This window comes from Haemorhous mexicanus, chromosome 6 (assembly GCF_027477595.1).
Source record: "Haemorhous mexicanus isolate bHaeMex1 chromosome 6, bHaeMex1.pri, whole genome shotgun sequence".
NCBI classification, from domain to species: domain Eukaryota; kingdom Metazoa; phylum Chordata; class Aves; order Passeriformes; family Fringillidae; genus Haemorhous; species Haemorhous mexicanus.
Window position 1 is genome coordinate 57,744,435 of NC_082346.1, and position 273,959 is coordinate 58,018,393.

General features: G+C 45.0%; 6 protein-coding genes and 1 pseudogene across 20 annotated transcripts; 3 read left to right on the forward strand and 4 right to left on the reverse strand.

Moving 5' to 3' along the window:
* The first annotated feature begins 12,364 nt into the window (after positions 1-12,364).
* On the forward strand, positions 12,365-70,434 carry CEP170B (centrosomal protein 170B). Of its 8 annotated transcripts, none has more exons than XM_059850457.1 (21): positions 12,365-12,458; positions 13,685-13,820; positions 25,746-25,835; positions 28,816-28,894; positions 31,484-31,542; positions 32,806-32,944; positions 41,292-41,393; positions 41,956-42,432; positions 44,648-44,710; positions 45,647-46,398; positions 48,386-48,571; positions 48,762-48,870; positions 50,316-52,091; positions 55,321-55,570; positions 57,760-57,919; positions 61,659-61,697; positions 62,248-62,391; positions 63,829-63,917; positions 64,470-64,563; positions 65,469-65,520; positions 66,245-70,434. In XM_059850457.1, exons 2-21 carry the CDS (start codon positions 13,716-13,718, stop codon positions 66,478-66,480), a joined length of 5,001 nt encoding a protein of 1,666 aa, XP_059706440.1. In that variant the 5' UTR covers positions 12,365-12,458; positions 13,685-13,715; the 3' UTR covers positions 66,481-70,434. The 8 variants fall into 8 exon arrangements, with proteins under 8 accessions (XP_059706440.1, XP_059706445.1, XP_059706444.1 ...); XM_059850461.1 differs by lacking the exon at positions 12,365-12,458 and adding an exon at positions 12,663-12,789 and having other exon boundaries at positions 55,426-55,570; XM_059850456.1 differs by lacking the exon at positions 12,365-12,458 and adding an exon at positions 12,664-12,789.
* A 4,345-nt stretch (positions 70,435-74,779) lies between these two features.
* Positions 74,780-89,450, forward strand: PLD4 (phospholipase D family member 4). The gene is made up of 11 exons (XM_059850465.1): positions 74,780-75,111; positions 78,016-78,105; positions 80,323-80,558; positions 81,247-81,430; positions 81,747-81,867; positions 82,229-82,356; positions 82,528-82,728; positions 83,160-83,299; positions 86,293-86,458; positions 87,478-87,574; positions 88,839-89,450. Exons 1-11 carry the CDS (start codon positions 75,109-75,111, stop codon positions 89,036-89,038), a joined length of 1,566 nt encoding a protein of 521 aa, XP_059706448.1. The 5' UTR covers positions 74,780-75,108; the 3' UTR covers positions 89,039-89,450.
* A 3,914-nt stretch (positions 89,451-93,364) lies between these two features.
* Positions 93,365-155,702, reverse strand: AHNAK2 (AHNAK nucleoprotein 2). Its single transcript, XM_059850466.1, has 7 exons — positions 155,450-155,702; positions 118,814-118,890; positions 117,960-118,049; positions 117,133-117,189; positions 116,386-116,527; positions 115,873-116,048; positions 93,365-115,090 (listed from the first exon to the last, which is right to left on the reverse strand). The coding sequence occupies exons 1-7, from the start codon at positions 155,460-155,462 to the stop codon at positions 94,391-94,393; spliced, it is 21,255 nt and encodes a 7,084-aa protein (XP_059706449.1). The 5' UTR covers positions 155,463-155,702; the 3' UTR covers positions 93,365-94,390.
* A 60,952-nt stretch (positions 155,703-216,654) lies between these two features.
* Positions 216,655-228,216, forward strand: CLBA1 (clathrin binding box of aftiphilin containing 1). 3 transcript variants are annotated; one of them, XM_059850468.1, is made up of 6 exons: positions 216,655-216,836; positions 218,449-219,134; positions 222,577-222,725; positions 224,122-224,251; positions 225,989-226,102; positions 226,952-228,216. In XM_059850468.1, exons 2-6 carry the CDS (start codon positions 218,676-218,678, stop codon positions 227,117-227,119), a joined length of 1,020 nt encoding a protein of 339 aa, XP_059706451.1. In that variant the 5' UTR covers positions 216,655-216,836; positions 218,449-218,675; the 3' UTR covers positions 227,120-228,216. The 3 variants fall into 3 exon arrangements, with proteins under 3 accessions (XP_059706451.1, XP_059706453.1, XP_059706450.1); XM_059850470.1 differs by lacking the exon at positions 216,655-216,836 and adding an exon at positions 217,541-217,635; XM_059850467.1 differs by lacking the exon at positions 216,655-216,836 and adding an exon at positions 217,579-217,840.
* Positions 228,217-233,435: 5,219 nt separating this feature from the next.
* LOC132329399 (SERTA domain-containing protein 2-like) lies at positions 233,436-247,721 on the reverse strand. Of its 4 annotated transcripts, none has more exons than XM_059850473.1 (4): positions 247,573-247,647; positions 245,625-245,723; positions 244,501-244,619; positions 233,436-237,012 (listed from the first exon to the last, which is right to left on the reverse strand). In XM_059850473.1, the coding sequence occupies exon 4, from the start codon at positions 237,006-237,008 to the stop codon at positions 236,157-236,159; it is 852 nt and encodes a 283-aa protein (XP_059706456.1). In that variant the 5' UTR covers positions 237,009-237,012; positions 244,501-244,619; positions 245,625-245,723; positions 247,573-247,647; the 3' UTR covers positions 233,436-236,156. The 4 variants fall into 4 exon arrangements, with proteins under 4 accessions (XP_059706456.1, XP_059706457.1, XP_059706454.1 ...); XM_059850474.1 differs by lacking the exon at positions 247,573-247,647 and adding an exon at positions 245,928-246,034; XM_059850471.1 differs by lacking the exon at positions 245,625-245,723 and having other exon boundaries at positions 247,573-247,721.
* A 4,458-nt stretch (positions 247,722-252,179) lies between these two features.
* Positions 252,180-262,556, reverse strand: LOC132329400 (cell division cycle-associated protein 4-like). Of its 3 annotated transcripts, XM_059850476.1 has the most exons (4): positions 262,409-262,526; positions 261,590-261,762; positions 259,426-259,506; positions 252,180-256,953 (listed from the first exon to the last, which is right to left on the reverse strand). In XM_059850476.1, exons 3-4 carry the CDS (start codon positions 259,462-259,464, stop codon positions 256,198-256,200), a joined length of 795 nt encoding a protein of 264 aa, XP_059706459.1. In that variant the 5' UTR covers positions 259,465-259,506; positions 261,590-261,762; positions 262,409-262,526; the 3' UTR covers positions 252,180-256,197. The 3 variants fall into 3 exon arrangements, with proteins under 3 accessions (XP_059706459.1, XP_059706458.1, XP_059706460.1); XM_059850475.1 differs by lacking the exon at positions 261,590-261,762 and having other exon boundaries at positions 262,409-262,556; XM_059850477.1 differs by lacking the exons at positions 259,426-259,506; positions 261,590-261,762; positions 262,409-262,526 and adding an exon at positions 257,109-257,244.
* A 1,736-nt stretch (positions 262,557-264,292) lies between these two features.
* On the reverse strand, positions 264,293-268,223 carry LOC132328410 (SHC SH2 domain-binding protein 1-like; annotated as a pseudogene).
* Positions 268,224-273,959: the final 5,736 nt, after the last annotated feature.

Below are 273,959 nucleotides of genomic sequence, written 5' to 3' on the forward strand. Positions count from 1 at the left end.
CTGGACCTTCCTGCTTCACATCTAGAGCAAAGCGAAAGTGCTGCCTGAACTGCAGTTGGCAGTGCTAATTCTGGGTCAAGAACTTTCAGTTTTTCTTCAAATAGCAAAGGCTGCAGTTTAAACCTTTCCCTGAGCACAGGGTGATGTGTGTTTCTGACAGACAAGAGCACAGCCTGTGAAAGCTCTCCTTGCTGAACTCATCAGGAATTTACCCCTGCACATGGATGAGGGGCTTTTCTGGCCATCCCCCACCTTCCCATCGCAAAGGAATAGAGAGATGTGGTCCCACACAGCAGTCTCCAGTCAGCACATCCTCCCACTGGGAGCCGTGAGTTTATGAATTTTCATGATATCCATTAGTAGTAAGCAGAAGTTGCCTTGAGACAGACTTTTTGTTAATTAACTTTCTGAACACGCACTTTTGTTTCTAGCCGGTGAATGAATTTGGTGTTCAAAGTCTTTCTCACATGCCCAGGCTTTTGTCTTTTTCTCTCCCAGGTTAATGGCTTTATAATTCTTCATGGATAGTAAAATAATCACCAAAAGGCAAGAGCAATAATTACACAGAGCTGAATAAATGGACATGGTCACAGCCTCAGCTAACATTAAGAGATTTCGAGAGATCTGTTCCTACTAGATGAGGGTGTTCAAAGATTTTCCTGCCCTTCTTCCTCCACAGAAGAGGAATTTGGAGTGTGTGTTCTCAAGGATGTGAAATTGTGCTGTGTAAAGCCGTCAGCATCTTCAGGTTTACTTCTCAGCTTTTTAATTTTATGCTAAGAAAAGCATTCAGAGCACAGATGAAACCCTCATATTGTAAACGCATGGCCACCGATGAAGGAAGGAATGATGAGGAAGACTCCACGTTATCAGAAGGCTAATTTATTACTTTATTATACTATATTATATTAAAGAATGCTATACCATACTATGCTAAAGAATACAGAAAATATACTTACTGAATGCTAAAAAGAAAATAATGAAAACTCGTGGAAAAGCAAATAAGTGACTCTTTCCAGAGCCCTGACACAGCTTGGTCCCAGTTGGCCAGAGTCAAAACAACTCACACCAGAATCCAGTGAAACAATCAGCTGTGGGTGAACAATCTCCAAACACATTCCAGATGAGCACAACACAGGAGAAGCAAATGAGATAAGAATTGTTTTCCTTTTCTCTGAGGCCTCTGGCTGCCTTTCAGCTTCCCAGGAGAAAAGCCCTGGGCGAAGGAATCACGTGCAGAGAATGTGAATGCCACACACTCAGATGTGCTAAATACTCCCAGCACCACTGCTTTGGTGACTGAAAACCAGAATCCCAGGTGCTGAGCCTCTTGCACTCTGGTGGGTCCATGAAGAGGCACGGTGGCACAGGGGGCTGGGAAGTTTCCAGGAGCAATGCACAGGAGGACATGACCCAAACCCAGCCACAGAGGGATTTCCTGAGCTGAGGGTTGGAGGGATATCTGGGGGCTCTGCACGGGCTCAAGAATGGAGCAGTTCAGATCAACTTGCTTCTCTGTCTGACCAGCTCTCATCCCTTCTGCCACAGCCCAGAGAGAGGGCCCAGGGCTGAGCTCCTGTCCTGCACCACTCTGGATTTCCTCAACCCTGAGGGACCAGCTGCAGCCTAGTTACACAATGATATTTTTTAATAGCCAGTAGCAGGGCAGGCAGTGGTACAAAACTGGCTTCAGCTGGCACCCCTACAAACCAAGACATTCCCCTGTTTTTAGCAGGAGTCAGTTTTACACAAACCACACACCTTAGAAGAAGCAGCAGAGTGATGTTGGCTGCAGTATCCAAACCTGGTTCATTCTGTTTCTTGCCAAGTCTTTACTGAGGCCTGTATTTCACTTAAGACTTACCAATTTGTCACTTCTTAATTTACCTGCCTTAATGCTATTGCTTACTCTGATAATTATTGCAAACAATAAATCAATTTGCAAAAGGCAGCTATTTTATATCAGTTTAGAAGCTGTTATCAACCAGGCAAATAATTTATGGAAATGACAAAATGAAGCCTTTTCACAAGCCTTTTTTCCTGTAAATTGTGTTGACCCCTACTATATCCACTTCATTGCTGACTTCTATACTAATATTTCCTTACTTTGCCCAGAATGGCTGGCTGGATGGCTTAGAATTACTTACATTGCCCTAGTGATTTTTTTAATAATTTACCCAAAATTCAGCATTTCCCCAGTCCTCTAAAACATTTGCAGTCTTCCAAGATTAAGTGGGAGTGGGTCAAAGATCCTTTGAGCCAATTCATTTCAGTTCTAAAGATGACAGTTGTCTGGACCTGTTAAGGTAATAATGTTTATCTCTAGTAATGCTGTTTAATAGCTTCCTTGGTTACTAATGGGATGGAAAGTGCATTGTCCTCATGACATTTGTGCATGATTCTTCTTGTTTCCAAATTCAGAACAAAAATATTTATTGAACACCTCAGTCCTTTTCACATCATCATCAACAATTTTACCATTTCCACCACGTGATTCAAGTGTTTTTGAAGTGAGCATCATCTTAAATGTAAACTAGAGCCAAATGCCAGCTTATTGCCCTGTTCTATTTAATGCACTTGTGACCGATTTAAGACTTGATTGTTCAAGACTGCAATATGAAAATCCCACTAAAATCCTAAAGGATCTTCAGAGGTGAACTCAAGCCCCCAGATGCTATTGGCTGCCAAAATTACTTAAAAGATTAAAATAGGCAATGACTGACACAGCATACCAATTGGCCTTATTGATTTTGTTAAAGCCAAAAATGGCTACAATTCAAGTTTTAAATTAGTCTGAAAGGCAGCACGATACTTTTATTAAGCCAATGGCATTCTTAAATTTATTTTCCCACAGCAAGCATCTTTCATATAAAGTTTTTAAAAGCTGGTCTCTATGTGCAATCCTTTCTAAGTGTTTCTAATGTTAAAAAAAATTAACCAGCTGTAGCTCAGAGAGGGAAGAAAATTGCTTAACAGCGACAGCACAGCACAGAAATGGCAGAGAGCTCCAAAAGTGCACTGTGAGAAGTGCCCAATGGCCAGTGACATCGCTGCTGCCACTGTTGTCACCCACACTCTGTGACCTAACCAGTGACTGGAGGTGTGCAGGGACTGAAACACCCTCCTGTGGGTTATGTTACATCAGGGAGACTTCTCTCCTCCTGGGCACTCCTGGGCTCAAGCTCCCTGTTGCTGTGGGAGCTCCCCACCAGCACAAAACATCTCCTGATATTCCCTGTGCAAAGGGCTCAGTGGGCACTAGGACTGATACAGTCCCTCTGGTCCTCCAACTCCATCCCCCTTTTCTGTAAGGAAATATAAAATGTTTTAAACTATAGCTATTTGGGAAGGTTGGTTGGGGTTTGGGTATTTTGGTGGCTTGTTTTGTTTTTTTTTTGGTTTTTTTTGGTTTTTTTTTTGGATGAATGGCTGGTTGGTTTGGAGGGTTGTTTTTTTTTTAGCTAAAGCAGGAAATGCCACCTCTTTGAAAGGTGTTGTGCCCACTTCTGTTTGAAAGGCAGATCTGTAGGGGCAAGGAAGTCTAAGCCATACTTCTGCATGATCCTTTATCCTGCAGGGTGGAACAAAGTAACCTGGCAAATTATTGGCCAATGCTCTAGGCAGAGTTCAAAACGCTTTCAAGTATTAACTGGAAATTTCGAAAGTCCTTTTGTGTCACCAGTACAGTATTGTATTGCTTATTTTCCTCCCTTGAAAGACTTGCAAAAGACATTTGCATAAGGTTTGCTGAGCTCACTGTCAGAGGGCACTGTCAGAGCTCTCTGCAATGTGTGTTAACCTCAGCTCCTCTCCTTGTCCAGACGTGTCCCCAGCAATCAGCTTATGGCTCAACAACAGATCACAGGACCAGTCAAACTACACACTGGAGGATTTCCTTTTCATCTTCTCCTTGCTCTAGTAAGATGACTTGTTATAAATGTGATCATTTTTCTGCTCAGCTATTACCAGTCCCACAAAGAAAGAAATTATAGACCGTGTCATCAACCTTAACTATTTTCACCAATTCTCTCCCCTCCTCAGTTTATTGTCTTCAGAGATAAATTCCTATAAGACATTATCCCTGGTTTACCTTGGGTCTTAAAGAGATCTGATTTACAGCCTTGCCAGGTATACACCAGCTTCTGTTGAATGATTATTTATATTAGAGGAGTGCTGACAAGCTCAATGCATAGTACAAAAACATTATTTAAGACAGTCTCTGATTAAAAATGGTTGCAGTCTACTTGGCAAAGAGGCAAAGCTGTAAATTCTAATGTCCCACCCATTGTTGCTACCTCTCAGTCTCCTACAAGACCTGTGTGTACTGTCCTCAGGATTTTTCTTGTTCTCTTTGCATTATCCTTTGCACTTGAGTTTTGCTGACCACCCTGTCTCAACCACATCACTTGGAGAACCTCTTCTTGACATCTCTCTGCTGTGCTGGCTCCTCTGTTCTCCAGCATGATGCATATGCAGGCCCAGCTACGGAGACATGTCTCATGTAGAGTGGGGAAAATAACCCTTGGGAATGAATGAGAAATTAAGATAAAATACAGTGCTAATGAATGTTTCTGCATTCAAAGTTAACTCATGGTGTGTGGAGGGAAAGCTCTAGGATGTTTCCTCAAGATCCCAAGAGCAGAAATTTGACCTGTAGCAGCTAGTGGCAAAGGCAAGATGAGGGTAGGCATGACTGAGATGGGGATGTGCTGTGTTGTGCCCACTGATGTGATGCAGAACCTATTCTGCATGACCCAGGACAAAAAAAAGAGATGTCTAAAATCCTTTAGTGAGATTTAGTAGTATAATCTGTTCTCATCCCGAAGTACCCAGCCTGTGGGCAGGTGTGACCAACACTGACTGGTGTGTCAGTCACTGTTTTTTCCTAGAGAAAAACCTTGCTTGCTGGTGTTATCTACCTCCTTTTCTCTCTGGAACCACTGCCAGGGTCTTTGAAAAAAGGAGAAACCTGCACAAATCTGCTCTGCCAGAGGGATAGGAGAGGCATCAGTCAAAGCTGATGACTGGACCCTCCTCTGAGAGCTCCTGCACCCCCTGATACTAGATCTGGCCAGAAAGCTACAACAGGATTCTTCTGCCTGCAGTGGCCAGATGTGGTCAGTTCAGAATTGTTTCTGCTAAAGCTTTTCCTGCTGAAAATGCAATTCAATCCCAAACACTGAAGCTGATTATTAACAAAGGGAAGTGCATGGTGCCATTATCTCCCAGCAAGCATCCATCCTATAGGCAGAGGTATTGAAAGGGCCCAGAATTTCATTAATCCCAAAAAAATTGTGCAAGGTGATGGACTTAGTAGAGGTGAGAGGCATTCTGAGTCTCTTCTGGACAATTTAAACAAAGCAGCCTGTGTGTGTAGGAAGTGAAGAGTTGCTTCACCTTGGCAGATAATCAAGACTGTGGTACCTCTCTTTTTTGTTCAAATGTCATTTAGCCTTCCTCAATCAACTTTCTCAACCTCCCACAACTCATTTTTGGGAATTAATTTCACCAGCGTGGAAATATCTGGGAACCTGAGTCTTGCCAGGAGTGTTGCAATGACACAGAGATCTGTGCCCAGCTCACCTGAGAGCTTGTTTCAGTCATGATCACTCTGTTTACCTGAAATGAATGGAGCTTCTACTCACAAACTCTGCAGTGAGGACAGCCATGAGCTATGTGTGTGCAGACAGAAAATGTGCATTTTTTGCAGGGTTTTAAGACAGTTTAATGAATGTGGAACACATGGCAGTTCATGCACCTGCTGACTAAAGAAGATTATTCTAAAGTATTCTGAAGCTTTTAAGACCCAGCATGTAATGAAGCCACTACTACATCTCAAAAATACTGCTCTGTTGGTCTCCTGCTTGTGGCTTTTATTCTCCAGTGGTGCTGGTAATATAACCGTTTTCCCCGAAGAAATAAATATTATTCTGATGAGCTCTCATGAAATGCCTAACAAGCAGATAAATCTCCAGCTGGTGGCTTGTATGCTATAAATTACTAAAGCTGCCCCTACAGCTGACCCCATCAAAGTGGGCTGGCTCCTCCTGACACTGCTGACCCTTTCTTCCACATTCATAGCATTCTTCCACCATTCTCAAGTGAAGAAAAAGCATCACTAAAGATCAACACAGTGGAGTATGGTTTTAACTTCACAGGGCAGAAAATACGTGAATCTCCCAGTGATTCAATAAATTATTCCCTGCAGGGCAGCAAATTATGAACCTTCTCTTCCTGAAAGGCCTTTGCCACTACACTGGATATTGCTGAAGACATATATTCTTCAATTTAAAGGGAACTATATTTTTTTACATGTACCTATTAAATATTTCATCAAAGCTTTTCATCTTGCAAGCAAAAATGATAATGCAAGAAACCAAGAGGACAGTTTCAAGCAGAACTGACATTTTCATTAAACCAGATGATCTAGTGTCAGTCAGCAGAGCAAACACTTGTTTACAGAGGCAATAATAATGATTGCTTTAGAGATGCAACTGTACTGTTACCTAAAATGTTCTTTAAAACATCAGCAAAATAAGTTTATTGGTCTTGGATTTCCAGTAAAATGCATGAATTTGCTCAAATCATACAGGAATGACTTCTTTGCCAGAAGTTCTCATTTACCCATTGCTGGGTCTCTAGGTCTTGTCTTAACAAATCTCTTAGGCAAGGAGCAACCTTGAATAGTTCATAAATCAGTGAGATCCTGTTGAATGACAATGTTGGTTTTCTTCGGTGTAAACTGGTGTTTCATTTTGAACTAGAATTTTTTAATCCTCATGATTTTTAATCACACAGCCCAACTGAACTAAATATGAAGAGGATTTTCCTAAAAATGCAGAAAATGGAACCAATGGGAGAAATTTTATAAAGAATCTTCTGACTAAGTGGACCCTTGGGAAAGGGTAGCAAAGGACCACCTGCATGGAACAGAGTCTGCAATTAATGTACTTGCAAAATAAAGTTTGGGCCAGATCTGAAAATGTGCAAGTGCATGACTGGAGTACAAGGGAAGAGGAAGGAAAAGAAATAGAGGGAGTTATTGCAGCAAAACTGCTTAAGGAAATCCTGCATTTCCGGTATTCAACCAAATATTCCTGCCTCAGCATTATAATAACAACCACAGAGGGAGAGGAGAAAGAATTTGTTCATGGTTGGGAGGGCAAAGTACAGCCCTCTGGCCATGTGTGTTGTGTTGAGTTCTCCAGGCCATCTGAAATCATTTTTCTGTTCAAGTAGGCTTGCAAACTTTCTCTTAAGAAATACACACATATATGAAAATTAATTGAACGAATAAGAGGGAAAAAAACCCTGAAATAGAGACAATCTCAAGCTGCCTGTTGTTCCCATTCTCCCACACAGGAGGCCTCAAAACCCTGCTGCTTCTCTTATGAAACCAATCAACTTTCCCTGAGAAGCTATTTCTTTAAATGTGATATTGAAATGGCTCTGACTTGCCATAAGGTGATTCCCATTTAAGATGCCACACCATACAACTATGTATAATCTGACCTAATCTCATCAGACAGCACGACATCATCATTGCCAAGCTTTTACTAATTAAACCCCCCTAAAACGAGCTCACTTAAGCGTATGTTTTAATTCTTTCAGCGAAGTTTTATACCACACAGATCCTAGATGAGACATTCTGACAATGTTCACACTAAACCAGCTCCATTCTTTTATTGCACTGATAATTCTTCCTGCTCCTCTGCCACAAGTTATGAGGGTCATAAATTAAAAATAGTTGTACAAATTCCTCTCCATAATAAAAATAAGATATTTTTTGTTGGTTAGCTGGGGAATGAAACAGGATCACTGGAGAAGGCCATACTGCACATTCTGAAAAGAAGTGTTAACACAAATGGGGTTTTATTTTAGTAAATTCCATAGCAGTAAAATTAAATTTCATGTTGGTATGTAGGACTATGCTGTGGGTAAAAAAAAAAAAAAATAGGAAAAATTCTCCAGCTGGTGTAAAACAAAGCTGCCAAACTAAAGCTGTTTTGGGCAATGCTACCACAATCCAGCTAAGAATCTCTCCCTATAACCCTAATAAACAGGTAAAAAACACAAGTATTGTAAAAAGCCATCTTGTAGAACCATCCAAACAACAGAAGCCTGTCCCAGTCAGACTGTATCTCTGCAAACATTTATGCCAGGGAATAACCATGCACATGAATGGTCTTATTGTTTTACAGTTGACTGGGCAGGATTGGGGCTTGTTCCTGGCTATACAGGAGAGGAGAATGTTGGCAACCAGCACAGCTGAGGTACTGGGCAGAGTGAAGGATTGGTGCTTAGACAGAGAGGAGGGGCAGATTGCTTTTGTTGGTCCAAACTCAGTTCAGCAAGGTTCCTACACCAAGCTAACTAAAATTAAGATAAACATCCATATAAAAATAATTAATTTTAGTAATTTAAAAATCATCAATCAGCAAGAAATGAACAAACAAACAAAAAAAAACCCCAAAATCAAGGGAAATATTTTTTAAATGACACTTAGAAGGTGTATACTCAGAAGGGGGATTATTTGCATTTTATGCTGATCCAGCTCATGCTGATACTCAGAACCAGTGATCAAAAGCTTTGGTTTCAGGCTCCATAGGAAAGGGCTCAGTGCTGCCCTTTCTGCTGGCAGCCAACAGCACCATTAGCTGTGTGAAGTACACAGGTCCAGACCTGCAGCATTCTCTTGCAAAAGCCCACAGATCTTTCCTGGTTACAGTAAAAATCCAGGCAGAAATCCTGACCTGAAGTGAGAATGCTGCAGGCACACATCTCCCTGCAGCAGAGCTCAAAGAGCTGGCATGTGTCCAATTATGGTTTTCTGGGAAAGAAAGTAATCACTGAGGAGTGGAATCCATTCGAACGAAGAAGTGGTTAAGAAACCCTGTGTGACCTAATTGTGAACCTCTCCTGATGCCTCTCAAAGTGTTTTAACAAAGAACAAATGAAATCATCTCGGGGAACAGTGACTGACAACTACTTCTACTGTCTTGGATGCAAAGCAGTCAGGAATTCATGAGCTGCACATGTACTCATGAATGTGTGTGCATACAGCTGTGCACACTGGATTTCAGCCAGCCTGCAAAGAGTTAATGGGGCCACGTTCACTTAGCAGTCCTGCACACCTTCATCTCTAAGCTACCCACCATGTTGATATCCAGCTCATGGACAGGGAAAACTGCCCCTCAGAGGGGAAGCCAAACAGGACATCTGGATCAGGCTATGATTACTCTGGAACAGAAGCCTCCTCTGCAGCAAGATGCAGCTCTTGTTTGGCAACTCTGTCAAAAATCTCCTTCACATCAGAGCCTGCCAGCAAGAACTTGATTTAGCTCAGCTCCTTTGGGGATGGTGGGATCCCTGTTTTGAAGCAGGGATCTAAAGTGGTTCTGCTTCAGGCTGTGGGTTCAGGATGTCAGATAAAGTATTTCAGTGGATGGATGACCTGATTCAACAGCTCTGGATACAGATTGCCCTGTGACCTGTTAGTCTTCTGCCTAGACATTTTACCTTGCCCTCAATCTCCTTGTTTAGTGGGATTATGAGTGCTCTGGGACAGGGACTGGTCATTACTCTGCATCTGCACAACTTACAGAGCAGTGAACCTCCTGCCACCTGGGCCATGCAGGTTACCACAGCTGTGAGCATGTCCCCTGCAGCTAAAGGTGACAATGCTGTAGATGAGAGATTTACATGACAAACATACGTCCCAAATTTAGTGAGAGCCACATGGTTCTGCTGCTACACCCAACTTTGTGAGGTCTTTCCCTGGCCTTTCCTCCTCCCAGCAGGAAGAAGTGGGTTTATGTCACTTTTATGGGGTTGTATTTTCCTAGACAGTTGTGTGTTTGGCTAGCCCAGGGGGTTGAGCAGCCCAAGGGCCACACTGCCTGCCAAAAGGGCTTGTTTCAATATGAAAAAAATGTAAAACTTAAACTACAGCAGTGTAACAGCTTGTTTTCCCCATGGACACATGCTCTGAGTGTGATTTAAAGATGACAGTGTAGCACCAGGATATGCTGCCCACACACTCTTTTTGGAGGGGTGAGGAGTGAGGAGAGAGGACAAGGAAAGACATCACTTATTATCTTTTTTTTTTTTCCTTTTAGATCACTGGAGTAAAATAAACAGGCTGCAATGCAGCATTCAGCCAGGCCCAGGGTGTTGGCCCAAACTTCATCTTCAGCCAGGTCAGAAGACACATGGTGGGAACAGGGACTTTTTTTCTTCCCTATAAACACTTTTTTTTCTTCCCTATAAACACTGAAGTTCTGACTGACTGCTCAAATAAATACACATGGATAAATGCATGGTAAAACTGGGCTTAAAGACAGACTAAAGCAAACACTAACCTTTTTATAGCAACTTGTAACAAAGATTTGCCTAGATGGCAGGCTTGTATAAAGAAGTAAATTATCCTACTTCCTTTGAGGACTATAGAGATGCTCTAAACAGATTGGCTTATAGAGAAGCCTCTCCAGTAAACAGATGTAGTTCATAAAGAAGTGAATAATATATATAAAAACTTAAGCTATAGGTCAGTTAAATCAATAATAAAACATCATTTAGTGATAGGATGAGCTGGCAAAATAGGGCAGATGTCCATTTTTATTTATAAAGGCAGCATTTTTATTTATTATGGCAGCAGTCAGTATAAAAGCCTTCAAAGTGCCATGGAAGTGGCAGCTGCTCCCTCCATCCTCCTGCCTGGTGTCTGAGGGACATGGCATGCTGCAAGGGTGTGGTGCTCTGCTCCAAGCAGAGACCAAGAGCACTTCAATAAAACATAGATGCTGCAGCTCAGCCAGCTTCCAAGACTTTGAAGATAATGATACCCTGAAATCACTCTGGGGCATGATGTATCTGCCAAGAAAGAAGTTAAATGTTGATTTAAAGAAGGCAATAATACCATTAATTAAATAATAACAAAGTCCTACTACTCTTCAGAAAGAGGAGGAAAAGGAAGAAATGCTGTTTTCCTTCCATCCTTACAGTCCTGCTGCAGTTCACTTTGCCTTCCTGGCTCCTCAGCCTTGCAGCAAAAGTATAAATCAGGAGTAAGCCCACAAAGTGATGTGGCTAAAAGCCACCCCCTGAAAGTGGTGTGCCAGACCTGTGGTTTCCATGCCATCAGACTTTATTAAGATTACATCCTGAGCCAAAATTCCAAAGTACACACCACTGAAGACACCAAGAAAAGTTCTTGCCGGTGACTGAGAAATGATACTCAAACCCAACTGTACAGTGTATAAAAGCAAAGCTGTCTATCCAGCTGGAATATGAGTCTGGAGAAACATCACTATGAACTTGGGGTCTTCCTATAGTCTTCCTTTAGCAGCCTGTGTCAGCCGGAGCCAGAGAACCAGTGTTCAGCTGCTGCTCTTTGCAGCTCCACTGACATCGGCAGGAGCTGGGGCTCTCTTGAGAAAGCTTTACCATGATACTCAATGCTCTTCACAAAAGGAGAAAAAGTTGTAATTGCTCGCTGCACTTACTGTTCTTCAGAATTTTCTGGTTACCTACAACTGAAAAGAACTCATAAAATGGCATGTCTTTTCACAGCACCCATTTCAGGCTCTTATTCTATGGTGAGATGCTCAAGATTAACTCAGTCCTGCCAACTGCATTTAGGCACTGCCTTGCAAGAGGACAAGGAGGGTATGAGGAGATGGATGCCAATGTGCAGCCTGCTGGAGAGTGAGAGAGACTGGTGCTGCAGCTCACTTGGGTGGCTGGAGAGGCTGCGCTGGGACTCAGGCTGGAGAAGCAGCTGGTGTTGGGACTTGTGCAGGAGAAAAGGCTGTTGTTGGACCTCCCTCATCCTGGTGTTGGGTCTGGTCCCGGTGTCTTGCACAGGCAACATCTCCAGTCCCATGGCATCAAGCCTGCATGTTGGACCTTCCCGGATGGCTGCCCTGGTCAGAGAAGTGCCAGGGCTCTGCTGGCATTCACTGAGCCCCTCTGAGAGCCTGAAGTGAGGGATGCTGAACCAGGGCACAGCACTGCCACAGGCTTCCTGGAGAAGCTGTGGATGCATGGAGATGTTCAATGCCAGGCTGGATACGCCTTTGAGCAACCTGGTCTGGTGGTTGGCATCCCTGCCCCCGGCGGCAGAGTAATGACCTTTAAGGTAGATGACCTTTAAGGTAGATGACCTTTACGGCCCCTTCCAGCCCAACCCATGCCACGGTTGTGTCCCTGCAGCGATGATACGACCCAAAGCCAGGCCAGCACCTTCCGCTCAGGTGCCCGGCGAGCCGGGTGCGGGACCCGCCGCGGCACCGCCGCCTCCCCCGGCCGGGCCCGGCAGGGCTGGAGCCGCCTCCTGACGTCGGGAACCTGCGGCGCGGGGGCGGAGCGGGGCGGGCGCCGGGAGCGGCCCGCGGGGCAGGCAGAGCCGGCTGGCGGGGCGCGGTGCCCGGCTGCCACCGCGCCGAGGGCCGCAGCAGGTAGGACGGGCGGGCGGCGGCCGGGGGGCTGCGGGGCCGGCACACAAAGGGCTGTGCCGCCGGCTCCCGGCTCCGCTTCCCCGGCGCTTTGTCGGGGCCGCGGTGCGTGGGGCCGCTCGCACGTCGTGACACGGGCGCGGCAGCCCGGAGCGGCGGGGAGGCGGCGGGGGCCGTGCGGGCTGTCCCCGTCCCCCGCGGAGGGCACTCATCCCCACATGCGCGATCCGCGGCCGCTGAGGCGGCGGTCGGGCCGGGGAGCGCCGCGCAGCCCGGGGAAAATGGAGATCTCCTTCCCCCGGTGCGCTTAGGAATGCAGCTGGGAGCCCGGGAGGTGGGTGAGGGGAAGGCGAGAGCCTGGCGTGTGCGTGAATCCTCCTTCCTTCAGCCAGGGAGGGGAAAATGGGATGTTGTGGGAGAGGGGCGGAGAGGCCGCAGGAGCAGGCTGCCCGCAGCCGGGCTGTGGCAGCGACAACAAACAGGTGTGGCCGGGAGAGCGCCCGGTGAGTGCCGCACGCAGGTCACGGCTGCCGCCCCTCCGCCCGCTGGGCACCGAAACCCCGCTGGGAATCGCAGCCTGTGTTCCCTGACCTGGGGTCGCAGAGCCGTTCGGTGTTTGGACCCGCCGTGCAGCGGGGGAGGAAGGAAGGAAGGAAGGATTTGTGGGCTCCCAATTTACATCAGTGTGGAAGTGGGATGAGCAATGGGGAGGTTGGTCTCCTCCCTCCTAGCATTGGTGTAAGCGCTCCTGGGAATGCGCTGTGAAAGGTTAGAGGAGCCACGTTATGTCACCTCAATGATGTGCTGGTCCTTATCTCTGGTGATGGGGGAGGCTCAGGCTGTGTAGCACTGTGGTAGTGGTGAGGAAATGTTCTGGAAAGGAGATCTTTGTTATTTTCTCTTTTTTCTCCTCCACCATATTTCATAATTTCATTCATTGGATTCAGCTGGATACTTCAATTTTTTAAACAATCCTTTCTGCAGATCCTTAGTCTTACTTTGCCATGGGAATATTTCCAGGGCTGCAGAGCTCCTACACATGGGCAGCAGGTCCTGGCAGACACTTCTCAACTGCTTGTTGTCACCAGAAATTTAAGATAGGAACACAAGTGCGTGAGGCAGCATTGGGTCCCACGGTGGAGGGAAATTTGGGAACGGCAGCTGCACGCTCTTGTACTTGCACACTTCATGAATAGCTAACTGTGTCTTGTGGGTTTTTTTGTGTTTAGGATGTGTAAAGGTTAAGTGCCAAGCGCCAAAATGAGCGTGACTTCGTGGTTCTTGGTGAGCAGCACTGGCATTCGCCATCGGCTCCCTCGGGAGATGATATTTGTTGGAAGAGATGACTGTGAACTGATGCTCCAGGTAACATGTTTTTTTTTTTTTTTATGTAATTATTTCTTCTGAAGATGCAGTAAATGTGTATGTAATGCTGGGGATCCGTAGAGGTGTTTGATGCTTTCAAGTGATACCTTTTAAAAGGAACTTCCTATTTTTATCCTGAGTCTGTGTTTCCCCTGAAGACTTCATGTCTGTGACAGCACAAGTGAGGTTTTCAAATTGCCATGTCATCAGATGGATAGGATCTGTAGTGGTGGGAGATTAATCAAATAGATTAACTGTCTTGATGCTACTAGAAGCAGTAAACAAAGACATTACATTCTATCCTGATCTGCGATTATGCTGCTGGCTTTTTTAGGTTTTAACACATGTGCTGTTTACATGTGATTTGAATGCAGGCAGGGTTTTTTGTTTACCTGTTTTTCCCTTTAAGTTTGATTAAATTATTTATGCTGGTATTTCTCAGGTGTTTATATCATGGTAGAAAATGCTGATGTTAGCAGAGAAAATCTGTTTTGGTAGGCTGAGTAGGCTGGTGACCTCTTCCCAAAGTAATTGTGTTACTTGGGCAAACTTTCAGCTTCTGTTAGTACTTTCCATACCAGCATGTGTCTCTACTGGACCTAATCCAGCATGTCTGAAGTGTTGACTGTGGTCTGATATTTGACAGCATAATGTAGTAGATGTCACTCCAGATGAATGGGGCTGGAATCTTGCAAAGAGCTTTTGACGGGAGCAGTTTAGCTCAGGATTTTGTAGAAGCTCAGAATTAAATTAGTGATTCTGCTAAACCCATGCTATGAGTACTTAAGTGTACAAAAAATGTTCTCTTGCACCTGCCCATCCCCCTTTTGCCCCTTTGTGAAGGTGGCAAATGTTCCTGTTGGTGGCAAAATTAGGAAGCTGCCTGCACAATGGAGACTTCCTCTTTATAATTTCCACTGCTGACCTGATCACAGGTATGTCCTAAATGCTGTGCTGATGTAGGAGGCTGTGTTTGTAGTTGCTGCAGGGATTTTGTATGATATGTCAGTAGGAGGCCTGTTTAGAGAGGTAGAAGTTCTTGTACAAGGTGTAGTTGAAGGACAAGATGCTGTCTAGCTGTAATAAAGTGTCAGTGTCCACAAGAGCAGAGCTTGCAGTGTTTGTCCTGCTCTGCCTGCTGGCAGTGAGTGGCACAGCTGTGTTACAGTAGTAGAGTTGGGACTCCTGTTCCACAGCAGATCATTTGTTTGGGTTCTCCCATGAATCACACTGTCTCTTATTTCATGTTTCTATATGTCTGGCCCATGAGGCATGTAAAGGTGAGACATTAAAAATGTCCTGATATTTGTGCTACCTCTGCATTTGGCTGTTCAGGAACCTGATTGGCATCTTCTCTCATGACTTGGAGGGAGAAAACACACAGTGGCCCTGGTTTCCAGCAATGGTCTGAGTTTTAGGCTGTTCATCTTAATATCTTATGAAGAAACTTGAGGGTTGTTGTGCATTTTTCTTATTGTCAGCTTTCAGTACTCTGACAGTCATGTCTCAAGCTGTGCACTGTAAAATAAAAGTACCCAAATACCTGTTATGCTTAAAATGCACAGCTTGTTTCTCTGGTTGCTTATGGGGTTAACTGCATGTCATGGATTGCGAGCCACTCCATACCAATGAGAGTATTTCATGCTTCTTTGCAAGTCTGAGCTGGCTTGTCAGTGTTGCTTGTGGAGTACCCAACCTTGTGAGGCTCTTCATTTGCCATGCACTTTTCTACAAGGTAAATGAATGGAGGTTCCTGGAGGAGCCAGAAATATCTGTGAAAGAGTTGTTTTTGGGGGCTCATAGGTGGTGGGTGGTATTAAAAGAGGTTTCCATTATTTCACCAGAGTGAAGGCTCTGGATTGTCTATAAAAGCCAGCAGCTTGTGTTCATGGGGTGAGCTACATGTGACCCTTTATAAACATACTGGTCTGTTATCTCCAGCAATGAAGCTTTTTCTAGGCTCACATGTAAGGTCTTGTTTTGAACAGCACAGCACATTCTTTTCCTCGCCATTTGCTTATGAAGATGTTTTCCAGAGCTACCTGGAGCTCCAAATGAGGTGTTTGTAGTAAGACTGAGTGCAAAAGAGAAGCTGTGAGCAGACAGACTTCATATCCAAGCAGAATTGTATGTGAACAGATGGAGGATGAGATCTAAAAATAGACTTTTTCCCTACTGTGACTGTCCATGTCACAAAATCGTTGTGCAGACTGGCACAATCATTTGTCTTGGGGGAAGCTTAAGAAGCAGGGCAGTTATCAGAGCAGATGGACAGAGCTCTTGTGGCAGTTGTTTGCACCTTGTAGTATTTCTGTGGTACTGACCCTGAAATTGTATATTCACTGCACGGTTATTTTCCATATATATTTCAAGATACTGGCATTTAATCCTCTAAAGTGCACAGCTGGGAACAGACTGGCAGTGACTGGGTGACCTGGTCAGTGTTTTTTCATCTCTAAGGCTGTTACTGCTTATTGATTTCATCGTGATATGGTTTGTGGTTCCCTGTTGAGACCACGTGTAACACGGTGCTCAAACACACAGCACAGAGATAATCCTTGTCCTGGAGACCTGCAGTCTTGCCTTTCTCATTTTACTGTTTTAGGAGTGTCTATTGATATTTTCTTGGAATGTGCTGTCTCAAGGTATCAGATCTCTAAACAGCAAAAAAGGATGGATTTGTCACCAAACAATTAAGCTTTAGTTTATGTCTGGTTTTCTTATTTCATAATACAAGTAGTGGATTTGCTTCCTGATTAACAAAGAGGTGAAGAAACTCAAAGTCTTTAATCTTAAAGTAGGTCTGATAGTGGGGAAAAATAATCTACCTTGATATCTTCTATACCTACTAAGAGGATTAGAAATATTTAAATGTTTTTGCAGCTCTCTAAAGCTTCTAGTACAAGTAAATGTGAGATTTACATTGGGTTTGAATGTTAATGCATGGGTGAAAATGCCATGAAGCGTAGCTGTAGCTTGGCATGCAGTGTTGCTACCAGAGCCAAGAGCTCAATTCTGCCCTTTTCCTAAGAAAAATGCTTGATTTCTTCAACAGCCTTACTGCTTCCTTTTCAGGTAACATGCAACAAACTGCAGGAGTGTGGAAATGTGGACCTTCGCTAACTTGCACTGCTGTGGGTTTTTAATATGAAACTCAGGGGTGGTAGGAAGTAATGCTCTGAAAAGATCTACTCTTTTTTTAAAATCAAAAATAAAAGAATTTTGGGACGATCCTGAAGAAAATAATGTTTCCCTCCCCCCAACATCATTCTTTTGAGAAATACAGCTGCTGTTTTTATCAGCTTTGATAACTTGCTTAAAGTGATGGGTACTCAAGAGACAAACATTTTGCAAACTCAAAAATTTCACTTAACCATTAAAACATTCCCCGCTGCTCCTAAACAAAACATTTTTTTGCATTTTTGCTAAATGTAAATATTTACAGAATGGAAAGCAGTGTCATGATTTCCCTGCTTTTGTTTGAGAGTGATGTTTACTGGAAAATTTGGGGAATATAAATGTTTAACCAGTGCTCCCCTGATTATTTCCCTCCCTTTAGAGTGATGCTCTGGGCATCACTGTGAGTTTGCATGTGAGTGTGAGTTACAGTAGGAGTAGGTGCAGGCAGCATGCTGCTTTCTGTTTTATGCCTTTATCCTGTATGCCTTTTGCAACAGCATGACATTTCCTATCAGGAGACACTGTTTGAAATTGCTTATAACTCTGCTAAACTTTGTAGCTGTTTGGGATGAGAGTTTATTTTCCAGGCATCTGTTTTATGCAGTGTGTTCTGGATGCAATCATTTATCTCCCTTCTTTGGTCTTTGCTGTGAGCAATTCTGAGAAAAATGCTGTTTTCTTCAGGTCGATTATTTAAAAGTATATTTAGCCTGTTCTTTGAAGTTCTGGCATTGCAGTAGAGCTGGGTCAGTGAAGATTTTCAAGAGTGAATGACTAGGCTGGAGGTGGTGGTTTTGTTTTTTTTTTTTGTTTGCCCACACAGAGCGGCTTTGACCAAGTTCCAAACCTTTGAATAAAATCTGGAGTTGGAATGTGGTCAGGAGGGACTTATTTGATAGTATTGCCTTAAGTAATTTCACCTGGGAGTGAGTTTGGCAAGGGGATGAAGTGGAAAAGTGTCACAGGTTGGGCAAAGAGGAACTGGGTACTCACAAGGTATTCACAAGGCTGGGGTGTAGATGTAACAGCAGCTGTGCTGGATTAGATCAGGGTACACCTGACCTGGCATCCTGACTCAGTGGTCAAAGCAGCCATCGAGGAAAGGGCAAGAACAAGCCAAGAGTACAATGTTACTGCCAGAATGCTTGTTCAGCCTCTTCACCGGTGTTTCAGGAAGCCACAGGTCAGATCTTTGCATGCAGTGGTTGTATTTCTACTCTAAAGAACTTCACCAAGTGATGAAGATTTGGCCAAGTGAGGAAGTACAGCAAGTACAAGTGAGGATTCTGATTGTGCAGAGTGAGAGGAGGGGCAGCAGGACCTGGAAAAGTGGAGAGGGTGGTGCACATAGGGCAGAAGCCGCTTGGTGTGGGCAAAACGGGCATTACAGGATGTGGCTGCTGAGCAGCATTGCCCTTAGGCCTGAGATGGGTCAAGACTTGCTATTTATTATTCTGGTGTCAGAAAAGAGCTGTGAAAGCTCCTAGCCAAGCATCTGTCACTGGTCCAGATGGGACTTCACGTGCTGCTTATAATACCAATTAGTCAGTTCAAGTGGTAGGGCCTTGTGAGCTGGACATACAAGTTCATTGTGGTGAATCACACAAAGGTAACAATACTGCGTTTCCATCTTTTTAGCTTGCTTTGTTAAAAAGACAGGGAATTACAAGCATTCTAGGCACTGAAGGAGTATTCCTATGGCTGCTAAGTCAAGTGTTTATAACTGCAGAGCAGTTACAACACACTAGTGTGAAGGCTGCTGAAGGCTGCCTGTGTAATCCTGCCTCTGCCCCTGTGTACATAGGCATGAAGATGCAATCTGTTATTGTGTCGTTCCCGGGTATTTTTCCCCGCAGGATCTGTTCCGTGTCTGGTATGCAGGGTGCACGGCGTGCTCCACAAATAATAGAGTGCAAAGATGAACCCTGCCTGTGTGTGACATCTGGTCAAATTAAGGTTTCATTGAACTGATGTATCCTGCCTTCCCTGGGCCATACTTGATAATACCATGTCTCTCCTGTGTAGTTTAGTAGGTGCATACATAAGCAAGTGTGAATAGGTGTGGTATGGGCTGTCTACAGCATTATGCTGGGAAGAAGCAGATGGTGACAACTTGGTAGATGATCTTTTTCCTGGTCCTTGTAGGTGGATTCACTACAATGCAGAAATTGTATCCCTCCATTGCTCATGTATTTCCAGCACTGGGAGCTCCCAGAAGAAGCCATGAGAAGTCTCTGCTGGTTTTTGTGTCTGGACCTCCTTCCCCATGGCAGTGTAGGGTGGAAGTGGGAAGCTGAAATTGGGAGGGAGATGCCCCACCTGTGCTGTTTGACTGCAATTATCCGGAGAGTGTGAACAAGCCCCTAAGTTAGTCCCTGGGTATTGGGAATTGCCAAGAGTAATTCATTAGGTGTTACAAAGTAAATGTCTTACAGAAGGGAATGGATCTAGCCTTGGGAAGGTGCTGCTTTTTGACAGGTAGTGTTTCCAGGTCCTGGGACAGCAGTTGTGGGAGGAAGGATGCACATCCTGTATTTCCAGGCCTGGAGTTGTTTTTTTGGCTCTTCCTTGTGCCATTGTGTTCTGCTAATGTGCAGTTGATGGGAGGAGGTTATGATGTCTGATGGCATATGGGTGTAGGAGGCTGGAGGCATATCAAGACTGGCAGACCTGGGAGGGGAGTTCATTGCTGGAGGCAGGGTAGGGAGAGAGGTGATGGTGGCACTGAAAGCAGGTGATTATTAGAGTTGAGAAGGCTTTATGCAGCTGGCAAGGTGCTGGTAGCCTGGACTGCCAAGAGAGGGTTTGTCCCACTCTGGAGTGGGCAGAGAAAAAAGGGAGATATATCTTTCCTATATGAGATCCTGATCCAGGCAGTAGCAGCTCAGCTGCACTATAAAAATTCAGGCTTGTGTCTCACCTAAAATGATGCTTTTCCATTCCTCCTGGGTGGCCATGTAAAACAAAGGGAAAGCCAGTGCATCTGTGGGCAGCATGCTCCCTGCCTGAGGTCAGGATCTGACCCTGGGTCACTTGGACCACTTCACTTTGGAAATGGGGAACCAGTGAGCAAAACCCATTTTACCCCAAAATAACGGGTTAAGTTTTTATGGGAACCGTGCCAGCCTCCAAATCCCTTTGCCAAGCTGTGGGGATTACAGTTTCATTTTCCTAGGGGATTTCTCTCTTTTGTTCAGTGCCTTATTTTTTGCTTGAATACTCAGGCCCTGCTTCAGCCACAGATCCGCAAAGCCTATGATTTTGGCTGCAGCAGAGCTGAGGGCAGGAGCCTCTGCAGCCTGGGAGCTGTAAAGAGAGGCCAGCCCCAGGATGAGGTGGCTGCACTTGCTGAAGAGATTTGTCTGCTTAGGCAGAGTCATTAGAAGCTGGCAGCACCTGCCCCTGGGAGCCATCAGGCTGCCACAGGGGTGACACACTTGCAACCAGCCTGGGGCAGGATGGAGCATTCACTGATATTCTGGAAAAGTACTGGAGGGGCCAGTGCACACAATGCTGTGAAATGCTTTGTGGTGAAAGAGAAGGACCCAGTGTTCACATCTGTCATTAAATGTTATCCAGCATATGTTTACTTTTGAGGAGCAAAATTCACATTTCAGGCCAGAATGCCTGGAAATGGATTTTTGTTATTGTTGTTTTGTTGGGCCATTTGTTTTTGTTGTTGTTATTGGGGTTTTGGGGGGGTTGGTTTGTTTGTTTTGGGTTTTTTTTTTTTTATTTGGTTTTGTCTGTCTCCATTCTAAAGTGGGACTCCAGCAGAGGTTTATATTTCCTTACTGGGACACTTGTGCAGAGCACCGTACTGGCAGAAATGTAACCTGTTCACTATGGAAAGTATTTGAGTAACTGTTTTATTGCATGCTGCCACCAGAATGCTGCAGTTATTTTGTGCCAGAAGTGCACAGCAGACTGCAGTGAGGAACAGGGAAACTGCTCATGTTTGTTTATTTTATCTCCAGTGCCATGATGCCTCGCGGCACTGGCAGGGCTGAGGTCCAAATCTCAACCCCAACCGGTAGGTTTTCACCCGTGGTAATTCTCCTGAGAAAAAAGTAGCATCTGTATCTGCACAGACAGCTGAGCTGTGTCTGCTCCCTGGCCCTGTGGGGAAACACAGGCTGTCTGGCTGTATTTCTCCTCCTGCCCTCCTAAGCAGGTCGTTTTGCCTTGTGGATTTTGCTTGGCATCTCTGCAGCTCATGCTTTCATCCCGAGATCCCTGTTCTCTGGATCAGACCCTTCACCAAACACAAAGCTGTAGTGTGTGCAGCACACGTAGCCACCGTGTGATCTGTGCCTCTGTGGAGATTCCTGCAAGCTTTTGAAGTTGATTTTGCTGATTGGATGATGTGTGCAGTTTTGAGAATCACAAGTGAGCTGCCTGGTTGCATGGCTAATTGGAAACTGGTGATCCAAGGTGTTGGTACCACTGTGGGACTGGCAGACCCTCAGGTACTATTCCTGTGTTTTGTACTATCTGCTTAACATGATTGTGGAAGAAGGAAGAGCTTTATATAAAGTACTTCCATCCTCAGTTATATGCTGTGTATGCATTTTGTCTACTAGGTATTTAAAACATGATGCATGGTAGATAGTATGACAGAAAAGCAACACAACCTTATATTAGGAAGTGATTTGAATGTCTGGAAATTCCAGCCCTGGATGAAGACTGAGTGTAGTAACAAATCAGTGTCCATGTTTTCCCTGCAGAGAAGTGTAAATATTCTTAATCAGAAAAGCACACGTGTTTTCCTGAGAGTTGTTTTCATTTGATAACAGGTCCAGTGTTGGGACGTGGTGAGAATGCTATGTGCTTCCTTCATGTCCAGCCTCTTGGAGTATAGCCTTGTTTCTTGCCTGAAGATCACGGCTTAAGAGGATACCTCCCTTCCTTCTTTTCCCCTTCTCAAGCTCCCCTGAGGTGCTCCAGCTCTGGTTTGGTTGTTTGGATCTCTTACCCATAGCTCAGCACTGCTGCTCACCCATCACAAGTGATTTTCTGGTGAAACAGATTATTTTTTTGCTTTTGACATCTGGATATAGGTAATTGAGGTTTCTTATTAACACTTTATTGGAAATTCTGTTGGTTGTTTTTTTTTTGTTTATTTTGGACCCCTGTGTCTACTTGTGACGGATCAGTCTTGCTTTTGGTTGTGGAGGTCATGACTGATCATTAAGCAAGACTCAGTATTTGGTGCATGTGTGCATTTAAGCTAGAAGTCCTCTTATGTTAGTGATTCAGTCAACTTAATTGCAGTTTTTCAATGTATAGATGCCTAAAATCTTTCCAGTGAAGTTGCAGATGGCTGGGAGCTCTGCACTCATGGGCAGCTCTGTAATGTGTTGACTCAGGCTTCTTAAATCACTTTCTGTGATTCAGCAGGTCACTCCTTAGAAACCACTGGCCTGCTGGGCTGAAGTGACTGTCCCTGGGCTCTCAGCTGTGACCAGCAGGGAAACTGGTTAGTCTCCCCTTGGGAAGTGGGATTGAGGGAGCCTGCTCCTCTCTGCAGGAGACAAAAGCACCATCAGCCGCTGGGTTGCTGCTGGCACTGCACACAAGAGCAGTTTATGTTAAATGTGAGTGATGTTGAAATAAACCACACCTCAGTTCTCAAGTAAGAGTGACCTTTGGCAAGTCTGCATCAAAATAAATAAGGTGTGATTTTAGTTACTTTAAGTTGAGTTTCCTTGGAGACAGGCCCCTAGGAACTCCTGCTGCCAGTTCCTGTGATGTTTGCTGGCTTAACATAAACAAAACTAAGAAAATTCCTCTCTTCTCTACAAAAGCATGAAATTTCACAGAAGTGCAATATGCATAACAGTTTGCCTTGTTCCTGATGTGCTCTTAAAGAGATGCCGAGAGGCTGGATGAAGTCTGTGGGTCAGATTTTGCATGTTGTTTTGACTCTTTTTGCCGTGGGCTTTCTTGAACACAGCTGAAACTTCCTTGGAAAACAGAGTGGCATAAATTGGTCCCTTTGGTGACCTCTTTCTCCATTTATGGAGGGGAATATCATGTTGCTAGAATACATGTCTGCTCCCCTGAGATGACCCCCATCTGATTGGGGACCCCTGAGTGGCTGAAGTCAGCTGTTGTAGAACACAGCAGACCAAGGGCTGGGCTCAGTTACATCAGGGTCAGATGCAGGGCAAATTGAATTTTTTGGAGACAGCTGGTTCCCAGAAATAAACTTCTTTTTAAGTGACCTGTGATACATTTAAAATCAGATACCAGATCTGTCCCAGTTTTTTGTCTAGGTTAACTTTTTGGGCTGGAAATCTTTCTGTCCTTGGAAGGGAGCTAAATGGTTTGCTCTGCCTTTAGAATCTGTTAATCTTTAAATGAGCCTCCATGATGTGCTGTAAAAAGCTAAAGCAAACACTGCTGCAGCAGTTTATCAGCATTCCTGTGTATCTCATTGGGAACAGTGGCATCCACAATTTTGAGCAGGAGAGAGATCACAGGGGTGACAGACCACGTCTGTGCTTTGCAGGCACGGTGCCCTGTGCATGGTTGTCTTTGACTGCAGTGCCATGAAGCACAGCACATAAATGCCCATGGACAGGGAGAGGGGATGGTCATGTCCCTCTGCTTTGTAGGTGAGGTGTGGTGAACCCTCCAGGAGCCCTGTCCAGAGCAGTGCTCAAACAGCCAGACTGTTGTGGGGACAGACTCTGGGCTCACATCCCTCCAAAGGGTGTGAGGGACCATGTGACAGATCAGGAACAACCCCAGCTTGTGGAGCATCAGCTGCTGTGGTACCTGGGGCTGTGCCTGGAGACACTCCTGTCCTCAGGGCCATATGCCGAGGTGCAGGGCCTGGGCAGTGTCCCTCAGCTGTGCTTGCCTGGACCATCCTTACCTTGCACTGCACACACCTGGACAGCCTCTTGGGTCATTGAAAATGGACTGAGGAGCTGCATCTGCTGTGGATAATAAGAGAGAGAAGCAGTGCCTTCACTGCAAATGCTTAAGATCTTGGTGTCTGACCCCCAAACTTGTGGTCAGGGGTCGGACACCAAGTGTGGGGATGGCATGAGGGTGAGGGGTTTGTGTGTGTCCCTTCTGGGAGGGCTTTGCTTCTCCTGTTTAGTGCTCAGTATAGCATGAGGCACAGGTGGGCTGTCCCCAGTCCTGTTGTCTCTGCGTGTCCCACCTCTGTTTGTGTCTTTGGGGCATGGCTGCTGTCCGAGCAGCATCAGTTGGGCAGCAAAGCAGAAAGTGCTTCCTTGGAAGTCCAGCAGCATGTGGATTACTGTGTTAGTGAGGGAGCTGGAGGCAGGGGGTCACTTGCCCCTGTCCTCACTGCCTCTGCTTGGCGTGACATGTCATGAATAGTGTGAGGGATGTTTCAAGGTGGGAGGGTAATTTTATGGCCAGGTATGTGCTTGCTTCATATTGGTACTTCAGGGTTATTCAGTGTCTCCTGGGCTGATGGATGCTCTGCAGGGGAAGGAGATGCCATTTCTCAGGTGTTGTGGTACTTCCCATGTGCTTGACATTGGCAGGGCCAGAAGAAATTCCTGCAAATAGCAGCTGTTTGTGTGGAAAAAGTCTCTTTTGTTTTCACCAAGGAATTGCCTGAAACAATCTTTGCACGCTTGTAAGAAGCCAGATAATGGCTTGCTGAGAGCAATGCTGTGGAAACCAGTGTGTCTGTACTTGGCAAAAGGAAAAGACTTTCAGCAAGAACATGTTGATTGGTGCCCAGGAGGATGAGGATTAGCTGACTTGGAGCCTGACTGGTCTCCCTGCTCTGCTAGCATGGCCTCCCCTCCCCTGGCCTCAGGTACCAGGGAGGTCTCAGTGCTGTGTGTACGTGCTGATGGAGTGACTGCTTCCAGTGCCTGCCTGAGGTCAACTGCAGCAAGAATTCAAGTTAGGAGAGGCAGCAGGTCTAAAAACAGACAGTCTGGTGTCTTTATAGCTGTAACACACCATATTTCAAAATTATTCATAGATCTTGTTCTAGCACTTTTTTCAGAAGTCTGACATGATGCCTGCTCAAGTGTCACAGTCTGTTTTGAAGATAAGGTGCATTACTTGTGCATTGTGACAAAGCCAGTGGCACCAGATCACTGTTAAGTTCAGTGTACTCAAACCCAGTTTACAATTTAAATTTTCTTGGAGTTGCTTTCTTTCTCATTCCAGGTTTACTAACCTCTCTCTAGCTTGGAACACATCCTAAAATTTAAATCAATTCCAGGACATAATCCTGGGAGCAGTATAAATTTTTGGGAACAAGTTTGGTTTGTAACTCAAGAAAATGATTTTTTTTTCTCTTTGAAAAATAGGAAGAAATAGTCCCAAGTAGGAGCATCCCTAGTGTTGAGGCTATTGGCCTCAGCAGTTGAAAAATTGAGATCTTTTAGCTCATGCTGGCTCAGATCCTGGCCCCCAGGCTTTCAGTTTGACTGATTTTGTTCAGTGTGTATTGATATAATTTATTGAAATTGTGGCATAGTCTTGACAGCCTTCAGCGATTTTTTAAAAAACTTTTTCCCTTCTCCATGAAAATAGCATATTGTCTTCAAACTCTGCAAACAGCCATGGAACCATTTACTGCTTATCCTTCCATTATTTATAGTAGTAAATAGTAATTAATCCTCCCTGCTTTCCCCCTCTGTCCCCCTAGCCCACATGAGGGCAGTTTCATGTCTCAGTGTTGCTCTGATGAGCAGTGTCTCTGTGCCGCTCTCACGCTCGTTGTGCTTCCCTTGCCAGTCCCGCAGTGTGGACAAGCAGCACGCTGTGATCAACTATGACAAGGAGAAGGATGAGCACTGGGTGAAGGATCTCGGCAGCTTAAATGGAGTAAGTACCAAACCTCCAGCTGGCAGGGGTGGTCTGGTGCTGTGCTGAGTCTGCAAGCACTCAAATGCTCGCTGAATCCTGCTCTCAGACCCTTTTGGGTCACTGCAGCTGTTGGCATGAGTTAAGCCAAACATGCATCATTATTTGCAAGGCCTGAGGTGGAGGTCATGTAGCATCTCATCTTGGGAGGGGCAAGCTTTGGTGAATATTGTATTGCTTTTTCCCCTCTCTGCTGGTGTCCTTGCAGAATGCTTCAGGGCTCACTAAATTGTAAAGCCTTTTGCAAAAGGGGAGGAAATAAATTCAGTGGAGATTCTGGAGCAGCTGTTCAGCATGAGCAGGGTGACCTTTTGGTGGTTTCATTGTCAGTGCATGGAGTGATTTATGGGGTGGTGAGACATTTAATTTCATTGGGGAGAAACTACTTAAAACCACTTTTTTTTTTTAATAATAAAAATTGCTCTTTTGCTTGCCTTGAGCCTGGTTTGCATGAAGACCAAGGAATACTGTGAGCCTAGAAGAGGGAACTGAGCCTGACTGGATCTTAAACCTTGCTCTGGTTCAACTTATGCAGTGGTGTTAGATACCTGAATTCTGTGATATTTAAATACACCATTGTTGTTAAAAATGTCCAAATGTCATAGCATGCCTCTGTTTTGGTAGTTTCTTCATACAAGTGGAGCTGTTCCTCTGCTGGAGCAGGCCTAAGCTAGAGTCACATAATTGTCTTCCCAGTGGGGGTTTTACTGCAGCCATTGTTTTATTGTTTTCGACATAGAAGCCCTCCACCATCACAGCCACAAAACCACAAGATGAGCCCAGAAACTTGTACAAAAACAGTGGCTAAAGCAGCCCTCAATCATTCTGCCTCTTCTGGCATCTGAACACAGCCAGAATGAGTGCTAATCCTTCTCAGCCTAATAGCTGAAGGCACGGAGCCCTGAAATGGGAATATTTCCAGTAACTGGTCTGGACTCTAGCTGGATCCCTGGTTCAAAAGTGATGGTATTTAACTCATGGTGGCAAAATAGCAGCTGAAAATTCTGCTAGCAAGGGAGGGAAGACTTGTACCACTAATTATTTTCTATCTTCACATGCTAAAGCATAAGAATTTACTATCATTTTAATAGTAGACTTATGCTTAGAGAGGCAGTGGAGTAAAAGGGAGTTGCAGCAGTGCCTGTTTCTGCAGCTGATCAGACACTTCTGTGGAAAAAGTCTATTGTGGCCAAACCAAATTTTGCGTGCAAGAAACATATATTTATTTGAAAATTGTCACAAAAACTTGTGTTTCAGGAGGAAAAATTTGTTTTCCCCCCTGAAACTAAAGAAATCACTTTTGAGCACCTTGATTTTAAATCCATTTTCAGAATTTCCTTTTATTTTGTTTTTGAGTAGTCAGCAATGCATTATATGGCTTTGCTGGATAATCTGGTTCATATTAATTGTCAAAGTGTTTTATATTGTTTTTATTATAATGTTCAGGTAATTCTGCTGTCTCTATTCAGAGGTTTTTGTTTTTAAGGGTAGCATTTCTATCCAGATTAAGAATTTTACTGACGTTACTTTATCTCAAGTAAACATGGACAAATAGGTAACTATCAAAATAGGTTCTTGCAGACTTTTTTGAAGAAAATTCAGCAAACAATTATTCCTGTTCCAGATGGCACTGTTGTGGGTTTTTTAAATATTAAAAACTTTAATGCAAATTGGAATTCTCTGCCTTTTAACTAGCTTCACTGTTTTTATTCTGAAATTACAGGCCTGTTTCCCAGCTCTTCTGTAAATTGCCAGGAAACTGGGGGCTGTTGTCTGCTGAGGTTCTAGTTTCCTGCTCTACCATTTATTTTTCCTCTGTGGTTAATACTAGCTCTTATCATGCATGTTTGGCTTGGCTGAGGTGAGAAGACAAAAGGAAAAGACTGTGCTGCAGTCATGAAAACATGTAAATTCATTTTCTAGTATAATTTTGTTTCCTCAGCTGCATTTGCATTAATGGCACAAAGCCACAGCAGCAGGTTCCTGGTCTGAGAGGCTGGGTGAATCCCACCTTGCCAAGTAGGGTAACTCCTGGTGTCTGACTGCCTCAAATCCAGCTGTGGGAGTGGCTAATCCCCATCAGCACTCTGGGGCTTCTTCAGCCCCTTCTTATTTTTGTTTGGCCCACCCAGGTCATTGCAAAGGCACCTGGGTTTATTTGTAAAAGATGTCCATGCATGCTTGATTTGATCCACCCTTGGTCTGGGAGAATTGTTTCATAGTGGGTCCCCTCAGGAAGCACAGACATCAAAGACATTTATTCACTGCTGTGAAATACATGTCTTGCACCTTTAGAAGGATGTTAGTTCCTTTCAGCCTCAGTTAACTGCCTGGAGCATGGGAAAAAGGGGTGGGTGAAATTTTAGCACAGGGGGTTTGGTTATCTCGGACAGTGTGGCCTCAGGTGTCATGGTGATGCTGCTTCAAATTTTTTCCCCATTTCCCTGTGCATTTTCATTTCCCCTTCCTCTGTGATAGGCTTTGCTTGTTAAATTATCAGGCCTTGGGGCTGACACCAGTCTTGTTTGCCATCCAGCAGAAAGCTGATTCCTAGCTCAGTAATTAAGGGCATGAGTTGCAACCGTTTGCTGGTTGAGATGGCTGTAGGAGAACCAAGAGCATTTGAAGTTCCTAACTTCAGGCACCTCATTTACCTGCTCAAGTCAGGGACTAAAATTGCATTTGCAGTTGGTGCAAAGGAAATCTCCCTAAAGGTCCCTTCACAGCACCTTGCTTTGAAGCATAATTGGGGTGCTCTGACTTGCCCATGGGAGCTATTTGCTGGTGTTGGTTTTTCCAGGGAACTTAGCTCCTAACTCCTCTGAGTGCATGCAGTGCCATCAGCAGATGGACGTGGGTGTCCTTCAGCAGCACCATCCCTCTGAGATCCATCACCCTGGTACCCTCAGTGCAAGCCCATTCCTGTGCTTCTCTCCTGCAGACGTTTGTCAATGATGTGAGGATTCCTGACCAGAAGTACATCACCCTGAAACTGAATGATGTCATTCGCTTCGGCTACGATATCCTTTCTGGAGAGGACTGGGCCTCAGGCTTTGTTTGGGTTTTGTGCTGTTGGCTGCATGGAGAGGTACCAGGGCTAATTGTGTCTACTGAGTAAGGTGTTTGTTTTGCCTCTTGGAGCCTTTGGATGGCTCATGAGCTTGTGTTTCTTCACCATCAACCTGATTCAGAGCACATTAGTTATCATGCCTGCTTTTTCAGATGCCTGGACTTTGGATCTGGCTCTGCACTGGCAGTGCTGACTGTAGAAGTGCCTATTCAGTCTCCTCCTAAGGAAGGGTTGTGTTTTTTTCTTTTTACTTGGGTGGCAACTGTAGCTGGTACCATCTGGGAGCAAACATAGTTAATATATTTTTGTATGAACTAATATCTTCTATTTTTTTTTCATTCAATTTGCCTTGTTTTATTAGTCATTTCACCCAGATGCTTTCTTTCAATTTTCAGGCCTTGAGCCTTCAACATTTAGCTATGGAGCTTGTGGCCAGACCTTGACTGTGTACTGATTAAAGTTTGCCTGTGCAAATTGGTTCTGCCACAAAATGCAAGAGTAAATCTTTAGCAATAGCACATTTCACCTCTAGCAAGGGAAGCTAGTTGCAGTTACTGCTTTATTTACAGACCACAAATCCTGCCAATGTCTACTAAAACACCTTTGCTTTCATCTCTTTCCTTTTTTACCCTGATGTGACAGTATGGCTGGCTGTAAGAATACATGTTGACATGCCTTTCTGAGCCTGAAGAGCAATAGTGATAAGTAGAGGCTCCTATTGCTGTCTTTTCATGTAATCTAATACTTTTTCCACTTTTTTTTTCAGTTGCTTCTATCTGCCAAACTTTGCCCACTCAAGCTGAATTTAGAAGTAGCAAGCGTCGTCTCCAGGGTTTTTTTTTTTCTTTTCTGGGGAGATGTCAATTAAAACAGTCCAGACATTTCTGAGAATAGAGGCAGAGACTAAGTTTTACCATTTGGTGAGGGAAAATGTTTGGCTGGAAAACTCTTGTGCATCCTTGACCCCAAGGCCACATTCTTCCACCTTTTGCTGTCCTCAAGATAATCCATTTGTGTTTGGCCATGCTTTAGCCCTTGAAATGCTCCACACCTTTAGCCTTGCTGGTCTCCCAGGGGTCTGGTACTTCAGCTCTCAGCAGTGACAGTGCAGGACCATGCACTGTTGCAGCCAGGATTGCTTAAACTCGTGTGTGCCATCCTGGATCTGCTGGAAAAGAGAGTTTTCTGGGCCATGGATCATAGTTTGGGTCTTGGTCACTCTCCTATGGGATCCTGTCATTACAGGTGGTGTCTTGCTGCACATGTGATGAAATCTTTTACAGGCAACTTCAGTTAAAGCTTTTCTTGACTCTGAAATTTATTTTTTTTTTAATGTAGCTGCTTGTGTATGTTCTGGTCTCTTGGTGTGTGAGAAAATGTACAGAAGACTTGCTGTGAACTCCAGTATTGGGAAGGCAAAAAACAGTGCCTGGAGCATGGGTGGGTTTTAATGGCTGCAATACCAGTTTAAACTTTTTACACAAAGCAATTCTCAGCAATGAGCAGCTGATTTTAAGTATTTAGTCCTGCAGCCCTTTCATGGGTATTCAAATGAAATGAATGATTTTGCTTATGAATTGTGGAATTTATTGCCCTCAACAGGAAAATTTTAAAGAATGTGGGTTTTGGAGTAAACTTCGTAAGATGTACTGTACCTATGGCAGCCATAAGGTCTTTCTCTGCTTTGCTGTTTTGGTGCCACTCTGTTTAGCAGAGCTTTCTGTGCACACTGCAGTCAGCTTGGTGTGGATGGCAGCATTTCCTGAGATCTTGGAGTCACTGTGACTGAGAGGATTTCTCTTTTCCATTTACAGTTTCACTTACAGGCAGTGCAGAGTTTCCCTGCTAGGCCAGTATCACTGGGTTTATTTTTAGTCTAACATTTTCCATCTTTTCTTTTTCCTCCTCTTTGCTTTCTGCTGTGCCGATTGGGTTGTTCATGATGACATTCCAGATGCCAGCTTTTTTTTTTTTTTTTTTAATACTGCCTTGCTGAGGATTATTGCCTGGGCTCAGCCATGTGAATACTTCCCTTCCTAAGAGGTCACAGCAGCTCATGACCTGATTTACTTTTCATCTAGAAAACTGCAGTGACTAGGGCAGGAGAGCACCATAGTCCCAAGGATTTGAGCAAGAAGCTGAACTCTGCTCCTCCCTTATCCAGCCTATGAGACTGGCCCATCTTGGCCAGGATGTCCAGTGGTCTGCCTGAAGCCACCAGCCAGGTGGAGAGGATCAGAGTGTGAGCTGAGCTGGGGCTCTGATTGCTCCCCCAAGTCCTGCACAGAGTTGCTGGTGCTCCTCCAGGCTTCTCCTGCTCAGGTCCCCATGTCTGCTGCCCCTCAGCTGTCCTGGATCTGCCCAGCAGCTGTGATTGTGCACAACAAAGACCATGCTGGGCTGCAGCACAGGCAACTTTTACTACCCTGTGTATTTTAAGACTTTCTGGTTTTATGATCCTGTTTTCTTTCTGTGACTAAATGTTAAATTTCTTTGTCCATTCAAGTCCTTTGTATTTTCCTTAATGAATTTTCTGTACATTCGAATATGTACGTCCTGGAACAAATTCAACACAAAGTCCCAGAAGAAGCATTAAAGGTAAGAGTGGCTGGGTGCAGTGCACTTAAAAAAAAAACCCAAAACTTTAAGTACTCTAGTGATGGTCAAGCAGAGTGAATATTAAAATACTCTTCATGGCAGTGAAATGTTTCAAAATGTGAGGCTCTCCTTGGATTTGGACTTAATGAAACCCTCCTTTGAGGAGAGATAAATTTCCCAGTTATCTCAACTCTGATCTCCTATCCCTGTGCTGACATGTAGATCAAGTTCTGTATGTTTCATGACTGCCAAGAAAAAAAAGGTTACTTAAAGCTGTAACATGTTAAAGAATAACCAGCACATGAACTTGTGGGTGAAGCACAGCAGAACTTTTTTCTTCCCAGAAGTGGAGCACAGATGTCTTTTTCTGAGCATGGTGACTTATGCCAGCTCCACCACACCTCCTCAATCAGGCTGAAGATTGCTTAATTTATTCTTGGTTACCATCTCATTTTTTGCCTTCAAGCTCCCAATTTTTACTTACTGAGCAGTCAGTCCTCTTAGGAGTGAGGTGTTTTTTAAACATTGTTCAGTAGCAGGTAAGAAATATTCAAACATCCCTTTATCTAAGGCAGGAAAGCAACCCCCTCTAGGCAAGAAAGCTGTAATGTTCAGCTGTGGGACTGGGCTACCAGTGCCGTGCATCAGCCCTTGGCTAACAGATACTGCCTTCCTAGCCCTGGTTCCATGTTTAGGACTTGGCAAGAATAGGAAATTTAACAGCTAGCATTGAGCAAATGATTCATTGAACTTACTCAGGGATAATCTGGATGGGTTCACCCTTTTATTAATTTACTAGTAATAAACCAGCTTCTAAATAGCTTATTTACTGGGGAACCTGTTTTAAGGCAGAATCACTTTCCTAGCTGGTGAGAGGGTTTGGAAAAAGTAATTAAAATAGATTCCAATTGCCTTTGCTGAAAAACTGAGATAATGCAGATGAGTGGCCTGAAATCATTTATAATGTTCCTTTAAGAACAAAGGGGATTTCAGGATTTGAATCCTGAGTGGAGAATGGCCTGAGCTCTGATTCTTCTCAGTCTATTTTTTAAAGGATTTTCTAAGTAGTTGTTTTGCAGAGCTAAGTCACAGTGACCTTCTTGTGTACTAGAATTGTCACTTAATGGCTTCCAAATGGGGTACTTCTGTTCTGTAGCTTCTTCTCAGATGTGTGTGCTTTTTGTTGAAGGACAGAGCTGCAGTGGAGTTTTGGGTGATCTGTTGGTGGAGAAGAGGGGTTCAGTGCTGTTTGTGTCTCTGCAGCATGAGAAGTACACCAGCCAGCTCCAGATGAACTACAAAGGCACGGCCGTGAAGAGGGCGGAGCAGCCCATGGAGCACAGTGTCTACACAGAGTCCCCACAAGCAAAGCTGGAGAAAGGAGAGAGGAAAGCAATTACAGGTACCTGCTTGGGAACCAGTTCTCCTGGATTCTGAACAAAGTGCAGCTTGAGCCCTGTGCTGGGTTATGATTCTGACAGTAGAGTCTTGTGAGTTGCATTTGGGAGCAGTTCTGGAAGGATCATCTTTCTAAACTCCTGGAGTATTCCAGACTCTGGGTTTTTGGAGATTCGGTCTCAAAAAAAAATCAGCTGGTGTGATGGCTCCTACATGCCTTGTCGCTGTGTGTGTTCTGGAAAACCTGTGGGCAGAGCAGGTTTGGTAAGTTCTCTGGCACCTGTCTGGTCTATTTTTAATTTCCTAATCGTGAGCTGGTGTTTGAACAGAGTGACTCACAGTAGAAAATGTATAGCTGCTGTGGCATGGTGCTGGCAGGCAAAGAAGCAGCAAGCCATTTCTTTCACAAAGCCCTGGGTGGTTTTAAATGGCTGTATTTCCTAACGTGCCAATATGTGGGATTGAAGCTGACTGCCAAACCGGAGGATGTTTGCTTCAGGTTCACTGTTCCCTGGCTTCAAACCTTTTCTATTTGAGAAATTCTCCATTTTGTTAAAAACTGCTGCCTGCCTTTAGAGATCCTTTGTCAAACTTGGTTCCTCTGTGTTCCCCATTATGGTTTGCCAGGACCTTCCCAGTAGTCTTGTCTCACCATTTCACCCTAATTCCTGCCTCCTGTGTGCTGTCCTGACAGGTCTCTCTCCCCAGTTCTGGTCAAGTATCATGTCATGGCTTTCTGGAGTTTGCTGGTGCAAATGTGGTTTTAAAGCATGCTGGTGGCATGACTGCTAGTGGTGGCCTTGTGGCTTCAGGATGGCAGAGCAATTGGAAAGCTTTAGGGGTTAGCAGGGAGAGTTTCCCACTCTCTGTTGGGGGAAGAATCAGGGAGGAGGGGGATGGGCAAGTAAAAGAGTGAGGCAAACACCTTGGGCAAGTTTGCCTAGAGACAGGTATGGCAGCTTTTTAGAAAAGTGTACAACTTTGGGTACATCTATTAAAGCTTCATGATAACTAACTGGAGTGGGTTGATTGACCATAATCTCCCGTGTATTGTCCTTACGAAAATCCCCCTAAGCTGGCACAGTGCACTAAAACAGTTTAATGTTCCTCCCTGGTCTCCTCCGTCTCCAGCTGTGTGGGAAGCACTCCCATTTTCTGCACCAGGAAACCTTTCTTTGTGTTGTTTTGGCTGTGTCTGTGTGGCTGTGTTTGGGACTGAGCCTGACAAGTGTGAATGTAAAGGGATGGAATTGTGGATGATTAGGTGTGACACTGGGGAGGGTGAGAAGAGGTGAACCCCGCTGGGGGAAGGGCTCTCCACTGCCTTTCAAGGGGCTGGAGGTTCTTGGAAAGCTTTGTGGAAAGCTTTGCCAGTAACTGTGTTTGCTGCTGCCTGGTTCCATGAACACTCAGTTTTTTATTCTTGCCACCTTCCAAAATACACTCTCATTGATTTTAACCTACATAGCATAAGCAGTGGATATTTGGAGCACCTTCAAAGCCAGGACATTGAGTGACTCTTCAGCAAGGTGACCCGTTTCTCTGGCCTGTGATTTGCAGACCTGCATTTAGTTTCTGTCATCTTCAGTGGGCACAGACCAGAGGTCTGAGGCAAAACAGGCTCTGTGTTCTTACTGGGGACCAGTACTGAAGTATGTCACATGCAGTGGGACTGATGGGAAGAGCTAAAAAAATCTGTTAAATGCTGCTAACCCCACTGAACTATAGAGGAAATCAGGACTTCTTGTTTGAAGTATTTTGCTGGATTGGACTGAAGCCTGTGGAAACAAGAGCCTGAGCATTAAATCAGTCCCTGGCTCTCCCAAAAGCATCTCTGTCATGTGAGCAGAATGATCAGTGGATCCCTTTTTCATCTGCGAGGTGACTAATTCACCTTGTCCTCAGCTGCACACATGCACTGTTTCTCCTCGGCTGCTGGGAGGAGTGGCAGCAATTTGAAATGATCAGTGAAAAGAAGAGTTGTAGTGTTCTTAAGGGGAGTGGGCTTGCTTAGTGGCAGCAGAAAGAGGCTTTAGGGAAAGAGCTGTTTTGCTAAGCCTGTAGGTATTTAGGAATTTGCATTGACTAATTAAAGCAAGGTCTGGGCTGACAAAAGCCTTTAGAAGGATCGGTTCCCAGGGCCCGGGTGGAAGAGGGGCAGAGGGAATGCCAGCTTTCAGGGAAGAGGTTTAACAAAACAATGTGAACAATTAGAGCTGCTTAGAAATGGGAGGAGGTGAGGGGCTGAGGATAAAGAGATCCAGGGGAGTGAATGGGAAACAGTCAGTTTAGTCTTTATGCTGTTGAACTTGCAGCTTTTGGGTGTATGTTGCCTGTAAGCAGAAAATCATCAGTCTGTGAAATGTTTGAAGCAAGGAGCTTGGTTAATCCTATAGCTTGGAGATGGATATGAATAAAAGTGTCCACAGTTCAGCTAGTTAATGCTAAAAAATATCTATTAGCTCTATGTCTAAAGCCTTAAGTTATTAGGAAGCCAGGTAGAGCCTTGAACTGAGTAGATTTCAAGACAGTGACAATCCCTATTCCCATCTGTTGCTACCTGAATTGAGGTACTTGATGAGATAAGCTGCTTTGTGGTCTTCTGTTCTCAGCACATAGTTAAATCCTCAGGGTCATCCTAATTTTTTGTTTTTTCAAAGCTGCCACAGCCTGACGGGACTGGGTAATCCTGAATGTGATGACTAACCTCTGAATAACTGCTGCAGGCCTGAGTTTCCAGGGGTGGAGGCTGCTTGCAGGGAAATGGGCATCATCACTTGCAGGAGTAGGACCAATTGCAGGAGCTTCTCCAGGGACCTGTGAAATAGGTTTGCTCACCAGGTCAGCGTCCATGTCATTAGTTAAGTCCTCTCAGCAGACTGGACAACTTGAAAGTCTTGCTGATGTCCAGGGCTGAGGTCAGCAGGCAGCATGGATGGAGGCAGTGGGAGCTGTGCCCGGTTGTGAAGTGGTTTCCATGGTCTTTGGCTGCTTTCCCCATGAGATCATGGCAATAGCTGTTTAGACACACAGCTCTGCCCTAGCCTTTAATTTAAGGGAGTGGTGTTATATCTGCTTTTTTGCCTGAGCTAGAGTGGTGGTAACTGCAGCATGTTTAAGGTTTGACCATGTAATTGATACATTTGTGATCATCAGTCTGATTTGAAAGTCCCTGGGATCCGTGTATGTTCATAGCAGGTACAAAAGACCAGGGCCTAGATTATCCATGCACATAGGAAATAAATTGTGTGGCAAAGAGTCAGAGAACTGTTTAATGATTATTCCTGCTAGGTCTGAATTCTCTATTTTGGAGAGGAGTGAAAAAGCAGAGATGTAAGGAATTAATTTTAAAATGCTGTAGCTAGATAATCTTTTTTTTTTTTTCCCAAGGCCTCTGCTGTAAGAAACCTACTCTGCATCTTCTAGAGATGGACATTATTGTTATTAATAATGAATCAAAACCAGTTTGATTTAAAGGAAGCTGGATTTCTCATGCTTTTGTTATGACTTGCAGTAGCGAGCTTCAAAGCTATGTGTGGTTCTGTGAGCAAAGAAATTTGCTGTTGCTGACTGTCTCTCTCATGATTGTGTGAAGCTTTGTGAAGATTCAGGCAAAGCACAGTGCTCAGTCCTGTTCTGACCACAGGGGACACCTTCAAGGGAAATCAGGCCCCTCTGTTTAGTGGGAGCTATGTGCTTGTCTTGAAAGCTCTTCTTCCTGCTTGATGATGGAAAGCAGCTTTAACACAGTCTTTCTCCTTTGCCTTTCATCACCTGGAGTGCATTTCTGGTTGTGGCCTTGTGTTCTGTGTGATTCACTTCTCCATAAATAAACCCTTTGTATTGACACATCTCATTTTCTCTTTTGGTGTCTCTCCTTCAGGTGATCAATAGTTCTGTTTTAATTTTACAGGCCACATTTTTTCACACTGTTAACCAAATGGACTTCCCTTGTTCTGTGCTAAAACAGCCTTCATTTTTCCTTTTGAGTGACTGCCCCAAAGACTGAAATCCAGGAGCAGAACACGTGTATGTCAGTGGTCTTCCCTGTATTACACCATCACCGGTAGCTCAGTATTTATCTGGCTGAATGCTTGTGCTGACCTCAATTCAGTTATCTAAAAGGATGGTTTTCGGGCTGCCTGCCTGAATTGATGAGCCAAGAAATATGTCTAAATGAATTGGCACCATCTGGGCAGCCTGGCACGGAGTGGAGAGAGGTGGTAACGAGCTGCCATCAATTGGAGGAAGTCTCATGTCATTAAAATGACTGAGCAGTTCATTTTCATTGGTGTTCTTCCCTTCGCTGCTGATTTGAGCAAGCCCTGAGTTTCTCTGCTCTTGAAAGAGCATCCATCTTACACTAAAACAGAGCAGACAGGAGGTGGCTTCAGGGTGCTTTGCATGTCTCAGGACACAGGCAAACATGCTGCTCTGGATGCTGCAGGTCCAGGTTGAGGTTGCTACCCAAAATGGATCCCAGCTGGTGAAGAGCAAAGCCCGCTGGCACAACTGCATGTGTAGCTGCTCCCTGGCCCACTTCTGTCACAGCCATCTGTTTTAGCTGCCTTCCCCTCGTGCTTTTCCCCCCTCCCCTCCCCTTTTTCTACAATATTGTTGTGTTAGAGCTGGAGCTGGGAGAGGTGTCAATTGTGCTAGCAAATTAGAAGGGACAGAAGCTTCTGACATGAGCAGGGCAGCAAATTCATGTAGCTCTTTGTGCTGGTTTTGGCTGGGCTAGAGTTAATTTTCTTCCCAGTGGCTGGTATGGAGCTGTGTTTTGGATTTTTGCAGAACACAGAATTGTTAATACAGAGATGTTTTTGTTATTGCTGAGCAGGCCTTACACAGAGCCAAGGCCTTTTCTGCTCTCTGTACCACCACACTGGCGAGGAGACTGGGGCTGCCTGGGAGGCTGGGAGGGGACACAGCCAGGACAGGTGACCCAAAGTGACCACAGGGATATTCCACAACATATCACATGCTCAGTACATAATATATAGAGGAAGGAGGAAGTGGGAGGGGATGTTTGGAGTGATGTTGTTTGTCTTCCCAAGTCCCTGTTATGTGTAAGGGAGTCCTGATTTCCTGGAGATGGCTGAACACCTGCCTGCCTATGGGAAGTGGTGAATGAGTTCCTTGTTTGGCTTTGCTTCTGTGCATGGCTTTTGCTTTCCTTAGTAAACTCCCTATATCTCAACCCATGACTATTCTACCTTTTACCCTTCTGATTCTTTCCCTGATCCCACTGGTGGGGGAGTGAGTGAGTGGCTATGTGGAGCTTGGCTGCTGGCTGGGGTTAAACCACAATACTCTTCTGAAGCCAGAGAAATTTTACTCTGGTTCAGGATTTGTCTGCTTTCAGCAATAGCCAGGAATGCCAGTGACTGTGTCACTTGACAGTGTTACTCAAAATGCAAATTAATATGAATGCTCAGGGGAAATATTAATTGCTCCTAAAATATTGAAACTGTCCCTGAATAGCAAGATACTGACTCCTCAGCTTTCCACCTGTGCTCTTTGCAGTTTTAAAATGAAGTTCCTGTTCACTGTGGAGGTTGGGAGAGGAAAGGAGTGAAATGCCACACACACAAATGTGAAGCTTTGTCACAGATGCTGTAACAGGCATTGCAGGTGGTGCCATGTGAGCTCTGTGTCATGGGGCATGAGGAACCTTCTGCTGTTGTGCAGTGAGTGCAGTGCAGTGTCTTCCACCTGATGGCCCCAGATCTCTGCACTCTGGCCAACCTGGTGCACTCTTTTTAGTTGTTCCTAGACCTGCCCTGGGGTTTTGACTTTGTGCCAGCTTTTGTCAGAGGGGCAGTTAGGGTAATTTCCAACTACCTATTAGGGCCCAGGGAAATTTGAGACAGCAGAGGAGCTGGATCATTATTCTTTATAAACCCTTTCTTTTCTCCCTTCAGCTTCAGTTGTAATCCCAAAGTTCCTCATCAACAGAAGAGGTCTGACCAAAAGTCTGATTTACTTCTCTGGCTGCCTTTTCCCTGTAGTAGAAAAGCTCCTGGCCAGCAAAGGCAGGAGCTCCTGTGTTTGTACTCAGATGGGACACAGTTCTTAGGGCAGTTTCTGGGAAGACTTCTGTCCTGCAGGATGGGTGTGAGCTCTCTTAGCTCTCTTCTGCCCCTCTGGACACAAAATTATCTTGGAATAGATCACTGGCATCTTCTAGACTAGGGGGCCTTTGAGATCCCTTTGGGGCTGGGGTGTGCTGGAGAGATGAGCTGTTAATGAGCTGCAACTCCTTGCAAGATGCAAGCAGTAACAGCACCTGTCCTTGGGAAAGGTGCTGCTTGTGCAACAGTGGAGTGCAGGTGGTCTTTGCATTTCCTCTATAGGGTAGTTGATCCCTTTAGGCACAAATTACCTCAGACATCAGTGGCTCTTGCTAATGGATTTGTGTTAAAGTGCTGATCTCCTTCTCCTGACTTCCCCCAGATAGCTGCCTCTTGGCCATCGACCCTAAGGTCTGTACTGCAAGCCACAGGGTAATAATCCGTGGTATGCCCAAAGTGCCTGACACTGGTGGAGCAGATCCTGCATGGGTGGGGTGGGGTCTAGTGGGCAAGTTACAGCATGAAGAGAGGATGGTAGGTTTTTGCTAGGCTGTGAGACAGAAGCCTAGGAGAAACCAAGCCCTATGCTGGAGTAGGGTTCGTTGACAAACTTGTGAATAGGTTTTTTTATTATTTTTCCCCCCTCTCCCATGAGTGGTTTACCCATCAGTTATGAAACATATTGCTTGGCAATTCCAATTTATCATGGTGAGAAATGCTTCCTCCTTTGAACTTTCAAAGGCTGCCCACATAATAGGAACATGGTTTATCTTCCATGCACTCTAGGCAGGGAGGAGAGCAATACTTTCAGCCTCTTTTGATCCTTAGTTATCTTTGAAACATGAAGAAGATCTCTAGAAAAGGGCCTGTGGACTGCATCTGTAAAGCAAAATTTTTGCCTGTGGACTGTCAGTGTATGAGCTTATATATCTGGAATGATCCTAGAACAAAAATATCTGAAGTAGTGGCCACTGGGTCTGTGTAACTTTAGAAACAACAGCGTAAAATCAGGCTGCTTTTTTAATTTGAGTTATTTAATTCCCCTTCCTCTCCTGACTTCCCTTATGCTAACAACTGCCTTCTGTCATGTCCCTACTAAAGCAGGGAATGCAAAATTGCAGGGCTGTTTGAGAGCTGCTTTGCACAGAGCAGTGTGTGGCTTGAAAACCACAAGCTGAGCAGCAGCTGGCAGTAGAAGCCCAGCTTTGGCTCTGGAGCTGGAGCCAGGGTTTCAAGACGTGGCCAGCTACAGCTGCTTTGAGCAGAGGCAGAAGCAGTCTAACAAAGCTGAATCTTAACCTCAACCCCTGACCTATCCTGGTGTTTCTATCACCTCTAGATGAAAGAACAAAAGCTACTTTATTTGCTTCTCTTGAACTATGAAAAAACTGTAGTATTAACTGTACCACAGGCAAATTGGGTGTATTCTTTTTATTTGTTGCATAAACAACAGCAGCAGCCCAAGGCACTGCCAGAACACAGCCTTGTTTTGTGGGATACAAAATAAGGATCAGCTCCACTGAGTGGGTGCCAGTTGTTGCAGTGAAGCTCTGATATTTGAGTGAGTGCTCACTGAACAGAGAAAAAATGTAAGCCTGGCTTTTCTAGAGGAAATTCTCCATGAGAAAAACCTCTGTCCTGCAATGACTATGCAATTCATTTGGTTTACTATAAATAAGCTTTAGGGAGTAAGAGTTTACTGCTTCTTTATGAAAGTGTTAGGAGATGGTTTTACTATTTTTCCTAAGTTTGTAATGTTTCAAGAATTTCCTGTTGTGGAATGTGTTGCTTACAGTGGGAGTGGTAAATAGTGCAAAAAATCCCTAGCCTGGACACATCCAAGGACATGGTGGGACAAAAAAGGGTAGAGCTAAAGACTTCCCTATTAAGGTGAGGAAAAAAGATTTTAACCTGAATTGCAGGTGAGTTGAAGACAGTTTTATGGTTAGTGTTTTGTAGTCTGTCCTGCCGAAAATCTTCCACTTTGTGTGTTTAGTAAGGCAAGAAAGGAACAAAAGCCAGTATCTGGGAAACACAGCTATGAAAGACAATGAAGGGAGGTGAAGTTAGTATCTTGTAATAGAATGTAAAAAGGAAAAAAGGGCAAAACAAAGAAAAGCCTGAACATATTATTATGTATAATTTGCTGTTGTTATAACTGTGGTGTAACAGGTTCATGGTCTCATCTGGCCCTGCTGTTTTTCCCCTTTTGCTGTGCAATTGAACCTGGTAAATAAGTATTTTCTGTGTTAAAATATTTGCTTATCCTCTTCCTAGAAACGAATACTTACCGCACCCCTCTCTATGGGCAGCCCTCCTGGTGGGGGGAAGATGATGCAAATAACAAGGAAGAGAGAAGGCAAGAGGAACATTACTCAGGTAATGGAGAGGACATGGGGTGGGAGAAGATACAGGACACCAAATTTTGAGACACTTGATATTTACTGTTTGAAGCCATCCTGTTTCAAGACTACTAATTACTGCTTCTTTTGTGCTTGTATTTGCACACTCCTGTCTGTAGGTTACTGCTGCTGAAACTGGAATAAGGGGGAATTAAAATGTTTTCACTAAAACGTTTGACCGTTAGAAACAGCAGCTGTAGAGTAAATCACTAAGTTTGTTTTAGAGTTGGTTGTGTAGCTGTATCTGTTTCTCACCTCATCATCCTTGGGAGCCATTTGGTCTTAAAACTCCTGTTGTCAATCTGTCTGTATGGAAGCATCTTTTTTTCACTTGTGCAGTAAACCTGATGTTTCCATCAAACATGTACTTTGTGCATCTCTACTGTACAAAGAAGTGTTTTATTTCAATGCACACACAGTGTATCTATTCTCTGGCAGAGAGGGGTTGTGATTACTAGCCCTTCCGAGAAGTTGAAACAAGTGAATTAAATAGTACTGAAAAAATGTTATTTTATCCTTTTTTTTTTCCACTTTTGTAGAGAGATCAAAAGAGATAACCCAACATGAAGAGGAACTGAATGGGAATATTTCTACTTATAGAGATGCCCAAGAACAATCTGTGTTTGCCTTCCGGAGAGAGCCAAGTTATTTTGAGATTCCAACTAAAGAATTTCAGCAGCCATCAAAATCTCCAGAAACACAGGTCCATGAGATCCCAACAAAAGATGTTGATGCTGTGGTAGCCCCTGTGGTACAGAGTCATGCCTCTTTCACCATTGAATTTGATGATGGTACCCCTGGTAAAATAAAGATAAAAGACCACGTAACAAAATTTTCACTCAGACAGAGAAGACCCTACAGTAAGGAACCAGCTCATACAGAAGTGATGTCGGCAGAGAGCAAAGTGGCTGACTGGCTTGTCCAGAATGACCCAAGCCTGATGAGAAGGCAGTCTGCAGGAGATGATGTTTACAGTACCAAGAGTGACCTGCCAGTTCATGTAAGGACACTTAAAGGTGAGTGAATGTCTTGTCATGTGGACATAACTCTCTGTTGGCCATGCAAAATGCAGCCTTTCGTAATAAAATAAGAAAACCCTTCTCCTGTCAAGGAGAACTGGACTTAATGATATCTGCTGCAAATTTGCAAGACGAAGAATATTACTTTAATGACTGTTGATATTTTGAATGCATCTAGCATGCTCTTCACCTGGCCCTAAAGTCATGTGTGATGTTGGCTTGGGGACACTAATGTGACTCCTCTGCATCTGTAATGCCAGCTCAGCAGTAATTGGTTGAAAAAAAGATTTTGGTTTTTAAATGTCTAAAATAATTTCCATATGGTCAGGCAGTCTGATAAACATAGATATTTCAATGAATTTGGTTCTCTTGGCTTCTCCTAGCTGATGGAATGGCTTTTCTTGTTAACTGTAGTCCACAGGAGTCTAAGCATGATCATCCTGTTGCCTTAAGTCTAAGTGTGATCATCTGGTAATGACCAGAGCCAGTTGGTTGGATGACAGAAAGTGCTGACAGAGACAATACTGGTAGAGTTGAGATACACATGATCCCTAGTAGAGGAAATTGTTGTGCTTCTAGGAAAAGGTTTCTTTTCCTAATCCAAAGTTTCTTTGAAATCCTGCTCTGTTCAAAAACAACAGATTTAGTGAACCTGTATATTGTTAAGTGTGTCACTTGTGAGGAATTCCTTGGGGATTTTCAAAGATCTGAAGTGAAGTTTGGAGCTCAGTTCTTACAGCAGCTGGTGGAACTTATATGATTCTGATGCAACTTGGAATATGTTCTGCAATATTTGTTTGGGTGTCTCTCTTGGGCCATTCTCTGAGCAGCTCGGAGGAGACCAGTGATTCCTGCATTCTCACTGCTTTGCCACTGGAACAGCTATTGTTTTGAACTGCAGCTTGAGCTGATGAAGTCAAATTGAAGGCTACCAGACCTACTTGTGCTTGAGCTCCTACTTAAATAAGAACTATGCCTTGTTTCCTCTTAAGGAATATTTGCTTTGACCTTCTTGAAAAAAAAGCCCAAAACTCATCGTAATATGAGGAGTTTTAGTTATAATACCTCCAAATTGCGGTTTGAGTACATATTTTTGGGAACCTGTAGGATCATAAAGGTCTTATGTTCAGGCATGGAAATTGAACTACTTTGTTGGCCATTGCTTGGTTCTAGTTCTGCCCGATAAGGGACAGCATTGAGGTGTTTCATTATTTTTATGGTCTTATTTTCAGTGTACTGTGACTGTATGAGGAAAGGGTTTGTGCTGGGATTTTTTATGTTATTGTCATACTGGATTCTATTGACTTACTGGAGAACATTGTCAGGGATAGAAATGTGCTTCAGTGGTTTTGTTCTTTCCTCTTGGAGAAAACTAGAGAGCTGGGCAGCTCTTGCTGTTGTGATGCTCAGGAACACTAGAGACTGGCTGCACTTGCCTCTGCAGTCCATAAGGCATGGAAATAAGCTGAGGTAATTCAGGGTATGATTTGCATATCAAGAAATCAACGCTGGACATTTGATTAAAGCATAGAATGTTGATGTCCTGAGGAGCTGATCCTCCTCTGCTTTGGCAGATCTCATTTATCTACGATAGCTGTGCAACGTGTTCTTCTGGAAGGGCTGATGTTGAAGATGTCTTGGAGGCTGCTGCTGGCTACCTACCAGGTGTGGGTCTCCAGGATCAGAAATGCCCTCCATTTGGGGCTGAGTAACATTTGCTCACTTCCAGCAACAATGTGGTGGATATAAAGCCCAGTATCAGGACTACAGGGTGTTAAGGTCTTAGCAGCTTGAGGGGATGTGCATGGTGTTCTGCTGGGGCATCCGTGAGCATGGTGCATGTTTTCCTTGTGTCCTCACCGTTTTGCATTCATCAGAGCTCTTAGTCAAGACCTTTAATTTAAGAACTTTCCCTTCCTAGGGTGAAGCTTATCAGCCCTCAGGGTGCAATGCAAAGTTTGCTGGCTTTCTTCATCAGTGTATTAGCAAACTCTTCGTAGAATTGACTCCTGGGTTGAATGGACCTTGCATTAAATTCTAATCTTTTGCAGTTAACTTGATGTAATAAATGGTCTTCACCCATGAGTCTGGAGAACTTGCCAAGTTGGTTTGAGCAGTTTTCCTTCAAACACGTGGTGTTTTAGCCAGTATATCTTGCTACGTATTACAGTCTAGAGCGCAGAGACCTCTTTCCCCGTTCTCCCGATGACAGGTTCCTGGTCGTTGACTGAATCGTGTTGTGTGCCTTCACACCTGTTTCCTTCTCCAAAAAAAGGTTTGTTTTTGTTTTACTTTTAACTTTTTGTTTTAATTTTGACTTTTTCTTTTACTTCAACTTACTTTCTGAGAGTCCTGAGCTAAGGTGCAGAGAGGCAGGCAGGCACTGATACATGGAGACAGTTGTTGCTAACATAAGTGAAAATAATTATAAACTTAGTTTAAGCTTAGTGAACTCTTAAGTAACAATTTAACCTTTGCTTGGCTGCTAATAGGATGGTGTAACTCATGGGGGCGTCATGGTGTGATTCTTAAATATCAGGGAAGAGTAAAGAATCCTGCAAATCCACTTTTCTGTTAGCCTCTGGTTTATCTCCCCTTGTAGAGGAGGGTGACATGGGAGCTCAGAGATGCATGTATTTGTAATGCAGTGATCTGGTCTTTCATTGTGGGGATTTGGTTTCATGTTATGCAGTGTGAGGGTTTTATTTCCTGATCCTGCAGAGATATTTCTGCTCTGTAAAAGAGAAAGTGAGGTTGTTTTGGACTACAGTAATTGGATAGAATGGCAAAATAGTCTCATCATTTTTATTTGAATTGAAAAAATAAAGAAACAAAACATTAGGTATGTAAATCAATCATCATCAGAATCAGAAAAATCAGAAATCCATGAGGTTGAAAGTACTTCTTGAGTTCTTTTTAAATAAGAATAAATAAGAGTAAAAATAAGGTTGAAAGTACTTCTTGAATTCTTTTTAAATAAATAATTAACTTGGTAGCCAACCAGTGGTGAAAAGTGGGGTCAGGAGAGAGCTGCCGTCTCTTTATTTCTTGTGATGGGGTGTAATCCCTGTACCACACAGATGTCTTTGTAGTTTTTTAATCTTACAGAATGCTTTTCTTGTAACTGAATTTATAAATTTCAACTGGGAGGTAATGACAGGCCCACAACAACTGAGAGTATGAAAGTCAAATCTACATACCTTGTTTCCAGGCAACAGGCACGAGGACGGGACTCAGAGCGACACCGAAGACCCCAAGGCGGAGAAGGAGACGACGACGGCGGGTGGGGAGCGTCCGACAGAGCAGACGAGGCTGCAGCGGCAGATGAGGCGTGACCCCCACGAGATGCTGCACAACAAGCAGGCCTTCGTCATCGAGTTCTTCGAGGACACGCCTCGAAAGAAGCGGTCCCAGTCCTTCACGCACAGCGCTCACTCATCCCAGAGCGACACAGATGCGGGGCTGAAGAGCAAGGTGGAAAAGCGCAAGAACGCGCTGCCGGTGGAGAAGCCGGGAAATTCAGTGCCGCCGTCCCACCTCACAGCCCAGGCGGGCAAAGCCACCAACAACTCCTGCGGCACCCAAAGAACGAGCTCCTTCAAGAGGGACAAGACCGAGGATCGGATCAACTCTTCATCCTCCTTTGCTCCCAGAGTCAAAAGTTATGGGAGCGTTGGGAGGAAGTCAAAAATGGCTCAGGATTTTATGGCCGAGTACTTGCGTGAGACTGCTCAGTCTGGAAAGCCAAATGCCGAGAAAGCAGCCTCTGTGCCCATGCCTGTAGCTCCACGCGTGGTTATATCCTCGGAACCAGAGCCTGCCTCTGCTCCACCTCCAGAGGTGAAGTCTGCCCAGGGCAGGAGGAATGATGAGGAAGACAGTGTAAGTGAGACAGGCACATACACCATTGAGACAGAGTCGCAGGACAAAGAGGTGGAGGAAGCCCGAAAAATGATAGATCAGGTAAATGCTGCTTTTCTGTGCTTGGCCAGTGAGCTGAGGGCTGAAGGCTTGGAGGGCTTAAATTAACTGTTACCATGAAGGGGTGCAATTGGGTGTAGCAGGCATAATAGTTAGGGGTGGAAAATCATCCTGGGTGATGTGTGCTAAGGATAGGCCCCAACAAACTGTGATGCTTGTCTTTAAAAAATCCCATCCAAACAACAAAATTACAAACAAACAAAAAACCACAGAGTAAAAGAAGGCAAAGTATGCCCACGGCAAAGAGCTGCTTGCTTAAAAAATGGAATTTGGAAGCAAAAGGGAAAGAGTGGCTTTGCCATCTGTTTAGAGGAAAGGCAACACCTCTAATAACGATTAGGCTGATCCTACCGACAGCTGTGGCTGGGAGCAGCTCTGCTCTCTAGGACTGCTCGCAAGCCTCTGCCTTGGCATTGCATCACTTCCTGCCCACTGTTATGAAGATGGGAACTGCAGCCCATCACTGATGCATCATCCCATGGTAGGCCACAGGAAATGCCAAGGGCTGGTGCTTACAAGCCTTAGTGGCAGATGTTTCTGTATTTGGCTGTGCCTGATTAGAAAGGCAGTGCTTGCTGTCAGGGCAAGCGGCAGCTGGCTGAGATAGCAAAGGGTGTGATCTAGGGCAGAGGCAATCCCAGATGGATCTGTACTTGTTTGGATTTTGCAGCATGAATGATTGCTTAAAAACTAAACTCCAGAGATGAGGGAGGCTTAAGAAGAACCCACCCAACTAACCAACCGCAGGGCAAATGAAAGTTTGGCTGATTTTCAGGTTTAACTCTCATCTGCGGTCTATTATGAAAACAAAACTGGCAAGTTATTATGAAGATTTAGTGAAATGTAGTCAGGAGGATGGCAAGGTTTAAAGGAAGCCTTAATTGAACCTGGCTTTAGAGCTTTGTATACCGTGTTTATGAGCCTGGATCTAGCTTCTCTCTTTTGTTTTTGATTACATTTTTTCCTTCCATCTTGTTTGAAATGTGATCGGAAGCTTTCAGGGCATGATATTTAGGTCACAGCAAGGTCCTAGTCCTGACAATAGATGACTAATTGTTCTGGTGGGGAAGTATGAGGGAAAATGCCACGAAAATACAAATATTTTTGGCAGCCATGCGACTCTGGCAGACAAACTGCCCAGCTTCTGGCCCAGCTGTGCCATAGACTTGGTGCCACTTGTGAAACAGCTGGTAACTGAACCTCAGTGCTTCTGTCCAGGAAGAAAGAAAATGAATTCTAGACTTACGTTCTAAGGTGTTTCTGTTCTTTACTCCTGCACCATTGCAAGCACATTTTTTTAACAGCAGTGAGAGTGGAGATCTTTATGGCTGTCTCTGCACAGCCAAGGCACCCTCTGTGGTGTATCCTCTGAACTTCTTGCAGTCAAGTGAGAGGAACTAGCCCTTCTGAGGCATGAGTCTTGGTCACCCCCCCAAAGAAGGCCTGTTTATCTTCATGGGGAATCTGTCCAATGAGCTCAAACACTCACCCATGTCAGAGGTGCATCCTGTCCTAGTTCCTTGTGGCAGTGCAGGGCTGCTTTGCTCAGCCTACTCACAGCTACAGTCTATGAAAGGCACTGGGGATGGAGCTTTCCCATTTTCTCTGTCTAAATGTTCATGAATGAGCTGGTAAATAGCTTTCCCAACACTGATCCTAAATTTCTCTGGGCTGAAAAGGGACGCCTTTTCAGTGAAAGTTACTGCTGTTAAAGCAACACCCCTAAATAATGAGGGAGAGAGGAAAGGTGGGTGTGAGTGGAATTCTATGATTATGTATATTTAAAACTGCTACTGTGGAGTACAGAATAAAATCATTTACATGGTTTGCATGGCAGCATTGGCAAGTGTTTCTGACCCCTTAACATCATAGTTTAGGTGTTACTAATGTTTCACAGATTTTCACAGATTTTGGCTAATGTTGTTCTATTTCCTTGCATTTTTATATTCCCATGCAAACATCTTTTCAGGTTTTTGGCGTTCTTGAATCACCTGAATTTTCCAGAATCTCTTCAACCTTTAGACCAATAATTAAAGGTGAAAAAGATGACTCTGGCTCTCAGCATCTAACCAGTGAAAATGGCACTAGTCAGAAGACACCCTTGCTCCAGGCATTTTCCTCAAAAGCTGTGAATGGGTCTCAGGCTGAAGCACAGGTATGAGCTGTCCAGGTGGATTTCCTGGGATGGTGGAGGTGTAGATGGGTTTTCTGGATGTAAATGTGATGTGTAGCTTGATTTCCATTTTGAACAGACCGAGTGATGTCAGTCAGAGAGGAGAGATTTTGTGGTTAGGGTTTTGTGTCCAAACCCTCTTTCTGACCTCATCTTCCCCACTTTGTTGTAGATGTCTGCAGCATCTCAAGGGAGTCAGAAGTGGGTGTCAAGGTGGGCGAGCCTTGCAGACAGTTACTCTGACTCTGGATCTGTCTCTGGGCAGGGTGATGGAAGTGCAGGTAAGTCTCATCCGACACTGCAGTTTGAGGGTATGTGAATCTAAACCAGGATGATAGAAAAAGCAGAAATTAAGGGCATCTCTGCATCTGGCTGTAGCTTATTTTCTGTTTTAGCTGCAGTAGTTGGAGATGGGAAGCACAGAGTGAATAGTTCCCAGTGGACTAAAGACAGAGAGAGCCTCTGGTTTGCATTTTGGAGTTATTCAAGAGGTTCTTAAATGTTAGGTTTCACATGACTAAAGGGAACCTGGGAAGGAGAAGGCTTGTAAGGGCATTGGGTGTTAACCAGCCCCAAGCTGTGATTCCTTAGACTGCCTTATGATGCCAGATGAGAGCCCTTTGCACATAGCCTTGGAGTTAGCTCCTGACTTGCATATTTTTGGATGCTTCTCCTGTGTCTGGCTGTGCTGAGAATTTAGGCTGTTCTGGGATTTGCTGTTGAGTGACCTGTTTAAAGGGTGGAGATCAGCATAGAAAACTAGATATGGTGGGGGAGAAATTATGGGAGTCTGATACCCTCCAGCTTCCTATCTTGGAAGGCACCTTACGGACCCTGTGGCCCTCTTGGTGTGTGAGACGAGGAGAAAAGCACTTTGTTGGCTTTTGCAAATGTTTTCAACCTTTATTTTGCTTGGGATGACTTGTCATACCTTCTTGCCATTGACAGCTATCGATAGATCCACTAAAGATTAGAAGGAATCTTTGTTTCAGGGATCATTGCTACTGTTTTCACACCATGTAGGGTACTGAACTCCTGGTGTGCTTGTATTATTACCATAGCCAAATAACCAGTTATCCTGGTATTTAAAGGTCTTATCAGATATGGAGGCCTGGCCAGAAGCAGGGAGAAACAGGAACACTCTTTCTGTGGAGTGTTAGTGTTCCTGCTGATAAGCTCACACATGCTGGGGCAGCAAGCTCTAGTTCAGAGCCTCTTGGTTATTACAGGGTCTTTCTCCTGGGACTTTGCTCTGGGATATGAGTCTAGGAGAACTTGTACTGTGAAAAACACAATCTGTTTAGTCAAATGGGCGATGTTGTTTAGAATGGCACTTAAAGCACTGCATCACTGATGTCTGATGGCTTTTCATCTCATTCCTGTGGCCTGATTGATGCTAGATGCCAGCAATGTCATTATACTCTATAGTGCTTGTACTGAGAGGTATATTGTGGGAGAATAAATCTGACATACTACCTTGAGAAGGGAAGGTGTTGAGCAGTGTGATTCAGCAAAGGAATTTAATGTCTGTGTTGATAAACCTGAGGGAGCAGGGACCAACCAGGCCCTGCTGATGTTCATATTACATAAAACCTTAGTTCTAAGCACATCTTGTGAGTGCTTTTGTGGACTTGCACTTTACAGGATCAATCTCTTCCTAAACAAATAAATAAATAAGTAGCACAGTTTTACAGTAATTGATTCTTTTCCACTTAACTCTCTTCAGAAAGTGGGGTACCCCCAAAACCTGGGGAACCAGAAAACTCTGTGCCCTCAAGAACAAGGCGCCTTCTTCCGCAGCTCCCACCAAGTGATAAATCAGACAGCCCCACTCCCACAGTCCTGGTGTGCCAGGAGTCCTATTCAGAGGTTACCAAGAGAACCATCGTGAAGGACCATTGTGTGGAAGCTTATGGTGATTCCAGCAGCCGCCTCTTCATCCAGGAGGACCTGGATCCAGATAGCCTCAGCGATGCCAGCAGATCTGACGATGGCTTCAGCACTGAAAAAGGCAAGAAATACAAAGAGAACAGCAAAATGCTAGAGCAGATGAGGGAAGACAATAGATCAGAGAGCCGGCAGCCAGGAGCCACCCGGATCTCTCATGTGAGAGCTGTGAGTGAGCCAGTTTCTACTTCGTTCTACATTGGTGATGACAGCAATGATGCAGAGGTTCCCTCCAAGCTCTCTATGAGTATATCCCATGCTCGAGCAGACAAGGACAGCAAGGATCCAGAGTTTTCCTTCAAGTGTGCTGGCACACCAGTTTCTGGAAAACCACCGGTCAAAGATGTTAGTGCTTATATAAACACAGCTGGAAAAGTTGTCATTTCCCTTCATCAGAGTCTTCCTCAAGATCAAGAAAACATGTCAGGAAAGGAAACGGCAGCTTTTGTTAGACAAGAAAGTTTTACCAAAGATAAATCAAGCAGTGGTGTTCCTCAGAATAAACTCCCACATATTTCAAGTCACCCTCTGCTTAAAGATTTGGAGGCTGTTCGGTCAACTCATATGGACTTTGGTCAGGATACTCATCTTCTGCTTAAGGACACTGAAACTGCCTTGGCGGCGCTGGAAGCCAAATTGCTTGGTCAAAGCCAACAGCTGGAGCCGTCAGAAACTGCTGGTCAGCTGGAGGACTCCTTGTCAGGGGACTCAGATGTAGACACGGCCAGCACAGTCAGCTTGGTGAGCGGCAAAAACGTCCAAGCAAGTGCCCCAAAACGCAAAGCAGTTGTGAGCTTGCAGAAGGAGAAGTCTTCCTCCACGCCATCCATCCAGGACCAGTGTGGGCAGCCCAGCGCTCGGGACAGGCTGACAGAGAAGCGGAAAACACAAGCACCAGAGGCACCCAACCGAGCAGAGGCCGCCAAACGCTTCCAGATGAAGCGGAGCGCTGGGACTCGAGGGTCACTTGACTTCACAGATGATGAGAGAAGTTCAAACTCACCCTACCTGCCAGTCCCAGATGCTGTCGTGTCTGACCACGAGCACTCGGTAACCCGGCCTGTTCCCAGGAGGAAACCTTTCACTCAGGCCACCAAGGAGGACCAGAGCAAAACGACCTCGAATGTGCAGAAAATCCAGCAGGTTCTCACCCGCTCCAACAGTTTATCCACCCCACGGCCCACAAGGGCCTCAAAGCTACGCCGCGCCCGGCTGGGAGATGCTTCGGACAATGAATGTGTGGATGCTGACAAAACAGCCTCCAACTCGGATGCCGCTGCTCAGGGCACCAAGCAGCCCACGGAGACGAAGAAGCTGTCCCGGCTGGACATCCTGGCCATGCCCAGGAAACGGGCAGGTTCATTTACAGTGCCCAGTGACTCGGAGACGGCGCAGGCGAGGACGGGGTTTTCGGGCCGCAGCGCCGAGTCCTATCGGAAGACGGGCGTTTCGGAGGTGAGAGCTGCAGCCAGGAAAACAGCAGCTGCTGCCTCTGCCAAGCAGCCTTTCAGCAGGACTCGTTCAAGCAGTGTCAAGTATTCCTCCTCATCATCCTGTAAGTGCTCCTGCTTTATGTTTCTCCCCTCTTCCCCTGTTTCTGACCCACAGGCTGCATGTGGTTGCCAGGGATTAGTATCACAGTAGTAGAGGTGCTGCCTTGGTGAGTACAAAAGTCTGCATTAATGAGCAGCATGGATGTTGAGATTTCATGCGGATTTGGAGACAGCAGAGCACTCTCATACTCAGTGAGATGGTATTGTGGTTATGTCTGTGAGGATACTCCAAATAGCTACTCCAGTGAGTTTTTTGTTTTTTGAACAACCAGTTGCCATTTGATAGGTTTTTTTTAAAGATAGAATTTAATGCCTTTGTAGTGCTACCAAAAAATCTGATCTGTTTTACTTGTAAGATTCAAAGTTTTCTCCCAGAAAAGTTTATAATGAGAGTTTATAATGATGTTTGTGACAGCTGATGTACAGGGTGGCAGGTTTGAAGGCATCTGAAACTGGAGAACAAGCAATATATGTCTCTGTGTTGTGAAAGCTGTTCCCTTGTTGTTCCTGAAACTGTAAATACAGAGCAAGACACTGCACATTGATTACCCCAAGAGATTGGCACTTCTGTGTATTTTCACTGACTTTTGCCACAGCTAAGGTGGGTTCACAGTTGGGTTCCCATGAGGCAGAGGTGTGGGGACTACATCAGCCTGTAGTTGAGCACTCAGTAGACCCTTGAAATTTCAGCATTTGCCATATTGAAATCAGCCTTCAATTAAGAGGTGGGGACAATTCAGATGACAACTTTAGGATGGTTAGTGGGTAATGGGAGATTGTTCCTGAAACCTTTGGTCCAAGTTCAGGTCTATGCCTGTAGTCCTTGACTTGCCACGGATGTGGCAAAGCAGATGTGTTTGCTTAGGATTTTAGGAATGATTGGCAGCCAAAGGGACAGGAAGATCCCCTTTGGCTGGATTTCTCAGTCCCCTTGAGAAGAATGCTATTTTCAGCAGTTTCATGATTTTGTAAGGGGTCTTGGAGTTCTGGATGTGTCCTTTAATGTATTTTCATACAGCTGAGTATTTATCCCTCTTGCAGTATTCATTTTTATTGCATGCTAAAAATGTTATTTGCTGCTTGTTTTGATTTGGATTGTTTTAGTACATTCAGCTTCACCTTTAATTTTAGTGATTTTTTTTTCTTACACACTTGTATATGCATGTAAATCAGAATGTGATTAAGCTAAAAGAGTATGTACAGTCTCTTCTCTTGCCTTTTTTTGAGATGATGCTATTATTAACTTCTTGTTAATGCTGATAAACAAATTTAAAGGAAGATAATGTGGTCAGTTTTCCAAACAGGAGGTGCTCTTTGCACTCCCTCTGCCTTTGGACCACAGGCTTCAAGTCATTTGGAGAAAAATGATAAGTGTTGGCCAGTTCTTTATTTAAATGAATTGGTTTTTGATTTCCACACCTCTGTAGCAGCATGCTAACACCTTTCCTTGTCCATAGTTGCAGCAGATGATGCTAATCCTTCCTCTGAATTAGTCACTCTTAAAATACTAACCTCCTAATTCTTTGATAGGATTGTGAACCTTTTGCAAGCTCTAAGTACACGCTGATGTATTTTGAGCTTCATTGTGCTTGCTGTTGTGTGATCCATGCTCCTGTACTAATGCTGTTATAGACATAGCAAATCAGCAGCTAGAGCTCCCTTCCTGCAACAAGAGTGACGTGTTGTTAAACTGGACTATTGCACTGTGCCATCAAGACTTTTTTTAGCATGCTACAACAACCCTTGAAAGCTTTGAGTGTCAAGCCTAGGGGGTAAGGAGGCAGATGTGGCTGATTTATTCCAGGAGTTCTTAGTGTTTAGCTAACCACAGGAGTTCCCAGCTCTCCCAGTGGGAGAAAGTTAATCTCACTAGTGGAGGAACAGCATGAACTGTCTGCCCATGAGATGAGAAATGCCAGTGTATTGGTGGGCCATCTGAAGTAGCTTTCTGTGAAAGTCACAGATAACATCAGAATTATCCAAGTTAGCAGTTCTGAGAGCTAAAGGCCTGTCTCCCATGCTCCTCTGTGTACACAATTTGTTTACTCAGGGTAATTGAAATGATACTGAGGGAGCTGATTCTGATTTTTCTTAGCGTACAGAGGTGGAAAATGAGTCTCATCATTTTAAAATTGCTGTTCAGTGACAGAGTGACCTCTTGATTCTAAAACTGCATTTGAAAAAGAGATACAACTCTGTGAATTGAATATGAGCAAATTTATTTTTATTATATATATAAATATCCTAAGCCAAGGCATTGTTATAGCTGTGGGTGAGATAGCAATGTCTAGGAGTTCTTTCACTATTCAGAAGTTATGTGTAATTTCTACCTGCATCTTACACGCCAAATTAGTTGGTTTTGTTTGTATGGTGTATGATGCTGACTTAATTCACAGGTAGTGTTTCAGTGTTAGGATTGTCTTGGTAACACAGTGAAGTTTTTCGGTGTTGTAATTCTGAATAACTCATCTGATTCTGTGTTTGGTGGGTCTACATTCTCCAGGGGTGGACAGAAGGGAATGAAGCAGTACCTGTAGAGAGTATAGTGGGGCAGCAGACATTGGGAGCCCAGTTTTCAAGCAAGGACAACTTGACATTTCCCATGCAATGAAGACCTAGGTGTCTACAGATCTGCAGAACAAGTTGGGATAAGTGAGCAGCTTCCACTTGGCTCCAGGGCTTGGAGCCAGTCCTGACTGTGAACACTTTCTTGTAGAGTGTCATTAATGGTGAATTGTGAGGCAGGAGGTGAACACAGGGTGTGGACTCTTGCAAATAGCACCAAGCACCAACAGTCTACTCTTCACTCAAAAACCCCTCCTTCTGCTTGTACTTGAAGCTAATTAGAAAGGTATCTGCAGGCTTGAAAATTGGGCTCTCTAGAAAAGGACTTCTGTGGGACTATGAGGAGTCTGAAATGTGTGCTGCTTATACACAGAGCTTCTGTGCATGGAAAGCCAAGTCTGTGGTAGTAATTTACTGCAGTGGAGGCGTTAACACAGTCGTTATGATTTTCCATTGGAATTTTCCACTCCAAATTTGTACAGTGAATGGGAGCCATAGAGGGGCTCAACTTTGAAATAAGCCCAGAGAATGTGATGTTTTAACTTAAGATCTGCACAGAAACTCTTCTTTCCTTGTGCTCTTGGGCTAGTTTTGTGTTACCTTTCAGCCTTTTGTAGTTACTCTTGACTACTGTCCTCGGTCTGAAACCAATTCATTTTTTATAAGCATCAAGGCGGAGACCACAGGGTTCAGATTACACTTCTACTTCGGAGGAGGAATATGGCTCAAATCACAGCTCCCCTAAACACAAACGCTCCCATACTTCAACAGCCACACAAACACCGAGGATACGTGGCTCTGGGCTGGGCAAGCAGAAGCACAACGGCAGAGAAACAGATGAGGATGAAGATTTTGATGACAACCCTGACCCCTACAACTTCATGGCGCAAACAGCAGAGATAGCAGAAATAGCCAGGTGAGGTGGGGCTTTATCTGTTAACAAATGGGTTGTTTTCTCCTTGGTGTTCAAATTAAACCCAGGTGTGGGGGTAGAAGGAGAAGCTCTCTCCTGTTGTTTGTGTGCCCACATCTCCTTTAAATATGAACATTGACTTGGAGGGTTTTCATGAACCTTTACAGCCTGGATGTGCTGGTTGTACCTTGTATCTACAAAAGGCCATGGTGCAGGGCATTGTCTCTTGGTTTGTTTCTTGTTCAGGCTGTGGGAAGTCTAATTGTTTATACCTGCATAACTCTGCTCTCTGCTGGAAGTCACTGTGTGTGTGTGTGTGTATGGTGTGGTTGGTGTGAACTCTCTTAATTCTCTGCAGAGGAAGTCAAATGGATTAGCAAAGACTGAATATGTAAACTGTTGAAGCTGCTTTGCCTGAAGCTGGTCAGGGAGCAGTAAGAAATAGCTGCAGGGCAGAAACCTCTTTGCTTGGCACAACTGAATCTGAACCTGTCTAGACCTTGTATATAAATGAATCGTTGCTTAGCTTGATGTCCCTGGATACGGTGCTTGCTGTGTACTGGTGGTCTGATGGTTGCCTGGAGGACCTCAGCAATAAAGCAAATAGATCCTTTTTTTAAACAGTGGCATTTGAGGTTTGTCATCTCTGTGTTATGCCAACTTTCCAGAAATACTGGTCTTCCATTGTACTGGCCATACTTGAAATACTTTTGCCTGAGGAAGCTGCCTTGTGTCTGCTTTTGGCCATATCGCCCTTGCTGCTGCCGCGCTTACCTCAAAAGGGCTTTTCTTGCCTGAAAGTTGCTGTCAAGCTGCTAGAAAGTGTGTCAGCCTTCAAACCAGGCTGCTCTACCTGTGCTGCACAAAGTGTGTGTGTATGTGTGTGAGATGCCAGTTTCCCTCCCAGCAGCTGGGAGTGCTGGGGCTCTCAGCAGCTATAAATAAAGGGTTGCATCAGACTCGTCTGGCGCTGCACTGTGCAGGGCTCTGTCACAGAGTCTGCCTGGTAATTGCAGTTCTGATTTCCCTTGCAGCTCCCGAATTAACTGGGAGGGGTTTAGAGGAGTCAGGGAGAGTTAAAAGGGAAAATGCCACTTGTTTACAGTAGTGAGTCACATAATGGAAGTGTTTGGTGACAGCTCTATCCAAACCAGCACAGAGAGGGGTTACCTTATGCAGGCAGCTCAGCCTGCGTTTTATTAGTTCAACTGTGCATTTTCTTTCCAAGGAAATGTTTTGATGAACTGACAGTTTTATCACAGTACTTGTTTTCCTTGTGCCTTCCAACTTGGAATATTCCATAATGACATGGTTTTTTTGTTGGGAGGGGTGTTTTGGGGAGTTTTTTTGGTTGGTTGTTTTGGGTTTTTTCATTAAAAGAAGACAGTTGTTTCAAATGAATCTGACTAGCTGTAAGATTATCTTTTCTCATGGAAGTTTTCCTTTAAAATTACCACAACAGCTACTTCTGGTCTGAAGGGGTTTTTTAAAGCTCTACTACCAACAAGCCAGAGAGGAACTGTTTTTGAGTTCTAGAGCAGATAGAGCAAGGTCCTGCCAACACTGAGTGTTAACTGGGCACCTGTCAAGGGGCTTGAAGTTTCAAGATTTGGTTTCTGAAAACCAGATCCCTCTAACATATGCTATACTTATCCTCATAATCCCTCAGCTCTTCTGGAGAATGTGGAGGCATGTTGTGATTTTCAGTATACAGACCACAAGGAAAATGCAAGAGGAATTGAGGTTTTTTTTCTTTTAGTAAAAAAACAAAAAGTTTATTCCCCTGTATGTACTTTTTAATGGAAAACAAGACCCAGGAAGAAAAATTAACTGTACTGTATTCAGAAAAGAAACAAACAAGAGAAAGAAGTAGAGTGAATGGTGGGGGAACAGTAGCATAAATTTTTTTTATGGAGATTGTCTCTACTTTTTGGCAGTGTGTAGTCACTAGAATTTGCTTTATATCAGTTCTCCACTTTGAAGCTGGATTCAGGAGGGAAGGGGATTTATTTTTTATGCAGCTAGAACATTCCTCATGACCCTGCCAAGGCAGCCCAAAAAACCCTGCTTGCCCTAGCCTCTGCAGAGGTTATAGTTCCCACAAACCTTTTGTGGCTTCTTTTTTATATGTTATGAACATCAGGCATGTTGTACTCTGTCTTCATGGTTCTACTTCATTGCCTGTGCTTTAGGCTCAGCCAGACCTTGGTGAAGGATGTGGCCATCCTTGCTCGAGAGATTCACGACGTTGCTGGAGATGGGGACTCGCAGAGTTCCTCGGGGACAGGACCCAGCCCCTGCCTCAGCTCTGTGCCCAACACTCCAGCTTCCACCATATCCGCCAGAGAAGAGGTAAGGTCTGGATCACTGACATCTCTGCCCCTCGGTGCTAGCACGTACCTGGGGCATGGCTGGGGTGGGACACCAGGGCAGCATCCCCAGTTGCTGCAGCACTGAAAAACCTTCATTCCTTGTCTTCCTAAAAAGCACCACCAGAAAGTCTGCAGCCTATTTAGGGTGCTCTTTATTTTCTCCTCTCTGCTGCAGCCAGCCTTGCAAGAATCATATAATTTCACAAGGCTTCTGTTGGGATGCTGGTCCCTGAAATTTGCATCCGAGGAACAGGATGGAGGGGATGTGTTGTGCTGCTGTGCCAGGGAGCCAGAGCTTTCCTCTTTGTTTTACACAAGGCACTGACCGTGTGTGCTGGCTGCACTCTGTGTCAGCTGTGTTTTGTACTTCTGCTGTGTCCTTTCTGCCAGGACTGTTGAAATGCTGTGCAGGTGTTGCTTGAATCCCTTCCCTTCATTTGAGTATTGATGGAGGAGGGCAAGGACTCTGGGAGCTGGGCAAGGAGGCATGTAGGTAGCTTGGGAAGTGCTGTCCCTCAGCCCTTCAGTGAAGCTGTGGCTTCCTCCCAAACTGTTTAGCTCAGTTTGTCCACACTAGGCTGGGAAGGAGAGAGACAATTTCTTAATTTGTTTCACCAGTGCTGCAGCGCAGGGACCAGCTCGGCTCAAGTTTGGATGCAAGGTCACCAGGAGGCTTCAGATGCTGAAGCAAAATTGCCTTTGCTAATGTTTAAATCCAAATTCCCACCAGCGTGGGCTTAAAAAATACATAGCTCTCTGCTGCTCAGATGGTTCCCCTGACCCCCTGTTGTCTTTGACTTGTTGTGAGAATTGCAGACCCATCTAGGCAGGGTTCAAAGCTGAGACCAAGCCTGTTACTCTGCCAAGAGAGTCCTTGGAGGCCCGGTGATCCTGCTGTGATCAGCACTAGAGGTGCAAAGCAGAAGTTTAGGGAGATACCCAGAAGATCAGGTGAGTGGCTGTGGTTGTGCTAAACTGAGATCAGCTGCAGCCTGCTCAGGGAGGGGTTTGTCCTAGGGCCTTTTGGAGCCAAAGTGCACAAATGTTTCACAATAACCGCAGGCTCTGAGATAAAGTGTTTTATTGCTTTGTTTCCTTGCAAGTGCCACGCCTGCCAAGCTGCCTTTTGTATTATTCTTTTCTAGCGAAAAGGTGACATGCCTACTGTACTTCTGACTTGCAAATGAAACATTTTACTGGGCTCCCACTTGCTTACAGAAAAGCAGGGAGGGAAGAGCAGCATCCCTGCTTTTTTTTTTTGGAGTGCCACTGAAGGGTTCAACCATAACTCAGCTCATACAGAAGAATGTTCCCAGCTGCTAGATGAGGACACCTGGAAAACAGTGTTTCTGCTCTGTGCAAAATGACAGGCTCCAAAGTGTGATGAATAGCAGAATCACAAACCCAGGATTGCTCACACCTGGATGAGGGTTTCTCTGTGGCTTTGCAGTGCTGCTGTATGGGACATGCCAGTCAATCCCTCACAACAGTCAGGAGAGCAAATTCAGGATTGTTACTCTGTAGGGACTACTCCTGGCAGTGCCCACTGCTAGAGCAGTTTTTGAGATCGTACAGTGGAGCCCGTGAAGACAGATCAGGAGCCATAACCTTTGGTGTGTTCAGGCAGTGGCTGAAAATACTCTAAAGGCTTCTGATGAGGCTTCCTCTGAGCAGGAGTGGATATCAGCATGATTTCAGCAGGGCCAGCATCTGGCAGGCCATTTGAGTACACCCGAAATGCATCGGTGGTGTTGCCTTACGTGGTTGATAGCCAGGACAGGTTCTATCAGCAGGGCTTTCTGCTGGCAGTGCTGAGGTGTGGAGCCAGATCCTGAATAGCTTGGGATCCTAAACAGGGCAGCTTGGGGGTCTTGTTATGAATGCCAACAGTACAAACTGATGTGAGTTTAATAAACAGACACCTCATCTTTGGTACTGGACCAGATTCAGCACCAGCGCACTGTCACGCCTACTTGTTGAAGCTGTGCTGAATTAATAATTTTGGCTTGATGCAGAGAAGCTGCTGGGAAATGTCTGAAAATCACTGTATGTGATGCTAAGCACTGTGACTTTTGTGAGTGTTTATCAAAAACACTTTATACGAAATATTCTAGAAAAGGACATAGTGATGAGAAATAACTACCATGGTTATAATAGTAATATATTGAAAGATCTGATAGAAGGAATTATGTGAATAAGAAAAGTTTTCTGTGTGTGGGTGTCTCTTACGCTGCAATGGCTTATGCAGTGTTGTATGCCATTCTGCATTCTAGTACTAAATATTTATATCTATTCCAAAAAGTGGGGGAAAATGCAGGAGAAATAAGTACTGATACTGGAATCACTTTTGAGTGTTTAATGCTATACCAGAAATATCATCTGGGACCAGTGCGTGGCACAGCATTTCTCAGCCTCAAATGAACTGCTTTTTAAATTAGTTTTTTAAGAAGCTTAGTTAAAGTTTAAATGAGGAGTATGCTCTTACAAGTTAAGGTGGAACCTTAGAATTAAACCTTATTCTTCAGTTTCTGTTCTTTCAGGTTCAGTGCTGGCTTGGATGTTTGCCAAAGAGACTTTCCATTTCCCCAGTGTATGTTTGGGGTGGTTTTGTTTTTCTAGCCTCGGCTGTATAGTTTATGATAAGATAGATTCTTGGCATACAGAGCTGAGTACTGCTACAAACTAAGCAAATTCTAAAAAACAAACACCCCCCCCCCCAAAAAAAAAAAAAAAAAGGGACAGAACAAAAGAGAGTTCAGCAAGGGTGAAACCCTAGTGATTGCTGTTTACCAAAGCCTTGGGTTGTTTGGGATGCTTGCTTTTGGGGTGTGTAGGTTTTGCAGGACCCAGTTTTCTGCAGAGCTCAGCCATCAAACTTAAACCTCAGCTGCTGCAAACACAGTCAGGTTGGATCATCCTAAATGACTGGCTACTTGTGCAAATTTTAGCCCTGCATAAAATTATTTTGGCAAGTCTTTTTAAAAAAAGTTGATAGTGATGTAACAAAAACTAAAGAGCCTGATTAAGTTTGTTAAGTTGTTGTGTAACATACTCAGTGTGAGTGTTGATACAAGAGGAAATGCTTACTGAAAATGTGAGAACAGAGCAGGTCATGTACAAAATCTCCTGGGATGGTGGAGCAGGTGCTGTCCTTACCTTGTTTTCAGCTGGTTGTGCTGAGACCTGCTCACTGTAGGAGTATCTCATTCCCTTCTGACACTTCTGCTGCAGTCAGCCTAACATACCGTTTCTGCACTTGATGAAAGAAAGCTTATTAGCTAAATATTTTGGCTGTTCTGCCCCTGTGCTATAATATCTCACACCTGCTGCCTGTGTATAACCCAAGTGCTGCTGCATAGTGTGGGGAGCCTGGACCTTGGATGGCACACAGTTTCCTCACGAGGAGCTGTGTGCTTTGCCAACCAAAGAGCCTCTTGGGCTTGGGTGTTCATCCCTTTCCCAGAGCACTCTGGATTTCACTCAGCAAGTCCAGTTTGGAGTAACTGGGGATCTGCCTGAAGCCACCTCGGCAGAACTGGCTGCTGACCAGGATCTCCGTGGGCTTCAGTGCATGATGGCGGGTGGGCACCAAGCACTGGTCCTCAGGAGTGTGCTTTTGGGAATGTCAACCCCAAATAACCCCAGCCCTGTGTTCTCTTTGATACTTGCTGTCACAGTCATTCACTAGCATTGATCTCTTTGTTTCTGTTTTAACACAGATTGCTCGTAGATCTTTTCGGCTGGCATATCCATCTCAGGTGCACTTTCCATCCCATTATTTTTGTATCTCTGTCTTGTCACTGTTATTTTCTTTCCCTTCTTTTAAAGTTTTTGTCAGTGAACCCAACAGGAGTAACTGTTTTGTCATTTCTGTTCTTCCTGTTAATTATTTGCTTTTTTAGTGGTTTTGTATTGCTTTTTCATCTCTTTCATGTGTTACTAAATGGTTTCTGATTAATTTGAGTGTGTCTTTAATGTTGCATTGATATATTAAGACATAAGATATGGGAAAACAGGGTCCTTTTGAGCTTTAGCTAAATTCAAAAAAGACAAAGATGTACTTTTCTATACATGCTCAAGACTCAAAATTTTAAAGTAGAATAGCCCCACAAAATTTTGTGGTATGACTCCAGTGGGTAGGCACTTGCAGGATTGGGGTCTAGTAATTTGCTTACGAGCCCATACCTGTTTGAACAAGACTTAAATGAATCAGTGTTCCTCTAAATAAATCTGCAGTACCTGCAGTGAGTGCCTGTGAGCCTGCTTTCCCTACTAATTTTTAATGACTCATTCCTCATTATTTCCAAGTTGGTGCAGCACATTCCAGAAGCAAGTCTGAACTACCAGAAAGTGCCTCCGGGATCAGTGGAACTGAAGGATTTTGACCAAAATATGAACGACAGTAGAGAAGAGGATCCCTCAAGAAAAACAAGGACAAGAAACCGTGAGGAGGCAGGCCACCTTTTTCTTTACTTCATAGATGATATGGTTTTAAGCTGCTGTATGTCTTCTTGTTCTTTGTAAGCTGCCAAAGGAGGCTGCTTTAAAAAACACCAAACCCACATTTCTCAGCAGCCCTGATGTGTGGGAAGAGAAACAGTGTTTAAAAAGAAAAAAGAGGAACAGAACCACCCATCCTGCCAGTAGTGACTGGAAGTTTCCTCCCTTGTGTAAAATGCCAGTAAAACCTAAGGCTCGGTCACCTGTTTTTGGGAGCACACATTCAGTGTCAGAGCCTTCTTAGGCTGTTTCACTGCTGTCTTAGAGAAGATCTCAAACATCTCAACTTTGAAATCTGAAGCACTGATAGTTTAATGGCACCTTACTGTTCTGCAGCTGGCATCCTGGTTAGAGCTGCTCATGGAGCAGCAGTGGCAGGATCTGGACCTTAGGAGGGGGTGTGTGACTGGGGGCACAGCTGGCTTGCTGTGCCCTGCAGTCTATGAGCATTGCTCCCTCCAGTGTTACCTGCAGGGTGACCTGCAAATCACTGGGGTGATGCTGAAGGGTGAGAAAGCCTGGCCTGCACTGGGGGCTGGGGATGGTGTTGGGATGAGGGCTGTAGTGAGGTGATGGTGCCAGGAGGAGGAGGAGAAAGCTGCTGATCCAGCACTGGCTGTTGCTCCTGCTTGCTTTCTGCCTGCCAGCTGTGGAGGGAAGGAAGAGCTGGGGCAGAGGCTTCAGGAGGCAGTGAGGCAGGAGGGCAGAGCTGGCTCCAGCAGAGCCACTCTGGAGGTGGAGTGTGACTCACACGGGCACATACAGGGGACTGTGGGCTGAGCCACTGGAACTGATCCTGTCCTGTGGCTGCTTTGAAGCAATCCCTTCCTCTCCTGTAGAGAAGTGCCAAGGCTGGATAAAAGGTGCAGCTTCAGAGTGCCCCCAGCTTGATGTGGGCTTTCCTGGCAGAAGCCTGGAGGCTCTGCTAAGCCACAGGACTTGAATAGTTGGGGTTTGATAGTATTTTGTTGTTACTTGTAATAAAGCAGAATGTAACATGGTGGGATTACCTGCCTGTGAGGGTGGTTTGACCTCGCATGTGTCACATTAGATAGTTTCAGTGAGACTGCTTCTGGGGCTTCTTGCATTGTAATTTGACTTTTGGGGTTTTTTTGTGAGGTGTGGAAAGTCCTAAGTGCTGTTCTTTCAGAAATGCTTAAATGCTTATGTTACTGCCAACAGCTCTGTCTCTAGAAAAAGTCTGAACAAGTTAATGCTAATTTTTTTGCCAAAGTGCTGCAATAAAGCTGCACATCATCTAATCTCCCTTGAACTTCAAGTATCATCCACACAAAGATGTTTCAGTGGAGATGATATGCTGTAAAAGAATTCCTATTTTGTAATATGCTGCTTTTGCTAAAAGTTTTCCAATCTGTCCTCATATTTTAGGTAATCTTTGACAATCTGATGTTGAACCCAGTGTCCCAGTTATCACATACAATCCGTGAAAATACAGAAAACCTCGCTGAAAAAATGAAGTAAGTAACTTCTTGTCCCTGGCCTGAAATATTGACTTGCTGGTGAGTTTGTTGACTTGCTACTTGTAGAAGATACTGTAGTGTTGTCTTGGAAAGTTCTGTAATCAAGATGCAGGGAATCTACATGTAGGAAATAGTGTGTGTGTAGTGAACCAGAGGTAATATGATTATTTGCTATCGCTTTTCCTCATATCTTTGGCCTTTGGAATTTTAATGCTGGATTTGCCTGTTGATGCCTTGATTTTGAAATGCTGCCTATGCAGGAGATACAGCAGAAAACTGGTGGATTGTCTCTTCTTTCCTTTTCTGTACCAAGGCTCTTGTAAATATGCAATATGTTACCAAGCTTGTGAAATCTTCTCAAAGTTTGTTGTTGCTCTAGAGACATCAGAGGGAAGGACTTTGGATTGTTCCTAAATCAGCTGAAAGGAGCTTTGTCCAGCTGCTAATCCACTAATCTCTTTTGTTGCCACATCTTGTGATAATTAAGTCTTTTAAACAAGCAGTGTTTTGATGGCAATTTTAAGATCTGCTCTACTTTTTGTATTACAGGATTCTGTTTCAAAACTCAGAAAGGACCTGGGAGGAAATGGAGGCCAAAATCAATTCAGAAAATGAAGTGCCAATTCTGAAAACATCAAACAAAGTAAGTCCATGCAAACCAGTGATATACTAAAGACTTGATCCATGAAAGCTTTATAAGAAACCAAATTAACAATCTCTGATCCTTCTCAAATCCATTTCTGGAATTTCTGGTCCATTTTCATGTGTTGAACTGCTGGATTTTGTTACTGTTTGAAGTGTCACAGAGTGAGTTCCTTCTGTGGTTTTGTTTCACCAAACTCTTTCCCAGTTCCTTTGCAAATGATCTTCAAAGACTGGGTCTCTTAATAGAAGTTGAAGTTCAGGGTCATTGGGCCTCATTTAATCATTTACCAAAGGGTCACCTGCCATGTGGTTGCCACAGCTTCAGTTGCAGACAGGTGTTTCTCATGAATGCTTGTTTTCTTCACCTGGAACTGTTTGATATTAGGGCAGTAAAAATCTACCTCAGGGTGCATTCACTCAGGTGATTCAGCCTCAAGATGGTGCTTGTGCTCTCATGGCCTTTCATTGTCCTTGAAGGGGATTTAAGTGCAGTAGTGGACCCAGTGAATATGATTAATTCTAAACAACCTCGTGCTAGACCTGTGCAGCTTGGTGCTGCAGCAGTATAAATGTAGCCAAATATCCTGTCTGGTCTAGGAGCTGAGTTTATAAATATCTTTGTGTATTTCACATTAAGGAGGAGTCTTTGTAGAGGTGTAGCATTTCATATCTAAAAGCCACTGTGGCTGTGAATGGGTGCTGTAATAGCACTTGGTGACACAGGGCAGAGCAGGCTCCCTGTGCAGACCAAATGCCCCTCAATACAGCCTTTTTGGTAAATGTCAAGGTTGAGCCTGACCTTGCATCCTCTTGATCAGATAAGGCAGAAGCAGTCAGACTAGATTTCTGTGTCAGTTGAGTACTTTGTTGCTTAATTTTCCATTCTGATGCTTTTGTTTCTAGGAAATCAGTTCTATCCTGAAGGAGCTCAGGCGAGTTCAAAAACAGCTTGAAGGTTGGTCATCTAAAATGTTCCTGTTGTCTCTCAAACGCCAGCAGTGTTGCACAAAATAAAGTATTGTTGGCCTGATGTGTCAGTGAAAGCTGGGAAAGAATGGAGAAGTTCAGGTTGTTACCACAGTGCTGTCTGATGAATGCATAGGGAATTAACAGTAGATTTATCTTATACTGCCTGTTTTTAGGAAAATTTTTTTACTAGTGAAATGTAGAAGCTGTTGCTATGGAAATGCTTTGTTTGTGGTAATTAGCATATTTCCAGAAGATAAAATGGTGCTGGACTGTTCTGATGAAATAATATTTAGCAGCTCTTTCAGCCAAAAAAGCTGTGCTATGCTTTTTGGACTTGAATTTTGCACACAGATCTTTGCATTAGGAAAAACAAGACAAGCTCTTGCATCATCTAAAAGCGTAATAAAGGCATGTAAAAACACCCAGGTATCATTTTGGGCTCCTGCTAAAAGCTTGCCATTTGGCTGCTGCAATTTGTCTTTTCCAATTTAACCAGAAAGTTGAGAGCCCACATCTCTTCACACTGGGAGATGTTTTGCTTGTTAAAGCTGTTTAGACCTGAAGGTACTAATGAGGAAAATAACCTGACTAAAATGAACAAAAGTACTGCTTACAGTTTTACTGCCTTCAAAATGAAGGCAGCAAACTTCTGTTTGGAAACTTTGCTGACTGCTGCTGATGTGTTTATGTCTCTTTTTTTTCCCCCCTAGTTATAAACGCTATCATCGACCCTACTGGAAACTTGGATATAGTTGCCAGTAACAAAGCATCTTCTGCTGCTAAACAATCTACAGCCACTAAAGTCAGGACTGCTAACAATTCTGGGTCCACACTGGAGACTTTGTCCCTAGCACAGATGAGAAACTACGCTCAGAAATCGAACTGTGGGTCTTCTAGCTTACAAGATTCAAATTTCATTCCAGATGGAGAGAAATATGTGATCTGATACAATATTTTGTATTGCTGTTATACTGTAATCTACTGTTGCATTAGTATTGTGTATGAGTGGTTTGTGGACAGTTTGTGTGGAGCAGTTCTTTAGATTGCTAACATGTTGCACAAAAAAGAAAAATCTATGCTGTGAGGGTGAATGGAAAGTCTGTGTATGCCTTTTAAACAAGACTAGCACTGTGGAGCAGCACATACTCAGCACAGAGGCAAACTGATTTTTACTAATTTACTCATTTATTCTTCCAGTGTGCCATAAGAAAACAGGCTTCGCATATTTTCCATTCAGTACTGCTGAGGCTAAAGTGCTCTTGCATTGGCCTGTTTATAACTATTAAGTTGTAATGAGGCTCAATTTGAGAAAAAACCCACACCTTTTTGGTATTATATTTGTTTGGGTTTTATTTGGTTGAATTTTTTTGAAGTGTACAAGTGAAGCATTACAACTCTGTTGGAATCAACTTGCAAATCCAACAGAACAATTGTGCAATATCATGGGTTTCTGAGAGAAACCCTTACTTGCAGTTGTGTAAGATTTCCTTCCAGCAGTCATAAAAAAGAAGCCACACTGAAGTTGTGCATCTGTTTTTCAGTCCAAAAACTAAAACAAGACAGAATAAACCCTTTTGTTTTTTCTCTTGGGAAGGTATTAAAGTTAATAATGGTATGAATGTAAAGACTACCGATGCACCTACTATTTTTGATAATCTTTCAGACCCAAAGTTTGGAGTAGGTGCAAAAAGTTATATTTTACAATTTAGCTTGCCAAATTTTCATGATTTTGGTACAAATGCTGTCTTTAAGCTGCTTTTCTTTTTTAATTTAAATATACAGTCTTTTCGTAATGAGCTGCAAATGCTCTTGGCTGGGCCAAAGACTAAGATGTTTGCAATTACCCAATTGCAAAGAAAACCATCTGTTCCAGTGGCTCATGGAATAAACTCAATTACACAGTTGCTGTGAACTAGTGCAATCACTTGACAGCCCTGAAAAAATAATGGCTTCAATGTAGCTCCATCTTTATGGCTAGTTCTGTTATGAATTATTTTTTTTTCAATGCAAAAGTGCTTGTGAAGGCCACCATTGTGGTGTTCCTCAGAACCTATTCAACAGTGTCAAGCACTTGTATAGGTACGTTTGGGATTTTTGTCTCTGGATTTAATTTTTGGTCCATTATAATCCTAGAAACACTAAGGATTGTGTACAGTTCTTTGAGCAATTTCTTATTTAACAAAAGTTGGGGTTTATATTCTGTCTTTGTGTTAAACTGCAAAACACTAAGCAATTTTTGTTGCTTTAAGAGCAAAAATTTTGATTTTGAGGGGATCTCTTCCAGATGTGTTTGCTCCCAGTTTTTTCTGTCTTGTATCGATTCCTTTTTCATTCTTCCAGGTCAACAAATAGTAATCAGGTAAAGAAATTCTTTTGTAGCTGTGGAGGATGCATTTACTGGGAAAGGTGAGCAGATGAGTTCCACTTTGCCCTCATACAGTATGTAGTTTAACCAGTGAAAATGGTTTCCCAAGCTTGACTGCTTCTTGTGTGCTGACTCTATATTTTGGGGTGAGTAGTGGATTCCTTAGTTAGCTTCAATAGTTACCTGAGCTTTTCTACTAGGATGTTGTAACTGTGGGAACCTGTTAAAATAATTTAAATAAATAGGGATGCTCACAAAGTGTTTAACCTTACTAGTCAAGAAGGTGATTGCTTTCCTGGTGGAGCCAGGAAATTTAATCAGTTTCAGCAGAGACAAGATCGGTCCCAAAATGGGAGTATGTCAACACGCCATTAGTTTATTTTTGAGCCTGCAAGATGCTGGCTGGTAAATAGTAGGTGCAGATATCCTTCCAAGATTTCCAGTAGGCTATAAGCTCATCTGCTTGTGTGGAGATGCCCTTCCATGAAGAAATCTGCTGGATTTCACATAGATGAATGCAGAATAAAAAGAATTTGCCCTTGATGTTGTTCTGCCTGTAATATACGCACTATCTGAATGTGTTAATTCAGTCGTTGATTCTGATCTGTCTTTTCTTGAAATACCTGACTGTGTCCTTGGTGAATATCATAAGTGGTGGTATCGTTCCTGACATATGAAACACAATTTTTCAAGCCCTTCTTAGTTAGGGTTTGAACTGACCAGGTGCTACCCCAACTCACTAGGAGTCAAAGGACCTTCACAGATAAGGTGTTGCTGTTAGTTTCAGTTTTGCTGTAGAAACAAGTGAATTACTAAGACATAAATCTGACTTCTCTGATTATTTGTTATTTCCACATCTTCATGGCTATGCGCAAGTGGATTCTGTTTCTCTGCAATGTGTCCTTGATGGGACTTCTGTTTACTTTCACTTGAAAACTGCTTGATTCTTCTTTGATTCTTGAACAAACCAGGGAGGGATTTTTCTCCCTTGGTTGCTCTGTTCTGAACTAGAGAGAGCAAGCCCACAGACACCTTGCATCATTTAAATCAACCTGCAAAATACAGTACCTCTTCAAGTGACTAATGAGGATGCAACAATCAGTGTCTCTTGATAATTTGGAAATGAGTGTGTGAAGGCAGGGAGGATGCACAGCTTGATTTATTTGTGACTCAGCCAAACTGTAAAATGCTTCTGTGTCCTGACACTATGCTCATTCTTGGATCTTTGCATTTGAAAAGGTTTTGCTAGTCAACGATGAAACGCAACATATTTTTTCTTGTGTTCACTGCTTCTGAAGTACTGTGGTTTGCACTTGTCTGCTCCAGATAAGCCAAAGAGCTATCCACTCCTTTGCTGATTGTTGGTTCTTACAAGCAGTACTGTATGCAACCATGGAACCATGCCTGTGTGACTCCAATGTGAACCTGACCCATGTGTAGTGGTGTATTTGGGGGGCCCAGGATCAGTGCACGAGATTCCTGCTGCTCCTGTGAGCTGTGGGTGGGCCCTGCATTGAGCTTGGCAGGGGTGACACTGCTCTGTGTGTCACTCCTGGGCCCCTGCTTTTGTGTGTTTTGTGTTTGACTAAAGCAATGTAACAGGAGGGTGGGATTTTTGAAGTCTTGGGGAAGCAAGTGCTCGGGTCCTTGTGGGGTTTCCATATGCTTTGGGTGCTTGATGCCCTGAGCAACTTCCAAAATCCCAGCCCTCAGCTCTTCCACTATACTTGAAAACTTTTCAGTTTGACGCTTTCAAATGTAAAATCCTGTTAATCTGTTCTGATGGGGTGAATGTAAATTCCTGTGAGGGTGTGTAGGAGCTTTGGGAGCCAGGACCCAGCTGGATCTGTGGTGGTGTCATGTTGGGGTCATGCTCCAGGAGGAGAGAACGTCTGCATCATCTTTGAGTATTTTAGTAAAGGTCCAATTAGTGGAATGTTTACATGCAGCCTACTGACAAAAAAGGAGACAAAAAGATAAAAAAGTGTAAAGTATTTAAGTGCAAGACTCTACTAGTTTTTTCTTGTTTTGCAGATCACACTAGCTATTTTTGAAGTTGGTAAATGTGTATAACTTTTGCAAAGACCAGACAGAACTACCTGTTCACTTTCAATGTGCCCCGTGCTGAATTGTGCCTATTTCACTCTCTGCTGTTGTTATGCTGCTGATTCTGCTGTTCTGAACTGTTCACTGGATCATTCCATTTGCATGCAACACAAATGCAAGCTGAGCTGTCTGAGAGTAAAGCTGAAACACGTTTGTATAACTTGAATTGATTAATGACTTTCTCTTTTCCACGCCCTCTTGAAATGCTGTGTATAATTTTGATTTGTTTCTTCTGCCCTGATTTCTTTCCACTTTTGGTTTGTTGTGGTTTTTTTTTTGAACGGTAATTTATTTTTGTTTGGATTATAGGCAGTATCTGTACATTTTGTTTCAAGGTGATATTGTGGATGTCTTTAAAAAACCAAATTGTTATTTTATATAATTTTATCATAAAGTTGCTCTAATAAATCATTCTTTTATCATGTGACAGTGATGCTGCATTTTGTGCATTAATTTGGAGGATATGTGTTTGGTGGATGGATTGTTTCAACTGCTTGTTCTCACTGGTGTTAAATGCATGACAGAATTGTCAGCAACTGGAGACTCAGAGCACTACTGGATCAGTCCTGTGACACCTATGGCTGGGCAGATCCCTCTCCAAAGAGCAGGAGTCCCCTTATTCCCCCAGAACCTCCTGGCTTTAAGTCCCTAAGTCCCTTTAACATGAAGGTAGCACATGTCAGTATTGTATGGTGATACTTTATTTAATTTTTAGTGCTGTTTTGTTTCATTGCCATAATTAACATGGTGGTTGAATCCAGCCTGGAAGTGATCATTCCCCAGGAGGTATGTGGTTGCAGATACATTATTAGGCTTGGTTTTTTTTTTTTGCTCTCACCTTAGAGATATATATGTAGCTTTTGTGTCTACAGTTTTTGATGTTTTCCTTCATTCCACCAGTGTCCTCCTTCCCTCCTGCAGTTCTGTCTGAGCTTTGCATCCTTCCTGGCACTTCAGAAATGATGTTAATTCCTCCTTCTCTCCACTGCCCTCAGCCTCCCCCACCCTGCCTGGTGCCACGTGGGACTCTGCATTAGCACAGCTCCTGTAGGAAGAACACATGCAGCTGATGAAAACATGGCATTGTTTGCCAGCAATAACTAAAACAGAAAGAGGAAGAAAGTACTAATCCCTAGCTAGAATCACTGGGAGATTTTCCATCTCCCAGTATCCATCAGATACTTGTGTATGGAAATCTTTTACACTGAAAAGTTTTAGGGAGGAATTTTGTGTTTAAAAACCCAATAAATCTTATGTCTCTCTTAAAAAGCTCCTGAAGCTTTGTGTGTGCTGCGTCTGCAGAGGTCTTCTGTGTTGCCTGCAATGCAGGGCTGCATTACACACTGACAATATTGCCTCTCCCCAGGCTTCCCTGACAGTGTGGAGCAGTGTTTGAGTTGGGATGCTGTGCAAAGGGCCCTTTTGAAATCAATAGTGTGCCCACTTCATTAATTTTTAACTGTTTGATTGAATAAACATAAGAGGCAGTGGAACTGTAGCCAAAACTATTTGCAACATAATGAAAGCTGCTAGAATTGAAAAATAAAGGATAGATGGGAAAAGTAATGATCTCCTCTGTGCATCTTCCTGCTGAGCCTTCAGCTGCAAGCCTGGCTCTCCAACATCCTCAGCTGCTCTGGGAAATAGAGCCTGGTTTTCCACATGTGCACAGCAGGGAACAGCAGAACACTTTCCCCTGAGCAGGGTTTCAGGATCCTTTTTCAGAACAAACCATTCTTTGGAGGAGACAGATTCTCTTTTTTGGATGTTGTGTGAAGATCCAGCAGTAGACCCTCATCTGCTGGGTTCTGCCCATGTGATGGTGGGAGAGCACTGTGTTTTTCTCAGCAAGGACACCCTTGGACTTTGAAGAGCAAAGCCCTGCTGGTCACAGCTGGTGAGATGGGGTTGGTGTGGGGCAGCAGTTTGCCTGCAGGGGTGCTGCTTTCCTTAGTGGGGTGCAGCCATTTGGATGCAACCCTGCAAAGGCTCTGAGCACCAGCACACACCTGCACACTCCCCTGCACAGCTACCTAGCAAAGGTGTTATTGCAGTGGGTTGGCTGCTGAGCTCTGTGAGTGATGTGGGCTGAGCAAGAGAAGCCAAGAACAATGAGAAGAAAGTAGCACTCATTAGGACTCTACCCTGATTAAGCCTTTTCTCCTCTGAACAGAAAATACTGGAAATACTGTACTTGCCAAAAGAGTTGGTGCCAGAAAGGGTTTGTTCAACACTAAATGCTTCTGTCAACATCCAAATTACAGGAAGGGAAAAAACCACCAAAACCCACAAAATATAGCATCCACCTGGCACCTGCAGACACTTCCCAAACAGGAGATCCAGAGGGTGAGGTTTTGTTACAGCAGCAGCAATAACCACAGAGATAAGAGCAGTATAATTTTTGTAATAGAAAATACATTCAACACAGCATACACTGAAATGTTTTCCTAATACTTGCAAGTCATCTTTCCCAGGTGTGACTGGAGGGTGAGTGCTACAAAAGATGAGTGATGAGACTGGGACAGCAAAGGACTCTGCTATGTCTTGTGCTATCTGAATCACAGCTTTACTTGTTTTCCCCTGAAATATTTTCCTAAACAAATCATGGCTGGCAGGCATAGAGTATTTAATTTAAGGCTGAATAAAATTACTCCAAATAAGTTTTATATTTCAAGTTAAATATTTCAAGTCCATGATCAGATATCTTAGTGAATTTACTGAATATTTTAAAAAGTGGAAACTGAGTAAATCTTCAAAAATACTTCCAAAAAAATCACAATTTTATTTAGACTTTGCAATTTTCCCATGGCTTGTCAGCTGAATCACTTCCCAGTTCTAAACCTGAAATAATTTCTTTTGGTTCCCCACCCCCCTTCCCCAGCTAATTTAAGTATACAACTTTTGGCACAAAGTATAAATAGAGCATTTTTCTTTTCAAATGTTCAGGCCTTGCCTAGTCCTGCCTCCCATCCTTCTGTCAGCTGTTGGTGTTTGGAGCCCAGCCTCGATCTCATGGAACAGAAAGTGTAGTTGTGTAGTAATCTCTGCAGTGGTACTGATGTTTTTGTCTATAATTAGCTCTCAGAGATGAGGATGCATTATACTGGCAGTTTCTTCTTAGCAAACCTCCCACACAGGCAGAAAAAGCTCCTCCACTGTATCTTTTAATGCACCATGTAACAAACTGGAAGCCCAGGCATGATTTTTAGAGGGATTATGTTAACCACAGAGTGCCTCCCAACCATACAGCAGGAGTTGCATTTATTCTGTGTGGGAGGGTGGCAAGTGAGCCAGAGCAACTGGTAGAAGGAGCCTTGTCTGAGAGATGGGGAAGAGGAAGAAATAAAATCTCCTGTTTGCTCTAAAACTTGCTATTCTTTTTTTCTTTCCTGCCCCCAGCTGCATGCATTGGTCAAATAGAATCCTATTCTACCCATAAACCCTCTTCCATCCTGGAGCTGTCATAGCTACAACACTGCTAGTAAGATCAGAAATGCAAAATGGGTGGGCTGGTATGTGAGGTCAGATGAGAAGGAAACCAGGATTTTGCAAGCTGGAGTGGAGGAGGACAGTGGAATTTATCAGTGCTGCAAGTGGTTAGAGAGCTGACAAAGAGGAGAAATACAGAGCATTCCTTTTCCTGGGAGCTGCTCTTCCTCTGATACAACCCTCTTAAACTGAACTTGTGATATTGGAGAAATAAATGATAAATCCTGAGCTTTGTTAACAGGTGCTGCTCCCTGTGTGGTTCAATCCTGAAGTCAGTGGGAGCTTTTGTGACTTATCTGACACAGTTCATGCCAGGATTTCAGTCCTGCACACAAGCAGGAGCTTAGCTGAAATATTTAGTTGGAATGCTCAGCCTCTGAAGTCATCTGAGGGCCAGGGACACTTCCTGGGGGTGATTTGGACCTTTAGCAGGGGTGGCTTTCTGGAGTTCTTTTCATTGGCTGCAGATCCTGCCTCCAGCTTTCTGGTAACTCAGATCTACGGGGACAGCAGCAGCCTTGGCTTTGTTTTTAACTCCTGTTGTAAATCCAGAGATTTGGGATGGCTCCCATGATAAGTGATCTGTGCACAGCAGTAAATTCAGCAGTGAGGTGGCTGGGCAGAGACATGTCCTATCTGCTCCACTAATTACTTTTTGGACTTCTTTGAGGTTCATGCTTGTGTTTTGGTCTTGAGGGAAGCAGGGGACTCATGGCACTTGGAGTTTCCCAGGGAAAGCCTTCTTTCTGTTGTACCAGACCAATCCTCTGGCTCCTTATTTTTTCAATCTTCAGCAGCTTAATACAAGGTGTGCTAAAGCCTCGTGTTCCAAGGCTGTCTCCACTCACTCCTTACAGCATCCTTCCTCTGGTACTGCACTAGGGAACTGCATCCTGGGGTTCAGTAGGAACAAGAGGCTGCCTGGAGGAAAACAGCAGCATTCCCAGAAGGGTTTGTGTCAGCTAAGGTGCAGCCTTTGGATTTTTACAGAAGGCATAATTTCTTAGAAGCTGCCCCAAACTCAATGTCAGCTATTACTCCTGAACAGCATCACTGCAAATTCCAAATGCCATTTGTTCAGGACGAGGGCTGCATTGTTTCAAAGGAGCTGGCTTGCTCCCCTGTGTTTGTCCAAGCATGACTGAGCAGGAAAGTGCTTTCAAGAAAAACTTTGCAGAGAGTTTGTTTTGGAGGGTTTGTTTGCCTGCTTAAAATGAAACTTCTGGTTAAGAATAGTGAAGTGAAATAGAGCCATGTTTGGGCTGCTAGCAGCACCAAAGACAAGAAGTCCTTCCAACCAGTGTCTTCTCACACTGATCTGGACTCTGACTTTCCACCACTGAGTAGGAGCTTTGCCATCCAACAGAGCAAGTTATGGCAAACCTGTGAAGATCAGGACCCTGGGTCACAACAACTGGAGGATAACTTAGTACCCTGTCAGTACACGCTGTGAAACTCAGTGTCTAAGAGGAAGTGATCTACAGCAGGAGGGGAAAAAACCAGAAGAAGCCTAAACAAATGTGCTGACAGAGCATGAGTATTGCCTTTTGTACACAAGGCTGGGAGTAACATCAGAGTGCAGGGGGACATCCACACAGGAGGAGACCTTCCAGGATGGTGAGTACCTTTGTCTTCATCTTGAGGGAGCTGGGGGGTGCCCATGGAGAGATGAATGCACCTTGTTCATCTGAGGAACTTCAAACTGCTCCTGGGGAGGATTAGGTACAGTGAAAAATCACATTCTTGTGTTTGAAATTCAAAGTGTGACACAATTTGTTGCTGGTGGAGAACAGTACCAAGAGGTACTTTGGAGGCAAGGAGAAAGCAACCATAATGTTATAAACAGCAGTGTCCTGTGGGTACTCAGCAGACTGATGCCCCAGCTAATGGCAATGCTAAGTAGTGCTTATATTTATTGCTCTTGGATGAACTTCATTCAGTCACTGAAACTGACAGCTGGTAGGGCCCTGAAAGCTTTGAGGGAGCCATAGTTAATTGCTGACTAGCTAGAGTATTATTCTTAGGAATTCTGGTTGTGTCTGTGATGTTTCCCTTCCTGAAAATTAAACAGTTTTAGAGCAGTTCTCACAACTTCTGTACAGCAGGTGGGACTTCAACCCATCACCAGTCAAAAACTATAGGAAGGGCTTTGTTTGAACAGAATGGTAGATGATTCTATCACAGCACATATGAAATCTGTTCACCTTCATATTTTAAGAAAAACACTGCTTTTGGAAGACATTTTGTAACTGCTGCTGAAAAAGAGAAGTGAAACAAGTTGTTTCTGGTAAGCTCTATCCATCCAAGGCCATCACGTGGCTCTAATAGCACTGACACCTGCAGTTCCTTACCAAGACACTGCCTGGGTCACTAGATGGGACTTCAGGAGCCAGAGGAACAAGGGAGACGGAGGGACAAGGGAGACAGAGGGACAAGGCAACACTTTTCAGCTCCAGTTCTGTGATGAGATGCACACGTGGTGGCTGTTTGTTTCTGGCCAGCCCAGCTCATTGGGACAGCTGTGCCAAAGCCACAAGCTGTGGAGTGTGACCTGCAGCCTCAGTGGGCTCTCCTGGCCCAGCCTGAAGGGCTGCTGCTGTTTGTCAGATGCCTTTCTTCTCCTCTGCCTCACTTTCTACCCAACTCTTTCACATCTTCACTCTTTCTCTCTTCTCCCTTTCCTCCTACCAAGATTTCTGGGTTGCAATGTGACAACTTCCTCTCGTGTGTGTTGCTGTCACACCTTTCTCTGTGTGGTGGGTTATATCCCCCATCTGCTTGGGCTCTCAGCTCTTTGGGGTAAGGGTCTTTATATTGCACTGAAAACATGAACTGGGATTTCAGAGGTATGGGAATGGCCAACTATCCTTCACTGCTGGCAGCCACTCCATTTCTCCAGGGCTGGGAGAATGGATGTTTACCTGCCAGCATTTGTAACTATTTCTAGTGGAAGAGCTTGCAGCTGAGCCTGGGGCAGCGAAAGGAAGTGACAGTGAAAAGTGTGATTAAAACTGCTTTGGGAAGTGGGCCCTGCTATAGTGCTTGCAGCTGATAGCAACAAGCAGGTCCTGAAATGGAAACAGGGCTCTCTTCCATGCAGCTCCAGTATGCTTTTAAGCAGGAGTGTTTGTACCCTTTCTTCCCTCCCCACCTTTTCCATCTTTGTCATTCTCTCTTGTCTGCTCTTTTACCCCAAGCCGCCCCTTTCCACATCCCTCTCTGCATTCCCCAAGTTGCTGTTTCAGACCCACCTCCCTTATCTTCCAAGACATCCTCCACCTCTTTGGTTCAGCCCCACCAGTACCTGTGAGTCGAGGAAGCCTCTGGGGCTGTGTCCAACCCCTGCCTGTCCCATGCAGCCACAGCATTCACACAGAAAGGTGGAGTGGGCAGGAGCTGGAAGCAGCAGGGAATGTGTAGGGCCGTGCTGCTTTACTGCTGGGGAGGGCAGACACTGTGAGCCCACCCAGTTCAGGTGACAACAGCTGTGAACACATGCCAAGATGGATGGGACAAGTCTGGCAGGATCCTTCCTACATAAACCTTGTTTGAGTGAGGCCACCCACAGAGCAACTCCACATCCAGTACCACTGCAGCAGGGTCATCCTCCAGGCTACAAAAGCCCTGTGGCTCAGGGGTCAGAAGCAGTCATTCAGGGACTGGACAGGTGGTGGTATCATCTGGTAGCACCTTCTGAGCCCTGCTGTACCCCAGGATCTGCCTCTTGCTTCTGAGAATGAAAAGTGTCATCAGGCACTGTGGGGTAAATTCATCTCTGCCAATGCAGGGATGATTCATGACGCACTGGACATGTGTCAAGTTTTTGAAGAGGTAAAATAGGAAAGTGCCAACTCCCCCTGTCTGGCCATCTGCTGCCATGTTGGCATATTTTGGTATTTGCTCTTATGGTTGCCTCTGCTGGTGGTAAAAAAAGATTGGAGAAATACTGCCTGAGAAGGAAAAGAAGATAACTTATCTTCTAGAGTCATGACTGCAGCAGGGGAGAAGGGGAGTTTGTATTTCAGCCTGGTCCCTGTCCCCTTAACAGAGACACTTCTGGAAGAGACACTGGCATTGAAGACAACAGGCACAGGAAGAGAGCAGAAGCCTGACAGAGTCACATGCAGGATGAGGCTGATGCTGCACACTGTCACCCACTGCTTCTGCATTTAATTACTGCTTGTTGGCAAATACGTTCGCTTGCAACAGGACAAAAGTGGGTGCTGAAGGATGGCTGGAAGAGGCAGTGATGCAGTTGTTTACATATTAATTACTGCAGGGATTTTCATGTGTGGAGAGCACTGGGGGGAAACAGTGGGGACACGTCCCTCTGTCACACTGGAATCTGTTAATGTCACTCAAGACCCATAATACAGGAGGATGTTGCACAGACCCATACTCAAACCTCAGAGCACTGTGTAAAGCAGTGGCAATAATCTGCACTTTTTGTCTGTAATTGGCTGTACACAAATGTTGTCATAAAGCTTTATTTTTCCCCTTGCATCCATTTCTGTTTTTCAGATTGTGAAAAAAGCATTAAAAACATCCCTGATGTTTGGTGAGTCCTCCAACATGAAATTAGGCGTGAACAATCAAAAAGACGTCAAAACGGTAATTATTGGGATACACCACATTTGCTTACAAGAACTGAGATTGTGCTGACGTTTCTGAAAAGAAATAACAGGTTGAGAATTATTTTATTGGCCATTTTAGAAAACTCTGTAGGTTTCAATCCCATTTGTAAACAAGTGAGTGACAAAACCCTCATTGATTTATCCGGTAGACTGATCAAACCTTGCCCAGAGGGAGTAATGTGGAGATAAATCCTGCAGCTCTGTCTGGCTCAGGACAAGGAAACCACACTCATACAAACAGCCTCACTTCCACCACTGGCACAGCATTTATTCATGTATTCATTTGTTCATTTCTTCAGATGCCCAGAGTACCTGGACATCACAGCATGTAGCATGGTGACAGCTGTGATGTGACTTCAAAATAGATTTCTTACCTTAGAAATGTCTTCTAAAACCTGTCTAAGTCTTGCTAATGTGTTCATGTGATGAAATGTGGAACTGTTAAAAATAGGTGAGGTTTTTTTTTTTTTTTTGTGGCAAGGTGGAGAACAAGCCAGAGGGCAAAAATTTAAGTAGATAGCTTAAAGATTATTATTTTATTCAAATCACTGCCTGAAATCTATGTCAGCACTGAAGATTTTGAGAAAAGCAGAGAAGATTAAAAGCAAGAAGCTTTATCCACATAGAAACTGAAACAGAAACTTTCAGAGGCAAGTGGTTTCTGTGTGGTTTTCCCATGTGCCCTTTTGGGAGCTCAGATTTACGGCTGCAGCCTCACGACCACCCCCAGACTCGATTCTCCTGCCTGGAAGCTCAGAAGCTCAGCTCTGAAGTCCATAGTGCCTATCACAGGCTGAGCTCAGAAGCTCAGCTCTGAGGTCCATGGTGCCTATCACAGGCTGAGCTCAGAAGCTCAGCTCTGAGGTCCATGGTGCCTATCACAGGCTGGTGGATGGTTCCAGCACCCACAAAGTGCCACGGGGAGCCAGCCATGATAATTACTGGGGGGAAATAGAACTGCATGTGTGGCTGGCTGTCTTTTCCTGCTCAGCACAAGGCAGCCTTTAGAGCCAATTTTCAGCATGTGAGTGGCTGGACTGCAGATCTGAAGCTACCAGGTAACCAGGCTACTTTTTTTTTTTTTTTCTATCTACATTCAGGAAAAAAATTGAAAGTGCAGCAAAAGGGAAATGAAACTAACTCACCACACTAGAGTGACATGGATAAATGAGATTTGTGCACATGGATAAATGAGATTTGTGTAGTTTCAATTAAGGGAGGTTGAAGACAAAACCAGAACGTATTCAGAAACCACAAAATGTCTTTCTGCCTCTGACACTTTCTGAACTGTTTTTACTCCCCTGACAACACAAACTTCCTTTTTATGGTAATGCTTTGCTGAATCCCACAGCTAATTTTTGTGTTGGAAATTTCCTTATTTTGATTTTGGTAGAAATTTTGTTGAACATCCATTGGTCCTGTGCTAAAATGAAGCTAATTGATGTCAAATTATTCACAAAATTTGGGAAAAATAACAAGGAATTGATATGTTGGCACAAAAGATTGAACCAAAAAATGGAACTAAAATCATGGTCTTCATATAAACCAACATCAATCCATTTCCAAATTTTCTTTTTTGCACTTTATTTGATCATATCTCCTTTCCAGTTTGTTCCACTTGATTCTCTGATTTCAAGGTTTCAGGAAATTCTTCCTTTCAGGATGGGAATGAACTCTTGCCATTTCAATGAGGATCAATTGGGCAAGCTTTGGTCCATTTCCCTGCACGTCATGTCATCCCATTGGCTTTTATTGTTTTCACTTAGTTTCAGAATTTTCTCTTTTGTTTTTTAGCAGTTCCTTTCTTCAATTTATTCTCCTGTCTCTTTGCTTACCTTTCTTCCCTGATTTTGGGGTTTCAATGTGTAAAATTTTGGCAAGTTTTGGTCCTTCTCACTGCATCTCATTTGAGTTTAAAGGGGCCTTTTAAAGGTTACCTAATCCACCCCCCTGCAGAGAGAAGGGCCATCTTCAACTAGATCAGGCTGCTCAGGGCCCTGTCCAAGCAGACCTTGAAGAGCTGTTCCTCACTTTCAGTGCTGCACCTAAGAACACTGCCTGGCAGTAGCTGCCAGCAGATCTCCCATTCAAAGACTAAATAAAAGATTGATTCACCTGCACAGGTGGACATCCATTAGCTGGTGCATCAATGCCTTGGTGATCACTTAAATCTTCTCTGTGGGTTCTGTTCTAGTTTCAAATCTTAGGGGTGATTCTGACGCTTGCTCTTGTCCTGATGGCTTTTTACTTCCTGAGTATGGACAGCACAGTTGATGGCGACAGAGAAGAAGCAGCAATTGTCAGCATTTACAGAAAGGTGGGGGAGGAAGGACTGTACAGAGATGTCCCAGAGGAAGAAGGACTCTATGGAGATCTCCCAAGAACCACAATAACTGAGGAGGGCACCAATAGATGCAACGACTCCTGCAGGTGAGTCAGGTTAGATGGCACATGGAGAAGTCATCACCAGAGGGAGAAATAGCTACAGTACTGATAATACCAGCATGGGTTTTATTCTCTTCCCACTGTATCATAAGTGATGAAGCACCACTAATTTGGGAGGAGGGCTAATTTGGGAGTGCTGTTTAGGCACTGGGTAATTGGTAGCTGCCTGCTGTGAGGGACAGTAGGGCAGTGTCACAGCTCCTCTCCCAGTCCCGTGCTTGTATGTTCATCTCAGCTCAGTTCCTCCTCTATCCCCTCCAGCCATCCTCCTTTTGTGGCAGCAGTGGGAGGCAGCAGAGTCACCAGCTGGCAGAGCAGCCTTTCTCAGAGGCTGGAGGGCAGGGAATGTCTGAGCTGGGACAGGGTGAGGAGGGTACCCTAGCAACACCCAGCTATGGGGGTTTGCTCTTCTCCACATCTTAGGCATGGTAAAATAAAAAGCTCAGAATGGCTACTGAGAAACCATTCTGCTGAATTTGGGAGGTCACTGTACAACAATATAAGCCTGGCTACAAAAACTTGGGGTAGAGAGCACTCCCAGCCTGTTTGTCCAGCTCACCTTGTTTGCTGTGGAGGCTGACACCCAGCATGGCCAACTGTGTGGCCTGACAGGTGCTTGGTGTCCTGTTGGGGTCACAGTCACTTGCTTCACAACACAAAATTGCCATTGCAGCTTTGAACTTGTGGAAAATGTTCCTTATGACTTACCCTTCGAGATAAACAGCACTGCAGCCAAACCCTTGTACCAAGCCTGGACAAGACTGCTTGATCTAGCCCAGGAAAAAGTGCACGTGGCTTCTTACTATTGGTCTCTCACTGGGAAGGATATTGGTGTCAATGACTCCTCTTCCAAGCAGGTAAGGTAAAAAATCAGCAGCAAGCACGTCTGTGGTTGTTTTTCCTGATGTCCATGTGGTAGAGGACAGGCTGGCTGTGCAGTCTGTTTCCCAGAGACATTGCTTAACTCCTCCTGCAAATCCAGGAAGGTTTTCCATGCTGTTCTGAAGCAACAGTCCAGCTTTCCTCCTTTAGTCAAGATAGGCAGAAATAAGTGAAATTTCTGACCTTCCTTATGCTAGGGTTCTTCAAAGGAAGTACCCATTAGTAACACTGCCCTTGCATATATCTTACTACACCTTCTGTAACAAAATAAAATAACAATTCACCACACAGGGTGAAGATATTCTGCAGAGGTTTGAGAGGTTACTCGCAGAGAATGTCTCTTTGTATATTGCAGCAAGTTCACCAACTCTGGCTACAAAATCAAGAGACCTTGAGCTTTTAGAGGAAAAAGGTAATTATTTCCCTTCAGTGATCCACTCACAGCTTCTGTATTGCAAAAAGGCATCTGTGGGAAACCTGGTTTCCAAGGCCTGTTCTGATTTAGTGCTTAAATGGATTCACAGGACAAGCACCATCTGCTCACTAGTTGATGCTTTCTTTCTGTGTTGCCATGCTCTTTTTTTTTAGGATGTTCTGAAAGTTCACATTTTGCATACTGTTTTTCAAGTTACTGCTTTCCCAGGAATGAGTGCTTGTGAATTGTGGTAGTTGTTACTGCTTGCAAGAGTCAGACATGCAGATGTGTTCTGGCTGCTGAGGAACCATCTCCATGCTGTATCTAAACTCTTTTTTCCCTCTCCATCTTTCTTCAGGGGCTCATGTGAAAAAGATTGATTTTGGACGTTTGACAGGAGGAGTGTTGCATAGCAAATTCTGGATAGTAGATATGAAACACATATATATTGGTAGTGCAAACATGGACTGGAGATCTTTATCTCAGGTAATTGCTGCTGCTGCTGCATATTCTGAAATCTGGGGGAAGATTCATATCCTAGCAGATAAGAGAGAAAAATCGTAATGATGCAAAATTTTGTCAGAGCAGAAGAAACAGCAAAGAAACCCCTGGAGGTGGCTCCTTCTGGGGCTGTGACACAGCTTGCTCTCTTTGCAGGTGAAAGAGTTTGGTGCTGTGATGTATAACTGCAGCTCTTTGGCCCAAGACCTCTGGAAAACATTTAGTACCTACTGGGATGTTGGATACCCTAATGCTACCATCCCAAACCCTTGGCCTTTTAATTATTCAACCCACATTAACAATCATCAGCCTCTGGAAGTAGAATTTAATGGAATCTTGACAGAAACATATTTTTCTGTAAGTATGTTTGAAAATAACACAACAGTGTAAACTGTTTAAGGACTGAGCAGGAAAATTTCTTCAGCAGTCCTCTTCAGTTGCTTGTGTTTCAGGTGGATAATAATTTGTTCCTTAGGTTTCTCTGGAATGCTTAAAGGACAGGGATAAACCCAGCATAAGCTGTCAAATTGTATAGCAGGAACAGCATGCAGGTCTCTTTTAATCACCTGTAGCCTCAATACATCAATAAGTGTCTGACCCAGCAGGATAGGGAAGGCATGAGGAAAGATGGTGATCCATCTCAAGTGCTTTGTGATATTTTAATGAAAACTTGACAGATCTAAACATAAATGAGCTGCAGTCTGAGATTTTTTTTAAAAAATTAAACCATTGATCTATGTGTTTTCTTTTTTCTCTTTTTTTTTTTTTTTTTTTTTTTTTTTTTACAGGCTTCCCCTCCAGCATTTTGTCCAGCAGGTCGCACCCACGACCTCTATGCTATACTCAGCATTATCAGTCAGGCACAGAAGTTTGTCTATGTCTCTGTTATGGAATATTTCCCTACTAGCCGTTTTCTTCATCCAAAAAGGTACAATTTCAATCCTGAGCAAGTCAGCTACTTGTACTATTTAAAGAAAAATTATATCTTATTCCCCTCCTTCTGCAATGAAAATATTCAGAATGGAGAGAGGCTTTGTTCTGCATCCACAACCACCCCACAGACTGTGCCTCCCATGAACCAAGGAACAGGATGAGAGGAAACAGCCTCAAGTTTTGCCAGGGGACATTTAGATTGGATATTAGGAAAAAGAAATTCATGGAAAGTGTTGTCTGGTTTTGGAACAGACTATCCAGGGGAGTGGTGGAGCCACCATCCCTGGAACTGTTTAAAAATTCTGTGGCTATGGCACTTGAGTACATGGTTTAGTGGTGAACAGGGTGCTGCTTCTGGGCTGAGAGTCAGACCTGATGACCTTAAAGGTCTTTTCCAGAACCTAACAATTCTAGGATTCTGTGATTCCAGTCCTGATGCTGCAGAAAGGATGATTACCAATACCTGTGTGCTTTGCTGGTGTTCTGGAGCATCCTCCTGTGCTCTACAGACAGCAATAAATCTGTGAAATGCCACACTAAGGACAGTCAGGTTCCACGTCCTCCAAAATTCAACACAGCAGCTTTATGAATTGAGAGAGAAAAGGGAACGCCAGAAATATATCTGACATCAGATTTTTCAGAGAAAACATTGCTGCGCTCTCCTTTCTTGCTCCCATTTTTCTTTCTTGCTCTCCTTTACTTCTGAAGAGTCTTGACTTCCTGCTCCATTTCTTGCTTGATGCACTTGACCAATAGTTTAGAGGGTGGTTCTTGACTTTCCTGACCATTGCAGTGAGAGCTGAAACAGCCTCTAAAAGAAACTTGGTTTTTTTTTTGCTTGGGGGTTGGTGGGGTTTTTTTGTTCCGGTTGTTGAGGGGTTTTTTTGTTGTTGTTGTTGTTGTTTGGGGTTTTTGTTTTGTTTTTAATCATTCCATTTAAGTTCCAGCAGCAGTTTCAGAGATCAGGTGATAGTGGTGATCTGGAGTAATCACAGAATCACAGATTGGTTTGAGCTACAGACCATCTCATTGTGCCCCTCCTGTGCCATGGGCAGGGACACCTTTCACTAGACCAGGCTGCTCAAAGCCCCATCCAGCCTGGCCTTGAGCCTGAGCGTGGTGAGCCACCAGAGACTGCCCGAGGCCACAGCAGAACTGTGCAGACTCTGCACATGAACCCAAACCTGAGCAGCACAGAAAGCTACACAGTCATGGGGCAGCACCAAGACTCCCAAATCCTCTTAGATATGCTTGAATTGGGATGTTTATGTGCAACCAGGTTCTCTGAATTATCTGTTTACAACATTCCTGAGTTTTCCAACCTGAGCAAGAAGTTCAAGTGAAAGAATTATGCACAACATGTCTTGTTGAATAGGGTGAGCTCTAGGCTGCCCTTCAGCCAGAATGATACCATGCATCATGTCCCTCTGCCACAACTGAGTAAAGCCTCTGTTGTTCAGCTGAGACACAGGTGTGTTATGGGAAGATTTTAGGACAATAAAGAGACACAGATAATTCTACTGTCCAAGAAACCAAATCTTGAGACTAGCCTCTACTTGGAGGATATCTTTAATAAATCCAACACCTCAGAGGATTTCCAGTTTATATGTAATACAATTGAGTCTCTGGGTTTCTCATCTTCTGAGAACCCACTCATCTTTCTGGAAATAAGTTCCCAGAAAGTCTCTTTTCCCCCTTAGGACTGAGTGCATTAATACTCCTTATTCTTCATCTGAAGGCTTAATCCACAGTTTGTGACATCTAGGGCTGATCAGATGCAAACAGGAGTTTGAAAGGCCCAGGGAAAGTGGCACAGGGCCTCGGGCTATCTCCACAGCAACCAGCTGTAGTGCCATGAATTGAAGCTGATTAGTTCAGGTTAGGTTCCTCCAGCAGCTGAGGCAGAGGAAACAAAGCTGCTGTCTAATGCCCGAGTGTTAATCAACTAGAAACTAATATATTTAATAAATTGAAACCATTCAAAAGTTGCATTTCAAATAGCATGATTTTCTAAGCTTTTCAGGATCTGTAAGTCAAGCCTGAGCCTCAGAGCACGTGGCCAGGCCATTGATCTCAATAGGACGATGAACGAGGGAGGAGCAGAGAATTCAGGCCTTTGTACATAAGACCAAAAGGATTAAGTTAGGCAAATTAATTCATCATTGCTCATGGGACTGTGAGCAAATGCTGGACCTCTCTCTGTATCAGCCCTCCAATCTGGACTAAACATGCTTGTCTCCCTCTGTGCAGCATTTGTTAGGATCTGTGCAATGAAAATGCCACCTGGGTGTTTGGAGTCACCAGCCCTGGGATGCACTTTGTCCAGCTCTTTGTGTTGTGTAGCTGGGTGAAGGATGTTAAAAATGTTCCCCATAGCTACAGCCAACACAAGTGTCAGGAAAATGGATTTTCCCATGTTCAGGGAACATGGAGGGCACAGCTGTGTCCATTACCTTGGGCACACACAGGGAGGGGTGGGGAGGGATGGAGCCTGCCCTTGCTGGCTGATGGCACAGGACCACTGCAGACACTGGAAACAGTCTCCAGGGGCCTGAAAAAGCCATATTCTGCAAAATGGTTCTTAGACTTTCCTCTGGGCTCTGCAGTGCCCTTTTACTCTGTGCTGTATGAACTGGCTTTACCCTGGAGTTGCTATTGTTATCTTTATTTTCCTAAGGAGATAAGCATAGTGGAACCATGCTGTTTGTGTCTGTGTATGTGCACTTTACTAAGCTTTAAACTTTTGGATTAATTTCACCCCAATTTGGCAGGGTCTGGAGGTCTCAAAACACGTTCTGTGAAAAGAACAGACTTGGTAGAAGGCAGAAACCTTGTTTGTACCTCCAGGGAAGCCACAAGCGCTTCACCTACTAGACATCAGAAATCCCATCTGTGCATCATCACTCCTAGTCTCAGCTTAACTTCACAGCTTTCTAGTGAACTGCTTAAAACAAACATCCCTTTTTGCACACACCTCCTTTCCTGCAGGTACTGGCCAGCCATTGACAATGCCCTGAGGCGTGCAGCTTTCAACCGCAGAGTGCAGGTCCGGCTCCTGGTCAGCTGCTGGGCGTACACTGACCCAGCCATGCTCCACTACCTGAGGTCCCTGCGTGCTCTGGACAACCCACACACCCACATCAGCGTCGACGTGGTATGAGAAAGAAACCTGATTTTGGAAAGACAGCTTGAGGATATGGCCCCACACTGATTTCTGAGAATCAGCTGCAGTTTGTGTGTACAAATGTTAGCTTTTAGAGAAGCAGGTTGTCTGGTTTTGCAGTGACTGCTTCCCGTTTTTGTGAAAATAGGCCCAATGTGTAATCTCTGAGGAAGCAGCTATTTAAAGCTACTAGTGATATCAGGTATGTGCCTGGCTGTGGCACTTGAGACATTATCCAGGCAGCTGTTTTTGCTGAGCACTGTGACAGTAATAGTTTGCATGATAACTTAGTGCTCCTCTCAGAGACCTTTTCCTGCATGGAATATGTTAAATTGGTCTAATTGGTATCAGTTTGTTAAAACTGAGAGCTCTGCTGTCTGCCTATACAGATAGATCTGTTCTTGAACACTAAATACTGCACCATAGGTATTAGGCTGGAATGCATCAGGTGGAGTGGGGATGGTGTGGATACTCCCAACATGATGCAGTAATCACAACAGAGAAATATCACTGAAGGAGGAGTGGGTTTCAGAAAAAAAAAATTAAAAGGGAAACATAGATTTTGGTATGAGTTAGCACAAAAAGTTAGGCATTATGTTTGCCTACAGTACCCCTTGTGTCTGTGATCAGCCCATTCTCGCACAAAATAAGAGCAGCAATCAGTGGTAAATGCAATCTATTAAACAGCTGCCTAAAACTGCATTTAATTGTCTGCCCTGTAATGATAATAGCTGTGCCACTAATGGAACATTGTGAGGCAAACATTTTCTGTATCTGATCTTAATTGCTTATCCAGTTTTATGTATAGTGGAAGTATTATTTGCTAGTTTTCTTGGATAGGAGTAAAATCTCTTCTGTGGTCTATTCAATAACAGAGTGCAGTATGTTCTCTTTTGTTCTTCCCACACTCTTCTATTCTTTGAAACTATAGCAAACATGCAGTGTCCAATCATGACGTCTGTTCCTCACTCTGGTATTTATGCTAATATTTTTAATTCCTCTCCCTCCAGAAACTCTTCATTGTTCCTGTTCTCAATCACACAAACATTCCTCATGGGAGAGTGAATCACAACAAGTACATGGTCACTGATAAAGTGGCCTACATCGGTATGTATTCCATTATTCCAAATACTTACTGTATCTCCAGATCCACTGCACTGAGGCTGAGATAGGATCACCTGCAATACCAAAAAATACCTCATTTTGCCATATAAAGCAAAGTCTGTCCTAGGTAAAGAAGTACAGTTATGAAAGGGAGAAAATAATGTAGGTCAAGTTCAGTAAGAGATTATTTCATAAGATTGTGAACCATCAGGAGCAGAGTGTGACAAGGCTGAGAGCACAGCCAGTGACAAGCACAGTGGGGATTTCACAGCCTGTGTGCTCAGGGTGACACAGGGATAGCTGCTGCTCCAGTACATAGCATTGCAGTGCTTTCATAAAAAGGAACTGCTGGGAGGAATTAATTCTATGCACTGTTTGTTGAACAGAATTCTAGGAAAGGAAATGAGAAAACAGTAATGTCAACTGTGTGCTGTTCCTGAAAGCCGAGATGGTGTTTACATTTCATTCTTTTATTAGGAACCCTCAAAAAAGGAGACGTGAAAGTGCTCTGTCATTTCAGCCAGCTCATCCTCCCAGCAATACACACCAGCAAACAGCCTGATCTTCAACTGGCTGAGGGTTTACAGCTCCAGTTGCCTTCAATACTTTAATAACTTGTTTTACACTTGAAGGCAGATATGCAGGTGATTTGTTTTCATGCCTAAGCACCTTCTGGAATTGACAGATTTTTCTGGCTAAGGCGATCACGAGGGGAAGTGTGTAAGTGCATTGTTGACAGTGCTTGATTGTCTGGATTGAGGTAGCTTTGGAGAGAGCCCTAGACAATGTCTGCAGCTGGATTTCCAGCTTTGCCTGGTTTAGAAGCAGGCTTTGTGTGTCAAGCTCAGAACAGCTCCCAAGGGTTTATTGAGCAGGAGTCCAGTTTCTCCTTTTGTTTTCCTTTAACAAATGAAGAGAATTAAGTAAATTAAAGACTTTTTTCTTTAGACACTGAATCCCATGTCAAACACTGGCTTTTACTTCTCTTAATACTCAAATATTGCACTTTATTGCCACGTTTATGAGTGGATTTGTGCATTCAGTCTGTACAGGCTGTAATGAATCAGAAGGTTATGAACCTTCAGGGTTGCAGTTAATACCAAGTTTTCAAAACCTGAGGTCTGGCATAAGAAGGAGGTGACCTGATTTTTGCTGCCTCGTTGGTCCTAATGAGATTTGCAGTCATAGAGCAAATCAACAAAGCCCAGAGATCAAACAGAACACTGGGAAATGAATGTTTTCTAATCAGCTACTTTTCCATTCATAGGGACTTCCAATTGGTCGGAAAACTACTTCACTGACACAGCTGGCGTGGGACTAATTATCAAACAGAATTCGACCAACCTGCAAAGAAGGCAGCAACCTGTCCAGGAACAGTTGAAAGATATTTTTGAGCGAGACTGGAATTCCAAATATGCGGTGAATCTGGAAGATGTGCAGGGACAGAAAGACTGTAACTGGGATTAGACCTGAAGTGAATTGAAATGTGCACTTAAAATAGAAACAAAAAAATGCATTTGAATCTTGTTCACGTGCAAATCAAGGAAATCTCTTCTTTTTGTTTTTGTCAGAGAAATCACTTCCTCGTGGCATCCTCACTGGTGACATGAGAATTTCTCATAGTTGACTCTACCTGCAAAACCACTAGTCAGTGTGTGATGTTTGATTTTTTTGTGTGATTACCTCATTGCAGAGTTAATGAAATGCATACAATGTTGTAAGACAAGCTGTCTGACATTAAAGCAAACATCAGAGACAGAGATCATAATTTCTCTGCCATTCTGTCTTTAGAAACTATATGTTTCAACCTAAAAGTTCCATTAACAGTGTTTGCTTACGTGTGTTTAAACATTTTTAATAAACTCCTGGGCTACCTTAACATTTCAGCCATGAATATGATCACCTACAATAGCAAGGGCAGATTTTTAAAAGCATTTAGAAATTAGACATACAGGGATTAATGGTGGTTGAAGAAATTAGGGATACCTGTTTCTAAGTGCTGAGGCTAGCTGCTAGAGATAAATGCCTGGGATTTAAACTTAGGGGCCAGTTTCCAACTCAGCTGCCCTGGAACCTGGAGTGTCTGGGGGTGTTTGGATGTCTGTGTGTCGGTCTCGTGCAGCAAACAGGATGGGGAGAGGGCAAAGCTGCTACATGGGTGCTGTTGTGGTTGGGGCATCCCACCTGCACTGAGGGCAGTGCTTGGAGAGGCTCCTCGCTCCTTCTGGGCTGCCCTGGTGCTGGCCCTGAGCAGTGCTGAGTCTCTGGGCTGCCCTTCCTCCTGCAGTCACTCAGGGACCACAGCCCTGAGCCATCTGGGGCTGATACCCCTATCCACCACAGCTCTGCCCTGGGTGACTTTCTGAGGTGACAGGAAAGGAGAGCAGGGCTTGTGCTCCAGCTGTGAGTGACACTGGGCTGGAGCTCCATGAGCCTTGCCAGGGCTGTGCATACACAAAAATCCCCACACAAATAAGGACTTTTAGAGATGACCCCCATAAATGTTCCATTTTTTGGTTTCCAGGCTGCTCCTTAGCTATCTCTTCAGACACTTCCATGATTCCTTGGAGTATTTGATCCATCATTACAAATCAATGCTTCTTGTGACTGTGGCAGATTTTTAAGACATGTAGTTATATGTACAGATATCATTGAAATTTTGGGAGTATTCACATACATGCCAAAATATTGAGGAACATGCAGGGGCTTTTCATGCTCTCACACCCTCTTTCCTTACTAGAGTTACCTTGAAAATCTTTGTGAGACGTTACATCCTCAACCAACAAAACAGTTTTCTGTAGAGGAGCGCACTCCTCTAGATGGCACTCCAAGCTGTGTTTTCTGTTTTGGCAGGACTAGATATCGCAGGGGGAAGAAGAAAACTTCCTTCTCTTCGGCTCAGGAGCTCAAATCTGACAGTGCTGGATTAGTTGTTCAGTGGGACAGAGTTTCTGGATAAGGTGGCAGAATTTTTCTTATGGCCCTAGAAACCTCAGGGGGGTAAAGTTTCTCATATAAAAGAAAAAATGGATGCTTAGGAGAGTGCTCTTCTATTTTCTCTACTGACTTCACTGTTGGTTTTCCTCTACATATGGGAAGGTGAGGGGGGAGTTTACAATTAATACAATGAACTGGATCTACGAGGAACTTGGGAGTATTTCCCTGGTTTCTTGTGAGACTTTTGAAGCCTGTTCATACCTTGATTCTTATTTACTTGTTTTCTATTAGACATGTAAGTTACAACCAGGCTTTGAGTCTCAGTTCTTTTCTATTTATGAAACAGGGTTAATAATAGTTCTTATCCATTCATCTCTTACTTATCTCTTTTGTTTAGATTGTGATTTCTCCAAGTTAAGGACTGTACCAAATGTATCCTGGGTCCTCCAGTGGCATTTATTAACATCATCCTTGGGCAGATTGGCTACTGGAAAAAGGTTCTTCACCCAGAGGGTGGTTGGGCATTGGAAAGACTGCCCAGGAAAGCTGTCACATCAAGAAGCATTTGAACTACACTCTTGGAGATGTGGTGTGATTCTTAGGGTTGTGCTGTGCAGAGCCAGTAGCTGGACCTTGTGAGTCCCTTCTGGCTCAGGATACTCTGTAATTTTCTAGTCTGACTGTAGGCTGTTCAGATTTTTGTCACTGCTTTACTGCAGTGGCTTTCAGGAGGAGCTGCTGCACTGCTCCCCCAGCAGGATCACCTCTGGAAGCTCTTTTTTTGGAGCAGTGCCATGTGGTGGCTACAGTGCTGCAACAGCAATGCAGGAGACAGCAAGACAGATCCTAGCTGGCTCCAGGGGTTATGAGAACTGACATGACCACAAAGCCACCTTAGACACCAGCTTGTTCCAAAAACTTCAGTATTATCTGTTCACATTTTTTCCTGCCATTACCCAGGATTTTCCTTTCCCAGTTGTTACAGATAAAACAAACCTTTGTTGCTTTATTCCAGGTACCGAGAAGACATTTCATCTACCATTTATGCCATATCAGGGCACACCTAATTTCTTGACAGTCATTAATATCTCCACAATCCTTAGAGGATTGCTCTTGGACCATGGGCACTGACTCACAGACATCTGCTCTCTGCAGAGGCCCAGAAAAGTCAGCTTTAGTTGCAGGGTGGATTGTAGGGGCGCAGCTTCCTGAAGAGGGGAAGTGGAGAGGGAGGTGCCAGTTCCTTCTTCCTGGTATCCAGTGCTGGGATGTGTAGGAATAGTTCAAAGTTGCATCAGGGGAGGTTCAAGGTTGACATTAGGAAATATTTCCTTACCAAGAGAGAGGTCAAACACTAAATCAGGCTTGTCTCGAGAAGTGTTCAATGCCACAAGCCTGTCAGTGTTCAAGAGGCATTTGGACAATGCCCTGAATAGCCTCAATGTTTTTTTCAATGTTTTGGTCATCCCTTATGTGGTCAAGAAATTGGACTGAATGATCATTGTGGGCCCCTTTGAATTAACTATTCTATTCTGTTCTGTTCTATTCTAAATGTCTTTAAAGTGAAACAGGGTTAGATCAGATATAAGGAAAAAATCTTTACTGTGAGGGTGGTGACACCCTGGCACAGGCTGCCCAGAGCAGCTGGGGCTGCCCCATCCCTGGGAATGTTCAAGGCCAGGCTGGACGGGGCTCTGAGCAAGCTGGGCCAGTGGAAGGCGTCCCTGTCCATGGCAGGGGGTTAGATGGATGATCTTTAAGGTTCCTTCTGTCCCCTTAACATTCTATGATTTTGTGATAAGAAGAGAAGAAATGAAGAATATCTTAACAGACAGATGGTTAGACAGCCAAGTGCACCTCACTTACAACCCCCTTCCTAAGTGTTTTGCTGTGTCTGCTTTCCTGTACTAAGAAGAACATGGAGAAATATGGGAAGAGAAAACTACTACAGTAGAATGAAGCATGTCTGCACTTGTCATTCTGGAGAGAGGATCTCGTGAGTGAAGTGGTGATTGCAGCCGTTTTGGCCAAAGAGGTCACAAAGAAAATGAGTTAAAAATCTCTGTTGACAGTAGGAAAAGGGACAGCAAAACTTCAACTCTGGACAGGAGGAGAGCTGACTTCAGGTTGCTTGGGGAACTAGTGAGTAAAGCCTCCCAGTAAAATGTTTTTGTATTTGAGGGGATTGTCCTGTTCTGCTCTGTGCTGGGGCAGCCTTGCCTGGAGTCCTGTGAGAAGTTTTGGGTGCCAAAGTAAAGAAAGGGACATTAGAGAGCATCCAAAGGAGGCCCCAGGGATGATGAAGGGTCTGAAGGAGAAGCTGTATGAGGAGTGGCTGAAGTCACTTGGTCTGTCCAGCCTGGAGGAGACTGAGGAAGAGCTCAGTGTGGCCTTCAAATCCTCATGAGGGGAAGCAGAGAGGCAGGTGCTGATCTCTTCACTCTCATGGCCAGTGACAGGACCTGAGGAAATGTCTGGAGTTGAGTCATGAGGGATTTAGGATGGATGTTAGGAAAAGGTTTTTCACCCAAAGGGTGTTTGAGCACTGGGACAGACCCCCAGGGCAGTGGTCACAGCCCCAAGCCTGACAGAGTCCAAGAAACCTTTGGACAATGCTCTCATGCACATGGTGGGAGTCTTGGGGTGTCCTGTGCAGGGCCAGGAGAGGGATTCAAGGATCCTGACAGGTTCCTTCTGACTCAACATATTCTATGATTCAACTCTGAGTGAAAAGTCTCCATTACCCTTACATTAAGGAACTGTGCTGCCATTAAGTACATGAAGTACATGCAAACTTTTGCAAATTTAAGCTGGGATTTCCCAAATCAGAAATGTCAGTAACTCACGCTACTCAAGTTATTATTCATATAGTGAGTTTATTGTGAATTAAGAATACAGACGGTGTTTTAATGGTACATGTGAAGGCTGTCACATATGCACCCTGGTTTTCATTGTGTACTTGAGAGAAGCATTAATATAAACAAAGGAGCAAATAATTATATACACCTCCTTTCCCAGAAAATCTCTGAAGCAATTCCACCGGTGTGGCAGATCATTCTAAGCATTTAACTATCCCATAAGTATATACATTAAAATTTATTTATCCACATTTGAATAATATTCTTTGTAAGCATGTTTTATTCTGGTATCTTACAAACATGATTTAGTTACATGTTTTTTGGTCTTGAAATTATTCTGTTGGTTTTTGCTGTTCTTTTTTTTAAATTATTGTAAGGCTAAATATGACCTGCCACAATAATAAAAAAAATGAAAAGAGAGGAAGAAGCAAAGCATTAGTCTCTCTACAAAATAGTAAAAAAATGAAAAGAGTGGAAGAGGCAAAGCATTAATCTCTCTACACTAATATTTAATTTTTATTTTACATTTTAAAATGTTTGTGGAATATACATACTACCTTAGCTGGAATAAAGAAAAAATGTTTTAATAACAAAGCAAAAGTAGATCAGAAAGTTCCAAAATCTAAACAGGTAAGTATAGTCCTCATAATACTAGTTTAGAGCCCATTCTGAAAATAATCTGTAATCCAAATATAACTGGTGTGTTTTGAGAAGCCTCTTTAACAAGTCTTTTGGTATCATTCAGCCTTTCAATGATTTACTTTCATGGTTCTGGTATCTACTCACACTTTGCTCAACCTATGGGCTCATCTGCACCTGTCATAATTGTTGCCCTTGGGGTAGATATGAAAAAATAATTATTTTTATTAGTGTACAATCTAGCACATCCATGTACTTGAAAATTTGTTCAAGTGTTTTCATGAATACCAACCTTGGGTTTTAATTTTCAGTTAGCAGAAAATTAGGAAAACATTCTCTTCTGTGGATGATTTTGTTTTCATTGAGGATTGAGAAAATGCAACCTTCATTTGGCTGTATCTCCAGAAATATTAGATTTACTATCTTTTTCTTCCTCCAACAATATTAGTTCAGTTCTTGCTGAAGATGTCACAATAGATGAGGCCCCGTCAGTTTCAGCTTTTTCACCTTCTCCTGTTTCTTTAGGTGATAAGCTCTCTTGTGCATCAAAAAACACATCTGGCTTATCTGTTGGGCTATCTTCATCTGAGAGTCTCCCCTCTTTATGACCCACCTCTTCTTTGTCAACAGACTTAGCCTTTTTGGAAGGAGATGTGAAACCAAGCTTGGGCAATCTAAACCATCCAGCTTTTTCAGCCTGCTTAGAGGAATCATCTGATGTGTCAGCAGGTTTCACATCTTCTGGAACTGACTTTTTTATTTCTGCTTTTACATCTGTCCTTGTTTCATCCCCAGAAGATGAAAAGCCAATACTTGGAAGCCAAAATTTAAATCTTCCAGGAGATCTTTTACTATCAGTCTTTTCTTTCTCATTGGTTATGTCTTTTTCTTCACCTTCCACTGCTTCAACTACATCTTCATTTTCAGAGAGAGGAGCTGCAATTATTTCCTCTGGTGATTTACCAGGAAAACTCTCTTCAAGTTTACTGGAACCCTTTACTTCAGCAGCAGATGTTTTTAACTTTGACAAACTTACTTTTCCTCTAGATTCTTCAGACCCATGGTGAGGTTTGTCAGATAGTTTAAGCTCAGCACTGCCAGTTCTCTGTGCTGCTACTCCAAAGCTTTCACCAGCACCTGTAGGTTTTCTCACTGATGCATCTCCTGCTGGAGATGGCTGCTGGACCAGCACATCTAAATCACTGTGTGATTCAGGCAACTTGGCCTTGAGCAATGAGAATCCCAAAGCAGCAGTTTTGACCTCTGATGACAGAATCTCTGATTCTTTCAGTATTTCAGTAGTATAAATTTCACACCGCTCAATAGCAACATGTTCAGGTTCTACTTTTTCACTTACTTCTTGGCCCTCTATGTAAGACCAATGAATGTCTTGTCCTGCACTTGAAAGGGAGGACTCTATGGTAGCTGTCATTTGTGCTGTTTTAATGTCAGGTTCAGTCAGTGTTAAAATTTTGCTTTTTGCTTTTTGAATACCTCCCTCTACAGCTCCCTGTGTTTCTTCAGGGATAGCAGAGCTTGCTTGCAGTTGCACTATTTCAATGTCAGTACTAGATCCCTTTGGATCTGTTACTACTTTTGACAGTAAAACATCAGCTTCAATTGGGGGAGTTCTGAAAGTGAATCTTGGTATTTTTAGTTTGGGAATTCTTACACTTACTTCTGGGACACCTTGTGTTTGGTCCACTGTTTCCCCTGTTATTCTGGCAGATGCTTCTATATGATCTAGACCTGGACTTTTCAGGCCAATCAATCCTTCTGGTTTTTGTAACTGCATTTCTGCAGTGTCTCTTTCACTTTGAGGTGCTGAATCAGCTTCTGACTTTGGCAAACTGGTATCATCTTCAAACCCCTTGATTTCAGAATGCAACATTCCAAACCTTGGAATCTTAAACTTGTATGCTTTAATTTTACTTGTTTCTGCTCTGTCTTCTACTTGCACTTCCACTCCTGCAGACACATCCTTTTCAACACTTTTCACGCAAAATTTCATTTCAGGATCTACTCCAGTAATTTTAACATCTGTCTTCAATGTCGGAACTTCTACCTTTAGATCTTCCAGTTTAGCAGTAACATAAGTACCATCTTCTGATCCTTTTGTTGTAGACCATTCACACATAGTCCTTTTTAACTGACTTTCTTCACTGTCTTTTCCTGTAATTTTCACCTCGCCCTTTATCTTTCCTTTTTTGATTGCTGCCTCTTTGTTTTGAATATCTAGCTTTTCCTTTGGAAGATTAACATCTATTTTCTTCTGTGTTGCATCCAGAGTAATTTCAGCTGATGATGGCTTGCATCCTACCCCTGATGTCTCTAACTTCATAGAACTTTCTACCTTTTGGACATTTATATCCTGTGATTTGCCTTTATGATCTGGAGATGTCAGAGTACACATAGGAAACCTATTTGCTGAACTCCTGTCTTTGTCAGTTTCTGAAGCACTTGGGTATGATTTAGACAATTCTGCTGCAGACACTGTGATTTCTGAAGTATGTCCTTCAGCACTGCGCTTAACTACGTCTGCATAAGTTTCAGTTTTTGGAAGACTCACTCTACTATCTGTTCTTTCTGCGGGTAATGAAATATGTCCTTCAATTTCTGGCAAGCTAACATTAGACATCTTCACAGAATCTCCTAATTTTTGAATCCCTTCTTTTCCAATAGTAATTTCAGCAACTGCATGTGGTAATGAGAAGGTATTTTCAGGAACACTTGTTTCAGTTTGTACTTTAGCAGAAGGAATACTTGCCTGAGCTTTTTCCATACTTCTTTCAATATCGGCATCACTTTTTTGTTCCTTTAAGGATGACCTGCCAAATGCAGATATTCTGAATTTTGGCATTTTAAACCATCCCTGATGTTCTTCAGTCTGAACTTCTTCAGCTTTTATTTCATGTTCTTTTAATTTGATTTCCTGCTCCTCAAGACTCTCACAAACTCCCTCTGTCTTTGGTTTAGACACTGACCGGGTGCTTATGTCTACCTTTGCATCTTCAATGCCACCTGTCAGAGCTTGGGGTGTTTTTATCTTACCATCAACTCCTCCAGGATCTGACATATCAGATATAAGTTCTGATGCGGGAACTCCCACAGCAATGTCAGCAATTTCATTTGTTGTTCTTAGTTGGGGTAGCTCAGCTTCTATTTTTGGAGAGCTGATCTCTGTCTCTGGGACTTTCCCTTTTATTCGGGAGATTCCAAACTTTGTCTTCTGGAATTTGGGCATTTTAATCTTCCCTTCAGGACCTTCCAATTTCACTTTTCTTCCATCCACAACTGATGAGCTTTCTGTCAATATATCAGGGCTCTTCAAATCAACTGAAGCTTCTCCTTTGGGGAGCTTAGTACCTGTTTTTTGAATGTTACATTCATTGGCAGAACTTATTTTTAAGTCAACCTGTTGAAAGCTCCCCTCTGAGGGAGTCAAAGAAGCATCAATCTTTGCTGAGCTGATTGTTATTTCAGATTTAGAGGCTTCAGTTTCTACTCTGGAAAACTCCAGAGTGTGGACTCTAGTGTCAGCCAGTTTTATGCTGATTTGTGCCCCTTCGTCAGTCCCTTCAGGATGACTTTTTTCTATATCAGGTATCTTAATAGAATCATCACCCTCTATTTCTGTTTTAGGAAGAGTAGCATCAACTTCAGCTTTTTGAGATTTTGGAACCTTTATCTTGGAGAGTGAAATTTTAGGCATGACAAATTGAGGCTTTTTAACTGGACTTTTTTGTTCAACTTTTCCTGCAGATATTTCCAGATCAAGGTCTGCCCCACTACCTTGATCATAAGCTGCAGTTTCTTTCACTTCTGTGTCTATTCTTCTTGACATGACAGCAACCTTTTGGTCTTCCAAATTTGCTCTAGAATCAGATTTAACACTTGCTTCCTTCTTTGGTGACCAACTGAAGGACGGAAGTTTGAATTTGGGCATTTTGAAATGTCCCTCCTTCTCTTCTCCTTCTCCATCTTGCTTTATTTCCCCCTTGATCTTTACTGCTGCATCTGAATCCTGAATATCACTGTCTGTTTTTGGAAAAGGAATGTCAGCTGATGGGAGGTGAACATCAGCCTCTGATGTCTTACTGTCAGTTTTGGTAATTTTGGCTTCAGGACTGTAAATCCTTGTTTCTGTACCACATTCTACCTTCGAGTCTGGTGCTTCAACAGCAATGTCAGATATTTCTACTGTTGCTTTTAGTTGGGGAACCTTGACTTCTGATTTGGATTGGCCAACATCCTTTTCCAACCCTTTCCCTTTAGAAAGTGTAATTCCTACCTTTGGCATTTGGAATTTAGACATTTTTGTTTTTGCTTCAGAACCTTCAGCTTTTATCTCTACATCACCCACAGCAATTTCACTTGATTTTCTTTCAACACTTATGTCAGGACTTTTCACCTCAAGCAAACCTTCAGGTATCATCTTAACATCTGAGGTGGAGAGGCTGGCATTAGCAGCAGCCGATTTCAGAGTCAGATCATCTCCTTCACAGGTAGGAACTTTGACCTCACCTGTAGGCATGCTAATATGCATCTCTACTTTGGGAGCTTTGGCTTCTGGTTTGGAAAATTCTGAAGTTGGGACTGTAACTTTAGGCACTTTTATGCCCAGTCCTGCAACTTCTCCACTACTTCCTTTCTCAGATTTCTGAACAGAAACACCTTCTTTTTCTTCTTTGGGTCCAGAAACATCAGTTTCTAGTACAGGCAGAGAGACCTGTACTTTCTGACCCTTAATTTTGGGGAATGAGATCTTTGGCATGGTAAATTGGGACTTCTTGGTTTTGGCCTTTTCACCATCTTTTTCTGTTGTATCAAATTCTTCATGAAGGTATTGATTCTCAGGAGTAGGTAAAGTTAATTCAGATCCCATGTCTCCAGATAAGGTAGACAAAGTGGGTCCTTCCAGATGTTCCTCAACAGGAGAAGGAGCAATAGCTTCTTTCTTTGGTGACCACCTAAATGAAGGCAGTTTGAATTTTGATGATTTAAATTTGTTTTCTTTCTCCTCAGTACCCTTTTCTCCTGTAACCACTTCCTGTTCTGCCTTGCACTCTAAATCTGGGCCATGGATTTCTACTTCTAAGTTTGGCAAGGGAGCCTCCATGGGTGAGAGATCTGCATCCATTGTTGGTGCATCCAGAACAACTTCAAGTGAAGGTTTATGCAACTTTACACCAAGATGGGCATCAGGGATTTGAGCTGTTTTTTCAATATCAGGACCAGTCATATCAGATGTTATCCTTCCCTTACAAATGTCAGATTGCATGTTGGAATCAACGTCACTTTCAGATGCCTTTCCCTTAGATCGAATTCTGAATTTTGGTTTTCGGAATTTAGGAATTTTAACTGTGACCTCTGTGTCAACCAAAGATATTTCAGCAGATGTGGTTTTGCCCTCTAGCTTAAAACGTCCTTGATCCTCAGAAACTTCTTCACTTAAAATTTCAAAATCTGAAAGATTTTCATCACCAAGAGAAGCTAATTTTGATTCCGATTCTGTTAGATTAATTTGATATTTAGTAAGAGTAACATCCCCCTTTTGTAATGAGGACTCCAGAGCAATTTTAGATGAAGTCATTTCAGATTTAGAAAAACCAATGCTAGGAACTCTGAATTTGGGACTTTTAGATACACTCTCCCCTTTAACGTCAGAAAAACGCTTAGTTTCAACACTCTCAGAAGGTACAGAAGAAGTATCCTCTGTTAAAGAATAACAAAGAGTTTCTGTAACAGAAACATCAAATCCAGATTGGCTTTGTGCATGAGGTTTGAAACTCTTAGAAAGAGAAATTTTAGGCATTCTAAATACAGAAGTTTTAGATTTGCAATCGTCCTCCACTTTAAAAGAGGAAGAATCAAGGGGAGCATCAAAGCAGGGCGCTTGCATCTCAGAGTCAGAAAATGTCACATCCACAATGGCAGATCCTGAGGGCACTGTCACTTGAGCCTCTGGCAGGCTGACGTCCACCTCTGCGGCCACGCTGCCCTTGGCCTCTCTGCTGCTGGACCAGCCAAAGGAAGGCATGCCGAACTTGGGCATCTTGAACTTGCCGTCCTTGGTCTTGGCGGCCTCCTTCTCTGGGACTTTGGCTTCTCCTTCAAGGCTAAGGGTGGCCTCAGGCGCCTGCAGGTCGACGCTGGCCTGTGGAAGAGTGACGTCGACGGAGGGCAGGCTGATGTCCACCTTGGGAGCTTTGATGTCAGCTTTGGGCATCTTGAGGGAGGGCTTCTCCAGCTTCACGCCGGTGCCCTCCCCTGCGGCCGTCACGGTGGCGGAGGGGAGCTCAACCTCAGCGCTGGGCAGGCTGACCTCAGCTGTGGGCGCCTCACCCTTGGGCGAGGACACTGTGAATTTGGGCTTGTCGAACTTGGGCATCTTGAGCTTGCCTTTCAGGCCCGTGCCTTCCAGCTCCAGCTTGCCTTCGGCAGAGGGCGCTTTGAGGTCGACGTCAGGCGCCTGGAGCTCGAGGGAGCCTTCGACGGAGGGCAGCTTGACGTCTGGGGCCGCGACAGTGATGTCGGTGTCGGTGGCCTTGAGCTCTGCCTGCGGGAGGCTGACGTCTGCGTCCAGTTTGGGAGACTTGACGGTGGGCTTGGAGAAGACCACGCTGGGCACCTTGACTTTGGGCATGTGTATTTTCATACCGCCACCCTCCGCTTTGCCAGCGGCCACCTCCAGGCTGGCTTCGGCCTCGGGGCCCTGCAGGGCGACTTCGCCCTCCGGGGCTTTGGGCAGCGAGACCTCGGCCTTGGGCAGGCTGACCTGCGCCTGGGGAGCTTTCATTTTGGGCAGCTTGACGCTGGGCATCTTGACGTCGGGCATCTTGAATCGGCCTTTCTCACCCTCTGCTGCTACCTTGCCCGTCTCGACAGTCAAATCCACACCGGGCGCTTGGATTTCGGCCGCGGGCAATGTCACCTCCACTTCGGTGGCTCCGGAAGGCACCGTCACTTGAGCCTCTGGCAGGCTGACGTCCACCTCTGCGGCCACGCTGCCCTTGGCCTCTCTGCTGCTGGACCAGCCAAAGGAAGGCATGCCGATCTTGGGCATCTTGAACTTGCCGTCCTTGGTCTTGGCGGCCTCCTTCTCTGGGACTTTGGCTTCTCCTTCAAGGCTAAGGGTGGCCTCAGGCGCCTGCAGGTCGACGCTGGCCTGTGGAAGAGTGACGTCGACGGAGGGCAGGCTGATGTCCACCTTGGGAGCTTTGATGTCAGCTTTGGGCATCTTGAGGGAGGGCTTCTCCAGCTTCATGCCGGTGCCCTCCCCTGCGGCCGTCACGGTGGCGGAGGGGAGCTCAACCTCAGCGCTGGGCAGGCTGACCTCAGCTGTGGGCGCCTCACCCTTGGGCGAGGACACTGTGAATTTGGGCTTGTCGAACTTGGGCATCTTGAGCTTGCCTTTCAGGCCCGTGCCTTCCAGCTCCAGCTTGCCTTCGGCAGAGGGCGCTTTGAGGTCTACGTCAGGCGCCTGGAGCTCGAGGGAGCCTTCGACGGAGGGCAGCTTGACGTCTGGGGCCGTGACAGTGATGTCGGTGTCGGTGGCCTTGAGCTCTGCCTGCGGGAGGCTGACGTCGGCGTCCAGTTTGGGAGACTTGACGGTGGGCTTGGAGAAGACCACGCTGGGCACCTTGACTTTGGGCATGTGTATTTTCATACCGCCGCCCTCCGCTTTGCCAGCGGCCACCTCCAGGCTGGCTTCGGCCTCGGGGCCCTGCAGGGCGACTTCGCCCTCCGGGGCTTTGGGCAGCGAGACCTCGGCCTTGGGCAGGCTGACCTGCGCCTGGGGAGCTTTCATTTTGGGCAGCTTGACGCTGGGCATCTTGACGTCGGGCATCTTGAATCGGCCTTTCTCACCCTCTGCTGCTACCTTGCCCGTCTCGACGGTCACCTCCACACCGGGCGTTTGGATTTCGGCCGCGGGCAATGTCACCTCCACTTCGGTGGCTCCGGAAGGCACCGTCACTTGAGCCTCTGGCAGGCTGACGTCCACCTCTGCGGCCACGGTGCCCTTGGCCTCTCTGCTGCTGGACCAGCCAAAGGAAGGCATGCCGAACTTGGGCATCTTGAACTTGCCGTCCTTGGTCTTGGCGGCCTCCTTCTCTGGGACTTTGGCTTCTCCTTCAAGGCTAAGGGTGGCCTCAGGCGCCTGCAGGTCGACGCTGGCCTGTGGAAGAGTGACGTCGACGGAGGGCAGGCTGATGTCCACCTTGGGAGCTTTGATGTCAGCTTTGGGCATCTTGAGGGAGGGCTTCTCCAGCTTCACGCCGGTGCCCTCCCCTGCGGCCGTCACGGTGGCAGAGGGGAGCTCAACCTCAGCGCTGGGCAGGCTGACCTCAGCTGTGGGCGCCTCACCTTTGGGCGAGGACACTGTGAATTTGGGCTTGTCGAACTTGGGCATCTTGAGCTTGCCTTTCAGGCCCGTGCCTTCCAGCTCCAGCTTGCCTTTGGCAGAGGGCGCTTTGAGGTCGACGTCAGGCGCCTGGAGCTCGAGGGAGCCTTCGACGGAGGGCAGCTTGACGTCTGGGGCCGTGACAGTGATGTCGGTGTCGGTGGCCTTGAGCTCTGCCTGCGGGAGGCTGACGTCGGCGTCCAGTTTGGGAGACTTGACGGTGGGCTTGGAGAAGACCACGCTGGGCACCTTGACTTTGGGCATGTGTATTTTCATACCGCCGCCCTCCGCTTTGCCAGCGGCCACCTCCAGGCTGGCTTCGGCCTCGGGGCCCTGCAGGGCGACTTCGCCCTCCGGGGCTTTGGGCAGCGAGACCTCGGCCTTGGGCAGGCTGACCTGCGCCTGGGGAGCTTTCATTTTGGGCAGCTTGACGCTGGGCATCTTGACGTCGGGCATCTTGAATCGGCCTTTCTCACCCTCTGCTGCTACCTTGCCCGTCTCGACGGTCACCTCCACACCGGGTGTTTGGATTTCGGCCGCGGGCAATGTCACCTCCACTTCGGTGGCTCCGGAAGGCACCGTCACTTGAGCCTCTGGCAGGCTGACGTCCACCTCTGCGGCCACGGTGCCCTTGGCCTCTCTGCTGCTGGACCAGCCAAAGGAAGGCATGCCGAACTTGGGCATCTTGAACTTGCCGTCCTTGGTCTTGGCGGCCTCCTTCTCTGGGACTTTGGCTTCTCCTTCAAGGCTAAGGGTGGCCTCAGGCGCCTGCAGGTCGACGCTGGCCTGTGGAAGAGTGACGTCGACGGAGGGCAGGCTGATGTCCACCTTGGGAGCTTTGATGTCAGCTTTGGGCATCTTGAGGGAGGGCTTCTCCAGCTTCACGCCGGTGCCCTCCCCTGCGGCCGTCACGGTGGCAGAGGGGAGCTCAACCTCAGCGCTGGGCAGGCTGACCTCAGCTGTGGGCGCCTCACCTTTGGGCGAGGACACTGTGAATTTGGGCTTGTCGAACTTGGGCATCTTGAGCTTGCCTTTCAGGCCCGTGCCTTCCAGCTCCAGCTTGCCTTCGGCAGAGGGCGCTTTGAGGTCGACGTCAGGCGCCTGGAGCTCGAGGGAGCCTTCGACGGAGGGCAGCTTGACGTCTGGGGCCGTGACAGTGATGTCGGTGTCGGTGGCCTTGAGCTCTGCCTGCGGGAGGCTGACATCTGCGTCCAGTTTGGGAGACTTGATGGTGGGCTTGGAGAAGACCACGCTGGGCACCTTGACTTTGGGCATGTGTATTTTCATACCGCCGCCCTCCGCTTTGCCAGCGGCCACCTCCAGGCTGGCTTCGGCCTCGGGGCCCTGCAGGGCGACTTCGCCCTCCGGGGCTTTGGGCAGCGAGACCTCGGCCTTGGGCAGGCTGACCTGCGCCTGGGGAGCTTTCATTTTGGGCAGCTTGACGCTGGGCATCTTGACGTCGGGCATCTTGAATCGGCCTTTCTCACCCTCTGCTGCTACCTTGCCCGTCTCGACGGTCACCTCCACACCGGGCGCTTGGATTTCGGCCGCGGGCAATGTCACCTCCACTTCGGTGGCTCCGGAAGGCACCGTCACTTGAGCCTCTGGCAGGCTGACGTCCACCTCTGCGGCCACGGTGCCCTTGGCCTCTCTGCTGCTGGACCAGCCAAAGGAAGGCATGCCGAACTTGGGCATCTTGAACTTGCCATCCTTGGTCTTGGCGGCCTCCTTCTCTGGGACTTTGGCTTCTCCTTCAAGGCTAAGGGTGGCCTCAGGCGCCTGCAGGTCGACACTAGCCTGTGGAAGAGTGACGTCGACGGAGGGCAGGCTGATGTCCACCTTGGGAGCTTTGATGTCAGCTTTGGGCATCTTGAGGGAGGGCTTCTCCAGCTTCACGCCGGTGCCCTCCCCTGCGGCTGTCACTGTGGCAGAGGGGAGCTCAACCTCAGCGCTGGGCAGGCTGACCTCAGCTGTGGGCGCCTCACCCTTGGGCGAGGACACTGTGAATTTGGGCTTGTCGAACTTGGGCATCTTGAGCTTGCCTTTCAGGCTCGTGCCTTCCAGCTCCAGCTTGCCTTCGGCAGAGGGCGCTTTGAGGTCGACGTCAGGCGCCTGGAGCTCGAGGGAGCCTTCGACGGAGGGCAGCTTGACGTCTGGGGCCGCGACAGTGATGTCGGTGTCGGTGGCCTTGAGCTCTGCCTGCGGGAGGCTGACATCTGCGTCCAGTTTGGGAGACTTGACGGTGGACTTGGAGAAGACCACGCTGGGCACCTTGACTTTGGGCATGTGTATTTTCATACCGCCGCCCTCCGCTTTGCCAGCGGCCACCTCCAGGCTGGCTTCGGCCTCGGGGCCCTGCAGGGCGACTTCGCCCTCCGGGGCTTTGGGCAGTGAGACCTCGGCCTTGGGCAGGCTGACCTGCGCCTGGGGAGCTTTCATTTTGGGCAGCTTGACGCTGGGCATCTTGACGTCGGGCATCTTGAATCGGCCTTTCTCACCCTCTGCTGCTACCTTGCCCGTCTCGACGGTCACCTCCACACCGGGCGCTTGGATTTCGGCCGCGGGCAATGTCACCTCCACTTCGGTGGCTCCGGAAGGCACCGTCACTTGAGCCTCTGGCAGGCTGACGTCCACCTCTGCGGCCACGGTGCCCTTGGCCTCTCTGCTGCTGGACCAGCCAAAGGAAGGCATGCCGAACTTGGGCATCTTGAACTTGCCGTCCTTGGTCTTGGCGGCCTCCTTCTCTGGGACTTTGGCTTCTCCTTCAAGGCTAAGGGTGGCCTCAGGCGCCTGCAGGTCGACGCTGGCCTGTGGAAGAGTGACGTCGACGGAGGGCAGGCTGATGTCCACCTTGGGAGCTTTGATGTCAGCTTTGGGCATCTTGAGGGAGGGCTTCTCCAGCTTCACGCCGGTGCCCTCCCCTGCGGCCGTCACGGTGGCGGAGGGGAGCTCAACCTCAGCGCTGGGCAGGCTGACCTCAGCTGTGGGCGCCTCACCCTTGGGCGAGGACACTGTGAATTTGGGCTTGTCGAACTTGGGCATCTTGAGCTTGCCTTTCAGGCCCGTGCCTTCCAGCTCCAGCTTGCCTTCGGCAGAGGGCGCTTTGAGGTCGACGTCAGGCGCCTGGAGCTCGAGGGAGCCTTCGACGGAGGGCAGCTTGACGTCTGGGGCCGTGACAGTGATGTCGGTGTCGGTGGCCTTGAGCTCTGCCTGCGGGAGGCTGACATCTGCGTCCAGTTTGGGAGACTTGATGGTGGGCTTGGAGAAGACCACGCTGGGCACCTTGACTTTGGGCATGTGTATTTTCATACCGCCGCCCTCCGCTTTGCCAGCGGCCACCTCCAGGCTGGCTTCGGCCTCGGGGCCCTGCAGGGCGACTTCGCCCTCCGGGGCTTTGGGCAGCGAGACCTCGGCCTTGGGCAGGCTGACCTGCGCCTGGGGAGCTTTCATTTTGGGCAGCTTGACGCTGGGCATCTTGACGTCGGGCATCTTGAATCGGCCTTTCTCACCCTCTGCTGCTACCTTGCCCGTCTCGACGGTCACCTCCACACCGGGCGCTTGGATTTCGGCCGCGGGCAATGTCACCTCCACTTCGGTGGCTCCGGAAGGCACCGTCACTTGAGCCTCTGGCAGGCTGACGTCCACCTCTGCGGCCACGGTGCCCTTGGCCTCTCTGCTGCTGGACCAGCCAAAGGAAGGCATGCCGAACTTGGGCATCTTGAACTTGCCGTCCTTGGTCTTGGCGGCCTCCTTCTCTGGGACTTTGGCTTCTCCTTCAAGGCTAAGGGTGGCCTCAGGCGCCTGCAGGTCGACGCTGGCCTGTGGAAGAGTGACGTCGACGGAGGGCAGGCTGATGTCCACCTTGGGAGCTTTGATGTCAGCTTTGGGCATCTTGAGGGAGGGCTTCTCCAGCTTCACGCCGGTGCCCTCCCCTGCGGCCGTCACGGTGGCGGAGGGGAGCTCAACCTCAGCGCTGGGCAGGCTGACCTCAGCTGTGGGCGCCTCACCCTTGGGCGAGGACACTGTGAATTTGGGCTTGTCGAACTTGGGCATCTTGAGCTTGCCTTTCAGGCTCGTGCCTTCCAGCTCCAGCTTGCCTTCGGCAGAGGGCGCTTTGAGGTCGACGTCAGGCGCCTGGAGCTCGAGGGAGCCTTCGACGGAGGGCAGCTTGACGTCTGGGGCCGCGACAGTGATGTCGGTGTCGGTGGCCTTGAGCTCTGCCTGCGGGAGGCTGACATCTGCGTCCAGTTTGGGAGACTTGACGGTGGGCTTGGAGAAGACCACGCTGGGCACCTTGACTTTGGGCATGTGTATTTTCATACCGCCGCCCTCCGCTTTGCCAGCGGCCACCTCCAGGCTGGCTTCGGCCTCGGGGCCCTGCAGGGCGACTTCGCCCTCCGGGGCTTTGGGCAGCGAGACCTTGGCCTTGGGCAGGCTGACCTGCGCCTGGGGAGCTTTCATTTTGGGCAGCTTGACGCTGGGCATCTTGACGTCGGGCATCTTGAATCGGCCTTTCTCACCCTCTGCTGCTACCTTGCCCGTCTCGACGGTCACCTCCACACCGGGCGTTTGGATTTCGGCCGCGGGCAATGTCACCTCCACTTCGGTGGCTCCGGAAGGCACCGTCACTTGAGCCTCTGGCAGGCTGACGTCCACCTCTGCGGCCACGGTGCCCTTGGCCTCTCTGCTGCTGGACCAGCCAAAGGAAGGCATGCCGAACTTGGGCATCTTGAACTTGCCGTCCTTGGTCTTGGCGGCCTCCTTCTCTGGGACTTTGGCTTCTCCTTCAAGGCTAAGGGTGGCCTCAGGCGCCTGCGGGTCGACGCTGACCTGTGGAAGAGTGACGTCGACGGAGGGCAGGCTGATGTCCACCTTGGGAGCTTTGATGTCAGCTTTGGGCATCTTGAGGGAGGGCTTCTCCAGCTTCACGCCGGTGCCCTCCCCTGCGGCCGTCACGGTGGCGGAGGGGAGCTCAACCTCAGCGCTGGGCAGGCTGACCTCAGCTGTGGGCGCCTCACCTTTGGGCGAGGACACTGTGAATTTGGGCTTGTCGAACTTGGGCATCTTGAGTTTGCCTTTCAGGCCCGTGCCTTCCAGCTCCAGCTTGCCTTCGGCAGAGGGCGCTTTGAGGTCTACCTCAGGCGCCTGGAGCTCGAGGGAGCCTTCGACGGAGGGCAGCTTGACGTCTGGGGCCGCGACAGTGATGTCGGTGTCGGTGGCCTTGAGCTCTGCCTGCGGGAGGCTGACATCTGCGTCCAGTTTGGGAGACTTGACGGTGGGCTTGGAGAAGACCACGCTGGGCACCTTGACTTTGGGCATGTGTATTTTCATACCGCCGCCCTCCGCTTTGCCAGCGGCCACCTCCAGGCTGGCTTCGGCCTCGGGGCCCTGCAGGGCGACTTCGCCCTCCGGGGCTTTGGGCAGCGAGACCTCGGCCTTGGGCAGGCTGACCTGCGCCTGGGGAGCTTTCATTTTGGGCAGCTTGACGCTGGGCATCTTGACGTCGGGCATCTTGAATCGGCCTTTCTCACCCTCTGCTGCTACCTTGCCCGTCTCGACGGTCACCTCCACACCGGGCGTTTGGATTTCGGCCGCGGGCAATGTCACCTCCACTTCGGTGGCTCCGGAAGGCACCGTCACTTGAGCCTCTGGCAGGCTGACGTCCACCTCTGCGGCCACGGTGCCCTTGGCCTCTCTGCTGCTGGACCAGCCAAAGGAAGGCATGCCGAACTTGGGCATCTTGAACTTGCCATCCTTGGTCTTGGCGGCCTCCTTCTCTGGGACTTTGGCTTCTCCTTCAAGGCTAAGGGTGGCCTCAGGCGCCTGCAGGTCGACGCTAGCCTGTGGAAGAGTGACGTCGACGGAGGGCAGGCTGATGTCCACCTTGGGAGCTTTGATGTCAGCTTTGGGCATCTTGAGGGAGGGCTTCTCCAGCTTCACGCCGGTGCCCTCCCCTGCGGCTGTCACTGTGGCAGAGGGGAGCTCAACCTCAGCGCTGGGCAGGCTGACCTCAGCTGTGGGCGCCTCACCCTTGGGCGAGGACACTGTGAATTTGGGCTTGTCGAACTTGGGCATCTTGAGCTTGCCTTTCAGGCTCGTGCCTTCCAGCTCCAGCTTGCCTTCGGCAGAGGGCGCTTTGAGGTCGACGTCAGGCGCCTGGAGCTCGAGGGAGCCTTCGACGGAGGGCAGCTTGACGTCTGGGGCCGCGACAGTGATGTCGGTGTCGGTGGCCTTGAGCTCTGCCTGCGGGAGGCTGACATCTGCGTCCAGTTTGGGAGACTTGACGGTGGGCTTGGAGAAGACCACGCTGGGCACCTTGACTTTGGGCATGTGTATTTTCATACCGCCGCCCTCCGCTTTGCCAGCGGCCACCTCCAGGCTGGCTTCGGCCTCGGGGCCCTGCAGGGCGACTTCGCCCTCCGGGGCTTTGGGCAGCGAGACCTCGGCCTTGGGCAGGCTGACCTGCGCCTGGGGAGCTTTCATTTTGGGCAGCTTGACGCTGGGCATCTTGACGTCGGGCATCTTGAATCGGCCTTTCTCACCCTCTGCTGCTACCTTGCCCGTCTCGACGGTCACCTCCACACCGGGTGTTTGGATTTCGGCCGCGGGCAATGTCACCTCCACTTCGGTGGCTCCGGAAGGCACCGTCACTTGAGCCTCTGGCAGGCTGACGTCCACCTCTGCGGCCACGGTGCCCTTGGCCTCTCTGCTGCTGGACCAGCCAAAGGAAGGCATGCCGAACTTGGGCATCTTGAACTTGCCGTCCTTGGTCTTGGCGGCCTCCTTCTCTGGGACTTTGGCTTCTCCTTCAAGGCTAAGGGTGGCCTCAGGCGCCTGCAGGTCGACGCTGACCTGTGGAAGAGTGACGTCGACGGAGGGCAGGCTGATGTCCACCTTGGGAGCTTTGATGTCAGCTTTGGGCATCTTGAGGGAGGGCTTCTCCAGCTTCACGCCGGTGCCCTCCCCTGCGGCCGTCACGGTGGCGGAGGGGAGCTCAACCTCAGCGCTGGGCAGGCTGACCTCAGCTGTGGGCGCCTCACCTTTGGGCGAGGACACTGTGAATTTGGGCTTGTCGAACTTGGGCATCTTGAGTTTGCCTTTCAGGCCCGTGCCTTCCAGCTCCAGCTTGCCTTCGGCAGAGGGCGCTTTGAGGTCTACCTCAGGCGCCTGGAGCTCGAGGGAGCCTTCGACGGAGGGCAGCTTGACGTCTGGGGCCGCGACAGTGATGTCGGTGTCGGTGGCCTTGAGCTCTGCCTGCGGGAGGCTGACATCTGCGTCCAGTTTGGGAGACTTGACGGTGGGCTTGGAGAAGACCACGCTGGGCACCTTGACTTTGGGCATGTGTATTTTCATACCGCCGCCCTCCGCTTTGCCAGCGGCCACCTCCAGGCTGGCTTCGGCCTCGGGGCCCTGCAGGGCGACTTCGCCCTCCGGGGCTTTGGGCAGCGAGACCTCGGCCTTGGGCAGGCTGACCTGCGCCTGGGGAGCTTTCATTTTGGGCAGCTTGACGCTGGGCATCTTGACGTCGGGCATCTTGAATCGGCCTTTCTCACCCTCTGCTGCTACCTTGCCCGTCTCGACGGTCACCTCCACACCGGGCGTTTGGATTTCGGCCGCGGGCAATGTCACCTCCACTTCGGTGGCTCCGGAAGGCACCGTCACTTGAGCCTCTGGCAGGCTGACGTCCACCTCTGCGGCCACGGTGCCCTTGGCCTCTCTGCTGCTGGACCAGCCAAAGGAAGGCATGCCGAACTTGGGCATCTTGAACTTGCCGTCCTTGGTCTTGGCGGCCTCCTTCTCTGGGACTTTGGCTTCTCCTTCAAGGCTAAGGGTGGCCTCAGGCGCCTGCAGGTCGACGCTAGCCTGTGGAAGAGTGACGTCGACGGAGGGCAGGCTGATGTCCACCTTGGGAGCTTTGATGTCAGCTTTGGGCATCTTGAGGGAGGGCTTCTCCAGCTTCACGCCGGTGCCCTCCCCTGCGGCCGTCACGGTGGCGGAGGGGAGCTCAACCTCAGCGCTGGGCAGGCTGACCTCAGCTGTGGGCGCCTCACCCTTGGGCGAGGACACTGTGAATTTGGGCTTGTCGAACTTGGGCATCTTGAGCTTGCCTTTCAGGCCCGTGCCTTCCAGCTCCAGCTTGCCTTCGGCAGAGGGCGCTTTGAGGTCAACGTCAGGCGCCTGGAGCTCGAGGGAGCCTTCGACGGAGGGCAGCTTGACGTCTGGGGCCGTGACAGTGATGTCGGTGTCGGTGGCCTTGAGCTCTGCCTGTGGGAGGCTGACATCTGCGTCCAGTTTGGGAGACTTGACGGTGGGCTTGGAGAAGACCACGCTGGGCACCTTGACTTTGGGCATGTGTATTTTCATACCGCCGCCCTCCGCTTTGCCAGCGGCCACCTCCAGGCTGGCTTCGGCCTCGGGGCCCTGCAGGGCGACTTCGCCCTCCGGGGCTTTGGGCAGCGAGACCTCGGCCTTGGGCAGGCTGACCTGCGCCTGGGGAGCTTTCATTTTGGGCAGCTTGACGCTGGGCATCTTGACGTCGGGCATCTTGAATCGGCCTTCCTCACCCTCTGCTGCTACCTTGCCCGTCTCGACGGTCACCTCCACACCGGGCGCTTGGATTTCGGCCGCGGGCAATGTCACCTCCACTTCGGTGGCTCCGGAAGGCACCGTCACTTGAGCCTCTGGCAGGCTGACGTCCACCTCTGCGGCCACGCTGCCCTTGGCCTCTCTGCTGCTGGACCAGCCAAAGGAAGGCATGCCGAACTTGGGCATCTTGAACTTGCCGTCCTTGGTCTTGGCGGCCTCCTTCTCTGGGACTTTGGCTTCTCCTTCAAGGCTAAGGGTGGCCTCAGGCGCCTGCAGGTCGACGCTGGCCTGTGGAAGAGTGACGTCGACGGAGGGCAGGCTGATGTCCACCTTGGGAGCTTTGATGTCAGCTTTGGGCATCTTGAGGGAGGGCTTCTCCAGCTTCACGCCGGTGCCCTCCCCTGCGGCCGACACGGTGGCGGAGGGGAGCTCAACCTCAGCGCTGGGCAGGCTGACCTCAGCTGTGGGCGCCTCACCCTTGGGCGAGGACACTGTGAATTTGGGCTTGTCGAACTTGGGCATCTTGAGCTTGCCTTTCAGGCCCGTGCCTTCCAGCTCCAGCTTGCCTTCGGCAGAGGGCGCTTTGAGGTCGACGTCAGGCGCCTTGGGCTCGAGGGAGCCTTCGACAGAGGGCAGCTTGACGTCTGGGGCCGTGACAGTGATGTCGGTGTCGGTGGCCTTGAGCTCTGCCTGCGGGAGGCTGACATCTGCGTCCAGTTTGGGAGACTTGACGGTGGGCTTGGAGAAGACCACGCTGGGCACCTTGACTTTGGGCATGTGTATTTTCATACCGCCACCCTCCGCTTTGCCAGCGGCCACCTCCAGGCTGGCTTCGGCCTCGGGGCCCTGCAGGGCGACTTCGCCCTCCGGGGCTTTGGGCAGCGAGACCTCGGCCTTGGGCAGGCTGACCTGCGCCTGGGGAGCTTTCATTTTGGGCAGCTTGACGCTGGGCATCTTGACGTCGGGCATCTTGAATCGGCCTTTCTCACCCTCTGCTGCTACCTTGCCCGTCTCGACGGTCACCTCCACACCGGGCGTTTGGATTTCGGCCGCGGGCAATGTCACCTCCACTTCGGTGGCTCCGGAAGGCACCGTCACTTGAGCCTCTGGCAGGCTGACGTCCACCTCTGCGGCCACGGTGCCCTTGGCCTCTCTGCTGCTGGACCAGCCAAAGGAAGGCATGCCGAACTTGGGCATCTTGAACTTGCCGTCCTTGGTCTTGGCGGCCTCCTTCTCTGGGACTTTGGCTTCTCCTTCAAGGCTAAGGGTGGCCTCAGGCGCCTGCAGGTCGACGCTGGCCTGTGGAAGAGTGACCTCGACGGAGGGCAGGCTGATGTCCACCTTGGGAGCTTTGATGTCAGCTTTGGGCATCTTGAGGGAGGGCTTCTCCAGCTTCACGCCGGTGCCCTCCCCTGCGGCCGTCATGGTGGCGGAGGGGAGCTCAACCTCAGCGCTGGGCAGGCTGACCTCAGCTGTGGGCGCCTCACCCTTGGGCGAGGACACTGTGAATTTGGGCTTGTCGAACTTGGGCATCTTGAGCTTGCCTTTCAGGCCCGTGCCTTCCAGCTCCAGCTTGCCTTCGGCAGAGGGCGCTTTGAGGTCAACGTCAGGCGCCTGGAGCTCGAGGGAGCCTTCGACGGAGGGCATCTTGACGTCTGGGGCCGTGACAGTGATGTCGGTGTCGGTGGCCTTGAGCTCTGCCTGTGGGAGGCTGACATCTGCGTCCAGTTTGGGAGACTTGACGGTGGGCTTGGAGAAGACCACGCTGGGCACCTTGACTTTGGGCATGTGTATTTTCATACCGCCGCCCTCCGCTTTGCCAGCGGCCACCTCCAGGCTGGCTTCGGCCTCGGGGCCCTGCAGGGCGACTTCGCCCTCCGGGGCTTTGGGCAGCGAGACCTCGGCCTTGGGCAGGCTGACCTGCGCCTGGGGAGCTTTCATTTTGGGCAGCTTGACGCTGGGCATCTTGACGTCGGGCATCTTGAATCGGCCTTTCTCACCCTCTGCTGCTACCTTGCCCGTTTCGACAGTCACCTCCACACCGGGCGCTTGGATTTCGGCCACGGGCAATGTCACCTCCACTTCGGTGGCTCCAGAAGGCACCGTCACTTGAGCCTCTGGCAGGCTGACGTCCACCTCTGCGGCCACGCTGCCCTTGGCCTCTCTGCTGCTGGACCAGCCAAAGGAAGGCATGCCGAACTTGGGCATCTTGAACTTGCCGTCCTTGGTCTTGGCAGCCTCCTTCTCTGGGACTTTGGCTTCTCCTTCAAGGCTAAGGGTGGTCTCAGGCGCCTGCAGGTTGACGCTAGCCTGTGGCAGTGATACGTCGATGGATGGCAGGCTGATGTCCACCTTCGGAGCTTCGATTTTAGGTGGTGTAATTTCTAAAATTTCATCTTTTGATTTTTTTTTCATTTCCCTGTTTTCTATTTCAATATCTGTTTTTGAAATCCTCATTTTTCCTTTTGTGTCCCCAGTTTTAATTTCCATTTGGGGTGATTTTATAGTTGCTTTTTTCGGACTCGGCATCTGGCCTTCAGATTTTTGTTTGTCATCATTTTCATCCATTTTTCCTATGGATATTACTATTTCCGTTTCAGCACTTGGAATCCTAATTTTTTCTGCTGGTCCACTTACTTGAGGTTCTCCCGTGTTTTCCAGGGTTTTCACTTTTACTTCCCTGTCACTTATTTGTGCTTCAGGTTGGGCTGTTTCTTCCTTGGCACTTGACCAGGTAAATGTAGGGAATTTTAACTTTGGCAATCTGAATTTGCTTTCTTTGCCCTCTATATCTTTTTCTCCTCTCTTCATTCCAATTTCTATGTTTAAGGCTTTGTCATTTGTGGGAATGCCATCTTCCTCCATCCTTTCCTTTTTTACCCTATCTTCTGTGTCCTCTTTGCTTTCTTCTCTTGTTATTTTTATGTCTGTTTTAGGTGCTTTGGCCACTTTGAATGATGGCATTTGTATTTTCCAAGTAGATATGTCCGATTCTTCATCTGGCATAAGAGTTTTCACATTGAAATTCCTGCTCTCCTCTGAAGTCATATCAGCTGTTTTTTCTGGTACTGACTGTGGAACGTCACTTCCCTGTTTGGTAGTGTCAGCCTCTGTCTCTTTTCTTTTGGGCACTGAAATTCCGTAATTTATTTTCTGAATATTTATCATTTGTGTGTCTTCTTCTGCTTTTTTTTCTCCTGTTTGCAGTGTTTCAGATGTCTGTAATTCTGCTTTAGCAGTGCCAATTTCTAGGCCTTTTACCTGTACAGATCCCTTAGTACTGGGACCCATCAAGTCTATGTTAATTCCACTTTCTCCATCTTTTTTATCTGCTGTTCCCTTCTGTTTCTTTTTTCGGGATTTTGATGAGGCTTCTGGTGATTTTTTAGTTGGGCTTACTTTCAGATCAGCAGTTTCTAAACTAGGCTTTGGTATCTCTGTTGTTATGTCTGGTACTTCAGGTACACTAAATTTTGATGTTGCTTCCTTGTCTTTTTTAATGCTTATTTCAACTTCAGGGCATTGTTTTACATGAGACGGAATGCCATTTTTAATTTCTTTTAAGTCTTTTGTTAAAGTTTCATGTCCCTCCCCTGTTTTCATTTCATAAGCAGGAGATGTGGTATATTCAACAGTTAAAATTTCGGGATTTTCCAGGCTTATATCATATTGATGTATTTTTTCTCTTTCAGAGATCAGTGTTGTTTTTATTTCTTTTTTTTGCTTCTCTTGTGGTTCTGGTTTGGATCTGTGCATTCTGAATCCAATGCTAGGGAACTTCAGCTTCCTTTGGCTTCCTTTTTTCTCTTTGGTATGGACCTCTTGTGGAAATTGAGACTCTGTGTCTGTGCTTGTAGGGGAAATATCCTGCAAAGCAGGCTCATATGCATCTGATGTACTATGAGATCTTCTGTGCCTCAATATCTTTTTATTTTTGATTGATTGAAATTTTGGCCATGATAATCTATCTTTTTTAGGTCTCTTACTTCTTCCTACTCTTTGGCTTACAATTAATGTTTCCCTGTCTTCTTCTGAAATGGATTTTCCTGAAACATGAGGTGTTTCTTCAGGAATGCTCTCACTGAGTTCTTTTTCCTAAAAGAACAAATAGTAGTCAGAAGATTAGAAGTAACCTAAATATAGGTGCAACAGAAAATAAAAACATACCATAAAACATGTAGAAAAATGTTCTTTTTATTACAAGCATCTACTTTATATATAAAAGTGCTGAAGATTATAAAAATATGCAATTTCAGGCAGAAATTACTTAAAACAAATGGACTGTAATTATGGATTTCTGAAGAATTTCATTCCTTGAAAAATAATACAGTAAACAGTGGTTTCTATATGTATCTATCTATCTGCCCGTACAAATATGTTATATATAGTATTTATATATATGCATGTGAAGAAAATATAATCTTTAAGTTGATGGAAACCTATGAAGAGGTCTGGCAAAATATCAGTGGTTAGACACAGATTTTTTTAATAGAAAAATCTTATAGAGGAGCTTTGGATAAAAATTTTTACTGATATTTTACATTTTTGAACATACTTATTGTAAGTATTACAAAGATTACCCAAGTCTGTTCCATCAGCGGACAATTAACAATTAAAAAATGCTGACTCACTAAAGAATATTTTCACCACCTAAAACAAGATTGTGGATTTATATAAAATCCATAGTCTCACTCAAGATATTTAAAAAGCTGCAAATATTGTGTGGGTTTTTTTTTTAAATCATGAATATTCATGCTAGCAACTTTAAACACATGACTAAGTCTTAAGAAGACACAAGCATGTGGTTTATGATCTATTTCCACACAGCACATTACTACAGTATGTTACCCAACTTTGTAAACTAATCAGAAATGTACCTGGCCTATCCTTTCCTTTTTGTGCTGGGCTGCAGAGTGCTCCAGATCTTCTTGCACGGCAATTTTTCTTTTGAGGCTGAATTGGACTCTGTATGGCTCGGAATACTGGAGAATCTTGAGTGCATCTTCATATTTGATATTATCAAAAAATATTGTAGCACTTAGAAGCTGATCACCTGCAAGCGGAAAAATACGTAATTTTAATTACTTTGTGTTTTCTTACAGTTTTTTTTCCCATTTTAGTTTTGTATATACTACTTTCTGTGTGTCTTTTCCACTGTTCCAGTGAAAACTGATTTTTTTATGGTATACAAAAAACATCACATTTCATTATTGTTCAAGCAAGTGATCTTAGAAATTATTAATATGGACAGGTTAAGCTCATAGATAACATTAGTTGGTTTGAAACCTACTATTTCTGATACCTAAAGAGATGGCAGATCACACAGCTACCAATCTCCTTATTTAAAGATACAGAATAAAATCAAAACAAAATAAAAAATCAGACAGTACCTTCTCTAAGACTAAATATTTTTGAAGCAGGAGATTCCTTAAGTACTTTTTTAATAAATATTCCTTCATTTCCTCCACCTTTCACACTAAAACCACTAGCTCCAGCTTCCACTTCTGTTTTCAGGGTCACTTCCATAGTTTCCTAGAGATAGAAAAATACGTGAATTTATCATTTTTATTCATTTGTATTAAAGGGTTCTAAGTTGTTCTACAATAAAAAAATTTAGTCTCCTCAGGTATATTTTCAATAGCTCAAGAAAGATTATCCAAAATAGAGGATATACTTAGTATGGGTTTGATTCTGTTCTAAATTACAATTAAGCACATGTGTTAGCGTTATGTTGAATCAGGGACATAGGGAAAATAGGTTATAATTTTAAAATGTGAAACATATGGAAACTTTTAGGGCTGAAAGACTGTATTTTCTGTGAAGATGTTAACCACTCAAATTAAAGTCAATGGGCCAGAAAAGTCAGAATAAGAGCTAATGCTGTATCGCACTCAAATCAGAGATGGCTAAAGAAAGAATTCTAAAAAGAATTACGGAAGGACCACAAATAGGACTAATAAATGTTCCTGCCTGTGCCACAACTTGACCATTCATGAAGTTCCTGATCAAAACAAGTCCAAAGTGACTCTTTGCCCATTTGTCCTTCCTTCTGTCCACCCCTTCATGTCTGTTTGTTTTAACAAACTTAACTATTTACAAAGCTCATACCTAAAACTACAGAGTGCTTTTAGACTGACCTGCAGATGACTCTGCTTTGATTTGTCTGTAGAATGTTTTTTGTTTTCTTCTTGAAGCTGAAAAACAATTTTTAATTATTTCAAGTTCAGAAGCCAGAGTGTTCTTAAGTACAACAAGGTCAGTTAAAATTCCTGGTTTAGAGCAAGAAATGAGGCTGACTTTAATGGCAACAGAGCAAAATCAGGATCAAGTGCCATGTATAACATGAATGATTTAACTATACTAATCCCAGCAGTAAATCAGATGCCAAGGCCTCCCTTCATTGTACCAAAATTTGCATTAAATCAGAGACCGTTGTAACAAAATTTGCATTTGGTCAGAGACCAAATGTCTTAAGATATTGGGAGCTTTTCTCTGTCCTAATGTAGTATATTGTTCATCTTTCAATTTTGCAAACATAATTTTTTTTTTTACTTATTCAATTTCAGCATGAATTTTAAACTGTTGCCTACTTAACATGGCTGAATTAAATCTCTAACTTTGAATAACCAAGAGGTACAGGTAATTTTGAAATACTTATTTATTAGGTTCAAGCCATATATTCTAACAGGAAAAATACTACAATTTATTTATGCTCTCTGCCTTGTGTCCTTTACAGAATTAAGTCAAATGCATTTTCTTGCCAAGAAGCAAGAACATGGTCAGGAAGCCCAGCACAAAATAAACCCATCAATGAACAGAGATGCAGTTTTGGTGGGGACAGGAAGACAATATGGCTGCAGCAATGTCCCATTCTATGGCATGTGACTCTCTGCTACTTGTGGGAGCTAAAGCCTCTTGAATCAACTTGATAAAGCCATGCCTGCATGAAAATTCAGTATCTTGCCTTTAAATAGTCTTCTTCTACGGGATACTCATAAACTGGAGAGGATCCTTGTGGCCTTGGACGAATGTCTTCTACTGCCACTTCATTAACCTGTGGAAAAGACATGAGCAGTGGTAAAGGAACCCCCACCATTAAACAGTGACTCATTTTTAGGAATGTTTCTCCAGCTATCCATAGTGTCCTTCTGAGTAAAAATCTTTCATTAGCGATGGTGGATAAAAAATAACCAATAACTTTTTTTTACATCAAGAACAAATACAGTTCTCATGTTAAAGCACTCAAACCCACAAGGGACAGAGTTCTGAGAGACAAAACCCAGTGGTAAGCTTCTTTTGATTTTCTTTAGGTATTGTGTGTATCTGCAGACTGAACAGACTGAAAACAGACAGATCAATTAGTAAAAACTGAAAAAGTTAAAAAACAAAAATCCCTTCCCTGCTCTATTTGCATACCTAAACTTTGCATCCAATGGCTGCAAACTTTATTGCCCTGGATAAGCAAGCAAAAGTCCCAGCAGGAATTTCTGCTGACAAGCAACTGGCATTCTTCCTTCTCCAGTCAGACAATAGGGAACCTAAACTGTCTAAATTCTTAAAGAAAAGTTACTGTAGTTAATAGCCACGCAATAGTTTGTTAAGTCTTGGTAGTAAACTTATGCCAATGACCCATGGCAAAGAGGAGATGCCTTTACACTGGAACGTCTTCCTGGGTTTTGAGCTGGCAGGACAATCCCAGAAATACAACATTTTTAATGGGAAGGAAAACCACCAGCAAGACCTAGCCATAAACAAAATATTTAAGATCCCATTTTGCCAAACTGTCATCACAGAAAAATTAAACTCTAAAAAACTCACAGAATCTTCCTCCTCTGCATCTGCATCGGCATCAGCATCTCCCGGGGGCTCGGCCGGTCTCAGCTGTCGTCCAGAACCTGAAAGCAGCACACAGGTTGTGGTTGTTGGTGCCTGCACGATCCACAGAGCAGTCAGCTGGCAGGCTGAAACCCCCTGCAGCACCACAGCAAGGGCTGTGCACAGGCCACTGGAAAGGCCTGCCTGAATTTAGATTCCCAGCATCACAGAATGGTTTGGGCTGGAAGGGACCTTAAAGATCATCTAGCTCTCCCTACTAGCCATGGGCAGGGGTTATAATCTGGTTTACTTCTAATTCCACGTTTTCTCCAGGATGGGGGCTTTTTCTCCTTCACAAAAGCCTTCACATTTCTGGATATGAGTATTTCTGATATCTTTAGAAAAAGAAAAGCACTGACCATCTGCTGACCGCTGTCTCCTCCACCACCCCCCACCTTTCCAAAGGGACTGAGCATAGCCCACAGCAAAGGCTTGGAGGGATTGGAGACCAGAAAAAGGTAAGGAGACGTGTACAGAGGGAATCTGAAGCATTTCTCCCTGACTTGTTTTATTCTTTAAAATAACAGAGTCGGTAATTAACAGTTTGATAATTCACAATGAATTAAATTGATTGAAATTCCCCATATTGAAACTCTTCCTCACTTCTGACAAAGGTCTTAAGAACAGGAGAGTAAATATCGTGAACTTTGACAGTACAAAAGACACTGTTTCCTTAGTTTTTAAAAGCATTGAGGGCAGACAGAGAGGAGGTGAAGCAGATAGGCTGTCTGAAAGTATGATTCCCTTGAAATGCTTTAAATTGGGCACCAAAGAATGAAAACAGCATGAATTAGAAACGTTTTCAGAGATCCAGGCTTAGCCAGTAGAGGACAGTGTGGATGAACTACGTATTCCCTAATGCACCAGCTATTCACACACATGCCCAAGTCCTTGTCCCAGTAACTATGTCTCTTTCCTGTCTCCATGCTTGTTTTTTCCAAGCCATCAGGCTGTCTAGCTCCCCAACACTCAGTTCTGCAGCTGCCATTACTATACATAGCTTTGGCTCTCCTAAACAGATCCTCCGGCTTAAAAATATGCTCAAAAACTAGAGAAAACTGACAAGAAGAACTGTGCAACTCATTGTCTGTTTCAAACGGAGAATCCTTGGGCTGAAACACAAAATTATTGGACGTTACAGACTCTGTGTGCAGACAAGATGGCATGACTTAGTCATGTCTGCAATCACTGACTTACACACGTTGCCAAGCTCTTGTTAAAGTGGCTGGGATTTTGTTGGTCACTCCTCATAGCTTTCTGATCTCCCACGTTTACTTCTTCCTTGATTTTTTGAAGATGAAATTACACAGTAGGGGCAAAGCTTTGCAAGAGTTATGCCCCAGTGATCAGTGATGGACCACTTTGTTAAGATGGATGGAAACAGTGTGCTTCTAGTGGGAATATCCCCTAACAATCTGGGTCGGGCTTCCAAACTTGATAAAATAAAAGGCAATCCACATTAGCCATATGTACACCATCATAATCAGTTCTCCTGCAGCATTCCAGCTCCAGGGAATTAGGATCAGCCCAGAACACATCAGGGCTGCCAAACCACTCATCCTTTAGCCTTCACAGCACTAGTCCTGATGCCTACAATGGACAATTCTAGAAAATTCTAGAAAATCGTCTAATGCACATTTTAGCTCAGATTGATTACCTGCCTGAAATTTAGCTTGATTTTTTTTTCAAAAGCTCAAGCATTTGTAGTCTTCAGAAGCTCAAAAAAATTGAAAATTTAGTATAACCATATTAAAAAATTCAGACATGGAGTTATGAACCTGATTTTAAGGATTTCTGCTTGAAAATTCTGGAATCCATTCACGAAGCACTTCACCAAATGCATTTTAATAAGCATCATATGAGGAGAAGAGCTGCAGGATTGATGCTTGTTTAATTGGCCTAGTGCTTCTAAAGATTCAGGTGCCAACAATAAATTTTATGGCTGTTACTAAAATTCCAGGAAATAGTAAGGACTTAGTCTTGTGGCATTGCCATATTTTTCACTTGGGAGAATCCCACCCACAAGCCCTGCAGTCCAGTAGAATGACTTAACAGAAAACTGCTTGGATTGCTGGAGAGTTTGCTCTTCACTGCAGCACTCCAATGACAACTACAGCATTGATCCCTGGTGGCTGCCAATAATTTTGCTACTGGAAAAGAAACAGGAAAGAATCATCTGTGAGACTTCTTAGGCTGGTTCACTGCAGTTTCTCTTGTTTTACTCTGATGTAACTTCAGTGACACTTCACTGGTCTGGAACTGGAGCAATGCAAGTACAGCACCTCTCCTAAACGGTGCTAGTAGCACCTTTTCCTAAAAAAATTAACCAACATATTACTGTCCCCAGGGCTAACAGCGAGGTGGGTGAGACTGCATGGAGGGGCATCAGACACACAGATGACCTTCCCTAACAAAGCTTCACACTGAGGCTTTTCCATCCACCCTGATTTCCCCAAACTCTCCCTAGGCTGCCCCATTTATGATAGCTAACTCATGTCATGAAACACTTGTGCCCTTGATTCCTACTGCAAACTAAGATTTACTTCTGATTATTTCCTGATTCAGAATGCTTTCAAAAGGAATCTATAAAAGAGGGGCATTACAGTACATTTTCAGCAAAGCCTTCTTTTGAGTGGAAAAGCCTGTGCCAATAAACTGTGATTTATATGCATGTCATTCTCATGCCCTGAATAGCAGCAATGCCAACATTTTATAGATTTTAACTTTTTTTTATGGACCCTGGACAATCAATGCTTTGTTCAAAATGTTTTCATAAACAAGATGGAATTTACATCAGTGACTACTTCTAATAGCCACTGGACTGACTTCAGAACAAGGGAATTTTTTCAAAGTAAGCAGTAGGAGTTATATAGGCTGGATCTTTTTCATATCATATGACTGAAATGTGCATCTGCTTTTTGAAATGCAATTATTTTTAAATTATTTTATCTTTAGCCTAGCAACCCAGATGGACTGTTTGGGCAAAACCAGAAGGAAAAAAGTAAAAACGGCTATTTGTTTGGTATTCACTTTCAGTGGGCAACAGTCTCCAAAATCACATTTGATACAATATAATGAATTCCAAGTATGACAGTGTCATTGAATTTAAATCAAATGTGCTTTAATGTATTGTATAAAGAGAAATCTAGTTTTAATTGGAACACTGGCATATAAAATTCCTGTGATCGGTATACTTAAAAATAAAATAGTACATGAAAATACCAGAGATGTTAATAAAAGAAACAAAAATGTCTTTTGCTGATCATCCTAGCTTCTCTGCTTCCAGACTATAGGCCTTTTTCTGCAGTTCTCAGATTTGGGCTTTTTGCTATTTAAGATTTTGTACTAAAGTTATATTTGCATATGAATAGTGAATTTAAGTGATCTGCTCTCATCTTTAAGCATATTACTTTTCCTTGCATCAACTTCAACGTTACTTCAACAAATAATTTCTCTTAACAGACAGAAACCTGTTCCATGATAAACATCTGTCCACAGGTGAGAACTTTTATGCGTTGCTCACTCACTTATTGTTATTGTTATTAACAAGAACACAACCTATGCCTTTTCTTTATGAGGATTTTGGCATTTGCTAATTACCATTTCTAAGCTGTGACAAGAAACCAACAGTTCTGTTTGTGCAGTGCTGTGGAAATAACTCTGACTCCACAGCCAGTTAGAAAACTTGTACCTTGACACGTGGGCAAGGCTGGGACATCTTTAGATCAGGTCTTTTCTGACAGTGCAAAGCATGCTCTGGACACATAACCTCATTTGTGTTAAAGAGAAGGAGGAATGAATAATTGCAAGACAAACAACGGCAGTAATAATTTAATGTCATTGTCGTTGTTGGCACTGTGTTTGACCCACTAAAAGAATTCATACATGTAGGTTAGCAGTTTTCATGGTGCTCCCTCATGGGCTTAAGTCTTGCTGTAAACAAAGCTGTGCACGGCTGCTGTCAGGGACAGCTTCAGCTGGCTCCTGTACCTGACCTCTCCTCCTGCAGCCATCAGTCCCTGTACCTGCAAGTGTCTGTCTGTCCGTCTGCCCTCAGGCACCCTGTCACACAGGGCTGTTACTCCTCACGAATGAATGGCTGGTAACTGCTAATGGATTTCTCCAGAAAGTCTTTTGGTTTCAAAACCACATCCCTCTCTCCAGATGGATGGTGTGCCTGACTTTCCCCCACAGCTTCTCCCTCTCCTGCAGGTACCGCAATTACTGGGATTCCTTTTCCTCCCTCAGAGCTCTCACAGCTCCTGAGCAGCGCTGCCGGGAGGTCCTGCAGCTCCTTCTGATTCACTTCTTGTAGTTGAAATAGGGAATACTTAGAATACTTAGAATGTTTTAAATCGTGGGTCCCAGTTCAGGAAAGCACTTGGTAACAGGAACACTATGCACATGCCGCTCATCTTGGCCTCTCAAGAGCACTTTTTCAGATAGGTAAGCTCACCTGACTTCCAAGCAAGTAATGCTGGAGGGAAATGAGCCTGCAAGCATCAGCTGCGAAGATAAGAATCTGAAAGTGTCTGCAAATAAACCTTGCTATGCATGTGCTGTGTTCCTGAAGGAAGCTGCCATGAGGTTTAAACACGGTTGTAGCACAGGATCTTGCACAGCCTGTGCAGACTCCACTACGACCTCGAGAAGGTTTGTGGCATTTCCAGTCAACAGCTCCAATGATGCTGGGGAAAACCACCAGCAAAAAAAAAAAAAAATCAAGAAGTTCATCTTCTACAGAGATTTCCTAGTGCATTCCAGAGACCTGGATACATTCCATTGTCCTGCAAGATCCCACGGACTGAGTTACAGCAACTGCTGGGCAGGGCTCTGGGGCACGGCCGGAATGCTCGGCTGTCACTCTGTCGGGGCAGGCTCCATGGCCAGGGATGCGGGCGCTGTCACGGAGAGCGCTGCCCCTCCCGGCCCTGCACGGCTGGAATGTCGTGGTACCGCACTTGAACCGCTGCCAGCGAGACAGCGGGGCACGCAGCAGCTCCACCTAGGAGAACCAGCCCGTCGGCTCTGCACGGAACGGCTGCCACAGTGAAAAAGCAGCCGTTCTGCCCCAAAAAAAGGTGTTCAAGTGAGCATCAGCACGGCCCCTTTAGCGCTTCCCCTCCGCTCTGTGCTGCGAGTGGGACCCTCCCCACCAAGGCCTGAAATTTCTGCGGGATGAAGACAAAGGGCTGCTCTGTGGAATGAAGATAAAGATTTTGCTGCTGAAGGAGTTTAACAGGCCTCGTTATCAGCGGGATGCTATCAGAACCAGCTGGGCCGGTGTTCAAGCTACACTCCTGCCTTTGTTTTGCTCTGGTTTGGCAATGCCCCTTGGCTGCACTCTGTCCCTGCGCTGCATACTTGTGCTGTGATGAATGCAGCTCCGACCTGGGAGCCGAAAGCAGGGCCACAGTCGTGCTAAAGGAGCAGCTACTCCCAAATAACCAACGTGTGTGAATAGTTTCCTTCCATTCAAGGCATGAACGAGATGTTTTGATTCATTGCCTTGGTATGTTAAGCTGCCCTTGTTGGCCGTTAGAGTACTTCATTAAAAGCCTTCAAATCATTTAATCTCAAAACCTTTTGAAGACATTATATATATGTGAGTTACAATCATGAGTCTCCTTGCCCAGCCAGAGGGTTGTCCATGAAGTTAACACTTATTTTTATCAAAAGGAACAGTACTTTGCTCTGCAAAGTACATCCTAGCAGGGAAATGTCTCGGGAATTAAGGTTCCTTGCAGACCATACTGAGCTCTGTAGGATTTTACAGAGCATTTTCTACAGGTTGACTAATATCAGGAAAGATGTGTAGGAGCACTGGCAACTAAGAACTGATATAAACACTGCCATAAAAACAGAAACTAACAGCCCCCAGATGAAAAGAAGAGTGAATGGCTTTCCCATGAGTGTGTGTTTATTGATAAGCTCTGCCCACAGATTTAAAAGTATTAAAAGCATTCCTGCTCACACTTCACAATAGGAGCAAAACCTTTAGGAAGGCCGAAGAAAAAAGTTCTTGATTCTTAACAGTGGTCTACCTTTTCTCTGATGGTAAAGATAAACTTAATAGAAACCACAGAACAATCCAGAGTGTGAAAATAAATCACTCTGGTGGGGCTCTGCACAGACCTTCTCAGTTTGAGTCATATTTTAACATGAAAAGCACAGGGGACCTTTTTTTTCCAACTGTCAAAGTGAAATTTAGCAGATCCTGAGTTAAGGACTTTCATCTAGCTATCATCATTTATTGGTTACTTGGCTATATAGGAAATGTAGTTTGGCCAGACCCACAGAACTCTTCTGTTACAAGGATAAAATATTAGCTAAAGTATTTCATTAGTCTGATATTTCTCCTCTTACTGAAACAGAATAACATTTCCCACAAGTAACAGAGAGTTTGAAAATAGCTCTCAACCAAAGTTTATTGCAAGAACATGAACAGAATGATGTCCAAAAGAGACAGCAAAGCAGACAGCAGTGGTTGATAGCTGTATTTGGCTCTCCTGGTCTGTCCCTCCTCTTCCTAGCTAAAACATGAGTGAAAAAGGTAAATGCTTATGATACCCAGCAGGCAACCAGAGGTTTGGTGCTGCTTCCCCTAGGCCATGGCTCTGTCTCATCTTTTTGTACCATCTACAGTTTCAGTCTGTTTGCATGGAGGGTAGGTGTAACTTCCTGCCCCATGTCTCTGTCCTGCATGTGTTAGGCAGGAGTTTTCCTCTCTCTCAGGTTTTATGTGACAGAATGGGTTTCCAGTCTGGGCTTTACTTCCTGCATGAATTCATACAGTGTTTTCTTGCATAATATTGTGATAATGGAATAATTATGAATCAGGATAATTATAAATTATGATTTTTCCATAATTGCACAAAGATGATAAAAGAAGGGAATAACCTTTTAGCAATTGTTGCTATGTGTGCTCAGACTCCTGGACTGAACCAAAATTGCTTACCACCCTTTCTGACAGAAAGTGAGTTAGCAATTCACAGCCAAATAAAGCAGTAAAGACTGGTCTAATCCACTCTGATCCTCAACAGTTTTATCTCCTGGGACTCTCAATAGTTTTGTCTCTTGGGATATACTGGTTTTACTTGCAATTGGTTTGCTACTGTGCTGTAAGTAGTTATATGGATACCCAAATAAAATTTCCTGGAGTGTCACTGCCCATCTGGATGATGTGAGTTTTAAGAAGGGTTTCAAGAATGTGTTGCAAATGAAGAGCTCTCACTTGCTTACCAGCTTCAGAATCCCTAGAGGGAACTACTCTGTAGCTATTTGGTTATCCAGTATATTGATTAGGCATCTTGCCATTTTCTCCCTTCTGAAAGAAACCCCTTCACCTACACTACAAACTAGACTTGGGAAGGAAATGCACAGCACATCTGCCTTCCTCTCAGAGCAAGGAGTTGATTCCTGCTGTCTTCCCTGTTGGACAGCAGTGAACTCAGCTCTTACCATGACTCGCCCAGAAGCACAGGCAGGTGGGTGCCTATTGCAGATAGGGCCCATAAGGATCAGAAAAATTAACTTTGCCACATTCCTTCTCCTCTCTGATTCACCCTTCCAAGAATTCAGGCTTCTACCAGAGCAGATTGCCTGTTCCACTGCCAAAGCACAGCCCTGCTCAGATTTATAAATGAATCAAATGAATGCATTTATGGAAAATGATCTCTCTGCCTGTGTAGGCTTGATTGGCAGCCCCGAGACACAATTTCTCTGGCCACAGAGTCAGTATTTCTTAAGAAGTGGTTGTAACACCAAGCTGTCCCTTAAGGTAGCCCAGTACTGACACACTGAAGAAAGATGCTAATTCTCAGTGGTTTTGGTAGAAAGCACATTTGTTCTGTAAGAATAGGTCTTAAGGTAAGAATAGAGGAACTGCTAACACTTTGCAAAACGCCCAAAGAAACTGATGCAGGCTTTGCACAAATGGCACTTACCACTCCAAATTAGAAACAGACATTTTAGCCCAAACTGCTAAAAATGCTCTTCAAACCCTTTGCTTAAAAAAATCCTCATCAGAATCAATGCTCAGTAAAAATGTTTGTATTTAGAGATAAATATAAACACATACATACATATATAGAAGGAGTTAGTACAATGATCCTTATGGCCTTAAGGTTCTTATGGTCAAGAAGACCTTTATTTCTCCTTACCCAACCAACAAAATTCAGTGCACAATCAAGTGCCCAGATACAGCAATATTAATGGAGTGATGCTACTTTGGCTGTCGCTTTGGTATGCTGGGCACAGCCCCTCTCAAAACAGGAATGCAGAAAAAAACCTGGTAGTTTTCCCACAACTTTTTATGGGGGCTTTTATATAAATATCTGCCTTTGGAAACAGGTTTTCAGCTCAAGAGAAAATTCCCTGGGCAACTTGTTTGGATGTAAATCACCAAAGAAGAAAATATTTTTTAAGCTTTTAAATTCCTTAATGTATATGTAATACAAGAGATATGGGATAAAGGTGACAGAAAATTATTATGGGAAAATATTTTACATCAAAGATAAAGTTAACAGTTCCCTCACTTCGTTAAGATAAAAATCTTTTCTGACAATAAACACTGACAGTAGCAAAATAGCATTTGGCACAGCTCACTTTTCCTTGTTTTTGTGTGGCAGGAGATTCTCTTTAAAATTGGAGAGAATTTCTGGATGCAGACTGTGGGTTTACAAAAGCGTAAAATCTCATTTACAGACAAGCTAATCCATTGAGTCAGATAAATAAATAAATTAGCTTAGTTCTGCCCACATCGGTGTAATTCAAATCTGAATAAATGGACAATAAACTTGGGTTTCAGTTACAAAAGGGTCAGATTTCAAAATAATTGAATTGGTCACATAGCAAATTCTTTTTGAAAATGTTGTCTCGTGATTTCAGCCCATTGGTTTTTACCTCTTTTTGGAATACCTTTCCCTAAGAGATGCATACCTTGCCCCAGCATTTTCTAAACATGTTGTTTGATACATGTTTTTAGGAATTAAATATGTTAACCTAATCTTCATTGTTTGAAATTAGAAATAATTATGTAAGACTGAAAAGCATTGGAATTTTAAGTGCATATTAATTTACAGAAGGAAAAACTGACACCGACAAACTTTTGTTGCATTATATTTTTGAAAAAAAATAAAATTGAATCTTTGCATGTGGTTTTTAAATAGTTCAGTGCTGATTTTCCATTTCTGTACCTCCCAGCACCCAAAAATAACAAATCAAAACCCTTGCTTAATAGATTAGAGGAAAACACAGTTTAGTTAAGGAAGTAGATTTCAGTTTTAGTTTCCACAGGCACAAGTATAAAGGATAGGGAGAAACCATTTCTTTCAAGACTCAGTACTGCAGTTCTGGATTTCTTTCTGGGCAAAGACTGAAACAGCAAGAAAGTAACTACACTGCAGCTCATCCGTGTAGTAACTGGTGAATGAATTGAGATGGGTGGAGTTGTTTGAAAGCACTAGGAGGACTATTTCTTGGATTTGATTATCAACCCTAACACTGATTCATAGCATTTCCAAACATCCAGAGCTTCTCTGTAATACAAAAATAATGATATCTAATGGAAATTAGTAAATTTATCATAATGGTCTGTTCACACTCAGGTTAAGCATCTTCAACTCAGTTAAAACAGGATGCATTCTTTTTGGAGGCACATGATAAGGTTTTTCTTGATAAACAGCTGTTCTAAATTCAGATTAATTCGTAAGGGAGAATAAATTACATTTTGCTCTTCAGCCAGATCAAAAGACCCACTGGAATAAAAGAGCTTTGTACCAATACAAAGTATGAGCAAAAGGAAGATCCTGGAGCTTCAGTTACAGTTTTTGAGAGCTGCTCCAAGGTGGCTTCTTCAAAGTCATTTAAATCTGTGCAACAGGAGGACAATGCAGTGGCTTGTCCCCACTCTGAAGAATAGCAATGACCACCTTGATTTGTGGAACTGTGACATGTTTGAGCAAAAGGAAAGAATGGGAGGCCCCTGGAGATGCCCTCCAGTCCATCAGTAGGGTTTTCTGCACACCTTTGCAAAGAGTATTTTTAAACCAATGGTGTTTTACTACCTGTGCTGTCTTGCCCCCTGCCTGATCCAATGGCCCCATGAGGACTCTGCTGTCTGAGCAGTGGTTCAGCTCTCTGTGAGCTCTGTGTGCAGCAGAGACACCACTGCCCTCTCCTAAGGAAGGTAGATTTGCATTCCTTGCACTATGCACAGCTTACAGTCAATAATGCCAGAAAAGGAAAATGATTGCTACCATGAAATTATCCTGCCTAAAACAAAAGGCTCCACCACCATCTTACTTGGCATTTTTAAGTGCTGTAGTCCCAAAGTCCTCCATGGACTGAGATGTTAATAGGGTTTTAGCAGAGACTGAAATATTTGCTTTATATAGTGGTGTTGGGGCAGTGTTGACAGAATTCTGCAACTACACTGAGAGCAGAATTTGTTTCTTTCTTCATTGCAAATACTTTGAACACTACTTAATCCCACTTTAAACACTTATGAAGAAGATCTGCCCCCATTTGACCAAAACAGAGCAAAAGAAAAGCACTCTGCTGACCTTAAAAGACAAATGCCCAGAGCTCTTCTTTTCAGAGAAATCAAGTGCAGGGCTTGATGGAAAAGGAGACACATGAGAAAAGGGCAAAGACAAACCCGCACATAAGGCCAGAGTAAGTCACAGAATCATAGAATAACTGAATGGTTTAGAAAGGACCTTAAAGATCATCTCATTCCAACCCCCTTCCATGGACAGAGGCCCCTTTCACTAGACCAGGTTGCTCAGAGCCTTCTGAAGTCCTGCTAACTGAAAAAGAGGTCCTTCTACATCAGGGACATCTACTGTGGAAAAATTATCTCAAAAGGTTTTGATAATACACCTGGGCCAGGGTCTCAAGCATGCAGGACCCAGATTCAAGAACACTAAGCAAAGCACAGAGTGAGGGTTGAAATGTAGGATCTCCTGGGGCATGTCCTTCTGCTGGGGGTTGGTAAAGGAAAAAAGCTCTTTGCTTTTGGACCATAACTTAGCCAATTCTAGGTCTTGTTCCTGATCCCTGAACTTCTAAAGCCAATACTCAGAGGGCTCAAGCACACATGTGCAAAGTACCTGTTGCTGCAGGCTTATCCTCTGCAGCTGGAACCACTGGCCCTGTGAACAATTTCTAGACTGGTGGGTACAAGGAGGGTCTGATGGATTTGTTACACTTATCACTTGGGCAGGTGTGGATGTTACAGTTATGTTACTCTGCACACCTGCAGCAGGGAAGGTCATGACCACTTCACACATATATGTTCAAAGAGAGGGATCTGAAAATGTATCTGAACAATTTCTAGGGAAGTTTAAGTTCTCCTTGCAGAGCAGTGCCAGCTCAGGAATACTGGAAAACACATTTTTCATGCATATGTTTTTTATTAAATGCAGCTGTCAAAACAGAGCAGGGCTCATGTTCCTGAAAAGGTGCAGGGATGAGAAGACAAATGGTTGGAATAAAGCAGGAATGTGCCTACTCTGCCTAGGCAAAAATCACCACTTCTGCAGAGCCTTCAGGGCAACCTTTCAACTAGCTGGCTCAGGGACTGGCAGCTGTGGGATTTCAGTGCACGCCTTACAAACCCAACCAACTCCCCAGGGAAGCCAGGACTTGCTACACCAGCCACTCCTCCCGTGCCCAGACTGGCTGGACAGACACCAGCTCTGCACAGACTGCACCTTCCAGTGCTGTGGAGCCAGACAGAGACTGTCCTCACCAGTGCTCCCTCCCTGCCATGCTGCAGACAACATGTTCCAGGAGTGCTGGCAGTGGACTCAGACCATCTACTGCACTCCGGTAACACCTACCTATCATCATTTTGCTGCAGTAGAATCATGGAGGTGAAAACAGCAAAGGCAAAGCAAGATTTTTTTTTTTAATTATAATTTTCCTTTTATTCCATAGATACGGATTCAGATTTTAGCCTCTGATGTAAATTGTGTCCTGAAGGTGTTCAGCTGAATTTATACCAGTGCAATAGCAGAATCTGGCCATGATCTTCAGACAATTAACATCAGTTATAAGACTTGCTTATTTCTCTATAATGTATTATTTGGGTTTTCTAAGATGTTCCTATTCAACCAGGATTATAGTCTAAATACAATGCAGTTGTGTGGCAACAGTGTACCAGATAAATTCAGCTAACTCTGGGTAATATCACAAAAAAATATGTGTTTATAGCTTCATGCCAGTTTCTGACTAATGCTTTTGTTTGTTGCTATAGCAAACCACACATGAATCTGATAGCCAAAAGCATGTTTATGACTAACCTTAGCTCTCTGGGGATTGAAAATATGGAATAAAAAAAATCTCTAAACCACAACACACAATGTGAGGAGAACATGATAGGAAACACCTTTTTTGGCACAAGTTACTATGAACATTAAAAGAGAAGAACATCATAAGTGGAAAACATTAGGAAATGGGAACTGTGGGAATAACCGCCTTTAACCTACAGCAATTCAAATCCAGCTTTCACTTCACATGACAAAGTTGTCTGTGCAGGACTTGAGAACTTTGCAGGAAGTCCTGGCTGCATGCTAAGAGATGGATTTAAGCCTCTGAAATCTGGAGAAGCTTTGTATCACACTTTAAAACACTCAGACCACTTTACTGGAGATAATTTTTACACCCTGCCTTGACACCTAGGACATGGGTATTCACTTAATTAATTTTTAGTACCATTTATGCTTTAGTAGTTTCCAAGAGCCTGCCCCAAGGCTGACACCTCATTATGCTGTACAAATACACAATGGAGAACAGTGCTGGCCCCAAAGGGCTTTCTGTTAAACTAACAGAGAGAGCCAAAGGGGGAGGGGGCTGCACAGAGGGGGAGGCAGACACACAGAGGTGATGGGACTGCATTACCCACCAAGTCAGAGGCTGAACCCAGGTGTCTTGAATCCCAGTTCAACTGACTGATTCTAGTTGCTAAATATGTTACTGTGAGAAGAAGAATACATTATGTACCCTGCAGAGGAGACAAAATCAATGCAGTTGAAGGGACACCTAAACTAGGACAGCTTACAACAAAGCTACAGTATGTCAGGAAAAATTTAGACTTGTGTTACCCTGTTATTCCTAATAACCTTTCTCCTTTGTAGGAGAAGGTTTAAAAAAAATAAAGGAGAATATTGCAATAGAGTGTAGAGATGAGATCAGTCTCCATCAATGTTTTCTATTGATTTAAATAATCACTCTGTCTCTAGACTTGAATATTGCATCTTTATTCTCAGATTTGTACAGTGCATAAAGGCACATGATTACCACTATTCCTGACAAGTTCTTCCATCATCTGTACAATACTCAACAGTGTCTTGAGTTCCTGTACAACTTTGTGGAGAGAGAAATCTGCCCAAGCTCTCATGTTCCAGGTGTTTCCAAAAGGTTTCATGAAAGCCATCTTGACCCACCAGTAGGATCATAAGGACACAGCCATAAATGGCAGCTTACAAAAATCAGTAGGACTTATATGATACCTGCTGATCATCTAATGCCACAGGATCAAATCCTGAAGTATTGGTATTTCATTCAGTGCCTACTCAAGTAAGACATCACTTGGCCCCACTGATACATGGCACGTTACACTGCATTCATCTTGTAATTCACACTGTGATATGGGCTGTGGTCAGCTTTGATTTCATCTTGCAAAATCCAGCAGAGCACACATCACTGCTCATAGCAATCACACCTGCAACCTTGTAAGAATAAATGCTTTGAGAAAAAAATACAAGCATTTTGTAGATTAGCCATGAGCTCCATTGGTGGATGCGGCAAGTAGCACTAAGGCACCAGTGCTGTATAAAGTGAGAAACAAAGGCAAGTAAGAGATAGGCAGGAATTTTCTGGGAATAGCCCAAGTATCACTGCTGGACCACAGTCGTAGTGGCACGCAGAGGGCCATATATGACTCTCTCTTGGCTTTCACATGCTTTTTCAGTTCTTCACATTTGGCAGAAAATGCATCTTACGAAAAAGAAAAAAAAAAGGAAGCTGCCAGCCTTCTTTCCTCCACACTGAGAACCTGAAAACAGCTTTGGGTCCAGAAGCACAAATACAGAGACCATTTTAAAAAAGCCACTTCATTCTCTGTGATTTAGCCCCAAAGCAATTGCCCTTCCTGGGAGTGCTGTAGAAAATGAAATAGGAAATAGGTAGAGGTTGCCAAACCAGCTTCAGCTCCAAATTACTTTGTGAGGTAGGAGGCACTGGTTACTGGCACTTATGGACACACGATTATGCAGCCATGGTGCTACTTCATCAACATCTTTCCCTTTGGGTCTCAAAAGGCACAGCTACCCCTTGCACCCTCTGTCACACAGACAGCACTGCCTGGCACTTATTAATCTGCCAGCTTGGCAACTGCACCATCTTCATCATGGACACCAAGGAAGTCCCTCCACCTGCCCAAAGCACCAAGTGAAACTCTGTGAGCTCTCCCCACCTTGGAGAAAGTAAGATAGCAAAGTGAAAAAAAAAAAAAAAAAAAAAATTACTTGCTCAAAGTCACAAAGCAAGTTGGCAGCAGAGCCAGCAATAAATACAACCCAGATGTGCTGGATTCCACCTCCTCCCTGCACCATGCTGCCTCTCTTAGCTGGAAGGAAATGTTTTACATTTACTCATCCCTCCTTTTCCTTTGTCAATAGAAATTAAAGCAGGCATCTGACTGCCTAAGTCTTGAATACTCCAATGGTTTCCAAGGCTTGCAGTAAAGTCAGCCAAAATTTCTATTGAATCCAGCCCTAATGGACAACTAAAAGTGATTTCTTTGCCAAGGAGCCTATCAGTGCAAAACTCATTTAAGCACATACTACTTTTATACAGATAGGCATTGTGCATACATATATATTTCATGATTTTGCAAAGAACCACTAATTACAAAACCACAGTTTTTGTAACTGTGATGGTTTTGGCTGAGGTAGAGTTAATTTTTTTTCATAGTAGCTGGTCTGGGGCTGTGTTTTGGATTTGTGCTGGAAACAGTGTTGATAATTCAGGGATGTTTTTGTTATTGCTGAGCAGTGCTTCCACAGAGTCAAGGCTTTTTCTGCTCCTCACAGCAACCCCACCATTGAGCAGAGTGAGGGTGCAAAAGGAGCTGGGAGGGGGCACAGATGGGACAGCCGACCCCAAGTGACCCAAAGGACATTCCAGACCATATGGCATCTGCTCAGCATATAGAGCTGGGGGAAGAAGAAGAAGGAGGGGGAGGACACATTCAGAGCCATGGCATTTGTCTTCCCCAGTGCCTGTGATGGAGTCCTGATTTCCTGGGGATGGCTGAACACCTGCCTGCCAATGGGAAACAGTGAATTAATTCCTTGTTTTGTTTTGCTTTTGTGTGTGGACTTTGTTTTATCTATTAAACTGTTATTATCTCAGCCCACGAGTTTTTTCACTTTTACTCTTCCTATTCTCTCCCCATTCCACTGAGGGAGGGAGTGAGTGAATGGCTCTGTGGGGCTGAGCTGACAGCTGGGGTTAAACCACGACAGCAACTTAACCAAGCAGTGAATAAACTGAGCTACTACTATTAAAAATAAATAAATAAAAAAAAAAGCTACAGGATGTTTTTGTAAGTATAAATTTATGACAAGCCTCTATATCTTTTTATTTCGTTGAGAGGTAGGAAAGTCTGTCAGGATGTTTCTTTCATTGAAGCCACTCAGGTCTGCCAAAAGACTGATAGCTAATTAATATAAATTTAACATCAATTTATTTTGTGAACAGAATATCCAAATATTTTTAAATTGCTTATTAAGCTATCTATGGTGTCTGTGTGGTAGGCCATGTTCATGTATTTTCCAAAAGCAATGTAAATCTCATTTCCATCAAATACGTCAATCCTGTCAGCAAAATATCCTTGCTGCTGTCAGCCCAAGGTAAGTCCATGTCTCTGAGCAGTTAAACACTCTTACTTGCCTGTTTTCTCTCCCTCAAGGTGAATGCCATTTTTCCTACCTGTCATCATACAACTCCAGCTGGGGTTGTGGGTATTGTGCTGCTGTTGCTATAACTCCACTTCCAACATGCTGCTCTGTCTGCTGAAGGTACTGCAGGGGAGCTGGACAGAAGTTACAAAGAAATGCAGCATTTCATGTTGCATCCTCCTCTCACCCAAATACTCAAGGGGCATGACAGTGGGAACAAAAACTTCAGCAGCTGCAGGCTGCCTAAACACTGAACTCCCTCATTTCCCTTGACTGGAAAGCAAATGCCCTCCAGATTCTGCATTCAGTCTCCTGTCAGAGAGCAGCAGCCTCCTGCTCCTCTGCAGAAGAGCAGCTGGAGAGCCACACATGGCAAGGTCAAAGAGCTCATGGTCGTCTTAGATGCTCTTGTGTCAGGTGCCTCCACCACGAGGACTCTGCATGAAGCCACTGGTGGATAACTGCATCCACAGCTCTGCTCCAGCCAGCAGGGCTTCACTACCATCCACATTTTCTGAGATCTTCTAGACAACGAAACACACAAAAATGCACCTCAAAAAGGCCTTCCTTCTGTCTCAGCAGAACTGTTTCTGCTATTTCCTCATTACTGTCACCTCCATTTTGCTCAACCTGTGTGACACAAACCTTCTAAATCCTCTGAGGCACACCTGGGCAGGAGACTGTGTATCACCTAAGGTGTGCACCTCAACCTGCCCTCAGACTGCAGCAGCAATAAATGAAGAATAGGTCTTGACAAACATGGCTGGGTTGTGCCATTTTTGTGCAACAACAGTTAGTTTTACAGATTTGAGCCTGTGCTCCTGCCAGAGACACTGCTGTCTGCAAGGTCCCTGAGAAGCAGGAAGCTGTCACTCCTGCTCCTCTGAGCTATTGCAGCCAGGTCAAGGACATTGCTCCTTGCTGCAATCTGTCAGTGCTGATTTAGCAATTCCCCTGGATGCACAGGCTCTGGCTGGCCTTCCCCATGGTTCCAAGTGTGTCTGAGAGCCAAAACCTTATCGCAGTCCATCTCTGTCTCCTCACAAGAGCAGAGTTAGTGGAGGAGTTGGCGTGGTCTGTTTGTGCTGGTATGACAGGCAGCTCCTGTTCTGGATTAGAGGATGATGGTTTTCCCTCCCCCCTACATCCCTTACTGGGCATTTGAAAGAGGAGGATTTGTGGGGAGGGGAAACATTCATTATGGGTTTTCACAGCTCTTTTGCCCTCCCTTTGCTCTGGTGCAAATGAAAGCCCCAGCTCCACGGGCTGTATCTGTGTGTGCTGTCACGGAGCCCAAACTTTGTCAGCCCAGGCCATGAAACAACAGTGTGATAGTGCAGAGGTGTTCATGCAGCACCTGAGCTTAGCTGCAGCTCCCTGCACAGAGGACTGCTGGCAGAGGACCAGTTTCCAGTGCATGTCACAACTTGGGGGATCATTGCAAAAGCGCCGCTTCCCTATCAAACACCAGGGTGTAGATCTGCTGACTCCAGTCCCTCTCTTTGAGAGCAGGGCAGGGACTGAATGGGAACCAGCAATAAGCTCCAGACACACAGGAGGGCAAATAAATTAATAAAGCACAGCTGAGAATGATGGGGGCAGTGGTCAGCAGAAACACCCCAAACACACTGCAGTGAGTCTTGCTGCTGATGTGGAACACAGCTCTGGGGCACCAGCGTCTGACACAACTCCTACAAGGTGTTTCTCCTGGGCTGGAAAATGCTGTGGTTGCCCACATGGGATTTTGCTGCATGAGGCTGTCTCACCCACACTGGTTTCCACTGGCCTGTGGCTGGACGTGTCTGTGTGTGGCCCTGCTGCCTGTTTTCTCAGTGCCCCTGAGAAATAGTCCAAAATAGTTGGTTTTCTTTCCACGCCATTTGCTTCTGTCCCTGCTCCAGGATTGTCTTTGACTCCATGACTGCATCCCAAGGGTCTGCAGGTACATCTGGGCAGCCTTGCTGAGGCAGCAGCCTGTGGTAGGGGGGTGTGCTGTGGGCTCCCCTGCTCCCATACCTGTCTTTTTGCCAAGGTATCTCCCCTCACTGCTGCCTTTGCCAAGCAGACTGATCCCAGAGGTATCAGCTGCAGAGGATTTCAAGGTGGGCCTGTCACAATCTTCCTTCATGAGTGCTGTATAAATTTAAACTTTTCTTCAGCGGAAAAAAAGCTCTAAAAACTGAAAATAAGAAATCAGATTTTTTTCCATAGGTTTTCTTTCCCAAGTCACGCCATCAAACTACAGCCCACATCCAACATGTTAATCCGACTCAGGTGCTTCACCCTCTCTGTTCCAGAGCACCTGCAGTGCTGAGTGCCCCAAATGCCCCTGCTAGCATTGCACCTTTTGCCTGCCTGCAAACACCCAACCTGCAGAACCACCACCCCTCTGCTCTGCCAGCTGCCTGCCACAGCCTTCCCTGCCCTGCACCTGGCACTGCTCTCCTGGAAAAACCACGGCTCTGCTGACAGAGAGGGACTGCAGCATTTTCCTAATGAAGAGAGGGGCGGTTCTGAATTTGTGTGACAACGTGCTCTGGAGCCCATGGCTTGACTACAACATCATCTTACTGATGTGCAGTAAAGGCTGCTGCCACATGTACCTGTTCATGCTGGCCCCAGAATGACAAAAACCTGCTGCCCTCCAAATACATTTCTGCTGCCAGATTCTCCCTACCTACTGCTGCTGAGATCCTGCCTGTCTGGGATGCTGTATTTGCCAATACCCTCTGAGCAGCCTGACTTCTGAGCAGGGATACCTCAGGCACCCACACACCCTGCACACTCCTAGTCCTGCTGCACTCAGCAGCAGAAGGGAAATGATGATCCAGGTCTCTGGGAGGGGTCCCATGGCCTGGGACTGGCCATGTGGTTGGGATGTGAGTGGTTCTGCAGGGCTGGGGCTGTTTATACACGGTAGAAAATCAGAAGAAGTGAGAAAGGGAGAGAAGGAGGGGGAAGCACTGGGCAGAGCTCCCAGGAAAATGCTGCTGTGGACAGTTTGCTTGGGCTCCTCAGGGACTCCCGATGGCTGCTCTGATCTCCTCACCATGAGACCCAGGGATGATTTGTTGTCACATGCACTGAGCACACTGTTTTCTTTCTAAGAAAAAAGCTGGTATATTAAGGAGAGATTACATTCGTGCTTGAGCTTATCTGAAAGTGCTAGGCTTATTCTTTGGGCTTTAAGGTTTATTTAGACTAAATAAGGTTTATATATTTGGCTGGTGAAGCATGCAATGTATACATTATAATTATGTAGTTAATGCACTAATCCCTGTGATGAGCTTTCCTGGCATAACCCAGTACAGTTATCCAAAAGCTTCTTTTTAATCTCTGAGGAAGGATAATTTTAAGAAGAAAACCATGATTTCTCCTGCTATCTCTATCTAAACCCTTTCATTCACAGATTGCTTTTAGACTGACTGAAGCAGTGGTTAAATCCACTGTGAACGTATAATCCAAATACAGATGTAAGATCACACATTGCCATTACTAAATTTATTCCTTTCATAGCAGAGCTGTGGGGGCCCTGCCTCATCCAGCTCTGTTGATCACTGGAATGTCCCCTCATAAATACCTGTGTGTGAAGAGTCTGTTTTACACCACTTACATAGTCAATCATTTTCTAGCCTGAGACATGCCCCCAAAAGGATACTGACAGCAAAGCCTAAGAACACACCACCCATCACTGCTCACAGGAAGCCTGAGTAGCAAGATGGCATCAGCAAGAACCCAAGTGCTGCATGTAGACATTCTCATGTGAAAATGCCCAGTTTGCCTCCAAAATGAGTTCTCAGTAGCTCTTTAGGCACTGGGCGGGCTGAGCTATTCATTCTGCAAACAATTTTTTTCTCATAATCAGGCCCATTATGTGAGAAAGTCAGCCTTAAGGAGTGTGAGGACACAGTTCATAAAAAAATCAATGCAACCTTTCACTGAAGCATAAATCAGATCAGCTCTGACATATATGAAAATATTTGGGGAATGTTTAATGACATTTTTGTGTTCTTGTAAATTATTTGCTTTCGGCTGATTTTAGAAGAAGGAATAGGGAAAGCTCAGCTCATATCAGGAAACATCAGCAACTGAAACCACCAACTTTCTCAGGATAGTTTCACAGATCTTCATCTCTTATAGACCTTCCAATAAACTCACACACACAGAATCACAGGATCTTTAAATGTGGAAAAGACCTCCCAGATCATAAAGCCCAACCTTTGACCTAATACCACCATGCTCAGTTTTCAAGCAAATTAAAAAAAAAAAAAATCAAACCCAATCTTTGGGATGCTTATCTGATCTTCTGATCTGAGGGAGAGCTGCTAACTTCTTTGAGGTTCACCAAAAGCTAACTAATCTCTAACTAATTTTCAAGATAATGATGCCTAGTGCCACTGAGCCATTTTTCCCCTTCAGAATACAATGCAAGCATCAGTTAAAGCCACTCCTACTGTGTGGAAAAGTTACTATCCCATTTGCTAACTTTAATAACTTTTGCTCCTGCATGCATGTCTTTTGAGTTTCTTCTACTCAGGTGAAAATTCCCATTTTGGAATTCACTCCTCCAAGCAATAGTGCTAAGGTAAATTCTTTGGATTAAAAAAGAGTGATGTGAGGAAAAGGAAAGAAAAGTTCCTGCATGTGTTTACTTGAGGGAAAAGTAGAGCACTGTGCCTGGCTGACAGTCAAAGGTCCAGGAGCAGGAGTAAATCACACAGCAAGTAAATGAAGAGAAGACCTGTGGAAACCTGATGACATTTGCTTCCTATGGCTGGTATAGAGTATGGGAATCCTGGGAAAAGCGGGGATGCCTGGACTAATAAAATGTGTGAGCTTTCAGGATGCACTTCAAGGTGGAATATTTTACATCTGTCACAGTTTATCAGACTATTTAGCTAGGACTTGTGGAAATGGGAAGAAGTGTGTGCAGCTTGAAACCTTTGCTCTTCAGTGCTGGCTGGCTGAGGCTGCAGACACACCACTGATCAAGGGGAGAGAACTGGGAGGTCAGTGGGCAGGTAAAAGGTATTTAAAATCAGAGGGCTGCATGGGTAAGAGCTACTCCTCTGACTCTATGAAAGTCAGGTACAGAGCACTGCTATCAAAATCAAGTAGTGTTTGTTCTCTTAACTACAGAGAAGAAACAACATTTGCCCAGCAGTGAAGAGCAGTTCCTGTAGCTTTGGAGTCTCGAGCATTTATCAGCAAGCTTGGAAATCATATAAACCTTATCTCCTTGTTTGTGTTTCTGACAAACAGATAATTCTGCCCCCTGAAGACACTGCTATCTTTATTAGGCAGATGAAGTAGTCTTGGTGCCTGCTCTTCTTCAGGCACTTGCATTCCTGCTCCGTGGAATTTTACTGAGATTTGGGCTGTTACCATGGCCTGGGACTCTCTCCCTTGCAGAGCTGCTGTCCCTTACTGATGGGTCCTCTATCAATTTTGGCCTATTTATTACTTACATGGCATAGCACCCTTAGCATACTTTGACTTGTTTCACTCTGGACTCACTATTTTCACTTGTCACTCTGGACAACACATTTGGTCATCCCCTTCTCTGACAGAAAACTGCCGACTTATTCTCTGCAATAAGTCAGCGGTGACTTTAAGATACTTGGTTACCTATAGTCCCCTTTCAGGAAGTAAACATGTTGGTAGGAAGTATTTAGCATGTGAACAGCCCTCTCCTAGCCTGAGGTTTTGTTTTCCAATACGAAATAATGAATTTCAGCCTTGACTCTGAAATCTGGAGTGAAATGAGCAAACACGTGAATTTAGCAAATTTTCTTTGGAGCAGGCATAACCTTCCCACACTGGGGCCAGGCACAACTGTGGGTCATCCAAAGGACCTTTCTTGCCACAAGGATGTTGCCTTGATTCCTGCAGCATGTGGAGAGATGGCAAATTAGTTTAGGTCGGGTTTAATCTTAGCTCCACCAGGAGCTGAATCCCCTCCATCGCTCAGTGCTGCTCCACCACTTGGCTGTGATGTTACACCTCAGGGAAGCACACAAGGCAGCAGTTGTTAGCTGGTGTTGTCAGGAAAACAGTTTGTTGGTGCACTGGGGGTCAGGGACATGGCAAACTGCCTGAGAGCAAGTGCTTGCCCTTGCTGGGTCTGCCTGTGCTGGTGCAGAGGGCCAGGTCCCCTCCTCACTCCAAACAAGGTTAAGGGTGAGGCTTTTCCCAGCCTTACTGGTTCACATTGTACCTGCAATACAGAGCTCACAAACACAGAGAGATGTTTCTCCAGAGGAGGAAACACTGGGTTTTTTCAGGGCATATTTTGCCGTTTCCAAATGTAAGCAACATTATGGAATGCAAAAATAGCTAGATGTAAAAAATTAGATTGACTATATTTACTCAAATATTTACTCAGCTTATAAGCTTTCACACCTTTCAAATACACTGCATTATATTCTAATTATTTAGGTCTCTGGATGTGAGGAATCCTGGAAAACAATCTTACTCTAATCCCTCAGTGTTTTACACTTGGAGAGGATGAACTTCTTTGCCCAAGCAGAAAACTTGAGGAATAAAAACAACCCAAATCTCTGAGTATATTTGGAGATTCAAACCTTCAAATCCACATTCCTGTGGCTTCATGTAAGGCATGACATCTCAGTAAGACCCTGATGCTCCCTCCACTCACAGCGACAATGTTAAGTGAAACACCTGCGAAGCTCAAGGTGTGGCTTCCTGGAGAAAGGTGTGTCCAAGCACAGGGCACTGCACCCCCTGAAGTCAACAGGAGGTTAACTCAGATCCCAGCTCTTCCCAACAACCACGCGTTACAGACTGCTGGATTTTGTTTCAGTGATGAGCTTCAAGTACAGCCAAAAGCAAATAGAGGCACGTTGACCTCATAGTTTTGTGAACACAGACTGAGAGTCCAAGACAATTAAAAGCAGGGAATACGTGCCATCTCCAAACCCCTGGCCAGCCACTGCCAGAAGTTGCCGCTGCCCCGTCCGACTGAAAAGCCATTAACACCCGCTGCAGAGGAGCTTGGAAGGCAGCCATCCCCAATGGATTGCTTACGAGCACTGACTAGAGTCAAACTGACTTCAGTCAGAGATTTACACAAGCCTCATAATCTAATAGTAGAGTTTACTTTACGAGAGTGCCACACCAAAGATAGTAAAATGCAGTTTTAGCTAACAAATCTACATGCTTGCACAGAAAAGCTACGGCCATCATGGAGCGTGTCAGCACCGCAGAGCGCCCGGCACAGATTTATAGTTTTCAGTTTATTGCTGAAGGGTTATTGTTAACTCCATTGTTATAGACTTTCTGCAATTAAAAGTTCCAGTCACACTTATCATTTTTAAACATAGCTAATAAAACCCAGTAAATCCTGAGATGTTACAGGTTTTCCCGCGCCGTTAAACATCTGACATGTTTTTAATGCTGGATTTTTGACCTATGTTAGGATAGATTTTGGAAGTAAATTGGCTGTTGTAAGCTGCTTTACTTCTGATTTGCTTAGATCTGCAAAATTTCTTGTCTTTATTATAGTAAAAGAAAGAGTGAGACAATACTTAGACCTTTTCCCTCATGCATGCAACAGGTGATCCTAAGTACAGTGTCTCTTACAAGTCATCTTCCAACCTTCTGTGCTTTCTGCATCATAAATTATAAAGAATAATGTGGTTTTTTTTTCTTTTAGCAATGACTTGTCTTTTGTCTCATATGAGTAATGTTTTCTGTCTTTTCTATCAAAGCTTTGAGAGAATGGACTTTTCATTTTCTCTACAGGTTGTTACAAGTTCTACTTCTGACTATTTATATTCACAAGTTCAGAAAGGTATCATGGTACATGGATGAACCTAGACAGGTGGACAGAATAATTTTACCCTGTTTATTTCCCAGCACTTTATGAACTAGCCCCAGTAGCCTTGCAGTGAGCACTTCCAGGATCCAACTTCTACTGACAAGGTTATGGATCTGCTTTTTGAATGCTTCAAGGTTAATCTTAGTGTCAAATTCCATGAACATTCAGAGATCCTAATGCCAAGTCAGTGTATGTACGTAGTGCAAATAGTATCTATTGAGATATAATATCCACACAAATAGTATTCCTCTTATAGGAGCAGAGATATAAAATCCAAACATATCTAGGATAAGAACAAATAACAGAAAACTCATATTCATCAGAAATCAACCTCTCTGTATGAAAATGGCTCTTGGCACCCTGAAATTCATTGCAACTATTGGGATTGGCTCTTTGCACTACAAAAGAGTTTCACTATCTTTGAGATCGTCCCGATGGGTTAAGTATACAGACAGAGGAAGTAAGAAAAACAACATGCGTGATCTGGAATTGAGATTACTGAATGGAGGGGTGTGTATACTCTAAGAACCAACATCCCTCTGAAAGCTTTGGGAGCTTAGAGGCTTGAAACCCCCTGCGTAAAAACGTGGATCAGAAACTTTTTTATCAGGGTGAACACATTTGTTCATCCCTAATCTCACCTCTTCCCATACACAAGAAAGGGGCAAAGGCTTACACCAGGTGAGATGCACCTTGGTTGAAGCTCTGGGCATACTTTTCCCCAGCGGTGTCATTTAACACGCAACATCTTCAGGTTTCGCTTATCCAGTACAGCAGCTGGGAACATTATGTCTTGACAATTGTAAAGTCCGGTTTCTGTACCAGAGGACACGAAATGCTCACACCCTCTGCATTTTTGAAAGCCCATCATCTACTGCAAACTTTTGCAATCTGCACCAGAGATTTCATAGAAAGAAAGAAAGAAAGAGAGAGACGTTTGGGTTTTAAGAAAAAAAAACTTACCAAAAATAACTGAAGTTCTCTAAAGTTGCCCTGAAGTTGAAATAGCCCAGAACACCAGTGCAGAGCCTGCCTTAAACTCTCTCTCTTTCTCACTCCCCCTCTCTCTCCAGCAATTGGAAGGAGGGCTGTGCAGAAATTCAGCAAACAATTTTCCTTCTATGTCGACCGGGGCGTTCCTCACGGGCAGAAAGGGGACGGCTGAGCCTGGGCGAGGCTCGCTGCTATCCCCGAGGCAAAGAGCACTGTCGCAGATTACACAGCCCGTGAAACCCAATCCCTTTCTCTGCTCAGGCAACAGCTGTACGCCTTCAGCCGAGGCGGGAGCAGGGGACAGACCCTGGGCTTGGTGCTGGTCAGGCTCTCCATGTCGGGGGAGGCTGAGGAATGGGGGCACAGGGCTTTCCGTGAGCTCCGCGTCCGCTCCCGCCTGGCTGCAGGCACGGGCGCTCGCAGGGTGGAGATGCGGGGCAATTTCCGCGGCACTGGAAGTAAATGGGATGTGGGCGCCCGCGCAAAACAAACATCTCTTTTCCTGAAATTCATTCCCAGCCTTGCTCCAGGACATAACTGGGTAATTAGCGTTGTATGTATTAGTAAATTCTCATGCAGGCATGCACACACGCAGGATGCAGCCTGTCACAACAGCGCGGTTCAGACGGGCTTCGAGGCTGTCCCAGTGTCCCCTCTAAGGTCCTTTTCCTTGTCACTTTTAGTCAGCTGTTTGGTTCTCTCCGAAAGCCCCCTGAGTGCTGAGCTGACGGTGCTTAGACCAAGGGAAGAAGCACTTTTGGTGGCTGGCAAGGTGGGAGTGCGGGCGCTTAGTGCTGCGTTCAGCCTGTGCTGGTGTTCTGCACTTGAGGGAAGCTGCTAAACGCCAGCAAAAACGGCTTTGTGATAATCCCCAGCCCCTCCTCTCACCTGTTTCTATTTCACCCCGTGTAAAGGAAAGAAATTTGTAATACAGCTGATTCCTCCCTCTCCCAGGAATTCCACTGATCCTGTGACTCCTCCTCCCTGGAGCTTTGAGAAGTCACACAGCACCAGATTTCAGCCCGAGTTTCCGTGTTTCACAGAAGCATCTGGCTGCTGGTTTGCATTCTGTCAAATAGGGGTGAGGTGAGAGAGGGTGCAGAATACAAGCAACATGTAAGTAGCCCTGGGAGTGTCCTGCAATTGCTCCGGCGGCTTTGCCAACACCCCAGAGCAGGTAAAAAACACTCCTGCCAAAGGAGAAGGAAAACCCCTGTGTTCACAGAGCAGCCTGGTTTCGTGTGGAGGCAGATGGTGTGCTGGGGGTTTTCATGCTCTTGGCTCTGAATAGGTTTTGACACCTCAAATTCTGCAGATGTTGGGTTTCTGGGCCCAAGTTTGGAATGGGCTCACATGGTTTCCACAGAGGGTATTTGACAATCTAAGAGGGAAAACTGAGTGTGTAGCTCTGATTCCATCCTACGTGAGTGCTTAACAGGCATTTTATGAAAACAGGGTCACAAAACGACATTATTTATAATAAAGCCAATTATTTAACTTGTGCAATTAAAGTATATTATTACATCTAATTATACATTATATTATAATGACAGATCACAGATATAACTTAATTTAGAAATCCTATATGTAATTTTATCTTATTAATATACACAGTTTTTCAGCACATGAACTGAATAACACTTCAGCAATTGTGTCTATTTATGATGGGATTCTATTGTATGTCTATACAAAATAAATAATATATAATCACAAATAATGTGTGATTATATACTATATCTATAATCATATATAATTAATATAAATATGTTGTGAAGCAGTATGCAGTTCACACACAACCTCTGTCATCTTGTGAGTGTGGCACCCACATAAAGAGTTAAAAGCAGAGGTTGGCTGTAGCCACTGCAAGGTGGTAAGGCTGTGAAGGAGGAAGGTGAAGCAATGGGGCAGTGTCAGCACAGGGGAAGTGAGAAGGTGGCACCTGAAGTGTTGAAGGCCAGGCTGGGTGGGGTTTGGAGCAACCTTATCTAGTGGAAGGTGTCCCTGCCCATGGTAGGGGCTTGGAACTGGGTGGTCTTTAAGGTCCCTTCCAACCCAAACCATTCCATGATTCTGTGTTTCAAGCAAGATGTCCTGCAGCTGCCTCCAGGATGGAGGTGCCAGAAGCAATAAAGGCCTCCTGAGGTGCAGTCAGCAGCAGCAGAGTGAACTGAGATGGCTGAGAATGGGAACAAGACCTTGCTAAGGGCTGGCTCAGACTCGCTCTGCTGCCATCCCTATTTCTGTGCACTGTCTTTAGGACCATACCAAGTCCAGCCTTTCTGAGCCATCTTACAACATCCTGACAAACAACATACATTTTTAGAAACAGACATGCAAAACAAGAAGCCCAGCCTACATCATGGATTGCTGTAGGGACAGTTCATTGGATGCAGAGATGTGACTCCCACCTCCTGGGCAAGTGGTGCCAGCAGCAGCACTCCAGCAGGGACAAAGGGACAGGCTGTGGGGTGGCAGCAGCTGCAGTGTGCTCCATCCCCAGGCAGTGCTGCATTTCAGCTGTCCTTGCTGAATATATGGATGGGCGTTGTTTCGATCTTTTAAGAATTTTTAAAGCCCACATGAGACAAACTCCTGGCTGAGTTGAGAGAAGCCAACTGTTTTTCCATAAACCTGGAAGAAATGACTCTGTTGGTTTTCATGGTATTGGGAAATCTATGTTCACTGTCAGTGGCTTTTTTCCAGTTTCATCTCGGAGCTGAAGGTGTAAGTCCGGATGTCTGAGCACTGCCCTGCAGCTGTGACTCCAGTGAAGACAACTGCTGTGTCAGAGATTTATCCCCACACAACTCCAAGCCTGAAACCTCCCCTCTTTTCAGCCAATATGGTGCTGTTCTGGGACTGTCAAATTATTTCAACATTATTTGACTAACAGAAATTCATAATGCTCACTTGGTTTATTTTTAAATATTTATCAAATCCACTGTTTGTCTACTGAGCTAATGAAAAAATGCTATCAGACCAATAAATTCCCAATTCACCAAGTGATTCCAGCACGAGTTATTCTGTGAGAACACTCCAAACAGCCCTTGTGTTTACTCTTCTTGACAGACATCTAAATATTAAAAGATAAAGCTCTTTGGGTTATGCTGCAGCAATATGAAAAAATATTCCTTTCTCCTCAACTGCCTTGCCAGGAGGCCCCATTGTATCTCACATTTCTCTATCCTGTATCTGACCCCATTTCCCAACTTCCCTGTTGTTTTCTCAACGTTGTTTTCTCTACTCTGCTCACAGGTAAATCTGCAAACACACAGTTGAATGACACAAGCTTTATTTTATTAGTGCTACACACACCCTGACCTGGGCATGGACTCGTGTTAGACTTATGCATAAGGGTGTGCTGCTTTAATAGTAATTGAGAAATGAGATTAAAAACAACAGGAATGTTCCTGTGTTTTCTTTGACCCCAAGAGAGAGAGGCAGCATGTTCCATGAGATTGTACTGGAACATAAATCCTTGTAGTTTAATGTGGAGGATGCAAGGGTGGTTGTTTCTATTGTTTTTCCTTTTTAGCAGTTACAAATCTTCAGGTATCTGGGGGAAAAATAGGAAGCCATGAATTTCCACGATAGATAAGGCTGGGTTACAGAGACCAGCTAGAGAAAGCAAAGTTGTCTGCACGATTCAGAAAGGAGTTAAAAAATTGAGGACCTCCAGCTTAAAGAGAGATAGGCTGCTAAGAGAATGAACCACAGGAAAAAGGAAGGGAGAGACAAGATCACTGTGAACTCAAGATGTAGAAGAGTGGATGGAACTGAACATCAGACTGGCAATGAGAGGAATGAATGGGTGGAAGCATCTGGCCACCAACTCTCAGTTCTAGCCCAGAGGAAGAAAAATGTACCATTAATCACCAACTTAGACATCTCCCATGCTTTGTCTCCCATGACTGCATTTTGTTATGACACAGGAATGTATATATTTATCTATTTCACAGTCAGTTAGTTTGAACTGAAAAGGTATTTAAGGCAGCCACACAAACTTCCTCTGAATTTCTTCTCTTTTGCAATACATTAGACATTAATTTGATTGATTTGCTTCAACATTTTTTTTGCATAAAACTCTTCCATTTTCAGGTAGACATGCAGCCTCACAGAGAGAGAGCCAGGTATGGAAATGAGGTTCCATCACTGCCTCTTTTAAGAAACCTCAGGGTTGGACTCAAAGACCTCTTTCTGAAGTTAGTCAATTCAGATGAGTTCCCCCCCAAAAAAGTGAATGGGTGTCATTCATGTATCTTGTAACTTAGCTGAAGTCTGTCCTCCAAATAGTTTGGTCTTTTCATCTGAGAATTTACTCAAAAGAGGCTCCAGTGTCTACCTGCCTGTGGCAAGTTCTACCAGCACTACCTGCTTCCTGCACTAACACCAAGATGCAACTGATAATATTTTGTATAGAAAGAGGTTTCTCCTTCGTGAAGATAAACAAATATCAACTCCAGCATGTATTCAGGGCTGGAGTAGTAAAATCCAAAATAACCCAAACAAACCCAGGGAAGAGTTGTATCTTTTCAGAAATTCAAATATTCTCTTCCAGGATCCTAAAGACCTATTTTTTTTTTTTTCACTTTAGTGGTTAATATTGTTGCTGATAGAGAAAAAAAAAAAAAGAGCCTAAAAATGCAGATCTACAACCAGCATAAACAAAAAAACCCAACAACAACAGAGAAAGCACTATTTAGAAATGAAACAAAATGAGACATTTCCAAGAGCAATCCTTTCTCTAACAGGAGGAGAAGAAAGAGGAAACTAATTCACCCTGCACAATTTCTTTTATTTTGTCCTCGGGCACATGCTCCATCTCTCTTTGTCCCCCAAATGCATTTCCACTGGCCCTGACAGTGCTGGCTTTGACCTTCTGCAGCCAAAATAGCTTGGACAGAACGAAACAGAAAAGCAGGAGCCAGCCAGAGCAAGGGGCAACGCAGCCATGGCTACGGACCTGGGGAAAACTGCTGTAATTGGCAAGGCTCGTACAAAACCCAGGGTACCCCCGGAGCTGCTGCCCTCCTGCCCTGCCAGTGGTGTGTCACATCATTCAGAGGGGACAAAGCCACCACCTGCAGCACTCATCACCCCCCTGGCCTGAGCAGTCACTGCTGCTGCTGCTGGACACCCCTCTCCAGACTGTGCTGTGGAGGGCTTTAATTAAAAGTTTTTAGTATTATAGTATTTACTGCATGCTCCCCACATCCATCTCGTTCCCGGCTCTATGCTGCTCTCAGTTCCCCACTCAAATGGAATTCAGAGCTGGCTGAGCATGGACCTTTATTATTTTACTATTTCAAAACCTGTCATGTATGAAAAGCAGACCTGGGCTCCTCCCTGAAAAGTGAGTATTAGTGACAAATAGCCGACAGGAAGAAAACAAAAGCAGCTCTTCAAGCTGGAAAGATAGGCGTTAATTTCCCCTGAATAACCTGTTTGTACTAGGTGGTAATGCTCAAGCACCTGGAAAAAAAAACTATTTGAAACAAACTGTTTCTCTTTCTGCAATGTCATTATGCTGCCTTAAGCACTTTTATTTCCACAGTTTTGGTACTTCTGGATATTACAAAGTCAGTAAGTTTTCTCGTTTCGAAATCCAGGGAAGAAAACGCCCTAAGGACTGTCAAAGTATGGATACAACATTCACAAACTGTCCATTTTCAATCACTTAACTGAGTTAGATATTTCTGAAGTACCTTTAAGCATCTGTGTGACATTTGTTATATTTGATTAAGACACTTTTTTCCTATCATATTGGAAGCTGAAGGATATTGCCACCATTATGGAATAATATAAAAAGATCTCATATAAAAAGCAGACATCAATAAAAGCCAAGTATAATTATTAAATGCAGTAGCTCAGATGCCACTGAAAAGAGCAGAACTTTTCATCTGCTACAGCAAAATTCATTTCAGATGCTTCACTAAAGGTCGGGGTGTTTTCCCTTTTCCTTTTTACCAGTCCCTGTATGGACTGGCATAAACTCCTGCATTTTGTGGGTGCTCGTGTGGTTTATGGCATCCCAGCTGAGGAAATGCTTCAGTGAGCCCTCCCTTGTCTTTCTCTCCAAAGCCTTAGAACAGTTCCTAAACACAGATCTTAAAATAAAAGAATCCTGGCAGATGCTCTCACTCTGTGCCCTGGGGTTTCCATGGCATTTAGTGGTGGTTACCAGTGATTAGCAGGTTTGTGGAGGGAGTAGTTGGGATCTGCACTGAATTAATCCCTTTCTTCTGGCTTCGGGTCCCGATGAAACCTGCTCCTGGTGATGGAAGGGGTGTAAATGCTCCCCTGGGCACCTGGCTGTGCCCACGCAGCCCCAGTCAGGAGAGGGCTGTTTGCTGGCAGTGCCTCTGGGCAGCTGTATTTCTTACAGATACTTCTTTTTAAACAGTGTTTTAACCTAAAGCCTCGCACACATCTGGAATAGCACCTGTTGCTGGATTACCTGCACCTGTTTCTGTGTCCCACCTGGTGGGCACCAGCTGGCAGATGCTGCCTTTGACAAGCAGCAAGAAGCCCAGGTGAGTGGGAAAAACAGGAGAAACTCCCTCAAACGGGGAACAAGCAAGCAGCAGCTCCTGTCTTGCTAATAAAACAAACTGTTTTCCTCCAGATGATGAATGCTCACCCTGTTTTGCCCCTCGGCTGCAGGGGCACAGAGGGAGGCTGGGGATTAAGGGAGGGTATTTCACACACACAGGGGCTGCTGTGTGCCTGTGGCTGGCACACACCACCATGGAAAAACAGGGTCAGTGCTGCTGCTGTGCCTGAGACTCGGTGTGCATCTTCAGGGCGTGGGCTGGGACACAGAAAGGACTCAGCAGATGACAATGGGGCTCAGTGTTTGCTGCAGGATGTCAGCAACACAGCAGGGTTTATTTCTTAATGAAGTGAGTCACTTGATTGGTATCAAGTATCTGTTAAGTTGAGTGATGGGGTGGATCCAAGTGTTAGAGGAGCTCGCTTTAAATTTACCATTCACCACTCTGGACTGGCTTGCACTGTGTAAACAACATCAGTGAGAGATGGAAATACATTAGGTTAATTCCATCTGGGGTTTCTAAGTCTCCTGCTTCATCACAGAGCTACGACTGATTTTCCAACAACACAAAATTCACCTCGAAGGCCTACATCCCATCACAAAAAAGCCTTCCCTTGGAGAGGGGAAAGCCAGAAGTACAGGACAAATAAAATCAGATAATCAGCACAGTTATCTGACTTCTGCACTTCAGCTTACCCAGCTGAACTGGCTCGCCCGTGTCCCAGAAAGGAAAACTCTGGAAAACGGCAGCCAAGAGGGAGTAAGGAAAGGAAAGTTCCCTCCACAATGCATTTGTGATTCCACTGGCTTTGTCCTGTGCAGTTCCTATAGCTGGAATGAAATCTTTGAGCTTTAAGGGTCTTGGCACAAGTATATTTTTGTTTCAGTCGTTTGCTGTCACTGAAGTCAGCTATAGTATTGCCTGTGACTTTTAATGGCAGCAATGTTGAGCCCTTTAATGCTTCATTCCTGACTTTCTCCCTCTGAAGAGCAGAGGAAACAACAGCAACCAGCCTCAGACAGGGGTGAGAAATCCATCATGTCATCTTTTTCACCAGTCTGTGCCAGAGAAAGGTAAAATGTGGCTGAAACTGCCAGACTCCTCAATACACATCCAGAAATTGAATTTAAGCATTGATTGATGCTCCTGGCAGAGAAAATCAGCTTGATAAGTATGAACAGGATTCCTTTGGGTTCTGCTGAAGCACTCAGCTATGAGGCAGCATCTCTGTGTGGAGGAAGGAGCCCTAACAGAGACCTTTCCCCACCACTGCACTGGTGCCTTTGAGTTCAGCTGCCAGCCACTTGGTTGGGTGAAGAAACCCAGTGTGTAATAATTAATTCCTCCTAATTTTCAATGATGCTAATGGTAAACAAGGTCACTGTTCAGTCTAGCACAGCACACAGTGCTATGCTGGTTCTGGCTGCAGCTGCCAATAGATAGGAATCAATGAAGTGAGAGAGAATAGCTCATATTTTTTTAAAGGGAGACATTATATATATTGTGGAGTTTTGGCAGCAGAAGTGTTCTCAGTTGCTGATGAAAACCCTGTAAATGTAGGCTGAGAAGAAAGAGCCCAAAATGGGTCAGGAGCAGAGAAGAGCATTTATTCTGAGATCACAGCAAACTGAACACTGCCAGCAGTGAGTCCTGTTCTTCCACAATCTGTTACCTCACACAAGTGCTTGTGTCTTCAGTCTTTGTTTGCTTATAAATAAAAGTATTTTAGTTTTATTTTTCCTTTAAAAAAAAGGTATTGAATGTATTTGGGGAGTAGAACTGAATCGTGCAGATTTTTATGCAGCGTTCATGAAAGGATTTGAAAAGCTAAATAAAGAATTACTGATAGTTTAGCTTTGTCTTTTTCAAATAAGAACTTACATAATTAATTAAAAGAATCCCAAGAAGTACCTGGATTGACCAGTGACAAAATAGAACAGCAAAAAAAGAAGGGAGAGGGGAGTCAACTCCTCTCTTTTCTACCTCATGGTTGGTCAGCTTAATTATGTTAGCTTAGTTTAAACACCTTCATTCTTAAAAAATGGGGAAAAGTATCCTTAGAAGTTCCTTTATTTGAAATGGATATTCCTGTGGATGAATGGTTAAGAGAGAAGTTAGTGGGGAATTTTTAAAATGAATTTTTTAGCTACTGTTCAGTGCTTGCTCAAGGAACTGAGACAGAGGCTGTAGTGCTCCTCATGGCATCACTTGGGTGATCCTTCCTACTCACACGGTCCTGAGCTCCCTGCAAGGCCCTCTGGCAGCTGCAGGATCCTGCCTGGACTGGGCTCTTGCCCGGGCATACCCATGTGCCACATCCCAGCCCATGATCCTGAGTAATACGTGTGACTCAGGAAACAAACACATGTGACACCTCACAAGCAGCTCTGTGAAGGCTTCCAATTTCCCACTACACAGCCACATGATTCATCACCTTCTTCTTCCTTTGTAGAGAAGTGGTTTGGTTAAACAGCACTGGCCCTACATATTTCCAAACTCAAAATCCTGGTTTCAGGAAACTATTCTAACTATTCAACAAATACATGACAGAGGAAAAGGTGTGACAGGGAAACAGAAAAGCAGAACTACAAGCGTCACCTGCTCAAGTGTGGTTTGCTAGTCCTTAGTGAAGGTTTTTGGATGCAAGAAGAGAAGCAAGTTATCCTTTAAGCAGCACCCATGAATGAGAAGGATGCTGAGTGTGACAGCACAGGTCCTGCAGGGAAAACAGCACGGGGTCAGTCCTCGGGCTGCCTGTTTCTTTTGCTTAGGGCAATGACAGGGCTCAGAGTATCTTGTGATAAGCTACTGCCTGAAGCCCATTTCCATCTGTAATTGTTAGCACAGCTGAGTATTGTCCCTGTTAAAGGAATAAAGGAATCACCCGTTGTTACTCGGCTCCCTGGTGACTCAGCTCTCAGAGCTATTTTGGGTGGCAGAAGGGACAGGCTGCCAGGCTGGCATCCATCCCCTCCTGACTCCCTTGTGGGAATGCCATGTGGCTGCAGGGACAGGCTCTGGTGCTCTGTGAGCTGTCTGAAGGGATGTCACGGGCGCGCTGATACCGCGGGTGCGGTACAAGCGATCCATCGCTCACCCGCCTGAGGAAAGCCAGAGGAGTGGAAAACCCAAACGTGAATCTGGTGAGCCCAGAAACCCAGCAAGTGATTCATGCTGTGTGGAAAACAGGCCTCACTGGGTGTAGGCCTGTAGTTGTGTAGAATTAAGCACAGCTATAGGGGCTAATAATTTATCTCATTTACAACAACATTTGTCTTTCTCTTGGTTCTGAAAAATGCCTGGGTACAGGCACAGCACGTGCACCGTGGGTGAGCCTTCACTATGTCTGCTTGCCCAGGTGCTTTTCAGCTCCCACAGATGGCAGAGGAAGGTGGAATTCTGTTCTTCCCTTGTGAGCAAGGGGATAAGGGAGCAGAGCAGATTTTGCTTAGCACACAAACCCAAATAACAGCAATTAAACCAGATTGGATTTGGTTTGTATTCCCTCTCATGTGCAATTATGCCAGGTCCAGAGGGTTTCTCTTTCACTCTCTTTCCTGAGCCCTTCTCATTGGGGACTTCAGTAAGAAATATGAACACCACTCCCCTGCTTCCTGCAGAGCTGCAGGAGGAGCTGGAAGGGCTGGGCACATTGCAGAAGGGTGCTCAGCTTTTCCCCCACGACCCCCTCAGAGACACCTTTCTGCTTGCCTTGCTTCCATCATTTTCAGCTCCAAGACTAATTCTGGAACCACATCCCATAATGCTGAGGCCTAGGACTATTGTTTCCTTGCATTAGAATATTTTTATAGTCCATTTTGCCAAGAAATCACAACAGAAAAGCTGCAGATTGCCTTTTCTGATTATTCTCTCACTCCTTGCTGAAAAGTTTCTCTCATCATTCTGCTGAAATTTCAACAGGGAAAAGCCAATGAAATACAGTTTATATTCACATATAAAATTCTCACTCAAAGATAAATGGATTTTTTTTTTCTCTTGGGAAAATAATTAATTTCCTCTCCTGGATTTTGAACTTATTCCTTTCTTACAGATCCTTTGGTGAGAGATGAAGAACCCATTAACCGTCTCCAAACTGATCATGCACCACAGAAAAGCAGAAGCCCTTGGAGGTAACATGAAGTCCCCAATCAACAAAATGAAACTTTAAAACTGGTAAAGGAATGAAGGAGTAAAACATCCCAAATGCCCAATTAGTCAGTTTTATTATCATATTGTGTGTGGTCTCTGTGAAAATCTGGCCACATCTCACAAACTCTGAGACCGTCAAAAAGATGTTGCATGTGCATACCCCATAATAAAGCCATTAGAAACCCAAGAGGAGTTTTCTAGTGTGAGTCATGATACTCAGGAAGAGATGAGGCAGGGCAGCCAATTCACTTTTAAAGAGCAGCGTGAGCCCAGTGCAAATTCAGCAAATCCAGACGACCTGGATATTGCACACAGTGTTTTATTTACAGCCTCAAAAATGCTTACATCTCAACCAAGCTGCAAACCTAACTCCCTGCACTGATATGGAGGCAGGAGGGAGGGTGCAGATGCAAGCAGCAGCTTCAAAGATTTATCTTAGCACCCACCTAACCCTCCAGTAAACCTGGAGAAAGGAGGACCAAGGGTTGTGAGGCAAAGGAGCGAGAGCATGGATGAATTGGTTCTTGGTAACTGCACAGAGGAGAAGCCTTGGTGAGACCTTAAAGACATCTTGGGAAAGAGATCAATTTCAGGTACAGCACTAATCTTCTATTTTCTTAGTTCACACTTTTTTAATCTCAAGGAGATTTTGGCTTTTTTAGTAGGGAACAAGTTAGAACAGAGCAGCACTGCAGAACACCCTTGGGGTGCCTATGAACCAGAACAGGTTTGGGAATCTGCAGCTCAAGGCCCACAGTCGTCATCCAGGGAGCTGCAAAAAGGAAAGTCACCCTGCCAGATGTTAGCTACAGTCTTCCAGCAAGGCCACTCATTAATATTAAGAAACAGCCACTTTATGAAGAACAAACTGACCAGGAACTCAGCAGAGCAGAACAGTGCAGGGCCAAGATGCAGAGAGCATTGGTTATGTGCTTCAGATAGAGCCAGCACGACACAGACAGGAGCCTGAAGCAGCCCTTCCTTCCTAACCATGGCAGTATTTTCTCAGCTCAGTTGCCCTGCTTGTTCACCCCCCAAAACTTCACTGTTTCTGGACAGAACATGTCCTTACCAGGAACACCCATCCCTTGGGGCAGGAGAGATGGCAGCACATCAGCCTCAGCTTGGGATCAATCCTGCAGATGGTAGAGGTGGAGAGGGGAGACAGCAGGCAAGAACTGTGGCAGGCTGGAGGGATTAAGCTCAGGTACAAGCTGGACCTAGTCAAGGCTCTTCACCTGGACTGAACAAGAAGCGTGGTGGAAACCTCCAGAGCTCTTGGACGCAGATGCCAGCAATAGAGAAGAAGCTGGAATTTAATTTTCCTGTGGAACAAGGAGGAGGGGAGTGATGGAGAGATGGGTCGAGTGGGAAACAGTCCTCTCAGGAGTGTGGGTAGTAGCTAGGATTTACCCCTCGTGCATTTTCTACTCACCACAACTGCATTTCACAAATCCTCTGGCACACAGGTTCATGGGGAAGAGCCTAGAGGAAGATGTTGAGCATCCCTTAATAGCAGATGAAGTAATTGAGTGGTAAGATAAGATTTTTAGCCAAGGTGTATCCAGTGATGACCACACACCACAATTCCTATTTTAGACCCCAAATGTTCAAAGAAAAAGTCAGGACCGACTGAACAAACCACCACCCACAGCTGGTGATTTCAAAACTATTGTTATTTCCCTGGAAATCTCTGACTGCTGAGCAAGTAATTTTCACTCATGAAAGATTTAAGCTTCTTTTAAGGTGGCACCTTGCCAGCAGAAAGAAAGGTGGTGCACGTCAAAAATGCTGGTTTTAATTTTGGCCGTACCTGCTGACCCTGACCTGGTGACAGATGGAACACACTGAATGTTTTATCATGCATAAATACTTTGTCCATCTGGACAGGATGCACTCAGGACCTCCCATGGCATGACACACTGAATGGCCACCCTTTCTACTGTACACACTGGCATCTCTCAAGGCAATTAAAAGCTAATTTCAAAACCACTACTCCTGCCTTGGGGCTTCCATAGCCCCTTGCATCCTTTTGTCTTTAATTTCAAAAAGCATCAGTTACTCATTCTGAAAACAAGGCTGTCCCTCAGGTTTACGCACATCCATGAGTTTGCCCTTCTCATCAGTGATCACAAGCAATGAAGGACAAGCACAGTTGGTAGAAATAAGGGTGTAGTTACAGGCTTTTGCATCAAGTCACACCTTCCCTCTAACCTCTAGGCTAAGAAATCTGTGCATGCTCCAAGTCTGGAGAGGTGTCAGTCAGACTGAGTGTACTGAAAGCCAGTATGGGTGGATGCCTGGTTTAGGACCTTTCCATGATCCTTTGAAGTATCCATACAAGACAGAACAGCAAGAACTACAAGAAAAATTACACCCTCAAGCAAAGACAGACTTTTATTCTGAAAAAACTACTTAAATGCAATCTGCTGCTGTGTAATATATATGCCAGAGGGACAAAATATGGTGTAAAGTAAGATCTCAGCAAGTTGAGATCCAGCTTACATATTTGGCCTATTTAATCCAAGGATGAAAATAATTACACAAAGTCAGTCCAAGCAATCCCAGAAGGATTTGAACATATGAAATGCAGTCACTGTGAGCAGCGGAAGGAAGGGAGAGCTTCACCAGTTTCAGTTCCCCTTGGCTTTCCTACCCTTGTGTGTGAATTTGGCCCAGAAAGCTGTCTGGCACAGGGGATGGTGATCATTCATCCTTTCTATTTGCACAAGAATGTGGGAAGGGCTTAGAAAAAGCTCCTCTTCTCCCATCTGGGGGTCTGGGTGAGTGCCAGTTAAGTTCAATGATGCATAACCATTTCAAGAAGCTCCTTGCCACTCTCTGTTTTGCAGGCATTTGTAAAGAAAGCAAATGTACATGGCCCAGTAGCATGTTGGTTGCTCTGTCAGGGTAGGGGGTATTCCTACTTTTCTCTGCTTGTCATGACAGCAATACCAGGCAGAAAGGAAATAAAACCAGTTTATCACCTTAGCAGACATCCAACAAGATTTTCAAACCCCAGCAGCTGGGGAAAAGAGAGAGAAGAAACTTAACATGCAGGTAGAAAGTCTTGATGTGGTGTGTGCTCAGAGAAGCCAGAAACTACATCTTCTTGAGGGCACCAGGTGCCTCTTCTCACACACACGAGCAGCAAGGCAGTGGAGGCAAAGCAGGATGTGCTGCAAGAAGCGAGCTCCTACCTGGAAGCCACGGGCAGGTTTCGGTGCCGGTGTCCTGCTGACACTGTCCCGGCTGTGATGGATGAGGGGCTTTGGGTCATTCATGCACCCAGGTCCCTGGGTGGGGCCAGCAGGGGCGGCTTTGGCTCCAAACCCCGCCTCACATCATGTGAGCCCTGCCCAGCGAGCTCTTCCCAAAGGGTGCTCCTCTGTCCCATGGCTCTGTGAGCCCTCCTGAGGAGCCTCTCTGCGTGTTGAGCGGGAATTGCAGCCAGCCTGCCTCGCCTTTGAGTCCTCGCCAAGGCTTTGTTTGTTTTCTCTTCTGTTTCAAATGTCCTTTTTGCCTTTCTGGCTCTGCTAATTAGCTACAATGCTCGGCTTCTCCAGTTTTTAAGTGCTGCCCAAATAATAGCAGGTCAGACCTAGAGAGACTTTAAAGCCCGGGCTGCAGGTGTGCTGCGGAGGGAAGGTGGTCTCTGCCTGTGGCAGGTTCATCCAGCTGATGCACAGAACATCAGAAAAGACACAGAGGCTTGGGGTCTGTATCACAAATGGGTTTGTAGCTTGGTATCTGCAGTGCCCTGCAGCCAAAACTGCCACATCTGTGCTCCTGGTCCTGGCACCCATCACTGGGCTCAGGTGACAGAGGGGAAGCCATCAACACCTGCAGTTGCAGGAGGGGTGGCTGTGACATAGAAAGGAGGACACCAGGAGCACATTGGTGCAAAGGAGCACCTCCAGGGCATCCTCAGCAACCATACAGAGAGGGAAGCCTGAGAAAGAGGCACCTGGGGAATGGGGGAACTGCTCTGACACTGCTCAGAGGGAGAGACAGGAGGAAGACAGAAAGGCTGTGTATAGGCAAGAAAATCAGGAAGAAAAGCAGCCTCAGATATTTGGAGTTGTTCTATCAGATGGACCATCAAACTGTATTTTAAAGGTTTGTCTGAGCTTGACTGTTCTTACAGCTCCATGATGTCACTTATCTTTACCTACCACAAGGCAGTTTGTCCAGGGGTTAAAACTGCAGTTTCCAGCCATGTGGCAGCCTGTTGTAATCTGCTCCTATTACATAACCCAGCAAATATTTTGCTAAAGTTCAGTTTAATTGCAGGATTGATGGTGGCGAGAAGTATATTCTCCTTTATGAATGTTTCCCCTTTGGAAATCAAGATAGGCACATGCAAAGGGCAGTTTTTTCTCTGCTTGCCTTATTCAGTGGCCAAGAAAAGGCACTGTGTTCACCCTCACACCAGTCATGTTTTGCTTCTCAAGGGAAAGGTTAACATCTCTCCTTTCCCTACTTCTCCTGCTGTGGCACATACCAGAGCTCAGAGTGCAAGAGACAAACATGACACAAGTCAAGCAAAGAACTAGAAATAGGGTAGGGAGGAGGTGAGTTATCCTTAGTCCAAATTAGGTGGAGCCCAGCTATTATTGTGCTGTTTTCCTAAGGTCACTCTGGATTAGGGGAGGGCACAAAGGGGAAGGGAGTGAGACAAAAAAAAGTTCTGCTATTTAGCTTTTTCCTGAGACTGTTTATAGGTTGCTTGACATCATTTCATGATCATTCATGGCAAAGCTTTCTTAGGCTGTTTTCTTCCTCCTCCCTTTAATGCCACTGTTGCCTTTTGATGATGGGTGGGATCTGTGTGGCTCTTTCCAGATCTCATATTTTCTCCTGCTCTTCCTCATGCGCTTCTCTCTTCTCATGATATTGTTGGCCCTTCTGTGTAATACAGAGAACAGCTGTTGGAGGCTTAGATTTGCTGACTGTTGGGCCAGATCACAAATTACTCTGTTCTTCACAACAACTTCAGATCCAGCTCTTTCAGATCCATGCTGACCCACCTTTTCCATCTTTTTCCGTACCTTCTTGTAATCCTTTATGTTTTTCTAATCATAGCTGTAATCCCCATTTACTAAAGCTTTTTGTGGTCCAGCTCCCTTTTCCAGTTACACTAGTGTGAATCCAGAGTAAATCTGCTGGTGTAATTGGGATCATAAGATATGAGATGACTGTACCTTACAGGAGCCAGAGCCAAAACCAATGTCACCGTCATCAGCATCTTTCTCGCCATTGTTTCCAATATCAAAGAGAGATTGTAGTCTGGGAACAGTGATACCAATCATTAGACTGGGACTTAAGTTGCATCATTTACCTACTTCAACCTTCTCCAGATGCTTTTCAGCCATTAATTAAGTATAGGAGCCCAATAAAGACAAGGGTTATCATTTTCAGGGCGAGGCACTAAGAAGGCAGCAATGTTCTCAAAGGCACACACGGAAAGTCCCCCGTGGCTCTGTGGTGAAACCCCACATTGATTTTACTGGCTCAAAATCAGCAATTGGAGTGGAAAAAAAAAAAAAAAAGTCCCTGTCTCTTGTCCACGTCTTACCAGAATGTTGATCCCACTGGGAAAATGGGTGCCACAGAATGGGTGCTGAGTCTTTGCCATGCCACAGTTGTGTCAAATTTGGGGTTTGTGTTTTGTTGAATAGGGTCAGAGGAAATATAAATGTCTGTGACAATCCATTCCATATGGCACTGGCTTCACTGGGGCTATGACATTTCCTCTTCCAGCCCATGGCAGCAAGCTTCCAGGTCCCTCAGGATTTGGGGATAGGTTTTCCCTTTCATGCTATTGTTGAGTCCCAAAGGGATTTACTGATGTTGGTCATCAGTCCAAGCTAAACACAGCTTTAGCCACAACACAAACCAGACCTTGAAAACAAAAGTATGGAGAACCTGATCTGTTCTGCATTCATCCACATTCCCAGCACCTCTCCTGAAACACATCTGATGACAGTAGCTTAAAGGATTCTGCTTCATGCTGTATGTCGTGAACTTAAAAAAAAAAAATAGAAGCCTGGAAAACTTCCCAGATTGTGCAGCGCATCTGCTTTTCGTGCCCTAAGAAAAGGGTGAAGGTGGTAGGGCTGTTTCCTTTAATTTTCTTGGCCCACAAGCATGCATCATGTTGCCAGCTGTGTGTTTCATTAAGAAAAGTTTGTATTGAGGTGAGATGGAGAACCCCATGGCAGTGAAAGACAGATGAAGCAGTTGTTTCTTGTCTCTTATGTATTCTATGTATTCTGAGTGCAGGTAGAAGAGTATGTGTGTAATGCACCTGTGTAATTTACAATTAATTTGCTAATATTTCTCCCACAGTAATTCTAACAACTAGATAGTTGGGTTTTTTTTGTATTTTTGTACAGCCTGTTCTGACAGAGGAAGATACACTGATAGAAATCTGATGGTAACATGCACTAAAGAAAACTGGAAGCCCAGCCAGGACTAATTACTGCAACCTCAGACCTGGCTGCTGTCCTCGTGGTGAGGCTCTGTGCAAGCACACGGCTGGCAGGGTTAGTAGGGGAACAAACTACTGCAGAAACAGGAATGAAAGGTTACACTTGTGCAACTCTCATGGCCCTGAAGATACTTCAAGACAAAATATTGTGCCAGCAAGTTTTGGTACACAGACACTGCTATTTAGTTGTAATATCTACTACTAATATGTACAAAGACTTAAGGCTAGAAAAATTGGAACTTTATTGGCATTTTCAAACTCATCTGTGTCTCATGACTGGACACAGTTATGTAATTGTCTGTCTTGCCATAAAGGCAGGGCTGTATCCTTGAGAAATAGTTATTCCTTTGGTGTTTGAGAGTTTGGGGCCTGAATTTCCTACAGTGAACACGCTCTAGCATGGGCTGGCCAGGACAGAGAAAGCTCCCTCATGCAGAATAAAATACCAGCTCCATGTGCCTTTTCTTACACATCAACACTGGCTCTAGGAGGTCCTTGTTATCCCCTCTCTGCACATCATCCTCAAAGGTGTGCTCTCCGTTAGACCAGGGAGAAAATAACCCTCCTGCAGCCTCTCTGCCAACCAAAACCCCGTGTGGATATCCCACTGCTCAGTAATGCAGCCCCAGGCACCCCACACACCCAGGTTACCCATGGTGGCTGCACTGACAGACACTACAGGACACACGTGCTGGGATGCCATTGTTGCTGGGACAAGGGTGCACTGCCCTGTGCCATGGGAAACATGGAAACGAGGAAACCACGACGTCCATCTGCACAGGGCACTGGCACTGGTGACCATGTGTGCTGCAAGCTTGGATCCAGAAGTGTTTTGCAGCCACTCCTCTGTACAGACAAGCCCAGCCTGGCTGATTGTTTGAGGGTTTGTCTTGGCAGCAAGCCCCCACCTCAAACCAAGGGTGTCATTTATCTCCGGTGATGGCAGTGCTCGCCAGAGCGAGGAGCAACAGCAGCAGCCCTGGAGGTCCTGGCTTGTGGGGGCTCTCCCTGGCCTTTGCTTCACATTCTTCCACCTCTCACACAGTAACAAGAGCCCTGCAAAAGAGGCTGCTGCAGCCACATGCCTTGGACAGAAACAGATGGTGCCCAAACTGCTGGGCAAAATGCATCACGCTTTGGTGCCCAGGGAGGAGCACACTACCAAAGCGGACTTGAGATGTCTGCTGATCTTCCTTCTTGAAGTTTTGAAATGCAGCAGTAAAGAAAAATCATCATTTTTCAGCTGGTTTTGGTTTGTTGCTGGGGTATGACCGTTCCTCACATGAATCAGAAGCTGTGGCAAACACAATGTGCTGTGCCTCTGGCGGGTACATACCATCCCCGTTTCTTGCAGCTTGATGGAGAACAGCAAACCCTTCATTGCACAGGGCATGGACAAAGAGAGCCTTGTTGCCCGTGGGGCTCTGTCATGCCGATGTTTCTTTTCCACTTGTGCTCATAAGTCACCAACAAGCCCGTGCATACCCATTGGAAATAGAAGTGTGAAACTAATAACTAAAAATATAAACTCTGGAGGGAAGAAGATGAGTCAGGAGGGAGGGAAGACCCAGAGAAGCCAGAGGGATGCAATTTACTGAGCCTGATTCATGATGCTGGCAGGGAGCTTTCTGCCAGAGCCAGATGAATCAGATTCCCTTTCAGTCTGTGCTGGCACCACAGTTATTTTGGTGTCACCATGGGTAGAACAAGAGTAGATATTGGGAAGCATTACTGTGCAGAGAGTGTCTGCTGAAACTGAAACTGCTTGTCATTTTAACAATATACTCACTGAATGAAGTAAAAGGAGGGAAAATGAAATATGCTGGTGTGTCAAGTCAGAGCTTCTCCTGTGAGCCAGTGTGGATGTTCCTCACCCAAGCTGGGAGTCTGTCTCCTACAGGATTTTTTTAGCTCTGTGTCTTGATGGGGCTGGAATAGATGCTGTTGCAGCTCACAGTCAAACATCTTAAGAAAATATTTCTAAGAAAAAGTGCAGCTGTGCTGGCATTTTGGTTTAGATCCTCAAAATTTGTGGACCATATTCAGCAGTTTGTACGGTGGAATGGACACACAGCCTTTGGCATGGCCGACAAGAAGAGAGGAGAAGGGATGTCACTGTACTTGTAGTGTTTTTCTGGATGTCACAGCTTGCAGTGGAGCCCTGACCAGGGACTTCTACAGCTGATCTCAGGATCTCAGCTGTGTTATTCCCACACAGTGCAAAGATCAACATGGCACCTGAGAAGCAGCAATCCTGTGGTCCAGGTGTCCATTCAGCAAAGGACTAAGGTACGTGTTTTATTTTGACCCTTGCTCCAATCTGTTGGCAATTAGGAGGCCACACACACTTGCTCCAGTGTCTTAGTGAATGGAGTCTTTTACAGCCATTAGTTTCTGGGGATTTAGATCATGCCCCAAAACAAGATGAAGAAAAAGTTTAGAAAACATTTGTGCTAGAAAGACCTCTATATTTTAGGATTCGGCCAATTGCTGCAGTTTGCTGATGGAAATGTTCTCTTCTACTTATTTGTTGTTCTAACTCAAAAATTATCTATGAAAAACATGTTCATCAACAACAGCAAAACACTCCCAGCCTCCTCCAGATGTCAGATCCAAGTGCATGCCTGTTCTTGCCTGGCTAATAAAGAAAACTGGCAAATTTTTGTTTATCTGTTTCTCACCTGTGTCATCATTGACAGTCAGCTAAAGCAGGAGCAGTGAATATAGCCAGCAGAGACAGGAGCTTACAAAACCAGCCTATTTTTAGCCAGCCTTCCCTTCCACACTGGGGAGGAAACGAGGCATTTAATAGGCTCTGCTTGATGTGGGATTCATGGTGTGGTTTTCCCCACCCTTGCTCAGATGATCCTGCCTCATCACCCCGCTGATACTCCTTTCTCAAGCCCATATCACATGCCTGGGCAGCCAGCCAGCCTACCTGTCTGAGAAAAACAGAGCTGCTTCTCCCCGCCACACCCTGAGCTCCGAGGGTGATAACCCATTGTCAGGAAACATCAGCAATAACTGTTTGGAAAGCAGATGCCTGCCAGATTTCACATGCAGCCATCTTTCCCTGCTGCATCCCTTCCCAGCACAGATCTTTTGTAGGTGCTGTGGCTCTGATCCTGCTTGGCACCTCCCGGGCCCCAGGAGCTGGTTGGTGCCATGGCACGACCCCGTGCAGGAGATGCTCCTCTTACAGGTGACACACCAACAGCATCCTTTCACACCATCAGGAAACTGGCACCATGGAAGTAACAACCCAGGTTCATGGCATGGGGGAATTTTGTTTCCTTAGCCAAAAAAAAAAAGCCTGGGAAAAAAGCCCACCCCAGACATTTTGCTAATCGGTGAGGAAAGCCTGGCTTGGTGGAGTGCTCTGTTAGTGTTCTGGTTGTATTTGTTTCTATTAGGTAGCACCTAGAAGTCCCAAGAATGTCTCTGATGTGGTAAACAGAAAGAGTATTAAGAACCACAAAGCTAGTTTGTTTGTTAAACAAGTAAATCTGTGCAGGCAGACAAACATTAGGAAAATGCTACTACTGGAAAAGTCACATTTATAAAAGAAAATATTTTCACCAAAACTATGTCAAATATATTTTGAATAAATCATATTTAAATATTGTCAAAGTGTAGTCCTAAAATATTTGCTATAATCTTATAGCAATCCAATTGGTTTATCTAATCACCAGGTAACCAGCAGAGAGTCAGAATGTATCTTTTGTTGGGTGGAGAGATATGAGTTATTCCTTGAGTTGTCTCCTTGATTCCAACAAGTCAACTTAGGCAATAATAGGACTCAGAGTCTGACAAGCAATTTCTGACTTTCCATTGTTATGGAAAATAAAATCCTAAACTATTTACAAAAGAAAACAGAAATAATCAGGCATTTAAAGAAAAAAAATAAAAGTGCTCTGCTTTTAGACTATCAAAATCTTATAGATTGTGTTTCGTAGATTATAACTTCTACCAGAATAAATAGCGAGGAAATTTATTGCAGAATGTAGATAAACATAGATTTTTGTATATTTTAGGGAGAAAAAGATACTGCAGAAATTTCAGATTCCTGCCATTTTTGTAGACACAACTTTAAGACTACAAGTTGCTTGTTTTAAAACAGGTCAATCTCTGCATAAACTAAAGAGCAGATTTGTAATTTATTGATACGCTTCTGCCAGCTAAGCACTGTTTTGCATTACTCTTTAGACTCATTCCTCCAGTCATCACTGTTCTGCTTCACTTCAGCAATATTTTATATTAAAATGTGTATCTTTTCCCCTTAAAAAAAAAAAAAAAAATTGCTAATTTCCCCCTGCTCTGCAGGGAAACCCAGGAAAACAATCCCTTCTTCCAGAGTGCCGTGTTGTCCAGCCAACCGACCGAATACAGAGCACAGGACACGTTGAATTTGCAAACATACACTGCACAGCACAGCTTTAGCCATTGTAAATGCCGGGTGGATTGGATCATGCAGGAATCCTGCTACTCTGAGAAATGAAGGGCAAGCTCGTGAATTAAGGCATGCAACCCGAAAGAGGTCATTTAGACACAGCTTGAATTTAATTTGTTTACAAAGTCAAAGGCTTCTTTAAGCATAGCTTCGACATGTGCAGGAAAGTTTAGAGGAGGTAACGACAGGCTTTTCTTAACTCTATTTTTCCTTATCTGATTCATGCAGCATCAGAGAAAGCCACACCCCAGCAGCTGCAGGGCTTGCCTGGGAGGCTGAGTCGCAGCGAGCGGAGCGCAGGGAAGCAGAAGCAGAATACAGAAAAGTATAGAAAACGTAAGCCCACCACTGGCTGGAGATCCTTGCCAGTTAGGAAGAACTAGATGAAAGCAGTCACACATCTTGGTAGATTGTGGTGGTACAGCAATAACAAGAGAGGAAAACTTTGTCTTTTCAGAGGGTCCCGGTGCAGAATCAGTCCCAATCCAGAGGAGGAGACGGAGACTTTGTGATTCTGTGCTGCAGGAAAAGTGCGGCTAGACTGAAACTAAATGCTGACACACTGCCCAGCCTCTCAGTGAATATACATCCTTGGATGCCAACCAGATTATTCCGGGCTGCCCTGCATTGCATTATGCCTCACTGCTTGCAGAGCTGGAGTTCAGGTCATTGCAGAGAGGGAAGAGGAGTGGTGAGGATGTTCCTCGCAGAGTCTGAACACACTTAGAGAGATTGATGAGGGCTGCCCGATTGGCTGCTGCACTCCCCGAGCTCCAGCGGAGAGGCCACGCTGACAGGAGAGCACAGCAGCCTCCCGGTGATGGAGACAGCCAGGAGCAGTGCGGCTGGGAAGTGTTCTGCATGCCTCCCTGAGGAAATGCAGGGCAGCATGCTGGAAGGATGAGCAGACCCTGGGATTTTCCCCTCCCTGTGAGCAAGATCTGATGCACCCCCCCCCATCCCCCACCCCAAAATCAGCAGAAGGGAATCCCACTCATCTGTTTAAAATTACATTCTTAAACCCCGGACACTCATCAGAAGAAAGGGTTTGGGACACATCTTGGAAACAAACTTGTCTTCATGGCCAGCTACTTACCACCACCAAAACCAAAAAAGAACAAGATACAAATTTCATGTAGATTTTCTGTGTTGAACTTATTATAATGCTCAGACATTTCATTAGTGATCTTCAAAAAACAGGAAAATCGTGCTGCCCATTCCACATGTAACCAGCCCGGGGCCAAAACCAGCTGCTGTGCAAGAATATGCACTGGGGCTGACCCAGTGCCCACTGAGATCAACAGGACAAGTTTCCCTGGTCCTAGTGGAGGCTGAGGAGAGATGAGAGCAGCCAGGCTGAGCCAAGAGAGCAGTGCTGCTGAAGACAGACAATGTGTTCATACCATCACCCCTGTTTTCTGGCTGTGAGTATCTCAGTGGTATTGGTGAAGAGCACAGGGTGGGAAGGGACTTCAAGGCTTCGTGCCAGGGTTGGCCTCCTTGGCATTTATGGCAAGGAAGGCAAGAAGTGTGGCTGTACTGCTTGGCATCCACCTTAGACTATGCCTAGCCCTTAGTTTGTCCTGAGGAGCACGATCCCCATGACACCAGTTAGCCTGGCCCCACCAGCTCTGTGGGGACTTGATGCCTCAAAGATCACAGGAGAGGTGACTCCCACCAGAAGTCAGGTCTGTGGGCTTCTCTGAGGCCAGGGTTCACCTCCCATGGCTTTAGATATCTACAGAATAAAAGCTTCATGCTGTGTCCCATTGCAGCCAAAGGACTGTAGTAATCCAACCATATTTTGTTAATTGTATCTGTAACCTTTACATTCTGCTAACTGTGCCTGATGGCATAAATCCTTGAGCAGCAGAGCCAGTCCAAGGCCCCAGCTTGTCCTGGCTCAAGCATGGAGAAGATGGATCAGAAGGTAGAGTGGTGACTCAGGGATTCTCTGCGCATAGGATGTGGTTTCTCTCTATTTGCAGAACCAGCTGATCAAGAGAGCAGTGTGGGATCTGACAAGTGAATTATTCTTAGTGCAGTAGAGGAATAAAAAAATCCATGTGTTCTTCCCTATTGTTGAAAGCCCTTTAAAGAAATGCTTTTGAACATAGTAAAATATTTAGTGAAGATGACAACGGTTCAAGTAAAAATGCAGATACGAGCACATGTGCATGCACACACAGGAGAACAACTCAGCTGGAAGATCTCCCTATTTCACTCATTTTAGCCATATGTTTGCACCTAGAAAGCCAAAATACCTCTTGGGGCAGATATTTTTGGTTAGCTTTATTTTTGCTTCTGGTGTCAGTAGTGAATTCCTGTAGAATGCAGAAAGTGTGCAGGATAGATAAGGAATGCACCAACGTGTCACTGTCCAGCACAGGAAGCAGAAGGGCAGGACCTGGAAGAGATCTATAACTGGGGAATAGATTTAAATGAGGTTTCAGAGCTTGAAGCATGACATGTGCAGAAATTAGTCCAGATCCCTGCTTGGGCTGCTGCCTTGTGCTAAACACAAATATCCTCTGGAGGGACCTCGTTTCTGTTTCCCAAGAGATTGAACCTCTCCCACACAGGCCCAGAGGGGGCTGCTCTGCAGGAGAAGTTCAGTGGATTCCTGAGCCTGCTGAGCTGCTGGATCTCCAGAGATGTTTTGTTAGGTATCCTTGGAGCTTAATTTATCCACGGTAGCAGGTTTGGGTTTCTCCAGCTGCAGTGGTTTAGGGGTGGTGCCCACTTTTGTCATAACACACCAGTCCATGGAGCACTCTCCTGGCATGCAGCTGGTCTGTGTGCAGTTCTCAGCTTGCTCTGCAAGGGTGAGAGTTTGGATTCACATTTTCCTTACCTCAGCAGAACCAGAGACATAAATATGGAGCTTCATTGGATCTGGAAAACATCCTTTCTTGACACCATTAAGAAAGCTCTGTGTCTCTTGCTTGCTGAATGCATTCCATCAGAGTCTTCACAAATGCAGATGAAGGGAGAGTCCCTTCCTGAAGGAAATGGCCATAAATCAGAAGCTGCTTGCCCATGGGCCAGATGTCACCACAGTCTCTGCTGAAACAAGGTCTGGGGTGCTGATAGAAGGTACCAGAGATTTAGAACTGCACAACCACCTGACCAGCCTCTGCAGGGCCACAGCTCAGCCTGCCCTTCCCGGGCTCTTCCCTGCCTTCCTGCTGCTCTCTGCAAGTATTTCCAACCTGGGAATAGGACTAATGCTACAGTTTTCTGATCACGCCCTTTCTCTGTAAAATCCAAGCCTCTTGTCCTCTGAAAATGCCCTCCCTGCATTGCTCATTAGTTCAGCCAGGTGGAGATGCCCTCAGGGCTGGCAGCTGAGTCTGATGGCCTCAGGGCAAGTGTGTCATGGAAAGATCCACAGATGACAGAAAAACAGGGAAAAGCAATTGCAAAGTGCTAATGCTCCCTCAGGGGCTGTGAAGAAAAATAAGATAAAAAGACAATACCAGACCTTCCTCGTGACATTTCGTACCCCAGAAAATTTGTGGTGAGGGAGGAGCATTCCCTGGTGCAAGTGGTTTTGGGAGCACTGCCTGTCTGGGAGCCTTTTTCCATGTGCTGTGCAGCCTTGCTGCTCTGTGTCCCTTCAGTGCTTGTCATGTCTCCTGAACCAGGCTGAGTTGGACCAGGCCACCAACTGAGCCATGTCCCAGAGCAAGGCAGTCACTGGCTGCCAGTGTGGTGGTGTGGTATTTCTGGGCTCTTTATTTCCAACTGAGTCCACTAAGACCCAAAATGAGATACTGGGAGGAGTATGTTTGCATGACTAAGGAAGAGAGTAACTGAAGTGTCTTTAGTTTTTCAAGGGGGACATTACCATTGCAAGGTAATTTTCAAGGACTTTTTAATAGTGTCTGGAAAGAGAAATCTACCTCTGGAGGAAGATTCCTCTAGAGCTGGGTGTTGCAGACACACACATCTCTCCATTACTGCTCAAGGAGCCTGGAGGATGGATTCAGTCCAGTTTCTCCATTTTCTTCTGTACACAAAGGTACCTGATGCCCATCCTAGGTACCTTAGGGCCCCGTGACATCTACATGGGGCTGGCAGATCTGACCCAGGACCCAGGATAAACCTGTCCCCTTCCAGAGAGGCCAGCAGAGGCAAGGCAGCAAATCCTGGTTGTCTCAGAGAGCACGACTTGCCTACACTTGGACAGCTGAACCTGGCCAGGGAGGCTGCACCTTGACACTGTTAAAGCTGAGTCAACACATCTGTTCTGGATCTTGACAATTTGAATAATGGGTAGATCAAAATTGTTCAGAGATGTGTATTTATTTTTCTGCATTCATTCCTACTTGTTTTGTTTGAATTGCTCTTTCCCTTGCAGTTCAACTCATTCAAACATGCAGCACAAGTGAAGATGGCTCTTCAAATGAGCTTGTGTTTCTGTCCTGTCTGTTCTTCCTGGATAGCAACACCTCTCAGGGCTTCTTGTTAGAAATTTCCTCCTCTGGACGTGTGACCCAATTCATTTCACAGGTAAGACTCCTCCAGTGGGATTTATGGCTCTGGCCTGGCACACCTCGTTCCCTCTGTGGTGTTGGAGGAGGACAGCCTTGCAGGAGCACAGTGGCAGGGTGAGGTCAGGGCACAGACCCCATCTCCTCGATTCTCACAGTAACACCACAGACTTGCCAAAAATATAAATACTGCCAGAAAGTAGGGGCTGGCAATATACTTCCTACAGGTATCACAGAATAGTTTGGGTTGGAAGGGTTCTTTAAAGGTCATATAGTGCAACCCCTGCAGTAAGCAGGGACATATTCAAATAGATCAGGTTGTTCAAAGCCCCACCCAACCTGACCTTGAACACTTCCAGGGGTGGGGCATCTGCTGTCTCTCTGGGCAACCAGTATTTCACCAGTTTCAATGCAAAAAACCCTTCTTAATATCTAATCTTTTAGTTTGAAACCTTTTCCCTTCTTTCCATGCCCTTGTAAAAAGTCCCTCTCCAGCTGTCTTGGAGCCCATTCAGGCCCTGGAAGGTTCTATAAGGTCTCTCTGGAGCCTTCTTTTCTCCAGGCTGAGCAACTCCTGGGTTCATAGGACAGGTGCTCCAGCCCTCTCATATTTTCTGTCCTTTCCTGGACCCACTCCAGCAGGTCCATGTTACATCCTGAGCAGTTCCTCAGAATGTCAGCACTCACCATGTCCCCACACACCCGTGTCTTCAGATGACTTCACCCTAGGTCAGTGCCTACGGGAGGAGGAATTCCAGCTGTCCTTCTGCTCTGCAGTTTCCATACCACTGAAAGGTCAATGAGGCTGAATGCCTCCCCGATCCTCAAATACTCGGGCAAAACGTGGGGAGCACAGCTCGTGCCTTTGAAACTCGGAGCTGGGGGAAGGCTGCTCAGCACCAGCATCTGTTCTCAGCAGTGCCTGCTCCAGCCCTTCAGCTGCTCTGCAGCAGCACATTGCTGAACTGGGAGCACTTGCCACTCCTTTGTTGCCATGGGCATGGATGTCGCTGTCACTCTGCACTGGAACTTTCCAGGTTGCACAGCTATCTCCCAGCCTCAATTCCTACGTGCATCCCAGCGTTTGTGCTCTACGTCCAAATTAATATACTTGCTCTTCTGAGGGCCCAGATTCCTCTCTCTTCATTCCCTTCTTTCTTGCTCTCAGTGTCCTCTTATTCTTTACTATTGACCCTCACTGGTTGGTTATTGGTCAGATGGGGCTGCCACTGCATGGGCAATTATGGAAAATGGGTTGCAGGAGATTTTTCCACTGAGATCTGTTGGGATCAGAGGGGAGACGCATTGCCCTGGGAGACATTCACATTTCCATGTCCAACAGGAGGCTCAGCTAGTCCCTCCTCAGCCTTCCCTCTCCCCTTCAATGGCCTCCTAAGTGTGCCCATTCTTATTTTCCAGATGTCTTCTGCTTGGATTTATTCTCCGGCCAGTTCAGCTATTTGAGATCCGCAAGGTCCTGCAACATCTCCTGAATTACCAATTTTCTTGTTTTCTTTATGTGACTCTGTGCTTTTTTCCTAGAGTGTTTTACATAACTTTCTAGATGATTGGAGGTTTTAGTCTACGTGACATGGACCAGTTCCAGTGACTTTTCCCACTTCACTTTTGTGATCTGGTATCTGCTGAGTTGCACAATCTCCTCCAACAGTAACATTCAGCTCATCACTCCCCCAAGGTAAAAATCTGCTTAGGGAGCTGCTCTCATCTCAGATGCACAGACCTTTTCTGGCACAAATGAAATGGGAAAGTCAGACAGCAAAGTTCCCTGGAGCCAAGTGGGTGTCACTCATTCCTGCCATGTCCTGCCATGTACTTTTAAGCAGTACAGCAAGAACAGAACAGAGAACTTAGAAGCAAGTTTAGGATTTGTCTGAAATTGTTCCTACAGGCAAGCAGAGTTAATAATTGTACATGGAAAAATTAGATAAAAGTATTAAAATATTTTGCCTGAAATAAAAAATAATAATACCCTTCTCAACTTCAGCCTCCCAGGCCCATCCCTCCTTTTTAAATATGTCTGGGATTTGCACCACTGTTGGAGCTGTGCACATGGAGTATCCCAAATGAACGTGCAAGGCACCCTCAGTTTCTGCTGCAGCATCCCTGATGCAGAAGGAGCCCAGGTGCACTGGCCTTTAGTGTGCAGAGTCCAGGTGCATGAAAAAATGGACCTTTCCTAACAAAATTTGGCACAGCTCTTTACACTGGTGCTTTCCTTCTAGCCTGAGATCTTTTCCTTTAGTAACTTGGCACCCCACCATTTTGCTGGACTAAGTGGGGACTCCAGAATTTGGTTCCTGACTGTAAAGGGTCTTGTCATAGCCACTTGTTCTCTTTTTTTAATGTGTATTTGGTGCATGTAAGTGAGCGTGTACTGGTACACCCATGGGGCAGGGAAGGAGGAAAATATGCAGTGCCCAGTGAATTTCTGTAGGGTCATGTTTTGATGTCCTGACTCAGCTGTTCTGTTGGCCAAGCTCTACTGACCAGCTGTTCAAAGCTATTTAGATACCGGATGTCTCAATATAGTTCAGCATCTGTCTCAGGCTGACTGGTAAGGACCTGTAAAGACTGATCCATTCATGATTATTATTTGTAAAGATATTGGCGTTTACTGCTGGACCCTGTGGGCCTAAATTGCCTAAATTCCTTCTTTTTTTTTTTTTTTTTTTTCTGGAGAATTTCTACTATTCCTCTTTGTACCTTCTAGAAGAGTCCCCTCTCTGCTGTCTGATTTTAGCCTCCTCCTGATAAGTCTCTAGGCAGAGACCAAGGCTTGGGCAGAAGAGATTTCACTGCTTTAAGCAGTGAGAAAAACTTAGGTCAGGTTAAGTCTCCTGCACTCTCATCACACTATAGTAATGCTAAATTTCAGTACAGATGTTCCTAATAAAACACACTTGCTTTCAGGCTTCCTTTTTGAGACAATCAGGTATAATACCTTAGTGCTTTACCCAAAAAGAACCCTAACCCTTAGTTAGGGTTCTATTAAAATAACTTTGAAAGTTTCATTAAAATGTATCTGAAAATTTCTGAGTGAGATATATCAACCTCAACTATACAAAAGCTTTCATTTTTACAAGAAAGTATCTGCATTCCCTGATTTGTCCAGTAATGAGGACAGTTCATTTATCTCTTTCTGTTTGAACCATTTGAGTACCAGAAAAATCAATTACAGAAATTTCTTCCCTTTTACAAGGACACATTTTTCAGTGTTACATTCCTTGGGCTATGAAGAGGTATTGGTTACCTAAAAACTGCTCCTTTTCCACAGCTCAGTTTCCCAATCTCCTCTTCCCAGCTGAAGAGAAAATATCAGTGCAGGCAGGTATTTTCTTCCACAATGGTCAGATCAGTGCTCCTCTATTAACCAGGCAAAAGCCACCCAGATGAGATGCACTGCCCAGATAGAAGGGATTTTAGAGGCTGCAGGGCTGAGTATTTCAGGACTTTACCCCTTATATTTCTCTATCCAGTTCTGATTGGAATCCTGTGCAGATTCTGGGAGAACTCAGCATGTAAAAGTGGGATTCTCCAAGGCCAACAAGGAACAAATCCCTAAGTTAGCCTGAAGAAAATGGCAAGGAGAGTAGCAGGGACCTGCAAAGATACACACTTAGCTCTGAGCTGCAGAAGTAGCTGCTCCCACCTGGAATCTGTAACCATGGACTCTTCCCTGGAGATCATGTCCAAGCCACCCTTTTGTCACAGAACACAGCTGGGGAGAGGCCACCTGCCTTTGCACAGAGTAGCAGGACACTCCTGGAAGGTGAGAAGCTGAAGAGCAATTCCCTCCATTTCCTAGAGAAGGGTGCCTGAAGGTGACCTCTTGCTGTGTGAGAGCCCTGAGAGCATTGGCTGCACCATGGAGCAGGAGAGAGGCACTGTGCCCTGCATGAAAACACCCCTCAACCCAGCAGCAGAAGTGTGTGAACTGGGCTCTGGCCAGGCTGGCAGAATGTTTTGGCTGGTGGGCATCTCTTCTTTCTGTGTTGCCAGAGGCTGTGTTCCAGAGCTTGCTGCCTTGCAGGATGCCTGATGTGAGTCTTTCATGACTCATCCCTACAAAATAATCTCCCACATGGAAAAGGCCTTTTAACTCCAGGGTTCCATGTGTTGTCCCAGTGCTGAAAGCTGCCCAGTCCATCTTTGCTGTGGGTCTTCTCTATCTGCTGTAGGTTTATGTGTCACCTGAGCAGTGCCTCCCACCCCATTAGCCTGTGTTGCATCTGCTCTCTCATTGTCTCTGCTTCCTCCATGCCAGGATCATTCCCCTGGTTCCTCAGTGCTGGTTGTTTGATAAAGAAAATTCTTTTACAGAGATGAGTTCATAACAAGTGGATCACCATCTTTATCAGTGGGATTTTCAAAGGGGCCATTGTTCAGAGGTGGGAATGCATTAAGGTCCTTTCTAGTGTAAGCTGACTTGCACAGCTCACCCAGTGACACCCAGTGCCTGGCATGGGGTTAGGAGCTGCTTGTGATTTCCACACTTTGCCTTTGCCTCTGGAAGGAGGCTCTCATGGTGCTCCAAATGATGCTGCTTCACAAACAAAAGCATTTGCTCTGTTCCTTTATCATTTCCTGAGAGGGCGTGTTCGTCCCCTTCCTACTTGTGGCTGTCCTCCAGCTCCTGGATTGTGCAGGAAACCTGCCCTGAGCAACACGTGAGGGCTGCCAGGACAGGCACTGCTGGTCCCCACAGGCACCAGCAGACAGCTTTAGAGTTATTTGTCCTGGGGAGATCATGTGGTGCATGGTGTTCTCCTCCAAAGACCAGAGCACTTTCACAGTGCACGGTAGGTCTGCCTGGGGACAGAGGAGGGACGGTGCTGTCACACTGGCACAGAAAGGCTGCAGGACCATGTTGGTGTTGCAACCTCCATCACATCCAGCTGAGCTGTTTGCTGTCAGCTCAGCAGGCTGTGTCACAGTGGAGAGGGCTGTGACTCCAGCAGGATCAGATACCTGAGCACGCCAAAGGCTCAACTTCCCAGAGGCTGAGGCAGGAGCTGTGGCTGCTCTCTGTCAGTGAGGGGCTTCACCCTCCTGCTTGCTTGTGCTGCACACCAACCTCAGGTCAGTCACGGGCTGCAGGGAGACTGTTTTTCTTCCTGCTCAAAAGAGGACAAAGCCTGAAGGAGGTTTCATGCAGACCTCACTCTATTCTCCCTGGCAGTGAGAGCTGTGCCCCTCCAAGCCCAGGAATCCCCTCTCCCACCAGGGAGGGGTCTGGTCATGGCTGTGGGGTTTTTGCCCTTTTTCCTGACTGAGGAGGGCAGGGAAAGCAAGTTCTGAGGAGAGAGACAGTTCTGAGTTGCCTGCTGGGGTTTCAGCCTGGTCCCCAACAAGGCAGGAGCCTTTCAGCAGGGCTGCTGCTATTTGTTTCATATGTGTGGTACCTCTGTGAAGGGATAACATGAGAGTGACTCAGGCTGCTGCTTCAGGGAGTCACAGTCTCAGCCAGGCACAGGGGTGGGACAGCCATGCCACCAGAACACAAGGACACACCATCAGCTGCAGCCCCTGCTATTCACCTGCCATAAAATTTGGGATCAGTTATCATTCTCATGTTAACAGAGGCCATGATCTGCACAGCATCACCTCTGAAAACAAGCCAGCTGTGAGGGCTCACAGGGAGGCTGTTCTCCCTGAATAGCCTGACACTTCCAGCCAGGCTGTGCTGTTTTCCAGAAAATAGGAACAAAAATCAAATGTGTGATGCTCTTGAACTGGTCTCCCTAGGAAAATACTCTGTGTGTGAGCAAAAGTGTGATCCCAAACAGAAAATGGTCACATAACTGAAATGTATGGCTGGAGGAGAGCTAAGAGCTGCTGGGAGGGAGGGTAGCTGCAGTACCATCAGAGATAATGCCCTCCCTGAGGAATAACCCCCTGCTGCTCTGTGTTAGCTGGGGTGGCTCAGCACAGCACTGTGCCTTGCAGAGACTCTGAATCCTCAGCCAGAGACTGTGTGCTGGAGCAGAGCCCTCTCCTGCAGCCAGCAGGGTCTGCTGGCCACCTGCCCTCTGCCCTGCTCCTGGTGCCCACCTGCAGTGGCCCAGTAAGTTCACTGGTTTCTTCACACTGTCAGTGGCTGACATTGCCACAGGAGTGCCACCACCCAGCCCAGGCTGTTACCTGAGCACTTGTACCTCAGTGGGACCAGTGTCCTTTCCAGGACTGCAAGGAGACACCTACAGCCAGCTGGGATCCACCACCCAGGGCCTCTCCCTGAAGGCTCACACCACCTTTCCCAGACCTTACCAGAGCTGAATTTTTTCTATCTGAATTGATCCATTCCTCCTTTTCAGTGATTACACAGGATCTGGAGCTTTGGTTCAGGAACTGGGGGAGCCAGATTTGCTGAGTAATGGGTTTCAAATCCATGCTTGCTCACCAGGTAGTCCAATGGGAGCTGTGGGAATTCCCATCACATTTCCTGAAAATGGCTCTGCTGTGCAGCAAGAAGCTCAGACTCTGATCAGATAGAGAGGCACCAGTGCAAATACAACTGTGATTTAGTGGTCAGGGTAAGCAGGTGGCTGCCAAACCTTGTTGTACATTTTGCATTAAATATTTAGCACATAAAAAAAAGGAAGTGGTTTTCTGGAGCAGAGTGCCCCTTCTTCTAGGTGAGTGCCCCTTCTTCTGCTAAACCATCAAAGTCATCATTTTTTCCTTGATGCATGTGCTGAGGCTTTTTTGCTTTCTACAATCTGAAGAAAAGAGAGTGACCTGTGAGAGATAACTTGCAAAGTATTTCACTGGGGAACACCAGAATACCATTATCCAAACACTGCTTTTTGGTAAACTTATAGGATTTTCATCCTGGCTTCAGCTTGCAGGTTTTTTGAGTTATTTCATGATGCAAGACTACCCTAAGACTAATGGAATGAAATGCTCTTTCTTCTGAACTGCTGCATCCCTATAAAAAAATAAAGGTGTTAATAGGTCTGTTTACCACTCTGCTTGTCTCCATGGTTTTGGTGTGAGCTCTGAGCAGCCAAAGGTACAAAGAGATCCCACAGCTTGATGGGAGAGGTGGGTACCTCCAGCTGCAGCACAGGGCAGCACTTGACAGCAACTCCAATTATCCCTCCTGCTTTAAGCCCTTCAAGGAAGGCTGGTTTCTTTAGGAAGTCTAAAGGTTGCCTGGCATTTATCAGTGGGTAAGTGCCAGCACATGGGTGTGAAGATGAGGAGGGGGTGCATGGCTGGGGAGCACTCTGGGAGCAAGAAGGTGCAGAAGAGGAGGAACCTCAGGGAGGAAGAACGATGGCTCAGCGTACAGCCAACAGGCGGGGTCAGGGATGGGCTGTTAGAGGGAACACTATGTTGGAAAAGAAAATGATTTGGCTTTTCTGTCTTAAAGAAAAATAGCATCCTCTGTGTAAGGCTGTGCTGGGACGCCCTGTCTGACCTTGCTCTGAACCTGGGTGTGTGACCAGACCTTATCTGGTGGGGGCCTTCTAGAGGTCTGCTGTAAATGCTGTTCCAAGGAGATATTCCTGCCAGAGGAGGAGGAGGAAGAGTTGTGGCAGGAGCAGAAGTGAGGGACAGAGCCCCACCAATGGTGACAATGGGGTTAGGGCAGGATGGTGCCTGCCCAGCTCCCCCACCTCAGGGCCACCCCGAGCACACCCCAGAGCTCTGCTCTATCTGTAATTCGTTTTGCATGATTAGCTTGACATGATGTAACCCCTGTCCTTGTGACTCAGCAGGCCAAATATAAGCATCAAATGACTACAGAGTCATCTGATTTCCAGGAGTCTCACTTATAACAGCTCATTACCAAGCCAGCAAAGTATCTGTGAGCCAGCCAGCAGAGAGCAGATTGGAGAGCTTATGAAAGCAGATTTTGGGAAGACTTTCCTAGTCACGCCTGCAAAACCATCCCCTCACAGAAAATAAGCAAAAACCTCTTGCCTTACCTTTTAAGTTTTCCTTTCTCACTTCACTTTGTCTCAGGAAGTGACGTTTTGCCAACTAAAGCACATCTCAGGAATGGTCTAATGAGTCTGTTTAACACCAAGTGAAAATGAAATCTGGCTGAGAGCTAGGTGATGGAAGTAAAGTTTTCCATCAGCACAGGGTGAGACCAAAGGAGTCTCTCAGACCTGCAGCTCTGTTGATGGCAGAATTTTCGTGTGGTGTCTCTGCATGTCTGTCAGTGAGTGCTGTCACGAGCCAGCCAGTGGTCAGAAGCTCCAGCTGACTGTGAAGTATATTCACTCACAGGCCCTCTGCATTCATTGTATGACTTAGGAGCCAGATCACCAAAAGTTTTCTTAAATCCCCCTACTGTGCTTTACAGCTCACTCCTAAAAAAGCTACATCAGATCAGTGACTTGGGTGGTCAGGCTATGTTTTCTACTCCCATGGAATATCCCAGGCACTAAATGTGCTATTTGACTGCAAAGCATCCATTTGACATCACCTGTCTTTAAGCTAAATAAGGAAAGGAAATGGACATTTTCAAAAGTGCAATGCCACTTGCATTCAAGTCTTGCCTAATATGATTCGTGCTGCCAGGTATTTCTCTTTCTGTAATTTCTCTTTCTAGGCTGCTGCAGGTCTGCCTGTGCCCTGAGAACATGAACTTGGAGGGATGTGGCTCCAGCTGATCTCAGAGATCTTGTACTTATGGATGGAGAAGACATGCCTAAACCCTTCTCCACATGGTACAATGCAAACACCTCTCTAACAGGGTATTTCCCTGACCTCCAGGCTATAGGATACTTGGGATAAGGGGGTTCTGGGAGCTGAGATGGGCACTCAGGTCTTCCCACAGCTAGATAAGTGTAACTCCAATCCCTTGCAGGCACTGAAGAAATAAAATGTTTTTATTCCCAATCTCTGGGCTGTGCCCAGCCCCACTTAGAGGGGGTGAAATTCTCCCTACCTGCACATGTAGATTGCAGATTGTCATGATGTAGGAAACACAGGTAAGAGATTCAGTTTTTAAGGAAAATACAGAAGGTTTGGGTGTATGCTTATCCATGGGCATTTTTCATTCTCTCTCACTCTTTTTATGCAGAGCTGTCACGGGAGACATCTGACAGAACCTCTTGGGCTTTGTCCATGTATGACCGGGGTTTGTATTTAAAAAAATAATCTCGGAAATGTTTTGCCTAGTTCACATGATTTATTGCTTCAGGATAAGGTTTTCTGGGAATCTGTGAGATCCTCCAGGATCAAAGCAGCCTAGCAAAGGCAAGGTGCTGTTATCATTATGTCTTCAGTCACCTTGCTTTCCCCATAGGGAGAAGTAATTGTGCATGCAGTTTGTGTCTGGAGGCAGTATATCCCACAGAAATGCCACTTATTACTGCACTGCTTTTCATCTGCAGAGGGGAAAAGGGATGTGAAAATGCCTGGAGGAGCAGGAATGTGGTAATATGAATCTCATTTTACCATGCCTACCAGAACCTCATGCAGACAAGGAGTTGATAAAAGAGAGTCAACGCTGAATAAAAATCCCCAATTAGAGCCCCATCAAAAGCAGCACTTCCATGGTGAAGTGGGTTAGCTCTCCTTGCTTTTATAGAAACCTGTGCTAGTGTGGGCTTGCTTGGCTTTTTCATAACCTGTCTGTACCTCTCCCATCTTGAAGCCATGGATTTCTTTCCAGGTTCCTGCATGTCACTTCCAGCAGCTGGATGGCCAAAAGCTCTGGTGTGGTGCTGCAAGGTCATTGCTCCAAGGCTGGGCTCTGGAACTCCCCAGTCCCAAAATACAGAGCTTTTGCCATTGTGTGATGGCAACTGACACTGGTTTGCCATCCCTTTAAATGGACACATCCAGCCAGCCCTGAACCTGATAGAAACCTGATGGTGCTCAGCAGCTCAGCCCTGGCTGGTGGCAGCCTGGAGACAGAAGCCTCATTTTCAGGCTGAGCTTGGAAAGGTGGAGGGTGGAGGGACAGCTTGTAGCTGTTTGGGGAGGGCTGGAAGGCTCCAGTTTGTGAGGGTTGCCTGCTCCCCTTGGAGCACAGCCCTGGTCTGCACCAACCACCACCCCCTTGTGCAGAGGGAGGTGTTCAGGAGCATCCCCAGCTGAGCCAGGGATCTGCAGCACTCCTTTTGTCCCAGCTGCCACTGGCACTGAGTGCCAGCTGCTTTTCTCATTCCTTGCACCACTGACACCCGTGGGGCAATTCCTCTGGCAGGGATGTGAAGTTCCAGATTCACTTCCACACTTTCTGCCCTGGAGTCTGTCCTTGCAGTGAGCTCTGGGGGGCTTCAGATTTGCTTTTGCATTGCATTTGAGGGAGGTAAAGCATAAACAGCTTTTGCAAAAGCATGCTCTGTGCAACCATCCCCTCAGATCAGGTGAATCTTTCCCCCACACAGACCTTGCTCTCAGACAGAGCCTTATCAGCAGAGGCTGGCTGATAAACCAGGGCAGTGTTCTGTGCATCTTGGCCACACACGTGTGTTCACACACATTCCTGCCAAGCAGGAGGCAGCAGTGAAGCTTCCAGTGGTCTGGAAGGGACCTGGAGGGCTCTCAGGGAAGAACTGAGCTTTTAAGAACCCTTTTGCATTCAGCCTCTCCCTCCAGGTAACAGTTTATTTGTAACATCTGATTTTCCCCTCAGCACATCCATGCCACCTGCTCTGACAATTATTCCTGATCTTGCCCAGTGTGAATTTCTGCTGGGCCATTTTTAACTGACTGTCACAGGGTGCCACAGACCCTGCTGTCAGAGTGAGCACACACCTGATTTATTCACTATGCCTATCTTAGGAAATTACTAATTTACATTTAGGGGGGGAAATGTTACCTTTTTTTCTTCATCCTCTCAAATTTTATCACAGCACCATCAAAAATAAGGGCTGAAAGGGATTTCTGAAAGTCATCCAGCCCTGGGCAGAGCCAGGACAGAGTGAGCATGGACTGTGCTTGGCCCCAGTGTAAAGGCACAGCCACAAAGCCACAACATCACAGAGCAGCCACTGCTCTGCCGTGGCCATTTGCAGGGTTCAGGAGCTCCAGGGCTGACCTCCTTTTGTACCAGCAAAGTTTTCCTTTTGCTGTGTGTCTGAAGTAAACATGTCCCCCCAAACATGCTGCTGAAGGGGAGCTTTCCCTGGGAGTGTTTGTTGGTGTAAGACAAAGGCAGCCTGCACACCTGCCCCTGCAGAGTCCTGGTGGTGCAGGAGCAGAGGCACTGGGTGGTTTTGGTGCTGTTGGGAGTAGCTGGATGAGCAGACCTGGCAGGAGGGAGATCTCACTGAGGGGAAGGGGGCTCCCATCCCTTCATCTCCATCAGCCCAGCAGGACCAGTCCCTTCTCAGTGGCAGACACGCTGTGACATGGGTACAGCACAGAGAGAGCTCCTCAGCATGCAGCAAACGAGCTGGGAGTGGAGTGCTTCCCATGGGAGGGCCTGGATGGAGAGATTGGTGCCCATGGCACCACTGCTTCCATGCCAAAACACAAATCTACTTCTTCCCACAGAGGATGAAGCTGTTTGAAACAGTCACAGTGCTCCTGATAAGGAGAGATTCTTCTTTGCAGCCACCAGGTTTCCAAGCAGATGCATTTTGTAGTTTCTGCAACAGCTGGGTGGGAAGCTGTGTGTTGCCAGTGTTACTGCTGTGTGAATTCCTTTCTCAGATGTTTGTTTGTATTGCCAGTGTCCTCAGGGTGTCCTTGCTGTGGGTGTAGCTCTGGTGCCAATAAAAACCTCCCGAAATTTCAACAAGGGCATCTGATCCTGTGTTAGGTTGCAGGAATAATGAGTGTTTTTCAACTGGTACTTGACCTTAAAACCTAATCCTGATTTATGGCCCCATAGATCTCCTCTTCAAGCCCTGTGTGTTTCCTCCTTCCTTGGGAGTGGTGGCATGGCTGTGCTGTGGCATCAGTCAGTGGCTCAGGACGTCAGGGGAGCACATGTAGATGACACATGTGTTGGTGATCCAGGAACCTTTCCCTGGAGTTTGTCCAGGGCAGAGATTCACTCTTCCAAAGTAATGTCTTTGAAAAGGGGAGTCGTGGGGAGGGCTGTGACATGTGGACAGGGGGCACAGTTAAGGGGGGGACAGTTGTTTCAGTCTGCTGTCTCTTCCTGTAGCTCATGGGAATGCCCAGTTTGGGCTCAAGTGTGAGGTGGTGTTGCTTTCCCTCTCTTCTGCACTTCCAGGATCAAGAACGTTTCTTTATCTGCAATTTAATGTCTACACAGAGTGCTCAGATCACACCAGCTGATGTATTTAGTAATGCACTGCTGAGGGAGGAGGCTTTGCAGTCTGAAGCACGTTTAGCAAAGTACAGAAATGTGGGGAGGGGAGGAAAATCCCTGAAGGCATCACTTGTACAACTATACAGCATAACAATTTTCACCACTTCAATAAAGTATATACAAATAGTTTACAGTCTCTCTTCAACCCTAGCTGCTCTGCTGTGATTTCTAAATAGAATATGATTAATGTTAAAAATAATCCAATATATGAATTCTGTCTTCTGGATTTTTTTTAGCAGGTCAAAGGCCATTATTGCAGTAATTGAATAATCCCACAGCCCTTTGCTCCAGACATTCACTATGGAAACTAAGCAGTGAGGACTGGCTATTCTATTTTCCAGTCATCCAGACAGCATTTTAATGGGAAAGAAAAATCTGATGCAGTTAAAAGCCTCTCTAAAAGCAGATTATGGGGAAAAAATAGATGCTCAGATGAGATGCGGGCTGATGATTCACTTCAGAATACTGTAATTGTTAAAGACACTGATAATCACTTTGGCAGGAATGCAAAGACATATAAATGCTTTTTTACCCTGTGTTCTCTAGACTGAGAGACAAGGGGGAGGGCTGGTTTCTTTCCATGAGACCAGTGAAAAGCACATCTTTCTAAAGCAGAAATCAGTGTTTGTTCTGAGAGTGTTTTAAGACTCTCAGATGAAAAATACTCTGCTGTTAGAAATATTGCATGTCATATTTAGACAACAGTGTTCATTAATTACAGGATAGAATCATCTGATGGCTCCAGCTGAGATTGTGACATAGTGTACCAAGTATTATATACACATCATACAGCGAGGTGCAAAAACAGCCAGGGACACCTCAGACCTCACTAGACTTGTAACTGAGCACTGTTTATTTCACCTGCTTTTACCTCCTTGCAAATCTACTGACCCCAGCTGAGATGCTCTTGGCTTACCTCAACTTTGGAGGAAAATAAATCATAGGCAAATTTTGTTCTTCTCATTTTTTCTGAGATAAGGGCAGGGAAAAGGCAGCTTAATTGTCTGAAGTCACAGGAAGAATCTATGGAAAAGGTTGAATTGACTCTGGAGAGTGTCCTAGATGCATAAGATTGTTTTCCTCCTAGAAGAAATGTCCTAAGCTCATTTCAGGATGAGAGTTAGCCAGAAACACCCAGGTGCTGTTTGGTGGTGTCTCCATCACTTCTCCTCCATCCCCCTGGAGTTTTCACTTGTGTCCTGGTGGGCTCACATCCCCTGTGGTCCTTTCACAACCACCACAGAAGACTCTGTAGGCCTTGAGAGATCCAGGGAAACAAGTGCAAACTGCAATGCAGACATGAGGCCAATCCAAACCTCTGAGCACACAGGGCTGCCAGAGTGGCACTCACCAGGCTGGTTACTGAGCCTGACAGGCTTGGCTGCCAAAAACATCCTGGCATTTGGTTCACTTTACCTTTAGAAGCCCAGCAGCTGCTCCCCAGACCTTCTGACAGGCCAAGCAGTCAGCATTTAAGATCCAAGATTTGAAGCATTGCAGATTCATTTTTTTTATGCATCTTCAATAACCTAAAAAAAGCTAAAGGTCTGCTGAAGGTGCAGCTGCATTACCGGGAGAGAAGCATTTAAGATCTGGCACAGGGAAAGGCACATAGTTAAGAGACAAGCCTATCAGTCTTTAATGAGGTTATGTGGGGACTGAGTGGTCATCTCATCATTGAGTAATCCTTAATGCAACCTGCTCTGAATCTATAATTAAAGCAGCTTCCACCTTTATCTCGAGTGCTAAATCTTGATTTCTCCCAGTTCTTGCAAAACCTCTCTCTGTCTTAAAGGTGCACCTGGTGTGTCCACGAGCTCTGAGAGGAATCACCTTGAGTAGCCTGGTGGCATTGTGAAGGGCTCACTTGGGGCTGAGAAAGAGAAACTCCAGAGTGATGTTTCCTACTGAAGGAATTAGCAAAATAAACCAGGTTTTAACAGAACAAAGCACCTTTATCAATTGTTATTACCCACTGTCTCTTGCTGCAGTGTGGCTCCTGCTTGCTCACTCTCTTTATGGAGAAAATCTTCTCTGCTTCTTCTTCAAAAAATCCTCTCTCAACCCAGAGACTCTTCAGATCTCCCAGGAGGCTCCTTGCCTTCTCCCCCAGTGAAGTCACTTCTACTTGAGCCATTGCAAAACTCTCCAACAGCACCTGTTGCTGGAAAAAAGCAACTCAGGGCAAAATTAATTACCTATATTTCGAGAAATTACAGCTTGGAAGCACTCATTCAGGCCTAATGGGTGCCAGGATACCCTCAGGGGTAAGAGAAAGAAGGAACCTTTAGGTCCTAAAGGGAAAATTCTTACAGAGCAAAGTTGCCAGACCAAACCCTCTGCCTCTTTCTTGGGCAAGTGTGAAATTGTTCTAAAGCACAATAAAGAACACTGTCAGATAATTGCCCTGTGGTCCAGGCACTGACCAACAATTTGGCATTTTCTATCAGTTCCTAGCTTTATCCCAGGTTCCCTGTGTGATCCTCAGCAGGTTGCTCAGACTGAAGTTCTCTTGCCCAAGGAGGTACCTGATTGCCACTGAGTTAGGTCAGTGTCTGCCAAGGACCTTGCAGCAGTGCAGCCCAGCCTCAAGGCCCAGCCTGGGCAGTCCTGCCTTTCTCCTGATGACTTTCTTGCTTGTTTAGATGCATTGGGACTGGGTGGCACACACTGCTTTCTCTGCAGCATCCACAGCTGGGAGTTCCAGCTTTGGTTTGGGGCTCTAACACACCTTCAGCCACAACACAGCAGAAACAAACTACAGGTGGTGGCAAAGCTTTCATGTCTACAGGAGAAGTGCAGGGGCTACTTTATCTCCTTGCAGCAGATAACCTAAACCAGCCCCAGTTTTCCCCCAGCTACTGAGCTGGAGATGTGCAGCAGGCACAGTTTCCACAGAGCAGTAATTTATTTAATCACATAGCACAGAGCAGTGGGGATTGCTGGCTCAGCACAAAGAGACAAAACGTGGCAGGAGCTTCTCCTGAAGGAGCAGCGACCTCCAGGCTGTGACTGTGGGAGCTGTGTTGTCTTTCTTGAGAGTTCAGACCTGGTGTGATTTCCCAGCACCTCTTGAACACAAAGTGAGAGGCAGGTGAAGGCAGGTGAGCTGAGGGCATCTTTCTAAACATGGCAAATGTTCTCCCAACAGCTCGAGAGAGCTGCAGCCAAGCCCAGCTGAGCTCTCTCTGCCTGCTCTTGGAGAAGGCTTTTTGTGCTCTGCTGCTGCCCAGACCCTTTAGGTGACATCCAGCAGGTGGGAAGGGCTCAGCCCTGGAGCCTGGGGGGCACAAACTACAGACTTTTCATTTCAGAGTGAGACCTCAGCATGGTCATCCTCCTGTGTTCACTGTGCCCAATTTCTGCACAAATCCCAGGCTTGCAAAGCTGGAGGGGCATTGTGGGGTCTGGGCTTAGAAAACCCACTGCTAAGGGGGGATTTAGGTGGTGACTGCAAAAAGGGAGTCCCACAATCTGTTAGTACTGACTGAGGCCCTTCACCAGGGGGAGGGCTTGGAAGGGAAGGTACCCACTGGAGGGTGGGATTTGGTGAACTTGCCAAAGCAATTAAAAAAAGAAAAAGAAAAAAAAAAGCGAGTTGAACATTTTAAGCAAAATTTGCCTTTTTGACTGAAATGAATGGAAATTAGGCATTAAGCAGATAAATGCATTTCTGGTTCTAACCCTAATTTTTGTAATACTTCCAGTGCCCTGTTAGGAAGAAAAACTCATTCAATGTCACAGTGCCTCTGAAACAGAGGTGACTGATGTGTTGGTAAATTGGAAATGCAACTCACTCCATCTTCAGCCAGAGAACTGTGTCCTGCATCTGACATTGCTTCATTATTTTAATGTTTTTCTTTTTCTTTTTTGGAGATCATGTTCCCAGACGATTTGAGTCACAAATAAATCAACCTGTCTTACATGTCAGTTCAGCTTTTTCTTATTAAATTGAACAACTGCTGGAATTTAGAGTTTAGGAAAGAGCTTTTAAATTAATGCAAAGCTTGAACTGGTCTTATACGGCAAACCAGTGGGAAAGAGTAAAGCTCCCTCTGACTGGCAGCCAACAGCCCCTTAAATTAAGGAAGAATCAAACCTTTTGCCAGTTTCACAAAATGTCAACACATCTGTCTGAATTATGAATTAGTAATCCTGAGCTTAAGCAGAAAAAAACAGACAAAAAATGGACAAAATCAGATCTGGATCTCCAGGTTAGATGCAGACAACTGAACTCTGTTACTTCTACTTTTATGTGATTGTTAAAACAATTGTTAAAACAACGTTGAAAAGCACCTCTGCTTAAATAACTTAAATGCTCAGTAAAGTACTAACAACCCTGGAATCCCTTGATACTTTTTTCTTTTATTTAGGCTTTGTTGGTTTGCTTACAGTAGAACTCCACCTTTAAATTAACTGCATTTTTGCTCTCTACTGGACAAACTTGCAGTCTTCTGGCTTACTGGGAGCTGTTGTGTATGTTGTCTGAAGTAATGAAAAAAAATTAATACAAATTTTAATAATAATTTAATTATTATTTATATGCAAATTTTAATATATAAATATATGTTAATTAATTAATTTGATTTTAATTTCATTATTATAGCCATTACCAGCCCTGTAGGTAACACATAGTATGAGTAGGCTTCAAAGCATTTCACAAAGGGACTAAGCATATAATTAGCACTGCTTTACAGATGGGGAAACTGAGCCAGGAGCTGTCTTGGCCAGAAGAAGGCAAAAAGTTAGCTCCAGCTACTGCACCTCAATCCTCTGGGCCCAGCTCCATGCCCAGGCTTGGTCAGATGCTCTGGTATCTTTCAGAGAGCAGGGGCTAAGCTGGGTATTTAGGAGCTCTAATTCCTTTTTCCAAACCCTGCTTCTTCCCTGCAAAATCCTAGACAACATCCACCTCCCAAAGAAATGCCATTAGGCAATACATGCTAATTATTATTGTGGCAAAAGTTTCTGTCTCTGGCAATCAGCCAGACCAGACATTGCCATGGAAGGCTTGTGCACCTTCAGCCACTTCTCTAGCTGTAAAAAAAACCACCTCTGGAGTGACTGTCCCTGCTGAGACCTCTTGAGGCTTCCCTTGTCCAAACCAACGTCCCATTTGTGACCTGGGACATTCTGAGATCCCTCCTGGCCTCTTTGGGCAGCTGCTGCTCAGCCCTGCAGACAGACAGGGCCAGGGCTCACCTGTGCTCTGCCAGGTCATCATACCAAGGAGATGAGCAGATCTGGGTTGCTGCAAGAAATGTGTGGGTGAGGAATTCATCCTTGCCTTATTTGCTACTAATGACTCCCTGGCTGTAACATACTGCACAGCCAGCACTCATCTGTACAGCTTCAGAGCCTAAGAAAACAGCAATACATGCCTAAACCACTGTGTGACCCAAAAGGTGTAAAAAACAGATGTGGTTATTAGGAAAAGGAAGATATAAAAGAAGGGATTGTAATGAATAACTGAGTATGTATATGTGTGTGTGTATATATATATATATATATATATATATATATATATATATATGTATGTGTATATATATGAGCTAAAGAGCTTGACTGAGTCAGCCTTTTCCAACCTAATTGGTTTTGTGATCCCTGACCTGAAGCTTGTTGTTGATGATTTCAGTCATCATAATACTCACCAAAAAAAAAAAGCTGAAATACTATTTTTTTTTCCTTTTATTCTTAAAAAAGGTCACTTTTTTTTTTTTTTTTTTTTCCTGTGTACTGGTGAGATGACAGGGCATTCTCTGGAAGAAAGCAGAGTGAGACACAGTTCAAATAAATGAAAAAGGAATGAGAGAAGTATGGAGTGCAGATATGTCTGAATGAGTCATATATACACTGTCAGGAGAGATGAAGTTACAAAGAAAAGTTGGCATGTTTGTGAAATTTCCTGCCCAGATTGTGCCAGCAGAACTCACATATGGGCTTTTGAAACTGCAATAACCCTCATGTGTCCATGCCAGAGGCTTTTGTCCGTGCACCAGTCTCTCAGCAGGCTGGAACAATGCTCCTGGTCCCAGGCCAGAGGGGAGGGTGGCTGCAGACTCTCAGCAGGCAATGTGTGAAATGTGCCCTGGCACTTCAACGTGATTCTTGTTGTGCTGGGGAGGTGAGAATTGAGGAAAAGGTGTTTCATACCACTTTGTTTAAAGACCTACAACAAAAAGGAGCGCCCTGTAGTGTAGGAACCCTGGATTGGAATCCTGGCTTGCTGGGTGACTTTGGACAAGGCCTTTAACAGTCTCAGCTTCCCCTTCATGGCGAGGATACTGTCCTGGCATCTCTCATGGAGCACTCCCATGAGAGCACTCCCATGGAGCTCCACTGATGAAAAAGATATTTATGTTGTTATTACCTTCCTTTGGCATTTCTGAGTGTGTGCCATGGGTGGGTCATGTCCAGCAGACAGCAGGCTCTGATCCAAGTGGGGTGTATTAAGTTATGGCAGGATGAATTAAATAGAATAGGAAATTATCACAAGTACCTCATAGCCAAAGTGCCTGGGAGTGTGGGAGGGTGAGTGAAGCACACTTTGCAGTCAGGACCCCGTGCAGAAAGCCTCCCTGCTGCTCCACTCACAGCCCCACTCTGGCCAGGAGCAGCTCTGCAGCTCCCTCAGCTTCTCCTGTGCTCCTGCCCACAGGAGCCTTGGTTCTCACCAAAGGCATCCAGAACTTCCTTCTCCCTGCAGCTCTGATGTTGCCTAATTGTGATGAAAAGCTCAGAGAGGTTGGCTTGTGCACTCACCTCCTCCAAGGGCACAGGAACCATGGAAAACCATTGCTTAGGTTGGAAAAGATTTCTAGGATGGAAGTGAGGGGAGCAGGGCATGTGAGAAGCACAGCACAGACCAGCAAGAGTGAGGAATGGCAGGTGGGTCTGCATCAATGGATTCATGGAAGAGCACACCTTGGAGATGATGCTCCTGGGGGAAGGGCTGGTATGGAAAATGGCACAGAGCAAGGCCAGGGTGAAGGATGCAGGCAGCACACCTGGCACACATGAGGGAGTGAGGGACTGAAGGGAAAACATGGCCTAGAGGCAAGAGAAGAATCCAAAGAGAAGGTGAAGAACTGTGACAGGATAAGGCCAAGAGTGTTCAGGGGTAATCAGAAGAGAAAATCTCTCTGGGATAATATTACATAATTTAATTTGTCTGAACATTACATCACTTCATTTCTGACTTGCTTTCACTGTAGCAATCCCTGACAAACTCCCCAACTTACTTAAGCCACAGAAATACCCAAATGAGCAGCCTACCAAGCCCTGTAGGGTGCAGCCCAGGGGCAATTCTCTCTTGCAGGCAGCCCTGGGTGGGTGGGCTCTGCCTTTTGTCCTCACCCCTGGCACCAGGTGAGCTGCTGGCAGTGCTGGCCCACTCTCATCCTTGCTGCTGGAAGTGAGGACACCCTGCTTTCCAGTGGCTGGGGGACGGGCAGGGAGGTGGGCTGTGCCCTCAGGAAAGGTCTGAGGCTCATGAGACTGGATGAGGGAAGATACAGACACCCCTGGAAAGTTTCATGAGGCTCAGAAGCCCGTTGTGAAACTTTTGTTTCTTGGTGCTGGGAAAAAAGACAGAGATAAACAAAATTAATACCAATGTTTTTCTCAAACTGCAACTTCCAGGGTCAGGACAGCAGGTCAGAAACTCTTTCCTCTTGCACAGCCCTTTCTCAGCTCTCTGCCCTCCCTAAGATCATTCCATAAATCTCTTGAGGAGTACTCCACAGGTGTAAATACCTTAACTCTCTTGGCTTTGGGTGGAGATGGGGACATTGCTGATTTGAACCAGCTGAGACTCTAGGCTCTCTGAGCCCAGAATCGTTTGATCTGAGAATAAAATGCCACCCCAAACATGTGTGCACCTCAGGAGCAGCCTAACAGGTGAATGATGTCTTGAAAAATCTGATTTTTAGCAGTTACATCACCTGCATTTGTTATTCTTCATCCATTTCTAAAGTCTGGGTTCCAGGATGTCTCTGTTCCACTGCTAATGGGAAGCTTGTGTATCTCAGTGAGATGTTATTCATTCCAAGTGAATACACTTGTTAGCTTTTCTAATTACCCTCCTCATGTTCTCACATAAAAATGACTCAAAAAAATTGGTATTTCCTGGAACAGTCATTGACAGCATGTTTACCATCTCTAATTGATCACCCATCACAGACTCCTTCTCTGCCATAACCACTCAGTATTTCAGAGCCAGGCCAAGAGCTCGCATTAAGTGGAGAATATTTGCACAGTGTGTCTCCAAGACAAGAGGAGCCCTTTGAAAGGTTAAATGCTGGGGTCTGCAGCACTCCCAGTCTTGGCTGGAGGCTGAGATGCTGCAGGCAGGAGTGTGGGACACTGCAGCAGCCCTCAGCAGGCTCAGGACTGCTGGCTCAGCAAGGCTTTGGGTCTGGAAGCTGGGGGAAATGGGAGCAGTCCTAGTCAGAAGGTGATTATAACAACTTACATTGGCCTTCCCACCCAGCACTCTCCTGGGAATTCTTTGAATCTCCAGTAAATCACATTTCAACAAAAGAAGAGAATGGTTCTCTTTATTTATTTTCTTCCTCTTCAAAGTCCATCAATGCCAGATTGGAGGACTAGGGATGGAAAAGCAGAGAAGGAGGAGCAGCCATGCAGAATCTAAACAAGTGAGAAATGTGAAATACCAGGAAATGTTTCATTCTGCATCAAAATGGAATAGAGTTTTTTTTTTTTTTTTGCAAATTAGGAATACTGAGCAAGTTAATGAACAGCCATAGCTCTTGTGGCATTTGAAAAATAATCTCTTATTTCAAAAGCACTTCTCACTGACAACACTTCAGGTTCTGACCATGATTTGCCATCCAGATTCCTATAACACCTAATATTCCTGGGTGTGGGCTGTGTCTGACTCAAGGAGGTGGAATATGGGATGTTTGGAAGTTTAAGACATCCCTCCCCCTGCAGGGCTGGGGCATTACCTGTGGCTCCAGCCCAGTCTGGACGTGGCAGTGCTGATCAGCAGGATGGCCTGGCCCAGGCTGCACCTCCCACAAACAAAGGGGGTGTGCACTGGGCTCCATCCAGGGGCAAGGCTGTGCCTGCTGGGAATGATGCTGCCCTCAGCCATGCAGGGCACAAAGGGCTCAGGAACTGTGATGAATCAGTCCAGAGCCAGCATGTGATTGCTCACAGCACAGTATTTCATTGGAGTCATTTACTGTCATTAAAACAGCTTGGTGAGGACTCCCCAATCCATCCATTTCTGGGTAGGCTTGTGGAGTGCTGTGTGTCCACTGACAGTAACTCACAGAATCACAGAATAATGAGGTTGGAAGAGACCTCTAAGACCATCGAGTCCAGCCTGTGCCCTAACACCTCAACTAGACCACAGCACCAAGTGCCATGTCCAGACTTTCTTTAAACACATCCAGAGATGGTGATTCTACCACCTCCCTGGGAAGAGCATTCCTGCACTTTATCCATGGCTAGCTGTGTGGGGTTGTTGTAAAAGCAAACCTTTGGAGTGAGGACCTGCACTGAGCTGCTCTTGAGGAGGAGATTCAGAGCATTTGTGTGCAGGGAGGTGTGAGGGAGTCTGGCAGGGTGGTACAGCACAGCACACAGCACTGAGAGAGGAGCAGGGAGCCCCAGGACAGGCACTGCCCTTCCCTGGAAGATGCTCCCGCAGGAACAGCACTGCTACAGCCCAGCTATCCAGCTTCCAGTCCTATAGCCTGCCCACCCTGTGCTCGTTCTGGGTGCCTGCACGGTGCCTCTCACACAGAGGGGCTCACTCTTTGTCACCAGCATCACACAGGTCTTGCCAAGCTGAGCTCCTCTTGTTTCAGCTCTCTGGTAATACACTGGGAGCTGTAGGATGTATACTTTCACAGGAGTGTTGAGATTAAATCCATCAAAACTCAGGGTGCTGCTCAAAGGAGGCCGTGTAAGTCCCATCTATATTTTCTGAGTTGTGTTTAATTTGATTCAGGTCTTATCTAATCATGATACTGCATTCAGAGAGAAGCTGGTTTAATATTAGAAATTTCCCAGCAAGGACAAGCTCCAGCTGCTGATCCTGTGTACCTGGTGCTGAGGAGTGGTGTGTTCCAGCTGCACAAGCAGTATGAACATTTCCACTGTGCATTTAGCAGATCCCACCTGAAATCCCTATGAATACATTGTAAAAGTGGAAGGGGATACCCTTTGATCCACAACTGAAGTTCCCTGCCATATTCCTGCTTCTCTGGCTGCCAATCAGTCAAATGACCCCTTTGCCAGGGATCCCAGGTGAATCCATCAGCAATTCAAATCCCCTTTACACTAGGAATTAAGCACACAGCTGTCTGATCCAGTTCCTACTGGGCTTGGTTTTGCCCATGGTTTATCCCAGAACAGAGTCAGGCCACTCTGAGGATCAAACCAGTCACCCCAGCACTGCCCCTCAATCACCACCCAACAAAGAGCTGAGTGCCTCCCTCCCTCCTTCCCCACATCAGTAGCTCCTGAGCACTGACTTTGGCATAATGCAGCCATCCAAACACAACAGACACAGCAGGATTTACTGGAAGAGGTTGTCTCTCACAATCCATTATTTATAGCAGTGCTTTATGATTAAACCTGAAGCCATTAGAATGGAAAAAGCTCAGGCTGGAACTGTGTCAGCTTACTCAGAAGCACACAGGCATGGCCATAGCAGAAAAAGCATGTTTCCCTGCTCTGCCTTTGGGATATGTAGGGAAAGGGTAAGCAAGCAAACAAGATGACAGTGTAAGGCTGCAGGGATGGAATCTGATCTTGTGGGAACTCACCTTAATTTGTGTGGGTATCACTGGGGCTCTTTGTGGGGCTGCACAGACCTGGCTGGAGGTGCAGCACCCTCCTTCTCCCTGGCCTGGATGCAGGTGCTCTCTGGGGATGTGCACCCTATCCCTCTGGCACATCCACACTCTGGTGTCCTGCCCCAGGCCCCAGCCCCAGCAGGGAGCTCTGCAACCTCCCTCCCTTGGCACAGCCAGTTGTGTATGGATGTGTGCAAAACCCTTCATCCTGCTGCTGCTGCATCTACAGAGAGCTCCTCTGAGGAGCCCCCCATGAAGCTGTCAGCCGTGGCTGCACCTACAGCAAACATCCAGGCAGCGATACCGATCCTATCCAGAGCACCCAGGATGCACCTAAGTCCTGGCCAGTGCAGTCCTGTGGTGGTTTGGGTGTAGCTGCCTCCATGATTCCTTGGGGAGAAGCTGCCCAAATATGATGGCAAAGCAAGACTTCCCTCCTGGAGGGCCTGTGCTTGGTCATCACCCTGCCACTGTAGGATTGTGGGGGGTCAAAAACCCTGTAGAGCTGCTCTTCAGCTGAACATCAGCCTGTGCTGACTGTTTGGGGCCAGTTTGTCCAAGTTTTCTCCCTCTGGAGGGCTGTTCTTCCCATACTGCCAGCGACAAAACTGCACAGGTCAGATGATTTTCAAAAGTGAAGAAAACACTCTTCATGCAGCCAGATGAAAGCTTTCCCATCCCATTTAGCACAAGATCTCAGCTCCCATGTGGAGCAGGGCTCTCAGCCAGCACTTGCCTTATTTAGGGGAGTATTGTAGAAGCAGGTGATCTTCTAGCTAGGGAATAATGTGTTCTGGCTCCATGATTCAGAAGGATGAATAACTGCTTTACTAACAATATTCCACATTACATTAATACTATATTAAAATTATACTAAATAGATACCAAAGAAAAACCCATGACTGTCTGAGACAGTCAGGACACAGCTTTGACCCAACTGGCTAAGGAAATAAAACAATCCTCATTAGAACCTAATTGATAAATCACTTTGGGTAAATAATCTCCATAATGCATTCTATAAGTGCAAAACAACAGGAGTCGTGAACAGAAATAAGAATTGTTTTCTCTTCTTCTCTCTGTGCTTCTCACTGCCTTCCCAGGAAAAATCCTGGGAGAGAGAATTATGTCTCTCTCTGTTCAGAGAATGTGAATAGCACAGGGGAGAGCAGTGGAAGTCCCAGAAAAAAATTAAAAATGAGCCTCTTGAAGCCTTCTGCATGCACCCCTGCTCTCTATCCCAGTAAGCTGGAGGCATGGGATGCCTTATCCCACCCCACAGCAGGGGCTTCATCCAGCAGTGAGATGGAGATATCAGAACCTCCCAGAGGATCTGGAAGGGGTGTGGGGGGGCAGAGGCAAGAGGAACTGCAGGTTTTCCCTTTCTCATGTCTCAGCCCTGGCAGGCAAGCAGGGTTGAAGACAAGCATACAGGATACTAGAGAGAAAATTAACTCTGCCCTCACCAAACTAAGTTTGCCCTCCAATGTGGTGAATTAGGAGAGACGGACTAGGAGAAGGGAAAGAAGGGATTAAGGGAATGTTGTATTTATGGGGTGCCCTGTGGCAGGAAGCAATGATGAATCTGACTCCATGTTCTTAGAAGGGTAATTTATTATTTTATGATATATAATATTATACTAAAACTATACTAAAGTCTAGAGAAAGGATACAGACAGAAGTCTAAAAGATACTAAAGAAAACTTGTGACTCTTTCCAGAGCCTCCACAGAGCTTGGCACTGACCAGCCAATGAGTGAAAACAACTTACATGAAACCAATGAAACAATCACCTGTTGGTGAAAAATGTCCAGACTCATTCCAAAGCAGCAAAACACAGGAGAAGCAAATCAGATCATTATTATTTTCATTTTTCTCTGAGGCTTCTCAGCTTCCCAGGAGAAGAATCCTGGGCAAAGAGATTTTTCAGAAAATATGACAGTGACAAGGGAAGGGCCCCCTTTTTTCTCTGAAAGAACAAGGGCTGGCAGCTGTAGAGCAGGGTTGTCTGACAGCTCCCTGCCATCCCCTTGGTCCTAGCAGGAGAGCTCATCTGCATTGGCTGCCAGGGCTCTTCACCAGACACAGCAGCAACAATCTTCAATGTCCTTCAAAAATGTTTGCAATGAGGCTCTCCAGAGCCACCCTTCTGGTATCCCTTGCTTGGACCCCTTCCTCACCCAGGAGCTGACCCTGAACTGCTCCATGTGCACACAGGGGTCAAAGGCCATAAACTTCCAAACTCAGAAAGAAGAAAAATTACTTTCTCCACCAAAGAAGGTAGGGGGAGAAAAAAATAACAACCAAACTCCCTGATGGCAGCAGTTTTCCAGGGCAGTGAATGAAGGGATCTCTCTGTGGCAGAAAGAACATCAGTATGACATCTTTTTCCATTGCTGGAGAGTTGGAGTTGTAGGTTCATCACAGATTATTTTTCATAGCCATAGGTCAGTCTGTGACACTTTAATATTACAGCCCATGTTGTTTGGAGCACAAGACCTGTTTGGGCATCACAGTTCCCTTCCAGCCCTGTATCAAATGTTCCCCCATGGAGAATCCCCACATTGGCATAAGAAAAGCTCAGTGTTGGCATATCTGGTGGAGCACATCACACTTTCTTCACAGAGCCACTCATGCAGCAGTGAACTCCTTCAGCTCAGCTCTGCACTGGTGTAAATTAGGAGTAAAACACTGTGGTTCAGTGAGATAAACCCATGATGAGTAACAGATTCCCTTGGATTTCCTTATCTTCCTGCTGTGACCTGGCTGCTGAAATGTAACCTCAATCCATCACTTATGGAGAATAAATTCCATTACCAAACTTCAAGCCTGGAGACTGTCAGTCCCTGGCCATCAGGGTGAGGAGATTGCTTTACACTGCCTGACCTCTGACACTATTTAAGGGCTCATCTACAGCTACCACTGTTCATAACAATTTAATATTTTCATATTTCACACATGTGATTTCCTCTGCCTGGCTGTAATACTCATCAGTGTGCAAAACCAGTTTTGTCAAAATAGCTGCCTCATGGGGAGCACTGTGGGCAGACAGTTTTTCTGCACATCTGTCAGATTTCTTTGCCATACCCTTCCTTTTTATCATCCTATGGGGTCAGTCCTGTGTCTCATACTCATTTCAGATTGCACTGTCAAGCTGTTTTGCAAGAAGAGTGTCCCAGCTTATTTAGTGGTCACAAGATGCCAATAAAAATGGCAAGCATTTGCTTGTTCTAATAAAAAATCCTTGCCCTGTGTTGGACAATTAGCTCATTTTGTACAGCCCAAAACCACTTCAGGTGTTGTTTGAAGTTCATTCCATTATTTCAGCAAACCCTTGAGCCAAAGGATGCTCCTGTTACCACCTGAAGGCGTGTCTGGTTTCAGGAGCATTTCCACACCCCAAACATCCAAGTTCTTATGTTTGTGTGACTCAAAGACAAGCAGAGTCAAGTTGGTGAGGACTGGGCATCAATTATCTCCTTTGAATGCTGTTGAGCTGTACTTTGGACTATTATGTGCAAGGATATATTATTGTACAAAACAAAATCAAGGAGTTTGGGCTTTTTAGCCAGGAGACAGTTCTGTCAATGCTCAAAACATTCACCCAGTTGAGCTCAGTTTTGCTGTGGCTAAACCAACTGCAACAAAATGGATTTGGTACAAGAACTGGTAAATTTTGAAGTAGATGAGGAGTATCTTCCTGCATCCTAAACCATCCTAAAGTGATATACACCTGGGGATTTTTTTAATCTTTTCATAGGTACTTTTTCCTTTGGGTCATTAAGTAATTGATCCACTTCATAAAGATCATTATTAGGCCAGGCAGAAAATATTGGATTGCATTTGAGGACACTGGCCTTGTTGGATTCCTGGCATTGGGGCACTGAATAGCAATAAAGCAAAAATAGCAAAAAAAAAAAAAAAAAAGATAAGAACATGAGGAATTATTAAAGGGGGAAAATTAAGAGGGTTTTATAGTCACAAAGAGAAGGTGGTTGAGGAACAACAGGGCATTATTTGTCATACACGAGAACTGAAGGGTGTCCAGTGAAAAGAGCAAGTAGCAGATTAATTTGAAAATAAACAAGGGGAAGTACTTGTTCACACAATGCATAACTGAATCGTGACTCATTGCTGCAGGATGTTGTGGAGCACAAAAGCCTGCACAGGTTTCAACAAACTCAGGGAGAAGAAGTCCACTGAGAGCTATTGAATAAGATAATTCAGATGTTCCCTGTAATTCCCAGTCCCTACAGCACTAGTTGCAGGGATCTAGGCTGGAATGGTAAAGCAGGGAACAGGTAACTCAGTATGTGCTGTATTTCCTACCTCTTTCCCCAGGAATCTGCTTCTTGTCTCTGTCAGAGAGAACTGTCAGAGGACTTTCTGACCTAGCAGGCATTTATATTTAGCAACACAAGCTTATTTGTGGAAGAAATTGTGGTTGTATTGATGGCTTGCCTATGGGGAAGATTGCTGTGAGGGGTCTGCTGTGGGTGAGAGATGTGTGTGTGCCTCTTGTATGGAATAAATCCACTGCTCATCTGCTTTGCTTCCAGGCTGTGATGGGCTCTAGGGAGCACAGTCACAGTGAGGAGTGCTGGTTTTGTCACATACTTGGGGTTTTACTGTGAAGGGGAAAGGCAGAGAACTCAACCAAGAGCCTGAGTCCAGCTGGTTTTGCTGCTTTGTGCTCTTCTGAGAAGTCAGTGAAGGAAGGAGAGGTTGTTTTGGAATTTAAAAAAGTGATTTATAATAGGTTACCTAAATACGTGTAGGTGCTCAGTGTTGGAGAGCACTCACAGGACCCTCACAGCAGTTTTGGATAGCTTGGCTTTCCTCCAGCATCTCTACCTGCTGGCTGGGCCTCTAAAACACAGAGGGTTCAAGTGATCAAATTAGTGAGGGGATTCTTGTTCCCATCCACTGAGCAGCCTCTCAGGAAGGTCTCTGCAAATTTCATCTTTGTGTCTATTTAACCCACTTAATCAAATCTACAAGATCTTGTGAGGCTTTTATATCTGAGGTTGTCTCTGCCTGCATGGGGAGGGGGGGGATTTGCAGCTGGGCTGGAGAAACAGTGACAATTACAAAACTGCTGCTTGTATCCTCCTAAAGGAACTTCACCTAAGTGTATCCAAGGTCCCACTGCAAAGTTTGAGCAGCACTGGAGAATGGTGGCCAGGTAAGAGCAGGGTTAGTAATGTTATAACCACCAAAGAGAGAAAGCAATTCATATTGTACCAACCCAAACATCCCTGCAGAGCAGGCAGGCTGTCAAAAATATTTCCTTTCTGAGTTTCTCTTAGAGAGTGAGGTGGAGAGACTGTAATGGCAAGGAAGGTGAGAACAAGTAAAACTCAGGGGCCAAAGCTGAGAACCAAGCAAACACTCCAGTGAGGTGGCTCTGTCACACAAGTCTGTGCCATTGCAGTGATGATCTGTAGTAAAACTTGTTCTCTCTTTTCCTTGGCTCACTGGATGGAGATAACCTGATCCATCCAGCCCTAAAAGCATTGAAAATTCATGGTTTTTCCTGTGATTTGTGTTCTCCTGGCCTTATGTGAACAAAAAAAGTTGTGCCTGTATTTAATTGGGCTTGTCTCGTCTGTCAGCTCTCTGAAAATATAGAAATTGGATCTGGCCATGTTTTCCCCTTAAACTCTGGAAAATATATTGGATCAGTCAGATGAAAGAAGCTGTACAAATTAGCTATCAGCTGCTAAATACTTGGCAGCCTGGACAATGCCAGTATCAATCAAGTTAACAGTTCAGTGTTTTCCTCCTTCTGCTGGATTAAAAAACTGAGCTGCTCTGCTCATGTAAGAAACCACCAGAATTCATCTTCTCTGTGCTTGAGCTGCTCTTTACCCAAGGAGTCCTCAGTGACATTGTGTTTCCAATTGCTGTGCTGTGGAATTATGGCTATCTCTCCGTGCTGTCTGAGAAGGTGATTTGTTACTCTTTGTTTTGATGAGATGAAATAAATTGCAGGAAATTGAGTTTGGATGGATGGATGGATGGATGGATGGATGGATGGATGGATGGATGGATGGATGGAAGGATGGAAGGATGGATGGATGGATGGATGGATGGATGGATGGAAGGATGGATGGATGGATGGATGGATGGATGGATGGATGGATGGATGGATGGATGGATGGATGGAAGGATGGATGGAAGGATGGATGGATGGATGGATGGATGGATGGATGGAAGGATGGATGGATGGATGGATGGATGGATGGATGGATGGATGGATGGATGGATGGATGGAAGGATGGATGGATGGATGGATGGAAGGATGGATGGATGGATGGATGGATGGATGGATGGATGGATGGATGGATGGATGGATGGATGGATGGGAACTCTGGCTGACATTGGGTGGCACTGAGTCTGTGCTGAATCCCTCAGGTTTTAATTAAGGGGCCTTTTTGCTTCTGGTTCAGTTTCCCTGCTTTAAACCATATGGAATTAACTGTCCTTGGATGAGAGAGAAATGAGGTGAGAAACTCCACCAGTTTTGTGCTTTTCTTGTCCTGCCAGAGCTGACTTTTGGAAGGGATCACAGGTCTTGCTTTCAGTGGTCCCTTTCTCCTGGCATTATGAAGTGCTGCACTGTCCTGACCCTTGTCTTTAAGTCCCTAAGACAAGAAAATTGTTAAAGATAAACCCAGTGTGAACAACACATAGCAGTATTATATCTTCTTAGGCAATTAGAACCTGAAAAAAGAATCCCAATCTGTTAGTCCTGAACTGAAGACCATGGCAGAAAACCTGGTCCTGCCAGAAGCAGCAGGAGATGAGCCTGCCCATGCCCTGCTGCTCCCACAGTGTCTCAGGGGCAGCTCCTGGCAGCACAGCCCCACAGCAAGGATGTCCCACTACCAGCCAGATCAGAGCTGGGGGCCACCAGCAGGGAGAGGATGTGGCAGGACTGATTTTTTGGGAAGTATCATCCCTTTGAGCTTTATGCCCTTTCCTACATAAGAAATACTCCTTAAAACAGCTGTTCTTCCTTTCTATGCTGTTCCTACCAGCAGCTCCACAGAAAGTCCCTGACATAACATCCACTCCCAGCAGCTTGGTTTGAATAGATCTTCTTAAAAGTGGAAGCTCTTACTCAGCAAACAAAAAGTTTTTTGTAATGACAAGTGACTTAAGCCATTTGGGAAGCACATTTGTGCCTTACCATCTTGAATTGCTTGAAAAGACAGGATGGGGACCACAAACTTCTCCTGTCTCCCCTTTGCTGCCTGCTCACTCCAGCAAAGCTTTATGTGCACTGTGGGCACATAAAACCCACAGAGAGCACCCTCAGTGACTGGAATGTTGTGCACTGGGGAGCCAGACCTGTGCAAAGCCTCCAAATCCCCCTCTGCAGCCACCAGCTCCTTGCATCCAGCTGTCCTGTGGCAGCTCTGTGCTGTGAGGTGTGCATGATGCATCATCCCACAAAGTCTCTGGGTTTGTTTCCTCAAGCTGCAGCAAGACCCCTTTAGGCTAGACCTGTGTGTCTGTCCTTTCTTAAAGGGGAAAAATCTCCACTACATTTCTTATTTTGCTTTTTTCTCCAGGATCAAATGTAATTCATCCTGCCCTGTAATGCAGAATTTCACAAATTTGAACTGACTTGGTTGCTTATCCAGTTGCATAATTGTTTCAACTACAGAAAACTAAATAAAGACTTTCCAGAGATTTTTATTTTGCCTTGTTTAAGTAGGTTTGAAGTGCGAGAATTTAACTGAGCTTTAAAAAAACCCAAAATAAACCCTTATGCTTTGGAAGATGTTAACTTTGGCTCCTATAATGGACTAGCCATAATACTAAACACATGCTGTCAAAACTCAGGAAAACAGAGACACACAGACTCTTTTTTTTTTTTTTTTCAGTAATTTTGGACATTGTCTCCATGTGTAACTTTATACATAAATAAGAATTCTTTCTCTCTCACTCCACCCATGCATTTTTAATATTCTCTCTGGAAAGAGTTTCCTTAAACACTTTAAGGAAGCTGCTTCTTCTTCAAAGACTTTTTCCTGCCTCCTCACTTAAAACAAGAACTTGGGTGGCCTCTTTTCTGATAAAGGGCGTCAGCTCTGTGAGCTTTGGGGTTTCAGCTCCTTCTTTCCCTGAGCATCTGTCCTGGCTGATGCCTGCACACATGGTGAGTGAAGCAGGTGCTCCAGAAAGACTCCAGGAGAAAATGTTTTGCCAGCAATGTTCCTGCAGCAGTAACTGCAATGAGCAGAAATTTAGAACTACTTTGGCAGCCACACTCACGAGCACTTTGGATCCAGAGATGGCTGTATTTTAGAAATTGCTGGTTCTGGAGGAATGTTTTGGAGCTCAGAGAGCTCTGACAATGCCCCAGTAACCTCAGTGCAGTTGTTCTTCTCTCCAGTAGGGCACAATTTGGTCACTGTCCAGCTGGACTTGTTTATTCTTGATTTTAAAAGGCCTAAAAATTAGGAGGTTCAGCAGAGAGGATGGGTGGGAATCTGGAGAACACGATGTACAGGGAGGGACTCATGGAACTGGGCTTGTTCAGCCTTAAAAAACAAAAGCTGAGGATGATTTTCCTCCTCTCTTCAGCTGCCTTGTGGCAGGATATTGGAAGATGCAGTCAGACTTTTCCTGGAGGTGCACAGCAACAGGACAAAACACAATGGACAAAAACAGGAGAGTGAGAAGCTCACCTACTAAGGAAAATTGCTAGGAGGACTGACAAGCACTGAGCAAGGCAGAGGATGGAAAATCTCCATCCTGGAAGACAGTGAAAACCTAGACAAGGTCCAGAGAAACCCATATAATTGTCCCTGCTTTGAGAAAAGACCTGAACTAGATGACAGCTAGGGGTCCCTTCCAACCTGAATTTTTCAATGTTTCTTTGATTTCTCATCTATTATTCCTTTCAAATTTCTTCTGTGTTTGTAGTTTTGTGTGCTGTGCCCAGTCATTTTATCTAAAACATGCATGAGAAACAATTTTGTCTGGCTCAGATTTCAGGATCTACTCAATGATGATTTGGGGATTCAGCAGAAATAGCCAATATTTCACCCTGACAAATATCTCACTTATATATCATGACTTGCTTGTTTCATTGACATGCCAATCTCTAAGAACTCTTGTTGTGATACCAGAGTGGTAAAATACAGAATCCATTACACAGGTGGGTAAGAGGAGAGGAGGCAGTGTCACACACTAGTAGAAGATTCTGGAGTAGAAGATTCATTAATTCACTAGTAGAAGATTCATTAATTCTGCCTTTATACACAGACTTCTCTCTACACTGGTACAGTTCTTCCTTTTGATTGCTCCAGCACACTGCCAAATGTGAAGATAGGGATCTTGAGCCACCTCCCTTAATTTAGTGAATCTAATCCAGCAGAGTATCAAAAGCACTGAAATACAGACCCAGGAGGAACCTTGTCTCCCAGAAGTTAGAGCAAAGAAGAGAATAAAATGGACTGCCAACATTGCATCCAGTCAAGCCAGAAGTTCCAGGCCTTTTCTGAAAAGAAACCACTCAAGGCTCACTCATCTTTTCTGTTGCCATTGGTAGGAAATAAGCAAATGTTCCTATTCTTTCTTCTACATAAATATTTCCAATAAGTTAAGACAAGGATATAGGAGCATGAATTATTCCTATGCTTGCCAAGTACTTGGATATCTCTTGAAAAAAAAGTCTGTGAAGGTTTTAGCCATTATTAATTAACATGGTTATTGATTTTTGCAAAATACTGCCTGCTTGGAATAGTGTAATGTCGCTGTAAGTGGTACAACAGTGCAGCATCAACCAGAGCATGGTGTGTGTTTCTCAGGCACATCTGAGACACAAACACACACAGGGAAAGTGCTCTGTGATCCAGCCATCTCTCCTTCCTGCCCTGGCTTCAGGGCAACAAAGGCAATATTCAGGAGCCCCAGCTGTTCCAATGGGCATTTAACACCTCGGTAACCAACAGAGGAGCTGAGGGGCCAAAGAGATGAGTCAGCAGTGGTGTGTTTGCTCAATCACTGCCCAACAACTCCTCCACGTGCTCAAACAGTGCTTTGTGTGTAAATTGTGTCATTTCCTACTAAGTTTGCACAACACACTTTGGTTTGGGATGTAGACCTGTGGTTTGTGCTGGCTGCATCCAGCCAGCCCTGTCAGCATCCCTGCGGCAGTGCAAGCTCAGGAGCTGGTGGAAGTGTGTCATTATCACAGCAGTGTAACCCCACAGCTCACAGAGAAATCCATCATCAGTGCTGGGCACTTGGGATCCTCAGACAAGGGGCAGGTCCTCTCTGTGCAGCCCAGGATCACCAGGCTGCTGGGGGAAGAGCAGAAATAACTATATAAACTTCACCCACAGGCAGTAATGAAGCACCTTATGGAGCTGTTAGCCTGGGCCTTTATCCATTTGGGATCCCTATTCTGCCCCCTGTCAAGAGAGGGGCTTCATCCCCCTCAGGGGCTTTTTCTTAGGAATAAAATCCACTCCTTTCTTTCAAAATATGTGACAGCATCGTACTGAGGAAGGAGGTGTATGCACTCTTCCATGAGGAATATTCAGAGCATTGAAGACAGGGGGCAGCCAGCACCAGTCCCTGACAAAGGTTTGGGGCAAAGTGACTTCCAGCCTGATTTTTAACCCCTTTCTGGGACTATTCATGCACTACATCTGAAAATCACCTGCATGAGAAGGTGAACAGGAACAAGGTTTATGCTACAGGCTTCCTGACTCTGAAGGCATTACCTTAATATTAACACTTTCACTTGCTCTCTTCCTGACAAAATGTACCTTGAACACCTCTCAGGTGGAAGCTGGGAGAGACATTCTCTTTGAGGACATGGTGGCTTAGACCAAGGTGGGTCTAGGGAGAAATGCTGGCCCTGGTAACTTTGAACATGGGCAAACAAGAATGCCATGTGTCCATGAGCAGCCTAATGAGGAGGATGGCCAGATGCAGTGCTCACATCCAGCTCTTGTCCTATCTACTCACAGAGAAGGATCATTTAGCTCAGACTACAGACTCAGAAGTCTCTTAAAGGATGTGCTGTGTTTACCTCACAGTGTACCAAGGTCCCTTGGGAGTTGTTCTGTTTCTGCTACACTTCCTCCCAGATAATGACTGACGCATTTTCTTTATTTCTCCTCAGTATTTCCACCTGATGGTGGATAACAGGTATGGCAGTGCTGGCCCAGCTATGGGCACAGGCTCTCTCCCATATAAATGTCATCAGCATTATAAAGGCTGTGATCTACAGTATCTTTCCTGTAGATAGAAAGGTACTTTCTAGCCAAACCAGCCAAGTATCAACCTGATCTCCCTATTCCTGTCTTTTAAATTAGAAGCTTGGGCGTGTTTCACCTCTGAAATTCCTGGAGCAAAACCTTCAGGCCCTCATCTACTGTGATTGCTGGGGGAAGGGTCTGCATCTCCAGAGAGCTCACCTGGGCAAGGCTCTGCCCAGGTGGAACTCAGAGGCAGCAGAGTGATGGTGGATGCACCTCTGGAGCACAGATGTCAGCATGGAAAGGCCAAATCTGAAAATCACTAGAACTGTTTCATAAACAACATGGAGGATAATTAATGACCCCATTATAAAGAGACACAGCTATGGAAACAATTGCAAATTGACTTTTGGCAGGCATTTTTGGCAGAACTGATATGAAATACCAGAGAGGGCCTCACAGGATTGGGGTCTGTTTGCTGCACACAGCATTTGCCCGTTGATTCCTGGGGAAGCCGAGGGACAGAATCACGGAATGGCTCAGGCTGAACTATCCATAGAGATGGAATATTCCTTTCAGGTCTGCCAAGCACTCACTTGCTCTTCCTTGAACTCACTTCTGATGCAGTTCTTTCAGCCCCACACTCTGCTCCCACGTTTCACAAGTAAAGTTTCATTATTTGATAGGCTCTCTGACTGCTTTGCCCTTGTGTAATCCAAGGACAACCATTTTAAGTGCCTTGACATTTCAGGTGCTTCTTGGAATTTTTAGAATTTCAGATGAAGACCTGTTAAAAAATTCAGTCTTTTCATGCTCAGAAGCCTCAGCCTTCTGATGCAGTTTGTATTGCAGCAAGTGATTTGCTGCCTCATTAAAAAAACAAAGCAAAACATAAAAAAACCCCAACAAAACAGAAAAAAAAAAAAAAAGGAGAAAGGAAAATGATGCTTATGTGTCCAGGCAAGGAAATGACACACATCCGCCTCCTTTCTCAAGCAAACAAACAGCTCCAGAGCAGTTGTTTGAGTCACAGCTGCCTGAAGAGAGCTGAGTGCTGAGCTCCATCCTTGCTCACCCAGGACATCAGAGGGATGCTGCCCTTGGTTATAACCAGCAAGCAGAGCTGAGCCAGTGGCAGTCTGACCACACGAAGATACAAATCTGTCACTTCATCCTGCACAAGCCCATATTTTAAGTAACTGTACACAAAAGCCACTGCAACCATAGCAACACTTTTTAAACAAACTGCTCCTCAATGTAGTTTTTTATGCATTTATGTAACCCCTTCTTAGGCAAATATGGGAGGGGGGGTGTCTTTATGGTTAGAATTTAAACATATATGCACCTTGATAAATACATAAAGATATTGATAGCTGGAGGTACATACATGTAATGCAGAATTGTGGTGGTGCCTGTAAGTCAGAGTTCTGTGGAGATGCTCAGTGACTCAAAGCACTGCTCATCACCCTGAGAGGGGAGCCCTGCCTAGAGAAGGCCACATTACCCCATGGCCAGCTCAGACACCAGCCTGTCAGCAGACTAACCCAGCAGAAAAACAGGGAATCTTTTTCTTCAGTGTTAGAAAGCTGATCTGGGTAGTGGGAAAGCCTAGTGAGTGTGAGAGCAGACAGACCGGAGGAAGAGACACTGCTCTTTCAGCATCTGTTCGTGAGATCAATTCAGTACACCCTCAGCCCCAGGTGTCCTCCTGGAAAAGCCTTTTTCTCTCTCCCTTGACTGTGGAATGAGCCCAGGCAAACAAGTCTTCCTTGTCTCAGCCTTACCAAACACCCCTCACATAGCTTCCAGCAGGATTTAGGACGGCTCAGCTGGACGGATGGCGGGACCGATTAAAGCAAATCCACGGAATTCGGGACGCGTGAGTTTCCCCAGTCCCAGCACATCAGCTGCCTTTCATTCCTCCTCTGCTCTTGTCCTCTGCTGCAGCTTGTCCAAAGGAGCATGGCATGGCCCTGCAGCTTGAGGGTTCCTCAAGCTGTTTCTGTTTTTTGAAGACAACTTGTAACGGGAGGGTTTCGGAGGAACAGCTCAGAGGGAATCTTGACACACTGCAGAGTGGAATTCTGTGGCTGTGACAGCAAGAACAGCTTGGAGATTTCACCCCAGGCCTCTCACAAGCTGGAAGATAAGAACACAATCCCCCCAAGGCAAAACACCATAATATTTCTTACTTGACACCCTGTACCCATGAGAAATGCCTTTCAAAATTGCTCAAATAATAGGAAAATAATCATTAAATGTTCTTCTAAGGTGTTTTCTTTAAGGTTAATATTTTGCAACTTTACACATACACTGTGGATAATTTAGTCTGATTATTTAAACTGACTCACACACACACCTACTCTTTAGCACTATAAATCCACCTCAGAAATATAAAAATCTGGATTAATTAATTCAGAAGCTCACCTTTCAAATCTATAAAATGACTTGATTAATTTTTATATTACAGAAAGATTAATTGGGGAAAACTGTTGGATCAATTGGAACAACTAATCTTTGATGTGAATTTATCATCTCATGCAATTATTTCATATGTTGTGTTAGAGTAAATCGCTGCCTAAGAGAAGGGAAGAATATTTTAGGATGGACTTTGCAAATACTTTTCCCAGTTTTAACTATTCCAAACTTGGGATTATGCTGGTAGAAAATCTGAGCAAATGAAGGAAGGGTTTTACTGAAACACATAAGGAAGAACTCTGTAGCCACAGAACAGACAGAGTACTCTCAAGGCTCTTGCTGAGCCTTCTTTTTAGAGTGTCAGGGGCTTCAGGACTGATCTCTAGAAAGCAGAGTTGTAAAATCATGGATTCTGTGTCTTGTTGAGAAAGTTTCTTCCTGGAAACTGGAAACTTCCTGGAAAGTTCCTGGGAAAAGCATAGAGATAGAAAGGGGTATAGTGCTAGAACCAGGCTTCACTTTTGTACAGACATAATTTCTGCTGGTTGTAATTGATTCAAGACTATCCATGTTATACACCAGACATTTAAATCAGTAATTTGGTCTGGTTTACTGAATGCTGAAATCCTTGCAGTAAATGAAGCCAAATTAGCTAAGACACTGCAGATTTTTTTGAGATGTAGTAAAAGAAAAGGGTAAAAATAACAGCAAAACCAGGAAAGAGACAACTGGCTTACACAGAGTACTCCTAAAGTCAGACTGCTGGTGTGTCTGGCTGAGGAGTGAGGTGCAAAGCATCTCTTTATGCCCATGGCTGTACAGCCATCTCATGACAATTAAGTTTGAGAAGAGGGGCAAGTGATGGGTAATCAGGTTTTTACCCTCATGCCAGTGGGTGAGAAGGGAAAGAGCCTCTTGCAGCCCATCCTCAGGGTGGAATGACACTGAGGGACACAGGCAGAGCTGTTGGGATATGCTGATCCAGACTGCATGCAGTTCTCATCTAATGTCACTGACTTCCAAACCTCTCCTTGGGGCTCTCTGGAAGTGCTTTGTGCTGCCACAGCCCTTCATGCAGATCTTGTCAAATGAATTCACAACCCTTCCTTGCTCAGTAAGGAGCTCCCATTAACTGGAACTAAATTTAGCTCAGTTCTTCCATGTTGAAAGATGCTGTATAGAAATGCAAAATGAATACATTAAAAATTAAACAAGGCAAAGATTTAAAAACTAACCTTACCACAATATATTCAGCTCAGTCTTCTCTGTATTCTCAATATTTTTGCCAGCCATCTCTTCCATATAAATTTATTTAAATATGGAATATGGAAGCCTTGGTGGCATTATTTCATAGGAGGGGACCCAATCTTTTTTCCAGTTACAGCTAGTGAACTGATCTCAGTGACTGTAGGGAGAACAACATCCAGGTATTAGCAATAAATGCAAAAATCTGAAGTGTTCTAGTCATCTTTTTCTGCAAGGTTCCACTCTTAAACAGCACATCTAAATGGGTTGTAGGAAAGGAGCAACTGGTGAATAGACTGACAGGATAGCTTATGGTTAAGTATTTCATAAAATTTAATGGCTCACTACATTTACTTTGAAAGAGAATTTTATTTAACAAAATGCCTTTTATTGACATGTTCCTACCCATATATAACTTCTGAGTTTCCCTGACACATTCATGCACTTGTAAATCATGTCTGTACTCAAGCTAATAATAAATGTATGTGCTTTTATACAATATTCAAAAATGGAAAATTAATATAAAGTGTGACTGAACTTCTCAACAGATGCTTTTTCTTTTAAAAATGCACTATTGGTGTGTCTGTGCATCTCAAGTTTATATTTTGCTGTATTATTAATTGACACGAACCACGTGCTTTGATGTCTGAATTGAACAGCCTTTTACTGCAACTGTTTCCTTTAATGTAAAATGTGTGTGGCACAAGTCTCATTGCTAATTGCAACCTTATGATAATATTCTGCAGAGTCCTGCTGACCTCTTTTACAATAGCATAAGGAGCCGAGGCCAGCTGCTAATAGATGCATGCTAAGCCTTTTCTCTTTGGTGGGTTTTTTTAGCATAAATAGAAATGAACAAAATCTAAATCTTAAAATGAAAGTCCTCAGGCACCTGGGGAGAGTTTGGATCTAGACCCAAACTTTGAATTTCCAGGCCAGACCCAGGTGCTGCAGCAGAGGTTCCCTGCTTTTGCTGCTGATATGTTTTGCTCCCAGAAAAGTGGCCTCAGCATGGAGTAATATAAAGCAATAAATAAAACACGTGCTGCCCTCTTCCAGCTGGAGCTGTGATAGCGTCCTCAGCACAGGAGGGACTGGCTGTGCTCCCTCCTCTGCCCTCCTTTGCTGTAAATTGTCCAGCCCTGCATTTCTGGTGTTACCAACACGAGCTGGGAGCAGCTGCCTTTCCCCAGCCAGCTCCTGGCTGTCAGCTCCAGCCTCGGAGGTTTAAACAGCTTTAAACAGTTTTCTCTTTGCAAAAACAGCTACCTTGTGATCCATTTGTTTGTATTTCGTTTTACCACGTGCAACACAGACAAAACAAGGCTAAACCTGACTTCTTATGAACTGCATGCTGCAAAGAGCATCTGGAAACACGGCTCAGGGAGGGGCTTGAGTAAGGTTTTAATGCAGTCCATACGATGCAGGCAATCTAAAACAATTGTGGTGTGGTACACACTGTGTACCACAGCTGTGAGGGGAAGGGATAGACAAGGTGACGTGAAGAATGTTCTAGCAAAGGTGGGAGAGAAGGATTTGATCCCACAGACCCTTCCAACATTCCCAGGCACACAGGATTTCATTCTGTGCCCAGGACAGGAGCTGGACTCGATGATCCTTGTGGTTCCCTTTAATCTCAGGATATTGTATGATTTTATGGTTCTGTGGCAGCCTGCCTGGCTGCTCTGGGCTCACCTGCATTCTGACATGATGGACTTACTGCAGCTTCACCAGCTGCCATCTGTCACCTGTCCTAGCCCTGGGACACACATTCTAGCTCACCCAGCTATGTTTGAGATTGCACTTTTTTTTTTCCCACCTCCCAGGGGCATAAGCAGGCAGAGCAGGGGTTTGGGAGTACAGGAGGCAGTTTACTTCAGATTCAGAAATTGTCACCTGTTTTATGTGACAGCTAAGCCCTTGCCTGCTGTCTGTACTGCAGCCATACTGCTTTACTGGAGAGGTGGCACTCTCTGATAAGAAAGTGACTTACACACATACACAAAATTCAAACAAATTCTGTCTTTTTGCTATTTAATTCCATGGTTTTTTTTTTTCCTTGCAAGGATCAGAGAATCACAAAATGGGTAAGATTGGAAGAGACCACATTGGGTATTTTGGTCCAACCTCCCTGCTCAAGCAAGACCATCCCAGAGCACATGGCACAGGATTGCATCCAGATGGTTCTTGAACATCTCCATTGAGAGAGACTCCACACCTTCTCTGGGCATCTGTTCCAGTGCATGGCCACTGCACAGTAAAGAAGTTTTTCCTCCTGTTTGGGAGGAATTTCCTGTGCATCAGTTTTGCCCGTTGCCTCTTGTTCCATAGTGTCACAGTCAAATTTTCTGAAAAATCCCTTTGCCCAGGATTTTCTCCTGGGAAGCTGAGAAGCCTCAGAGGAAAAGGAAAACAAATTCTTATCTCATTTGCTTCTCCTGTGTTGTGCTCACATGTGGAATGTGTTTGGAGATTGTTTACCAACAGGTAGTTGTTTCATTGGGTTTCTGTGATTTGTTTTGACTCAATGGCCAATCAGGGTCAAGCTGTGTCAGGGCTCTGGAAGGACTCACAGGTTTTCTTTATTATCTTTTTAGCATTCTGTAAGTATAGTTAGTTTAGTATTTTTTAATATAATATAGTATCATAAAATAGTAAATTAACTTTCTGAGAACATGGAGTCAGATTCATTATTCCTTCCCACATGTGGGGGCCAAGCAAATACAATATCATAGCTTGGCACAACCAAGCAGAGCCTGGTCTATCCTCTTGCCACCCTCTCTTCAGATACTGACAGACATCAATGGGGTCCCCTCCCAGTTGTCTCCTCTCAAGGCTGGACAGGCCCAGCTCCCTCAGCCTTTCCTCACAAGAGAGATGCTCCAGACCCTTCACCATCTTTGTCACCCTCTGCTGGACCTGCCCCAGGAGCTCCATGTCTCATCCTGAGCACTCCACCAGGGCTGAGGAAAGGGGCAGGATCACCTCCCTGACCTTCTGCCAATGCTCTTCTTAATGCACCCCAGGATCCCACTGGTCCTCTTGGCCACAAGAGTTCACTGCTAGCTCACAGACAGCTTGCTGTCCCCTGGGACACCCACAGGTCCCTCTCCACAGAGCTGCTTTCCAGCAGGTCACCCCCAGCCTGTGCTGGTGCCTGGGGTTGTTCCTCCCCAGGTGCAGGACCTGCATTTGCATTTGCTGAATTTCAGCAGGTCCTTCTCTGCCCATCTCTCCAACCTGTTGAGGTTTTTCTGGAAGGCTGCACAGCCCTCTGGGATATTGGCCACTCCTCTCAGCATGGGAGGATGGCATGTATTTTTCATTCATACTGCAGTGCTACATTTTAAGCAATAAAATGACACCTTTACTGACAATTCAATTTCATAGGGTTTGAGACATGGGCACATACATCAGGGACTTTGTGTCTTCTTTTAGGGGCAGATAACTTAAACCATCTTTAATGGTGCTTCCCACAGTGCAAGGCAGAGTGGTGATGTTTCCCCCATGCAAAGTGCAGTGATGACCACTAGTGCACCAAGCTTACAGCCTCTTCAGAGCTCATTTACAAAATGAAGAAGTGAGATCCTTGTAATTAAGGAGCTACCGAGATGCTAATTATCATGATTTTGTGTTCTTTCACCTGCTGCTTGAAGTGGGAACTTGAGTTTTTAAAACATTTTTATGCTAATGCTTTATTTGATTTTTTTTTTCCTAGAAATATGCTAAGTGTCAAATGTAATGCCTTCAGGTTGAAGCAGAGCACTTCTAATGGATTGTGTGACCTTCCCACAACCTCCCCGAACAGCACCGACGAAATTTCCAGGCCAGCTAATTAATACACTGGTACAGCACCAGGCGGGTGAACCTCCAGCAGCTTAACCCTCAGCCAGAGGATGAAATCCTCCTGCCCTCCCCACGCCCACATCTCTCTAACAATGATGGATTTGGGACCTAATCAGGCATTAAAACAGAGGATTAGGGAGCTGCCGCCCGCAGCGATCATGGCTCGGCTTACAGGGCATGCAGGGGACTGGCAAAAATTGCCAAGCATGCTCCCAGTAAATTAATGTCTATGTACCTGAAAAACCTCTGTGGGCAGCAGAGACTTCATTTATAAATGTGATGCTTTTGAAAGACAGCAGAAAAAGCAGCACAGAAGAGCAGCTTGGTGGGAAATTTCAGTAGAGGAGCAGGTATAGGTAGGTGGGTGGGAAGCACTGAACACAATCCAAGTGTGGTACCACCCCCCACGTTTAATGTCTTACATTTAAACAACCCCCTTCTTGAAGATGTGGCTTAGGGAGCAGGTTCAGGGAGTGTAGGGCCCACTTTCACCTGTGTCCACAAAAGGGACCAGAGGGAAGGTACCAAAGGAGAATACATGCTCCTAGTTTTTCTGCTTTGACTACAGTCAAACCAAGAGAAATTGAAGTAGGAAAGGAACACAGCATTAAGGGAAGCAGGAGTTGGAGGTTTCAGAACTAAAATAAAGGTGTAATTGCCTTCTTTAAGATCCTTTTCTTGCCTGAGTTGATCATAAGAAGCAAGATATTTAGATGGCCATTGTTATATGTACAATAATAAATAATTTGGTGCAATAAGTACCAGGCTTGCACATCAGTCATGGAAGGTGCTGAACTCCTTTCACCTCTGCTCCTGCCACAGGCCTTCCTGTGGGATGTGTGTGCAACAGCTTGGTGGCTCTGGAGGAAGACACTGTTGTCAGGGTGTGTCACCTCCCCAGAGCCTCTAGAAGCCAGTCTGGCACCTTGGATATCTGCCAGCCCCACTGAAGGAGGGAAGCAGCCATCCCACCACTTGTTTTACACAAACATGGCAATGTTTGCTGCCTCCATCCTGGATCAGGGCTGGGCAGGCAGACCTCTTCATTGCTGGTATTTTCACACAGGGGCTGTGTGAGTTATTCCTCCTGCAGCTCACAGCCCCTGTGGAATTGCTTTGAGAGGTGTGCCAGCACTCCTGGGCAGTCTGGTGATGTTTCTCACTGCCCTGCAGATCTGAGCCCAGAGCTGTAATTCCTTCAGAAGCTTTGCCCCCCTGCCAAGCAACCTGTATAGAAAAGCAGCACTCACTGTGTTAGAAACAGGAGTGGGGAACAGAGTGCTGGTTCCAGCTAATGAGGGGAGGAGGTGAAAAAGGCATCTTACAGTATGGCCTTGAAGGGATCTCCTGTGGGATCCAAGAATAGCACCCTGGAGCCACATCAAAGCACTGTCACTGCCCCAGGTCCTCCAGCATGGTGACAGAGTCCATGTGAGCTGTATTGTGCTCTCATAGCAGGTGAGTGTCTGCCGTGCTCTCAGTGCAGTGTAATGGAACTTCAAGAGCATCACCTTTATTCTCTGAAATCTGTTGCTGGCCAGTGCTCTCATACAGTCATAACATTAGCAATCTCCTGCTTCTAGCAGCAAATTATCCTGCTACCCAGGAAACCTTTGTCCCTCTCCTGTCCTGCTCACTGAATAAAAAGCACCAGCACTTCCATCAGGAGCCTAAGCCTCAGCTCTCTCAGTTTTCAGGAGGCTGAAGGCAGAAGAGAGAACAGTTGGCAAATGGATAGTAAAAAAAAGATCTGATAAAGTAATTGAGGGCTTCAGCAAGTGGGACTGACAACAGAAGGGAAAGCAGCTGAAGAGAGGAAAGGATTTCAAACTAGCAGTGTCACTGGGCAGAGTGGAAGGCAGGCAAATCCTGGCCAACAGGAAGGTGCCTGTGGCACTTGGCCCTTTTCATTTAGGCACAAAACCCACTTTGGGATCTTGTGGGAGCGCTGAGAGTCCCACAAGACTGGTTTGAGAGTCTTCTCAGTGCTATGTGAGTTGGTGGAAGATCCTGAAGTGGTGCTGCCCACTGGATTTGGCAGATGATGTTTCCATCAAGTGCCAGGGTGGAACAGTGTTTCACTGCCTTTCCCCAGTTTGTGCTCCCCAAAATCACTCTGAGAACCAGAGTAACTGTCAAAGCAAATGTGGGCTTTTCTTTGGAGCCACAATGGTGGGCAAACACCCACATAAAGGCAGCCACTGGACACAGGGCACTGATGCCTCTTGCACATCTTGCCTTTTTCAGAGGTGGACTGCAGCTCCCAAACCTTTCACACCTGAGCCAAGAAGAGGAGGATGTAAAGTACACCTCCCACACTGGATGTCACTTTCTTCTGCACTGACAGCCCATCGGTGAAGGGGTCCTGTGGGATGGGTTGTCTGTGGTCAGCACACAAAGCAGGTGGTCCAACACCTTTATAGAGGGGATTAATTGCTTCCCCTGCTCAGGAGAGCTGACAGATGTGTTGTGTGCACGAAAGAGAGACAAGGGAGAGCTGCCATCTGCTGTTGGAAAAATCCTGGTTCATCTCTTAGCCCAGGCACTGCTAAGAGCTGCAGGTGGCTCCTTCCTGCCAGCAGCTCCCACCACGCTGGGATCACACACAGGACAGTATTCCACAGGGGAAACAGGAATCCAAACCCTGTGCTGGGGAGGGGAAAGGTTTGCCCCGACGATCTGCTGTTCTCATGTGTGAATCAGGAAGAAGAGGATGGATTTACTGACCTTTCCAACCATCCATACGAGCAGCAAAGCAAGGAGGGAGGAAGGGATGGCAAACCCACTGTGCCTCCAGGAGGGACTTCAGTGGAAAAATCATGCCCATCTTCAAATGGAAGCCACAGATAGTCAATTAGATCAGTATTTAGACCTGATCTCTGCAGTGGATTTTCAAAAAGCTGAGCATTCTGTATTATCAATGGAAATGAAAAAATTGGTGATGTCCTACATTCTAAATTCTGGGTACTCAGGATGAAAAAAACCCAATCACTAACTGAAAAGGTAGCTCATTTATTGAAATGCCATTCTGAGTCAGTCAAAATTATTTATTTGCTTCTGAAAACATGTTTACTTCTATTTTCTAAGTGACATTTTATGTCAGTTCAGCTAAATGTATTATTTTTTACAAGAAAAGACATCCAAGTATTTAATACAAATTAAAACATTTCAGTCCTTTAAATGGCAAGTTAATGTTGTTTAAAACTTCAATTAAGTAAACCCAAACAAATCTGAAAATTCTGCATACAAAGATATCACTTACTTATATTTTTTTCCCAAAAGAAAAAATAAATGAAGGAAAAAGCAATTCATAAAAAACCAGTCCTGGTCATTTACAAGGGAACCACACAATTCAATAATCCAGGACCAGGTCTTTCATAAGCAAACACTAATTTGTAATACAGCAGCATGGTGCTGATTTGACCTGAAGGTAAACACTTTTCAGTTATTATGTTGAATTTTTTCACTGCAGATTGGTATTTTTTGAAAGGATAAAAATAAAAAGATAATAATTCTAGAGTATGTGTACTAAACTCTAATGATTTTCCAGTAGGAATGCTGAGAGGGGTAGTAATAATAAAGATGGGTGTTCAGTCAATTCAGTTGTTTGTTTTGGTGAACTTTTGAGGAATGATGTTCTGCTCTGGTAGAGGCATAGGTGTGTGTCTAAATATAAGCTTATAGTCCATGTCTGAAGCTTTTGACCTCTTTATCTTTTAAATAATGACTGAGTTATTAAAACCAAAAATAACCAAAAAGAATAAACCAAACCCCCATGGTGATAGTTCAAAAAGAAAATATTGATTTAATGCAGTAATTATGCACAAGGCCTGGTCTGATAAAACTGTAAAATTCTTTTTTTCCCCAAACAGATAACAGGAATTTTATCCCACCATACTTCAAAGAGAAAAATTCTCAATCAACTGTGCTGATGCTTCTGACTTGACCCAGTGTCATTTAAAGCAGGAGCTGGTGATCCCAGCAGCAGCTGTCACACACTCAGCTGAGTCCAGAGGACTGAATTCAGATGAGGGCAGGTGAAACCCACTTTGCAGGACATCTGTACTTCACACCAACCCCTTTTGAAGTGAAAACCTTCCAAAACCACAGCAGTGCAGGTTTTTCTTGTGTTTCTGTGGGTTTTCAGCAGCATTTCAGAGATCAGAAGGCAGCAGTGGTTACACCCAGCAGATGCTGCGGCCAATTGTTCCCTGCAGGGACCCAGGGCTGGCAACCAGGGCTTTTCCCAGGTGGGTTGTCAGGTGTGCTGGGCAGACACAAACAGCAGCATCACCTGGCCAGCCCTTCAGAGTTTCTGATGTTACCCTGGGAAGAAGGTGCTGGAGCTTCCCTCTGTTCCCACACTCTGCTGTCAGAGGCCTGTGGCAGCTTCTGAAGATGCCCAGCTCTGCCACAGCACCTTGCTCTGCTGCAGAGACGCCTTGAACCCGGCAGGCTTTGCAGAACCCACGCAGCCCTTCCCCTCCGGATGCAGAGCGCGGTGGAGAAGAGGATCCCCAGCCTTTGTGCCGCCTCTTGGTGGCCTTTTCCTTCCAGAAGACAAAGGTGAAAGCGTAAAACCGAGCAAAACAATCCTAGTCACTGCAAAAAAAATGTTGATTTCCCTTCAACACTGAAGAGAGAGCTGAAGCCCTGAGGTCCCCGCGGCCCCGGCCGGTGTCGGGCGCTCCGGGCTGACTCAGCCCCGCCGAGCCGGTCCGACATCCTGAGAGCTGCCACGGCATGGCCACGCAGGGCAGGAAACCGCTCCGAAGCAGAAAGAAAACAAATTTAAAAAACCTTTCAGACAGTTGCCAATAAAGTTTCTTTGGCTCTGCGTCTGGGCATGGCTCCCAAATCCAGCCTCTTGCCCTCGGATAAAGCACTAGAGCCTGGAATGAGAGTCAGATGCGTGGGAGGGGTGCATGTGTCTGTGTCTGGGCTGGAAAACATATGTACTGTAGTGCCTAGAAAAAGCTTTTTGCTTTGGGCCTTGCTCCAGAAAACCTCTTTCCTTGCTTTCACAACTGTCCCCTGTTCCTTGGGACTACCCAGATGTTTAACCCAGCCTGAGGACAGGGAGCTGAGGAGTTTTCTCAGTGTCATTCCCTCTGACCCCCAGGCCTGGGAGCAGCCAGCCTGGGGCACGCAACCTCCAGCCCTCACCCTGTTCCTCACCAGGTGGGTGGGATGGGATGGGATGGGATGGGATGGGATGGGATGGGATGGGATGGGATGGGATGGGATGGGATGGGATGGGATGGTCACCAGGCCGTGGGGTGACCTGTGTGCAGCACTGCACCCACAGCTTCTGGCTTTACCTGTCGGGAGGAGATCAAGCCACAGCCTCAGCAGAGACAGCCAAACACCTCGGGGGACAAAAGAAGAGAGGGAGAAAGAGGGTTGTTGTTGGTCTGTTCCTGCCCTTTAATCCTGAGGTTCTGTTAATGGGTGGACTGATTGTCACTTTTTTAAAATCCTATCCTGGAACTTTCCAGCTATGTGGGAATTTTAGCTAGTCTCAAATGAAAGACAAACAGGAACCCCCACCATCAAACCGTGCTTCCTTCACCTGCCAGGCTGCAGCAAGAAGCTGGGGGATGAAAAAAAGAGCGAATACTTTTCTTTTTCACATCCCACTTTGAACCCCAGCCTCTTCCGGGCGGGCAGGGCGGCGGTAACCCGAGGGATGCGGGTGCGAGCGAGGCCCGGGGGCGAGCACCGGGAGGCGCCGGTGGAAGCGGAGCGAGGGCGGACGGCGGGCGCGGAGGATGCGCTGACCCTCCCTGCTCTCCATGGAGCGGAGGGACCGAGGGCTCGGCTGTCCCCGGGCCGTGCCGGCCCCGCCGCCCGCCCCGGCCCGCCCCGCACACCTCGGCCCGCCCCTGGCGACCTGCGGGCGGCGGTGGGGCTGCTTGGGGAGGCTGCTCCGCCGGGGCTGCTCCCTGCCCGCACCGGTGACATCTCCCTGCTCGCACAGGTGACATCGCGGGCGGAGCGGCCGCCGCCCCGGTGAAGCGCCCGCGGCTCCGGACGCGCGTCCCCCGCCCTGTCCCTCCCCGGGGACTCCAGCGTGTCCCTGGGGCAGGCCAGGGACCTGCCGCACCCCTGCTCTGTGCCCGGCCCGCCTACGAAGGAAACCCGGGGGAAAAACACACATTTGGTTCTGTTAAGCACCGCGGCAGGTCGGTGAGAGGCGCGTTCAGTGAGTGGTTTTTAACCCGCCCCCCAAACCAGCTCGGGAAAATGCTTGAGGAGATGGGGTTAATCTGACATGGCCAATGCAGCACTGTCTGTATCGTTTATAGATGCCAAACGGAATGTATTAGATCTGCCTCAATTACCTACATAGCTGCAAATACTGTATTTTTACAGGATTCTAGTCGTTGGGATGGGGCAGCCCATACCGGCAGAAATAGCATTATTTGAGTTTGCATTATTTGAGTTTGCACGAGGTGGCTGAAGTAGTCACAGAAAATATTTTTAAAGTGTTGGATGTTGACTGTAGTTATTTTAGTTTGTCTCCAGCGTACTCAGTCAGTACTGAGTTAATAATCCAGCGACTTCTGTTATGTATTTGCTGAGTATTGTTCACTAATTTAATGGCTTTCTTGTGGTGTGGGCAGATAGTTCTGTGTAAATTTTAAATAATTTTGCCTACAGCAGTTTTCAGTGGATAATGCTGGAATGTGTTTATTTTAACCCAGGCATTCTTTCTCCTACCTTATCAGCTATCTTTCTTCCAACACAGGCCTTATCACAGAGGTATTTATTTATAATCCTTTCTTTGCAGGCTTAATACTCTACACAGAAAGTGAGGCCGAATAACGTGCACATGCCGAGTACTGGAGGAGAGGCTGAAGGACATCCTGTTTTGTTTCAGCAGTGTTGTTATTCTTTGGGGTGAAATGAAGAATTTGATTTTGTTTTGGAACCACTCATATTTCTGATGCAACTGAACTTCAGTAACCTTTTTGCAGTACGGATTTCAACAAATCATTTTTTCTCTCTTGAACAAAGATGCAGAACTTGTCGGTGGTAGAAAGTCTTGGTAACACAGACATGGCACACTGTGAGCTTCCAAAAGAGCTGGCAGCTGAGGCAGGTGGTGTGTGTCTCCATGAAAGTGGCTGTAACTGGAATGAAAGAACGAGCAATGAAGAAATTGTTAATCTCGAAGCAACGCAGCAAAGCCTCCCTGTAATGAACAGTGAAGGGAGAAGTTGCGAGGAATTTTCTGAGAGCAGCTTTAGTACCTCAGAACCCAGTGGTTCCTGGGGTGATTTTGAAGGCTTCACGGAGCCCTTAGACAAATCAGAGAGATTCAGTGATAACCTTGAATTTTCGGTGAAGTCAGCAAAAACCCGGGGGGCCGGTCCGGAGCTGAGCAGCCGAGGCTGCAGCATTTCTGCTGCCCAGGTGTGTGCTGAGCCATCTCTGTGCCATGGCATGCAGGAGGCTTCGGGCTCTCTGAGTGAGGTACGTGTTCACAGCAGAGCAAGGACCAGAAATGTTTGTGTTACTCCTTCCCACACCTCCGGGTCTGTATCTGTCTTCTCTGCAGAGGGTAACGCTGCACATGCAGAGAAACTGTCCAGCTACTTCGCAGCCACCTCAAGTGGAACAAAAGCAACTTCTTCTCAGTGTTTGACAAATACTTAAGCTGTGCTGCTGGAGAGCTTTAAAGAATGTAATGCACTTTCTTGCTTCTAGGCACTAGGAATAAGTAGGCACATAGGCAAGTAAGCACGTAGGCACCATGAACCTTGCCCTGAAGGACATGCAGTGTAAAATTTAGACAAGAAAGAGCTTAAGAAGCAACAAATTGGAAAGGTGGGTGATAAAAGCAGGGTGGACAGAAATTCTGTGAGTTGCCTGCAAACTTATTGAAGTAAACCCACATACCATTGAATTAGAAACTGGCAAAACCAATGTATTTTTATTATTTAGTATACTCCCTGAATAATATCAACAGTTTTTCTGGAATTTTAGTCTGATGCTGACACACAAGACATTACAGAAATATAATTCATTTTTTAGCGTAGGATATAACATTTGCTCTTACAATGTTAGAGCTAAAATTCTGAGTAATTATTGCAATGAATTATTATCAGCACAAAAAAAAAAAAAAATGTTCAGGTAAAGGGTTGTATATTGTGGGGATAAATGTGTTTCCATGTGGACCAAACAGCATCAGCAAGGAGAAGGAAAGTAACAAAAGGGCAGAAGGAACACAAAAATACAGAACAAAATCCCCTTTTTCTTAATACTTTCATCCTAAATGACAACATTTGAAAAAAGAGAACAATCAGCTAAGACTTCCATGGGGTTAATCTATAGCAGTAATAACTTACTGCTTGTAGTCTGTTGGGTGAGTTTTAGTAGGGGACTGAGACTTTCCTGGAGACAGGATTTCATGCCCTTTGCCTAGGAATTTTACTTGTTGCAGAGCTGTTACTAGTAAAAACACAAAGATGCAGGTGGGAGAAGCTGCCCACACTGATTGAGTGTAGATACACAAAATACCTGGTTATTGGTGTGCACAGAGAATTCCAATGTTTTGCAATGCTAGAAGTGGCAGACAAGAAGTTTTCTGTTGGGTAAAGAGAATGTTGTAATGACTGAAGCTGAAATGGAATATATCAGGTTGCTTGGTTTCTTTCCAAAAGCAGTAGATCTTAATCTTACTGAAGCCTTTTCTCTGCTTTGCATTTGTTAAAGGCAGAAGGAAATGTCCAGTACGAGTTAAATAAGTTAACCATGCTTGGAGTTTCAAGTTGTCTTTTCTCATCTCAAGGTAGAGAAAGACCCACAGAGCTGCTGGATATCCCTTGGAGTGCAGAATAAATGTGTAGCTGGTTCTTTATCCCTGTGCTTTTTGCACTGTTAGTTTGAGATCACAAAATCTTTGGGCTGGGACTCTGGCTTCTGTATGATCAATAGAAAAAAGGCCAGGTGGGTTGGAAGGGACCTCTAGAAATCATCTCAGGTCAGAGGTCTGACCTTGAGTATTTATTGCTTCAGTTAATTAAATGACGTCAACTGGGATCAGAATCATGTGCTTTAAGATGGAAATAATCATTTATTTCCTTGCAGTAGCTGGGTATTTTGCCTACAGGATTGAACACTTTGAGGATTTTTCATGTTCTCTTTCAACACTGGCCTTTGAGAGAGGGACTGGTGCATGTGTTTAAGCCATGGGGTATTTTGATATAATAGGATATAGAGGATTTATTCAGAAAGTACTGATGTGAACTTTGTACATTGATATTTTATAATTAGTACAAAGCCACAAGATAAATAGAAATATACCCAAACTTTGTTCAGAAACTCTCACTGAAATAGACAGTAGTAAAGGTAATAAACAAAATCTCGATCTGTCTTGGCTAAACTGTAAATCAGTGACTTGTGTGTGTGTTGGAGCAGCACCAAGGCTCTAGGGAGATGCTGCAATGGAGGCAGAGCTGTGCTTCCCTCGATGCACTCCCTGGGGCTGTAACTCCCCCCATCCCTAAGCCAGGAGCAGCTGCCTGGCTTTTCCTTGACTCCCATCCCACTTCACTTTTGGTGCCTACCTGGAAGTTTGGTTTTTTTTCCTGGACCAGGTATGCTTTAGCCAGTGTTACTTTGCAGAGCTCTGCTTCTCGAGCATCCATCAGGATCCTCCATGTCATGTCCCTGCTGAAATAATTTACAAACTGATTGAAAGTATTGTGACACTTTGGGAATTTACCCAGGAGTCTTTGAATGTCCCAGCAGTGAATCATCAGGAAGGATTTTAGCAAGGCCTTACTTCAGGAGGGAGCAGTGTGGGGCACAAATTCTGTTCCTTGAAGCATGGTCAGAAGTGCAGAAGCCTTCTACAAGCTCTGTTGATTTTGACCACTTATTAAATTAGATTAAATCCATACTCTCTCTGTATTCACCCCACCTGTTGGAGTTCAGTGTAATGACACTGTGGAAATATTTCAGTTCAAATTACAATTAAATGAAACTATAAAAATATGGAGTATCCATGCTTAGGCTTTTCAGACTAAATTGTTGATTGCTGGGCAAAAACCCCAAACTGACTGGTTCCATGCCTGAGTTTTCACACAGTGTGGCTGCTCCTGCATTGCAGTCCCTGGGCAGGGTGGTGAAGTCAATTAATTTGCTTTTATTTGGAAAAATTGCAGCAATTCCTTCCTTGAAGGAATAAAAGGATACAGCTTTCTGAACCAGATGGCATGCCCCTAGGAGAGGATGTAAATTAGGCATGTTTTCCCTTGTACATGTATTTCTTAGGTGTCAGATAACCCCACTTACTAGTGCTTACTTCCCCTAGGCCTGTCTGGATCCCTCCTGTGCTGTGGTCAGTCCTCCAAACCTGCTCATCACTGCTTGAGGAGCAGCAAGAATTTAAACCTGGCTCTGATTTTTAACATAGTCTGGAAAAAGTTTGGTGCAAATGCAAGGATACAGAAACATCCTCGCCCCATCTTTTTTGCAGACTTGCACGGTGCAAGTATTTATTGCTAGCTGTGGCATTTGGCAGGTGTGTTACATTTGAATTAGGAGTGTTTGAAGACTGAGTTAGCAAAACAAGCTGTTGAATTGATATGTCAGATTTGACCTGGACTGAATTAGCTGAGCAGAAGGAGGAGTCCCAAGTGTTGAATATGCAAGTCTGTGACCCAGGAGCTGGGAAATTAAAAGACTAAGGTTCATCAGAAACTCTGGGACTCTTGCTTCCTCTAATTCTAGATATTCAAAACACTCAGAACACTGAAATATGAGCTCAGTCCCTCTGCTTTTAATATTAATATGAATTTTAAAACCAATAGGACAATCTCTAGAATTATTGTAGTCTTTGGGCTAGGTCCTTCATGACCTGTGGGGATGGCATGTATGATGTATGTAATAAAAATCTCTTTTTTTCTAGGAAGACCACAGCTATGAGGAGATATTTAAGCTGGGCTTTCCAGAAGTCTTTGTACCACAGTCCAGAGAGTGCATAAGAAGCTTAGAGCAAGTTCTTGATGCAAATAATGAAGGTGTTTGGATTCCTGAACTTTTGAAGAATCAACTTTGGTAATGAGTTTAGATTAACAGTTAAAAAAAAAAAAAAAAAAAAAGAAGGAAAAAGTTCCTCATCAATTACTCTGTTTGTTTCATTATTTAGAAATCAGTGGTGCACTTAAAAAGCTTTTTAGTACTATGCTTCTCAGTGTATAGATCTTACCAGTTTTGTAGCACATTGTTAAAGGAAGTGGATGGTGTCTTAGCCATTGGAAAACAATGAAGGGAATATATCAAAATTACAAATTCCTGCTTAGGGTTTTTCCTGCTGTTGGTGTGCCTCCTTATGACTAAGCCTCTGGAATGCCAGAACCCAACAGGCAGCCTGTTCTTCCTGTTTGCTTGTCCTTTCTTTACAGCACATCCCACTTATTTCTTCATCATTGGAGGCTGCTGCTTCCACTAACAACTTGCTTTTTCTTCCCTCCCCTCTCAGTTTTCCCAGTTGGTAACTACTTCTCATGTTTAACCAGATGTGCTTCAGAATCTGTGCTGCATCTGGCTTTTTCCTGGGCTGTGTTAATAGCAATTAGTATCATTAACTAGGCTTTCTCCAGCAACAGCTGGAACACTTCTAGCTCTGTTGCATGGTTTTTAAGGATCAGCAGCTTCAGAGCAGTATTGTAGTTACTGTACAGGGTTGCAGTTATTTTTTCATAACTTGGAGGCTTTGTGTCTAGAAAGCAGTGTCAGACCATACTTGAGAAATGTCCTAAGACCCAGAACAGACGTAGGTAAAAATGTGGGCACTCTTTCAGCCAAGTTCCTTGCATGTGTTATATTTTAATCAGCATCAAACCTGTGGAGAAATATAATTGTAAAAGGGACTGCACTATTAGATAAAACCAGGTAAAACCAAAAATTTCCTAATCCACTGTGACAAGTAAGTAAGGTCAATGACAACTGCAAACTGAGTAAAGCCCAACTGAGTTTTTATATGTGATGAATGCAGTGTGAGAATCCAAAGTACCAGGCCAGGGGAGCTCTCTCCTCCTCGCTGCTCAGCAGTGAGTGCCTTGGCCTTGCTTTGTGGGACAGGTGCTGCAGGGGCGAAGTGTGACCTGTGGGATGGAGAGAGACTTGAGAGACAGAAAAGGCAAAGGGCAGAGCTGACAGGACTGAACTCTGCCCACATCTCACAGGAGCAGCTGAACACTGTGAGCTGCTGGCATGTAGCAGTCTCTGAGATGAGCTCCTTATCTGAGGAGCACAAACACTTCTGCTGACTTACTGCTCCCACTAATTGTCCTGCCAGCTCATTAGTGCACAGGGCTGGCAGTTTGGGCAAGTGCAGGAAGGGTTTGAAGACAAGTTGCTTGTTAGATGAAGGTTAGTATACAGCTGTGTGAGGTGAAAATCACTGTTGCATATGCTCACTGAAAACATCAAAGTGTCTTTTGTTTCCTAGCATGGATTCTGGAAATGTATGGAGAGCACTCAGGGACTTTGATAACACCCCCAGCTCAAGACATCCCTGGAGTAAATCTCATTGCCAAGAAAACCTCTTGAGCGTTCTCAGAGTGGATGCAAATCAGAAGGTAATTGAACAATGGTTTTCCATTCTGCCAGCATAAACACTGGGCTGGGAATCTGATCTTCTGTAAGCTCTACATGCAGATGCATGAGGGACTAGATCTGGGTGAGTCACAAGGTTTGGGTTTTTTTTAACAGGGAGTTTTTTAAGACAATAGCTTAGTGTTTTCTCATCTTCATGTGTAAGGAACTATGAAATGGTGCAGGATCACACTTTAATTGTCTTTGCAGTGAAGTCTGCCCAACACAGTTCCCTATTGTTAGGTGGTACACCCAGCTTTGGTAGAGATGGAGAAGTAGATTTCAGGTGGCAGAGATGGAGAATCAGCTCCCTGGTGTGTGGGCAGTAGGATTGTTTACTTTTTTTGCTCAGAGTGCAAGAAAACTGTCAGCCCCTAAAATCTATATTCACTTTCTGTTAAGTGAAAATCAGATCTGAATCAGAGAGGCTGTTACAGTAATTACTGGATGATTTTACTGTGAAGAAACTGAAATTGTTTTCAACTTCCCCTTTCCTCACATTATTCCTCTGCCTGTTTTTGTGCAGCTTGAGGGAGAGTATGTTTTAAATTGGATTGAATCCAAACCAGCAGTGCTGAAAGATCTCAAATAGACATGTCTGTGTTTAACAATCTCTTGTTTTGAGAAGGTACAGGTGTCAGGGATGGTTTAGAATTCAGTTATTTAGCTGGGATTAATTAGTCACAAGTAATTTTCAGAAGTAACTATTTCAATTGATTATTTGAATGCTGAAGCACGGGGTTGGCAAGGTAATGATTTTAGGGGAGTATTTGACTTTTCCTGCAAGTTATATACAAACAGAAGGATGGTGCTGAAGGTAGAAACCGATTTTGCACTTGAAAGTCATTTTGTAGAACTGTAATTTAACAGAGAGAAAATTGGAGACATTTCTCTAACATAGCTACACTCCCATTCTGTTCCTGTCTTGCCCCCCAGAATTAAATCAATGTCCTTCTTATCTATCACTGGAAAACTGTATTGCTTTTAACAATACTGATTAGGAGGCGTTTCTCAGCCATGCTTTGGTGCTAATTAAGGCTAATTCTAATTGGAAATGGCTTTTTTATTAATTGAAGTCACAGATTCATGTGTGTAGGTGATGCCTTGAGGGACTACCTGGAGCAGAGGCTAGACAGAGTTGGAGAATAAAGTAGGTATTTATTGAAATGCTCTCAAAGGATGCTCCTGGGGCAGTGCAAAGCCTTGCAGAGGCTACACCCAAGATGGACAACAGCCACCAGTTTTCTCAGAGGGATGTAACTTTGGTCTTTTTGCATATCAGAGGTTAACTTTGCAGTTTTGGCTTCAGGTAATGAAATCACATTCCCCCAGTTTGCTTCTCTCCCCAGTTTGCTTTTGTTTATACTTTTGGGCCTGAGGCTGTGTTGATGACCTTGGTTCTCAGGCCTAAAAGGATTGTTTAGTCTGACCAAAATGTGAAGAGAGCTAACTAGCATTCTGTGCAGAGTTCAGAGTTATGCACTAATGCAGTACGGAGTCTGAAAAATACAAAAGCTGAAATACAAGGCATCATTCATAGAACTAGTTCTGGCATAAAACTGTTTTAATGCAGAGGGAGACACATGTAAAAAATACAGCTTCAGAAAGTAAAATTTAGTGGTTGTTATTTGAGGGAAACTTCTCTGTAAGTTGTTTGCATTGAAATCAGAGAGAAATGCACAAATAAATTCATAAATAAAATGTAAATTATGGGTTTTTAGGATGTTTCAGAGAACCAGGCTGATATTTTTGAAGAATCAAATGTCAAAGATAATGAGGACTTTAGATTTGATGGATTCCGTGTTAATGACTGCAAAGCATTGATCCAGACCAAGGTAAGGATTGCTCTGGAGATGAGAGCTCCAGAGAATCTCAGAGTGTGTTTAGCATGTTCCTCCCTGCTGTTCCAGCACATGTTCTCATGCAATGGCTTGGTGCTGGTGTAACTTTTGGATGTGGAGTTGGTTTTTGGTCTTTGAAACCTCTCTGAGTGTTTCAGAAAAGATGCTTTGGCACTTGTTTGTTTCTTGTAGCAATGCAAGTTGGAAGGAAAACTGTGTCATTCTCCATTGCTGTAAAACACCTCAGTCACCTCACTCTGCTTTTTAGCAAGGTATTTTGGAGGAGTATGCTTAAACCAAGGTCCTTCCTCAGTGGAGAATAAAACTGAGCAGCTGTTGTCACTGTGCAGACAGTTTGAGAGACACTTTTCATTGCTCTGTTTTATTCATTTACTGCCTTGGACAGTGAAGGTGTACAGCTGGTCTGGGAACCTTGTACATAAGAAATGATAGACTGGAGAATTCAGAAATAAAACTTAAAAGGATTGTCCAGCTTATTCCTTCATAACTCAGTTCTGCTTTCTTCAGTGAGGATGTGAGGGGGGATCACAGTGGCTGAATCCCATTGGAAATGTGTAAAATACAGGAAGAGGGTTTAGACAAAGGAGAAGTGGTTTGAGGTAGACAAAGAAGGAATAAAAGAAAAAAGAATTGTGGTACAAAGTTAAGGTAAAAGGACAACAGTTTTCTTCATATTTATGTCCTTTATTTCCTCTAAAAATTCAAAATAAAATTTTTATATATTATTTTAATGAAAATTTATAAAAATTAGGTTAACATATGCAAAGTGATTGACCTCCTGTAGGATGGGAAAAATTAACCAAGTTTTTCTTTTTCACTCAGCTTTCTGTGTCACCGAGCTCCAGACATGGTCACCTTTTCACCTGTAACCTCTTTTTGAAGACCACGTCATCAGATGAAAACACACAGTGTATAACAATCCCAAGGAAGAAGCAGATTTTTTCTACACACAACCTAAAAATGAAATTTTTCAGTAGTGATGTTTGTTGAACTAAATGCCATTTTTAGCCCTTTTTTATTTTTTTTCTTTTTTTTTTTTAACTGAATGCAGTTTACCTTCGTTTTGTTACTGACTTGGTACTCTAGACTGCAGACATTCTTTAGGAAAGTGACATGTTGCTGTGTATGAGGGACCTAAGGCCACGTTATTAGAAGATATTTCTCCTGTTTAGTTGAGAAGTCAAATTTTGTAATTTTGCCCTGCTAAGTTTTGCTGCAGAGTCGTGTTTCTTACAGTAAATGCTGCAGCTGCAGCCATGCTTTGAGATAACTCTGGTGGACTCTCCTGAATACTGACCTTTCAGGCCTTAATGCCTCTTCAATCAAAACCCTTCTTTCCCTGCCAAAACCTGCCCAAGTCTCAGGTGTGTTGTAACGTGCCTTGTCACCATCTCTCCTCATACCTGCTCCAGTTTGGATCAGCTGAGACCTGTGGCTTTGCCACTGCTGGGTGTAATGAGAAGAGCCTTTCTTCATTTGGGGAATTTCAGTGGGGTTTAACAGAATAAAAGGGTTTTAATTTCTGTCTGGTGAAGCCTGCTGTGGTGAGAGGGGTGGAGGCAGCGAAATGCCTCATTCTGAGATTGATTTCTGGCTGGAATAAATCACCTTTTGAAGCTGATTGTCACAGGACACGTTGGGTTCATCCAGCCACCCTTACACCACGCATACCCTGCTTGTGAAAGCTCAGCAGTGTTGCAGTTCAGGACATGAATAATGGTGTAAATTCCTGCCCTTTTAAAATTTTATGGAAACTGTCAAGTATTGCCCATCTTGCACGCCTGAGTGCCACAGGGGATGCACTCCACTGTCACTCAGGAGAATCTCTGCTGGTTCCCTGCCAGCTCCAACAGCTTCATTTATTCATTGGCAGTAACTTTTACACAAGTTACTGATCTGTTTTCTGATCTGGCCATTCTGAATATGGAAATTTTATATGGCTTTTTGTTTTAAAGAGGTGCTAAGCATGGCAGCTGATATTTTGTGTGTTGAAAGCAGGGAGCAAAGTTGGGTGTTCCAAAATTAAGTCAGTTAATTGTTTAATGATGTGCATATTCTGTACTAAGAATTAAAAATACTATAAAGCACTGGCAGACTTCAACCCTTAATCTAGTAAACTGTTCAGCAGTGACATTGCAGTTGCTGTAATAACTTCAGTAATGCTGATGATACCTCAGTGCTATTAGCATGGGATGAACTCTGTCCTGCTTACTCAGTAGATGGAACAAGGCATTTGGAAAAATGCTCTTTTAAATTGCAGCTCCCCTGGCCCTGGAGGGAGTCCTGCAATGCCAAACTAGAAACTCCATATAGATACAAGAACAGGGTTAACTTTTTCAGTTAACCCTAGACTTGAATTTATTTTCAGTTTCCCTTATATTCTTTCAGAGCTCATAAACATGTATTAAATAGGTTGTAGTCATAAGCTCACAAAATGTTAAATTGCCAGGAAATGGTGAATGAATAGTTGAGGTTAGTAATGAACATTATTAAAATCAATTATAATATTAAAATCCCATTTTTATGCCTTCAGACAAGCTGCAGAGGGATTTTAGAGGGCAACTTGTAGTGTGTATAACATTCACTGATGCATCAGAGCCCTCTTTTCCTCTGGGCTTTTGACTTTGCCTTTGTTTTTGTGAGCACTGGATGAATGGATGGAAAAATGTTTGGCATTGTTACTCTGGGAGAAGGATGACTACATCATCTTTCCCTCATATTAGCAGTTTTTACAGCCCTGTCCAAGGTACAGAATGGACAGAAAAAGGGGTTCAGCCCTTGTGATTCAGCAGGGAAATGAACTACTGGGGTTCCAAAGGTGCTGGGCTCCACCTTCCATGTCCTTTTCTCTTGGACAGGTGAGGGCCACCTGAGCCTTCACTAGCTGTCAGCACTGGCTGCATAAAACAACTGAGGGACCTTGTAACTCACTTCCAAGCTGGCATGAACAAATTCACCATTCCAGGATAAAAAGACTGGCAAAATTTGAATGGCAAAATAATTCAATTCAGCTTCAGGGTTGGGCCGTTCTGGCATCCCTCCAGCCCCCACAGGAATTTGGACACAACCAGCACATTTGGGGGTACCCACAAAGACAAAACTGGACTCTCTCAGCTGACAAAAGATCAGGGACACAAACCAAAGGGTAGCCAAGATTTTCAGACACGTTTCAGTGTAAAACACAGCCTTGCCTTCCGTGGCTCTCCTGGGAAACGAGGGGTGCCGGAAGCGCCTCTGACGCGTTCTGCACAAGCAGTGACCGCTCACAGCGAGTCACAGCGAGTCACAGCGAGTCACAGTGAGTCACAGCGAGTCACAGTCATTTCCTCCTCTGCTTCCCTGGCAGCCAGCCCGGGGTGCCAGCACACGCCGTGTCCCCAGAGTGCCAGCACACGCCGTGTCCCCAGAGTGCCAGCACAGGCCGTGTCCCCAGAGTGCCAGCACACACCTTGTCCCCAGAGTGCCGGCACACACTGTGTCCCCAGAGTGCCAGCACAGACCATGTCCCCAAAGGTACCAGCACATGCTGTGTCCCCAGAGTGCCCTCACAGGCTGTGTCCCCAGAGTGCCAGCACAGACCGTGTCCCCAAAGTGCCAGCACACACCGCATCCCCAGAGTGCCAGCACACACCGTGTCCCCAAAGGTGCCAGCACAGGCCGTGTCCCCAGAGTGCCGGCACAGACCATGTCCCCAGAGTGCCAGCACAGACCGTGTCCCCAGAGTGCCAGCACACACCGTGTCCCCAGAGTGCTGGCACAGACCACGTCCCCAAAGTGCCGGCACACACCGTATCCCCAGAGTGCCCTCACAGACCATGACCCCAAAGGTGCCAGCACACACCATGTCCCCAGAGTGCCAGCACACACTGTGTCCCCAGAGTGCCAGCACACACTGTGTCCCCTGAGTGCCAGCACACACCGTGTCCCCAAAGGTGCCAGCACACACCGTGTCCCCTGAGTGCCGGCACAGGCCGTGTCCCCAGAGTGCCACCACACACCGTGTCCCCAGAGTGCCAGCACACACTGTCCCCAGAGTGCTGGCACAGACCGTGTCCCCAGAGTGCCAGCACACACCGTGTCCCCAGAGTACCAGCACACACCGTGTCCCCAAAGTGCCAGCACATACCATGTCCCCACAGGTGCCAGCACACGCCATGTCCCCAGAGTGCCAGCACAGACCATGTCCTCAAAGGTGCCAGGACAGGCCGTGTCCCCAAAGGTGCCAGCACACACCATGTCCCCAAAGGTGCCAGCACAGGCCGTGTCCCCAGAGTGCCAGCACACACCGTGTCCCCAAAGGTGCCAGCACACACCGTGTCCCCAGAGTGCCAGCACAGACCATGTCCCCAAAGGTGCCAGCACATGCCGTGTCCCCAAAGGTGCCAGCACATGCCGTGTCCCCAAAGGGGACACCAGGGGCAGCCGGTGCCTGTGCTCTGGAAGTGGCTCACAGAGGAAACATCACTTTGCACCTCGGCACATTTAAAGCTCCAAATTTCACCGTTTCTGACCTCAGTTCTGAGCTCTCAGCTGTGACATCCTGAGTTTTGATGAACTGAACGTGTTACTGTACTCTGTTTGCAGAAAGCAAACACTGCAGGCTTCTGACATTTGTTTAGGATTTTGAAAAGGTGACAGTGAGAGCAAGGCAGGAGTTCTGGACAGGAATGCCTCTTTCTTCTGCTGGGATTAGAGGGAAAATATACCCATAGAGTAAAGTTTTACAAAGTTCCAATCAGCAGTGTAATTACTGAAATTACAAATTCCTTTGTGGAAGGAATGCTGTAAACATTCTTCAGACAAAACCCCCTCAAACCAACTTCATTGTCATTCAAAGACTGAAAATTTTTCAATGCATATTCTAAAATGTGGAATTTAATTAATTATCATAATTTTTAAGAGTTAAGAAAAAGAGGGGGGACAGTCAGACTCCAGGATAATTTCTAACCATACTATAAGCCCACCATTAGTTTCATGTGCAGAAGATGGAGTGAAAAACAAATAAAAAAATAAATCATATAAAGATTTCTTTTTTTTTTTTTCCAAATGCAAGGTCATTGCAGCATTTAAAAGCACTTTGGTCATTTTCAATAATGAAGATCAGCTTTAATAGTTTAAAAGAATGAGACTTCCTGGAGTATGCCTACTCCAGTTAAGACAGCAAAAGAAATTTGGCTAAAACTGAGCTACCTGCAAATTAATTGTGAACTCCCAAATTTCCCTGTGGATCCAAGTTTAACTTTCCAGATCCACTCTGGAAGATTCAAAAGAGAAAAAGTTTTTGCTCCTTCTACTGAAATAGGTCTGAGAAGCTCCTAAATTGCCTCCCACAGCACTGCTTGGATGCCAGAGCACAGCCAGCCTGGCTCAGTGCTCTGCTGGGCGGGATAAGCAGACCCTGATGAGGGAAAAATGTATGGAATGAAGTTGCAACATTTTTTGCTTTTTTCAATCAAGGCGAGATGCCTGTGAATGCTGGGCAAATCCAGAAATGCCAAAAATCTTCCAGCTTCCCCAGACATCTACTTTATTAACACACACTTCTACAGACACACTTCAGAGCTTAATGCCTCACTTGCAGCACCGATTTTGAACAGCCCAAAATTAGTTTTGCCTCTAATTTATAACTCATCTTCCTCACAGAACTAATGGGTAAGTTATTTAATTTTATGTATTTTACTGTTGCTAGTGCTGGAAAATTAGTCTTTTAAAGTGTCCCTTCCAGCAGACAGATTACAGAGCTGGACAGAGCACCTGGGCAGCACCCAGCCCTCCCCAGCCAGCTGTTGGAGGCAGCACTGCTCCGAGCTGTGCTGCTCTGAATGCTTTTAAGTTCAGATCTTTCAGCGTGGCTAAAATCAATGCAAGTGTATGAAAGCCTACACCACTGAAAGCTTCAAAAATATTTTCTTAAAACACTGAACTGCAGCACACCCTTGAAAGGCAGCGTTTTCTGCTGCCACAGGCACAGGCTCAGCTCTGTGCTGCAGCATCCACAGCAGCTTCCTCAGGAATGAGTCACTCCAAGAGCTGATGGCACGGTGGTCACATCACCGGATTTGTGTGCAGTTCCTTCTAGACCTGTGCTTTACATACTGTGGTCAGCAGGCTCCAGGACAAAGGGAAGAGGAAGTCTGTAAGCAGCAGCCAGGGCAGTGAAAGTTATGCCTCAATCTATATGATATAAACATTTTTTCCCCTTAAAATTGAGGGAACTTGATGTAGAGATGAACCTTAAGAGGTTTGTCTCTATTTAAACACTTAAAAATGAGGGGAAATGACAATTCTGCCTCAATTCAAACCTTAAACGTTCATTGCAGAAGGGTCAGGATCTTATTTTAGAGGTCTACAGCAGGAAGAGGATGGAAAACTGTAAGCCTGAAGGTGCTGGTTTGATTTTACAAGCAGCCTTTCACTAGCCCAGAGAGGCAGGGCTTTGGTCCAGCCTGAGAAGCGCACAGGTCTGAAGAGCCACCACTGTGTGTGTCAAGGACACTTGTATGTGACACTTGCTCTGAGGCACAGCAACCCCCGAAGGGACACTGAGAGCTGCAGGGGCTGGGAGCACCTCACAGGGCCCTGGAGACAAAGCCCAGAGGACAGCTCAGTGCTAAAATCCTGTGTCACCTGTTCCCAATAGGAACCCCCCTCCCCCACCAGCTGGAAAAATGCCCTGTGGGCCACCCCTACTTTGGTTACAAAAGGTGATGTGAGGGTGTAGTGCTTTTCTGTGAAAACATAGAGCCAGAGCAAAGCTGCAGCTTAGGTATTAACAGCTGAAGTAGAGAAAACCTATGGATTATGGTAAATGAGTGTAACATTACTGCAAGATTCCAAATTCCAAACTGGGAAGATGAGATGCTGTGTAAGACAACAACCACTGAGCAATGGAGGAGCAAACACCATGAAGACCCCCAGACCTCATTATTATTAATAATCTTAATTATTACTGTTATAGGCATAATAACTGCCAGGAATTTCAGTGTTCACAGTCCCTCTTTGGAGGCATCCAGCTCAAGCCATGGTGCTTCCCTAAAGGAATCCATCCTTCAGGGTATGTGGAAACCTCATGTGGAACCCTCTTATGGGGCCTGGCACGTGTAATTTTTGCACAGGTTTGTAAGGTGTTTATTATTTCTAGGGACAAAGGATGGGGGAGAGGGGGAATGTGGAGAAAGAAAAAAGGTACAAATGCCTAGGGGAAATGCTATGTCTTTGTGAAAGACCAAAGAAAAGGTGGAAGGGTGCCATAGATTTTTTTTATGCTTTGTTTTTAAAACAGTCACATACTGAAGGCTCCAAGATATAACTGGTTTAAATGCAAAACTGTGGCTTTTATTTCCAAACATACAATAAATAGGTCCACCACAACTAGCCTCTAACTTCATTTTACATGGAAGGATTTTAAAATTAATTTGTGCATATTTAAAAATTAAACTTCCCTTTGCACATAATTCCAAACATAACCAAACTGCATTACACACCAGCTCATGGTCTTGGCACTGTGACACAAGCAACCAATTAGAAACAGAGCTCTGTAGCCAGGACTTGTACAAAAATTGCATTTTGAATTGTTGATAAAAGATCTACCAACAATTAAATCTTTTGCTGCAGTATACAAAAAACTTTAGTACATAAATGTTGAAAAGCAAGTTGTCTTCTCTTCTGTTTCTGTAGAGACTGCAAGGAAAGTGGATTTATTAAGTGTTCACTATTTGCTATGTGATACAATTTTCATACCAAAATATCTGTACTGCATAGTAACATTCCATATTTTCAAATGCAAAAAGAGATTAGATGCAGTCTTTTTATTTTATCCCTCATCACTGAATTTAAAGACATTTTTAACCGCATCTCTGTTTCATCACAGTGCAGAAGGCCCTTAATATTTCAAGGATTTATTCAGTCATATTTTTAATACAAAAGTAGAGGCTGAGGAAAAGCCAGAGTAGTCTATACACAATGCACAATCTGTGTACATTCTGAAGCTGTACCTCTTCAAGAACTAGTTATACACTCTTCAAACAAATCCCTTTATCCAGCAATTCAAAATGCTTTAGATCAGAAGTTTTATATTAGAATCAATACAATATATGCATATAAATACATTTATACCCTTCAGCTGCTAAACAACCCAGATGGCTGCGAGGATGTGACCTGAAATGGTTCTCCAATGGCCTGGGATACCAAATTATGTCGGCAGCTAACTGTTAACCAAGAGAGTCACAGTAAAAAAACATAGATCTCTGCACAAGGTAGGTGTGCCACAGCATCAGTTAAGACTAGAAATACCAGGTGACACCCTGGCCCCTTCAACAGGGCCAGGATTTCAACTTCTGTGAGATGCAACACACAGGCAACATTTTTTCCCTCTGCCGACACTCTGTTCATAAAAAAGTCTCAGCAGAACAATAAAACCCCAAAAAATACAACAAACCAAAGCAAAGGTTTTACAACTGCAAGTTTCCAAGACGGGTGCTGCAGCTTTCAAGAACAAAGTAAAAGTCTTATAATTAAAAAAAGAAGGAAAACAAAAAACAAAATCCAAACCAAAAAGCAATGTGCAAGTGTGAAACTCAGAAGACGATAGCAGGGATCGATCTAGACCTCGGTTCAGGCTGAAACACAGAACCCAAACTGCCTGATGGAAAACCAATTCTCACTGCAAATCTCACCTCCAGCTGAGCAGGGTGTTTGTGTATCTGCATAAAAACACCCCTGCCCCACCCAGGACAGCCTGGGCCAGCAGCTCCGGGGTTCCAAAGCCCAGGTGGCCTCGGCCCCTGGGAGGGACAGAGCCACCAGCACCGGGTCCCCACAGCCCCACGGGTGCTCCAGGGCTGTCACTGCAGAGGGTGATGTGTTCTCAGTGCTCTCAGCTTGGCTTCTGAAAGGATGCAGAAATGTTGGCTGAGTATCCTCCAAAGGTGCTAGAGGTTTTAAGTTTGAAGCGTTTCTTCCCACAATGCCAGGTATAAAAATGTGTATCTCTTTAAATAATATTGCACATAAAAATCATCTTAAAATCTGTAGTGAAAGCAGGGTGAAGGACAGTGTTTTCCAAAAGAGAATAAAAAGCTACCTGTACATAGCAAATTTTAATTTAAAGAACGCCAAGATTATTCAAAATCTAAGCACATAATACTGACAGAAAAATGTTAAATTGCACAATCTACATATAAATTAATTTGTAAATACTTAAAAGTTTTTAAACATTGAATACCCTTGATTTCACAAATCAGCTAGGTCACTGTCAAAGGATCAACTTAATGAGTTAGAAGTACTTTCCCCCAGAAAGAAACAGAAACAAAAAGATCTGCAGTCTCAGATGAAGCACTGGAAAGAGTTAAAGCATTTCAGCTCAGAGGTAGTGCTAAACACATCCAACTAGAAGTCCATTATATTTGAACTATGATGAAATAACGTAGTAAAATGTAGAAAGACTATAAAATTTACAAAAATAAATAGTTCTGAATGTTTTAGAAAATGCAAGAGACTTTGTTGGTAAGTGTCTTGATCTGCTTTTCTGACCAAAAGAAAGCATAGCGTGTCTCATTTTTAAAATATACCCATCTCTAAGAACGTGTCTGCAATCCACACAATCTAACTCTGCAACTTGACAGATGCCAGCTTGGCATAGACTCTGATATTAAAAATAAAGTGGAGGCTTTGTAAAAGATCACCTCATATGAAATTTGCTTTGCATGTAAATTCTTCTGTCAAATTAAAAATTGCACATAAAAAAGTTTATTGAAAGAGGCATGAGGGGTGATGAGGGTATGTGCCCATTGTTCCACATACACCCTGGAAGGAAAATGATGATTGCACAGTTCTGATAAATAATTTTTCTTTTTTAAAATCTGCCACTTTTTTGGTTTGTAAGTTTGGAATTATTTAGAAAATTCTAATATGGACAAATTATTATTTAGTTTGCTTTTAAAAGAATTCTTTACAACTATTCCAGTGGCTTTTATCCTGAAACCAAATGCAAGTGGCAGTCTAAAAGTATCTTTGGGTAAAACAAGTATCAGGATCCAACGAGAATTTCCATGATGTGGTCCAACTCACTCAGATCTGTTCTACATATCTGAATGTTGTTTGCTGAAGAAGAATTACAAGATGGGAAGGTTTTCAATGGTTCTTCTGTAGCAAGAGATGGTGATCTGGGTGGCATCAGGGGAGGGCAGCAAAAGTCTGAATCATACATTGAAGTGTCAATATCTTCAAAAATGTCATCTATTGCCAAATCCTTCAAGTAACTGGTTGAATTTGAAATCTCAAAGGAACCAAACACACATTCGGCTCCCTTCAAATCCTGTCTGTCATCTTCAAGTTTCAGACCAGTATTTTCTGGAAACTTTGGCTGGTCATCTCCAGTAGGAACCAGACAAGTAGGTGGGCTGATATCTTCTACAAAGTCTAAATCCTTCAGAATAGATGAAATAGCAGATGACATGTCATCATCTGAAACGATCAGCAGGCTGTTTTCAATCGGGTCCTCTACAGACCGCAGCTCACAGCAGTGGGACTCCTGCTGACCAACACCTGAAGGCAACTGAAGGGAAACGCCAGGTGCCTCCATCCCTGGGTAGCTGTGAGAAGCAGGAGCAATGCCAGGGCAGATATTCACTGGCTGCTGGCTGCTCTCTTGCCTCATCTCCTCCTGGATCTGCCGCACGGTGTTGGCGATGAGCACGGAGCGGTGCAGGTTGGGCTCCACCAGCATTTTGTACGTCTGTAACTTGGTGAGGCACATGTTGAGCACCAGCTGCCTCTTGAGTGGGTAGGGCAGACCTCGACTGGAATCAAAGGCACTCGAGAGACCAGCCATGCTCTCCTCATAGTCACTCAGCTTGCGCTTTAGGCCTCTCCCCAACATGAACCTGCAAGACAAAAATCCTGAATTAACCTTGGGCAGGCCCAACAGACAATTCTGAAAACCCTCTAGTGTACAATGTACTGGTTAGCTGAGACTTTTGATGCCCCAGAACATCAAGAGATAGAGAGAAATCCTACACAATGGTACTTCCAGTGAAAAGATGCACTTTCCAGTTATATTGTTTCGTGGCTACTTTTTTCCTGAACAGAAAACATGGAAGAAATATACTAACTCTTTTTTAAAAAAGCTATACGCTTCTAAGTATATCTGACTGTCCACATGAAATAAAACAGATGCTTGTATTAAGGACCAAACTACAGAATATTTAATAATTTCCATTTTAACACTCATCCTTGGGTACAGCAGGTAAGATTTCAAGCTAGTTTTCAACACCCATTTTGATCTCATTAAGCCATTCTAATGTCTTGCTCTGAGAACACACAGAGAACACACATAGAGTTCTATGTAGGGCTGATTCTTCTCTTTTTCCTTTGGTGACCCAAAATTGTTTTACAGCAAGACCAACAGCAGGGCCTCCCATGGGATCCTTTTATCCATCCCACATCTTGGTAGTTTGGTTAAATGTGGGAGGAAATCTGGCTGGGCCACTGAGCTCACAGAGAGACAGTGGGTTCACAACCTGCCACTGACTTTACGCTGAGAACATCAGGCAGGAAGCTATCAAACAGCATTTTAAAAGCAACCAATTTTGGTAAAATCATTAGGGAAAAAATAGAATTTAGTAGCTTTCATTCTGCTATGTGTGCTCTTGCACTGAAATACAGTAGGTCTAGAACAATGGGGTAGAAAAATCTGTACACACAGATCTAAAATATAAGTGATCTAAACAAATACCTGCCTGGGTACTTTGCAATTACCATCCCAAGTCTACAGAGTTTTATTAGGGACAACAAGCCCTATGCAATCACTCATATAAACACAGAAAAGGAGTATACTCTGCACAGAAAACACTGGTAAAATCTCAGTTAAACACATCCTAAAGTGTCTATGAATACAGACACCTTGTTCCCAAACTATTAAAAAAAAATTAAGCAATCATAAATTAGACACCAGTGGCAGATTAAGGGCAGATCCTTCATGCACAATGATCCAGACCCTGCATGCTGCTGAGGGCCTCCCAACTTCCTTTTCATGTGAGCACTGGATGCTGCCAGCAATAGCTCAGCTGATGGCTGCAGCTGCCAGCTGCTAGCCTGTTGCTAGACTTTTGGGGACAAGGAGAAGGCAGCAGGATAAAGCCTCTTTTACTTTCAGGATTTCTCCAGATTTGCAGGGCTCCATGGCTATGTCCATCTGCCCAGACAAGGCTGTTGGAGAACTCGGCTCCTCTGGAGGAACAGAAAGCAAGCAAGCACCACATCCTCCTCAGCAAGACACACCAGAGAAAACAGACAGCTGCTACAGGACTTCAGGTGTCAGACTTCTCAATAGTAGACACTTTTTGGTTTTTTTAAGGACATATCTGGATGAAATTCAACTTGTCCTAGGACTGCATTTTTACTTAGCAGGGAGTAGTCTGGTCTATCTTAAGTTCATTAACACAGTCACTCCTTAAACAGCAACAAACTTTGATTACTTATCATCTTACCACTTCTGCAACTTTTTAACTTTGGAACTCTGTTTTTCTCCAAAGTTTTCTGCTGAAGTGTCACTGGAAGTGGTGTACCTGTTCACCTGGGTCATCATCCCACACTGATCCTGTATCACTCTCCCACCCCAGCACCCCATTAAGAGCCAACAGACCCAGCCAGTACCAAGCACCCCAATACCAGAAAATCAGAACAAATATGGATACAAAGTTCAGACACAAAATATAAAAGTATTCTGGGAAGGCAGTGTGTGTGAGTGAGGGATCCTCAAACTACTGACAATACTGTCAGTAACTGCTAATTTTTGACACAATCTATGGAAAATCACATTTATGTGGGACAAGTAGACTGCAGCTGAATATACCGACTCTTGTAGTGAAAACAATAATTTATGCAAATCATAAACTCACAATAAAATTGTGAACTCTCCGTTTCAAGTAGCATTTAAATGTTGTGTACTACCTCAAGCATTCCCTCACAGAATCACTGTAAGAATGAAAATTATGCATCAAAACAGCCCTTTCCTCACTAAGCACCATCATCCCCATACACTGCACACTAGTGGGGTTTGTTTGTTTTTCTCTCAATTAATTAAACAGACCAAAATTTACACCCATTAGGGAATGACGATATGACCACACAGGAAACAGCAATTCTGACATATCACACATTCAGAATGCTTTGTTTTGATAATTTACTGCTTTTAATATTTTTTTAAAAATACACATTTATACTTTGTTAGACACACTGGACAGACTATTCTTATCTCTTCGAATTATAAAAATGATTAATTGTTAATTCCTAGCATCTCAAAAATGTGTTAGTACTTAAATTCTGTAATCAAGCTTAAAGAGCAAGCAGACTATGATATGCAAGGATGTATAATTGCACAAAAACAACTTAATATGACATGTTTTACTTTTCAATTCAAACGGTAGTCTTGTTAGACTAAATACTTCATGCTCATATAGGCAGACATCCCTCTTTTCACTCCTCAAACTTCCTCCATAAAATTTGTCCCAGGGCATTTTACAAACATGTAACAATGCTTGAGCATGACAGCACTTACTATGGAAATGAAGTGCAAGAAACACTATTTGCTCCAACTTCAAAATGTTTCTACTTAACATACTCCCGACTCCTAAGATCTGTTTTTAAAGTAAACAAACATAGTACTACCTTACATTTTAGAAATTCTCTCTAACATTGATTTATTTCCTAAAAGGAAGGATCCCCACTCTCAATCCAGGGGCTAGATGACTTCAGAGGTTACACAAAAATTTGTAAAAGGCTAATAAAAACCAAGTACCATTGGTACAGTGGATTTAAAAATGACTAGTGTCACGGTTGCTACAGGAGACATTAAATTTCAGTTCTTGTCAAACACACTCAGCTGCTGACCTACAAAAGACACAAAGCCCCTTTGTTAGCAGCTAATCTACATTTTATCAGGCCTTTTGCTTTACTTTCTAACACAAGAATTTCTGATGGGATCAGATCCTTAACACACTTCTGTGTATTTTCTAAGTACCTTGTTCTTCTGCAGCACTGCGATTGACACCTTATCCCAAGCCCAAAATTCATCAGATGCTCTCTTTCACAGTATTATTTTGCAGCAGAAGATGCTGATGGCATTATTTATTATGCAATGCTTATCCCACTTCAAGTTTTGGTAGTAAGGCAAACAAGCAGCCGTGCATACACAAACCCCCAGCTGCCTGCTCAGACGAGGAGCAGTGTCAGCCCTTCCATCAGCCGACACGAGGGCACAGCCAGCTGAGAGCAGCACAATCTCCAGAAACTGCACTCTCCTTACTCCAGCCTAATTCCAGGAACCTACTCACATCTCAAAAAACAGGGTCAACTAACAGGATTTTGGGATGTGCCAATCTGATAACTCTGTAAGTAAATAAACTGAATAAAAATTAAAAGTTTATGCCAACTTCAAATGTGAGGTCTTCACATAGCTGTTCAATTATAAAAGCAGCAAGCTTAAGTCACCCTTTTCTTGAACTTGAAAAAGTTCCACAACAAATTTTTTTTTTCTGTCACAACAAATTATTTTTCTGTTCAGATGATCTATTTTAAAATCATTTGTTGTGAAAAAACCAGGAACAATGAGGAGCAACACATCTCAACTTTTTTCCTGGCATCTTCTCATCCTCTCCCATTATAGTAATGCAAACTGAGCCACGGGCCATTTATGGCAGAATGCTTTTTTAATGAAAATAATTTTTCAGATATAGAGAAAAGGAAGCAAAGTGAACTCAGTATTTGGGAGTACCAAACCCTCTATTCACATCACTGAACTACAATGGAGTCTACACAGAAATTCTGCCCTGACAGCATGTTCCTCAGTTCCTTCCAGTCCTCCATGGAAGACATTTCATTGCAACTCCTCCCTGCTAAGATGGGAAGAAGCATCCAAGCACTGTAATCCTACACCATACCAGGGTTTGAAAAAACTCGGGAGGGAAGAAGCACGTCCCTGGTTGGCAAATCCACACAATACCAAACAAACAGGCCTGGTCAGGGTGCAGCTACTCAGAAGAAACATTCCAGGCTACCAAGAAAAATTCACATTGCGACGTGTTGTGGACAATACAGGGCCCGTGCCACCATTTCAGCTCCATCTGTCACACGGCCTGACAGTGCAGCTGCCACTGACACATGGCTGGGAAGTACAGCTGGGAACACTCTCAAGGAAAAATGCAACATGTGAAAACCCTCAATTACTTCTATCTGGGCAAACTACTACTTAAAAACTTTTTTGGAATATGAGCAAGAACTAAAGAGAAAAGTTAAACAATGTTTAGAACTCAGGACCTCACAGAGCTTTAAATTTCAGTAGGGAAGAGCTTCAAAAGTAATGAGTGTATGAAACACAACTGCCACGTTAGTATTGTCTGAACACAGACCTCTCATGCACTGTATTAAACTACACAACAGTTATTTATTTACCATTAAATATGTTTAAATAGCAAGATCATCAATAAAGTACCCGGCCATCACTATCCAGGAAAAGATAACTGAATTCATAATGGTACCTTTTCGCATTTCTTTTTAGAATATTATTAAATTCAAACTTGCTTGATCCTTTCTCTACAGCCACACTGCTGTATTTTTCAGCCCAAGACTGCATCCAAGTGAAATACTACTTTTTCTTACAGGACAAAAATACCAGCTTTGCAGGTGTGTAAGCACCTCATGAGTGAAAGCTGCCTGTCCAGTTTGCAGTAACGCAACTTATGTATTAAAATAAAAATTAAGAGACTCCTTGCTATTGTAATTTGGGCAATTCCCTTTCAAAGTCTCCTTTGTCTTGTAACTATAGAAACCATGTAAGAGTAAAGAGACAGACAGACTCTCTGGGCTGTAGATTTGTGTTAGTGACTAACCAAGGCTGGCTGATAACTTGGTGCTCTGCTCTCCCCTGTCTTCATGGACACATCTCACAAGCACACATCCATCTGCAGAAGTGCAAAGGAAGACAAACACCCCGACGGTTACGGCTGTTCCCCAGAATTATTTGATGTATGCTGTACACTATTTTTAATGATAATCCTTCCCCTACCTGACACATTTTTAGGCAACACAACTTCACAAGCAGTGTTAATTAAGTGCTGGACTGGCTACTGGTATTTCACATAGAAGAAAGTGCACAAGGAAATGGAAAGGCTGAAGGTGCAGTTAACAGACACAGCACAAATCCCTTCCTCCCATCCGGGCTTAGTGCTGATCACTTGGCCATGCCTTACATAACAGTGTAAGCTGTCAGAGCACACAGAACATCTCTGATCTGGGGTCCCCAGCAAGTGCTGGTGATCCCCACACTGTGTCTTGGCTGTTACCCTGAGCAATGAGGGAAGGACTAAATGCCTTAGGAAACACCAAATGAAAAGAGTTTAGACCTGAAGATAATTCCAAATATACAAAAGTGTGTTTAAGTCCATTGCCTCCCCACCCCCCCTCAGCCCTGCCCCAGTTTAGTCAAGATGAGTAACTGCTAGAGAAGGCACAAGTGACTAAAAGTGTGCATACAGGGAGGAGTGCAGTCCTACCAGCTTACTCCCATACCTAAACTCCTATGCAACAACTTCTTCACAGGAGTCAGAAATTACCAGAAAATGGCTGCTCAAAGAAGGAAGACTTAATGTCAACTTTTTGATCAACAAATCCTGACCTATAACACGCCCACAGTCTGGTACAAAGCAACTGGAACACAGAACCAAGATATGTTACTGTTCAGACTCAAGAAACCCCAACAAAAACAACAAACCCCAAAACAAACACACAACAACTCCGCAAACAAAACAGAAAAAAACCTCACACCTAAGGATTTCCCCACATTTTGAAAGTCAGACTAGCCTGAATAGCATTCATTAGGTACAGGAAAGGAATGAAAGGAAGACTGAGTTTAGTACAGAATTATTCTGGAATTAATAATGTTCCCACTGTCACTGACTACGTGTGGAAGTAGAAAATAAACCTGAATCATACACAAATATTTTAGGAGCTGAAATGATGTTTAGGAAGCACTTGGAAAGAAGTTTTACTTTGATTTAAAAACCCCCCCAAAACAACCTGTTTATGTTATGTCTACTGGGATCTGGAAAATTCCAGCACTTAAGGACATCTTTCTAAGTTCCTTACTCCCATTTCATTTCACAAAGCACTGATAAGAGCTTTGCTTTACAAACTACAGCAGCTGAGTTTCAGAGCATGCCATTTCACTCTGGAAAAGGAACTCCTCTGTTAGGATCTGTGCCTTCCACAGCTAAAACAAGTCGGCTTCAGTGCTCAGTAGAGAGAAACTCCCACCCATCAAAACCCCAAACAAAACCATTATCACTCTTGTCTGTCACTTGTGTATCTTGTTCCACCATTATTAATAAATCTCATGTGTATATTTTCAATGGAAGTGTGTTCAGCAAGGTTTTATCAGGGATTCTGGGTAGATTTAATTTTTTTTTTAGTGGAAGAAGGGCCTGGAATAATTTAAACAAAGAATCAATAGTAGTTGGCAAAAGCTAATACATAATCAAGAGTTACTAAACCCAGAAACTCCCATAGTAAAACTAAACTGTAATTAAATGAGAACCTAAGACTCATAAAGGAAACAAGAAGAACCAAACCATCATGGTTCCACCAAAGCACTTCATTGGAGAAACAAAGGATCATTAGAGCTGCAAATGCAATGACAGACCTCTCCACAGCTTGTTCTAGTCAACTAACAGTTCTCAATCCCACACGTGCTTCAAACAGAGATACTAGATGCATTCCCCTACATAACACTGACACACTTTTTAGGGCTACAGTGATCTAAAAGCTCTGCTAATGAAGGAAGTTACAGCTTATTAAACATTAAAAATTGGCATGCCCATCCTTTTAACAGAAAAAACTGGATCATTAACAGTGAAAGCAAACAACAAAAAAGCTCTTTTCCCGATAGAGGACTGTGCATTTATTCTTTCTGTAACCAAATCAGAAATCATTGAATTTTCTCTTGTAGTACACAACTTTACTTGAGTATCCAAAGTGCCACCTTCTCACAAGACAGAAATGCAACACTCAATTTTAGCAGCTGAACAATGGATCTTACTGTAAGAGTAACATCTTAGTTAAGCAATTTCCAATCAGAATGTGATCTTAAACCAATATGTTTTATTGCATTGAAACAATTCCCCCCCATCAAGGAAAAAATAGTAATGGAAATTCAGAATAATCGAACCAAAGTTTTTACCTCACTTTACATTATGTCCCATTTTTAAAAGATATATTTCAGTTTACCATTCTAATCCACAAATAACATCTGCAGCCCATTATCAGAGTATGTCCTATGCACACAAGATACAATTTCATAAAAACATACAAATAGTTACCCTTAGAAAACAGAAAGGAGTCCAGGCAGGAAGATTCTGGATTTTGCATAAAGCGTGGTCATCCAAGAGTCTTGAGCTATCCCAGAGGCTAAGCCATCCACCGAGGTAGGATGAGGCGACTTAAGAAGAAAAACAAAACAAAATCAGAGTATTTAATTACTTTGGGGTGGTTTTTATTTTTTTTTAACCAGAAGCATTAAGCACATAATTCAATACACCTTTTTAAATTATTTGTGGTAAATTCTATTAAAGCAGATAAATGTGGGTTAAACCCCCTAAAATTCATGAATACACTGAAATAAGAGGACCTAACAGTTTTACCTGTGAACACATAAAATGTGGAAATTATCTTTTGTAAATGAGTATTGCAGAATGCTGATCCTCTGAGCATTAGGCTTTAGGATAAGGACTTGCACTGCTACTTCCTCAGGTTATTGAACACCAATTCACAATTGCAATCATATCCAAAATTACATAATCAGGAGAGAGAATATCATGCATTGTGAAGAACTACATTTCAGAATTATCCCCTAATGCTTACAGGCTGCAAAACCAGCTAGATTTTTATTTAATTCCCCAACTTTCCTGTTTTTCAGCATACACAAAACCAGTATGAGAAGACAGTTGACAAGGTGTCCTGTGATTGTGTCTAATGTTCAATGTGGCACCAGCTCCATCAAACCCCTGATATAACAGCATCTGCAGTATGGCTAGAGACCATGTGGATTAAATCATGGATTAGCTCAAGGCATTGGTAGCTTGGAAATGTGAAAAGGCTCAAGTGACAGTAAACTATGGGCTAGGCTAGGAAATGTGGAGGGAATCGCATGATCCATGCTCTTGAGGTCTCACCCCCACCTGGAGAACCAAACAGTTATGAATGCCAAGGATTAAAGCCCTTGCAGGGGCTGACAGCCTGCAGCCAGGATTGGATGTGACATGCCAGTTTGTGCACATCACACACACAGACACCTGACCCAGCTACGGCAAACCGCCTCCCAAATGCACCGCAGGAGCAAGGATCAGTACTGGCTGCACAAACACAGCCCTTCCTGATCAAAAACCAAGAGTTCACACATTATTGCACAAATCTTAAAATAATACATAGTGAAAGGCAGTCTTACATTCAGACAGACGGGCAAGTAAACGCCTACAGTTCATCTTACATAGCAACTCATAGCCTGATGCTACCAAGGGGCTCCTCCGCTTACAGAACCTCGGAACTGTAAAAATGCAGTAAAACAGCAGTAAAATGCCCGTGACCTCAGCAAGCCAAATCTAACCCACAGCAACAAACACATTAACATCTCCCTCCTCCTCCTCCTCGAAGCTGATTTCTTTCCCAGTATAATGATATCCATGCTATCTGTAAGTAATTAGGGAAAAAAAAAAAGCCCCAAATAAAGAGACAAATGAAGATTCATAACCTATTTGCTCTGAAACAGCAGGACTTCAGGTGGTCACTATTGAGGTTCATTAAAGTGAACTTGTTAGGTCACAGGGAGACGGGTGCAGTCACTGCATTTTCTATACACTGAATATAAAAACACATGTTTTAGAGTTTTAGGAGTCTTTAATGTTAAAACAACTTCCCAAAGCTAACAAGCATAGTAAAATGTTGAAAAGTTTTAGATTTCAGCACCTTAGCTAAAAAAACCCCAAACCCAACAAAATTAGAAGCACTGGATAAAAAAGTAGTACTGTTACTTGTGGTTTAGAAGTCCAATATTTTGCTAGAAGGAGATGAAGTCAAGAAGTTTTCAAATTTAATTTCTTTATTAAATACTTCAAAGGATTCCTGCAGAAGTAACTGTGAAGGTTTTGACTTTTGCCCTGTATGATTTCTGGGCACACTGGGTTAAAAGTGTCAGGAAGAAGTACAAAAGCAAGGTTATTAGGTGTAATTTTTACAATCTGTTAGGAAAAAAAAACAACAAACCAACAACAACTATAGAAGACACAGTAGCTGCAAATCACTATGAATTATATCTCTAGTGGATTACTTTCTGTCTTCCCTTCCTAGTATGTGTTTAGGGATCACTTGAGAATTTTGAGATTACAGCATCATTTCAATGTTAATTGTATTTCCCACATTGCAGTTAACTGCCCGAACTACGGAATTTTAGCCACATCAAAAAAAAAAGTGGAAAACTACTGCACAAGGCTCCCACCTATCCTTTTAGAAACGAGCATTCCAACACAGTTTGAAAAATTCCAGGCCTAACTAGGGCAGAAATTATTAACTGCACCTATTTGCGAGCTTAATCTGCAATATGCATAGAGACCAATCTTATGCTCCTCCAGTCCCATCCACCTGCTCGGAGCCCAGACTAACACACGTTTACTAAGCCCAGCAAAACCTGCCATTAAAAATCTAACTGCAGCTTATACATAAGTCGCAACTACCGAGCGGCAGCGATCAGGAGTGCCAGGATGGAGCCGCCGGGATTCAGGGAAAGCCCTTTCCTGCCGCCCTCCCGCAGCCGCTCCCGCGGCTCCTGCCACCATTTGGCCTTTGTGGAAGGAGTGTCGGCGCTTCCTGCGGCCGTCCCGCCCCCCCCGCGGCCGTGGGCAGCGGTAACCAGAGACAACCTTGGGCTTCCCGAGCTGCGAAAAGTTACACTCCTCCCCCTTCCTCCGCCCGGCTCGCTCAGACCCCGGCCGGGCTAATTATAACTGCGCGAACAACTTCCACCGCCGGCCGCGCTCCGGGCGCTCCCCCCGCGCCCAGCCCGGCTCCCCGGGGCCGCCGTACTCGCTCCCCGGCGCCGCCGTGCCCCCGGCCCCAGCCCAGCTGCCCGGGGCCGCCGTCTCTCCCCTCCGCACCGTACCGCACCACCCCAGGGCCCGCCGTCCGCTCCACCTGTCCCCGCTGTCCCCTCCTCTCCCACCGCAGCGCCGGCTGCCCCTCCGCCCCTCACCGGCAGGGCCCCCCCGCCCCGTCGGGGCTCCCGCCGCCCCCACCTCGGCCTCCCGCCGTGCCCCGCCGTCACCCCGCGACCGCCTCTACCATCCCCGTGCCCGCGGCTGCCAGCCCAGCGCCCTCCCGCCGCCTCCCGACCGGCGCCCCACCTGGGAGCAGAGGAAGCCCCGTTCCTTCGCAGCCGGCCGCGCTCCCTCCCTTCGGCGGGGCTGGGACTCGGGCCGGGAGGAGGCGGAGGCAGCGCCACCCCCGCCGGGCCCCGGCAGCCTCCGCTCCGCCCTTCCCTCCGCCCGCGGCTCCCGCGGGGGGGCGCTGCGTGCGCTGCACGCGCCAGCTGCCCGCCCTTCTATTGGACGGCGGCCCTTTCAACCTGCCCGGCAACCATTTTCTGACTGGCCGACGAGCCGAGGGGGCGGGGCTACGGCTGGTCCCCGCGGCGCCGCCCAATGAGCGAGCCGGGAGAGCCGGGGGGCGGGGCCGCGCGCCGGGCTCGCCCAATGGGGGCGCGGGCGCCGCCGAGTCCCGCGTTCTCCGGCGCGGCGCTCCGGGGGCGGCCCCGCCCGCGCTGCCGGGGATGGCGGAGCAGCCGCGCCGGGCTCGGTCCGCGCCGCGCTGCTTCTCCCGCCGCTGTCGCCGCAGTTTGCGCCGTGAAACCACCGCGGAGCCACCGGCCAGTCCGCACCCAAGCCACAACCACACAACCACTCCCGCTCCACCCCCCCCTTTTTTTTTTGTATAAACTCGCAGTCCGTCTGTGACCAAAACTACCAAATTTCAGTAAAAGGCACGCCCTGGGCCTCTACAGAGCAGCGTTCCTACAACGCCCCGGTGCCAGGCCTCTTGGGAAACGAGGCGCACACGTCTCCCGACCAGCCCTAGAGCTACGTCAAACATTGCACAATTCTCCCATGAATATTCTCTTGATTTTTTTTTTTTCTTCAAAGATGAGGTGGTTTTAGCCATGCTCAAACCTCATATTTGCTTTTCACGGGCATTTGCGTAATCAAGTTATATTGGCATGAGCGTTTGTACAAACCAGATTTCAAAATCTGACATTGAAGTATTTGCAAAGATCAGTTTTGATCCTTTGTCGAACCCTGCCATGGGTTGGTTACCTGACGCATCCCCTAAAAGCTGCTGGATCTAAACCCATCTCTGGAAGACCCAATCTCTAGGACATTAAAACCAAACAAAACTCAAGGACATTTGCACATACAGGCTCCTACATGGACAGCGAGCACAGACGAAGCTCACACAAGGTTCCTTGTCAGTCTCATAAATACTACAGAAACATTTGCAATTTTCTGGTGGATACACTACAACTTCCAGGAAAGATCAGCTGCTTTTTGTGATTATTTAGCAAAGGAGATTTTTTTCTTTTAAACCCTCAGGTCCAACAGATTTTAACCCTCCTGTCTACTGATGGGCACTCGTGAAGGGGTAGGAGTGTGGAATGGGGGAGAAGGGCTGAGACAGAAAGCCAGAGGTGACCCCCGTGGGTCCCTTGCTGAGGACAGGGGGATTGTCTCTCCAGGCCACCTCTCTCCTGCAGCATGATGCCCCCAGTTCCCCAGCCACAGCTGTGCTCTGACCTCACTACTGGGGGTCACGGAGCACAGAAGGGGAGCGAGTGCTGCCATGAGAAGCACTAATGAATCCTTTTTGACACGCTGCCCGAGCTGTGTCACCTCCCCGAATGGCTGAGGGTGACACCCCGACCCCCATGGTCCATCTGCTGCAGCAAGTGCAGGACCAGTGTCAGCTCTGAGGGGGAGGAGTGGACCAAACACCTCCCCCAGATCCCTTCCTTCCCACCACGCACTGTGGCTTAAGTGGAGGAGTAACTCTTCTGAGATGTTCAGGATTCTTCTGTCTGCTAAAGTCAACCAGGGACAGCCAGGAGTGTTGCACCAGGACCGACCCCTGCCATCTGCTGGGAATTATCTCCAAGGAATAGACACAGGACAGGCATTCAAAGGTAGCTGGTGCAGAAGGGACGGATCTGGAATCATTATGTCTAATGTGGAATATAAAGGGGTAGTCTAACTAGCAGTACCACCCAAGTGTCCCCATACCTTGAGCCTTGCAAGATTAGGTTTTGTAGACTTGATCCCTGCTTGCTGAAAGTCTATGACCTCTGGGCAGCCCTGCAGCACCAGTACAGTCCTGGACAATTCTCCCTCTCCAGCTCAATGCTTGAGTCTCTGGTACAGCAATTCTCCTCCAGTCCAGCAGACCTCCCAGAAGGACACCAACACTGGTCACCCTGCTCTCCTCACTTGCTTGAGTGATTAACCTGAAGTGGTCAGCTGTTCTGTAAGCAGTTTTTGTTCTGTGCAGTAGAAAAGGCTGAATGTGCCTTCTATAGTGGCTGTTCTAGAAAGGTCAGTTGTTTAAAGCATGATCTGACAAGAGCTACAGCAAAAAAGACCTGGAGTTGTTTAAATGCATGCATCAGAACTTTGGATTCATGGCTTAACACCTGAAGTTAATAGAAATGACACAAAATATGGTGATTATTTGCAAAGGGTTTGGTCACTTTTTTGCTTGTGTAAACAGTGGGATTCACATAAAAGAACTGGAACCTCATTTAGCTTGGCAATATTTAATGTCTCAAGTGCTAGAGGAGCCATGCTTGTCTCACACAGTGAAGAATTCAGAGGGCTGAGCTCACACATAAGGTCTTTCTTGACAAAAATCTTCCTTTAAAAGGTCCTTACATTCTCAAATGAGGTCATGTTCTAGGAGTCTAATGCTCTCCCATTTTGAATTGAACTAAGCTTGAGGCAAACCAAGGATTGTATATGATTTTTTAAAGCTTTAAACATGGCCTTTCAGTATGACTGTACTCACTGCAGCAGGCCAGGATGCCCTTCTCACGAGCAGCATATTTGCTTTTGCAGCAAATTTCACATAAACCAGGAAAAAACACAACCCCCAAACCGATCAAGGTCTCTATATAACTCATCTGAAAGGAATGCTGGGGGTTTGCTACTTTTTCTTACCTTCATACCCAGCATCTATTCAAAAATACAGTTCCAGGAACACAGGAACTAATGAAGACTGCTTTCCTATGGATTTATGACTGTGATTAATTACTCTGTGTCTAAGGTATGAGCTCTAATTGAAGCCGGTCTCATGCCTGGAAATTTGTATCTCTCCCTTATCTGGATTACTAGTTATCAGTACAGAATGCTGTTTTCTTCTGGTATCTCCACACTTGGAAACACTCTAAAAATCTAGTGACTGTGAGATCTGATGGATTTGATTGAAATGAATTAGCTGTTCTAAAGCTGAATGGCAGAATGATCCTGTTATTCCATCCTTCCATAGGGAAGTGAGAAAGGCAGAGCACACTGCACTAAACCCTGGTTAGTTTTAACACCTCGGTGGTAAAGCCTCTGTGAACAAACTATTCCTACACTTACTCAAGTTTATTAGAAAAAACCATGACACAAGATGGTTATTACAACACCTTACTGAATATTTCTCAGAGTAGGAAATTAGCCAGTGTTCTCTTTTGTCAAAAGAATCACAATTTACAAGAAAAAGCACTTTCCCCCTATACCCTTCAAACAAAGCAGAGGCAAAAAATGATGGTACTGAGCTTTAATTTAAACAATTAACCATTCAACAATTTTGTCTCAAACTTCAGACAGTTCACTGGATACAAAATAATCCAAACACCCAGTGCTTTCCATATCTAGCCTTTCTCTCAGTAATGATTTCAAACACAGAAAAATGAACGGGGTTTTTTCTTTAACAAATTAAACTCTTTTTTGAGTTTTGATTTTTTTATCAACATACCCGCTCTTCCCTTTGGAAGTCCTGTTTTGCAAGCTTGCACAACTCCAGGCTGAAGTTGCATTACTTTTTCTTGATTTCCCTCCAAATCTGTAAATGGAACATGACAAAACCATATACTATTTCCTTTGCTGCAGCATTTTACTATTGCAGTACATCCTTGCACTACCCACTCCATGGGAAGCTCCGTGGGGACTTCCAAATACAGCATACAGTGGGATACAATTTCTGTTTAATTCTGGTTTTGCAAGCAGTCATATAATCACCTGTATCTTCAATTACTCTTCCCTAAAAAGATGACAGGTGAAATTACTCAAATGTTTCCCTAGCAATGCAAAGCAGCCGCTGGCATTAGGTTTTCCTGTTGACATGTTTGTCATGCATGAACATCTACCACAATAATTCTTCAGGACATAAACCACTCATTTTGGGGGAATGTTGGCTAAGCAAATGAATAATTATTGGGGTTTTTTTAAGAAAGAGCTACCATACAAGCTTAAGAAAATTGTGTCAAATAATAAAATTATTGTATTTTTCACTAGCTTCTTTTTTTTTCCCTCCAAAAAAAGCATTACAAACATCTAAAATAAGTTTCTCTCCTGATAAATTATTTGATGGGATTTCACCTCTCCATGAAAACCCCGTGGGGGAAAAAGTAGGAAAACTAAACTGTCAACTTTGCAAGAGACACCAAAAGAAGTTCAGACAATCCTTGCAAAACCTTGTATTTATTAAGGCAGATTGACAAAAGTACGCATGTTCCCAAGATGTTTATTTCATTTCTTTGAAACTTGGTGGCTTTGTACTCTTAGTATTAGTCAGAGTGTGAAATAACACTCATTTAAGAACTGATGAGCAAACAAAATTTGTCATCATCAGTCATGGGGTTTTTCTGCATATGGGACTACATCCTAGGCCTGAGACACAAGCATATTTTCACTTTGAACAAAAGTAATTTTTGAAAGCATTTTTATTTGTCTTATCATGGATGTCAGAAAGCAAATGTGTTGGGTTTTTTTTATTCTAGCTTTTGACAGTTCATTTACCTATAAGGGAATATGGAATAAGCTGCAAGACTGTAAAGCAGTCATACAAATCAATATTCTGAGACACAAAAAAATCCACAATGGTCTGATAATTACAATATTAAACTATACTCTCAGTCAATTTACAATAATGCCGTTTAAAATGCTTACTAAAGTAGCCTAGACATACCCAAGACTTCAAAAAAGTCTAAGGACAGCTTTGAGAACAGGTAATTCCTGGTGAGTCTGAAGTCTCAGCTCATGTGTGAATCCCTAACCTGCTCCAGGCTGAAACCCTTCACTGCTGTGCCTCCAAGGCAGTCTGCTCAGGAAAGGTGCTTTTTTAATTCAAAGACCTGATTCTCTCTTCACTGACCAAATTTGTCCTTTAGGCAGATACAGCTCTGGTCGTAGAGACGGGTGATGTTTTTTGCTAGGCACACTTCCAGAGCTGCACAGAGGGAGGGTTAAAAGAAACTAACAAACACTACACCAACAGAGAAGCAATAAGCAGACAAGCCATTGTTACAGCAGCCTGGATCGTTGTTGCACTTCTTGCAGTGTATCTGATCTCTGATTTTCTGGCAAGAGAAAAGGAGAAATAAAACTACAGACACAGAAGAAGGGCACAGATACTCACTCAGTGCTACCTGCAAAGGAAGCAGATTGGATATTAGCTATGTGCCTGACAGTGCTTGCTGTGCTGCAAGACTACAGCCCAGTGCCATCAGCAGACCAACAGCCCTGTCTGACACACGGCACTGATGCTGTGCAAGCTCCACAACTCTTCCCTAGGAGCACAAGAGAAAAAAGGCTGCTAGGAGTGGCAGCAAAATCTGTCAGAAACCTTTCCTAATTCAAGAAGCTACGTTTTTTAAAAATTTCCCATTTACACGTAGAAATTAAGAAATTCCCCATCAGCAAGTATCATCTCTCAGCATTTGTTGTAACAGCTCACTAAAGAAATGAGAATAGTAGTTAAAAAATAAAGCTTCTTTTTTCTTTTATTTTCTTTTCTTTTTTTTTTAACCAGGAGAAGCAAAGCATGAGAAGCTGAATTAGACAGAGACACATTATTGAAGCAATAGGGAGACAAGCTGATTTTACAGACTGGTCTCTGCAAAGTCAGACCAGTTGTAGGCACCCAACAGTTCTGCATGGTGACTGTGCAAGTTTCAGCAATACCAATTCTTATACCTGCTGAGCCAAGATACCAGACTTGTAAGAGCACATAGGATTTGGCATAAGTTTTAAGAATGTAATAAAACAGGATATATATATTCTGTTTAAATGCTTAACTCCACAAATGCCTACTTACCTAACAGCTTTCCTGTTATGCCAATTAGACTCTATAAATTGTTTCAAGTAGGCACAGCTTCCTCAGTAAAGGAATGCACCCAGCTAGATGAAGTATGGAGTTATAAATACACACATGTGCATTTGACATACACAGTTTAACAGTTATGAACAAGTTATACTGATTCCTCTCTGTAACATGTAGACTGATGCATGCTAAGGAGGTGGGGAAGAGCATTTTTAAGATACCTTAACATGAAATTGCTCATTTAATGAAAATGGATGGTGTGGGGGCAGAGGGGAACACGCACAATTGCTCAAACCTGTGGGTTTTCAACACAGGTCAGAGCAGTTTTGGAAAAGTTTCCCAGAGGAACAGAAGATATTTAGTTATTCCAATCAATGCTGACGTTCCCTTTAAAAACTGAAACTGTTCTCTGTTTTACCCTAAGGAATCTACTTTCCAGTTTCATGGTTCACACACAGAAAAGCATCAAGAAAAATTATACCTGCAGATTTATAATTTTTGAAAGAATTTCTGATACTGCAACAAACACTACCACATAAGCCAGCTTTATTTCACTGTGAGATATGCCAGTTTTTATCTATATTTGGATCCTCCTGAATCAGCATCTATAGCTGCAGTACCTATAAGTGATCTCTCAGTTAAGGCATGGGCTTCTCTGTGGTCCAGCTGTATCCTACAGACTGAACTTGCAAGTGCCTATATGCTATTTCTTCCTTTAACATGAAGTTATTAATCAAAGTTTAACTACAGCAATTACAAGTTATCTTATGCCAAATTTAATACAAGGAAACATCTTCTAGTTCACTGAAGACTCACACAAAGTGCATGGTTTCAGAAGATGGAGCCAATACACATTCAACTGTTGAGTTTGCAAAATTTAGCTAAATGATATCTTTCCTCAAAGCAGATGATTCTAGAGCACATAAGCTCAGTGGTCTCCTTATTCTTGAAGTGATACTGAAATGTTCTTAACACCCCTTTGGCACCTCCACCTTCAATCCCCTTTCCAGGTTTGAGAATGTGCATCGTAGGTAAGGTCACTCATGGGGAGGCAGAGCCTGGCACACAGAGCAAGGTTCTCTTTTCTTCTTCAGCAACTGGCTTGGCTCAGAGCTACAGAAAACAACCACGTTACTGACAGATGTCTTCCCCTGACACAGCCATGGCCCACATATTCTAGAAACTAATCTGTATTTTCCCCCTTCCCTACATCCTGCTAGCTTGGGGCTTTTCCCCAGTAGCAGCTTCTGATGGGAAACATTTGTTATTTTATAATAAAATCATAGGCTATACTCAAACTACCCCTTTCCACCCAAAAAAGTCTCCTAGAAAGAAGATTAGTTATATACACTCTAAACCAAATGTGCTGGAAGAAAAGACCACCATCCCATGTTGTATTACATTTTTTGTTATTAAAAAAAGCCAAGAGGAAAGAAACCCTTGGTAAGAGTGGAGCATATTAATTACGATAAGACATCATGACATACCAACCAGTGAGACTTAAAGGCCACTAATAACACTTTTTGTAGTAATTAGTGCAAGGTAGTTATCCCATATAAACAAATATTTGATGGTAGACTCCAATGATAAACAATTCACTTGATGACATTTACATATAAATACACATAAATAAAAACCTGCATCATTTAGGTTTGTAGTTAACAAAAAAGCATGGTCTGAAATGAATTAAATGTAATTGTGTCTAGCTAGATCAAAGATCTTCCTATAATGATACTCAAATATGTGGAGTATGAAAAGCATAAATGTACAATTCTCAATTTAGTAAAGTACTACTCTATAAAACAGAATCATGAAAACAGCTCTTACATTTTAATGCAAAGTATAAAATTGCATATTTACATTTACATACACTTTACTGAACTACATCAGGTAGCTCATGGTAAAAAAGCATCCCTTTTTGAAAATCTTGCAAAAAATACATCAACTGCAGATATGATCCAAAGTTACTAAGTTAGCAGCTGACATAACATCTGTAGTAAAAAATATATTTTAGGAAAATACCTGGAAAAATCTAAACACCAATAAACACTTTAAAACTATTTTTGAAGTAAAAATTGTAGCAAAACCCAGAAGATGCTAGCAAGGATAACAAGAACTATTGCATACTGCTCTTTAAGAGCCATGTAGGGACTTAAAACAGAAGCAGCAGGTATGGTAGGAGTTTTGTGGTGTAACAAAGTGGAAACTGGAGGGTAACATGAAACCAGTTATCCAGCTTCTCTCTCTGTTATTACCATTTTTATGGGAGAAGTGTAAGAAGATAAGAGAATCCCTCTCCCTGAGGATATCCTCCATCAAAGGCTAAAACAAACTGGTGAAAGGAACCCAATTTCAAGAGCCTTGGACCCCCAATGTAGAAACATTTACCATATGTACTTACAGTTCAGTGGACAATAAATCAGATTATTACACTACAAGTTGCAGGTTAACTTTAAGAGTTAACACTATTTTGCAATATGAAGTGCTTCTTAATATATGTATCTATATAATATATAGATATTTGCAAAATACGTGTGCAGATTTGATAGAACAAACTGTGGAAATTGCTTTCTCAAGTCTTTTCTTCCCATTAACAGATCTTTACCTCCACACAAGGAGGTTCAGGATTCAACAAGGATTTCCACAATATGATCAAGGTCATTAAGATCAGATTTACAATTAGAGTTAGAAGCTGTATTTGTTGGAGAAGAAAATGTTTCAAGACTATCACAGTGTCCCATTTTTGTGTTGCTTATCATGCCAGTTAACATAGTATCAAGATCATAATAAGAATTGTCAACTTCTGAAAACAGATCTTCAACAGTATTAGGACTTTTATTCTCCAGTGTCTCAAATATTTGATCTAAAGATTTTTGAAAGTTTCCTTTATTTTCTTGTGGGCTCTCCATTTCCCACACATTGCTCTGCAGGTTTCTTGGTGCTTGCACTGCAGAGGCTGTTGACATAGTTTCTGAACTATCCTGTGCCTGGTCACTCTCAAAGTCTTTATTGAGAGTACCATAGGCTGTACCTTGCTTTCCCTCAGCTTGATCCCTAGATGAACGACAGAGGATATCTGTGGAAACAAGACGATCCAGGGATGCCTGCCCTGTGCTCTGAGTATTTATCATCTGCCAAGTCCCATCTTGAGTCATCTCCTCTTGGATCTGCCGTACCGTGTTGGCGATAAGTACCGAACGACAAAGGTTGGGTTCCACCAGCATGTGACACAGCTGAAGTTTAACCAAGGACATATCTAAAAGTGACTGCCGCTGGAGATTGTAGGAAGGAATAGCCTTAATACCAGCCAGAGTGCCTTCAATATCTTCTTCACCATCAAAACATTTCCTCTTTAATCCTCGCACAAACATTGTGTCCTGTTAAAAAAACCAAACAAAGAAAAAAAATCATGTACAATATAAACAGTTCAAGACAGATGAGAAAAAAAAGGTACTAAAAAAGAGAACAGTGAACTTTAATCTTTTATTAAAAAGCAAATTCTTTAAAGATAGAAACATCAGAATTGTCATACCATGTTCTAGAACGGCCAGTGTGGTACAACAGGGGTCAGGAACATGTGGACCGGGTCCCAAAGATGACATTCGGGAACCAGGGGTGAGCAGGTCCACAAGGCATGGCATCAGAGAGGGCAGGGGCTCCCAGCTCCTGGCTCCCACAAGGCATGGCATCAGAGAGGGCAGGGGCTCCCAGCTCCTGGCTCCCACAAGGCATGGCATCAGAGAGGGCAGGGGCTCCCAGCTCCTGGCTCCCACAAGGCATGGCATCAGAGAGGGCAGGGGCTTCCAGCTCCTGGCTCCCACAAGGCATGGCATCAGAGAGGGCAGGGGCTCCCAGCTCCTGGCTCCCATTGAGCTCTGCACTTGATGCAAGCCAGGAGCTGCTGCCTCGCACAGAAGCAAACATCTCACCAGCTGCATTTCCCCTACTGCAGAGGCAGTTTCTCCTTGCTTCTCCTCAGTTTCTACTGGCATGATTTTGGAAATAAAAATACAACCTGGCAAACCATTTTTAAAAGATTTGATCTCTCCAGAACATTAATATGCCTAACAGAGTAACATGAAAAAAAACCAACCCATGGGCAGCACATGTGAAAAGATTAGCTTATTTGGCTACAAAGAGAGTAATATCTAGATTTGTTCCATGTAATTTGAGACACTCAGCAGAGGTGCCCAAAGCAGTCCTTCCGGTTCCCTTCCTTAGGTGAGTAAGTGAACTGAGTAATTCCAATAAGAACTAGGCAGTCCAGTAAGGACAGTCACAGCCATCCTCTGTATGGGCTTCTGTATTCCTTTCCCACTTGACTGTAAGACAGGAATTAGGTTCACCAGCTAAAAATACACAGGGTGCATGGAGGCTTTTCAGTATTCACACCTAAAATCACTTGCTTTACAAGGGGCACCTCTCAAGTACCAGCCTCAGCTCTTCTGAACTGCACTAATTTTGACAACAGTGCCCCATGCAAATATTGCAGCTAGTCCCTTGGAATACAGAGTAACTTTTTTTTTTTTTTAATGCAGTATATATCACTTCTTTAAGTCTTATAAAAATCGGGCTGCAAATGAAAGCTGATACGTGACCTTTACATTTATGGTTTTTCCTTATCTTCCTTCTAAGTCTTCTGTCCTTAGAATTCCTGTTTGCCCACTATTTGGGGGCTTTTTTTCAAGGTAGTGACCCAAACAAAACAGTTTTTCAACTACAAGCTGAAAAAACCAAAATACGATTGCAGTGTCTTTCTATATAACCTTCCATTTTCCTTGATAAGCCCTAAACTCTGTCTTGCTTTTCTGGTTGCTATGGTACATTCAACATATTTTCAAGGAATTCTCTCTCAGCTTTTTCAGAGACACTAAAAATCCACCAAAGGGCAACAACACTGTTCCTTTCAAAATACATCACATGCTTATCTAGTGCGAAAACCTGGGGATAGCACAGTAGCTAGATAAACACTCAGTATGCCTCTGTACAACACTTGTAACATTGCTGTATATATCCATGAAATAACCTTCATTGGGATTTGCCAAGTCTTAAAAGATTTCTTTCTGCTGAAGGTACAAAACTCTTTAGAAATCATAATGTGCAGAGACTACAATATAGAATAAACCTGGTCTTGTAGAAATTTTTCATAACTTCTTAAAAGCTATCCATGGATTAGCTATGTATTAAATACTTTGGACTTTTCCTCCAAAATTTTATCCTGAAATCTAACATATTTGCACTACTCCTATTTAATACTTTATATTGTTGTTGCTCGACAGTTCCTTTTCCAGATTTTTAGACATTCCTGCTAACTTCCTATCAGAGGATATCCTATTTAATTTTTCCTACACTTCTATGTACAGTAATTTCTGAATATACCCTTCCTCCTCCTTGTGAAACAACCTCTAGAAACATCTTTTGGGACTGTTTACAAATCATGTATGTTTACATCATCAAACATTAAACACTGTGCAGAAGCTGTTTGAAGCTTCTTTTATTTCAACTTACATTCTTGTGAAGAGTAATTAAAACTTCAATTGAATGTTAACCTGGTTTCATACATCTATAATTTGGCATTTTTATGCCTTCTAAGGCATACCAACAGAACAGAACACAAGAGAAAACTTGAAAACCTCAGTGCAGCATCACACACATTTGGGCACCTAGAAGCAGAGGAAAAACATTTATCTATTCTTAAAGATAAACCTTTGACAGCATTCACTGAAGTTTTTTAACACTTGCTTTCAATTATTATCTTACATCATAAAGCCAGTTCTCTGTCATCCTGTCCTCGTGACTGCACAGAGCACCAGGTTACGGTTTGATTTAAGATGCAAAAAGTGACATACCAGGAATTGTGTTTGATGCAATCCTTCCTCTTCTCCCATGCTACTGAGCAAGAGTCCATGCAGCAAAAGTGACAGCACCACCTGCCAAGCACAGGGAAGCAGGATGTCAGGCAGGGACAGGAGATGCAGAATAAGACAGTTTTCCTTCAGTATCTCTATCCTGTATTATGTGAGCATCATTCCCACAAACATGAATAGTACTATTAAATCAAATGCACAATTAGAGCACAATGTGATTTGCCCAACAATGCCCCCAAAATCTGCAGCAGGAGAAAAATGACAGTTTAATTCCAAGTCCTAGGCTATTGCCCTGACCTTTGGAGCAGCATTTCCCTTATACCTACAGCTTTGCCACTTAAAGAGCAAACAAAAATTTTTCATATGAACATTAAAGTGTACACAAACAAAAGGTAATGAAAGCAAGTCTTCCTTACTTTTATTACAAAACTATAGCTTTCACATTTGTGGTAGAAACCCATGTGTATCTCTGTAGCATCTAGAGAAAATGAGGTGGCACAAACACAAAACTGTAACAGCAAAACATGAGAGAATTTTCCTTTACCAGCACAGAAACTTTATGACTAAGATTTACTTAGCAAGATGACAATAATGAAAGTAATGACAGTAATTAAACTGCTTTAACAATAAAGGCTGAGTTTTTAAATCCCATTTAAAGCATAAAAAGATTTGATATCTCAAATACAACTTCCCATCACATGCAACAATTCCCTTAGCTACTGAAATGAAAAAGAATGCTGTTCCAACAGGCTACAAAAACGTTTATAATAAACTATGGAAACAATTCAGATACTTTTCTAGACATGTCTGTGCAGTACAAGACAGTTCTGTGTCTGCAACTGAAGTGCATACCTGGAAAAGAAACAAATAAAGAGGATGCACATGGACATCTGTTCTTATTTTCTGTTTTGTGTAGTAATAAACCATTTTTCAAGACTGCTTGCTCTCAAATGGAAGGGGAAGAAGGTGAATGACAAACGACTTGGGGGTGGGAGAGCAGAAAACATGTTTTTTCTCAAGAAGCTGCATACTCGTTAAAATACCACAATGGGAAAGAGAAACACCTTTAACATTCACAAGCCAAAAACTTTTGACTTGATCCCAGATATTCAAACTAAATGATGTTATGTCATGGAAACTGTATTTCAAACAACTCATAGTCTCTTTTTTTTTAATGGACTGAGCTCACAGCAACTTTAGAAACAGTGTCTCAAGGCATCTGAACTACAACTTCAGTCAGACACCACATCAAGTCAATAAACTATTTCTTATTTCTGGCATACACTTTATGACACTATAAAAGTTCAGAAGTTTTTGCTCCCCAGGTACACTTTGAACACATTCTATAAATGAAAAGTGATCTCTCTGAGAGCCTGTGTCTGGTAACTATTTGAATCCCAAAATTTCTACTTTATTGGAGGTGACAAGGGCATAACGAACATCCAACAACAAACATCCCCCCACCTCCTGTCAAGAACTACAGGTAAGGATGGTGCAGTCATGAGAAAAAGAAATTTATATTTGGTATGTCTGACAATTTTAGAGGGAGAGACTCTGTATAAAACCCTTTTTGGTACATCAGAGCAAGACTGCTGCTGCTTCAGAGTCAAGGCGTTCAAAATCCCCTGATGATTTCAAGCAGCACCTTTCTCCATCCAAGAGGCAGTATCTAGATGAGCTACATCATCTCCTTTCTTCCTCTGCTACCTCAGTGTCATGAGCCCAAACTTTGTGTATTCAACTAAACTGCTGTTTGAAACAGCTGTGCAAAAAAAAATGTTGTCAAGGAGAAAACATCTAGCAGCAGCACAGTGCACTAAGGGAAAAGGAGTTTTGTGGGTTTTGTTGTTTTGCTTCTTTTTATAAATAGTAGCACAGCATTATGCAATTCATTACAAGTTTTGCTTTTAGGATCAACAAATTCCCAGTCTGCTTTACAAAAAAGGTGCTTGAAATTTGATTCAATTCTTATTAGAGCATCAACTTAAGATATTTCAGGTTCACTCAATTTGGACTCATAGTGATATGCTGCCAAAGATATAGTTAAGTACTTAAGGGAAAAAACTGCTTCCCACTAATTGGGGTTACAGAGAAGATAGGGAATTTCAGCAGTGCTTATCTTTAGGAGAAAACAGACAAGACGTACCTAGACCAGTGCTGGAAGTTCAGTGAAGCCCAGTGCTGCTTTTTGTACAGCCGTAAGTACAGTGATGATGGTTAGCACGGGAAAGCAAGAAGGGGCCCGTATCTCCCTTCTACCACTCTAATCCTCTCTACTTCAACACTGGCTTTTCTAAGAACCGTGGGAAGAAACCAAAGCTGTGTATAACAGTGGAGAAAAAGACAGAAAGAGAGCTACTCCTCCTCTTTAGCCATGCACGTGCGCCCATATGATGGTGTCGAGGCGTAAGGTGGGATACAGACACAGCAGAGGGATGGTAAGGCCAGAAGCATCGCTATTCAGACTGGAACAAAGGCCCCAATAAAGCACTGGGGTCTGCCCACCCCGGGGGCGTAGGGGGCTGGCAGGCACCTCTTCGGCACTCGAGGGATTTGGGAAGGAGTTCCAGCACCCGGGGAAGGGCAGGCTGAGCAGATGGGGCAGGAGCTCCTGGAAACGCAGGTGGGGGCCGGGAGCGCTGAGGAGGGGGAACTCGCATAGCCGGGGGGAGAGGCGGGACCGGGGCGGGGAGCGAGGGGGAGCTCCCCGACAGTGGAAGGGCAGGGGAGTGCCCGGGAGAGGCGCGGACGACGAAGGAGCGCAGCTGCTGAAGGGACCGAGCGAAGACGTGCGGGACGGGCCCCTGTCCCGCTGCCCCGGCCCCCTCAGCGCTCCCGGCGGTTACTCATCGCCCCGCGCTCTCGCCGCCATTTTGAATCGATCTCGTCCCTTCCACGGGTTCCGCCGGCACCGGCTTCCCGCGGATCCGACCCAGCCCAGCCCGACCCAGCCCACCGTACTCACTGCCTTGCCACTGCTGTCGCCGGCGCACGCCCGCCACGAACTCCCGCTCGGCTCCCGCCTCACCGCCACCTCCGTGCCCGAGGGACGGGCGGGGCCAACCGGCCCCGCCTCCCCCCGCCCGCCATCTTATTGTCAAACCCCACAAAGGGACCCGCGTCCGCCGGGGGCGGGCCTTCCCCAGAGACCACGCCTACCAGGGAGCGGTGGCGGCTGCTATTGGCTGCTGCCAAGTTCTGCAGGCGCTGGTAGCCACTGCGATTGGCTACAGCACCCGCCTGTCCAGCCCTCGGGCTCCACCCCCAAAGGCGGTGGGGTTGCCATGGCAGCCGGGCCCTGCCCCTCGGCCGTGAGAGGCTGAGGGAGGCGGGGGCGGGGGCGAGGCGGCGTCGCCCCGATTTCAAATCGCAGCCAAGGCCCCGCGGTGCGTCTGGGCTTCCAGCCACGGGCTCCGGCGGGAACAGGTTCAGACCTGGCCGCACTGCAGCCCGCGGGGAGCTCTGGTGGGGGAGGGGATAGCCGCCCTGGTCCAGGCTCTCCTCGCCGTCAGGCGCCACTTCCCTCAGGGCCGGGGAGGCCCGGAGCTGCGCCCCGCTGCGCCCCGCGGGCTGACAGGAGGCCTCAGCACTCCATTAGCAAGGCTTGTGGCATTTCCTGTTCGGGCCCGGCCGCCCAGCCCCGGGTCTCGCAGTCAGAGAACCTGCGTGCTGGGGGCAGGGGTGATGCCTCACACCCCGCAGGGAGCGGCTGTCTGAGCACGAGTCAGCAGGGAATGCCCAGGTGGGTGAGAAGGCTGGGGGCATTCTGGCCTCTATCAGGAATAGTGTGGCTAGCAAGACTAGGGATCGTCCCCCTGTGCTGAGTACACCTTGAGTGTTGTGCCCGGTTCTGGGCCCCTCAGGTCAGGAAGGCTATTATGGTGGCTGGAGTGTGTCCAGAGAAGAGACCAGAGCTGGTGAAGGGTCTGGAGAACAAGTTTTATGAGAAACAGCTGAGAGAGCTCATGGGTGTTTAGCCTGGAGAAGATGACGCTCGGGGGGACATTATCACTCCACAATTTTCTGACAGGACGGTGCAGCCAGGTGGGGTTTGGGCTCTAGTCCCAGGGAACGAGTGACAGGGAGGGAGAACATGGCCTTAAGCTGTGCTGTAGGGAGTTTAGGCTGAACATTAGGAAGAATTTCCTCACAGAAAAGGTGATTAGGCACTGGAATGGGCTGCCCAGGGAGATGGTGGAGTCACCGTCCCTAGAGGTGCTGAAGGAAGACTGGACGTGGCACTTAGTGCCGTGGTCTAGTTGACAAGGTCCTGTTTGACAGGACTCGATCTCAGAAGTCATTTCCAACCTAACTCATTCTGTCCTAAAGCTGCCACCACCCTGCTGAGCGAAACCCCCTCCCCAAACTTTGCTCGCCGCTGTGACCCCAGTCCGATGCAGCTGCACATCTGCAACCACTTAGGCCGGCCCAGCGTCTCTCGGTCGCTCTCCCGGCCGAGCAGCTACGTGTGCCGGCTGCTCCGGAGCAGCCCGGGGGAAGGAGGGGCGGCTGGCCCGGGCTGCCGGAGCGCCGCAGAGGCGGCAGCTGCTGTCTCCCGCCCCCGGGCGCGGCGGGACGGGGAGGGGAAGGAACTGGAGAAAGGGTGGGATGGGCAGCCGGAGCTGGATCGGCGGGGCTTGCGGCTGAGGTTCTGTAGGAAAGGCTGGGAAACAGCAGAGCTGTTGCGTCATACAGTAAAGCAGGAGGAAATAACATTTCCATAGCAAAACAAGATCTTCTTTTGGGACAAGACTCAGTCATCTCTTTTTACTTCATCTGGCTCTTCTTTGTAGAAGTAGCCCCAAGTTAATTTGCAATTTCATAGTTGCTTTCAGCTTGCTCAGAAATGTCAGCTCTCTCCTGAAGCTGTGCATTCAGGTAATTGTTCATGTCTGGAGCCTCTACACAGGTTGGCCATCCCCCGACCGGGTGGGCTGTGTTCCCTTTTGTTCTGGCTGCTTGAAGCATCCTTTACGTCAGAGACCATCACTGATCTGACCAGGACCACACTATATTCTTTATTATTGTGGATCACATTATTGACCATGGTTACCTTGGGAGATGTCATAACACTCATCTAAAAAGTTGTCTGTAAAGTATTCCCTTCTTGCAGCATTGCTCAATAGATTGCATGTACTACCTGGATATATTTCCACACCAGGACCCTTGGCATCATGCAGATCTGAGCTTTTCATTAATAGCTTGGCTGATGTCTGCACTATTATGCCTCTGGTTTCATGTTGTAACACACAATTCTCCAGGGGGTTTTCCCATGATGGACATTTAAAATCCCCTTCACAACTTCATGTGGCACTCACTTCAAACTGGAGGTCCTTATACTGGATTCTGTACAGTCAAGAAAGATATCTCCTTTCTTTTGTTTATTTTTTTGCAACATAAGAGGCATAAGCCTTTGAGTTCAACTGAATCAGCACTGCGGAACAGGCTCTCTAGAACAGAGTGACCAGGACAGATAATGACTGTGCCTCCTTCATAACAGGCATTTACAGCTGTTAGTGGATTATAGTGAAACTGTATTTCTAGGTCTTTACCACAATCAGCTACAAGCTGAGAATCACACCATGTTCTCAGATGTCAGAATGCAGCCTCAGTCAAGGCTCAACACATCACACAAAGTAATCCTAGTTACCTTCCTCCTTCTCCCTGTCCTAGTCCTCCAGATGCACTGGTAGAAGAGCCTGACATGCTCTACAGTTTGTGCTGTTTTGTAAAACGCTCCTGACTTATCATACACAATGCACAGCACCCACACTGGTATATCTGGTATCCCTTAAGCTTCAAGGAGCTTCTGCTTTCAGAGCTGAGTACTCCATACCAGCCACTCCAACAAGAACCTCAAAGACATTTGTTCACCAGATTTCCTGCTGTCCACATGGTGCAAAGACTTTGTCCAGGTATTTAGCTGTGAATTATGTCACCTCCAAAGTTTTGCAATGTTAAGGAAGAGTTTGGACCTTAGGTTCTGAGCCAGAGTCTGTTTCTTTCAGCTTGAGGCGGTGCCTCTGGAGAGGAATCCCAAACCAAGAAATTCCTGGGCCTTTATATCCCCACAGTCTGTGCACCTGATCTTCCTGTGCCCAATGGTGGTTTATGGTCTGGAGTCTTCTAACACCTCATGGAATTCTTTCTCCATGTCCACGTGGGCAGGCCATAATTGTTCTTATCTTCCATCCTGGGGCCCTTCAGGATCTCAGCTCTTATCTGAAGATACCCAGTCTTTCTCTGTTTACTCCCCTGCTTAGCTCTCCGTGCTGACCAAGTTCACTCAAAGTTCCTTGACACCAAGTTTTGAGCAGGACCCACTCATGCTAAACTGTCAGAAGTTAAAATAAAACTTAACCCTAGACAATTAATTTCTAACATTGTAATCCCCAACATGCAGTCAGCCAAGATGCAATCCTGGTAATCTCTAAATTGCTTGTGAAACAAAAGCTGGTCAGTCTGAAAAATATCTGGAAAAAGTACATTCCCGTTGGGCACAGTCTTTCCTAAAGCAGTGCCTGGTTTGTCACGATGATGCCTTAGTCACACCAGGAGCCATCACTCCAGACACTCAGCACACTCCTGGAGCAGATAGATCCAGGCTCTGCCACCTTGGCTGCTCCCGCAGGCCACTGCCTCCCACAGCTGGCGGCAGCAGGGCCTGACCCTCCTCCCACAGCCTCCGGCAGCCCCAGCTCAGCAGGAATTCAAATAGGTATTCCCACAACAAATCCTGCAAGAACCTTGGAGCCTCTGTGGAGGCCCCTTTCGAGGCAGTGTGGGGGCTGTTCCCTGAAGGATCACAGCTTGGAGAGTTCATTTGCATTGCTCTTTCTAGTAACAGCATAATCTATATAGAGTAGGGTACTTAAATCCCCTTTCCTTATGCTTTTTTCTTTTTTTTCTGTGTAGCTACAGTGAGAGGATCACAACATTTTTGTTTATGGTTTTCCCCCAATAACCTCTCCAGTGAAAGTGGAGGATGTTTTATGGCTTAAGAACTACATAATCTAAGTTTCTGACTAAACCAGTGAAAGAAAAATTGTGAAAGATTCTCTATCTTCATTAAAAATCTGAGAAACTAGTGATGTCTCCTCATTTGATTATTCTCAGCAGAAAGCAACTCTCACATCTCACATATGTGAGAAACAAAACTTGAAAAGTCAAAATGGAAGAACCTGGACAGATCTTTGCAAAACAATGCAGCCTGAAGTATTTACGAGAGAGCTGGAAAGAGATGTCTGCAAAACTACCTGACATGGGAGATAGAAATGAAGAAAGTAACTGCATACAAAGAAAAGGAAAAAAGTGAGGGAATCACTGGCCAGGATCGTCAGTGAGAGGAATAGCGGATTTGTCTTTACAAACAAACTGTAGGTCTGCTGGTAGATAAAACTAGCTCTGGAAGATAAAAGAAACAATGGGAAGGATTCCACTGATTGATGAATGGAAGAAGATATTTGCTTTTAAAAATAAACTTTACGTTTGCTGATAAACAAAATTAGACATTGAGAGATGAAAGAAACAATGGGGAAGAAAAACCCCTAAATCCCATAAGAATTTAAAATTTAAAGGGAGGGTTATACATTAAAGGGAAATCTTTGGTGTCAGGCATATCGGGGACTCTGTACCTCTCAAGTACCTCAGTCAATGGGGAAAGAGAGAAGAGAAATGCGGCTGGGAAATTAGGATAAAAAGGAGGCTGCGTCCTCCAAAAATTTGAGAGATCCCAGGGGAATGCCCCATGGCCTCTCCCTTTATTCGAATAAAGCCAGAAAGGACTCCTCTGTCTTCTTTTTGGACATAAACCTCTGGTGTTTGTGGATTAATTTTCTTAACATCAGAAGAGCTACTATTACTTCTAACACCAATCACTTATATTTTTTCCCTACATAGTCTTACTACAATACATCTTTCATAGATCTAATTCTTTAAAATATCTAGTCTTTTTACAAGACCATATTTTAAAACTTGTTCAAACTTGCTTGTAGTTCAATCTCAACAATACAATCTCTCTTCTATAGCCTTCCTAAATCAACACATCTTACCTAAGTGTTTACATACAAATGTATAAGATTGTGTGAACTTTCTATCAGGTTTTAAGAATTCTTTACAAATCCATTTCTCACAAGAGCATATTACCCAAAGCTTTAAGACAATTGGAAGGCATTGCACCTAGTAAGACAGTGCAGAGCAGCCTGCCTGCTGAGGAAGTGAATAATATGGGTGACGGGGAAAATGGTGCAAATCAGCTCCACAGGTCTCTCCTGGGAAGCTGGGTCACCACTGACATGCAGCAAGATCTCCAGAGTGAGTGGAAGTTCAAGGGATTTAAAAGTACTGGCAGCCTGTATAAAATATGAATGGGATGCTCTCTTTGTCTGAAATAGGAGGCACCAGGGCTGGTGTAACAGGAGTAGGCATTGCCTCGATCTTTCCAACCAGGCCCGAGGTGTAGATCCATCCTCAGCACGTGGGGGGAGTGATTTGAGCTGCAGCCCCAGTCTCAGAGCAGGAGGGCCGGGTCGAGCGGAGCTGCTGCCTTGGCTGGGTAGCGGATGCCTCGTGCTCGGTGGAAGGACGGGCTTGGCTTCAATCCCTGAGAGCTGCGTGTCTCCAGCCGTGCCGCCTACCCGAGCGGAGCATCCGCGGCGGCGGGAACTGAGCGGCAGCCAGCTCCGGCTCTCTCCATCCCGCAGCCCGCCTGCAGGCCGGGAGCCCTGCCTGCCGCTTCCTCCGGCCGTGGCTGGTACCGGGTGGTGTGACCTGCGTGCCATGGGCGTTGGAAAGCAGCCACTGCTCCCTCCCGCCCAGCCCCCTTCCTTCCCGTCTGGAGCAAGCCTGTGCTGGGCTGTGCTTGATGCCTCGGGAGCTTTGCTGCTCCTTTCTCAAAGCCGCTCAGCCCCCTGCTGAGCTGGCCAGTCTTTCACACATTGGCTGTGACGGGAAGGCTGTTTAGAGCTGGATAATGTTTATAAAACCGCAGAAATTAACAGAAACGCAGTGTCCGGGAGCATGGCTGACACCGCCCTTGTAAAAGACAAAAAAACCCCAAACCCAACAAAACCAGACATGACTCAGCCCTGAACTGGAAGCTGTGAGCTGTCGCCAGTGCAGTGCTCTGGCTGGCGACTCTTTTTGAGAGACAAGGTGTGTTAGCTCAAGCTCTGTCCATTACCAGCACAACTACCTGTGGTTTGGAAGAGTTTTCTGGCTGTGATCCCACTGGTTCAGAACGGGGACAGGGCTTGCTTGCCTCTGCCTGCTAAAGACAATGTGGACTTGTTCTGAGTCTGTATTGTTTCTCTCATAATTACTGTTTGATTAAAGCATTTAAGATATATTTGTCTTTTTAATTTCACTCTAGAGTAGGGCAGGAGGCCCACTCCTAGTACACATAGTTTCCTTTAAGCCCAACCTGGCAAATTCTGATTACTTCTGAGATAGGCAGCATTATGAATCAGTCCAGAGTGCTTCTGCAGACAAGCACATTCCTGCAGCAGAGCTCCCCTAAAAAAATCCAGAGGCAGATGGAAAAACAGCTACGGAGTAATTAAATGTGGCTGTTCTCAAGAAACAAGCCTGTAGTTGCAGTTCAGCTGGGCCCCATAAGCCAGGTACAGGATCCAACTTCACTGTGTTCAGTCTAAAGTCAGAGTGCACTGAATATGAGAGAAATTGGTTTTGGGTCGTTGCAGTGTGTTAATGCATGGATCCCCAAAGGTGGCTGGAACTTCTCAGCCTTCCGTGAGATTAGGCTTCTCCTTCACTGCTCTGAGCCTGGATGTTACTCCTACCTGTAGGAGGGATTAAACGAAGAGCAGTGGGCAACTGGAGCCTGTAAAACAAACCAAGGTTTGTAATAAGCGAGTGAACATTTGCGGGCTAACTGTAGCTTGATGTTGGATGATAATGATGTTGGCATCAAATGTTAGTGGCTTACAAAATGAGAATAGCACTGTCAGAGCACTCATCACCCCAGCTAATCCATGCAGCAGCTAATACATGTCTGAATATGGCACTGTTGGCTCAGCTGGGGGTTTGAAAAACTGAGCAGTGGTAGGAGGCAGGTGATGGGAGGGGTGTGTGGCTGTCAGCACAACAATGGCAAAGCATTCTGTTCCTAGGCACAAATCTGTCTGCCTCAAGCCACCAGCCTCAGGCCTTGGGTTTTATGGCTGTGAGTATCTGATCTATCTGCTAGGAGGCCATGGGGATTAGGAGTGACATGAGCCAAGAAATGAGTTCTTTGTAAGAACTTGTACAGACAAAGATACTCTGTGAGCTAAAAGCAGCCCTGCTGTTTTTACCCAAGCCAGCTAGTAGCTTTACAGAACCAATAATAAATTGCTAAGAAGTATTTGTATGTTTTGATTGCAGGAAATAAGAGTGAAAACAGGTCACAGAGAAGCAGTTAGGCTTGCAGTAGTCCACTAACTCTCTTAGCCTGCCTGGATAAAGTGGTTTGGTTGGAGTTAAGGACCCCTCACAGGCCCTCACTGTTGAAGTCAGTGACTATGAGTTTCCTCTTAAAATGGAAAGGCACTGAAAGAGTGCCCTAATTATAGTATTTGTTTGTAACCTTTTCAACCAGGATGATGTGACAAAATAAAAGTAAAAAGCAGTGTTTTCAGTAGGATCTACAGTTGCCAGCCAATTCAGAGAAGGTGTTGTCCATGGCAGGTGAAAAGTGTATGGTAGTGGACATTGGCAGGGAGGAACAAAGCCCAGATGTACCAAGTTAATGACAGTAGGAACCTCTAGTGACAAAGCACCATGCACTGGACCAAACAGCACAAGTCTCCAAATGTTGCACCAGCAGTCAGCAAAGATGGATTTTAAAGTGCTGAATGTCGTTTGTGGTTTTATTTTAAGGTAGCTCATTGTGATAGTTCAGGTTTATGTTTGTGAGGGACAAGATTGTTTTGATGTTGCGAAAATGCTGTCCTAGAAGGGAATTTTAATAACTAAAAGAACACACCTACTTCTTAGTAGGGATTTTTTAAATGTACATTTTGGATACTTGAGTGCCATGTTATGTGGTGTTGCTTAAAATACGTGTTCTGTATCTAAGCATAAATACCATAGGCTATGACAGTTGCTATAGCAACTAAGCATCTACTATTAAATAGCTCCCACAGGCTGAAAAACCATGTGCAGCCTGTCAGTACACAAGGTATTCCTTTCTTTTCAGCCAGCTAAGAACAGTATTTTCATCTTGGAAGCTAGTCTGTTTCTGATGAATATGTTTGTGCTGGTCATGTGAAGATCTTTTCTCCCCCATCAGCTCTACCTTCCTTTGAAACAGCAGATACTGTAAGAACAAAATAGCCTGGAGTGGTTGCAGGCTGAAGAAGTTAATGAATAATTCCTTTTTTCGTGTATTTTTGAACATACATTAGAGTGTGGCTTTCAAATCTTTTAGTCCAGATTTGAGCTTGCACCTTTGCTGTTCTGCATCTTTTGATATTACAGTGTTTTGCTCCTGAAACCAGCCTTTCAGGAGGCACCTTGCTGTTCCTACAAGCCGTGTCCTTGAAAATTACAGTATCAGTGGGAAACTAATTTCTGCAGTCATGGCAGACTGGAGAGTTATGATTCAAAAGCACAGTTAAAACTAACAAAACTTTTAGGAATATGCGATATAATTATTTATTTTAAAGCTTACTTTAAGGTTGGTAAGCATTTGGACCATGAAATCTGTGGGGAAAAAGTAGAAAAATAAGAACAGTGAGTTTAATATGCAATAATAATTCTGGTGCTTGAGACTTCAGTAACAAGCTGTTGACAGCATTAGTTGTTTTACATTTTCCAAACCAGAAATGGGATTTTCTTTAGACCCATCATAAACAACAAGGAGAACAAAATGAAGCATCAGTAAGAGAAATATGCTGGTTATAGAAATGAATGCTTTATCTGCAAATTGAAATGACCCTGGATGAGCCTTGAAGAGTAGAAGGCAGCTGTGATGGCTTATTGGAGTGTTTGGATAGTTTCCAAATTTTATTTGAGAGTCTGATGAATCAATAGGAAAAGGAAAATGTACTGTAGCCTCAAATTATTGCTGATGTTGACTTGCTGGTGGTTTAGCAGAATTCCATAGTTTGTAAAAATATAAATTATAGTAGGAACAAAAGAATTACAATTTAATTAGAGTATCAAAAAGTGAGGATAAGAAGTGGGTAAACTAAGGCATGAAAAGGCATATTAAAAATTTGATTTTTTTTTTCCTAAGAGAATGATTGCTAACACGTGTGCCTTGTGTTTAAAGGGTTAACCCAATTAGAAGCATGATTATGAATGTTGATAACAGGCTGTGACCTGGTCTTGTTCTCTGCTCTCTGCTCCTGCACCTCGATGGGAATGACAGCCTTGACTTTTGTAGCAGTAAAGGAATGTTAGCTCCTGTCTCCTGGTGGTCTGCCAGTAGCCAGTGGTTTCCCAGCAATCATTTCAACATGTCTCATATTAATGGAATAATAAATCTTTAATTGGTGTTACTCACAAGTAGCACCAAGTGCCAACAGACTTGGGATAAAGTCGCAGGAGCTGCTGTGAGCAGTGGTGCAGGATGATGTGGAGAGAGGTTTGCTGAGGCCGAGAGGCAAAGTGGGGCTCATCAAAGAGTTGTTTAGAATTTGCTGGGTGTTTAGACACTGCATGGGGCTCAGCTAAATGCCTTAGATGGTCTGCCTGCCTCCTGCCACTTACATCCTCTCCAGGGAATCATGGACACATCCTGGCAAGTTCCATCATCCTCCATTTTTTTATTTTAATGCAAAGGAATTCTCTCTTTCTCCCCGTGATCTCCCTTTTTTTTATTTTTATATTTTTTGTTTAGTTTTTGGTTTTGTTTTGTTTTCTTCTTGTTTCTCAGCTTGTTTGTAGCCATCCTTTGAAAAACGTTGTGTTTCTGCCATATTTGGATAAATATTATAGCCTGATCTTGTGTCTGGCTCAACAGCTATTTGTGTGGTGAGCATAAGCACACAAGCACAGTCCTCTGTACAGACTGTTCTACCTTGGAGCAGCACAAAGTCTTACAGATTATGTTTACAGGATATGAACTTTAGGGATATAAGAGGTACTAATGTTTTTTTCTTCCACTGTGAAGTCCACCACGCTCAGCAGGAGAAATAAGGTAGAGTCTGGTGCCCTCTTGTGACTACATGGAACTAGTGGAAAAACATTATACTCTGACTTAAAAGCGGTCAGAGCGTGAATTGCACTGGAAAACACAAAGAAATTTATCCTAAACAAAGCTGGAAGTATAGAAAAGGGCGAATTAACCTCACAGTGTTATCTCTGAGATGAAAATTCTACGGGGTTCAGAATAGAGGCGGTAGAGTCACAACTCATAATTGATATGTTGAATGTTTCAATGATATGTTGCTTTCTTCATGCTATTCAACTAGATATGGTGCTGAAGGATGGACAGGTCAGGGTTATACATTAATACTGCCCTACATAATGGAAGATTATGCCCAAGCTACATTTCTAAATGAAAAACTCACCAAATTCTCCAAATTCTGAGGGGTTGAAGTCATTACAATCTGAAACTATGGTTCAGCAAAAAAAGTTCAGATTCACATTTAATTTTCCACAGCCTTAAGGGAGAAGGAGGATGGCTATTTTCATGGCTTTGGTTTAATGTCACACTGATTTATTTGAAATGTGTTTTGGGATTTCCAGAGGTTAAAAAAAAAAAAAAAAAAGAAAAAGAAAAAAAAAAAAAAGACTTTCTGGGATTTCTTGTACAGTGTTATTTTCTTATCTTGGAATTTGACTAAGAACTTGTTCTAGTATCTGAAACTGAATGCTAGGATGACAAAAAGAGTAACATTTAGTATAATTTCCAGCTTCCCCACTCTTATGAGGGGAATATATCTGGTCAGAAAAGGCAATGACTCATCCTTTAAGAAATCAAGAAGTGTCCACTCAGCCTCTCTAAGGAAAGCCCCGTGCTGAGTTATAAAATCACACACACCTTTGAATTCTGATTCTGTGTAAACTGAAGTCACCCTCTGACCTTTAGTTTCTCATCAAACTTTTCTGACTTTACAGTCAGCCTGTATCTGCTTCACACCACCGTGTACAGAGGAAGATCCTCATTTGTCCTCTTCTTGTTTCTGCTGAAACTTCAGATTTGTTCTTGGCCTATCTAGAATCTCCTAACTTTTGCTGGTGGGCCATTCCCCCAAGTCAAGACAGCAAGATTTGGTGATACTCCTTGAGTTCCTTTGCTGTTTAATGTACTTTTTTCCTTCACTTTTCCATATCACTCCATCCAGTCCTGAGTTTAGTGTGAAACTTGTGCATTTGTCCCCTTTGGGATACAGCTGTACCTGCCAGTGATGCAGTGATGCACCATTCCACTGACAGCCTTATTTTAGGGACGATTTGAACAAAAGAATTAGAAACTGTTGGAAACCATACAAGCAGCTAAACAGAAAATTACAGGATTTTTTGTACCTTATCAAATGTCCTGTATCAAACACACTGCCTCATCACCT

What these genes read in the sequence shown, in the direction of transcription:
- CLBA1 (XM_059850468.1), top strand. Translation starts at nt 218,676, where the DNA reads ATGCAGAACTTGTCGGTGGTAGAAAGTCTTGGTAACACAGACATGGCA. An exon ending in CTTCGGGCTCTCTGAGTGAG is followed by an intron (nt 219,135 to 222,576) that starts GTACGTGTTCAC and finishes CTTTTTTTCTAG; the next exon opens with GAAGACCACAGCTATGAGGA. An exon ending in GAGTGGATGCAAATCAGAAG is followed by an intron (nt 224,252 to 225,988) that starts GTAATTGAACAA and finishes ATGGGTTTTTAG; the next exon opens with GATGTTTCAGAGAACCAGGC.
- CEP170B (XM_059850457.1), top strand. Translation starts at nt 13,716, where the DNA reads ATGAGCGTGACTTCGTGGTTCTTGGTGAGCAGCACTGGCATTCGCCAT. An exon ending in ACTGTGAACTGATGCTCCAG is followed by an intron (nt 13,821 to 25,745) that starts GTAACATGTTTT and finishes TTCCCTTGCCAG; the next exon opens with TCCCGCAGTGTGGACAAGCA. An exon ending in ATCTCGGCAGCTTAAATGGA is followed by an intron (nt 25,836 to 28,815) that starts GTAAGTACCAAA and finishes TCTCTCCTGCAG; the next exon opens with ACGTTTGTCAATGATGTGAG.
- LOC132329400 (XM_059850475.1), bottom strand. Translation starts at nt 259,464, where the DNA reads ATGGGAGAAGAGGAAGGATTGCATCAAACACAATTCCTG. An exon ending in TGCATCAAACACAATTCCTG is followed by an intron (nt 256,954 to 259,425) that starts GTATGTCACTTT and finishes TTTTTTTAACAG; the next exon opens with GACACAATGTTTGTGCGAGG.
- LOC132329399 (XM_059850471.1), bottom strand. Translation starts at nt 237,008, where the DNA reads ATGTTGGGGAGAGGCCTAAAGCGCAAGCTGAGTGACTATGAGGAGAGC.
- AHNAK2 (XM_059850466.1), bottom strand. An exon ending in CAAAGCAGAGTCATCTGCAG is followed by an intron (nt 116,528 to 117,132) that starts GTCAGTCTAAAA and finishes TTCTATCTCTAG; the next exon opens with GAAACTATGGAAGTGACCCT. An exon ending in AATATTTAGTCTTAGAGAAG is followed by an intron (nt 116,049 to 116,385) that starts GTACTGTCTGAT and finishes TTCCGCTTGCAG; the next exon opens with GTGATCAGCTTCTAAGTGCT.
- PLD4 (XM_059850465.1), top strand. An exon ending in TGAGCTTTTAGAGGAAAAAG is followed by an intron (nt 81,868 to 82,228) that starts GTAATTATTTCC and finishes ATCTTTCTTCAG; the next exon opens with GGGCTCATGTGAAAAAGATT. An exon ending in TGACAGAAACATATTTTTCT is followed by an intron (nt 82,729 to 83,159) that starts GTAAGTATGTTT and finishes TTTTTTTTACAG; the next exon opens with GCTTCCCCTCCAGCATTTTG.